General features: G+C 39.0%; 3 protein-coding genes across 11 annotated transcripts; 2 read left to right on the top strand and 1 right to left on the bottom strand.

Annotated features, from left to right (window-relative positions):
- Positions 1 to 2782: 2782 nt before the first annotated feature.
- snupn (snurportin 1) lies at positions 2783 to 28022 on the bottom strand. 6 transcript variants are annotated; one of them, XM_039773659.1, is made up of 10 exons: positions 27900 to 28022; positions 25078 to 25286; positions 16243 to 16408; positions 14467 to 14629; positions 11893 to 11997; positions 9935 to 10031; positions 9691 to 9788; positions 7423 to 7503; positions 6059 to 6139; positions 2783 to 3170 (listed from the first exon to the last, which is right to left on the bottom strand). In XM_039773659.1, the coding sequence occupies exons 3-10, from the start codon at positions 16398 to 16400 to the stop codon at positions 2889 to 2891; spliced, it is 1065 nt and encodes a 354-aa protein (XP_039629593.1). In that variant the 5' UTR covers positions 16401 to 16408; positions 25078 to 25286; positions 27900 to 28022; the 3' UTR covers positions 2783 to 2888. The 6 variants fall into 6 exon arrangements, with proteins under 6 accessions (XP_039629593.1, XP_039629592.1, XP_039629595.1 ...); XM_039773658.1 differs by lacking the exons at positions 25078 to 25286; positions 27900 to 28022 and adding an exon at positions 19535 to 19640; XM_039773661.1 differs by lacking the exons at positions 25078 to 25286; positions 27900 to 28022 and adding an exon at positions 19464 to 19533.
- An 11966-nt stretch (positions 28023 to 39988) lies between these two features.
- Positions 39989 to 69429, top strand: snx33 (sorting nexin 33). The gene is made up of 2 exons (XM_039773655.1): positions 39989 to 42639; positions 67445 to 69429. The coding sequence occupies exons 1-2, from the start codon at positions 41223 to 41225 to the stop codon at positions 67696 to 67698; spliced, it is 1671 nt and encodes a 556-aa protein (XP_039629589.1). The 5' UTR covers positions 39989 to 41222; the 3' UTR covers positions 67699 to 69429.
- A 59259-nt stretch (positions 69430 to 128688) lies between these two features.
- Positions 128689 to 270613, top strand: lingo1a (leucine rich repeat and Ig domain containing 1a). Of its 4 annotated transcripts, none has more exons than XM_039773651.1 (5): positions 128689 to 128904; positions 173635 to 173678; positions 190404 to 190475; positions 235510 to 235610; positions 267069 to 270613. In XM_039773651.1, the coding sequence occupies exon 5, from the start codon at positions 267081 to 267083 to the stop codon at positions 268926 to 268928; it is 1848 nt and encodes a 615-aa protein (XP_039629585.1). In that variant the 5' UTR covers positions 128689 to 128904; positions 173635 to 173678; positions 190404 to 190475; positions 235510 to 235610; positions 267069 to 267080; the 3' UTR covers positions 268929 to 270613. The 4 variants fall into 4 exon arrangements, with proteins under 4 accessions (XP_039629585.1, XP_039629587.1, XP_039629586.1 ...); XM_039773652.1 differs by lacking the exon at positions 128689 to 128904 and adding an exon at positions 128911 to 129101; XM_039773653.1 differs by lacking the exon at positions 190404 to 190475.
- Positions 270614 to 276427: the final 5814 nt, after the last annotated feature.

Raw genomic sequence — 276427 nt, 5'->3', positions numbered from 1 at the left:
ATAGAAGAGGTGATGATAGAATCTGTAAAGGAAATGAATCAACTTGACCACAACAGCTGCTTCATCTGGAGGTTTGTATAACGTGGAAATGAAGCCATGCGTTCAACTTGTCCTATACAACATGCTTTTAGAAATGTTTTATCAAGTCTGAAAACACTACACTATGATTTTATGTCAAGTTAAATTTCTTCATCCTTCAAATGCTGCAGCCTTGTAGCTTGGGTGATGGTTGAGGAAAATTCTTAATCTCATATTTTCCTGCAGAATGGAGATAAAAGTTTCTGATATGACAGAGGTCTATGGTGACCAACACTGGACTACCTCTGGATTTTGGTGCCTTTAATCAGAAGATAATCGCCTACAGAAAGCACTCGATTGCAGTTATTGCCTGAAAAGGGTAGGCTAAAAATTATTAGATTAAGTATCCCAATCATTTTGTCTGTGCCATTTTAATTTGTTATTTTTGTTTTAATTAAAGTCCTAAATTAAAAGCAAAGGGTCGGCTCCATGGAATAAAGAATGGTGAATGACAATTACCTTTGTCAGTTTTAAAATTTCACATTAAATTGTGATTCTTTTTAGATAGTGGAAGGGCAACAGTACATTTGGACACTTCTGAATTCTAGCATCAGTAGTTTAATGAATTTCTTTGCAGGTAGCATAATACACATCGGTCATGGAATGTTTAAGGAATTATAATAAACTAGCTGTGTAAGCCCATGCTGTAAAAAGCCCGGGGTCCTAGAAACTGTACAGATGTCAGGTAATTGAAAGGAACTACTCTGCATCTCTCTCCTGGGAGGATTCGTTTTGCTGATGTGCTCACTTCGCTTGTGCAGTAGCAGCAGGAGGAAAAGTAAAAGGGATAACGTTTTGCCGATGTTAGTGGCTAAGCGACTTTGTCTTTCATCAGAGGTTTTGTTTTGCTGACGTGCTGGCCTCACTTGTGTTATTAGCGGCTAAGCGAGTTTTCTGTTTCACTTCGGGCCAGGCAGACACACACACTTCCACATGTAGACATTTATATATAAGACTAGGCATCATGCAGACCAACAGTCCTCTCAAGATTAAGTTTCCAGCCCCAGTAGTTTGCACATGTGCTTAACACTTTGCAGATATTAGTGCGGTCATTCTTCTTCTTGTTATCTAATAAGCTTCACAATCGGCAAATATCATGTCTGTTTTTTTTTTCTTTCTATCTGCTATGTCACCTTCTCGATAAGCATCCCTGTGCAGTTTGCTGTAGGAAAGATGCAAACCCCAACAGCTTTGTGGAGGCTGCCATCTGCCACATTTTTTGCTTCAATTCCAGCCCCAGTGATTTGCAAGTACTTGTGTGACAGAGAGACACAACCCTTTGCATTTTGTATAGATAGATTGCCACCAGTTACTGTATATGGCCAATCTGGTACAATGAAGGCTTGGATCTAAACATCAGAAGCCTGACTGATACACCCCATCCCTCACTGTTACTGCCAACATGAAAGCAAATGGGCAAACAATGAACACGTACTGTAATCAGACCAAATTCCTCCTGCAGTTACTGTACAATGTATGGACCTTCAGGTAAGTTTGAGTACAATTTTTGAATTCATTCAGAAGCAGCCTTAAACTGCAAAACATGTGAGAGATTATTTTCTGTTTTGACATGGTTGGAGGGACTGATCAAAAAGTTTTGACCATGAGTGAAAGCCAAATTATTTTTTTTAACATAATTCTTGTGAACACTGAACATCTCTCTTCTGTAGCTGGCTTGTCATCCTCTTTAGCATTGGGCCCTTTGAATTGTGGAGTGAGTCAGTGGTGATCAGATATCTGAAGAAAAGGGTGGTTGTGACATCTCACCAAATCCGTTGTTTCACACCGCCACTGTTAAAGTTTGTTGTGTTGCAGAAGGTGAATGTTCAATGGTTTCCACACTGCTTTTCCTTGATGCACATTGCAGCAGTACCTCCCAATAATACTAGCCAGCTATGTAGACGTCTTAAGGCAAGTTATCAATATGGACTTCAGCTGTGCCATCATCAAAGACTGTGCACAAGACCTTGCCATCACCGATTTGGAATTACTTTGATGCTTCCTCATGTTTTGATAGTTGTTTGGATTTTGGATCACAGGGTTTCATCCCCACTTAAACTTTCCCCATATTTTCTACCAGACTGATTGGTTGGATGTAGTGATGCTTTTTAGGACAATTCTGGGCACCAACATGCACAGTCCATGGTCCTATTTGATTTTTCACAATTGATTGATTAAAAAGACCCCTAACACACTATGCTGATTTTCCACCACAACGTTCTCCATGACAGTTACGTTTTCTTGTTATCAAACACCAACCAGATGTTATCTTTGAGAGATATCCCTCCAGAACAGAAATCTGCAGCCCATCTCTTAACTGTGATATATAAAGGAGACTAGGTAACACTGAATCTCTAAAGGTGTATTGTTCTCTATGATTAGAATAGCGCATGACTGGGTGGTTTTTGGCATCCATGTTGCCATGGTCTAAAAAAAAAAAAGACAATTACTATAAACTGTAAATATTCAAAACTTATCTCACATATATTTCTGCCACATGAAGAAATCAGTACCATATACGATCCTATTAAAGTTGCAGCTCAAAACATTGACTGCCCTTTTTTTGCATAAAAAAGGTGCCAGAGCCTGGGTTTGGCAGGTACAGCTCACCTTAACATGTATGTAAAAAAAAAAAAAACACAGTCCTAATTGTGGATAAAGTTAGTTTGGATGACAAGGAATTCCAAAATCTTAAGACATGACCTACTGTATAAAGCATACACTTTAATGTTAACAGTTCAAATAAAAATACAATAAATTCAGAGCAGCAAAGAAAAAGCACCTAGTAACAAATCAGGTAGAACTACCAGTCAAGTCTCCATTTCCGCTGTGCTGCTTGTCACCTCTGGGGTGGACAGGTGCTCCAGTTCATAGCCGCCATCCTTAGTCACATGACATGTCTGCGAGCCTTTTTTGTGTGTCAGAATACGCTGTAACTGGTGGTCAGCATAAGCAGGCTTTTCAGTCAGTGGGCCTGCTGGAATCTCCATGCTGAGGATATCTCCCACCATGTAGGGCTTCAACCAGCCGACAAGTGGCGTACTGCCTGGGGTGTAGTGGGTCTGTTTGTTGTAGAACAAGACGCCATCTACCTGCAAAGCAAAACTGATTAATCAGCACAATAGGAAAAGTATGGGACGCTCAGAACAGGCACAATGCTTTGAATGAAAATAAGCCCTTGTATCCAAAGAAGCAGCTTTTACACAGGCTGAACAAATTAACAGCGCATCCTTCACATTTATAGCTTTGTATAAAATACTTTCAAATACCCTCACTTACTCAAAGTCTACTGCTGAAAAAGGGCGTATTTACTTTTGCACATTTTAACTTTCTCCTTTTGCCTCATTCATAATGTAGCTTTAGCAAAAATATGGCTCCATATCTTAAGATGGGAACTAGCTGTGGTTTAACTGATCTCTGCCAGAAAAATAAATAAGTAGATAAATAGCCATTATGCCTATATCCTCTCCTACACTGAACAATCGGGTACTATTCAAAAAGACTTATCGAAGCATAAGCGAACTGCCAGGCTTTATAGCATGATTATGAAAGGCTGTTTTTTGCTTCACTTACCATTTTTGCCTGTACAATTACATGCTACTATCGTAGTTTGGAACTTAACTTCTTGCTTGCATACAGTTACTAACATGAGGCCAGAGTATGTCTGTGTGTGAGTGACACAGCTAACTAACCATTCCCCACTGATATCTGAAAATCAAGTATGTCAAGTCAGAGAGATGCTTCTACTGTAGGTGAGTGTGGCTCTGCTTTAAATGGTACAGGCGCTGTTTGGCACAAAGTAATGAATGATTATTGTAACCAGACAAAGTGATTCCTTCTCCATCCAGGCAATATCATATCATCACACCGGCCCATTTTTTTTCCTACTTCTTCTCTATGACTGTTTTCCCTTTGACTTCTAGAACAAATGTAGTTTAAACCGCTTCTTCTCAAACCAATATTTCACTAAGGAAGGGACACAAGCGACTAAGACCGCCAACATGCAGAGGCCGAGCTGTTTTTTCCCAGTCTACAGATGACCTCCAGGTCAAACTGGATGTAACCAAAATAAAAAGGGGCGTAGGGGAGGCAGAGATGCACAAGTCCATACAAGGATAAGAACATCGGAATGTGTAGGCTGACAAACAGACGTCTTGCAGGTCCTCGGTTGTTGTCTTCAGTAAAGAAATACACACCACAAGAAATGATGACTCCAGGATGCTGAGGGTAACACACTTTTTAGTCATCTTCCATCCAATGTGTGCATTCTTTTGCCCAATTTAACAGTTTCTTTTTATTATTTTTTATTTTTCTTGTGGCTTTTTTATATAAATTAAGAGATACAAACATTGAGTAACATTAAAAAAAAGAAAAGTTATGCAATTAAGGCAGGTTATATTTTTATCAAAGGGCTATAAGAAAAAAAATAGGTTATTTGAATTAGTATAAGTAAAATTGGATATTTTAACACATTGTATTACAATTTACATTTATTCAGATTCGTACTCCAGTAATCCAATAATTGCCCCCGACTCCAAAGCTCTGATTATTTCTTGTTTATTCGGTTTGCACACTAAGGATCTCATTTTAACCCTCACATTGCATCTAATGGCAAACAAGTCTTACATGTAGGTGGCCGATGGTCCAACTTGAAATTTCTGAAATACTATATAGCCCGTATTTTATCAGGAAGAGGTTTTGTAATTGAGGAGATGGCAACCCAAAAACTGTGTGGCTGAGTTGATCTTAATGACATTTTGCATATATAATAAAGCTGAACCAAATCCAGACTACATGATGCTTCAAGAATGGAACTGGATGAGAATGGTTACAAGAGAGAGAAGGGAAGGGGCAAAAGAAAATGCATCAATTCAAAATGACAGAGTCAAAGTTGATTACATTTTACAATGGTATTACTACCGATACTTTGCTTTGAGGGACCTACAAAAGTCCCAATAAGAAATGGAAATCAGTGGCATATTATTGGGATAGACAAAACTAAAACTGCATTAACGTGTCAAAACAATTCAGCTCAGGATAAGGAATGTCACATATTATTTAGATTTGTCTCAACTTGCAGTGAAAACTACATTCCACGTCAGTGATTCAATAGAAATCACGGGGTCTGTGTGTAGAGTGTGATGTGGGGAACAGTAAAACATCACTCAAAACCAGCTATGTTTACTTACACATTACTGTTCATGCATTTTAAAATACAGGCTTGTATTTGTAACGGGAGGCCCAACTCCAAAAAAGCCATGCATTACTCACACAGACAAGTGAACATTCATGATATTTTGCATGCATGTTGAGTTAACCCAACTTAACACACAATTTGTGGAGTTTCAAACTTTTCCTCATGGACATCGACTGGTTCAATAGAGGGATCAACAATTAAAACAGCAGTCTCAAAAATGTGTCAATGCTCCAATCATTCAACAAATCATCCAGTTAATGAATGTGGGACTAAACACATGAATGTGAATGTGCAGTAACCCAGGAAATACAAAGACGTAACACTCATGGTTCCAAGCCAGCAAGGAGTTGCCAATATTATGGAATCCACTCATACATAAAAGTATCAACTCATGAGAGCAGAGAAAGTGACAGAGGCAGTGTAGATGGCAGAAGTGACAGTCAGCAATGCAAAAGGGTCAACATTTGTTACAAAAAAATAAATTGCTTTTCTAACTTAACCCCTTTTGCAAATATACCTGGGCAACGCCATCCACTTCAGCTACAGTAGTTACAAAATAAAATATGGATATTCTAAAGGTACGAAGCCTGCAGTGCACACATTTATTTGCAAACTTTATTTTAGTTGCCAGCTACTCCATAATTGGACTTTCTACACTTTATTTTTCTCTGGCCTATCATTAAGTTGAGTTACACCCTGTGTCTAAAATTCATAGCATGTATCACATTTGACAGTCGGCATTAAGTATTTTTTCCAAGGGACATTAACAATACTGCATCTTACCTGAAAAGTGTACTTCTCAGCCAAGGCCTGGAATATGGCCTCTGATGTGCACAATACATTCTGAAGTCTGACAAAGTGAAACTGCAAAGTAATATTTAAGAGATAAACTGCAAACTTGCCACACAAACATGAATTACAATTTTAGTATCTGGTCTGCAGCAATAAACAATACTGTAGATCTTCAGTCATTGCTGATAAGATGACTGATTGTTGTCCACAAGCTTGAACACAGACATTTTATCAGATGAAGATCTCACTCGCAAACCACAAAACAAAAAAGTAGTGAATGACCTGCTACTAGTGTAACCTTAACTTACATGAGCCCCCTAAAATAAATGAAGACTTGGCTATTTACTCACAAAATAAAATACACTTGAACTGCTAACACAATTACATTCGACTCTACAGCAACTCCTTATGTCCTACTGCTCAACCTTTTTCTAAGTTCTCTTAGCTGTACCAGGGCCATTTTAACACTATCTCCAGCAAACAGTGCTTGGCTGAGCGCCTGGTTTGAAGGTGTTTTGATATTCAGTAGTAACACCTGCTTTAGTGCTTACCCACACCAAAAATATGGAGGAAATGATTATAGTGGCAAGTATTCTTTTTTCTACATTTTTTAGACTCATTTTGTATTTTTTTTTCTATGTTTTGTTTTTATAATACCAGGTATTACTAGCTTGTTGTACTTTATCTATATGCTTTCTTGGTGGCATGCTGTCACAGTGATGCTGCTAGGACAGACTCCATCCTCCTGCAAACCACATTTTGATTACACAGATTTAAGATTGTTGTATACTTTCTGGTTCCATACTGAACACTCATTAGCTGAAACTGCAATAGCTGCTTACACTTCATCCACAGTCAGTTGCACTTTTGATTCCACTGTGCAAAAAAGTGAATACTGCACAAAACATAACCACTCGCAAGCAAGTGCTTAAAAACCGTGCTAGGCATTAAAAAATATTTTAACCATAAAAGTAAACTGTTTTGATTTCAAAACCAAGTCAGTGACTACATTCTCTGCAATTCGATGTTTATGAAATCACAATTACTGTGGGTTCCACCAATAGAACCAAGTCAGTGAAAATTTAGAAGAATAATCTTGCAAATTAAACAGAAATTACTCTTGCTCTTGGGGGGAAATGGAAAATCAGCCCATGGGCTATACAGCACACACCAAATGCAAAGAAAAGCCAAGTTTTACTGTACTGGGGTTAGTTGACACCTAGTCAACCACAAAAGTAGTACTTGAAGAAATAAAGCACCATTTGGTGTCACATTTCAGAGACATGCATTAATGTGCTCAGAAGGGACTTGTATAAGTAGCAGTGTGCAATGATAGAACTTTGAATTCTGCCTACCGGATTACTCTTAGTTATTTCTTCAAGTTTTCCTTCTTCTTCTTCAACCTTTGACTGGAGCCAATAGAACCTAAAATCAGTCTGGGGCAAGGTAAAGAAACAAGTTGACTGACGACAAAACCTATTTCACTCACTATGATGAACACACATTTAATATTGAGAAAAAAAGAGAGTGTCAAGTTAGCCACAGGCTTTCATCCAGTCAGCTTAAGGCAGGTACCTCATTTTACATGGAAAGCAATCACCATCATAGACTGGGAAAGGTCTGATTCTAATTACTACATGTCACTGTTCATATTTTGCTTCTATTCATTCTTACCAGTTACTAAGCTAACCATCCATCCATCCATTTTCCAACCCGCTGAATCCGAACACAGGGTCACGGGGGGTCTGCTGGAGCCAATCCCAGCCAACACAGGGCACAAGGCAGGAACCAATCCAGGGCAGAGTGCCAACCCACCGCAGAAGCTAACCATCTCATTTTTAAACCTGTGGTCACACTCCTGTGGGATAGTGATGAGTGAGTTTGGGGAAATCACAGGACGGTCATGGCTATAACTATAAACTTACTTTATTTTCCACCCATGATGTTATCTTAAATATCTTATATATGTTTTTGTGCTTTGATTACACAATGAACACAAATATTTCCATAACTAGACTACAGTACTCAATCTTTTTTTCCTAGACAAAACAAATAAGACAACATAAATGTCTGAAGTTTGACTACCTGTGCAGGGTTTAGCTTTTGGTTTATCCCATTAAATTTGAAGCAACGAATCCTATGACATAATCTGAGATATTTAAGCAGGGAATTGTTTTCGTCAGCATGTATGAATGGTACACCGGTTTTGATCTTTAAATAAAAATAGGTTCTATTAAATTTTATAAAGCATCTGGTAAGCTAAAAAATCAGTTACCTTGCCTGTCTGTCTACAACAAATGTTTTGCAAGATAATAAAAGAATCCCAGTTTTCAACCCACACTTATTGTCCTAAAAGAAACTATGATGATTGCTACAGAATATTATAAAGTAAAATCAACTATATTTTGAAAAAAATCATACATTGTACAGGTCTCAAACATACTTAATAATAATAATAATAGATTTTATTTATATCGCGCTTTATATTTAACAATCTCAAAGTGCTACAAAAGAAGAATAAAATTAACAAACAAAAAAATCTATAGAAATAATTTAACAGAAAGCCTTTCTAAAAAGATACGTTTTTAGGCTTTGTTTGAAGGCATCAATCGACTGTGGGGCTCTCAAGTAGTCGGGGAGGGAATTCCACAGCCTCGGCGCCACCGAAGAAAAGGCTCTATCACCCATACTGCTAAGTTTAGTTCTGGGAACTTGAAGAGTGTTGGTATGCACAGAGCGGAGGGTGCGTGAGGAAGTATGAGGGATAAGGAGTTCCTGTAAATACAGGGGAGCAGATCCATAAATGCACTGATGGGTAAGGAGGGAAACCTTGTACTCAATTCTAAGTGGTACAGGGAGCCAGTGAAGGGTTTTCAGGATAGGAGTGATGTGGTCATGCTTTCGCACCCTCATCAGGATCCTGGCAGCGCCATTACTTCCATGGTTACAACTTTAACCAAGTAGTCTCCTCTCAGATTACACTTAGTCATAGTACATTCTTATCTTTTTGATCTGTCTGGTATTCAAGCACATGTGCACAAAATGCATGCAGTAACCTGCACAAACTCCCATTTGTTTTCAACTTTTAACTGTTTAACAAGCCACAGAGGAGAAAACTGGTGAATAAAGCAAAAAAACAGAAAATCTCAGAGGATCCAAACTGTGTAATCAAGAGTCAAATGCAGAGTTAGTGCATTTGTTAAAGAAACAGCATCCTTTGATTATACCAATTACTGGATACACTGTTAAAGCGGTGTGCTCCAGGAGTTGATTACTGTTCTTGGTACGTATAACATACCACCATGAGGGAACCAATAACCCAGATAATTAGGTAACAGGGACTTTAATGTTCTCCTATAATTGCAGTTCAGTGAAGATCGTCTAAGGGATGACTGTGCCCAATCCACAGATTTCTAAAAAAAAACAGTAGGTGAAGGGGCATTTCTTTTTACCAATTCCCTGACATGCTACTTTATGCTTTGTCAGTGCTAATTTATGTACATTTTTTCCCCCCCAGAGTGTTTAATTCTATAAGAGTACTTATGGCACAACCTGAAAGTAATGCATTTAAAGAATATCATGTTTACCCTACAAGGCTCATCACATTGCTCAGAAGTACATACCGGGCAGTCATAAACTGGATGCCCTCTCCAGCACATGAGGTCTAAAATGTAGTATGTTCTGTCCACATCACTGAAGATACAATCAAGAATTGTGTAATCTAAAAAAAGTTGATTTAGAGAGTGAAATATATATATATTGTGCAGCAGACAACATTAGACATAACACTGCAGAGCAAGGACAGCAGAAACAGCAAGCCAAGTTAAGTCATTTGCTCAAAATCATCACTTCACTGGAGTTATTTACCTTTTCCCATATTTGAATTGTGATGGCTGCCACCTGGCAATGCAGAAGGGAATCTGTTCACACAGTAACCGTTTTTTGCATAGGCTGCTGTGGACCCCTAAAAATAAAGAATACAACAGAAAAAACAGACCGCTGTGAGATGATCTTGACAGGCCTGAGTCTCCTTGGAATGGAACCACTGTGGTGCCCAAGTAGAAGAGCAATGTCAGGTTGAAACTTCCCACTAGGGAGAATTCCTCAAGAAGAACATTAATTTGAATTTTCTAAATGTAGTGCTGTGTTACAACTGTTCCTGTTTTTTTTTTTTTCCTTTTTAAAAATAAATGAATCAGGGCTTGACTCTTGCTTATAACTGAACATGTCTCCAGCAAGGAGCTGCTCAGGATGTCACTCCCACACTCTTGAGTAGTCCCCTCTGTGTCAGCAGAGGAGAGTAATGAAAGATACTATACTCGTAAAACAAATCTAGAGAAAAGCAGCATATAGCCGATGTCATACTACACGACTTCTAGTCAGGGGGTACATCAAACTGATGAATGCAGTTGCTGCTCAGACTGCCGGAGTATGTTAATTTATATGACTAGAAATTACAGAGGATGTTGGATTACCTGACTGTGTTATGACTTTTAAGTACAGCTTCACATTTGCAAAGTATAGCAAGCTTGCCCCTTTTTCTAACTGGCAAAAATGTTTACAAGTTTACAGGTATGGCAGGTTTAGCCATAATCTCTTTTCCTTCCTGTCATGGTACATAAAACACAAGACATCAGATAAATGTGTCTGTGTTCTATTTGCAAGGTCCAAAACACCCACGTTAGATGTTTCTTGTCCCTGCATTGTATGCGTTGTACTTCCAGGTGGGTAGTCATTGGTTGTCAGCTGTAATGCATACAGTGCCTGTCCTTGCAACTTAAGACAAAAATCAAACCCGTTTGTCGGGGCGAGTTGAGGACTAGCTAGACTAACTACACTACAGCAGTCATGAGACTGTATCATGATTGCCCCAAACTAGTTAAGATAATGTAAAGGACCTATTAACTGAAAATCGCTGGAAAACTCACATAATGTGCTATAGCTTTAAGGGAAATTGCTCAATATTCTTCACTTTATTTTCTAACTTACTTATCCATTTCAGGATCACAAAAACCATGTAAACCAATCCAAATGTTTGGGGGCAAATTCAGACACACTCCACTCTCTCTCATACCAACACAATTTACCAATTGACCTGACCAGCTTGGTTTTGGGATGTGGAGAGATAACCAACAACATACAAAGGGGAAAAAGTAAAAAGGCAATGTCCATTCCAGGTTTCAGACCTAGACCTCTGGAGCCGTAAGGCAGCAGTGCTAAACACTGTCCCATTCAAAAATTTCCAGCTGTATGCAAAAGAAAAATTAACAAGCTACTATAATAAAAAGAAGTGTCCCTGGGTGGTGATTCAACTGATTTGTGTATTTGATTGCTGCTGAAAAAGTCTGAAAAATTAGTCACCTCTGATTCAGAAGTCAAAATTTACAGTTTGAAATAATCAAAAAGGAGACTTTATGAAGAAAAATTTAAAAATAGTCCACAAGGCATAATTATTACACTGTTATTCTACAAGCATGTGTACATAGAGCTTCATGAAACATTATGAAAAAGTGCTCTGCTGGATGAAATGCTAGTTTTCTAAAGCCCAGGCCTTTTACATCACAATACAACTCTTTTATCATTAACACCTGACAACAGTACTTGATATTACACAAAAAATGTAAATTAATACACCTAACACGATTAGCATATGTGGAATATTATTTTTTGATATACAATTCTTGTGAAAAGCTATATTGTGAAACAGTCATGAGGTACTTCAGTTCATTCCTCATCTGTAATTAAAGGCTGGTCCCCCAAATACCAGACCCCCCTTTATCAAGTGCACAGAATACTCAAAAACAAAGAATGCATATTACGAGTACCTTAGATGCTACAATAAGACACCTTTTTCCAACAGGACAGACTACCATCATCCACTCCGAAGCCAAGTCATGGGGCACATCTACGAGCCATTCTGACAGCATCAGCTGAGGAGAAATTAATTTCAGTAAATATAGTGCATTTTTCAAAATGTGGATAACACAAAGAGGGAAAGTTTGCTCTGAATTTAATCAGGTAAGTAAAGGGTAACAGAGGAGCATACATAGCTATATAGAATTTAATTCAGTTTTGGTATGTTGTGGTTAATACACACAATTTAAATATTACTCTACAAAAATTGTTTTGCTTTTTTAAAGATCAAACCCCATATATTTGCTTTATGTCATACTGGTAAAATGTGTAAGGACTTCAGTGACTTTTAGTTTCTTTGAAATAATGGAAAGCTCCACTAGACAAGCCTGGGGTTACAAAGCATTTGGACATAAATTAATGCTATTAAACATATTCACGTATGAGGGCATTAAATAAGCGAAGCATGGTTTTCTGGTTTGTCTCAGGCTATAATTGCAAATCATTAGAGCTTGTTCTGAAGTTATGAACTATTTGGAAGTATTATACCACATTTTTGTTTTCCAGAAATGTTTAAATAAAACAAATGACACTTCAAGATTATTCATGGTTATTAAATAATATGTCACTTTATTAACTACATCTAATGATGAGCTTGTGCATATTTGTCCTTTGAACATGGAGAATTTGTCAAAAAGGTGACAACAACAATGGCAATTTGCTTTAAATTATTTGTTTGTTTGTAGACCTCTAATCTAGGAGTGTACAATAAACTTTATGATCCAGGGTAGTGAATGAAATTCTTTGTGCTGTATGTATTTTGACCAAAAAAAAAATACTGATATGCTAAAAATTAGCAGAAAACCTATTAACTCATTTAAAAGTAAAGCATGTTCTATCAAAGGAAGAAATTAGATTTTCTGTCAGTATATCATTGTCATAAAGATAATGCCTTGGTGTATGGACTTGTGTGTGTAATACATAGGCTCACGTGCAGTTCAACAGGATTAGTGCGTTGATGCACACAGGAAGAGAAGACAGGAAAAAGTTGTGTCTTGAGCTGTGTGTGCTTGGTGGCAGCAAGAGAGAGAGAGAGAGAAAAGGAAGCTGTACTTGTAGAGGTTCAAGAGTGAATAGCTGCTATCAAATCCACTGCAGTAGCAGAGTGTTAACATATGTTAACAAGGATGAGACATACCCTCATACACAATTAATCAGTACTACACTTGTTACTTTAAAAAAAATGTTTAACTTATCCAGTAATCTATTTGTACATATATTTATATCTACCAAAACCATCAGAGTTTTAATTATACCATGATGTGGATTTTCAGCCATACTGCCCACTCCTAAACTAATCTAAATAGTTGTTACCATCTCACTCAACACATGCCTGACAGGTTTCAATTATTGTTACTGTAAAACCTGTGGCCGCCTGACTAAATGGATAGTACATTGCTATTAGGCAAATGACCCAATTAATAAATAATGTTCAGATAACCTGTAGTAGTCAATCTAAAAGTCATTTGAGCTGGTGCTCCCATCAATGAAACCGACGTTTATGCTTCAAGTGAACAAATGTGCGACTTGGTCGAGACTACATAGGATCAGTTGTGCATATTGGTGTGCCTCCATTGGACTTCTTTTGCATTAATTGATAGTTGTCTGACTCTACCCTTACTCTGGGAGAGTTGTGTCTTTCTCCTTTTTTATTAAGGACCTGTTTTTGACACTGCAGAGCATGAACATCTTTGCACATTTGCTCACTAGTATGCTACACTTAAAACCATTTAAAGCTTATTATTACTCCTGAACTGCACACAAACACAAATTACCATGAAGTACTTACAGTATGCGCTTTAAACAGCACTTTTGACTTAGCAGTAACAACTACATAGGAAAGGGTACCTAATAAAGTGGCTACTCAAAGCAGTACTTAACATACTGAAAACGGTAGAAAACCACACTCCCCATCTAAGGTACCCATGGAAATGCAGGATGACTAAGTAGTCAGTTTTTCATAATTGCACCACAGAAAATATCTTGCCTGCAGACATTTTGTGATCTGGTGTCATAAGCACACAAGTCAGACCAGCCATCCTACACTTGTGGTATTTCCCCCAAAATTCACTCCCTCTAATATGCACTTGGCTTAGTTAATTTACATGAGAAATTATTATAATAAAAAGCCAGTACTAGATTACAACAATTCAAGCAGCTTGGACAAAAACTGTTTTCTCCTAAACAGGCTGGCAGATGGTACTGCAGCATCACAATCTATACCAGCAGTTCTCCCACCACTTGTTAAAGCAATTTCCTTGTATTATTTAGGAGGACAGGCACAATAAGAACTCAAACATAAATGTAATATATTCCCCAATAAATAATATTAAACAAACATAATAAAACCTAAACCAGAACGTCACATTTATTTGAGGCCAAATTTTGTGTAACTGGTATCTGCGCTAAGTAAGATTCAGGAGGAATAATGCAAGTCAGCTAAACAATGCCAAGTAACAACCTTCTGCATGCCTTCTGGGGCTAACCTGATTGCCATAGTGTTTTGGCAGTTTCTTCTCTTGCTTCATTTCCACATCATTTGTGGACTCATCTTGCACTTTCTTATCTTCATCATGATCTTCATCCTCATTCTCTTCCCAGTTACCATCGGCCAGCTGCCTTGCATGGTTGATATAATTTAACCGTTTCCTAAAATGAAAATAAGGTATTGAAAGAATGAGGAGAAAAAAAAGATTGTCGTGCATATCTAACACAATCTGTGCTGAACACAACACTTCTCACAAGCTATAGAATCCTCAGTCAGTGACTATATAAGGGGTTAATTCTGGCAACAAACAGGTTTACTCAGTGACTCCTCCAAGTTGCAAGATCTTCACTACTTAATGTTTAACTTGAGTTTTCAGAAATCCAGGTCACTGAGTGGTTATCTGCCACACAACTGAGGCTAAGGATCTGTGCTGGTATCCAGAAGGTTGCCGGTTCGAATCCCCGTCACTGCCAAAAGAGATCCTACTGGGCCCTTGCTCAAGGGGCGCTGTACAATGGCTGACCCAAGGGATATGCGAAAACTAACAAATTCCTAATACAAGAAATTGTACAAGGTGAAATAAAGAACAAAAACAAAAAAAAAACTGCATACGAGAACAAACACATCAGAGTCTGTACTTTGGGAAGCAAAACACCTTCTTCCATAAATACAAGGTAATCACCAGGGTTCGCTGTAACAGTAAAAAGATAATTTCAGTATTCTGCTGGCCTTAGAGGCAAAGTCAAATAAAAAGCATTATGTTAAACAGGCAAATAAAAAGAAAAGGTTAAATGGGCAAAAGAACACAGCCATTGGGTGGAAGAGGCCTAGAAATGTGTACTGTATTATAACCAGCATCCTGAGGACACATTTTTTTTCTCAGAATATACACTCTGGTGTCCTTATAGTCGTATACAGTGGTGCATCTGGGCCTTCCCCTTCTTGTTCTATCCTGGTTAGATCCATTCTTCTCTCTAAGACAGTTTTTAACACCTTTGCATGAAATCATCAATTTCTTGGTAATCCGTTGCATGGAATAAACTTCATTCTGCAAAACGACTGACCGGTTACTAGCGAGAGCTGTTTCACTTTGGCCATTTTTGAACCCAGAACTGAATTTTAGCAATGTTATACTTGCCACCCAAGTAAACAGAACAACATGTTTCAGTGGTACTAATGCAACTTCAACGGTTTCTCTAATAACCAATCAGCAACTAATTACAATAAGCTATGGGAGTTGAGCGTAAAGACACTGAACAGAATGGCTGCTGAAAATGTGGCTTCAGGTTTTAATCTATTACTCACATACGCCTACAATCATATCAATCAGTAATAGCAATTAAAAACCACTAGTAATGTCTTGGCTATACTTTTAAATCAATTTCATGGTATATTGATAAAAAGGTATCAATTTCTATTAAAAACATGAACATTTGTGGGTTTGTCCATATTTTTGACTGGCAGTGTAAAATTGACATTGATGGAAGCCAGAGCAATACAAACTGGATTCTGCGTCCACATTGCTCTGCATGGATTTCTTGTAAATTAAGCACACAGAATAGAATGTCTTTGGCTGCAATTAAAAAAAACAATACTTTGCAATAGAAATCTAGTAAATACTGCACATTGTGTTAACTAGAGAAGACCAGTACATGTGCATTCATCTTCTGCACTGGTGCTTATTTGCCTTGGAATGGAAAGGAACACGAGAAGCAACTGCATTCATTCTACAAGATTCATCATACAAATTCACTACTACCATTCAGCTACTCACAATTTCTGAAGCTCAAGGAACTTTCTTCTGCGTTCATCTTGATCCAGTACACTGTATTTGGATTTGTATTGAGACAGACGGGGGTGTGGAGCAGATGTGCTGTTGAGCTCTTGAGAAATGGAGAAGCTGCCTGCCAAGGCTTGGCTAAGTTCATCCATTGTACCATCTACATAAAACAGAAAAAAGTGTCAATCATCAAGGCCTTCAGTGTGGGATCAAAAAGGAAGGTGAATGAAAAATTCATTACAGATGAACGATGTCCAGTGGCACGGTACCACAGTGTTTAGCAGAGCTGCTTCACAGACCCAGTGGCCTGGGCTTGAATGTTCTCTCCCTATGTCTGTGTAGATGTTTCCTCCCACATCCCCAAAGATGTGGTGGTTAGCAATTGCAACTTGGCTCCTGTGTATCCTGGCCTTTTCCTGCCATGCACTCAGTGTTCCAGGGAAAGGCTCAGGCTACCTGTAACTCTGAATTGAATTAAAAATACCTGAGAATGAATGGAATTAATGGCTTCCTTCCAGAGTAAAGTTTCTTTGAACAACAGAGTACTTGTGAAAATATGTGCTCTGGCATCTGACTTTTTACAAAGCCTATTTCAACAACTGACTTTGTGTATGAAAAACTGTTTTTATTTTCTATGCTGCAAAACATTTGCTTTATCATTCATTAACATGGGATATCTAGAATGAATGACTTTGTAAAAAAACATCACTGGCAGAAAATGTATGGAGTAAACAAAAGTATGGAGACCATTGTAAGCCTGTCTGCAGGATGTTAATTAGCTGCAAGTAAATATTATCAACCAGTCTGGCTTTTGGTCAATGTTTCTGTTTTTGGCAGCTCACTGAGTACCCAAGACCGGATGGAAACAAATGATTTGTTTACCTGAGAGCAGAGACAAAATCTGTTAAAAGGTCTTATTTAAAAGAAAGACCCGAAAATGAAAATCAAACGCATATCATTAGAAGGCAAAGAGACAGCGTTGGAAAGGCAAGTCAGTTACCATAGGAGCACAAGTTAATGGAAAAAGAGCAGCAGAACACAGAGGCAAGCATACAAATGTCAAATCATGGAAAGCATAAAATAAGCAAAACAGTTACGTGAAAATCTTAGGTGACAAAGCAAAGCAAAATTCTATGTGAGAGAAACCAACACAAACTGAAGCTACCATAAAGAAGAAAATGTTGGAAACAAAAGTATGAGCAACTTAATTAGAACATGAAGCTCCAACTAGAACGCCTGTTACTTAGTCTCTAAATGATTAATATGTAACCGTGCACTTTCAGAAATACTACCTGTCCTTATGTTTTAAATTAAGGTTCACTTCAAGAGTTATGGGATGCACCAGTCTTGTTACTTCAATCATATAGTTTATGAGCTTTTATTTCTCCAGCCTCATCTGACATTGTTTTACCCATCTCTCAGGTTTACAGTCAACTTTTCTACCACAACTCTACCATTCTTAGCTTTCAGTCTTCTATGAGCTTACAGGACTTAAAGCCTCTGTCTATTACAATCCTCCAGACTCGCAGTTACCTTCTGTACAGCTTCTTCCATCCATGGCACACTAAAAACACTCTAGTTCCTGAGACTCCCCAACTTCTACAGTGATGAAAGTGACGTCTGTAATGAAGCTCTCTGAATGAGGAGTTTCTTCATTGGTAAAGGATACCCTTCTCAATAGCATTGTGGACAGGGCCCTCAATCAAACCAGGAGTAGACCTCATACTATTCACTCTAGGAGGAACCCCAGTTTTGTTCCTATCATTCTCCCTCTCCAACAGGTCATTAAACAAAATGTACCATTTTTCAAAACTGCTCCTTCCACAGGAGGTTTTTTTTTCCCCCCTAACACTCCCTTGATATCCTTCCATCAATCACCAAACCTTTACAAACTTATCATCCACAGCTCACTTCGCTGAGGACAGCCACATCCTCACCGGGAACTTTGAGTTGTAAAAGAAGCGGTTTCACCTGCAAACATGTCACCAATAATACTCTTCTCTCTGATCCCTCTGGTAAATTCAAAATTAAATAATGGGCCTTTTTGTTTCTAAAAAATCTTATCTACTGTATGTTTAGGGAGAGTTCAGCTATCTGCATAGGTAAAAACAAGGAGACAGCTAGCAGACCATTTCAGGGTTAGTGTTTGAGCCTTAAAATCAAAGACATTACAAAGCCTGGTGTAGATCACTCCATATCCCCTGATCATAGCCACACTGATCTCTCCCTTTATGTTCTTTCACAGGGTTTCAAACATACTTTTCAAAGGAAAACACAGAAGAAGCTAAGCTCATTCTCACCCTGGGATCACAGATTTTTCCAGGTATCAGCGAATGGCTAACTTTTTAATCTCTCCCTTCACCTTGTCTAATGGCTTTTTCTCACCTTCTTTCATCTGCCCCTTTTTCCCTTCTCACCCCTATATACTGGGTCAATATAAAGTCCTTGTTCAGTTTTAAATGATCATAACGTCAGTTTTATAAACGATAAAATGAATCTATAAAAAGACCAAGTGGAAGAATTTACTATATTTCTACAAAGATGTAATATATCCAACATAATTTATACAAATCATGATGTGATTCTGAGGTTCGTGTTCGTAAATTCAAACACTGTTGGTTCTGATCTGGTCCTGTTCCAACTTTCACTGTAGCAATTAACCCATTACGGGGTCTATCCGGCCAGGACGCTAATTTTCACGCACATGCGCCCGCATCTTTCTAGTCGCAGAACGATACGTAGCTTTGATTTGTACGCACACATTAACTTCGTCCTTACGATGCCCACGTCCGGGACATTCTGCCACCGAACACACTCGTGTCACTGGGCTCCCATTCTTTGGGTCACTCTCACGGACCGCCCGCTAGCTGTTTTCATCTCGTTATGGTGAGGCACTCGTTTCTTTGCCCAAATTTGTGTGTCCTAAGCGCCGAACTTCAGACAGATAATGTGTAGACGCATCGTAAATAAATGTTGACGACCTCTTCAACACGAGCCAAGAAGAATACCAAGAAGAGTCACTTGAATCGTGCTTGACGCTTTAGGTTTGAAACAAACAGGTTCAACTAAGTGGCTAAACAGAAAAATACAGTTGGCGAAACTTCATAAAAGGCAACTTATCACGCAGTTCATCACCACCGGTGACGTTCACGTATTAATAAAAGATATGGAAGGCGGGAGATATTGCTATAAAAAGGCTTTGTGTTGCATCGCACCTGCTGCTCAACATTCACGTAATGACCACCATTTAGCACACGCACACTACGACACACACTTCGTTCGTTACCTGAGACGGCGCCAGTACAGCCTACGGAAAGTCGTGCCTGCTGGCCGAGTATAAGTTTACCCAGAGTGACATCAGAGCGCGAGTGTGTCAGAAAGACGGGCAAGCATTATTTTTTGCGGAGTTTCACCAACGCATTTGAAATGGGTGTCATTGTCCAGGCAGATGGTTCTTTTTATCGGAAACTGTCCCCGTACCTGTCCAGCGTCTCAGGATAAGGAAACGGTCATAATTGTTCAAAAATCTCAGAATTACTCTAATTTAGTCCTACTCATAGTAGTAAGAGTGAAAGCATTTTTATCAATTTTCATAATTTAGGGAACTGCTAAAAACTTAACCTGGATTTAGCTGTCCTAACTCGATAGCAGAATGCCAGGAGATGGTGTTCTGGCAGAGATGGGCACATTGGCAGTCGTCATTATTTTTAGTCAGATCACTCTCCCATAACCTTAATCTTAACCTTAGTGCAACCTGGGTCCTTGATTTACCTCTGCTCACGTCCATAAAAAGGTTCTTCAAACTCTAGCAATGTATAAGCATAAGAACATCATACAAATTTATCACACTTGTATTGCAATAATGGTTGTCCTACCAGTTTCTTGTTCAGACAATGCCTTTATTGTCATTGAATACACAAAATCCTTCTTAGCATAGAGCTGATAACATGCTAATCTGAAATGCTAAATCGATATGAGACCTTAGTTACATGAGAGATACCTGATGGTTTTAACTCTAGGTCAGAGGCCTCCTAGGAGTTTGCATTCCAATAGACTTTAATCTTATATTAAGGCAGTTAAACAAAAAAAATACAACTGAAAAGCTTAAAATGATGAAGTATTTTTTTTAAAAAAAAAGGTTCTCCACTACAGGGTCTGCAGCTAGACACTATTGGTGCCCATTGGAGTCAATTCCACCTACTTGTGGCTCCAGGGTGGATGCTCCAGGCTGCAAAGATACATACTTGGAATGTTCTGGAAATGCTGGACAACAGTGAACCGATCTGACAGAGACAGACTAATATGCGTAACAAATCTTGTACGTTACGTGATTGATGTAGGCAGAGAAACCATGCGCTGTCAGCTGAAATGAAAGTGTTGGCAACATTGTATTTTCTTGGCCACGGATAAAAGGCAACTTTGTAATAGCAATCACCACCAAACATTTTTTTAATATTTTGCATCAAACTTTGAACGCCCTTACAATGCATGAGGTAATATGCAGGTTAATGCATTTCTCCACCGCTCCACAGGACATAATGGTAAAGCAAGCTGCATTCATGTAAACTGGCACACGCATAAAGATCATTGCCACGGGTGTGGGTGAGCACTCGTATGCGAATCTCAAACAGTATCACAATGTCAACATACAAACTGTGTTGTACTAACCAGCATATCACCTTTTGTGGAAGAAATAAATTGGAAATATATTAACGAAAGAATCTGGTCCTCAACCTGACCTCTTTGAGTCAAGAACCAGGCAGGAGGAAGCTTGTCTTTAATTTCTCTTCATGAAGACTGAGCACCTTTTACAACAATCTACTAAGGCACAGTGTGCTCAGCAGAGGTTGTCAGCAAACTGTCACAGAACAAAGATAGAAGGTCTAACTTATTGATAACTGAATTTACGTAACAGTGCTGAATTCACATTATAGTGCTGAATTAACCTTGAATATTTACTCTGATTGGTTCGTTGGCTTGCACCATCCAACATTGACTTTTGTTTGGTTCATTGGCTTACATACCCAAATAAAAGTCTCATTTATACTATATTTCTGTTGTTCTCAAACATTTCTTAAGTTCAGCTTTTACCCTTCTTTTATGAAGTTTTTTGTACATGTGACAACTGGTACCTGGAGTAAACCACCTAGGGTATTTTATCTGTTTATCAAATCATTACATTTAGTCTGTTCATGCTATTTCTAAGACAAATGCTATGTATTTCTTTTAACGTAGACTGCATACCAAAAACTATGTTACCCCTAAATAAGTGAATTACCCCTTGATGGTTCTCTTTATTCTAGCAAAATGTCACACAGGTTAGCTAAGCTTTGCATTTCATGAATCCCTGGAACATTCATATTATACTCCATAAGCCTGGGAAGGTCCAAGAAGGCAGGTGGAGATCCCCAGGATAAACAGAACCTCACAGAAAATGAAGGGGGATAACAGAGAGAGAGAGAGAGAGACGGGATTTGGTTCTGGAAGACGATTGGAAACAGTGAAAGAATAAACATGTCTTCAGGAACAGAGCAGCCATTGCTAGTTTCAGTAACCGTTATTTCACGAGATGTTTCCCGTAGCCTTAACAGCGGGCAGGTGAATGTTCTGATTATATCTGAAACTGTCCACCCTGTTCACCTGAGAGCTGTTCATACTGAGGGGGTAGTGGTTCTTCTATTGGTTTTTTGTTTTTCCCAAAGTCCACAATCAATTTGTCTTGCTGACATTCAGGATAGGTCTGCTGTGCTGACACCGGTGGTACAGACTCTCCTACTCATTGTTGTTAGAAACCAGGCCCACCACAGCTGTGTCAACAGCAAACACGATAATGATGTTAGAGTTACATATGTAGAGACATGCAGTAATATGTAGGTAGGTAGTATAACAGAGAGCTCAGAACACAGCCATGTGGAGCCCCTGTATTGAGGTTTAGGGATGAAGTGTGGTCACCTACTGCTAAATGCAGAACTAAAGTCTATAAAGAGCATTCACACATAATTCCCTCTCCTGTTGTCCAGGTAGGCACTGTATGTAAGATAAAGGTGATGGCATCACATGTGGGTCTACTGGAGCAATATGCAAACCATAATGGATCCAGTTCTTTTGGCAGTGAAGTGCATATGCAATTCTTGACTATGCTGTCAAAGCAAATCCATGTTGTAGGCAACAGTGCATTCGGATGGTAGTCATTCAGAGAAGTTAACTTGATTACATAGGTACAGGGATCATTTAAAACATTCAAAGAGCGGTACATTTTAGTTTCAGGCTACCTCCATAGGGTGAGATCAGAGTGATTCATTCCACGTAGTGCCAACCTATGCAGAGTCTATGGATGGTGTGATGTAACAGAGGGAGGCATTAAAGGCATTGCATATGACCACATAGAATGACTCTGTGGAAAGTGGGTTTCAGACTTCCTGTATAGACAGAAAACTTTTCTCAAGTAGTTCAGGAATGACTGTACTATCTCTCTTCCCTTTCTCACTCTTTGGAAGCATGATGTGTATACAATAGAATTAATTATACTGAATGTCTCTTATCTCACCCTATGGAGGTAGCCTGCTCACAAGCTCGTGCCCATCACAATGTCTCACTCTCACACCTTATTCCATGAATGTAATCTGTCTACAGGTTAGGTTGACTGTAACATTCCACTCTTTAATTTGCCAAAAGCAGTCATCTTTTGGGGTGCCACTGTCTCTACAATCTGTTCTCAATGTCACATTTTGGCATATACTGTCCGTAGACTGGCACCGAGTCTATCACCTAACTCTGTTCTGTTACTGTGGACATACAGTGGGATGCAAAAGTTTGGGCAACCTTGTTAATAGTCATTATTTTCCTGTATAAATCGTTGGTTGTTACGATAAAAAATGTCAGTTAAATATATCATATAGGAGACACACACAGTGATATTTGAGAAGTGAAATGAAGTTTATTGGATTTACAGAAAGGGTGCAATAATTGTTCAAACAAAATCAGGCAGGTGCATAAATTTGGGCACCACAAAAAAGAAATGAAATCAATATTTAGTAGATCCGCCTTTTGCAGAAATTACAGCCCCTAAACGCTTCCTGTAGGTTCCAATGAGAGTCTGGATTGTGGTTGAAGGTATTTTGGACCATTCCTCTTTACAAAACATCTCTAGTTCATTCAGGTTTGATGGCTTCTGAGCATGGACAGCTCTCTTTAACTCACACCACAGATTTTCAATTATATTCAGGTCTGGGGACTGAGATGGCCATTCCAGAACGTTGTACTTGTTCCTCTGCATGAATGCCTTAGTGGATTTTGAGCAGTGTTTCAGGTCGTTGTCTTGTTGAAAGATCCAGCCCCGGCGCAGCTTCAGCTTTGTCACTGATTCCTGGACATTGGTCTCCAGAATCTGCTGATACTGAGTGGAATCCATGCGTCCCTCAACTTTGACAAGATTCCCAGTCCCTGCACTGGCCACACAGCCCCACAGCATGATGGAACCACCACCATATTTTACTGTAGGTAGCAGGTGTTTTTCTTGGAATGCTGTGTTCTTTTTCCTCCATGCATAACGCCCTTGTTATGCCCAAATAACTCAATTTTAGTTTCATCAGTCCACAGCACCTTATTCCAAAATGAAGCTGGCTTGTCCAAATGTGCTTGAGCAGACCTCAAGCGGCTCTGTTTGTGCTGTGGGCGGAGAAAAGGCTTCCTCTGCATCACTCTCGCATACAGCATCTCCTTGTGTAAAGTGCCAATGGTTGAACGATGCACAGTGACTCCATCTGCTGCAAGATGATGTTGTAGGTCTTTGGTGCTGGTCTGTGGGTTGACTCTGACTGTTCTCACCATTCGTCGCTTCTGTCTATCCGAAATCTTTCTTGGTCTGCCACTTCGAGCCTTAACTTGAACTGAGCCTGTGGTCTTCCATTTCCTCAATATGTTCCTAACTGTGGAAACAGACAGCTTAAATCTCTGGGACAGCTTTCTGTATCCTTCCCCTAAACCATGATGGTGAACAATCTTTGTCTTCAGGTCATTTGAGAGTTGTTTTGTGACCCCCATGTTGCTACTCTTCAGAGAAAATTAAAGGAGGAGGGAAACTTACAATTGACCCCCTTAAATACTCTTTCTCATTATAGGATTCACCTGTGTATGTAGGTCAGGGGTCACTGAGCTTACCAAGCCAATTTGAGTTCCAATAAGTAGTTCTAAAAGTTTTGGAATCAATAAAATGACAATGGTGCCCAAATGTATGCACCTGCCTGATTTTGTTTGAACAAATTATTGCACACTTTCTGTAAATCCAATAAACTTCATTTCACTTCTCAAATATCACTGTGTGTGTCTCCTATATGATATATTTAACTGACATTTTTTATCGTAACAACCAACGATTTATACAGGAAAATAATGACTATTAACAAGGTTGCCCAAACTTTTGCATCCCACTGTAGCATGTGTCCATCCTGGCATTAATTATAAAGTCTCACCTTCACAGCTCACACTCTAACAACAGGCTGGCAGCGATTGTGCCATCTCATTCACCTACTTCACACTCTCAGTTTAAACAATCCACAGGCTGGCTCTCGGTTTGCCATCTCATGTTATTATACAGTATTTCAGTCTGCCCATATCCTAACTCTTCTCTAACCTAACGTGTCCATCTGTCTGCCCAGTCTGTCAGTATTTCTGTTAGGACCTCCATGTACAATAAATATCTAATCATTTTGTATATGTGGGTTTAGAAAACTGGTGGATGGATTTGAAAGTCCTCTGCGGAGCTTCATAGGTTATCAAGCGTTCAGCTGGCTTTGATTTTTCTTTAGGAAGCAAATTGTCTACACTCACCTCTTCTTGTTGTGAGTGAAGCCCAAGTTGTGTCTTCCTCTGGATTTGCCCTGCTGACACACACGCTCTCATTTAGGCCTCAGCTCTGACATAGTCGGCCTTGTCAGTTCTTGTACTTTTTGGTTCCTCTGTGTACGTTTAGGTCTTCACCATCAAAGCCACATGTAACTCTCTGGAGTGGCACTCTGCTTCATAAAAACATTTCCTTTCTAAAAGTATCACAAATGTGTAAAATTAAACTTGTAGATGAACAAAATAAAAGAAAATCATAATTAGAATGTTGTATCATGTCACATTTAAGTACACAATTTGAAAGAAGATTAATTACAATTTAACAAATTAGACAGTTTATTCAGTTTGTCATTTTCTAACCTGCTTAGTCCTGAAGAGGGTCGCGGTGGGAGCTGGAGACTATCTCAGCCAGCATAGGGCACAAGGCAAGAACAAATCATGAACAGGGTGCCAGTCCACTGCAGGGCAAACACACACTCTGACCACACACACAGTTTAGGGTTGCCAGTTCACCTGCATGTCTTTGAACTGTTGGAGGAAACACATGCAAACACGGGGAGAACACGTAAACTCCATGCAGGGAGGATGTAGGATGTGAACCCTGGTGCCCTTACTGTGAGGCTCTAGCGTTACCACTGCGCCACCATGCTAACCACCGTTTCTTCATGTATACAATATTGTTCTGAGCCAATTCCACATGAAAATATTTAGTCAATCTAATATTTTAAATATATCCAGCTTAATAAATGGATAAATGTCCATGTGTCTGTCTGTGTGCCCATCTGGATGCTATGGGTCTGTTGTTCCAATAGATGACGCATCAGTCACATTTTTAATAACAAAATGCATTGCGTTTGTCATTCCAACAGTTGGCGCATCACAAACATTAACACTTCTTTTATGAGTCTCATACCAAATGGCACATAACTGAGACATACGCATTGTATGGTGCAATGCAAACGTTAACACTGAGGTCAAGAGTAACAACTTAGATTTCAGCCCATCTTGGTTGAGTAGCACAGCTAGTGTCTAAAGAAAACTGCACTACATATTTATGGACTTACAGTACATATAACTTGTCTAGTTTTGGTCACTCCTTAGTTCTTTTGCTCCAATACTTTGTTTGGCGGCCCACGGTTTCTACTCTTTTTCTGGCATATCCTTATGACTCATCCAGCAGTAGTCCACCATCATACTGGGCTGGCACCACCATTAAAGCGAATTAGGGATCAGATCATGGATAGAAGGGGGACCCAGCCACACGGGTTTGCTACCGAACAGTCTGTTAGCGCACTAATCAGCTTAGCGAAGGGTGCAAAATAAGCCAACACCAGCACTCCTGACATCCCAGTGTTCCTTTTACCTTCATTTCATATCCGTGATATCTTCATGGAATCATTCACCCTGCTCCTCATGCACAACTCCCAAGATTTTCAGGGGGAAAATTCCAAATGCAAATCCAAAAAATGAACTTTAAGACTGATGTTGTCACGTAAATTGTTCACGTTTTTTTAAAAATTATTTGGATCTTTGGATATTGTTACTTAATAACTTCTTCATCCAGGTTGTTCATCGCACCATCAAATTCTGCAACAGAAATCAGTTTTCACTGTGGTGGGCTGGCGTCCCGTGTTGGCTGGGATTGGCTCCAGCAGACCCTCATGAGCCTGTAGTTAGGATACAGCGGGTTGGATAATTAACAGATGGATGGAAATCAATTTTCTAATATCAAATACGGCAAATGTGCCCTCTTTCCATTTAGCCTCAGACAAAGTCAGGTACTGCTGGCACAAACACATCAAACAGGCTCCATATTTTGATAGGCTTTGACCAACTGCTTCATCAAATCAAGCTTAATATGAAGCGGTGCAGGTAGCAGAACTTTGTCTGGATCCACCAAGCGAGGTCTGATGATGTTTTTGGCATCAGACTGTAGTACTTTTTTAGCCGGCCATTGCCTCTGAACCCAATGACAGTTCTTGGCTCTGCTGTCCCACTCACTGAGAAAACCTGGGACTTGTGTGAACCCTGACTGCTGACCCAGTGAGATACACAGGACTTTCAGGTCTCCACATATGAACCAATATTGCTCATTGTATATTCTCAAGGGGATTTTCACAGTTCTTGTAGTTTTCTTTCAAATTAACAGAATGAACAACAGGTGTTGATGCGTACTTGTAGTGTCATGTAGAGGTGCTCCCCTTTGGCTTCTTTTACTCAAGTCTATAGGTAGTCTTCATTCTTCTGCAATGCCAAGCATCAACACTAGGCCACTTACATCAGTAAAGTAAACCATGGATCCATCTTCCTTGAAATAAATGTGTGGATGTACTAAGTTTTTATCTTTGTAATCAGGATCCCAAGAGCACTGCAAGGTCCTTTGGGTAAACCTAGAACTCTTACTAAATCACTAAATGTGTTTTGTGAGAAAATGGTACACAATTGAGAAAAATAAGGTTCATTTTTTAAATTCAGTGCCCAAAAATATATAAAAATCATATACAATTATATATATATTTTTAATATATACCTGTGTTCTCTTCATAGTCATTGTCATTTGCTGGCTGTCTGTTTTATCTTCTGGTTGAAGAGTAAATACGCCAGTTTGAAAATTAGATAGATAGATAGATAGATAGATAGATAGATAGATAGATAGATAGATAGATAGATAGATAGATAGATAGATACTTTATTAATCCCCAAGGGGAAATTCACATACTCCAGCAGCAGCATACTGATCAGCAGCATACTAATAAAAAACAATATTAAATTAAACAGTGATAAAATTGCAGGTAAAAACAAGACTATACCTGATAACAGAAGGACACAAAGCCACTTCATCTATGTACAACTGGACTTTGCCAGAGTGACAGTGGTGGCTCTTTTTAAGACTGAACTGAAACTCCACATCCTGGTGGCAATGTGATGGCTCTACAGTGACACTATGTTGGGTGGCACTTGCTAGCAGCCGCTCAGGAAAGCAACACCACCAGAAAACGGCTCAGGTAGTTGCAGGATAGGGTGACCTCTTGTGGACCGATGAGAAAAATATTGCAGCACGGCTGCTATTGGTAAAGATTCACACACAGTACGCTGTGAAATTCATGCAAGCAGCTCCCCCCTGTGTCTGCTTTCCATTTGAGGTTAGTGGGGGCTTCGCCAGGTTCAGAAGGTTACGGTAAACACATCGCAGGGCACAAGCCCTCTTCTAGCTGATGTGCACGTATTTGAGATGTGGGAAGAAAATCAGCGTACTCCGTGAACAGCCGAAGCGGCCGGAAACTTCACATAGGCAGTGATCAGGGGTCACATTCCGTCCGGTCTCTTTAAATGAGTTGTTATGTACATTTTCGCTGCATCCGCGAAGACTCGTATTTCGATTTCCTGCATCATTATAATTGCCGACCAGACGCTGAATGGAAAAAAACAACGAATGGTGCTACTCAAGGGTGTCGGGGTTATCGGTTGTTTAACACTCGGATCTCCCCCTCGTATAAATATTAGCGAAATGATTCAATGATTTTCTCGGCATTTTCTATTCGACCATACAACAAAAAATATGCACGATATAATGAAGCAGGAACCCGAAAGGAAAAAATGTTAAAATGAATTTGTGCGATTTTCTCAAACTAATCGATAAAAGAAAAACAAAATAAAGAATTCCACATGTTGACTAATCAAAACCATACCACATTTTAGATTTCTGCTGTGACTCTAGCACGCGCCCAGTGCTCGCAGCATATTTTCTTTAATGAAGACACACATATTGCAATGATTCAAACGAAAATCTGTCTACAACTCTAGTTTATAATGGCATCAAAACTGTTGCCCAACAGCCTTTTGCCTTTAATGATTAACCTTTTGTTCTGTGAGTATTTGCTCCTTTGTCAAACACTCGGGCCGTTCATCGATACCAACATTTCTCTTATCATTAGCAGAGTAAGTACGCGGATGGCGCTCGCTTGCTTATGCCGCTGACTGTGGTTCATGTGACACTAATCTAACTGAATCTAAATGATAATAACTAATCTAATCTAAATGATTTCAAGCGAGCTGTTTGGTCCCGTGCGTGAGACAATCGACGCGAAGCAAAGAAATGGTATTTCTTATTCATTGTATTCTTCCGCCGCATATCCCATCGCCAGAAGAGTCAGCCCAGACTTGCGCATGCTCAAACTTTTTTGCGTACCCTACGCCAAGTTTTCCTATGCAACAATTTTGTGAATTCCAAATTGCGTAAGAATTGGCGTGGACGCTCCTCCCTTGCGTAAGCCCGTTTATTAGACATCACACCGCAGGAAGCCCCTGCAAAGGGCACGTCGATTTCAGGCTGTTATTTTTTAAACTTCACTTAATGCTGACATTTTTAAAAATCTTCATCACATGCTTCAGTTATCTTTTAATGACGATTTCACCCGTACATTCTAGTGTCTCAGTTTTCATTCTTCATTTCATGCATTCAAGTTCGCCGCTGGTGGCACAGTGCGAGTGTTGCCGCCTGGTGTTGAAGAACCCCGGCTTGGCGTCACGGTGGGCTTTCTTTTCGTTCTAGGCTCTCATTTAAATTCTTCATTTCACATTCTGGATTCTTAACGTTACTTTCAGGCTGTCACGTTTTCTTCATTCCACGCTCTCGACTTATAGTGCTTAATCCTGATTTAATGCGTCTGAAAGTCTGAGATCAAATTTCTGAATTTTTATATTGTTATTGCAAAAATTGATATACATTTAAAATTGATAGCAGTGAGTTAAGGTTTGATCTAAAACTCAGTAAAATAAATCACAGCTTTAAAATTTGGTACCATCTTATAAAAAATGGATTTCGACATTTTTACGTTTAATAGTTACTTTTTAACTGATACAGTACAAACTAACAAACTAAAGTATGTGGAGGAATCTTTTAGCAGAATTTGAGGTGTACAGTTTGTTATCCATGTTTGATTGTAAGATTTAGAAAGTTGATAGGTTTTTACCATTTACAGACGGTTGAGTTCAAAATTGTGAAATTTGATCAAAAGATTTTGAAATCTTGGCATAGGATTTGATATCAAACTTTAAAAAAATAGCTATCTGATGATAAAACCTTGAGATGATATCAGATTTGAAGTTTTGATATTAATGTTCTTAAATTATTTGAACATCCTGAAAATTTATATCATTTTAAAAAGTGTGTTATTGAGTTACACTACCGTACAAAGTCGTAGTATACTGGAATTCTTGCTCACAGTCTTTAAAAGAAGAACCACGTAAATGCTACCCGTCATGCTAACTCTATCAAATTTCAAAATGTCCATAACAAAATTCAAAATTATTATGATTTCAAGTTTATGAATGCCTATATCTTACATATAGATTACATCTTACCTGAAGAAAGGGCCTGAGTTGCCTCAAAAGCTTGCATATTGTAATCTTTTTAGTTAGCCAGTAAAAGGTGTCATTTTGCTTGGCTTTTCTCTACATTCATAATGGCTAACACAGTACAACACCTGTCAGGGATGCCAGGGGCAACGACCCGGCCGGGACGTCGTGAGGGACCGGAAGAGGGTCAGAGCCCACCCTGGATCACGTGGGGGCCGCCTTCCTGGTTGCTCTGGGGGCCACGGGTACAGGGCATGGAAGCGCCACCCTGTAGGGGCCCGTGGTCACCGCCAGGAGGTGCCCCAATGCCTTGGGGACTTGTTACCCCAGCACTTCCGCCACACCAGGAAGTACTGAGGGGAAGAATTAGGACGGCGCCCGGAGAGCTGCCGGGAGGACAGTCAGCACTTCCGCCACGCTGGGGCGTGGCCAGAGGAGGAATGCTGGGAACACCTGGTGCTCATCCGGGGACTGTTTAAAAGGGGCCGTCTCCATTCATTCAGCGCTGGAGTCGGGTGGAAGGAGGACAAGGCAGAAGAGAGTGGAGGCAGCCCGAAGAAAGGCATTTGAGTGGCCAGGACTGTGTTGGGGTTTGTGCACTACTTTGGACTGGGTCTGAGTGACCATTTATTTGTATATATTTGTGTAAATAAACGTGTGGTGGTTTGATGAACAACATGTCCGCCTGTCTGTGTCCGGGTCGGCTCCACACACCCTAGTACTAATGCCTATATCAAAACGAACAGCTTACACTAACCCTAATTTTATATCAAATTTTAAACCTTGTTATTCAGTTTAAAAAGGTATGATATACATTTAACTTTTCATTTCAAAAAGTGTGATGAAATGCCAAAAAGACTTTCTAAAGCCTTTTACTCCTTTACCTGCACTTGTGATGAACCTCATCTTGCACTCCAGCCGTTGTGTGTCTAATTGTTCTCTCGAGCTTATGGTTTCTCAAGTCTCCTGACGCTTTCTCAACCTCTTTGCAGCATAAAGGCCCTCCTGTCACTGTTTCTGGACAGCAGTCCTTAGTTTCCTCACCAGCACATCGGCCCCTCCAGCTCTTGTTAACCTCAGGAGGCATCACCAGACTGGTCTTGTTGTTCACCCCCTGCTCCCAGACTTCCCAGTAATCACGGAGCGTTAAACCAGCTGGGCTACAAGAAATTATGCAAGAGACGGGCGACTCTTTGAGAAAGTTCACCATCCTGCTCCATCCAAATCGTAAGTACAGTAGAACACTGTACGTCGTAAAAGCAAAGACTTTTAATTAGGAAAATGACACAGCGGTTAAAATCATATAGCTTAACTTGAATCTGATTAAGGTAATTAAAAGCAGATCAAGAATGTGTTTATAATTTAACAGGAAAAAAAATACACAGAGAAGAAAAGAGCTGTAATTAGTTTGGAGAGTCACAAAGACAATCAAGATTTAATTCACTGATGTTAAAAGCTTGTCAGGGCCAGTGAATATTAAAAGAAAAAAGCTGAAAGGATATTCGGACTTTTCTATGTATGAACTTTTCAGAATGTTGATATTCTCATTTATGAAAAAGTGTATATGTACAGTGAATATAATTGTATATTTCTGTGACCATGTTTGAGGTCATCATTATTTAGTTCTTTATGATATTTTGTGCTTTATAACACAGCCTTCTCAAACTGGCTTAAACCAGTTCAAGCATACGAGAAGCTGGAGCTTATCCCAGTGGCATCAGCTGAAGGGCAGGAACTAGCCTTGGAAGGGGTGCCACTCCATTTCAGGGTTCACTTTTACACACACCCACATTGGTCCAATTTGGAGTTAGGGCTGGGGTAGGGGATAATAGCCCGAAGGTAATATCAAAAACGCATTGGTACACATCACCCCATTTATACATTTTTTTATTTTACAGTCCCCACCCTTCATCCCAATTGTAAAATCATAAATTAATTAAAACGTCTATCAGTTTGTTCTAAAATATCCCAAGTTATAATTTTAAATATGTCCAATAAATTACTAAAATATATTTAAAAAGAACACAAAACAACAGACTAAAAATCCCTAAAATTTATAATACTATATATAAAAAAAAACCAAAACACTAAAATAAATATTAGAAATCAATATTAAACTGTTCTTGTCTTTATTAACCCTAAAGGCCATAATTACGTTCCCTGAACTAAAAAATAAGAATATAAACTAACACACAACACTACATACAACCATAGTGAACAAAAATAACAACCACACCATAACACAATCGACAAGAAACATAACTTTAACATCAGGGACCTGAGTGATGAATCCATCTTTAACCTCGGGGCCCTGTTTAAAGGGGTTAAGATAAGGGCTGGGACTAGGGTAGACCATAAAAAACAGAAACAACCATTTTAACCTCAGGGACCTGGGTAACTAATTTGTTTTTAACCTCAGGGCCCTGTTTAAAGAGGTTAAGATAAGGATAAGGGATAGGGTAGACAATAGACATTAAAGAAACACAAACTTTAAGTGCCACTCCATTTCAGGGTTCACTTTTACTCACACCCTCATTGGTCCAATCTGGAGTTAGGGTTAGGGTTAAGCTAATCTTCAGGTCATTAGGATGTGTGAGGTAAACTGGTGAGAATACCCGGAGAGAAAAAGACAAAGAGAACATGCAGACTCCATACAGAGAAGAATCAATCCCAAAGATACTGGACCTGAGAAGTAGCAGTGCTAATCATCACACCGCTATGCCTTATGTTTGGATTATTTTCACTACATACTGCATACAGCCGTCTGGGCAGGTGAATAGAAAGGCAGTGTATAAGAATAAATGTGTGTCATTAGCACTAATGCTTTCCTTGCTGTTGCCAGGTTCTCCTGCAGTTGCACTTGCATGCTGTGGAGGAGGCGATTACTGAATTTCCGTTTTGATTCCTGAAATAGTTACCTTAGCAAGCTAACAAAATGGGCGCAACAGGGAGAGAACAATCAGCATAAGAAAACTAAAGAAAAAAGTCAGTCAGTCATAGCCCACTTTATACCTGAATAGGGTCACGGGAGCCTATCCCAGCTAGCACAGGGCACAAGGCAGGAGCAAACCTTGGACAGGACGCCAGTCCATTGCAGGGCAAACACACACACACACATCCACACACAAGGGCCAATTTAGGACCGCCAGTGCACCTAAGCTGCATGTCTTTGGACTGTGTGAGGGAACCAGAGCACCCGGAGGAAACCCACACAGACACGAGGAAGACATGCAAACTCCACACAGTGAGGACCTGGGACATGAACTCTGGCCTCCTTACCACTGCGCCACAGTGCTGCCTAAAGAAAAAAGTTTGGAGGCTAAAAGGAGTCTGTACCCAGATTCACCAAGATATGATGCGCAAAAAAGAGATTTGGCAAAGAAATCTGGAAACAAGCAAAATGGTGATAAATTATCACAGAATATTGTGACTCATGACTTCATTGATCTCTAAATCCATTCATCCATTTGCTAAACCTGCTTTATCCAGAGCAGGACCACAGGGAAGCTGGAGCTTGTCTAAGCAAGCATTGGGCACAAGGCAGGAACCATTCTTGGACAGGGTGCCAATCCATAGCAGGGTGCTCACAAACACACAGCTTTGCCAGTCCACTTAACCTGCATGACCTTAGACTGTAGAAAGAAACTGGAGCTACTGCCATTACACTATTGTGCTGCACTGATGAGTTCATCGAGTCTCTAATTCCTCAGGAGCCTCAAGAGAACCAAAGCTTGCACGATAGCCCCTAATTGTACAATCCATCCATTAGTCTCCGGTGAGAAGAAGACTTATTTTACATGGGGATAGTAAACTACAAGAGCGCAAGTGTTTCACTTGTAAGTGCCACATGGGTTGGATGGGCATCCAGACCAGAAGAGAGATTCCTTACCTGGACAGGAGGCTCCTAGCAGGCAGACGAGCATCCCGGCCAGGGAAGAGAAAAGGGCCAGACCTGGAAGTGATGGCCAGAGGGGATGGACGGACAGCCCTTAAGAAGTTGAAGATGTTGCTGGGGACTCTTTATTCCCCCAGGACGCTAGATAGCAGTGGAACTGGATGTTGGGACCCAGTTGGAAACCAGTAGGTCATGCTGGGAGGTGGAGTCCAGCGGAGCAGCCCTGCTGGGCTCCATGGGTGCCACAAGAGGGCTGCTGTAGGGGGATGTGCTCCAAGCTGTGTTGGACTTCCATATGACCCCTGGTACCAGAAGTACTCACGGGTACGGAATAAAAGGGCACACGCTCCCTTGTTCAGGTGAGTCGGAGCTGGGAGAAAGGAAGGCAACACTCAACTGGAGGAGGGCATTGCGGTGGTGATAGGGGAGGTATTGTGAAGCGAATTTTGGAAAAGAGAGAGAGAGAGAACCTGCGCTTTATAAAGGAATTGTGGATATTAAATCCATCCTTTATATGAACCCGGGACTGTGGTTATGTCTACATATTTGTGGTTTGGGGTTTGCTGGTGCCCCGGTTTCCATTACACACTACAGAAGCATTCAGGTCCAGCAAAACTTGAATCTCATGTTCAGAGTGCACTGCACAGAGGGGAAAAAAAAATTACTAAAAATCTGAAGTCGCCAGCATTGCATAAAGTGCTGCTTATCTTTAAAGTCCTAGATTGACGTGTCTTTCAGAAAGCCGTGAAATCCTCAGATGTGGTTACACCACAGCCACTGCAGACAGAAACCTGCAAATGATCCTGGTTAGGGTGGCTTAATCTCCGGTTTGGGGGATTTATGTCTCATTTACATTTAATCCTCTGTGACAAAGGAGTTCAAAAATGTGTGCAAACGTACCAAGAGGATAGAAGCACAACTTTCACTAATGTTTTCTTTGGAAATATGTGGTCAGGTGTATCAACAAAGACCGGAATGACTACTCACCTAAAATAGTTCTACAAATGATGAGTCCCCTTCCATATAAGAACTTTAACCATCCATGGGTTGGCTGCCTATTATATTCCTGGTCCTCTAAAGTTGTCAGCAGGGGCTCATGGTCAAAATAAAAATGCACCTTTGTGAATGTTTGCTCTGTAGCACATACCGTACAGTATCATTGGATACACCAGCCATATGAAGGCACGATAGTACTTGAGTATAAATTATTACTTTAATGTAAAGAATGACTTCAAGACGCTTACACCTAAAGAAACAAGCTTGATTGTTCTAGTTGAGTTCCTCTATTTACTATTTAACTTCATTAATTTGTATGATTAGATCTCAGTAAGTAAACAGGATCTGGGGTACAAGAACAGCTGACATCATAGGTTTAGTACATGGAGCAGATGTGCAAAGTCCACACAGAGATGTGTTAACAGAGACGGTTTAATGATAAAGCTAATCTGCCGTCAGTCATGACGGTAAGCCGACAATTGGCGGTGTATTTACTGCCGTGCTTCCCTGCAACTGGAGAAAGAGAGCTACACTGACATGCTTGCAAGCTGGCATCAAAAGCAGATCCGTCTGATTCAGAGGATAATCACAGCTAATCTGAAGATTATTTGTTTATGAAATAGACCGGGCAGGATTGAAATCATCGCGATCATTCCTGATCTCTACGAGTGTAATTTATAGTACAGACTAAAATAAATAAATATGTTTTCAAAGTTTAACCTTATCATTTAGTTAGCAAATTGGAGGTAATTATAATGTAAGTTGCTGTAAAAAGCACGGGGGTCCTAGAAAGTATTGAAATCGCCAGAAGAAAAATCGAAATGTAGAGATGTCAGGTAATTGAAAGGAACCATTCTGGACAGCTCTGTCCTAGGCGGTTTCGTGTTGCCGGCATGCTCGCATCATTTGTGTATTAGCAGCGGGAGGAAAAGTCAAAGGGATACCATTTTGCCGATGTGCTTGCCTCACTTCTGTATTAGCCGCCCAGCGAGTGACTCTCTCTTTGGAGGTCTCGTTTTGCTGACGTGCTGGCCTCGCTTGTGTATCCTCGCCCACAGAGCCCTTACCCCGGCTACACCTCTCACGTCCGGGCCGGACAGACACACACACACACACACATAGATGTTGATAAATGGGAATTGTATAAGAAGATGAAATTAGGCAACATAACACTCTGAAACTAATAATTTGTCCAGTGACGGTAAAGGAAGGACATTACTTTATTGGGGCTTTAAATTTACTACAAAAAAGAAATTAATCTTCAATATAATTTCTAACTCCCCCATTCAAAGGTGCGACACCAAAAGTTAAAACGATTGCAAGTCACAGCTGATGGGTCACGTTGTTGTGTTCTCAAAGTGCTAAATAGAATTGTGTATTTTTATTTCCTAAATAATTCTGTAACAGGATAAAAAGTGTCAATAAGGAAAGCCTTTTCCTGCTTTACTAAATGAAACCCTGCAAAATCTTTAAATGACAGCCGTGATTGAAATTCAAGCCCTGTCACTCTCTGATTTCACACAAGCGGGTTGAACAAGCAATTACTTATGTTAATATTAATAATTCTTTATATTTACGTAGTGTTTGTCTCACTACTCAAAGCACTTCAGTGAGTGGGGAGCGACTTCAGCCACCACTAATGTGCAGCATCCACCTAGATGATGTGACGGCAGCCATTTTTTTGCCAGTGTGCTTACCACACATTAGCTGTTAGATGGTGAAGGTGTGAGAGAGAGAGCCAATCAGAGACAGCGGAAGATAGGGGGCTGTGGTGGGCAATTTAACCAGGACATCAGAATACACCCTGCTGTTTGCAAAGGAGGCCCAGGGATCTTTTATGACCATTGAGAGTCAGGATCTCAGTTTTACGTCTCTTGCAATGGACGGCGCCATTTTTACAGCACTGTGTCCGCGTCACATCACTGAGGCATTAGGATGCACACACAGACCACAGGGCTCACCAACATCTCTTCCAGCAGCAACCCAAGCTTTTCCTAGATGGTCTCCCATCCAAGTATAGGCCTGAACAAGCTTAGCTTCAGGTAGATAACCTCTTCTGAAGTGAAGGTGGTAGAGAAGAGGAGGCAACTTTTAATGAATGAATGATGTCACCTGTTTACAGCACCACACGTCGTAAAGTGGTACTCATTAGGCTGTTTGATAGATAGATAGATAGATAGATAGATAGATCTGAACAGCATTATATGACAGACAGACAGACAGACAGACAGACAGATAGATAGATAGATAGATAGATAGATAGATAGATAGATAGATAGATAGATAGATAGATAACTTTATTGACTTTATTGAAGAGACGTTTAAGTACCAGTAGCTAAGGATTATCCCAAGTTAGATACAAAAGTTTAAGTACACACTACACAAATAACATTAAGTGAGTACACTGGGGTAATCTTATAGTCCAATACAGATAATGTAGATGGTGCATACAATAATGCCAGAGCAATAGGAATTGTGCAAATAATATTACTACCAAAGTGACAGGACCACAGAGGGTCAGCACCTCAGTTTTATGTCTCACTCAAAGGAAAGTGCCATTTGTACAGCACAGTGTCCCCATCACAGCACTGAGGCTTTAGGATGCACACACAGACCACTGGGTGAGCACCCCCTGCTGGGCTCACCACCATCTCTTCCAGCAGCAACCTAAGCTTTTGCTAGATGGTCTCCCATTCAAGTACAGGCCGGGCCTAAACATGCTTAGCTTCTTTGTGGATGACCACTTGTGAAGCGCAGGTGGCATGACTGTTGGCAAATGCTTTTAAACCACAATACATAAGTTATTCAAAAATAGACTTAAAGGGTGTGGCACGGTGGCATAGTGGCAGTGTTACTACCCTGTAACAAGGAGACCTGGGTTTGTGTCCTGTGTCCTCCCTGTGTCTGTGTGGGATTCCTCTGGGTGTCCCAGTTTCCTTCCACAGTCAACACGTGCAGGTTAGGTGGGTTAGAATTGCTAAGTCGGCCCCCTGATGTGCCTTTGTGTTTTCACCTTGTGATGCTCTGGTGACCTGTACAGGTGTTGTTCCTACCTTGCACCTAATGTTTGCTGAGTTAGGTTCCAGCATCCTTGTCCCTCTGCTGTGGATAAGTGGATTAAGAAGATAAATGGTTAGATATACCTAAATGTAGGCATTATTATTTTTTGAAACACATATTTCAGGCTTAACTAAAATGCAAAGCCAATGGAACTTGGGCCTGATTAGTTACTGGGGTGTAGTGGTTAAGGATTTGGACTTCAGACCCTGAGGCTGTGGGATCAAATCCCACCACCGACACTTACTGTGTGACCATGAGCAAGTCACTTCACTTACCTGTGTTGCAAATGGAAAACAAAACAACATGAAATGTAAGCAAATGTATCTCGATGTTGTATGTCACCTTGGGTAAAGACATCTGCCAGATAATGAGTAATAACTAAGAGGCGTTCAAAATCAAGTGTAAAGAATCAAATATCAAAAATATATTCTTGATCAGCAACCTGAAAAATAGCGTAAAAAAACAGTCCACTTGCTAATATTACCAACCCCGTTTTTTTGAAGTCTTGTGAAAAGAGGCGACCTTGACCCCTTGTGTCCCATTGGGGGCTGATTTGGTCTGCACAAAGTCAAGTACCTCTGATCATTTTTCCCTGCATAAAATACGGTCATAAAATGGGCTTAATAATGAGGGGTTTTCTAGCTCAGAGAGCCAAAAATAGGATGGAACCCTAAAAAACTCGCTGCCTTGCATAATTTGACATTTTTTCGAGCAAAACGATATATCATGTGTGGGGGGTTATCTTGTACGAAAAAAAAAATCTGAAGTGATTTCAGAGCGCTCATAAGAAATGTGAACAATTGTATCCAAAATGTTGAATAAAGGCATCAAGTAAATAATAATTCATAATTTAGAGAGGACCCAAGAAAGTTGTACAAACTCAAGTGCAGGGCACGTCAGCTGTTATTTTAGGCAGGCAGTGTAGCACAGTGGTTAAGGCATTTGGAACTTAAACCCTGAGGCTGAGGGTTCAGATCGTGCTACCGTCACTGTGTGGCCATCAGCAAGCCACTTCACAGGCCTGTGCTGCAACTGGAAAAAGTAACAGATATGTAACAAATTATATCTCGAATGTTGTAAGTGGATAAATAAGCAAATGATTATCCCAGTTATTTTCCCAGCGTCATTGTGTGGCCCGCGCCGTGAACTGTGCAGTGCTGCCCTGATAAGCGTCGGTCCCTTGCGACCCTTAATTTAATTAAGTAGATTGTTTGGTACAATATAAGAGCATTAAACAGGATAGAAACGCAGCGAGGATGTCACGGTGCCGCCGTGGTTAGCACTGACTTCACACAGCCCCGGGATGCTATGCTCAAATCTCAGCCTGTGCGGAATATGCAAATATTTTCCTTGGGCGTAAATAAAATTAGAAGTGACAGTGGATAAGTGCCAAGGACTAGCATCCCGTCTAGCATTTGTTCCTGCCATTGCCCCCGATCTACCTGAGAAAGCGTCTGTTTCCCCATTGCCCACGATTGGACAGACTGGAGTCCGGAAATGGAAAAATGGGAAGGAGAAGCCCCGATGGGCCCACGTGACCAAGGTGATGAGGCGAGAACATCGCAGCTCCGGTCTGTCAAACCGCGATTTGAAATTCAATACACAGTGAAGGCCACTGGGGGGCAGGAGACTCGCTTGGTCCCTTCGCTGGCTTTCGATCCCGAAGGAGAAAACTTTTTCTTTTCTTTTTCATTGTCCGTGTGTACACGTCATGGAAAGTATTGCACTGTCCTCGAACCGACAAGTCGCCTAATCGTGACGATGAGGCCGGAATGAGAACGGCTTGGAGGCTCATTCACGACGGACCTTTCCCACTGGAAGAAAAATAGGAGAGAGAGGAAGGAAGGAAGGAAGGCAAGCAGGCAGGCAGGCTCTTTTTTGTTGTTTAAGGAAGCGCCTTTACAAAGGAATCGTGTGTCACCCACAATGCACTAGGGAATACGAACTACTCGTCTCCGAGTCGGACGCCAGCACTTCTGTCTGCTGACTTTTGTTTTGGGGTCGGGGATTGTTGTTGTTTCACTTGTATTGGAGCTTCGGGAAAAAAAAGAAGGGAACCGGCAAGGCGCCAGGATGAAGGCACGCACCCGGGTGTCAGCGGTGCTCTCGTGAACATGCCGCCGACTGCGCCTCGTATTATCGGGAGGCCTGGCTGGAGGCAAAGTCGCTGCTGACGTGACGCTGTCACCCCTGTTTCCCCCCCCCTCTCCTGCCGCCGACTCTGTGGCTCGCGTCGGGTAACGAGCCGCCAGTGCAACATGAAACGCAAGCGGAGAGCGATCGCCTGACCTGTCTTTGACACGAATCCGCCTTTATTTTTGTGAAATCGCACGGTAACGGGACGTCCGTGTCGTGTTACTTTAGTAGATGAGTGGAGCCTCAATTTCAACACGTCCCAATAACAAACGGATAGAATCGTGTGATACCCTGCTGATCCCAAGGGTTTAAACACACTGACATTTATTGTTGTTTTTTATTTTTTGTTCACTTGGAGCAATGCCTACTTTCTGCGGGCTTGAGCATTCCGAAATGTAGAAGGACAGTTGAATTCCATGACTTGCTTGTGATCATTCCAAAAGTTAAAGTGCTGACTGTTTGATTCCTTTCAGTTCTTCCTAGACGGGTGGCCTTTACATATTTTGTTGGTTTTTTTTTTTTGAGAGAAAAGTAACTTCTCCAAAGCCGCCCGTCCAATTCCTCTCTGCTGTTATTTATTTATGAGGAGGGCCACAAGCATATCACTTCTTGCTCAGCAGGAGGCTTGCTGAAAGTTTTGTTAACTTTATCTGAAGCCACAGGAATACGTAACCTTTTTAGCATAATCATGTCTTTAAAAGCCAAGGCACTTTACAGCTTCCAGAGTGAAAACAAAGAGGAGATCAGTATTTATGAAAACGAGGAGCTGGTCATATTTGATGAGAACTCCCTAGATGGATGGCTCCAGGGTCAGAACAGTCGAGGCGAGAAGGGCTTGTTTCCTGCTTCTTATGTGGAAATCATTAGACCGCAGTCTAATTGTGGCTTTGCAGAGTACTCCGCCAGCCCATCTAGCAGCAGTGATGCATCCTTCTTTAGCGCTGCAAGCTCGCCACCTTTCTATCATCAACGAGGATATGAAGACGAGGATGACGACGACTGGGATGACTGGGATGATAGTTCCACGGTAGTGGAGGAACAGTCTAGACCAGAGGATGGAGCCAATGGATATTCCAAGCCGCATTTTGCCAATTCCAGTGTGCAGTACAGGGTTAAACCCACCCTGGAGCATCAGGACAGTATATCGAGTTCAAAGAGGGGTAGTATGGTGGGTAAGAATCTGAACCGCTTCTCGAACTTTGTTCGATCAGGCGTAGAGGCCTTCGTTTTGGGCGATGTGCCAGTCATTTCTAAAAATGTAGAATCGTACACAATTGACATGGGCGGGCAAGGTCCACAATGGAAGGCCAATCCTCAGCCGTTCATGTGCTCCATTGAGGAGCCCACCAAACAGACCAAGTTTAAAGGTATTAAGACCTACATTTCCTACCGCGTCACCCCGAGCCACACAGCAAGGCCAGTTTACAGACGCTATAAGCACTTTGACTGGCTTTATAACCGACTACTTCACAAGTTCACAGTCATCTCTGTTCCTCACCTACCTGAGAAACAGGCGACGGGTCGCTTTGAAGAAGATTTTATTGAAAAGCGTAAGCGGAGGCTCATCCTCTGGATGAACCACATGACCAGCCACCCGGTCCTCTCACAGTATGAAGGCTTTGAGCACTTTCTACAATGCGCCGATGACAAGCAGTGGAAGCTGGGGAAGCGTCGAGCTGAAAAAGATGAGATGGTAGGCGCAAGTTTTCTGCTTACTGTCCAGATTCCGACTGAGCATCAGGACTTGCAAGATGTGGAGGAGCGTGTTGACTCGTTCAAGGTGTTTGCGAAGAAGATGGACGACAGCGTTCTGCAGCTCACCAACGTGGCTACGGAGCTTGTCCGCAAGCACATGGGTGGCTTCCGCAAGGAATTCCGTAAGCTCGGAAATGCCTTCCAGTCAGTGAGCCAGGCTTTTGGTTTGGACCCACCCAACTGCTCTGATGCCCTCAACAAAGCCATCTCGGCCACAGGCCAAACGTACGAGGCTATTGGAGAATTGTTTGCAGAGCAGCCCAAGAATGATTTGTACCACATGTTGGACCAGCTGTCTTTGTACCAGGGTTTACTGTCCAACTTCCCAGACATCATCCATCTTCAGAAAGGTAGCGTTCTTTTCATTTCCTAGTCTTTTTTAAAAAAATTTTAGTAGAGGGTGGAGGTTGGTGGTGTTACTTTTGGGGTTATGCTTTGTCATATGCAGTGTTTTAAAGTTTAAATCCAAGAGGAAGCCTCATAGGAATATGATGCTGACAGATACTCCGCCGGGACATTTTCTTCTGTGCTGCTGATACGGGGCCCATTACCGTCAAGTTGTTTAAATCAACAAGCCACTTGCCAGGGCTGCATTTGTGGAAAGGTGCCAGGAAGTCGGCAGTTTCAGTTTCTAGGTAAAATTTAAAAAAGAAGTGCAGGGGGTGGTCCAAGAGTTGCCAAATTTTTAACTAGCCTGTCAGTGGGGACTTTTCTTGTTGCAATCATGTACACAAACATTTGTTGGCCTCTTCATTTTTACAGATGTTTCTCTTTTTGTTTTCATGTCGCACTGCGAAGTGAAAGTGGAAGTTCAGCTTTTTTTTTGTGAGGTGGAATCGAGCAAACCCAATTCTTAGTTGAGCTTTGATTCTTCAATTAATAAGCAATACTTGATTCAGTATAGTGACTTTCACTGGTCTCCCAGTTTTCACCAAACTGCCGCTCGGGTACATATAATAAATTAAACCCACCAAAATTATGAAAGTAGAAGTTCGTCTGCAGATAACTGTCATTGTTGCCACTGGCTTGGTGATGGAGTGCTCTGTTAAAGTCACTACAGCAGTGTAAACTGCAGAGAGTCTGAGTTTGTGGAGCATCTTTACATCAAGCCCCATCACAAGCCGTTGGCAAAGATCTTATGCCTTGGCATGCACTTGCCCTTCAAATTCCAGTGACACACTCCATTTATATTTTAATTTTCACTACACTTCTACATGTAGAATGTGCCACGTTGGTTAGTTATTCTATTTCTGTAAAGTGGATTTCCACTTATCATCATTGTGTTGCAGCAGTGGTGGGTGACTTGTTATTTGGTCAGGGCAGATTCTTAAAATGCCAGGGTTGTTGCAGGGTATCGCCTCTGAATGATGTTTGTAAATGAAATGGCACCTTGTTGGGTGTGATGATGACACACAGCGTAGCAGCATTCTTGGGTGTGACTGCTGTGTCTGTCGTTGTCCGTGTGGATGTTGCTTGCTCTCCCCATGTCGCTGTCGGGTTTCCTCACTCATACCACAATGTGCTTTTAGTGCCTTGGAGTCGGACTTGTGTGGATATATCCCATCAATGGATTAGCACCCTGGGGTCTTGTTCAGAAAACGGACGCCATCTCCTTCTTGTTGTTTGTTTTAGACTGGCCTGCCACTACTGCAAACCCTGAACTTGAGGTTTGTGGGGGTAAGGCAAGTTACACCAGGGTCTTAAAAAATTAGAGTAGGTGCCTAATCTTAAAAAGAAGTGGTGTCCGCTTTTTGAACGAGCGCCGCACCCTGAGCCGGTCTGCTTCCTGGAACACACCCAGCGCTGCCAAGGTAGGCTCGGCCACACCTCAACCTTGAATTGGATAAAGCAATTTTAAGAGAGCTGTCTTAAGTTAAAAGTACCATTCCAAAAAACATTACAGTTCTACTGGCCTGACTCAGTTCTACACACGTACGACAGTTTGGTGAGATCATTTTGTGCATGCAGAGGAGAGATGAGGGGAAAAGAATGTTGAGGATGGACCCACCAGGCAAGGGGAAAAGAGAAAGGCTAGAGAGGAGGTTTGTGGATGTGGCGTGAGAGGACATGGAGGCAGTTGTGTGGCAGAAAATGATGTAAAAGACGGGGATTGATGGAGATGGATGGTCTGCTGTGATGACCACTAAATGGGAGCAGCTGAAACAACAAGAAGAAGACCAAGACAAGTAATACTGCATAGGAGTATCCATGTACTTCAGACAATCAGTCATTATCCAACCCGCTATAGTCTAACACAGGCCAGCATAGGGCGCAAGGTAGGAACAAATCCTGGGCAAGGGCGCCAACCCATCGCAGGGCACAAACCAAGCACACACTAGGGACAATTTAGGATCGCCAGTGCACCTAACCTGCTTGTCTTTGGACTGTGGGAGGAAACTGGACCACCATGTACTTCAGCAGCATACCAAACACAGCAGTAAGAGACACAACTCGAAGGCAAAAGACAATTTATGAGGAACATAAATGATTTAAAATGTAAACATTTTGAAAAGAAATCAATAACAAAGAAATGGTTACAACTCTTACCATTGAAGCAGAAACTGCTATGTATTTTTAAAATGAGTAAAAAAGATATTAACTCTTAATATCACGGGAAATTCTAGTTTGTAAATACTAAAAAGATCTTTGCCCATAATCATTTTAAACCTTCTTATAGGATTAACTTCACGTATGATAGCCCTTGTAACACGTTCCTATCTTGTGGTATTATGTCATGGATCTAAATTACAAAGTAGAGGAGAAATGTAATTATACTGAAGCTGAAAATTCAAATCTGATTACCAAATTACTTAAGTAGTTAGAAAGAGTCCAGGACTTAGCTTTAGATAATGCAGTACAACGGTGAGTTTAACATGACGCCTGTTATAAAGCCGTTAAATCAATTTAAATCATTTTTTTGGTGGTAAGAGACCAAATTGAGAGTTTTTAAGAAACGCTGGAAAGTATAATTTCCTGGAGGTAAGTAGTGGAGACAGCAAGAGATGTGGGCTGATGTTATTATAAAGAGAGAGGTTCTGATTCAGTTTCTTAATACATTTTTGAATTATTTTTACTATATTTAATTGTTAAAGCTTGAATTGCAAAGGTTACACAACAGTGCCATTGATAGATTTCACTGACCAATCCAAATATGTTCTTCCAGTTTTCTTTAAATTGATAGATAAATGATTCAACTGTAACCAAGCATGCAGTACAGCAAGACTGGAAAGAAGGTTTGAGTTAATAACAAACAATTCAATCCGAGCAAAACTTGACGGTATCATCAGCATGTAAGAGGAGACTAAAGTGAGATTGAAGTGTTTAAAATTATGAAGGGAATTAGTACAGTGGATTAAGACGGTTACTTTAAAATGATCCATCTATTATCCAACCCGCTATATCCTAACTACAGGGTCCCGGGGGTCTGCTGGAGACTCCTCAAGAACACGGGGACACAGTCGGAGACTTGTTAAGGGTGAATTTCACACAAACATTAGGAAGTTTTCTTGACACTCAGAACCATAAACAAGTGACCAAGTAGTGTGGTAGGACTTTACGGACCATCATTTGATGTGTGTTTTTCTTTTTTTTTTTTTTAAACAACAATTGGATAGGACTGGCGAGCGTTGTTGGACCGAATGGCCTGTTCTCATCTAGATTGCTCTAATGCTCTAATAAAAGATGAGTATTTATAAACTGATGGAGGATAATTTTTATACAAAGGATGAAGCGTACATCCTTGTGGTACCCCAATGTGAAGTTGTAACTTGATCTCCAGATTCCTCTATGGCAGATTTGAAGAAAGCATCTTTAAGAGAAAAGGAGAACCGAAGGGAGCTTCATTTATCAAGGAGAATTTGATGGAGCACGGTATCAAAAAAGCTTAATGAATATCAATAAGTAAAGCTGTAGTTATATAACCAATATTAAGAGAGGAGTAGATTTGTTCAATAAATAAATAAAGCAGACATAGTAGCTCTGCCTGACTGAAAATCCTATTGAAATGCACTAAGTAACGTCTTGCTCTCAAGATGTTCAGTTAATTGATTAGCAAGATTTCTTTCCATTGACGTGGAGACCATTGAGAGACTACAGAGAGGTCTATCATTTGAAAATGGGGCTGGATCATCTGCTTAAAAAGTGAGAACACTATGAGCAGTTGTCCAACAAGAGGGAAAAATTGCCAGTCGAATAGAAAAGTTTAACAAGATGATGGGAACAAAGGAATTAAACTGTCTGCATGTTTTCTTGGGACTACACCCAATAATTCATTTTGAGTAAATTAAAAAAAAAAGAAGAGTGAGACGCTGCATTGAAAGAAACTGAACATTAAAAGTTAACATTGATGAGCTAATAATAATCAAAATATTTGCAATTTTGTTAGCTTTAGTAGTAAGAGCACTTTGTGGGCTAAGTTTAATACTACCTGTTTGATTCTTTCCCCCTCACCAGTATTCGTTTTAAGTGTATGTAGTAAAGCTTCAGCATTAGGAAACTGATGAATTTGGTGCTGAAAATGCATTTCTTTAGCTTTACAAAGTTCTCTGCTGCATTTACTGTCTATCTGATTGCTGTATATTCTGCTGTGCTCTCAGAATATCTTAAAAATGAAGGTATTTTAAAAGAACAAACTTTTTGCTTTTATCATTTCAAAATCAAAACATTTATGCGTGGCAATAGTATATTGACAGGCTTGCACTTTATACTTGCCAGAGCTGCCACTTGGGTGTGCCTTCTGCTGTGTGGTAAAAACCTCTGACATTCTGCCATTTTAAGTGATTCATCGTAGCAGAGAAATATGCAGTTAAAAACCTGGGCCATCTGATCACTCACTTCATTGTACGGTGTCAAGTGGCCTTTTTAAGAGGAAGTCATTCTGAAATGATCTAAAGCAGGGGTGGGCATCGACGGTTCTGGAGGGCCATTACACCCTCCATTCCAGAAACCAGTCCTTGCTAATAACGGATCTTACTTTATTTCATGGATTGTTAGTGTTTTTATTCTGCCACGCTAGGTCATTCTTGTATCGTAATATGATTTCTTTTGCTTTTGAAGGATTTCATCCAAATGATTTGTAGCTTTACATCTTGCCTGAAGAAGGGGCCCGAGTTGCCTCGAAAGCTTGCATATTGTAATCCTTTTAGTTAGCCAATAAAAGGTGTCATGTTGGCTTTAAGAAAAATAGTAATTCTCAGTCCTTCACATTTGCTTCCTTCTTAGTATTGAATCATATCAGATAGTTCATGATAAATACACAAAGGTGTAAATTGAAACCTGTTAGATAGAGAGCTGTTTGTTCCTTTTATTATTTCCACCTTATTGCTAATAATGAGTAATTAAAAACAGTTTTATCTGTTTAAGACTAAAACGAGCAATTAAGAATGGGAAAACTTAACAAGTGAGACCACTAGAATGAAGTATAAAAATGTTGCATTGGCAATTCTTGACTTCTCATTAAGAAATTGTGTTGAAACACAAACCTGCAGCCACTGTGGCCTTTCAAGGCCGACGGTGGTCACTCCGAGCTAAAGAAACTTCACAGAGGACCAGAGTTGATCTTAAATAGGCCCTTCTGTAGGTAAGCAGGTCTGTTGTTTTAGAAGTAGAGCAGATACAGGTGATGGGACTTTCCTCCAGTCACATGATGCTGGGAACTGCACCTACCACCTTGCTGTGGGTGCCCCCAAGTCCTGGTAACCACTGTGCTGGGAGTTCATTCTTGTGTTTTCTGCTGTTGTGGCGAGCTTTGCTTTGAGCTCATCCATGGGAGGGAGGAGAAAAACAGCTAGCCGCAAGTATCATTCATTTCACTTGGCAACTTTCTGTTGTTACTTTTCACTTGACATTTGTGTTTGAAATTTGCAACAGATTTGCCTGTGTGTGTGTGTGTGTGTCTTTTCTGCCTTCTCACATTGCTACAGTAACACAGGAGTGAGTGAAGTCGACTCTGTGGAATATGGAAGCGTACTGCAGCCGTGTGCCCTAAGGCTGACTGTCAAAAGAGCAGCAGTATGGGCAAGGAGGAAGCAGCTTCAAGTGATCTGTTCCCTTTGGCCCGCTGCCTTTTACCAAGGAATGTGCTGGGCGGGCCTCGCTCCATTGAGTAACCAGCCTTTCCAGTTCTGCTGCTTCTATTATGCTGTGTGTGTCTATGGGATCAGCCTGGTTGCCATGGAGACATGAGCTCACCAATAGATGCTCGTGTGTGACATGGCAGTCTCCAGTTTCACTGCATATTGTTCTCTGCCGTTGTGCACATGTAGAAACAATCACAAAGAGTGACTTGACACTTCTTTTCAGCTTACTGATTAGGAGCCGTTTCACGACATTCCTGTCACATTTCCTAATTGTTGGCTCCTCATGTAATGCTTACAGTTCACAACTGCTTTGGAAAGGTTGCTTTCAAGTGACTTGATAGCGCCAGCTCCCTCACGCATTTGCCACTGTGACGATGAGCAGAAGTCATGGCACATATCCGAGCCAAATGAAATGCTAGGCTGTGTTCTTCATAGTAAACCTTTTAAGCTTTTGCATGCACAAGGAGAGAACACAAAATGGCAGGGCAGCTTTTTGTCTTTTCCATTTGTTTCAATTTGGTGGCTTTAAGATTGTTTTTATTTTTACAACAGTACTTAGAAACTATGCCTGGTTGGCACATTTTCATTTAAACTGCAAACACTCTGAAACACCCAAGTTTTGTTGAATTACTCAATCTTGTGGTGTTAATTTAATGTTGTATTCCTTGAATTTGTTTTAAATAGATTTACTTAGCTTAAAACTCTTTCAGAGCGGATGTCGATTTTTGTCAAAATTCCGGGGTAGTGGACAGTAATCTGCGGTAAATGGCGACAAAACTCACTGTTATGTTTTAGTTAGACTAACTTTGCTAGAAGGTACATCAACTTCATTAATTTGACCTCGATTCCCTGCGTGTGCATGAGTAGCGTAGAGCAAATAACCTCTAAAATGGCATTGACATCTGGCGAGAGACCAAAGCGAATGTGTACGTTTTGTGTATTATCGCTGACTTGTCCAGTTCCGATTTTGATGCAAGTGATCCGGAGATGGCAATCGAAAATGAAAGTGAGGTACCAGCATTAGCTGACCGGTCCCCAGCTGATCATGGTGCTGATCACATTTGTGTCACTAAAGCGCCTGCAGCCATGTCCGTCTGGGAGGGCCGCCACTTACAATAACATGAGGTGCAAACCAGATTGCATTGCACTGTGACTGCCGCTGCTGTGTGAAGAAAACCAGACAGCTGGGCTGCCATGCTGGCTGTCGAGCCACCCCTGTGCAGCCGCTGCTGACAGCACCCATAGCACGCAGCAACAGGCGTTTTTTGGAAAAAGTATTCAGCTTTCAAGGAGTTAATGTCCTCTTCCAGTATGGCTGGCCGGGTGAAGCCTTTGAGTTCTCATAGATTATTCCGTGCCCTTCAACTTAGGTTGTGTTTTTTTTTTTGAGTGGATTCTTGCCTGTGCATAATCATCTATGACCTTTCTCTTGAAAAAATTAATGGGAAGTTCCTAAAAACAGGAAGATGCGTATACCGGAGGTAAACAAATTGACTTCCCATGAGAACTTTATACTTTTTTTCCTAGAACTTGAGCCATATCTTCTGTTTGTAGCAATCACACGTCTGATGTCAGCTTGGTATAAATGTTATCTGGGACGCCTAACATAATTGCAGTTTTGAGAACGTTGTCCAGTTATTAGTTGAACACCCTGTCTGCCGTAATGTAAAACAGGATCAGGTAAGACATGGAGACAGATTAGCTTTTAACAAAGAAACCGATGGAGCTAGATGGACGGAATGAGCTTCTCGCCTGCAAACTCTCTTAGCAGTAACAATTTCAGTGGGATTCTGAGCAAAGAATTACATTTACTAGTAATAGTGTGCCCATTATACAGCTTTCTTTGGCTTGAAATGTCAGATACTGGGACTTGGTTGGTCCCTCATTCATTTGGAATGCCATGCTCTGTGTGAAGGCTCTTTTTTATCTTCACAAGCTGCTGTATGTGATCAGCAGATATGGTGATCCAAGAAATAACTAGTGTTTCCAGATGAGTGAACTGACTGGCAGAGGTTTGTAATTGGTATCCAGAAATCCAGCATTAAACAGACAAGGGGGATCAACCAGATCAGGCAAATGTTTGAGGGCAGGAGAAACAAAAGTCACAATGAGAAACCTGAAATTCTTTCTTTCAATGAAATATTTCTTTTAAGGAACATGAGCAGCATGGTAGCACGGTGAGTAGTTTTGCCGCTTCAAAACTTTCCAGTCATTGTCCCTGTGGAGTTAATATGTTCTTCCATCGTCTGTGTGAGTTTTTTCCTAAGGGTATTGTCGTTTTCCTCCCACATGCACACACATGTGAAGGTGAAGTGAATTGCTGACTCTGAATTGGCCCCAGTGTGAGCGCCAATGAGGGTGTCTGCATGGCCGCCTACTGCGTTATAAATAACACATGAAAACAGGTTAACTATGCCAAATAAATGAACCTGCAGTGGTGATCATCTCAGGGGTTATTCGATGCATGTTTGGCTCAAGTATGGAATGATAGACTGCAATAAACTGGCACCCTTTTTAGGGTTGCCTCTCTGACTTGTGGCCAGTGCTTTGGGGACAATCTCTGTGACCCTGGATTGGGTAAAATAGCTTTAAGACATGGTCTGTAAGTGTGAATGGGTGGCAGCCTGTCGAGCTGCCCTGCAACCTTGCCTTGGATTGGCTGGTTGAGAAAATGAGGGGATGGGGAGGCTTTGAGAATATTTTGGTGGTAATGATGTGGACAAGTTTGTGCTAAGCCATGTGACTACTTCTCCAGATGAGGCTTGATACTTAAGATGAATATCCACACATCTGCCCTAACACTGAGTGCACTCTGCGTTAGACAAACTATGTTAAAGGTGGGTTGTACAGGGATGGTATGTACCCAGCGCTAGGTGTGACACACTTGGAGAAGTGCAACTAAGAGGCATATTGTTCTGTTATTTACATAGGAGTGAGAGAAGAGGGGTGAGGCAGGCTGTATTTGCGTTTGTGTGCTTGATTGAGCAAATGCAAATGTGAAGAGAGGAAGAAGCGTGAAACTGGGCACTTGACTCTTCCTTCTCTGCCCTGGAGGTCAAACCCAGCCCATAGCCCAAATGGGCAGCTGCCACTGAAGTTGAATCTCAACCTTCCTGTAGATGTAGAGAGTTTGTATATAAATCTTTAACTTGCTTGAGTGCCATTTGTATTGGATTTTCACAAACAATGATAGGCCTGCTGTCTTCCAAGAACAGACATCTACGGCATCTTTGTATTTCAGAGACCCTAACGTTTATGAATTTGAAGGAAGAAGAAAGAAAAATGACCAGAAGATAAAGATATGAGGACAAAGTTACACGATTATCAGTGCTGCAGCTGACTGTCCTTAATTAAGCCATCTCCAAATGTTAATCATTATTCAATTTTAAAGTTTTATCAGTTGTGATGTGAATATATTTTTCAGCCCTGCCCTGGGCTGCCCTTTGTCACAGATTCTGTTCATAACATTTATGGACAGAATTTCTAGGCACAGCCAGGGTGTTGAAGGGGTCCGGTTTGGTGGACTCAGGATTGGGTCACTGCTTTTTGCAGATGATGTTGTCCTGTTTGCTTCATCAGGCTGTGATCTTCAGCTCTCTCTGGATAGGTTCGCAGCTCAGTTTGAAGCGGCTAGGATGAGAATCGGCACCTCCAAATCCAAGACCATGGTCCTTACCTGGAAAAGGGTGGAGTGCCCTCTCGGGGCTGGGAGAGAGATCCAGCCCCAAGTGGAGGAGTTCAAGTATCTTAGGGTCTTGTTCACGAGTAAGGGAAGAATGAAGCGTGAGAACGACAAGCGGATTGGTGCGGCGTCTGCAGTGATGCGGACTCTGCATCGGTCTGTCGTAGTGAAAAAGGAGCTGAGCCGTAAGGCGAGACTCTCAATTTACCAGTTGATCTATGTTCCTACCCTCACCTATGGTCATGAGCTATAGTGACCGAAAGAACGTGAGAAGCTCAGTCATCCGGGAGGGGCTCAGAGTAGAGCCGCTGCTCCTCCGCATCGAGAGGAGTCAGATGAGGTGTGTCAGGCATCTGCTCAGGATGCCTCCTGGACGCCTCCCTGGTGAGATGTTTCGGGGACGTCTACCCGAGAGGAGGCCCCGAGGAAGACCCAGGACACGCTGGAGGGACTATGTCTCCTGGCTGGCCTGGGAATGCCTCGGGATTCCCCCAGAAGAGCTAGAAGTGGCCAAGGAGAGGGAAGTTGAGCATCTCTGCTCAAGCTGCTGCCCCAGCGACCTGATCTCGGATAAGCGGAAGAGGATGGATATATTTTTCAGTCTTTTTGAAATATATATCTCCATAGTAACACAAAATTTAGGGTTATGGGGTGCTGGAACATTTCCTGGCAGCATTGGACACAAGGTAAGGAGTTAGCCTTGGAAAAGATGTTGGTCCATCGCTGATTAACTTCCTATGCTTAGCCCAGGTATTTTGTGGAAAATGTGGAAAGTGACTCCTATGATTGTCACATTTCTTGTCCATTTATTTAGTTTAGTTTAACCCATCTGTTTCCTAATGGCAGTTATGTAAATGAGACGTGGTGATGCAGTGGTGAGTGCTGCTGCCTCACTGTTCCATCAGACAGGGTTCAAATCCCAATATGGCCATGTGACGATGTGGGTTCTGGCTCCACACTCCCTTTGATGTTTGGGAACCCTTGAACCCAACACCGTCGCATTTGGTGGCAGCGGTGGGATGAGCTAGCAGTGGAGGCCAGAAGAGGAGACAGAGCAGCAAGTGGGATTGGTAACTGACTTTGAAAGAACCCACGTACCCAAGCCAGAGGAGGACATTTTTAAGGACTGAGCTTTTTAAGTACATTTATTTATTGCTGGTTTTTATTTGTCTTTTAAAGTTGTTATTCTTTTAATGTCCTGGTTTTTATGAAGGGGGCTTGGGTTGGTTTGTTTTAGTGGGGTTTCGGTTTAGTGCTTTTATTGGTTTTAGTGCAGTGTAGAGTGGCCGAGCTGTGGACCTGAGCTCCAGTTGCATTGGGTTGGCAGTGGTGTGGAGCCTTCCCATGCAACTGGAGTTTTATGGGGGGTGGAATGTGGTGTTATGGGTCCACAGCTCGTGGAGAAAAGGCCATTGATTTTAAATAAATAATCACCGCACCCGAGGCGGCCGTGAGGCGTTATTGTAGCGAGCCGTGGGGCAGTCGTCGATGTGGGCGTTTCTCACCGTGTGCACAGGTGAGGAACTGCCCACATTCGTGATTGCTCCCGTGGCTAATGCTGCAGCTGTGATGGCCCCTCACGTTTTTAAAAGAAGCGCAAGTCGGTTGGGGAGAGAGAGGGAGAGAATCGATTGGAGAGAAAGGAAAGGAGAGGACGGAGGTTACAGGGAGCGTGGAAGCAAGCGGTGCCTGCTGCTAAGCCCGTACGGGATAAGCAGGTGAGACGCATACAGAAAATAGGCACCGGATTTTGTTAGTGTTTTAAGACTGCTTCCAAGAGAAGATTTAACCTCCGATTTTAAGGATTGTTTTTCTATTGAGTTTTAACCCCCACATGTTCTTTTAATGGATTATTTATTTTATTGAAGATCTGCACTATTTATTGGAACACTGTTTTTGTTTTGTTGACTGATTTTAAATAAAAACACTTTTGCACTTTTTACCTTCCCCTTGCTCAGATGCTTAATTTGCCTCCATTGACTAGCTCACTCGGCAACATTATCGACGGTGTTGGGTTCATGTGCTTCCAATATCAAAGGGAGTGTGGAGCCTGAACCCACATCGTCACAGGCCACTGTGTCGAGTGTGCACATTCTCTGTGCGTCTCTTTAGAGGGCTGCAGTAGTACATTACCGAAATGACAGTGTCAGTGTGTAATGACAAAGATGTGCGCTCACTGAAGCATGGTGCCAACTTAGCTTCATTTGGTTAAAGAGTGAATCCAGTAATGAATTCAACAGGTCAAAGTTAAGGGGAAACAAATTGAAAGAAGAGCCAGGAGACACTTCTGCACATAAAGAATTATGGGAATCTACACAGTTGTGTAGTGGACACAGAAACATTGACAGCATTTAAAACGTATCTTGAAAATCTGGGAAAATTTATAACCAAATAACGATGATGGACTCAATGTTCTTGTTTTCTTTGTCACAATTGTGTCCTTTTGTTTGGTGATACTTTCTGGTGCCATCTTTGGTGATAAAATGAAAACAAGATGGTCTGAAGGTGCAGCACCTATCCAAGAACTAGACACCGAATGGAAGACATGACGATCCCAATGTACTTAATGTCTTATCAAAATATGTAGACAAAAAGTTGATAGCTAGAAATCTGAGAAAATTCACAATTCGGCTGCCCGCATCTCGAACCCCCCTCTATTCACCATATCACTCCCGTCTTGCAGCAGCTTCACTGGGTTCCGTTAAGTTCAGCGTTGAATTCAAAATTCTTCTGTAAACATTTAAGGCTCTGCACAACCTCGCCCCTCCTTATCTGTCCGACCTCCTCCATGTTGCCATTCCCTCTCGTACCCTTAGATTCTCTTCCTCCATCCACTTGACTGTCCTCTTCGTCCGTCTTACCTGCTCTGCTCCCCAGCTCTGAGTTTAGACACATTGATTCATTCTCACTTTTCAAATCTAAACTTAAAACTCATTTGTTTAAGACTCTTTTTTCTCTTTGATTACAATTGCTCTGTCTGATTTAAAATTTTGTGTTTTAGTTTTGTTTATAATGTGTGTTTTATCTATTCAGTGTCCTTGCGTGTTTAGAACGGTGCCTACGAATGAATAAATTTGTATTATTATTATTAAAAGTAAATAGATCTTTACGGTACATACTACTGTTCTCAGTGGATGGTGACAGAGTGCTGCGTAGCGTTAAAAAGATAAAGCAAATGGTTCCATCCATCATACTGTGTTATGAAAACAATACTTTTATATATTCGCTTATTTATTTGTAAAAACTTCAGCAGATTTGACGTTTTAGAGTCCCGTTTATAAGCTCTTCCTGGCAGTAAATTTAGGAATAGTAGGTTTGCAATAGGAAGATAAGCAGAATGTGAATTATGATTTCACAAGTCGTTTGAAGATGTCCGAGTCTAATTGACATTGGCCATTTCACTCCTTGTCTCGCCGCAGTGCAGTAATAGGATGGATGGACAATTGAAGAAGGGGAAGGAGAAAAGAAACACGATCACATCTGGCACGTACACTGATGTGTGGAAAGGAAGGAGAAAGTTTGGTGAAGCTCAAAGAAGACACAAAGCTTGTTGGTTAGCAAGCTGGCTGTAAAGCTCAAGTGAGGATGGGTGACGCCGTGGCTGTGATTGTAGGTGCTGCTTAGCTAGAAGTAAGAGAGAAGTAGAGGCGGAAGTGGTGTCCTCAAATCTACGACAAGCCTTTCAAGCCAGGCATAAGTTTTAACTTAACCAGACCCCCACAAGTTACTTTGTTGTAATATACAGTTGCACCTATGGATTTGGAAAGGGAACCCCACACTTAACGACAGTTAACAATTACATGTGCATCTGCTTGCTTTCAATGGGGATGCCTCACCCTCCCTGCTGTCCAAAATTCTTTACATACACATCCGCATCTGCAGACCACATACAACTGACGTAAAACGATAAAAGAAATACTTGAGGGAACAGCATAAACAAAGCACAGTTCCAATAATGATAATAACCTCATCTCATAAGCACCTTGAGGAAAGGTGCTATATAAATAAAATGTATTATAATACTGTGGTATATGCTGTGGCCTGTGATTTTAGTTGAATTGGCAGCAGTGATCACTGGCATCTTGCCACTAGTAGTGCCAATGACAAACAAAAGCTTCTCCACATCCTACACACAGTAACTAGCAGTAATGTGTCAGTTGTTCATCCAGAAATGTCCACTCTGAGCTGCAGGTATGCTACATGGTTAGAGTGGCCCTGTAAGCAACGCTAGTAAGCTGCAGAAGGAGGTCTCTTAACCTTGTTAGCTTGGACTTCAATTGTCCTGTTGGCAGTGGGGTATTTCTCAGCAGTAACACAACCAATTGGGGGATTTTTTAGACATAATGACACATGGGCATCCTAGACTACATGAGTATCTTAACACTTGCACTTAGTGAATTTATTCATTGACCCTTTTCAGATATAATTGGAACATAAATATTCTCAATATCAGAATGCAGCGTCGTACAATCTGGTAAGCACCGAGATTATTCAGGGTGGTCTCATTAAAAGATCTGTTTTGAAATGAATTTTCAAATAACTTTTGACACAAAGTCGCCTTTTTAGGAATGTCATGTTGCTTGTTGATTTATGTTTGTATTTGTACATTTATCAGTTATTAGTCAAGTAATAACACTTGTTCTCCATCGGTGTGTTTACATGCACACACACAGGCAAATTAAGGTGAGTAACCCGATTGTGGCAGAAACCAGATGTAGATTGCAGCCCGTGATAATCTTGTTGTGTTTTATACTGTAAATGTATTTAGACAAATTGACACTTTTTATTGGTTTCTGTTCTTGGTTTGTACGCAGCAGACTCTTTGTACTTGGCTGTGTGATTGAGACCTGCAAAGGACCGATCTGGTATGTCTGCTTCTTGCCTTACACCCAGTGCTGCTGGATATTTTTTACTTTGACAAGATAAGTTACTTTAAAAAGTAATCTGAGTATATGTGATAAGGTGCCACACGAGAGGCTGGGCATCAAATTAAAAGAAGTGGGAGTTCAGGGTGATGTTTTTAGATGTGTGTAGAATTGGCTCAGACACAGGAAGCAGAGGGTGATGGTGCGAGGAACCTCATCAGAACTGGCTGATGGTAAGAGTTGTGTTCCTCAGGGGTCAGTGCTGGGGCCGCTGCTATTTTTAATATATATAAATGATTTAGATAGAAATATAAGTAATAAGCTGGTTAAGTTTGCAGATGATACCAAGATAGTGGATTAGCAGATAATTTGGAATCCGTTATATCATTACAGAAGGACTTGGATAGCATACAGGCTTGGGCAGATGAAATTTAATGTTGGTAAATGTAAAGTATTACACATAGAAAGTAAAAATGTTAGGTTTGAATACGCGATGGGCGGTCGGAAAATTGAGAGTACACCTTATGAGAAGGATTTAGGAGTCATAGTGGACTCCAAGCTATCAACTTCCCAACAGTGTTCAGAAGCCATTAAGAAGGCTAACAGAATGTCAGGTTATATAGCATGATGTGTGAAGTCCAAGTCCAAGGAGGTTCTGCTCAACCTTTATAATGCACTGGTGAGGCCTCATCTTGAGTACTGTGTGCAGTTTTGGTCTCCAGGCTACAAAAAGGACATAACAGCACTAGAAAAGGTCCAGAGAAGAGCGACTAGGCTGATTCCAGGTCTACAGGGGTTGAATTATGAAGAAAGATTAAAAGAGGTGAGCCTTTACAGTTTAAGCAAAAGGAGATTAAGAGGTGACATGAGTGAAGTGTTTAAAATTATGAAGGGAATTAGTACAGTGGATCGAGACTGTTAATTTAAAAAGAGTTCATCAAGAACACGGGGATACAGTTAATGTCAATGTCAATTTATTTATATAACACATTTAAAACAACCTAGTAATGCTGCGGCCAAAGTGCTTTACAATAATAGAATAAAAGAAAAACAATAAAACATAAATAGTAATAAAATATATGAACATAAAATAAGATAGATAATAAATAGAAATAATGTTATATGATCACAAAGAGGAAACCATCAGTATTACTGAAGGTCACTGAATGCAAGTGAAAAGAAGTGAGTTTTTAATCTTGTTTTGAACTGTTCAATTGTAGACGACTTAAGGGTAAATTTCGCACAAACATTAAGAGGTTTTTCTTTTCACAAAAAACGATAGACACTTGGAATAAGCTACCAAGTAGTGTGGTAGACAGTAAGACGTTAGGGACTATCAAAACTCGACTTGATGTTTTCTTGGAGGAAATAAGTGGATAGGACTGGCGAGCTTTGTTGGGCTGAATGGCCTGTTCTTGTCTAGATGGTCTAATGGTCTAATAATGCATGTCACTTTTAACGTGTGACCCTGCTATTCTTGAGATTGTGCTGCTGAGTTTAGCACTGTATGTTCAGGTAGCCAACTTTAAATTTAGCAATTTGTAAAATACAGAGTCAGGTTACTTCAGCCAGGAGAAGGAATAATGGCATTGCTTGAACATTTGCCTCTGGAAATGTATTTTGTGGACGCTTCTACCTGCGGCTGCTGAAAGTGTGTGCAAAGCAAGTACGTGCGCAAGCTGGCATAGTTCAATGGACTTGTGCAGACTACAAAATCCTTAACTATAACCAGGCTATGGGTTTACATGGCTACGTACTCATAATCCGGTTATTCCTGGAGAAATCTATCTCTGATGGTCTGGCTTCTCAGAGGCCAATAACGCGATTTCTGTTCTCGGAATAAGAGTTTACGTGGCATTTTAGAAAGCAGGTTTCCTGTGAATAATCCGGTTATTGTTGTGTATGTAAATGCACTGCCTTTATACATCACCTATTTCAAAATTGTTTTTAGAAGAGTCTTTTGCTTTAGCTTCAGCATATCTCACAAAGATAATTAGATTTTGGAAATTGCTCATGTCTAGGGACTCAGCAGTGTAACGGCAGTAACTACCCTTCATTTGTGTCATTAGTCCTTCTTTAGTGTCCTCCCAGTTGCCCCCTATGCCCTTTTCACTTTGGTTGCTTTTATCACCTTTTCGTTGATGTACTGATAGACTCTTGGCTTCAAAAGCCCAACATGCTACTTCATTTTCAGCAGTAAATTAGGCAGTTTGTACAGCCTCATTGACTGCAGGTCTCAAAGAGTAAGCCACCACGTACTCACTAAATGTTACCTTATCATTAAGAATGGACCAGGGGCTGTACCACTGCTTGACGGATCCTGTATCCTTGTTTAGAATCCCATGCCCAGTGTGATAAGGGCACTATATAGCGCCCGACCCGGCACAGACTGACACAGAGGCACGTGTAAAATCAACAGTCTATTTATTTTTCTTCAGGTGTGGGGCGGCACGTCTTCCCCGTGTCCCACAGGCCCAACACAATCTCAAAAGCACTAACACACAAAAGCAACAACTCTTCACCTTGCACCACCACTCCTCTCAGGCAACCTCATCCTCTTCCTCCTGATTCTGGCCTCTTAGTGGTGGAGGCTGGCCCGTTTTATCGCCCACCTGGAAGTGTTCCAGGTGCTTGACCACCTGGTCCCAATTGCACCTCCGGATGGGTTGTTGAGTCTCGGCAGCACCCCCTAGTGGCCATCCAATCTCCCAACCAGGCTGTGGAGGACTCCATGTCCCATGGAGCCACACGGGAGACTGGGAAACGAACATCGGCCAGGGAGGCTGCCACCAAGCGTCCCAGGGGATGTATTGAGCTGTCCATGGTGGCTCCCCCGGAACATATGCAGCAGGGGCATGGCTGTCCATCACACCAGTCATTGTCCTTGTGGCATCTGCACATTTTGTGTGCCTAAATGGGTACCCACACATTTCAGAGTTCTCGTTGTGTCAATTGGCATTTTAAATTAGCCCCATGAGAGATGAACTTGCATAATCTGCAGAACTGGTCTCTGTCTCCCATGACCTTACATTGGATTTGGTGTGTTTGAGAAAGCATGCAGGTATGTGTGTGCCTAGAGGGAACTTTGTTTCGCTTCAGTTTCCAAGCAGCATGCTGAGCTGATGAACTCCATGACCAGTACAAAAACATTTGAAGCTTTGCCTTGTAAATTTTATTATGGGCCACTTATGTCATCACAGTTCTAGACTTGCCACAGCTGTGGATCGAGTGCAGTTAGAGAATGAATGCAAAGACTCTCCTTATTATCGCCATGCCTGGTGTTTGTTCTCAGTTAGCCAGGGATCTATTTTGCATTATTTCTACTTCCTTCATTTAACCTGTGAACTACAAAATGCTTAAAGTTAAAACAGCTTCCACTTAAACATTGCTCCCTGGTCACATCAAATAAGTGTATTATGTATTTTTTACTTCTCAAACTCCGCTAAAATGAGACATAATTGGCAATAATTATTTATTTACATTTTTCTCCTTGAAATAGTTGTAGGTTTTCACTCCCCTTCCCCTTCCTGCTTATTAAATTAAACTCTGCAGGGTTTGTGAATAAAATATGGCCTGCTCTGAAATTCAAGCCCTTTCTGTATTACTGCATTCTATGAGAAGGTTGCTCGCTGCGTCAATGCAATTTTATTAGGGTTGTGAGAGAAATGTGACCAACAGCCTGCAAACACCTCACACATTTCCTGGAACTATTTCTTCATTTCGAAAACAACCAAAAAAACAAATTATTTTGTTAATTTTTTCTTAATTATGTATGCCTTTAAGTCTGTTACATGGTTAAAGACTGACTCTTAACTTCTTGAGCAGAGAGCTTAGTATGACAGCGTGCGGCTGGAGAAGCAGGAGCACATTCAGGAGTAATCTTCTTAGAGTGATGGATATCATCAGCGTGATCTACAAGGGGGAAGGAAAATGAGAGTGCTGACAAATCGCTTGTCTCGTCACGACATTTTGCCAGACATTGTAAGTGAAGCCTTAGAGAAAATGTGAGTTTCCTGACCTCAAGATGGACTTATAAAGAAGATAATGTTCTTTGGTAGCTAATCCATTATGGAAAGCGTGAAGTGTGCTACAGAATTTGCCCCACCAGTGGCGTAGCGTAGTGGGGGCGGCAAAGAATTACTGTATATTTTAGTCTTTTAAATTGAAAAACCTAAATAAGGGGGCGGCGAAATTTTCTCCCGCCCCGGGCGGCTGACACCCATGCTACACCACTGTGCCCCACTTCCACCCCACCCCAGTATTTCCTAATGAAGCAAATATAAAGGCTTCCTTAACACAAGTAAGAATGTATGCAAGTAGGGCTGCGGGTCTATTCATGAACGAACTCGTCAGCTCCATTAAATTGTAATTAAAAAAAAAAAAAAATATGGGAATCATAATGAAAAATGATTTGGAATTTCAGGATGTTGAAATGAATTCAATTAAATTTTGTGCAATCCCATGTTTTTTTTTTTCCTTATCACATATCAGAAATGACGTGTGATATATAAAAATACACTTTTGTGTGGTATTTGATGTATGATGAACAGTTGATGTACAAAGTAAACTAAACAAAATGAGAATATTGAAAGGTGAGAAACAAGGAGTGAATGGGGTAGCCATTGAAACGAGACACCAAGTAGAAATCTTTCAAGGTATGTATGTAGCAGTAGAGTGTTGTACCTTATTAACCATAGATTGATACAGGAGGAACTAAATATCTATTTAGTTAGCCAATAAAAGGTGTCATTTCAGCCTACTTTCTCCTGTATCAATCTATGGCTAACACGGTACAACACTCTACTGCTATGGATATACCAGACACCACAATGTACCGGATTCACATGAATCTATTTAGTTAGCCAATAAAAAGTATGCATGTGACAGTTGATTCAAACAGTAAAGCATCACTTCACTTTTTCAAAGAAAGAGAAAATTGGTTGGCATTTTAAAGGTATTTTATAGTTTTACATGTTGTTAAGAGTATTTTCAAATTGGCACTAACCTTAATTGAGAGACAGTATAATGACTTGAGAACTGGAGTTATGTGATCGTACTTTCTAGTTCCTGTAATGATTTTTGCATTGGCATTTTGAGTAAATTGAAAGCTGCTGCATAAAGAATGGTGTGAACAGCCAGTGAATGACTCGCTGCAGTAGTCAATCCTACAAGAAGTACATGCACAAAATTTGTTTCTCTCTATCCTGGGCATTTAGAAAACGTCCTAATTTTCAAACATTTTTAGGATGGAAAAAATGTATTTTTCGACAGTTTTGTAATGTGTGTTTTAAAAGACATGCTAGTGGCAAAGGTAATGCCTAAATTGCATGCTGATTCAGTAATCCAATGAGTTAGGAGTAAAAAAATATTCTCACTTTTTACTGATACTGTCAATTAAGGACAGCATCAGGAAAGTGTTGTTTGGTCAACAAAATATGTAAAGTTAGTTGTTGTCTGCATACAAGTGAAAATTACTGTTATGTTTCCTAATGATAATTCTCAACGGAAGCACGTGAAGTGAGAGCCATAAAGGTTTGCATACTGAGCCCTGCGGGGCACCATATTTTTAATTGTGAAGTGGGAAGTGACATTGACGTTGACTGGCAACTACCTGTTCAAGTGTTTTAGAAAGGTTAAATTTGAAATGGCTCTGGAATTATTAAATGTATGACAGACTAGCTCCAGCTTTTTAAGTAATGGTCTGATAACCGTCAGTTTTAGTGCATTAGCAGCTCTGCCACTCAGTAATGAACTGTTGATAATGCTAATGATGGGTGCTGCCAGAACACGTACAGTAATAGTTTCATTTTAGAAATTCAAGTTATGATAGTGGTGTGTGCAAGTCGTGACAGGAATTACCTATATAGTATTTAGTTTGGGATGTGACGCTGAAACCTGGAATCTCGTACTGTAAGTTTTATCATTAAAGAAGTTTTTTTTAAGTCTGCACTGCTAATGCCTGTTCTTACTTTAAGGACATGAGAAAAGACAATTTCCCCTCGGGGATTAATGCAGTGTACCAAATACCAAATAGTTTGCACTGCTGTTGAGAATTCTCATTTGTTAGATTAGCCACTGTTCTGAACATATGTGAGGTTTATTTCTGTTGTCAACTATTAGACCAGAATAGTAGTCCGGGCAGGCTTTAAAGAAAGCTTTGTTCATGCAGTTCAGAAGAGGTGCTGCTCTGTTGCTCTCTGTTTACACACCAGGTTTCGACATTCTATTCTAATTTAAGATTTCAAGTATTGCCATTAAGCCAGGATGAGTTTCTATGTGGTTTAATCACCTTTTGGTTTAAGAGGAGCTATCATATCCATGGCCTTTTTCACAGTAACAATTTTAGGCCTAAGTTTCTCAAAAATGTTTTAAAATTTTGATAGAGCGTTACAATATAGATATTACACTGACCTTGTTTTAATCTGTGATTGTATTGGTAAAGTCAAAAACAAATAAAACTAACCAAGTACTAATTAAAAAAAATTCAGCGGAGCAATATTTAAATTTTGAATCTCGACTCTGTAAGTAATAATTAGAGACAATGTGTGGTTATGACAATGGACCATTGGCAATCTGTCAAAACCCTGCTCAGTTTAACAGATGAGGAAAACATTTTCCGAAAGTGTCAGTTTAAGTGTGTATCATCGTGTATATTAAAATCCCCCATCAATACTACATGATCACCTAAATCCGACAAAAGGCTGCCAAATTCAATCATGAACAATGGATATGGGCCTGGTGGCCAGTAGACTTGTACTAAAATTGTGCTGGAATTTTATTATATTTCAAAAAAACAGAACTGTTTTGGAGGATAATTGTGCAGAATTAAAGTAAAATCACTTTTTCATAATAAACAAATGAAAATTGGCACGGTGGTGCAGTGGCATTGCTGTTGCCTCACAGTAAGGAGAGCAGCAGGATTTGCATCCCGGGTCCTCCCTGCGTGGAGTTTGCATGTTCTCCCCATATCTGTGTGGGTTTCCTCCCTCTGCCCAAAGACATGTAGGTGAGGTGAATTGGTGACATTACATTGGCTGTAGTGTGTGTTTGCCCTGTGATGAACCGGTGCCCTCTGCTGGCTGTGATAGTCTCCAGGCCAAAGTTCACGACACTCATCTAGATTAAGTGGGTTTGAAAATGACATGAGCTGAGAATTGTATAACATGAAAAACATTGTGTAATATACTGTATAACCGAAAGACATACATTGTGATTAAATGCATTTAATTAGTTTGTATTTTCTTTTTTTTTTGAGCCATAACACTTTTATTTAGAATTTTTATTATGTTAAGCAGTCTTCTCTTCAAAATGGAACTTCATGTTGTTTGTTGTTTTTTGGAGGTGATTCCAATTCAGTTCCTATCCTGTTTCCTAAGGCATTCATGAATGCATTTCCAGTTTAAATTCAAAGAATTAAATGGGAATTTACTGTGCATTTTCAATTCAATTCCTGAATTGCCCCAACCCTGTGGTGTCCATGTGGTCAAAATGGCAAGCAAGGACAAATGCAGTCCATTATGTTTAAGTATTTAAGGAAGGGCAACTCTCCCCATACAATAAAACTCTTCATTACCCCTAATAATAATTAAGATGATGAGAATACATTTATATAGTGCCTTTCATCTGCTCAGAGTGCACAGTACACACATCATTTAAATAATGATGTTTAAGCGTCCTTGAATTACAGATACAATGCACATAGAATTTCAGTTATGATGTAGAAGCCAATTGTGATTTTTACCAATAAGAACGTTATACTAATAATAACAATTAAAAAGATGTGCACAGTGTTGCACTCATTGTAAAGGCAGCCATTTCTCGAATGAGAGCACATTTGTTGCTGTGTGCCTCTGTCAACACACGCTTTAGTCATCCCACGGCTGCAGACAGAAACATGCTTTACTGAGCTTAGGTTTTATGTAATGTTCATGTGCTGCTTTTCTTTGAGTATTTTGTTGTCTTTACATTATTTTTTATTTTCATTTCTGGGGACAAAGATTTGTGGGATGGCAATTACGATATTTTTGGCTGATGCTCTGTGAAATGACTTATAAGACTGAACGTTCAACACCACTCTTTACATGTATACAGAGTTTACAGTTAAAAGACATGCTCATTGACGTACAGTGAGTTGGACGCAGGATGTGAACTGGCAACCTTTCTCTTGTGAAATGTCTAATAGCTTAGCTATTACACCACATTGTCTGCCTACTGCCTAAAGTGGAACCCACGCTGTTGAAGACCATCTTCTTTTGGCTGCTCCCATTAGGGGTCACCACAGCGGATCTTCTGTTCCCATCTCTTCCTGTCCTCTGCGTCATGTTCTGTTACACACAACACCTGCATGTCATGTCATCTCTCACCACATCCCTAAACCTTCTCTTAGGCCTTCCTCTTTTTCTCTTACCTGTCAGCTCTATCTTTAACATCCTTCTCCTAATATACTCAACATCTCTCCTCCACACATGTCCAAACCAACGCAATCTTGCATCTCTGACTTTGTCTCCAAACCATCCAACCTGAGCTGACCCTGCCGTGTACTCATTTCTAATCCTGTCCATCCTCGTCACACCCAACTCAAATCTTTAACTCTGCCTCCTCCAGCTCTGTCTCCTGCCACCGCCTCCAACCCATGGACCACATTCTATACATTGTGAATGTGTTCGTTTTTAACGATCATGATTATAAACAAAAAAGATCTCCGTTCACACTTGTATTTTCAAATTGTTTTACAAAAGTATGTCATATTTTAACTTGCTTAGTCCTGAACAGGGGCGTTGAGGCCTGCTAGAGCCTATCCCAGCTAGCATAGGGTGGAAGGCAGGAACAAACCCTGGACATGGTGCCAGTCCATCGCAGGGCACACACACACCAGCCCCAACACCATCCACACACTATGGCCAATTTAGGATCACCAGTTCACCTAACCTGCATGTATCCAGACTGTTGGAGGAATCCCACGCAGACACACGCAGAACATGCAAGACTCCACACAGGCAGGACCCGGCACACAAACCCTTGGTCTCCTTATTGCAAGGCAGCAGTGCTACCACTATGCCATCGTACCGCCCCACAGAAAGTATGTCCACACTGAAACGCCTTGTGCCTTATGGGCTTTCAAAACTATCAGAGCAAGCAGGGAGGCCTCGCTGAGAGTGCATTCACAGCATAGAAAAAAGGAGCCGCAGCAAATTGCCCCCCTTGTCCTGTTAATGTGTTGATTACAGTTAAAAATGACATTTGTAAAGCTAACTCTGGTGTCCTCTATTGATTGTCATACTAAGGAAATAAGAATGTCACTGAAGTTAGTCGAGGAATTTTACTACAGTTGTCCAGCAGCTGCTGATTAAATGTTGTCGTCTTACAATTTTCAGTGTTTTTATCTATCTATCCATCCGTCCGTCCGCCTATTCATGTTTCTGTACTATACATCCTGGGCTGTTGGATATGATGTGCGTAGACCATTCAGACCAACAATGCTTGACAATTTTATTCATCTAATTTGTATAACATCTAATTTTATTTTTATATATCTTTTTTTCTAACATCCAATTTTAATAATATCTAGTCAAGTTTTGAAGGTCAACTGTGCACCACGTGCGTCTTACACTTCTCTGTCAGAAGATGAACTTTCTGAGTTTTGTTTGAATTTTACTTTAACAAGTTTCCCTGGGTTTTGGTAAAGACCTCGATTTACAGCAATGGCTGGGACCCACCGTAATAATTCCCCTCATAATCCCTTCATTTTCTTTTGCACATCGGATTTCCTTTTCACTTGCAACATATTCCAAGTTTTCGGAGAGGCTGGCCAATTGTTATCAAGCCAGCTATGAGAGATCACCCATCCAGTGTGTCCAGGCGTCTCTCAATCAAGTAGTAGCACTGGATCTACATAAGGAGTCCTCCATGTCTGCCTTAGTCTGCCAAGAGAGTTTGTGTAACAACCCTCCCTGCCTGGGAGTCCTGACCTCTACCTTCGGTACTGTGACGTGGTCTTTTTGTAACCTTCCTATTATTGTTGACGATATGTGAAGATGAGGGGACATACATTGATTGGTATACGGACAGATTTTGGTCAAAAGTAAATAAAAAGAAAGAGGTTACTTCTATTTCACTACATATGGAGAAAAGTTCCATGTCATGTTGTTGAAATGGAATCCCGACAACCTTAAAAGATATTGGGGTAACTTAACAGCTGGCTAACTAAATAGGCTGAATTGTGAAACATCTCATGTTGTCAACAAAAGGATCTGTCCTAGGTGGACATTCCCATATTTGAAGATTAGGTTTTACTTTACTGTAGCGGCAACTGAAAGGTGTACTTCATCAGGTATATGGCACCAAGATGGACGCATGGACTGTGTTTACACTCCGATAATAAAATGTATAAACCTGAAGGTAGGGTCCTTCATGAGCTGGCGTGTAATACTAAGGTTTCCACCTCCTTGACACGTGCAAAGAGGTGGACTCAGTTTCATAAACCTTTACAGAGCCTAACATGAAGACTTCTTTCTTTTTCCCATGACTCCAGGTGCATTTGCCAAGGTGAAGGAGAGCCAACGGATGAGTGATGAGGGGAAGATGGACCAGGAGGAAGCAGATGGCATCCGTAAGCGGTGCCGGGTGGTGGGCTTTGCACTACAGGCTGAAATGAACCACTTTCACAAGCAGCGGGCCATTGACTTTAAGGAAATGATGCAGTCCTACCTGAAGCAGCAGATTGTTTTCTACCAGCGAGTGGGGCAGCAGCTGGAGCGCACCCTGCACCTCTATGACAGTATCTGATCTCCTGATGTGCGTCACAGTTCCTTCTAGAAAATGTACACTTTGAACTACATTTGGGGCTTCAACTAGACTGTCTAGCTAATGAAAGTTCCTTCCAGTTAGCCTTACCCATTCTTTCCACCCTCGCTAATAAAATACATATGTTGCAGCTGAGACGGCCATAAGTGTAAAGCTTGACATGAGCTGCGCTTGTGTGTATTATATATATATATATATATATATATATATATATATATATATATATATATATATATATATATATATATATATATAGAGCTCTGGGAAAATTTGTGACATGTATTCATCTTGAAATTCTGTGCCTCTTTTAATACTACTTCCATTTTGAACTGCTAACGGTTTACTAATTAGATGGCTACAGAATTGGACAAATATGGAGCCTTCAGAAAGAATTCAGGCCCCGTTCCCTTTGTACACGTCTTAAGTTGCGGCCTTGTGCTAACATCATTTCAGTTTGTTTCCCCAATTCAAGCAACTCTCAACACCCCAGAATGACAAAGCAAAAGCATCAGATGTAGTGGGAAACTAAAATGTCCCGTTTGATTTAAGTCTTCAGCCCCTTTGGCCATGATTCCAGCAACAAGCTTCACGTGGGAGATTTTCTGTCATTCTTCTCTGCAAATCCTCTCAAGCTGAGTCAGGCTGGATGGAGACCATCGGTGTACAGCTGTGTTCAGGTCTCTTCCAGAGATGTTCACTTAGGTTCAGGCTGGGCCATTCAAGAACATTTCCAGAGTTGACCCTAAGCCACTCCTGTGTTTTTTGTTTTCTTGCGTGTTTTAGGTCAGTGCCCTGTTGGAAGGTGAAACTTCAGCCCAGTCTGAGGTCCAGAGCACGCTGGAGGAGGTTTTCATTTCAGACATCTCTGTACTTTGCTCCATTCAGTTTCCCCTCAGCCCTGTCTAGCCTTCCAGTCCCTGCTGCTGAAACACAACCCCAAAGCATGAGGCTCACGTCTGGAGTGGCATTGCACAGGTGATGAGCGGTGGATGGTTTCTCAGAACCGAAGCCAGACAGTTCACTCTTGGTTTCATCAGACCAGAGAATCTCGATTGTCACAGCATGAGAGTCACTTAGGTATCTTTTTGCAGAATTGAAAGTGGGCTTCCATGTGTCTGGTCACTCTGCCAACATCTCATATCTGTGGAAGTGCTGCAGTGATTGTTGTCCTTCAGCAGGCTTATCCCATTTCCAAACCCGCTCATCCTGAGTAGCCATCAAGTTCTTGGTGTAGTTAATGGCTGTTCACCCCTGACTGCTCGGTTTGACCAATTCTAGAAGGAGTTGTGGCTGTTCCAAACATCTTCCATTTTAGAATTGTGGTGGCCACTGTACTCTTGGGGAAACTTCAGTACTGCAGCCATTGTTTTGTAGCCTTCCCCACATCTATGCCTCGACACTGTCCCATCTCTAAGCTCTGCTGGCATTTTGGTGGGACCCTCTGTAGACCGTTCTGTGCCTTTCCTAATTGTGTCCAAACAGCTGAATTGATCACAGGGGCTTTCCAAACACCTCGAGGATGATGAATAGAATGGGGGCGCACCTGAGCCAGATTTCAAGTATAGGGGTCTGATTACTTGTGTTGACGTGATTGCTCAGTTTGTTTTCATATATTTGCAAAAAATTTCCAAAACCCTGTTCTCGCTTTATTTTGGGGTATTGCATGTTGCTAAATGATTTTAATGTACGGCTGCAAGGTTTTTTAAAAAAAAATGTGAAGAAGTGAAGGGTCTGAATGCTCTCTGATGTCACGGGTGGGAGGTTGGGAACGTTTGAGCGGCGTGTGCCTTCAGAGATGACATTCCTGGTCTGGTCTGGTGTGGGCGCTGCACACCCCCCATATCCCTACTACAAGTGCCTTTGCTGAAGGAGAGCTGTGTGCTCTCCTGGAATCATCAGGAAGGCGCCACACTAGACGGTCCTCAAGTCTTTGATTTCTTGTTGGTGTAATTTATGTTCATTTATTTTTAGCTATAATTTGGCGCAGTGTCCTAGAATGACCAAATTATTGTGTGTTGTCTCCTTTTCGAAGAACACTACAAGTATCTTGTACCAGTGCTACGCAGAGAACCCTTGGCGTCTGTCCTGCAGCTTTAACGTGTTTGGTCACGGGGAGGCTGTGGCTGCAGGTGTGATCATCACTGTAAGTCCAGTAAAGCAGACATCGTCACATTACAGCCGACTTTAAAGCACTCATCTGTACAACGCTGGCAGGATCCGCTCTCGGGCTCATGTTTACGCTTTTTTTTTTTTTTTTTACCTTCTTGTGTGCCTCACAAAGGTGATTTCCAATAAAAGAAGGCAATAATGGGGGACTTTTTGTTTGTGTAATCCTTCTTCTTGGCTCTTCTTGTGCACCTTGGCACGTGGACTGCTCAGCCTTCATTCCCACCAGTCTCGTGGTCAGAGATGCTTTGCTTCTGTTCGCTTATTCTTGCTTCTGTGACCTCCATCATGAAACACAGTGCAGCTGTAAAGATATACACTCACCCGCCCCTACTAGTACCCGGTTGGATCCCCCTTTGCCTTCAGCTCAAGTCAAGTCTTGACCTGATCGATTCTATGAGGTGCTGGAAACATTCCTCAGGGATTTTGGTCCATATTGACATAGTATCACGCAGTACATCCATGATGTAAGTCTCCCGTTTCACCACATCCCAAAGGTGCTCTATTGGATTGAGATCTGCTGACTGTGGAGGCCATTAGAGTCCAGTGCACTCCTTGTCATGTTTAAGAAACCAGTTTGAGCTTTGTTACTTGGCATGTTGTCCTGCTGGAAGTAGCCATCAGAAGATGGGGACATTGCTGTCAAAAATGGATGGACATGCTCAGCAACAATACTCAGGTGGCCTGTGGAATTTAAATGCTACTCAGTTGGTACTAAGGGGCTTAAAGTGTGCCAAGATAGCATCCCTCACACCATTACACCACCACCAGCCTGAACCATTGATGCAAGGCAGGATGGGTCCTTACTTTCATGCTGTTGATGCCAAATTCTGACTTTACCATCTGAATGTTGCAAAAGAAATTGAGACTCCTCAGACCAGGCAACGTTTTCCTAATCTATTATTGTCCAGTTTTGGTGAGCCGTGAGAGTTGTAGCCACGGTTGCCTGTTCTTAGCTGACAGGAGTGACACCCGGTGTGGTGTAGCCCATCTCCTTCAAGGTTTGATGTGTTGTGTGTTCAGAGATGCTCTACTGCATACTTTAGTTGTACCAAGTGCTTATTTGAGTTACTGTTGCCCTTCTATCAGCTCAAACCAGTCTGGCCATTCTCCTCTGACATCAACATGGCACTTTTGCCCAGAGAACCACCACTCACTGGATATTTTCCATTTTTCTTTTGACCCTTCTCTATAATTCTACAGATGGTTGCACATGAAAATCCCAGTAGATCAGCAGTTTCTGAAATACTTGGGCCAGCCCGTCTGACACCAACAACCACGCCATGTTCAAAGTCACTTCATTCACCTTTCTTCTCCATTCTGATGATCTCCAGTAGGTCGTCTTGACGAGGTCTACCTGCCTAAATGAACTGAGTGTGATTGGCTGACTAGAGATGTGCGTTAACAAGGAGTTGAGCAGGTGTACCTAATAAAGTGGCCTGTGAGAGTACTGTATACAGTCAGGGCGAAAGTAGAGTGCGGCCTCCTCCAATTCAGCTACTTCACTGATCACAGAGTGTAAATCACACTTGTGTTGCCACCACTAACTTCTGAGATCCAAGAGAAGACATTTCAATCTGTTGTTATTTTCTACCAAAAAGTAAGCAAACATTCAGAAACTATGTGGGGGGCAATGGGTCCACCCTATAATTTAGTAACATGTAGAGCCACCATTGGCATAAAGAACTTGAAATTAAGGCTTCCTGTAGGAGTTCATCACTCGCACTCTCCTTTCTAACGGTTCATTGATGTTTGAGAGCATCCGTTCATCAGAGCCCTTTGAAGATGCCATCACATCATCTCAGTGCAGATTGAGGCCCCAACTTTGACTTGGCCCTTACATTACCTTCATTTTGTTTTTTCTTGTTTAGCCATTCAGATGTTGGTTTGCTGGTGTGCTTGAGATCTTTGACCTGTTGCATGTTCCAGTTTGAGACTGACGGCCTCACATTTGTCTCGAGTATCAAGTGGAGTTCATGGTTGTCTCAGTGAATGCACGTTTTCAAGGTGCTGTGGCTGCAGAATATCCCCAAATCCTTACCTCTCCACCATTACCACCATCATGCTTGACAGTTGGTATGAGGTGTTTCTGGTGATACGCTGGGTTTGGTTTTTGCTAAACATGGCACCATGCATGATGACCAACCATCTCCACCTTGGTCTCATTAGTCCTAAGAATTTTGTTTCAGACTTTTTGTGGGCTGTTCAGATGCCATTTGGGCAAAGCTGTGCTGTCATATTGTTTTTGAAGAGAAGGGGCTTTCACCTTGCCACCGTTTCATGAAAACCATACTTACTGTGCCATACCTATTTTAATTTTACTGTCATAAACACAAACATTTAACATGTTCACCAAGGTCTGAAGGTCATGTGCTGTAATTCTAATGTTCTTGATTTCTCTGATCTTGGGCTGAATCTGCTTTGACGTCCACTCCATTGGAAATTGTGTCAAAAGCTCTCTGTATGGAAGCAGTCCTCCTCAATAGAGAAAGGTGAGTTTCAGACTGTTCAGAAATGGCCTTCCCAGATGGATAAGTGGCATTAATGGCTTCTCTGAGGGCATTGCTGATGATCTTGACATGATGTGAGGACAACCCCGAGTGCTCCAGAGCACCAAACTGCCTTTATGGCGATGCCCACACTTTCTGGTATTGAGCTAATCCTGTGTATTTCATTGGCTGCTGCTGAATATTCTGTGAAGCTGGAAGGGTGGATTTAGAGTTGTGAAAAAGTAAGTGCACCCCGTGGCAACTGGTGACCTTTTCAACATGTTTCAGATGGCAACTTTAGATGTCCATGTAAACTTTGCTACAGATGAAGGTGTACATTTGGACAAGTCACATATAAATGTGACATGGTGTATTCTTCATTCTTATAATCTAAAATAATAAAACAAAACACATATTTATCACAATGAAAAGGCAAGTCCATCCCTACATTTATCACCACTTCAGATCCATCCACTTTGAATAAGGTGTTCCACATGAGGTGCCAGTGATCAGAACCTCCTTAGGCCGTCTGCACGTGGACCCCGTCTTATTTAATCGTTTAGCTGTTGACATGTGTGGGGTCTTCATGCTAAGATCAAAAAAGTTCTCTAAGACCCTCAAATGATTGTGGGTGTCTAGGAGTCTAGCAAGAGATTTAAAAAGATTACCAAATTATTTGAAATCAATTATTCAAATGTAAAGAAAATCATCTACATGTATTGCCGATTTCAAACAATTGCTAATCTCTCGAGAACTGAACGGCCCAGCAAATTCAGCCCAACAGCTGACTGTTTGACATTGAAAGAAGTCTCCAAAAAACACACAATTTCATTATCAATTTCTGTAGATAACTCTTCCAATTGCTGGTGTCAAACTGCATCTACAATCAGAGAGAGACGGCACAAATGTGACCAGCACTCCAGGTGTGCCTGTGCTGTCCAAAAAGAACATTAGAACGAGACTTCAGTTTGCCTTTGGACATCTAGGCAAAGACCAGGCTTTCTGGAGCAATGAACTCTGGACAGATGAATCAAAGACAGAATTGTGTGGCCACCCTAACACAAAAGATGTTTGGCGCAAACCAAAGAGAGAATTTTAGGAGAAGATCCTCATGCCAGCAGTGAAGGATGGTGCTGGAGATCTTCTGGGTTGGGGATGCTTTGCTGCCTTGAGGTTTGAACGGCTTGCAGTCATTCAGACAACTGGGAATTCTGCATCACATTAAATTGTCTTTGAGAAGAAGGTGAGGCCATCTGCCTGAAAGTGTAAATGGACCTTTCAACATGAGAATGAGCCGAAACACAGTAGCAAGTCTACTAAGGAATGGCCCAAAAAGAAGAAATGGAGGGTAATGGACTGGCTTGGACTGGTTTGAATCCAAACAGGTGGGACATGCAAGAAAACCCACAAACATCTTGCAAATGAAGGACTTTGACAAGGAGGAGCAATCAAAAATGCAGTAGATGTCACAAACCTACAAGAATCCATTTCTCCTAAAGAGGGCAATGCCATCTTCTGAGGCCAAGGACTTACTTCTTCCCCAGTAGGCCAGTATTTCAGTTGATATTTTTATTGAATGGGCACATTTTTATTCATTCCTACCATCATTATCTGTAGGTACGGCTTACATGAAGCTTTGCTGTTTGCACGTTCAGATATCTTGAACATATCCACAATTTCTATGGGGTGCACTTACTTTTTCACATGACTGTTTCTTTTTCTCACATGGTTTGCTTACTTTTGTAACATAAGGACATTATGAAATTTGTTGTGTTTTATTTGTCACCTGAGGTTCGATCACCCTGTTGATAGACGTTAGTGATGACAACACAATTGCCATGTTGACCCTGAGTAATAAAGACACAGAACTGAAGGACGCCACACTTTTCTTTCTTCTAACCCATGACTGTAAATGTATGAAACAAACAGGGGGCACGGAAGAGCAGCTGCTCGCTGAGAGTGACCTGTCTGCCCCGGTCTGTGTGTCTCAAATGACAAGTGTTGGAGTCAAAGTGCTGAATATCATTGCAATTATCACCAATGAAATGGAAATCAAAATGTTTTATTGCCCTTTTGTTTTATTGTTTGAATAAGGTGTGATAGTTGATAACAAAGTGATTGTTCCACCATCTCGGAGTTTGGTCACTAAGGACGCGGTCACTTGTGATTGTGACACCATAGTGGCCATCTTATTTAAGATTAAGCCAAATGTTCCATTTTTGAAGGCGAGAATTTTTTAACCCTAACCCTAATCTCGTTATTATGGCAGTTCTGTTTTTGACTCGATCTCTTCCTTACTTTATTTGCGCCCAGCCACTTTTTTCCCCTGCTGTCTTCTCATACTTTGCTCTATGGATTCCTCAAGAAACTAGTCAGACCTTTCTTGCTGTTTTCAGCAGAAGGATTGTGTTGATTCATAACTGTTCCTTTGAGGTGGATTGTAGCAGATTTTTAAGTCCTGTACTGTATAATGCTTTGCGCAGAATTCACGGTAAAACATGGCATACAGACAAAACTTTAAAATGTGTGTACGCACAAAAACATTCAGATGCATAAAACTGTGCATATACAAAGTTCTGCACACTTCCCCTTCATAAATCCCAATAAGCATGAAATTGAACACATCTGCACACACCTACAGCCCCACCCTGACTCCTCCCAGAATAACTCCTATTTGAATATGCAAATCTATATAAATAGCCCCTTCCATTCTTTTTGTTAAAAGACAACTGCAAAAGTATGTGTGAAAAAGAAGAATTTCAGTGAATACAAGATGGAGATCCTGCTCAGTGAAGCGGAGGCATGGATAAACATACTATTTGGTGGCTTAAGCAGTGGTATAAGCAACAAAAGGAAATTGATGGAGTGCCACAGCGCAGTGGAGACGCTCAACAGTTCAAGTTCAGAAAGTCGCACAGTGGCTGAAATAGAAAACAAGTGGTCAGATATCAAAATCAACGTGAGAAGGAGAGTTGCAGCCCACTGTCACTGGAGGAGGTAGCAGAATTGCGGGGCTCACACTGTTTGAGCTGTTGGCGAGACACTCATAACCGACATTTTACCACCACCCAAGTCTGAGAGTGGAGGTCATTATAATGTCACTCAGTCAGTGGGTTGGTGAGTGGGATGAGAACCCATGTCTTCAGCGGGTACAAACTGTCACCTAAATGATTGTGTTATATGGTTACATTATACAGATAACTTACAATTTTGGGGCAATCTTTGTGGTCGGCTAGGGTGCGTACAGCCACCCTGACCCAACACAGACAGGCAGAGACACGAGTTTGCCACACAGCACACGTTTATTCCCGTGTGGAAGCGATTTTCCCTGTTCCCCACAGCACAGTATAGTACACCAAGCACCAAAACACAGTTCAAGCCAAAAGCCTTTCCTGCTCCTTCTTCTCTGCCTCCATTCCTCTCCCGGCAAGCTTTGTCCACCTCCTCCCAACTCTGGCTCCGAGCGTGCCCTGTGTGAAACCATGGTGCCACAGCCGCATAAGAGGGCTGCCCTCTAGCGTCCCAGGGCAGGTATTGCCTTACTGATACTCTCTACCCTGGGACCTCTTGTATAAATGGTGCATATGCACAGAAATGTTGCGTAAGAACGTTTCCACGTTCAAATCGTGATGTATAAAACCTAAACTTGGTGTAAAGCCACGCATATTTCCACTGTCGTACGCAAGTTCTCTGCTCGATTTTGTAGACTAGCGGCACCCAGCGTCAAAGCAGTGCTACTGTTCCTGTGTGGTTTATCTTGTCTTTTTCAGATCTACGTCCCTGACGCAGCTTTATAAATACACTGAAATTAACCGCATATTGTTTATTAGTTTAATGCATGTGACTGTAATTAACCAGTAACAATATAATGGTCCACAAAGGGGTCAAACTATTCCAAATACCATAACTGCTTTAGCGTTGTTACTCTCACTGCACTTTCTTTTTCTTCTTTCAGCTGCTCCTGTTAGGGGTTGCCACAGCGGATCATCTTTTTCCATATTACTCTCACTGCACAACTCGGAGCAACTGATCAGAAAGAGAATTATCGGTATACAGCATCAAGCACACACTGCCTCAGCCATGCTTCCTATTTGAACTGCTTCTCACATGGCAAATGCTTCAAACCTTTCCTGTACGGACCTTGTGGTTCAGAAAGAGTTTCATTCCAAGAGCTCTAAACACACTCAATCAGTCCATCAAGTGCTCCTCGTAGAACTGTTTGTACTTATAATTACAATCACCTCACTGTAAACTTGCACTACAGTTATAATATTGCACAACCTGAGCCACTTTATAAAGCGCATATTTACATATGATGATGATATCATTTTTAAGATGAAATGCAGCAAAATATGTTTATTATATTATACAGATAAAACTTTAACTTCATTTAAATAATCTATATTGTTAATATTTAAAGGACATGGTGTCGCTACGCTAGCAAGGATCTGGAGCTCCGCTCACGATTGTTCCTGCCTCGCACTGTATGCTTCACTGGGACTGGCGTGAAGGATAGAATAATTAAACATGTACTACGAAGATATTTCAATGTTTCTTAAAAGTTTTGAAGAATCGACGTTATAAGCTTACAGATGGCTTAACGTCTATAACAGAGCTGATTGTGTGGCGATTGGTTACTTGGAGAAAGAAAAGGAAGGACAGGAATTGGACGTTAGTACGTTTGAAAGAGACAGTACTGCAGGGGCGGCCTTAAGCATGTGCAAACTGTGCACCTTCACAGGGCCGCCAAAGCGGCAAATTTAGGCAAAAGTTAAAACGCTTGTGTCATGAGCACGAGACGGCTATGCAGTTTTCGCAACGGATGTGGCCATCTGCCGTGCATAAGATACCATATTGACATTGGCAGGCGAAGGGGCCACCGATTCTTTCTCTGCCCAGGGCCGCCACAAGCCTAGAGCCGCCCCTGAGTACTGCTGCAATAAATTATTTCATCAAAGGTCATGCACAATAACTGCGCCACCGTGAAACCCATGTTTAATGACGGGCTTTAACTCCCATCATCATGAAAATTATATCAAGTCTCCGTATTTTAGTTATTCAGAGAGCTGTAATATCACAAATGTAATGGATTCTGTGTCCTGTCGGAGAAAGAGAAAGAACGGAAGCAAGTAGTGAATCACACACTGTGGTGTTATGGGTCCACAGCTCGTTGAGAAAAGGCCATTCATTTTAAATAAATAATCACTGCACCCGAGGCAGCTTCGTGAGGGGGGTGTTGTTGTAGCGAGCCGCGGGGCAGTCGTCGATGTGGGCGTTTCTCACCGTGTGCACAGGTGAGGAACTGCCCACATTCGTGATTGCTCCCGTGGCTAATGCTACAGCTGTGATGGCCCCTCACGTTTTAAAAAGAAGCGCGAGTCGGTTGTGGGAGGTGTAAAAAAATGGAGAGAGGAGAAAGGAGATGAGGAAAGAGGACGGAGGTTACAGGGAGCGAGGAAGCATGCGGTGCAAGAGAGACAGACAGGTGGTGTGTGCGTGTGGTGAGCGCACGATCGTGGGCAGCTGCGAGGAAGCTGAGTGTTAGGCCAACACCCAGACGTTTGAGTTGATGTTGCTCCCGCTGAGTGACCAGGTAGCGGGAGTGCCTAGAGGAAAGCGACGAGCCGCAGAGAAGCCGTGGAAAGGCAGCGAAGTCGGGAGTCTTGGTGGTGGAGTCCCCAATGTGTGCGTCCTGGTCATTGGTGGACATCAAGTCTCGGGGACTGGGATGAGTGCCAGACCGAAGCCAGGGATCGGGAAGTCTCCAGTCTAGCGTGTGTTGTAGGAGGGCAGCTGCAGAGAGCGTCTTGCCTGCTGCTAAGCCCAAATGGGATAAGCAGGTGAGACGCTAACAGAAACGCTAATAAACGATGCACCGGATTTGTTGTTGTTTTTAAGACTGCTTCCTAGAGAAGATTTTAACCTCTGGTTTTTAAAGGATTTTTTTTTTTCTATTTATTGTTATATTAACCTCCACGTTCTTATATTGGATTATTTAATGAAGAACTTTTGGAGCACTGCACTTTACATGAACACTGTTTATTTTGTTGACTGTTTTAATAAAAGCACTGTTGCACTTTCAACCATCCCCTTGCTCAGATGCTCAATTTGCCTCCATTGACTAGCTCTCTCGGTTTCATTATCGACGGTGTTGGGTTCAAGGGTTCCCAAACATCAAAGGGAGCGTGGAGCCAGAACCCTCATCGTCACACACACACAGAGCACATAGAAGATCAAATACAAAACAAAGCACTTAACGTGCTACTTTAGTTACAATGGGATTTGAGAAACTAGTAAATTAAACGATTTTAAGATGAAGTTTATGATGTTGTACTTTAATGACAAAATAAACTACGTGAGTAAAGTGGAAATTTCGAGATTGAAGTTGACATTTCGTGCTTTTTTCCCCCACTGTGTGCCTTTTTTTTTTCTCTGTACCCTAATAAGCTTTCATATGACACTCCGACGGTGGGCTACGACTCGCCTTTTCACAGCGACTTTGATATGTGACTTCTTTTTTATTTCGGGCACTGTGCGACTTTGTGAACTTGAGCTTTTGAGTTTCTCCGACACGCTATGTCAGGCGATCAACTTCCTTTTGTGGATTATACCACTGTTTAAACCAACAAATAGTACGTTTTTCCTTTGCCTCCACTTGGTATTCGCTGAAATTCTCCCATTTTCCCCCATGCTTTTCCCATTGTCTTTTCACAGAACGCTGCGCTTAAGGGCTATTTAAATTGATTTGCATATTCAAAGAGGCATAATTCTGGGAGGAGCTGGGGCGGGACAGCACATGCGTGCACGTGCGTTACTTTTCACGCTGACTGGGATTTATGTAGCGGAAGAACGCGGAAGTTGGCGAACGCCCAGATTTATGCATTTGGATTTTTCTGTGCGTAAGCACATTTCAGCTTTTGTGCTTTCGTCATGTTATAGTGTGAGTTCTACGCACGGCGTTATGCATGAGGCCCCTGGTCTTTCCATTCTGTAATGGCTGTGGCCGCCCATCACATATTAAATATCTTATCTGACAAAGAAGCCAGCCATCTCACACAGCACCATTTTCAAGTTTGTTCCCTACCCGACTGTTTCTGAGAATGAACGAATCATGAGTTGAGCCATGTCATCTCGTCACAACATTTCACATCACAGAGAGTTTTCACATTAATAAAGTGGAAATGCTTTCTATTTACATAAACAAATTCATTCTCTGAAGGCGCCTTTATAGCAATGTGCGTACAGTTGACCACTCCGATTACATTTGGAATACTGGATGTTGCTGTGAATTGAACTGTGATGTTTGACTGTTTAACCACAGCATAATGAAATCTTATATATCTGGATGACAAGCGGATAATCCCATCTCATACAGCTGACATGGTGCCACTCACTGATGACTGAGAAATACCCGATTGGTCAGCCAGTTCTGTGCCCAAAACCCCGACAGTGGACAGAACTTGCCAGAGGAGCAGGTAGAGCACAAGTCCTCAAAGTCTGCCTTTGTAAAGCTGGCGCCAGTTCAGCATACAGCGCCAAAAGGATCGCTCTAGGAAATCGAAATTAACTTCGAAGCCACTCGTCATCATCACCTATAAATATGCGCTCTCTTCTAATTCTTCCATTTGCGATGTCTTCTAACAATGCCGTAGCGGGGCTACATAATAATAGTATGTTCTATGTTTGTGCTGAGTGCGTTTCATTTCATCGTCCCGTTTACTATCCATTATATGTACGTCAGTGAATGTTGTCCCCGTAAGTGAAGAGGGGAAGGATGATGGAGACAGACCGCAGCCCCGAGACGGAAATCCCCTGTTAACTCACCAGATACATCCGGGACATTCTGTATTTAAAAAAGAGGCGCGAAGAGGAAGACAATTTAACCATCCATTTATCAACTCATCACTGCCGATCGTTGCTTTAGTCCACTGCTTGCTTTGTTCAACATCCGATTCAACATCACAACAGCCAGAGCCGAGTAACCCCGGGGTTCGGATTCATACCAGCCATTGCCAGGACTATTCACAGTGAGGTCGTTTTGTTTTCAGGAAGGAGCACAATAACCCTACAGCCAGTATCAATACCGCCGGACTTTATTTTGGACTCATTTTTCACATTTTTAATTGCAGCATTTATCTAATCCGTGTTTATATTTGTGTTACGTGTTTTTGTTTATTGTTTAGGGGCAAGGGAGGGCCAATGTAAATATTTGTATATTCGTGTTCTTATATAGTAATTAGTCACTGGTGTTTTTGGGATAGTGGTGTTTTGCGTGCACATATATATATATTTTTGAATATTTTTTTTCAATTTACAATATATCTGTGTTTGATTTTACATATGAGTTACTGTTTTCTGGTTATTTCGTCGTGTCGGGAAAAGTAAGACAACTTGTAAGGAGTACGGCTTGTTATTAGAGCAAGAAGCCTCAGGTGATCAAAGGAATAAGTCTTGGTAGTGTAGTGGCCGGTCTGGGTAAGGGGGCGGCCGTTACAACGCTAAAGCAGCTATGGTAGTTTGGCCGTTCCGTGCACCATTATATTGTTACAGATTGATTACGATCAAGTGCATTGTAAATGATACGTAATTAATTTCGGTGTGAACAACACATCAGGGATGCAAATCTAAAAACGAAAGGGAAACCACACGGAAGCAGTAGCGCTGCTTTGATGCTGAGTGCCACCCGTTTACAAAACCGAGCAGAAATGAGCGTACATGTGGTCTGAGGCTGCCGTGAAAATGTGCATAGCTTTATGGCAAGTTTAGTTCTTATACATCTTGACGTGAGCGTGGAAACGGGCGAATGCAACATTTATGCATGAGGCCCCAGATGTCCTTCCTGATGTCAACTCCCACCAGTTTATTCAGGCAGAAGGCACCAATGGGATGACATTGTGTTGTCACACGAGTCCTGGTTCAGTTTACTGCTCCATGATGGACGGATCTGTGCACGAGTGTAGCATCTACCTGGATGAGGTGATGGCAGTCAGTCTTGCACCGGTATGCTCACCACACATCAGCTGTTAAATGGTGAAGGGGTGAGCAAGATAGATGGCCAGTATGGGACAGGAGATGATGCATTTTGCAACACTATACAGGCACAGCACCAGGTGTCATGGCGTGGAGTGCCATTGGGTTCCACTCCTGTTCCTATCTAATATGCATTATTGGTACCTTGACTCACCAGCGATACATCGCAGAGGTGCTGAAGACAGAGGTGGTATCCTAGGGACATATTCCAACAGGACAGTACTTGACTACACGTGGCATGAAATGACTTACACTTTGCTGAATGACCACCATGTGCCCTTCTTCTCTAGTCCAAATGTTCACTGGATTGGTCCCTCATTGAGCGCATCTCAGACATAGTCAGATCATGACTGCTGTGCTAGAGACCACCAATTACCGCCGATGAACTCTGGGAAAGTATAGAGGCTGCATGACATGCCATTTCACAAACACACATCCGTCTTCTCTTCCTGTCCATGCCGGGCCGTGTACAAGTAGTTATTTCCACCCATACAATATTGATTATCATATGTGATCTTTTAAACGGTGGAAGGATACCAATACTTTTGTCACGTCTGGGATTATATCGATCAAAGATGGATACAACAAAGAAAAACATGCAAAGTAAGTAGGACACATGGTCTGTTTTCCAGTGAGAAATCTCCAAAGTGGCTTGAGCTGTGTTCAGAGGTGTCCAGCGAGTCTGTGCTCATTACATCCTCCGAGTCACCAGGGACTCTGGGAACATCTTCTCAGGACCCATCCAAGTGGGGACACTCAGGAGAAAGCAAAGCATCACGGCAGGACGTACCCAGAGAAGGCTGCTTCAGATGGTTGGTGAGCACTGAACCAACAATCCGGGGGTTGAAGCTCCAGTGCCTAAGCTGGTAAGCCACACTGCTTGGGACAAATTGGCAGACTAGCTTGTCTATCTCCTGAGTAACAGCAAACTGCATACAGGGCATTGATGAGGAATCGAGACCCTTTCACTTGCTGCACACTTCATTGTGTTACAGATTTAATTTTAAATGGATACCATTCACATTCTTGCTCATTGATCCTCACCCAAGAACCCATTATGACAAAGTGAAGACGTGTTTACAGAAATTTATTGAAAATCAAAAGCTGCAATTCCTAGCAGTATTCAGACCTTTTGCTGTGGCACTCCAAATTATTGTTGGGTGGCTCCCATTTGCTTTACTTCTCCTTGAGATGTGCCTACAATTTGATTGGAGTCCACCTGTCGCAAGCTGAATTGAGTGAACATCATTTAAAATGTAACACACACAGGGGTGTAGAAAGTCCACAATACACACTGAATGTCAAGACAAAACCAAGCCATGAAGTCCAAGGAACTCTCTCTGTAGACCTCCGCAATCAAATTGTGGTGATCCATAGATCAAGGCCAGGGATAAACCCATTTCTAAAGTTCTGAGTGTTCCCAGGAGCGCAGTGACCTCAATAATTGTGATGTTTGGAACCACCAGGACTCTTACTAGAGCTGGCCGTCTTGCCAAACTGATTTAAGGAGCAAGAAGGGCCTTGGTCATGGAGGTGACCATGAACCCAGTAGTCACTCTAACAGAGATTCAGAAGTCATCTGCTGAGATGGGAGAACCTGCATGAAGTGGGACAGTATCAGCAGCACCCCATAACTCAGGTGTCTGTGGTAGACCAGCTACAGTAGCTCTCGCGTATAAAGGACTCTGAGAGCACAACAGAAAAGTGTATCTGGTCTGATGAGACAAAAACTGAACTCTTCAGGCAGGACTTCAAGAACTATGTCTGGCAAGACCACACACTGCTCATCACCCACCTAAGATCATCCCTATGGTTAAGCATGTTGGTAGCAGCATTATGACATGGGGGTGATTCTCAGTGGCAAGGACAGAGAGACTGGTCAGAATTGAGGTAATGATGAATGCAGCCAAAAACAGAGAGGTCCTTGGGGAAAAAAAACCTGCTCAAAAGTGCACATGACCTCAGACAGGGACAACGGTTCACCTTTTAGCATGACAATGACATGAAGCATACAGCCAAGACAATGCTGGAGTGACTGCCCTTGAATGGCCAGACTGAAATCACATAGACCATGTGTGGAGAGATCTGAAGATGGCAGTTTACAGATGAGTCCCATCCAGTCCAACGGCCCTTTGAAGGATCTGCCACGAAGAATGGCAATCTTGTTGTGCCCCACACTAACATGGGTGACAGAGCCATCAGCTTTATAGCGCCCAGACCTCAGAACTAACGAGACCAGCAGACTCAATTCATTCTTTCAATAAAACAACAAAAAGCTCATTTATTGAACTTACCCTTACTCTGTGAGTTCTCTCAGTTTAACATGGCCGTTCAGATGCTCTGGAAGATTTACTTCTAGTATTTGTATTTTTGAATTTTATTCTGGTTCACTGTCTCCTATTCCGTTCCAAAGCTTTTTATACCCCGTATGTGACATGGAGAATCCACTGCATCCACTGAACAGGATCATCTCCAGACTGAGGAACAGCTTCAGCAACAGACTGCTGTCACTGTCCAGCTCCACTGACAGACTGAGGTGATCGTTCCTCCCCCACACTATGCGACTCTTCAATTCCACCCCGTGGGTTATACGTTAACATTATACAAAGTTATTGTCCGTTATACCGGCATTTTTATCACTCTTTAATTAATATTAAATATTAATATTAATATATGCTGGAGTATGTGAATTTCCCCTTGGGGTTAATAAAGTATCTATCTATCTATCGTTATGTGCCGGGCAGGTTTGTTTCCTGCCTTGCGCCCTGTGTTGGCTGGGACTGGCTCCAGCAGACCCCCGTGATACTGTAGTTAGGATATAGCGGGTTGGATAATGGATGCATGTATCGTTATTTTTGTTTTACGCGGATATTTGTATCCATAAATATGCCCTGTTGTTTGTTCTGAATTTTAATAAAGTGTTCTGAGCACGGGAAAGGCACCTGTATAAATAAAATGTATTAATATTATTATTCCAATTGTCTTTCCATGTCTCCAAAATGCACCTTATGTGATTTATGGACGGCTGTGCAATCTGAGAGTGGGCGTGGGCATTACACAGTCATAGGATGCCATCACTTAAACTGAAAAGAATAAGAATTGAGATTAAACAGACGAAAGGCACGGGTGTTTATTTAAACCGAGAGAGCTGAAATGTTTCCGCGTTTGTAGCGGAATTCCCGTCAGCCGCCGCCAGTCTTATTGTTGCGCTCACATGCTGTCGCACAACCGGTAAATCCGAGTTGTTGAGTCGGAAATACCACGTAAACGCTCAACGAACTCGGAATTACAATTCGGACAAAAGTAGCGAGCTCCAGCAAATCCTATATTGTGCTCAGCTGTTATTTGAATGTTGTGAAGTACTCGTCTAAACTGATAAACCTGAATGTCTGTGTGTGGAACCCGGCTGATGACCAGAAGCTGAGATAAACGCAGGGAATCCGCCTGCCAAAAAGGGGTGGGGTCACGTGGAGAAGACAGTGCGAAAAGTAACACGTGCAAAGTGGGCGGGGCGGAAAGCGAGCGCAGAACTCACCTGTGCAGAAGGGAGGCGGTCCTCGGATCCAGTCTGTCGTCTATGTCTACCGCACGGTGCTTGGCGAGGCTCTGAAAAGACCTTGGCATTGAAGAATAAACTCTAGCGGCGAACCTCCAGAGCTTCACTCCATTGTGGAGGGTGTCGCTTTATATTTATTATACGTCAGTGATAACGCCTGGTGTTTATCTCCTGGTGTGGTTTAAGGTTAAGGTTGGGGCAGGTTATCTGACTCAATTTAAGAAAGCCATGTGACAAAAATCTGCCATTCAGCTGGCTTTCCAGCGGTGCTGACGAGAGCTGCAGCTGGACCCATCTCCATCAATCGTGTGTGTGTGTAGGGAGGAAGATGGCCGCGGAACACACAAAAGATCACGCGAAAGCAAGGAGAACAAGAAGACTCGACTGCCATTCAAAGAGACACGTCGCGCTGGTCTCCGCGGAAGAGAGCCACCTGCCGATGAGAACGCTCACCTGCTGCTTCTTCTTTTCTCGTCTCTTCACAGGTTACTGAAGAAGAAATTCAGGAGAGAATGAAGACATTTGTGGACGTGTGGGATCGACTTCATCCGTCTACGTTGGACGAAAAGCTGACACTGGAAAAAACAATAAATAAAATGTCAATGGCATTTCTTGTTCCGTGTATTCAGATCAAGTGATTTGCCTCATTATTTCTTTACTTACATGTAGATATTTTTTTTTTATTTTAGCCCATGTGCAATTACACATATACTGTGTAATTTTATATATATATATATATATATATATATATATATATATATATATATATATATATATATATATATATATATATATATATATATATATATATATAACAACACAGAAAACTTCTTAATCAACCCCCCGATACTTTGTAAATTGTACACAATTTCTTTATTGAGTTTGGGGTGCGTTGGTACCCCTGGTGTTTTGGTTGCAATGTGATTAGGCAGCTGCTTTTAATATTGTAACTCATTTTTATACTGTATAAATATGTATGCGTAGTCTGAAAAAGTAAGTGCCTGCACACCATACAATGTTTTTTTCTTTTTTAACATTTGTGGCCATATAATATTTGATCCTCATTTAAAGAGTACCTTTAAAGTTGATGTTATTGAAAAAAAGAACAAATAAATTTTGACTTTTAAATAATTTATTCAGTGAAAAATTATGGTTCCTGCCTTGTGCCCTGTGTTGGCTGGGATTGGCTCCAGCAGACCCCCGTGACCCTGTGTTCGGATTCAGCGGGTTGGAAGATGGATGGATGGATGAGCAGATTTCCATCAGTGGAGAGCCACCTGTGGTTCAAATAGCGGTGTATCTTCTCTGTCTACCAATGTCTGGCATCATCTGGGAGAAAGTTGTTTCCACTTCTTCACACAGAATTCTTTTGGCTGTGCGATGTTTCAGGGGAGTTGCATAGTCCCTTTCAAATCCCCCACCACAGTTTGATTCAGATCTGTGCTTTGACTTGTCCATTCCAGAAACCTCCATTTCTTTTTTTTTTTTAGCCATTCCTTGGTGAATTAACTGGCATGTTCAGGGTTATTGTCGTGTTGCAAGGTTCACTTTTTGGTTGAGATTCAATCTTCTGACAGATGATCTCACATTATCCTCAAGCACCCTCTGGTACAATGAAGAATTTAAAGTGGATTCTATGATAGTGAGTTACACAAACCCCAATGCACCAAAGTAGCATCAACAAATGGTAAACCAAATAAAATATTTAACGGTTTAAATAAGAGGATGGGTCCTGACAAGGTCCTGTCTCATGATGTTGTAAACACCTGCACCTGATCTGGTGTGCCTGATTTCGGTTTGAGGCAGTGATAAATGTAGGGTTCCACTTACCTTTTCCAGAAAAAAAAGAGAAATTTGAGTTTATATCACACTTATCTAAAGGTACTGTCTAAATAGTAATCAACAACAACAACAACAACATTTATTTATATAGCACATTTTCATACAAACAGTAGCTCAAAGTGCTTTACATATTAAAGAATAGAAAAATGAAAGACATAATTATAAAAAATAAATCAACATTAACATCGAATAAGAGTAAGGTTCAATGGCCAGGGGACAGAAAAACAAAAAACTCCAGGCGGCTGGAGAAAAAATAAAATCTGTAGGGATTCCAGACCATGATACCGCCCAGTCCCCTCTGGGGAATCAAGTCTTGATATGACCACAAACATATATATATATATATATATATATATATATATATATATATATATATATATGAAGATGCTATACTCATTTATCTACATGAGACATTGAGAAAAACCAGAGCTGAGTAACAACAACTATATATATATATATATATACATATACACAGTGGTGTGAAAAACTATTTGCCCCCTTCCTGATTTCTTATTCTTTTGCATGTTTGTCACACAAAATGTTTCTGATCATCAAACACATTTAACCATTAGTCATATATAACACAAGTAAACACAAAATGCAGTTTTTAAATGATGGTTTTTATTATTTAGGGAGAAAAAAATCCAAACCTACATGGCCCTGTGTGAAAAAGTAATTTCCCCCTGAACCTAATAACTGGTTGGGCCAACCTTAGCAGCAATAACTGCAATCAAGCGTTTGCGATAACTTGCAATGAGTCTTTTACAGCGCTCTGGAGGAATTTTGGCCCACTCATCTTTGCAGAATTGTTGTAATTCAGCTTTATTTGAGGGTTTTCTAGCATGAACCGCCTTTTAAGGTCAGGCCATAGCATCTCAATTGGATTCAGGTCAGGACTTTGACTAGGCCACTCCAAAGTCTTCATTTTGTTTTTCTTCAGCCATTCAGAGGTGGATTTGCTGGTGTGTTTTGGGTCATTGTCCTGTTGCAGCACCCAAGATCGCTTCAGCTTGAGTTGACAACAGATGGCCAGACATTCTCCTTCAGGATTTTTTGGTAGACAGTAGAATTCATGGTTCCATCTATCACAGCAAGCCTTCCAGGTCCTGAAGCAGCAAAACAACCCCAGACCATCACACTACCACCACCATATTTTACTGTTGGTATGATGTTCTTTTCTGAAATGCTGTGTTCCTTTTATGCCAGATGTAACGGGACATTTGCCTTCCAAAAGTTCAACTTTTGTCTCATCAGTCCACAAGGTATTTTCCCAAAAGTCTTGGCAATCATTGAGATGTTTCTTAGCAAAATTGAGACGAGCCCTAATGTTCTTTTGCTTAACAGTGGTTTGCGTTTGGAAATCTGCCATGCAGGCCGTTTTTGCCCAGTCTCTTTCTTATGGTGGAGTCGTGAACACTGGCCTTAATTGAGGCAAGTGAGGCCTGCAGTTTTTTAGACGTTGTCCTGGGGTCTTTGTGACCTCTCGGATGAGTCGTCTCTGCGCTCTTGGGGTAATTTTGGTCGGCCAGCCACTCCTGGGAAGGTTCACCACTGTTCCATGTTTTTGCCATTTGTGGATAATGGCTCTCACTGTGGTTCGCTGGAGTCCCAAAGCTTTAGAAATGGCTTTATAACCTTTACCAGACTGATAGATCTCAATTACTTCTGTTCTCATTTGTTCCTGAATTTCTTTGGATCTTGGCATGATGTCTAGCTTTTGAGGTGCTTTTGGTCTACTTCTCTGTGTCAGGCAGCTCCTATTTAAGTGATTTCTTGATTGAAACAGGTGCGGCAGTAATCAGGCCTGGGGGTGGCTACGGAAATTGAACTCAGGTGTGATACACCACAGTTAGGTTATTTTTTAACAAGGGGGCAATTACTTTTTCACACATTGGATTTTTTCTCCCTAAATAATAAAAACCATCATTTAAAACTGCATTTTGTGTTTACTTGTGTTATATTTGACTAATGGTTAAATGTGTTTGATGATCAGAAACATTTTGTGTGACAAACATGCAAAAGAATAAGAAATCAGGAAGGGGGCAAATAGTTTTTCACACCACTGTATGTATATATATACAGAGTAAGTTCATAAGAACACAGGAAAAGTTAATTTTATGATGCCACATATATTTGAATGTGTATAAAAATATACATTCCTCATCAACTAGCAAACACACTTCCATAGTCTCTAGAATATGCAAAAACTACTCAAAGTAGTAATAAGAAATCAGACAAACAAGAGGGGACCCAAACAGTCCATCAAGCCCCTTTGTTTAGCTAATAACTAAGCTGTCCCAATATCTCATCCAGATTCTTCTTAAAGGGTCTCAAGGTTTCTGCTTCAACTCCATGACTCAGTAGTTTTGTTCCAGAGCCCCACAACTCTTTGCGTAAAGAAGAGCTTCCTGGCTTAAGTTTAAATGTACTTCCACTTAATTTCCACTGGTGTCCTCAAGTATGTGATTCTCCCTTAATCTGAAAGAATGTTGCTGGATCTCCTTTCTCAATGCCTTTGAGGATCTTAAATACCTGAATTAGGTCCCCATGTAGTCTCCTCTTCTCGAGACTAAACAGGTTTAATTCTCTGAGTCTCTCAGAGTAGACGCATCCTCAAGTCCTGGAGTTCACTTTGGTTGCTCTCCTCTGCAAAACCTGAAGTGCTACTGTGTCTTTCTTGTAGTGTGGTGTCCGCAACTGCACACAATACTCCAGATGCGGTCTTACAAGTGCATTATAAAGTCTGAGCACAATGTCCTTTGACTTAAGTTGAAGAGTTTTTATGAGATAACCTAACATTTTATTTGCCTTTTCAATTGATTCTGTTCATTGCTTAGATGATGAAGATATTGCGTCAACATAAACCTCTAAATCCTTTTCAGAGGTTGCTTCCTGTTGGACAGTTTCTGCCATCTTGTGTTTATAATTGATGTTCCACATGTAGCACTTTTTTACATTAAACTGCATTTTCCAGGTGTTTGCCCAGTTCTTAAGATTATCCAAGTGTTAGGATTCTTTTTTGCAGAGTCATCAGTGACTGCATTCCTCCAATTTTAGTATCACCTGCTAATATGACAAGTTTACTAACTATACCAGAATCAATGTCATTAATATAAATCAGTAAAAATAATGGTCCAAGGACAGACCCCTAAGGGACTCCACTGAAATTTATATATATATATAAAAAATATGTATTTCGACACACACCAAACTGTTTCCACAAATTTGAGAGCATGAAATTATCCAAAATGGCTTTGTATGCTGAAGCATTAAGAGTTCCTTTCACTGAAACTAAGGGGCCAAGCCCAACCCCTGAAAAACAACCCCACAACACAACCCCCCTTTCCACCAAACTTTACACTTGGCACAGTGCAGTCAGGTAAGTACCGTTCTCCTGGTAACCGCCAAACCCAGATACGTCCATCAGATTGCCAGACAGAGAAGCTTAATTCGTCAGTACAGTGGACATGTCTCAACTGCTCTAGAGTCCAGTGGCGGTGGGCTTTACACCACTGTATCCGACACTTTGCATTGCACTTGGTGATGTAAGGTTGGGATGCAGCTGCTCGGCCATGGAAACCCATTCCATGAAGCTCTTCTTGAGCTAATCTGGAAGCCACACGAAGTTTGGAGGTCTGTAGCTATTGACTTGGCAGAAAGCTGGTGACTTCTGCACACTGCGCGCCTCAGCATGCGCTGTCCCCATACTGTGATTTCACGTGGCCTACCACTTCGTGGATGATTTGCTGTTGTTCCCAATTGCATCCACTTTGTTATAATATCAGTAACAGTTGACCGTGGAAAAATTAGTAGTGAGGAAATTTCACGAATGGACTTATTGCACAGGTGGCATCCTATCATGGTACCATGCTTGAATTCACTGAGCTCCTGAGAGTAACCCAAGCGTTTGTAGAAGCCGTCTGCAAGCCTAGGTGCTTGACTTTATACACCTGTGCTCATGGAAGTGATTGGAACCCCTGAATTCAATGATTTGGAGGGGTGTCCCAATACTTCTGGCAATATACTATATATTGACATATATATATGGTATGCATGTTGCCTTAGCGTCACAAATACATTGTATTTGTAAATACAAATCTAAATAATTTCATTTATAGAGTAACTTTCTCAATACCGCAACAAGAACTAATTTGGTCTTATCAATACCAAAGCATGTAAAATTGCCTTTTAATATCGATAAAACATTACTTGCAGACAAGAAAATATAAAAATCCACAACAGATACACAAACAGCATGTCTCCAAATTTAAATAATGTCAAGTAGCAGTTCCACAAGCTGGACGAGCACTCCTGGGAGACGCCGTGTGTTGCACTCTGGAGCGGCTTGCTGGCCACGCATGCTCAGTCTGTGAAAAGGAGGCGCACGCGATGTCTGCTTGTGCCCGTCGTTCTGCTCGCCTTTGTTTAGTTGGGGTTTATCGTCACTTGCTCCCAATTCTTTTTGCAGGTAGGAATATATCAGGGCACAAGAGAGGTATTGACTGAAACAGCAGATAATGGAGACCATGATGTGTGTGCATGTGTCTACACAGGGTGCTGCTGGAGAGGTTAGACGGGAATTCGTCGTCGCGTTCATTCCCTGTTGTACCGTACTGACACTTCCCGATTAAGTGAGAGCTCGGCGGCTTTCTTGTTTTCGTTGGCGCTGTAAACCTACTTTGCCCAGTCACCGCCAACATTAAAATACTATATTTGTTTTTTAACATGAAACTTGGGGAGCAGTAAATATGCAGTACCTGTATATTAATATCAGCAGGCTACAGTACACACAAATATGACATATCAGTCATATTTGTGGTTGGTTAAAGTGAGGCTGAAACACTGCAGTTTATGAAGGACATGAAACTGGGTGGGCACAGTGAGGCAGGAATTAATACATTAAGTGGACTTTCAGGTGACCAGGAAGTTTTTGGTTCCGTTTATGAACGGACTTTCGTTTATTGTGCACCTTTCAGTGAGAGTCATGGATTAGGAACAGTAAAGGTGAACTAGGCTATAAAGGCTAAAATACTTTATTGATGTTTTCATATGTGAGGAAATAACCAGGTGAAGATACTGAGTAATTTAGAAATTAAATGCAACTTAGATTATATAGACTGAAATCTAACAGATCACCAGGACCAGGTAACACGTATCCTTGAGTGCTTAAGGCAGTTATTAAGTACATATTAAAAAAAATGTCAGCACACTGGATATTCCTAAAGACTGGAGGCAAGCAAATATTATCCCATTGTGTAAAAAATAGTCACACTGAAGCCAGATGTGCAATATATACATTTGGAGACAACCATAAGTGAATTTTGCTGAAAACTGGCTATGAACAATTAGATGGCTCACTGAATGTCATAATTCGAGACCAATCCAATTCCTCATGAAGGCAGCACTCAAAGGATGGGTGGTGATTTTGAAATGCAAAGAGCAGAGGCGCTTTCGTTAACCTGGTCTGATAGAAGTTTCTGTTTGCAGTGACCCATTTACAGTTGAAAGGACCCCTAAAAACCATTTAGACATATAAAGGTGTGTTGCATGTGCAGAGAGCACATGGCACATTTTAAAAATAAACACAACCTGATGCAAGGGAAAAACCTTTCTGTAGCATCAGATTATACTGTACACTGGCATTCAGCAGCATCAATGGATGAATGGTAAATGTGAACGATATGTTCTTGTAGGTGCTGTGCGTGAGCTCTGTGTTGTTCAGTTTTATGATGATGGCGTAGGAGATGTTTTAAGCTTGAAAGAACTGGCAGCCATATTCTTGACAATATGAACTTCAAAATATGCATTTGAAGTAAACAGCGTGTCACACCCCATCAAAAGGACTGCTGTTAAGAGGACTGATAAGGAAAAGCCACAGGAGAGGCAGATTTCAGGACACAAAATACCTGAGCCAACAAATCTGCCAAACAACACCAGTAGATGCACAGATGAGGCTGCACACCATCCACCTTCTGACTGCACGTCTAAATTAATCACTGCAGAAATTTAACATTGCAAACATGCCATGGAAAAATAGGGTTTTAACACAAATATCCATAGACAACAATGCTTATCTAAACACTATTTGCTGTTATGTTACCTTGTATTACTGAGCTCCTGAATGGATTACAGCAAGTTTAGCTTTTTATTTTCTCTGATCGTCAATTCCTTTTTCAGTATTTTATACTATGTCCTTGAAACCCCAGTGCCTGTTTAAAACACACGGACAGAAGAAAATTAATTGAAGACATAATTAAGGAAAAAATCAAGAGCACATGTTTAGAACAGGAGTATTAACAAATACTAAATACATGGGTTCAGACAGTACAGGTCGTGTCTCACTAATATGCCAGAATGTAATGACTGCTACTTCACTACTTCGGAATCCTTGGTTTGAATCCTGGCCCAGTCAGTAATGATGTGGAAAAGATGGATTCTTTCTGTGTCTGTGTGATTTTTTTTTGGATTGTTCCTATTCTGCTGCACATTCCAGTAGGATGTGCGTGTGTGTGTTTGTTTGTATGTAGATTAAAAGCATCTCCAAACTGATCGTATGTGTGCGAAAGTGCTCTGTGTCAGAGGTCCTACTTTGCTCCAATGTGATAGGTTTTTGGACCCGTCACCACAAAATGGATGAGTGAGCCAGAAAGTGGATGGATGAATGGATATGTGGAGTGAATTTGCACTGCAGAACATACAGTAGCTCCTAGTGGTGTGGCTTTCATTGTTACTCATTTTTGCTCATCGTGTTGAATGTGGTGTCTTTTCCCACAAAATAATCTACAATAACTGTTATTCTTCATTCTGTGTATTTAATTAAAGGACCATGCATGAAGGGTCGTCTTGTTAGTCACTTTAGATTTTTTCCCCTGCTTTGTCTCTTACAAGTTAGGCTATATTCACAGGCAGGGTTTTGGGAGGGAAGACCCCCTGCAAATGTGAAAATTCTTAAAAAATACTTGGGCACTCCTGACTGTGGTTAGACAAGTCACAGTGGGGTATTTTTTGTACTTTAGTTTATTAATTGCTTTCATTATTTATTTATTTATTTTTGTAACCTACCTGACTGAAATACATGAGTTGATTGCTGTTTGCCATGTAGTGAGTGAATGTTGTCAGTTGGGGTTGGCCACGTGGAATAAAAGGAGAAGAGCTGGTAAGAAAGGTGAAAAAGAAATCGACAGAAAGAAAATCGAGAAAATCAAGAAGTGAAATTATATTTTATATGATTTTATTTGGTACAAATCATTTTCAGTACTGTTTATATATTTTTGACTGATCCATCTTTGGCGAATTTCAGCAACCTTTTCCATTTAATTGTTTATGGACAACTTGCAAATAACCAAAACTGTAAATGTCAAAAATATGTGAATCTGGAGGGGTCACTGTAATACTTAAATCATCAGAAAAAGAAAGAAAAAAAATGTAATAATATTAAAATTAAAAGTGTGGACCACCCTGGCTGGCATTGCCACCTGAACCCGACACAGACAAGCATGCAACATAAATGAAAGGGCACACACATTTTCTTTTACTTTTTTTTTTCTTCGTGGGAAACACCTTCCCCATTTCCCACAGGCACAGCACAAACACAATATTCTCTTCCTTCTCATTATCTTTCCCTTTACACTACTCTGGTCAAGCTTCATCCTCCTACTCCCAGCTCTGGCTCCCCAAGTTGTGGCTGCTGGCTCCTTTTATAAGGCACCCGGAAGTGCTCCAGGTGCTTGACTACTCATTTCTGGCAGCACTTCCGGGTGTGGCAGAAGAACTGTCCATAAGTGCTCAGCAGCTCCTGCTGCAGCACCCCCTGGTGGTGCCTGTGGATCCTAACAGGGCTGCACCACACTTCAACTCCCATGAAGCCCTGCGGGAGTCGGAGGCACCACTGCAACCTGGGGGGGTTACCATCTAGCGTCCTGGGGGAGGTAACGCTCTGGCCACACTTGCTCCCCTGGTCCTCCCAGCATGGCATTCTGGCTGGGCAAAATGAACAGATTAAAGAATATTCCAACCAAAAATGCATTTTTTTTTCATATGTTACTTACCCCATGTGTTATGTAGAGATGGCTGAGAAAATTTTTTAGTTTCTTGTTTTCATGCAGAATGGAGGAAGTACATTTTTTGCTGTAATAGAAGTGAATAGCAACCAAGATGTGCCAACGGCAAACAGTATCAAAAACATCCATAAAAAAATATTTGTGTCATGACCCCCGTGAACCTGTAGTTAGGATGTAGCGGGTTGAATAATGGATGGATGGATTATCCATCTGTAAAGGCATGGAGTCATATGCTAACAACATCCCAAACACATGTATTTTTACCAGAATTATTAAATAAATCGTTACCGGAGATCACTCCTGTGAACAAGCAAGGAGCATGCCTAGGTGTGTATTTGAATTTGAACATTTACTCACAGGTGTTTCATATTTCGAGCAGTGGCCATACAATTCTGCTTTATAGTTTGATACTTTATATTTATTTTAACTACGTTGATCCATATCTTTGACTCAGTGCATAACTTACATTATAATTCTATGTTAGAATGTCTGGACAGTATATAAATCAAAGATTTTCATGATTTGGAGTCAAAACCATAACAAAAAAGGGGTGTTAGGCCTCCAAAAGGCTTCACTGGCCAAGCCAGTACTCCTTTGCCCACCTGAAAAAAATCTCACACCAATAGGCTTAATTCCAGCTTCACTGGCCTGCCTTAGGCTTCGTAGGCCCAAAAGGGAATTAAGTTTTTTTTTTAAGTACACTTAAATGTCCAAAAATATCAAAAGTGCCTCATAAAGAAAGAAAACCAAAAATAAAAAAACCTTTGGCAGAGGAGACCAGCTGAACAAGGAATCTTTATAAATAAATATTTATTTGAAATAGCTAAAATGCCACAAAGGCTTAAAAAGAAGTAAAAGGAGTTGCCTTAAAAAGGGAATTCACAGCCTTTTATATGGGAGGTATTTTCTCCAGAAATTAAAATGAAAATTATAAAATGAAAATGCAATCTCTCTTTGCAGTTTCATTTTCAAGGTCTGCACGCAAGAATGCTGCAAAAATTTAAATTAAAATGAAATAACCCCATTTGCAATTTCATTTTCAAAGTCTACACGCAAGTATGTTGCAAAAATTAAAAATAATGCGTAATAACCACATTTGCCATTTCATTTTCAGCCTGAACAGCAATGAAGCTGCAGAAATGAAAAGTAAAATGCATTTCCAGTTTGCATTTTCAAATTCTCAACATGCAAATAGCGTGGATCAATGGGCGGGGCTTTGTACCTCAATTTCCCACAATTCTTTGTCCTTTGTAGCTGTAGAGCCACTTCAATCGATAAAATACTTCTCACTTTGTCTGTGTTTAATTCAAGTGTTGTGCTACCATTAACCACCAACCATTAACAGATCAAAAAAAGTATTTAAAAACTAGAAAATCCACCAAATAAATACAGCAATGACAACACGGTAAAGTTTGAAATCTTTAACGTCAAACAAATGTATATCAAAATGAAAACTTCTAATTTGAGAAAAGCAGACTTAACGGGGATGAGGAAGTATCGAGCAAACAGAATGGGAAAGTATAGTCTCTGAAACGATAGGTGGTGTCAGTTTAAATACCTTTTGATCCAGGCTCAGTATAATTATATTCCTAAAACCAATACAACAAAACCACAAAAAAATGACTTGAAATGGATAAATGAGGGCATTATTTAAACAGAAGGTTTATCTAATATTAAAAGTGGTGAGGCTGTTCCCAGCACTCCGTGATTTTGTTACAACTCCCTCACAGTAACAACTAATTGCTGCATGTTTTTTGTAAGTTCAGCAACCTGCATTTAATGCCTTTTGATTTCTGGGTCATTGGTTTTATGCATTTTCAAAATCTGTTTTGTTCAGACAATGCGATCTATTAGAAATTGACAGGCTGTTAGAATTTGTTTAAAATTTGAGGGAGATTTAGGAAAACTTTAAATAACAAAGCACACTCACGCAAAATGCAGACACAGGTTATTACCAAAAGAAAATGCAGTATATATTTTTAAAAAGTCAAATCTCTCTGCTGCATCTGTGATAGATTTGATAGCCCACCTCCTTTGAGTTCCAGTGATACCAAGTAGACGGAATGCCTTATGAAAGGACTGACCAGCAAACCTGCAGCCCATTTCAGCGCTCAGGCACAGTGTATGCTAACCCCATCTACAGCAGTCTTTAACTAAATCTGGATACATGACTTTCTTGCATCCTTTCATATGGTTCCTCCATTCTCTGTTCATCAGGGCACTGTCAGCTCTAACTTGACAACCTGCCTTGCTGTTCCTGACAGCATTACAATGTCTGGCCTATTTGTGGTTGTGATAGTTCCTTTAGAAGATCTACACTTTTCTGTTTTATCGTTGTTTTAGTTCTTTTTGATGTATTATTTTTCACATTTATTATTTGTGTTGAATATCTTTCAATGTGCAGCCTGTTGATTGTGTTTTGTGGGAGGAACCACAGGATGTGGGGCCACCCTGACATCATGGCCGCTGAGTCCTCCCCCTGCTTTTATATGTTGAGGTCACAATGAAGGATCCAGCAGTGGTTCATTGATTGTTCTAATTGTTTTGTAAGTATTATCTTTCATTTGTTATTTTTGGTTACTTTATTGTTTGGATTCTTGGTTTCTGCTAATTGTATTGTGTATTGGCACTTGTTTAGTTTTGGATGGCCTTTTAGGCAAATTCTTTTTTTGCTCTTTTGAGATATTTTTCTTAATTTTCTACATTTTTCTTATTAAATCTTCATTTTGTATAGATTACTATTTGGGTTGTCTCCATAAGCCAGAGTTTTAGGTTTTTCTCTGTCTTTTAAGACATGTTGTGATTTTCACTGCAGTTGGTTCCCAATTTTGGGCTTACATAGCTCCAGGTAGTAGTTGTGGGTTGACCGCTTTGGGTAAGGCCATATCTGAACAGGCTGTGGAGGCTCCTGGCCAGTTTTTTTGGGACATTTGAGAGGCTTCATGCCATTTTCATCATGTTTGTGACTCCTGTTTTCAACAGATGAAACTAATAAAAATGTTGAATAGTAATTGGGCTTAACGTGCTATAACGCGAACCAAAAGATTTTATGGTGCAGAGCTTCTAGCCATCTCATCTGTGTGTCTCCACATCCCTATTACAGGGCATTTTCTGCACCACAATTCTACCCTTGTGCTGTACCAGTTAGTGCCATTCTTTGCCTTTGGCCTTATCATAATAAATCATTTTAGAATTCACAATCCGTACATGAGCTGACTTCAATGATCTCAGTAGTATTCCTCAGTCTACTGTACTACTTTCTCAGTCTTCCACTTTCTTCTGGTCCTCACCACTATGTTGGGCAAACAGACCTTTGGAACAGTGGACTCTTTCCTGTAGATTCTCTCTTCTTTAGTTAAGCTTGCACACATTCAAAAAACTGATACAGAAGTTCACCTTCTTCTTCTACCTTTACAAAGTAAACCTCTTCTGTTCAATTCTTCCCTTCTCAACAATATTTCTCTCTCACTGCCTTTTACCTTTCCTAATATCTTTTTAACCACTGCCCTAATTTCTTCATAAGGCTTACCATTAATGCTAGAGTATTATATTATGTTAACTGGGTCTTCAATTTTGATCACCCCTGTCATGTTTGTATTTTATCATACTTTGATTTACTGTTCTAGTACTTAAGTTTGCTATTCTGTATTTGGATACTTAAAATTCACCATTACCATAACATCATCCTGTAAACTTGCTTTTTCGGTATTATTAAAAATTGTTATCTGTATTGGGGGCTCCCAATATCAGGCTTCTGTGCTTGTTGCCTGTTCCTCATCACCTCTTTGTAGCAGATTTATAAGGACATTTAGATAAAATCCCATATTTACAGTAAATAGAAAATAATTTTGAGAAATACACAGCCCTGAGCTATATGAAAATATAAAATATATTTAGTAAATTCCATAAAATGAGTAGGAAAGTTGTTTCACAAAAGGAAACACTTTTCTAGGGTGGCACGGTGGCGCAGTGGTAGCGCTGCTGCCTTGCAGTTAGGAGACCCGGGTTCGCTTCCCGGGTCCTCCCTGTGTGGAGTTTGCATGTACTCCCCGTGTCTGCGTGGGTTTCCTCCCAAAGACATGCGGGTTAGGTGGATTGGCGATTCTAAATTGGCTTGGTGTTTGTGTGTGTCCTGCGGTGGGTTGGCACCCTGCCCGGGATGGGTTCCTGCCCTGTGTTGGCTGGGATTGGCTCCAGCAGACCCCTGTGTTTGGATTCAGCGGGTTGGAAAATGGATGGATGTCTTTTCTAGATTAAATATAATGCCAGATATGAATAGGAGTGATATGGATTGAGTCACAGTTCCAGGTTTACAGTACTCATGATCAGGCTAGAAGATTGTTTAGGACAGCTTGAGCTTTTAACAGTGTATCAGGAGAAACCCAATAAATGGAGAAAAGCAGAGTATAATCAGTGCCCAGTGATAACACTAAAGATCAGGAGAGACTTTTTTGAAGTGTAACATTTTTTAATCTGAGTTTCCCTCCATTTCACACATGCTTAGCACTTGCAAATTTAGTAACCAAGAAGAGAATGAAAGAGAATCAAGGAATTAATAAAATTAAAGCATGTTCAATGCTCATCTTGACAGCTGAATTGTAAACAGGAAAAGAAAGGCAGACATTTAATCAGAAAGTAAGAGCTTCCATAATGTGGTATAATACACACTGGTAATTGGAAGTAGCAAGTGAATTAAAAAAAATACTGTATAAATAAATATCTGATCCCGGTAACAAGGGGTGGAAGATAACAGTTAATGATTGAAAATTCAAAATAAACAGAGTTGATAAAGACCAATTAATTTAACATTGAAATATTGAATCTAAAATATCAAATAAATTCTGCACCTGTACAATATCAGATGTGGCATTATCTACCAAAAGATGAATGACATTAGAAAATAATATCATGAGCACAATTATGGGCCAAGATAGGAGTTCTTTCCTAGGGTTAATAAACTTTGACGTTAAAGCTGTCTAACATGTAATCTGGACTGGGAGACTACTTATGTATGAAAACCTAATATCACAGCATCTTCTGGGGATGAAAAGACAAATGCAAACTTGAAACTACCTTTCTTATTCATAAAATATGTATTTAAAAATGTACTAAATGAAGAATGTATATCAATCATATATCAAAATAAAGCTAATTTAATACAGCATCATCTTTATTAATGTACTAGGCTGACCCGGCTTTTAAGGCGACCGACTTTTAAGTTGACCACTTCTTAAGGCAATTCAATATGTAGATCAATTTGATATTTTATACAAACTCATTAATTTGGTTATATTGCATTTGAGCGGTATTACTTTAATACTCATAGTTTCTGTTATTTTTGTGATGAAATTTAAACTTTTTTCTATATTGAGGTCGCCCTTTTGAACCCCCCTGATATTTACTACGCGGTGAGGCATTTGTACTCCATCAACATTAATTATTTCCAGAGACATAATTTTGTCTATTTTTCCAGCGCATTGCACACAAAAGCAAGGGAATGATGGGAGCACCAGAACTCTGCTCACATCATGTCGCTTCGTACCGCAAGCTGCAAGTATTAAGTCTGTGATAAGCGGAATACCGCTAAGCTTTCCACTCACGGGACGGAAGGACAATCCCGACTGCTTTTATATAGTAAGAAAGAAGAAGAAGATATCGCACAGTCTGGAGTAGAAAATCATCTTTTACCTGGAAAAACGAAACTTCAAATCCCATCGTGCATTGCAAAATGGACGGGGCGTGTGTGAAACTCCGCGCCTGCGTAACACTCATGGGACGGAAGGACAATCCCGACCACTTTTATATAGAAGGATATGTACCAAGCAGAAGATATAAAGAAGTCAAAAGTATATTTTTGAGAAAAACTTTTAAAATATGATTGCAAATTTGTCCTGGATAAATCAAAGTACTAAATTGTATGCCATTTATATAGATTAGCACACATTGATATCATATTCTTGATGAGTAACATAAACAGCTCATAGCAATAAAATCCTTTAACATTAGAATTTAGAAATAGCTAGCTAACAGCAGAGTGTTGTGAATCAAATGCACTCCTATATTGAAAGGGTGTTTGGCCACCTAAAGCCTCCACAAGCCAGGGAAGACCTCCCCACCTGTGTAGACTATGCCTCACCCCAAGCAGTCTGATGAAGTTTCGGCTCACTCAAGCCCAAAATGGGAAACTGGTTTGCCAAGTTCCAAACAATCTTTTTTATGTTCCAAAATTTGCAAAATTGTGCTTCTAGGAAAACAAACCTTAAAAGGTTTGGCTAGGATGGGCAAAGCAACAAAGTAATATTTTTGAATGTAATGACTTATTTGGAAATACCAAAAAAGGATCAAAAAGGGAAAACAAGATCAGCCTAAAATACAACTCAGGGAAAACTAGTCCTAAATAATAATCCAACAGTCAAAAACCAAGAACAAAAGAAAATAAGTGCAATAAACCAGAAAGTTCAATACTTGCAATGATATATACTCAATAAAAAGTTCAAAGAACTTTCCTCAGCCTTGGCCTGCCTCACAAACACAAAGTAAACTAAATAGTAAATAAACAAGAGAATATTAACAAAAATACATTAGTACACTAAATACATATGAAAAACAATACCTTAAATAAAACAAAGAAGACCCAGAAAAGGAAAATAAACAGAAGCCAGGGCACACACCCTATCTAAAACATAAGGATGGAGGGGTGGCTCTCTGGATAATGGTCTGTGCTAGTAACTGGAAGGTGGCTGCTTAGATTCCTGGCAGTGCCAGAAGGAAAGCTACTCAGCTGAGCTGATGAGCAAGGCGCTTAACCTGCAATTGCTCCAAGGGCTCTGAACAAATTGCTGACCCTGTACTCTGACCCCATGCTTCTCTCTCCCTTCCTGTGTGTATTTGAAGAATATGTTGGGCTATGTGAAAAAATGACAAATTCCTACTACAAGAAATTATATATGACAAATAAAGTGAATTATAGTTATTATAAGACAGAAGAAAGGAAAACAAAAACTAGAATTTACCGCATTCCAACTAAATACTGGGCAGTGAAATAGCTTGCTCTACAATCTTTTCTGGTTGGAATACCAGGAGACCCATTGAAAAGAGGAACTGAGAACTCAGGATTCCCCAAAGACTCTTCTGCTCTCTTAAATGGTTGCAGATGAGGTGACAAGGCTGCTGTTTCTGGTCTTCTTATCCCAGAGGAATGCAAGAGAAACTTCAAAGGAGAATGGCAGCTTTCTATGTGATATTAAAGTAAAACAGCCCCACATTGTTAAGAGAGAATGAAAAATAAAAGTATCAGCATTCCTGACATTAAAATGATGTTTCTTGAATCTTTACTTTTCATGGAGTCCCTAATGGCCTTACCAAAGAAAACATTTGAAAGTTGATTAGTGGAGAAGTTTATGTGAAACAAGAGATTACAATGGTATAAGACAAATATCCTTCTCTGTATGCAAAAATAACATTTTAACAAAAAAAAAAAACACATTTTTTTGCAAGTATATTCTGAAACATACATGATTACCACCAGATCATTTAAATCAGCTGATATTCATCTGGCCAACTTTTTAGAAATTCAACTTAATGTAATCTAGCAATGATTAATATTATCAATTTCAATGATCAATCAGAGTGGCATGATGTTGAATCGATTATGTTTGCCTAATTTGTAAGACACATGGTATGAAAGCGTCTGCTAAGTGAATACATTTAAATGTAAAAATAAAGTGTAAGAAAAATTTCACTGTTCTCTGACAATAAACTTAAACTTGAAGACTGAAAACATGAGTTCTCTGAAGAACTAGAAGATAAATTAGACAGAATCCCAACTCAGAAACAAGACATCACTGATTACTATAATAATTGAAGACACCTTAGGAAATCAATTGTAAAAGCTGTCAAAACTTCATTCAAAATGGAGCCAGGAAGGGAAAAGAATGTTTTGATAATGATGAATATACACAAAAAGCAGAAGAAAGAAAACAGAAGAAGATAGAATGACAGGAAAACAACTTGACACAGACATACATAAACAATACAAACAGTGTGCAAAGAAAACAAAGAAGTTCCTCGTAACAAAAAAAACCAAAAACATTTTATGAGGAATCTTTAATAGAGATGGTGAGCCATAATAACATCAAATATGTATGGTGAGTCGTAAAGGGAGAAACCAATGGAAGTGAAATAATCGGCCCAGATTCAGCTTCATACAAGACTTGGACAGGAACTCATCAGTATCAAATGAAAAGGTTCTTGGAAGATGGAAACAAAACTTTAGTATGCTGCTGTATGTAGAAACCAGGACTAGAATGAAAGGAATTAAAATGAGTATAAGATGTGGTCATTAAATAAAAGAAGCCATTTTAGAAGAAATAAAATAAAGTATCAATAATTTAAGAACCACAAGGCATCAAGAAGTGACAATTAAACTTTTGTAACTCTAGAAACAAGGGAATAAAAATACCCACATTAGAACATTAGAACAATCTAGACGAGAACAGGCCATTCAGCCCAACAAACCTCACCAGTCCTATCCACTTAATTCTTCTTAAAAAACAACATCAAGTTGAGTTTTGGAAGTCCCTAAAGTCCTACTGTCTACCACACTACTTGGTAGCTTATTCCAAATGTCTATGGTTCTCTGTGAAAAGAAAAACTTCCTAATGTTTGTGTGAAATTTACCTTTAGCAAGTTAACACCTGTGTCCCCGTTTTCTTGATGAACTAATTTTAAAATAACAGTCTCGATCCACTGTACTAATTTCCTTCATAATTATAAGCACTTCAATCATGTCACTTCTTAATCTTCTTATGCTTACACTGAAAAGGCTCAAGTTTTTTAATCTTTCTTTATAATTCATACCCTGTAACCCTGGAATCATCCTAGTCACTCTTCTCTGGACCTTTTTTAGCACTGCTATGTCCTATTTGTAGCCTGGAGACCAAAACTGCACACAGTACTCCAGATAAGGCCTCACCAGTGCATTATACAGCTTGAGCAGAATCTCCTTGGACTTGTACTCCACACCGTGCTATATAACCTGACATTCTGTTAGTCTTCTTAATGGATAATGAAGACTGTCAGGTAGTTGATAGCATAGAGTCCACTACACTTTCTAAATCCTTCTCATAAGGTGGACTCTTGATTTTTAAACCTCCCATTGTGCATTCAAACCTAACATTAACCTTATTATGTGTAATACCTTACATGTACTGACATTAAATTTCATCCGCCACAAATGTGCCTAAGCATGTATGCTGTCAAAGTCCTTCTGTAATGATTTAACTGAGTCCAAATTATCTGCCAATCCACCTATTTTAGTATAATCTGCAGTCTTATTACTTATAAAATCTTACTTCTAAATCATTTATATATATTAAAACTAGCAGCGACCCTAGCACTGACTCCTGTGGAACACCACTCTTAACATCAGCCAATTCTGATAAGGTTTCTCGCACCATCACCGTTTGCTTCCTGTGTCTAAGCTAATTCTGCTCCCATCTAAAAACATCACCCTGAACTCCCATTTCTTTTAGTTTGATGTCCAGCCTCTCATGTGGCACCTTATCAAATACTTTCTCAAAGTCAAGATAAATAATATCATACCCTCTGATTATACCCTTTTGTTGCTTTCATAGAATTCCAACATGTTGGTAAAACATAACCTCCAACTCCAACTTCTGAACCCATGCTGACTGTTCAGAAAAACACCTGCAATTGCCATGTGCTGCTCATGCTCAATCTTATCCTTAATAACTCCTGTCATTAATTTTCATGTGAATCATGTTAAGCTTACTGGCCTGTAGTTGCTTGGATCTGCCCGGTCACCCTTTTTATACAATGGAATATAATTGCTATTTTCCATTCCTTTGGAATCTCCCCAGTGCACAGTGACATCCTAAAAATATGTGTGAAGGGTTTATATATGTATTTGCTAGTCTCTTTAAGAACTTGAGGGTAAATATTATCTGGTCCTGGTGATTTGTTTGATTTCAGGCACATAAAGTCCATCTTAACCCATTAGACTCATATGGAGAAGAGAATATACCCATGGCCAATGGAAAGAAGCAATGTCTATCATATACTCAGATAAGGTAATAAAACTGACTTCAGTAATTAGAGTGGATTTTCACTCCTAAACTCAGAACCTACATAAGAAGAAAGGCTTGAGATGAAATGTATTGTGATGACTAGAAACGAAAAAAGCTGGAAAGATGCAAAGAGAGAAATCAATTGATAAGGCAGTACCATGGAGTAAGTCAGTAGGTATGATCAGATATGATCAGATACTGTGTTCTTTTCACTTGATTACATCATAGTTTGGGAGAAAGCAGCTTAATTTTCCTGCAAGAATCTTTCAAACAGACAGCTCATCACTATGCCAATGAGTAATGAAGGTAGAGTGTGCAGTGCATCAGAAACTCTGTAGTGGGAGACCATTAAAGTCTGTCTTGATGGCAGTAATTTTAAATTTGTGCTGTGGGGCTAAACATAGCAGGGTGAATAGGTTCCAGGAGGGCAAGTTTGATTTTCAGATTGAAAATGTTTTAATCTACCAGGGGCAATGTGGGAAGTAAAAGCAATTGAGTTATTTCTAATAAATCCTTTGATTGCCTCTCATTTGCAGAGGGGGTCAGTTGCAAAACATTTAAGAAATTTTCTTTCTTTAAATTGTTCACAGAATTATTTATTGTTGAAATAAAAGAGCTGTTAAATATGTACTTGGAAGCACAACAGCAAAGCACAAGGAAATCTGATTTAACAAGGTTTCCCTTACAATCCACAATTGCCGTCAAGTGTCCAGTAGTGTCTGTAAGACATTGCAGTAATAGTAGGGAATTAAGCATGATGTTATTTCAGTGGCAGAGTGAAAGCAGAAGAGCTGAAAGTATAATAAATATTGGCAACAATTAAGTCACCGTAAAAATTCTGATATGCAATTCATTCTAAGACAGGGGTGGGGCACTTCAATCCACTTCAGTACCTAAAAAGACTGAGTTGTTGGACTGTATATTATAGCAAGAAAAGATCAAATGGAGTGGGTGCGCAGTGATTCATGAAAGTCATCTTTGTCTTTATAATCCAAATGACAATGATGAGAAATGACTTGGCTCATCCAGAATAATTTGTAATTTTTTCTTAATAAAAATGAAAGCACCATATTAATCCATGCAACAAGATTGTGAACTTGGAGGGTTAAAATAGTAACGTTATTTGAAAAGACTCACAAACTAGCCATTATCAGTAATGACAAAGAGTAACACAGACATACTGTAGAAACAGGACATGCAAAAATAATATACTGTAGAATAATCAAAGAACTTTGCAAAAAAACAGCCGACTAGAGAGACTAGGGTAGAGCTTCCCTTCTACTCTCCAATCATCACCAAGTTACAAAAACAACCTGGCTCTATTCCCTTTGCACACACTTTTGTATAAATTAAGTACAGCAACATTGTTTTTTCTATAGCACATTTTCATAACCAGGCATGTCGCTGAAACAGCTTTACAAGATGTCAAAGAAAAAAATTGCAACCAAAAAGAAAACCATCAAATAAGAAAGATTTAATTATATGAATGAAATATGAAAAATATTAAATAAAAATAAATCAGTATGCGCATTAACAATACAGATCTACATGTAATAGTTAAAGTAGAGTCCTTAATTATGAATTTATTTTTAAGTCTGTCATGATATAAGTCTGATGCTATGGTCAGATGGTCAAGGACATGCTGAGATGCTGGAGAAAAAATCTGCAGGGGTTCCAAGGCCAAAAGACCACCCAGCCTCACTGGCCATTCTACCTAACATAAATGTGCTTAAGGAGTTCCTGTTATTTTCAAGCATTGTCCTAGAAGATTTGATGTAATGGGTTTCATTGACAGTTGACGCAGCCACATCTATTCATTCCAACATAACAAGCAACTGCACAGGCAGATGTGGTTTAGAGATTCCAACCTGGGCCCTGCAGCTCACAAATGCTAACCTGAAATTTCTTGGATAAAGACACTGTGGGCCCATAACTGCCTCACTACCACTCCACCTGTATTACAAATCATAGCAACAGTTTACAGCAATGAGCCAACATGCAGTTATGTTTGACATGATAATAAAAAGGAAAAAAAGATAAGGGAAAGGTCTGAATGTAATAGTGATGGTAGAAGTTTGACAGTTGCTTACTTGCACAATTATTATTTGGTTTAAAATTGGGGAGATCCCAATTAATTAGATAATTCACTACAGTATAGGTAAAAGTGTGCAATTGTATTACACCTAATAAGAAAGACCCATTTAAATATTTTTTATTTGTGGAAATAGATTTTATATAGTTATATGAAAAATAAATTAGCTCTTAGTACACAGCGTTACTGTTTCAAAATCACTGTTTACTAAGTAGTCAGTGGTGCAAATAAATTATAATGCAGAGCATCTGAAAATTCTGGTGTTGAATTTCTGCAGCTTTTCAATGGATATGAACCTCCTGCCTGTGATCCTCAGACACAAACTGTAACAAGTTAAGTCGTGCATGAAGAAGTGAAGTGACATATTAAGGGACCCTCTTGTTCTCATTTCTATTCCTCTTCTGTAAAATGTGTTATGTCACTGTTTTTATGTTCCTTTTAGAGAATCACCAAATTTTGCTTATGTTTCATGAAAAAGATGCGGACGTGATGTGGAGGCCAAAATTGTGCAACTGCTCTGCTGTGACATTATGTTATTGGACTGAGATGCTTCACTAGTTATTCTGCACTTAAAATTTCGGGTTTGTGCAGAGAGAAAATTTCCCTCTCATTTCTTCCATTATCCGGTGACAAGAGTTTAGTGATGACTTCTGTATGTTGTTGTAGAAACCAATATTTCAAATACCCTGTTCTACCTGGGTATGACACCGCTATGCATTTTGTAGCTGATTTTTTTTGTTTTTTTAAGACGGTGCTCACTTACGCACTTGACATAAGTAATGCTAATCCACCTGACTATTTTGTGACAACATGGTACAGGTGGAAGTTTACAGTGCCTGCTGAGAGGCCAGATTTAAGGTGTGCATGAAGCACTTGACGTGACGAGTCAGTCGACTAAGCAGCTGCATTTATTCATTTAAATCATTGTCACTATGCATTACAGTACTTTGAAAAGTATTTGCTTTTATTCACCGTTATAGAAACAAGCAGTGACATTCTATGTATTCAAATGTGTTGTGTTTATTGAATACTTAATTTTGGCACAAGACAATATTGAGAGCTGTTGTGACAAGGAAATAGCCCTGAACATCACCAATGAACAGACAATATTGCAGGGAACTGAGAAAAAAACACCCTGTTGAATACATTAATAGGCCATTGGGGGAAATTATTAGCTTCTTCATTAACTGTCTCATAAAAAACTATGTAAAAATGCAGTCGATCATTTACATTGAATAAATGAGTATAATGTATAGAAATAAAACTGTAAGCTGTTCATATTTCTGTTAATTTGTCTGTTTTCCAGTCACGCAAAAATGGCTGAACTGAATCTCATGAGATTATGCTTATGCGTTGCTGTTATGAACACTAAGAGTCCCAAAGCACAATAGTTCTGGCAGTTCAGGGACACTGTCAAAAAACTCAGCTAGACAAAAAACAGCCTTGAAGAATCTTTATAAAATTAATTTAGTTTTTAAAAAAAATGATCTGAAACAGAACATGCTCTTTGGAGCACAAAATGCAAAGTAATTACCAGAAGCAATAAGACATTCCAAAGCAAACAAAATCTCAAAATAGCACATCCAATGAAAAATCAAAAAACAGAGCACAGGGTCAAAAATCCAATAATAATATTAATATTATTAATAATCACAGAGCTCACTAAACACTTCAAAATGAACCACCTGGAACTGTGGAAGACCTTTCAGATTTATAGGGCTGAGGGCAGTTCCTGACAGTGATTAGCAGGTGGCTCTGCCCCTTGAGGGACCACCAGAAAACTCATGGAACATAGCACAGAAATAGAGAAAAAAAGTATACAAAAATAAAAGTAACATTAGCATAAAACAATGATCCAAACATGAACAAAAAATACATATACAGTATACAGGATATGAACCATAGCTAGGGGAGGAATTCTAGCCAAAATATGCCAGCTCCTGTTTTTCCTACTTAAAATATACGCTGTATGGTGTATCAGGAGGGGATCAACCCAAAAACTAACACCTATGCAGGAACTGCCGTTCCCATCCGGCAGCAGGAGAATGCTGGTACTGGAAGGACATTGTCATAAGTGCGCACAAACTTTTCTACCAGTCAAAGCAGGATCTCATCAAAGACTGCAGGTACAGCATTTTCTTCTCAACTAATCTCTCTATTATATAAAAAAATCTTTGGATGAGACAAGACTTTTTCAGAGAGACACTTTCATCTCCCATTAGACAAAGAGTATATGACAAAGTAAAACGTTGTAAAGAATTAAAAAACGTTGGCGCGATACACATGCAGAGCAGGTTAGAGATAATGAAAGTACTAAAATTTGAAAGTCTCCAAAAAATGATAGTAAAGATCGCATTAGCGCAAACAAACAGAAATTATTACTCGGTGAAATAACGGAACAGCGAAAAAAGATTGAATATATTGTTCAAATTTAAATTTTAAGTTGGAGACTTGTAGATCGTCTAATTCGTGTTGCCATCTGGGAAAAGTAGTGTTTCTTCCCAATGAAGAGGCGTATTCGCAAGAATTAAATGATTTGTTGTTTGGTGAAAGTGAAATCCACATACGCTCTCAGGCTTGGGTCACAGAGTTGCACAGATACACAGGAGATTTTAGAGAGAGAAACATTATTCAGACACTTCAAACAAACATAAGTCTCTTTCAGGAGTGAATCGAGCTCCGTGTGTAGTCAGAGGGGACGGTTCTGTCTCTCAATTAAAAGAACAGAAAATTTTACACTTCATAGGGGTGCACATTTGGAGCGGGACCCCCAACAGGAGCAGAGGATGTCTGGGGGAGAAGAGAGACAAGGCAGTGAGTCAAAAGGATAGCTGCTGAACAGGCTTTTAAATGTTCAAAGCGCTGTGTGAGATGCAGATGATGTGGCACGGCAGCAGCAGCAAACCAGCAGCTGACTGAGCAAAGAAGAGGTAAAAAAACTGTATTTGTTTCCCATTGTATCACCATTTAAGAGGGGGTTTCGGAGGAGCGACTGCGTCTCTTTGGGGTGCGTTCAGCTCCCCTCTTCAAAACACAAGCGTCAGTTTTAATAAAAAATGTATTGTCTTGCTGAATTATAGGAAGAATACATTTTTTGTCTCATCATAGGCTGTGGTTAGCAATATTACATTTCCAAAAGACAGTTTTCCTCCTTTTATTTATGCCTGGACAACAAATGGTACTTTGTCTAGAAATTAAATAATAGCCAAGCAAATTTTATCACAAATATGTATTTTAATGAACAGCAGTTGGTAGAGGAATACACTTTGACAAATGTGGAGAGGAGGAAAACAAAAACTTCAACTAACAGCGTTCTGGAGTAAGTAAATTAGTGTGAGGTTAGTGGGAGGTACCTGTCACCTGTTGTAGGCCGGTGTCATCCTCTAGTTTATATCCTCAACCCTGCTTTAAAGTTCCATGAAACCTGTCAGCTGACACTAAATCACCTAAACATCTAAGACCAGTCTCTGCTAAATTAATGTTAAAACGTTTTGTCTTAAATTAATGTAATACAAAGTCCAATAAGCTTACATCTTATCTATTTAATCAAGTGTGAGGAACTCTTTTCTGTTTCTTTTTCCGGTTTCTTTGTGGTGGTGGCCTGCGCCACCTCCACCTACTCAAAGCTTCATGATGCTCCAACAATGATGGACGGATTAAAAGGAAGAAGTCTACGTAACCATCATCATCATCAAGCCCTTCCGTGAGAACCCTAAATCCAAAGAGGACTGTTTCATTTATGTTAGGTAGAATGCCCAGAGGGGACTGGGCGGTATCATGGTCTGGAATCCCTACAGATTTTATTTTTCTCCAGCCGTCTGGAGTTTTTGTTTTTCTGTCCCCTGGCCATTGAACCTTACTCTTATTCGATGTTAATGTTGATTTATTTTTTATAATTATGTCTTTCATTTTTCTATTCTTTAATACGTAAAGCACTTTGAGCTACTGTTTGTATGAAAATGTGCTATATAAATAAATGTTGTTGTTGTTGTTATCAAGGGCCATTTTATTTCTTATGACATCCTTCAAGGGCCATACTAAATTACTGAACACATATTACACTAACCTCTATATTTGAACTGCTTGTCTTAGAGGAGGCGTCTGATGTCAGATAGCACTGATTATGATGCTTCTCACAGCTGATTTTCCAGGTTTTGGTCAGTCAGTCTTGAGCAGAACCGAGTCTTTGCAAGAGTCAGTTTTGAAAAGAACTGCTCACAGGAGTAGGATGTCCCAAACATAGATGGAAATTTCAGAGCATGTCTCCTCAGGATGGAAAATTGCTCAGGACGTATATACAGTTTATAGAACTCAAGCAGAGGATGGTTGTTGTACCTAGCTTTGAGCTCATTATTGCTTTGCAGATCAATGATTTCATGTTTCATATTGTCAGGTACATCAGCTGGTTCCACATTAAATGGCATAACAAATATGTACAGTTCCTTTTGTTTATCTTTTAATGTCCTAACACCTCTCATCAAAAACCTGAAGGTGTTTGGCACACTCACCTGCATATTCAGATATCATAGCAGGCTTTTGTTCTTGCACAGTAGAAAAATGGACAGTGTTACCCTCTTTCACTTGCCACAGCTCTTCCACTTGCCATAGCTTTTCACTTCAAATGATTTCATATTTGAAAACAGAGAGCTCAGAAGCTGGTTGGGACCTTGAAACTTGAAATTCACCCCTGACAGCTACTTTGTAATTTCCACCATGAAGGCCAAATAACAAATCACAAATCGCTTTCCCTTCATCTCCATGAACTCTTTTAATTCTTTCATCAGTTTGTAAAACCGTGTGAACATATTGGTGCGACTCGGCCCTTGCACCTCACAATGATAGACCAGATCTCAATACTCCGACTCAAGCTCACCGATTAGCTCCGTGAACTGCCAGCTGTTTAGACCTGTGCTTTTGATTAAATTTATAATGGAAATGACAGTTGGTATTACATTGTTGAGCTTCAGGGAATGTGCACTCAGGCCTTCATGATGTATACAGTAGCATACAACTAAATCACTTGGATTGAGACTGAGACTCAGACTAATGCTGTCAATCCCTTTTGTAGGCCAGGCCGCATAATTTTTCAAATGTTAGTTGAAATTTGCTAATAGCTAAAACAACTTGCTCAAACAAATCATCATCTTTAGTAGTGCCATGCATGGCTTGCAAAGACAGCAATTCCTCTGTTGTATCAAAATCAGCAGTAATCTCTTGCACAAAAATGGTTAATATTGCAGTATTTGTTATGTCTGTTGTTTCATCACTGGCCAGAGAAAAAAAATCAGGAAATTTCTTGCGGTGTTCCTCAGTGAGTTTTCAATATCTTGTGCCATATCAGTAATACGCTCTGCAACGATTCTTCGATACAAGCTGACACTTTAGAACAATTTTATTTTGTCTAGTGCTAGCAGCTGTGCAGCAGTGACACTCCTTCACAAATTCTCCTTCTGAATGAGGTTTCAGCTTCTTAGCAGTTAGCTTGCTTACTACAAAACTTGCCTGCATTACATGTCCCTGTCAGAATGCGGTCTTGTGAAAGAGGCTTGTTGGGCATCCAAACTCTACTGAAGAGCATTAACTTTATCCAAGTACATCTGTCCTTTCAACTCATCCAGTTTAGCATATTTCCAGCTGTAATGATGCCCCAGATTGGCCTTTCTCATCATTGTGAGCATGTACCCACAAACTAGACTCATTGACTTGCCTTTTACGTCTACAAAAAAGTAATCATTTGACCAGCTCTCTTTAAAAACTCAATATAAAACATCTACCTTTCTTTTCTTGACTGACACCATGATGTGCCATTGATGATACTCAATGATAAGCCTGTTGCCTTCACTCTGACCTGAACTGGTATTTAGCCATTTATTAATATTATTTAATTTTATTTCAGGGAGAAAGTAATTGCCATCTATATATTTTTTCTGAGTTGCACTTTTGTATTAAATTATTGAATTGCCTGGAGGGCCAGATCAAACTTTCTTGTGGGCTGTATATGGCCTGGAGGTCAGAGGTAAAACACCCCTGCATTTCACGTACAGCCTCTATAATTCAATCAATTATAACTAAAAAATAAAAACGTTTCACAACATGTTGCACTGATATTGAGATTTTGCCTTTCTTTTCTGTCTTTAAATAATATTACTCTCTTAACCAATCCTCCAGTCTTTATTTAGCCATATTTTTTCTCATACTTTCTAAACCTAAATAGGCATTGTTTGGGTTAATAGGCTATATGCACACTCTCTTCTGTTTCTGCCAGCTGCTGCTCTTCTGGTGCTAATATCAAAATGAACTATGTCGTTTTTCTCCTGATCGCTTCAAGATTTTTCCGGACTTATGGTAAACAACGTAAGTTGTATTATTCAAACGTTGTGCCAAACATCAGGAGCTAAAAAGGAGAAGGGCTTCAAACTTTTACGAAGGCAAGATCTGGATGTGTTGAAAACTTGTGTCCACTAAGAACTTACATGGGACAAATATGTGATTACATTAGGATTCTTTATAAAAACAGAATTTCAATAATTAGTTATTAAACTATATTCAGAGACAGGTAAATATGTATGTAAGCTTAATATTGCAATGGCACTAGACAAGTTATATCAGCCAGGGATAAGTCACCAAAAGTAGTAGCTGGCATTACATCATCAATAACAGGTGCATCTATAAAAACAGCAACTGTACACAGCTTCACATGCTTTCCAACTAGTGCAACGAAAGGCAAGCAGTCCTTTTAAACATAGTGAGCCACCTCAAAGAGCCATGTAAACAGCAGAGAATTTATCCATTGTGGTGCTCCACTCCGATGTAACAATAAATAATGACATAAGTCTGCTGGATATCTTATCTTGTAAAAACGTGAATGTCTCTATCTGAGCCAGCAAAATGGTAAATGCCAAACCACTGCTTCATTGTAGCGGTTTCATTTGTTTCCTCAGCTGGATGATCCCCTCTCTGAGAGACATGTTTTCATCAAGTGGAGGGTTGACAACTGCTGGATATGGAGCTGTAGCTTAGTCGTGGTCCTCAAGGATTATCATCCTCCTGCTCACCCGGTGTGTCATCCTCTGTCGGTCGCTTTCTCTTCTCCCATACCCATGGTCTTGAAAGTAGAAATTTTTCCACTCAAACAATGCAGTACAGTCCCTTCCTCAACAGTTGTTGCCCTGTTCCAGACCCTGGCTCGCGCAAATCTTCTTTTCAAAATTGCCAGCGACAAACTCGAGTATGGGGACTAACTGTAAAGCTCTCTCTCTCTGGATAGTGATGATCCATTTAGATTGGGTTTCTGCATCAGAGGGAAATGTACAAAAAGTAAATGCCTGGTTGTATTTATTGGAAGCTGAACATAAAGGTGCAGAACAATGTTCAGCTGTAGAGCTATCTGTGCACTGAAACTTAAACCTCTTTTCCTGTTGTTCTGCTGTTGTCATGCTCCAATGTTTTAGCCTTGACTCAAGGGTATTTTATGTTTATTTAACTTTTTTGTTCCATTCAACACAGCCCATGACACCTGTTAAACATTTTTCAATCATCCATCTCAGAAAATTCTTGATTGATTTTTAAATTTCCTAATTAATCTGTCAAATTTCATATGATAACCTTTGCTCTTTAGGACTTGAGTATCATCAGTCCATTTCCATGAGTTCTAAGACCAAGCCTTTTCTTGAGAGAGGCTTACAATTGTTTTGAGTAAGCAGCTTTGGTTAGCTGTCCTTCTTGCCCTACCATATGTTGGAGCACTTGTCAAGGAACCAGTAGCACCAGGCATCACAACAGGATACCCAAGAAAGGCAATGATGAATGGACAATGGACAACAGCTGGAAATGATGACTGTAGTAGTCTTATTAAAAAAAAAACCAAAACAACAGAGACTCTGACACACTAGCAATCACATTTTTGCCTTGCACTCAGTGTTGCCACACTGGGCTGCAACTCTTATAACCCTGAAATCTGATTGCAAGTGTTCAGACAAAGGATAGATGGTGCTGAAAAAGATGGCGTGATGTGATGGGCAGAGTTTTGTAGTATGAAAATCCTAATAATCAACCTGATTATGTTTTTCATCTGGATCTAAATGCTGAGAAACACGGGGCATCCCTTACACTAGTATGCAGACTTTCGGGGTGAAATAACTAAAGCCTATACCTCGTAGGTAATCTAATTATCACATTGACATTTTCAGAAGGCCATGTGTTGTGACTGCAACTTATGCTATGGATGCAAGTAAGTTCTTTTAAGTTACAGGGACCAAAGTTGTTTAAATAATGTGTGTTATTAGGAATATTTTAAAATTAGCCATAAATTTAAGTAGAAGCTAATGAAGTAATATGGTCATACATTGTGCCTGCAGTTGTGTTCCTTGTTGCAGCATTTTTGAACTAATAGAAGTCTGAAAAGAGAACAATTTGAACAGCTTGTGAATAAAGCATTGTAGCTTTCAGTTTTACCTATTTAAGTACATGAACTAACTTTGTCTTGTGAGGAGAGAAAAAGCCATAGTCTTCCAATAGTATGTCACATAGAAAAAGCAGGTTTTGGCTTGGATAATGTATAGATTAGGTCATTATCAAAAATAACACTTATGGTGCCTGAAGATTTGGCAAAACTAATATTGAGTCCTTGTGCATTAAAAGTTAACATTATCTTGTTAGCGCATCCATTAATTCACAACTACTAGTAGATCTTCTTTTTTCAGTTTTAAGAACAAGTAAAATATAATTCATCCAATATTTGAACTCAGCTGAGAAAATTAATTAAAGCTACAATTGCTGAAATATAATTAAGTTTAAATGAACAACTGAATTTCATCAACATATACATCAAAGTGAAAGCTATATTGAATTTGAAAAAGAAGTGATGAAGTATGTTTAATATTTCTAGGCATGATGAAAATTATTTGCTGAAAATGAACTAAACTGCATAAAATTAGCTCATAATAACTTGGCCATATTTCTCAAGCCTGTGTTAAGGAATGGTGTGTTCAGTAGTTTCCAAGATTTGCTTAAAATCTAACAGCATAATTCTGCATATAGTTCACAATAATAAAAGTTTAAGCTGTGTCTGTGCTGTAAACAGAGCAAATGCCAGATCAGAACTTTTCAAAAAGATTTAAGTGTTCCAACTGTGACTGGAGTAGTGAAGCTACTATGTTAAGGACTTCAGAAAGAAGTGGTGCGTTTGAATTAGGTTTAATCTTTAAGTACATTTGAGAAATGAATCTCATTTCTTCAATAAAAGCCTGACAATGGCAAATTTAAAGCATCAAGAAAGTTGACTTTAATTAATTAACATTAGGAATAAGTGTTCATCATGTGTCAGCTGATCTCTATTTTCTGAGATGCAAGATTACAGTTCTGTAGGGCCATGATATTAATAAATATTAATGTATTATGGTAAAAAAATTGTAATACTGTTTTGGTTCTTATTATGCATTTTCTGGCAAGGGAAGAACAAAATTAAAACTGAAATTAATTCTCATACATTTTAATGTAATTTAGAGTCATATGGTCAGAGCCTATTTGGACAGACCTGGACAGTGTGTTAACTCCTTTGCAGGGCAAAATCGTACACACATGGATTTGCCCCATTTAGAATCACCTGGGGCCTCATGTATAAACGGTGCGTACGCACAGAAATGTTGCGTCAGAACTTTTCCATATTCAAATAGCTTTATATAAAACCTAAACTTGGCGTAAAGCCACGCACTTTTCCACGGTACCTCATACCTTGTCATATGCAAGTTCTCCGCTCAGTTTTGCAGTCTGGCGGCACCCAACGTCAAAGCAGTGCTACTGTTCCTGTGTGGTTACTCTTTATTTTCCTGACACGGCTTTATAAATACACTGAAACTAACTGCATATTGTTTATTAGTGTAATGCATCTGATTGTAATTAACTTGTAAAAATATAATGATCCAGGGAATAGCCATAGTATTCCAAATACCATAACTGCTTTAGCGTTGTTACTCTCACTGCACCTTCTTCTTCTTCTTCTTTCAGCTGCTCCCGTTAGGAGTTGCCACAGCGGATCATCTTTTTCCATATTACTCTCACTGCACCACTCGGAGTATTTATATCACTGTATCTGAGTGTGAATCACAGCAGCAACTGATCGGAAAGAGAATTATCTGTATACAGCATCAAGCATATGCTGTCTCAACCACAGCAAAACGTTTTAAAGCCTTTCCTGTACAGACCTCGCGGTTCAGAAACAGTTTCATCCCAAGAACTATAAACGCACTCAATTAATTGCTCCTTGTAGAACTGTTTGTACTTATAAGTACAATCACCCCACTGTAAAATTGCACTACAGTTATAATATTGCACAACCTGCGCCACTTTATAAAGCACATATTTACATATGATGACGATATCATTTTTAAGATGAAATGCAGCAAAATATGTTGATTATATTATACAGATACAACTTTAACTTCATTTAAATAATCTGTATTGTTAATATTTAAACATGTGAGGACACTGTGCCGCAGCGCTAGCAAGTTCACGTATTGTTTCTGCCTCGCACTGTATATTTGCTGAGGGTGACGCGACACTGGAAAGATAGACAGATAGAATAATTAAAAACATACTATGAAGATATTTCAATGTTCCTTAAAAGTTTTGAAGAATCGTCATTGTAAGCTTACAGATGGCTTAACGTCTATTACAGAGCTGATTGTGTGGCGATTAGGCATATTCAAAGAGGCGTAATTCTGGGAGGAGACGGGGCGGGACAGAAGGTGCATGCACATGCGTTAGTTTTCACGCTGATCGGGATTTATGGAGCAGAAGAACGCGAAAGTTGGAGTACGCACAGATTCCTGCATCTGGAATTTTCTGTACGTAAGCACATTTCGGCTTTTGTGCTTATGTCATGTTATAGTGCGAATTCTACGCACGGCGTTATCCATGAGGCCCCTGATCTTTATATCTTTGGGGATGTAGGAGGAAAACTCAGGCAGACAAAGGAATAATGTACCACCTCAACATGGACAACATACAGATACCGGATTTGAACCCAGGGCATCTGTGAGGCAGTGGCATTACTCAGGGGATAACACTATAATTTAATAATACTGTGAAATTATTAAGCAAATATGGAAACTGTATACTATACTTTTTTCACATTTATTTGAATAATCCAAGCAATACAACTTTGTTCAAGTTCATAACTGTCAGATGTTTGCTAAATTCAGCAACAGTGTCTCTGTAAACATCGTCAGGCAGTGTGCAGCACACAGAGTCAGTTACCTAATATGTGTGGGCCCCCTTCTATGTAGGAGCAGTCCAGCGAAGATGATGAAAAGCAAAGTGTTGTCTTTGAAAGAACTGCTGCATTATAAGCTAACTTTAATATGCACATCAAAACTTTCACCCAAAAGAGGTGACTTAAAAAAACGTAAAAAAGGTTCATGGTCTAAACACAAAAGGCATGCAAGACATAAAGAGAAGAGTAAAAACAAACAAAAACAAACAAACAAAAAAGCCAGACAAAAATGCATAAACAATGAGACAAGCAAAAGGTCAAAATACTAAATACGTTGATAAAATATTCAACCTGCAAGCATTGAAGTTGAAGTTTTCATAAATGGACTATATGCACAATGCTAGAACAAAGAGCTCTGGTGAGCTTGCCTCTCCCATTAGTGCTGCTTAGCAACAGACAGAGGTAGGGCAAATCATGGGCAAATGGCACATAAAAAGAGAGGCTGGGGCAGAGCCCATATCCCATTCTGACGGTAAACAGCTTACTGTAGACTACATCTCCTATACATAATTAAAGTATGAATTTTTCTTTTATTCTTTCTTGCGTGCACATAAATATAACTGTAAAAAATCCCTTTAATACTAATGTTAAAAATCTAATTAGTTGTTCTTGTTGGCATACCACAAAATTTTTTTCTTGCAATCCAAGGTTTACAAATCTAAGAATTCTGACATTTTAAACTCTTGCTCAGAAAACCTTTAAATCCATTTTCTTTTCAGCTTGAGATACAGGTATCTATTAATAATAATAGTAAGCAACTTTGGTATCCATCTAAGACAGGTTGAAGTTTATATAATTAACATAGTCCACATTTTTTTGTGCATGTGTTGTCCACTTGGTCTGGTATAATAATACACATCCAATCTCTTAAACACAGCAAATAGGGCAGTAAAGCTTCACCTTCTACTCTTCTTCCACCTCTTGCCTTCTTCATCCTCCTGGCAAGTGAACTCTCATCTATATGTTAGCCGATTCCAACGAAGCAGTGGTTACTGGCCTCTTTTAAATGTGAACTTTGGACTATTTCAGAGGTCACTCCTGGTATCCTCTGAACTACCTCTGGGTCAGGCCTAGCACTACAACATTCCTGGGGTAGTCTGCCTAGAGCTCCCTTTTGTGACTCCAGGTTATCATTGTCAGACTGCTTACCTATTTTTACCCAAGAACCAGATTGGCCTGGAGGGGCCTCAATAGCACCCTCCTGCTTATAGTAGTTACAGGGTGGAGGAAAGTGCAATCTTTTATTGACATTCCACTATATTTACATCTCTTGAATAATTCAAGGGATGGTTTTTCCTGCATCTCCACCTGGTATTCCTGCTGGGTGACCTCCTGTCTGGGATATGTTCATGCCGCTGACGATCCAGGATCTGACCCAATTCACCTTCACAAACCAATTTTCTTATTTTTAAACCCTTATTTGGTATTTTTATTATTATTTTAGATTTTGTTTTTACTGTCTTCTCCATGTTTTACATATTTTTATTTTTTCTTTTTAACCCTAGCAACTGGATGGACACACAAATACAGACACATACATTAAAACTTTTCTAGGCTTTGGAATGACTTGCCTCTGCATATCAGGTCTTCATTCTCTATCGAAGTTTTTAAAAGTCTGCTTAAGACCTACTTGTTTTCTTCTGTATTTCACTGTGTATGATGGGATTGTGGTGGAGGTTATAATTGGCTGTTTTATCTGCTTTTGCATGATTGTTTGTATTGTGTTTATTTTAATGCTTTTTTGTACAGCACTATGGTGCAACCTCTGTTGTTTTAAATGTGCTTTTATAATAAAATAATCTAATCTAATCTAGATAGGGTGGCAGATTTAATCTCAGGTCACTGGGTTTATAAATACAATTCACCACAAAGAAATAGGTTTCTGAAATAGTTAATACAACTCATTGTCTGACTGCTGTTCATTATACCCATATGACCAACACATATGTATTTTCCCAAAAAATATGTGCTTCAAGCTAAGACTTTTGAAAGAAACCAAAAAACATACAAGGGTTGTGCAAGCATGCAAACCTTCTTGAGGGTACAAAACAAAAATTGTATTCTACAGAGAGCAGGAATAAGAAACCAGAAATTCTTAAGCTTTTAGTTCAATATTCTTGATCAAATGCAAGTCTTTAATAATTTTAATTTAAACTTCATACAGGGGATATCCAAAATCTCTCAAGTTTAAATGCAATAATGACTGCTGTGTGACATATAGGTTAATGTGCATTACTGCAACTGGAAAGAGTTACTGGAAACAAGTGTGAAAGAAATGTGAAAGAAGAGAAATAGAATAGACAAAAACTGAGTAAAATATAAACAAATAATTTCAAGAAATGCAAAAATGAAAAAAAATATTGCAAACATGCTAAAATTGATTTAATTTTCTGTAGAATCTGTAATTCCAAAAGTATCCAATATTGTATATTGGCCTTTCTGCATACATCAGAAAGGTTTATAGCTTTTCTATAACTTATGTTGTATGGTCCTTTATATGAAGGGTGTTTGCATTAGTTTTCTCCTATTTTATTTTCAGTTTCTGAATCTTCTTAAAAATGTATTTGGTATGAAACTGCTTGCCACTCAGTCATAAACATGTGCCCACACAAATGCTACATGTTATTAGGTGGTTATCCTATAGAAGACACTGAAAAGGGATCTGCCCTGATGTTTAGAGGCTAAACAGTCCCTCCAAAATACATTCATCTCATTATAACAAACATGTATATGGCACCCAGAATTCTAAATGTATGATTTGCATATTCAAAAGTACTTTAAATATGAAACAATTTAAGGTTAATTATTAGGTGATAGTCCTTCTGTAAACAAAATAACTCATCTTGTAAGGACTTACCCAGAGCAAAGGTCAGGTTATTTACCAGAGTATGTGTGTGTTATATACTGTAATTGAACATTCTCTGTCGTCCTGTGTTGAATGCTGACAAACTTAACATCCATTTTCTTTATTAAAAAATAAAATGGGGTGTATTAAGTTGAGTGTCGTGCTAATTAGTTGTAATAAATTGTGGTTTGTGCCCACAGGGATATGAATCCAACTTTAACATCTGCCAGAAGAAACAAATGGAATTTCAATACCACAAAATTAAACCTCAGTAACTAATAATTTGCAAAGCATACACTGTAACTAAACTATCAATATAACATCATATTATAGGGTCTCTGGAAATTCCTACTCCTAGAAATTACATTCAGTCCCTCTACTTTCATTCCAGAAAGCCTTAACCAAAACTTGCAGACTCTACAATCGAATGGCTCTAGTATGAAACAACCCTATAAACACCACCCTGGATTTAAGAGATATGTTGTCCATAGGGTCACTTTGGTCAACAAAGTTCCATGGCTAATAGGCCCCAGCTCACCCAAGCATGTACAATATCCAAGTTAAGAGCATCTTTTAGGAAGTCATGTGGTCAGTTTGTAGCTCCCTCTGTAGGCAGACTTTCTTTGCACACATTGTGTTTATTTTCAATGATTCAGAGTCTAAGGCAACTTTAGAGCTATTTATCTTTTGTAGTGAGAAGCAGGTTCCCATTGGTCCCAATTGTAAACTTGTAAACCGCTGTTATAATTAGCCTGTCTGGAGGATTTTTGCTATTCTCCTGACCGTACTTAATTATCTCACTCTCACTGAGTTGTCCATTGCAAAATTATCTTCCAGAACACCTATTCATCTTACTTACCTTTTGTGTCCTTATTTTTCCACAATGGCATGCAAAACTACTCTTCAATTAATGGTGTGGGCTTCTTGCTTTCATGTCTCCTAAACTTGGACTGTGTAACCTTGGTGCCACATTTGCCCTTTGCAATTCATTTGAGACAGGCAATAACTTACAGCTTGATCATGCTCATTTGGCAAAAACAACTTAGCTACACAAAAAAATTGTGTGTTGCTATCCATGTTGGGAAAGCAAAGAACATAATTTCACAAAGAGTGGAAAGCAACAACTGAACGAATGGGGAGAAAAAGAAAAGTCAGTTCAAAATACATGTTGCCTTCTTCTAGCTTGGGAATAACATGACTAAATCAGAACAGATAATACTGTGCAATCATCAACTCCTGGAACAGTGAAAATCTAGCTGTAAATAGCTTCATTTCAAACACTCTATTCCTTTCCTATATCAAATGCAAAAGCAGGAGCAATACTCAGCATAAATAATGTGCACCAGAGAAAAGAGAGCAAATCAAGTCATTTAGATCAGGCAGAATGAGTTTATGAATGACTGAGTATGATCAATGAGCCAGCAAGCAGCTCAATGTCCAAAACTGTGAGAGGGAATTTCACTTTGTGCTGCTTCTTACCGTGCTGTAATAGTAGACAAATCATGGCCATGTTAACTGTAGAGCAGCGCATTACTGCATAATTCAAGCATATCTAAGGAATGGAATGACAAAATTCTAATAAGGTTCAAGAAAACACTGACACCTCCTAGAAGTTATCATAATCTTAAAGGAAGAAATGGCATCAAAAGAAAGTGAAAATGAGGTGCAATGTTAGAAAGTGAGGGCAACACAATGGCAACAACCCACCAGCTAGTATATGATAGATCAGTTCAGGTAAGGAGAATCTTTACATTACTTAGTCAGATGGAAACCTTCTAGATTGTAAACCACATAAGGAGAGCTAGCCTACCTTTAGACTACTACCAGACACACCTTCTTGGTTCTTTATGTACCTTAGCAAGTACGGTATATTACTATTTACTGTGTTCAGTATGGTGCATTATGAGAGAATATTAGTTAAACCAAAAATAAAATATGGAAAATATTAAAAGATTATTGTGCAAATGAATTAAAGGCAGAAATTAGCAATTTGTTTTTGGGTGAGAGCAACCCTTTCCTGAGAAGATATGTAATTCTTCCCCATGGCTAAATATTAAACCCAGTACTGTTCTATTTTATAGAACTGGTTTACAGAAAAATATGGAATCTAATATTTACCTGGTGGAATGCAGACAGTAATGTAATTAATTTACAATTAATGTAAATTGTGAATTTCCCCTTGGGATTAATAAAGTATCTATCTATCTATCTATCTATCTATCTATCTATCTATCTATCTATCTATCTATCTATCTAATGAATAAAAACAGGTCTCCAGAGTGATCTGAATACTATACAAGATACTGTATGCTATGTTAGAAGCAAACACATTGCACACTAGGCTGAATTTTAGTAATTGTAAGGTAGTGAATTGAGGGTTTTGGGATTGAAGAATTATTCCAAAAAATAAAATTCCCAGAATTTGTGGCAGCAATTTGTGCAATGTCATTCTTCCGAGTTTTTGTGATCTATAAAATTAATATTCTGAAGCATCTTTCTACATGACAGCATGGCAACAGTCCTTTCAAAACATATCAAGTGCAATACACAAGCCAACCCTGGATAAAATGATACATGAACGGGACACACAAAAACACTCTTTCATGCTACATCAGTATTCCTAAACTTTTGGGATGTTGGAGGAAACTGAAGTATTCAGCAAAAATCTACATAAATAAATGGGGATGTGGCAACTTTACACTGATATTGACCAGGCTAGGAATTAAACACTGTCTAAATTAGGGAATAAGCACAAGCTATACCACACAGAAGATGAGAAGTAAATTCTCTTCATCATAGGTATATTTTAAATAGCACAAAGGTCTTCAAAATTAATAGATCATTTACATCACACCTTTCATTTCACAGATATCAACAATTGCAATTTTTTAGTTTGTTTAGTTGGTATTTGTTCTTATAATAATATAAGTTGGTTGGAATGAGATGTAATCAAATACTGGAATCTGATCAACTTGATAAATGCCTATCACCATTACTAGCACAGTTCTCAGTGCAGCTGGCCATAAAAACTTTCATTCCCTGCAGGCACTGCACAGTGGGATGCGGCTTCAGTGGCCATTATTTTGTGCAGTATCACAGAATGGATTAGAAAAGGAACTAGTTTCTGGTGTGGAAGTGACTGATGTAACGTTAATAAGGTATTGCATTGAACAGCATCCAGCAGAGTGGGCACTGATGCCACCCAGCATGACTCTAAGTGTCAGTATGAGAAACCTTGATGCAGATAGCTTTACCTAGCCAATTTTGAGACCCCATTAATCCTTTTACTGTATATGTAGAGTTGCTAGGTACAAGGCACAGACGTGTCTCACCTCTGAATTACAGTATGTTTATGCTGTATCAAAGACCTAAGTTACTGGAATTTACTTGACCTTGTCCCTTCAAGCCCTAAGTCACAGCAGGCTAGTAAGTGTGGCAGAGTAGCAGCTAATAAAAATGTCAAACTGTATTCTTTTAATCAATCAGCTTGTCAATCTTCATTCAATGTAATGCCCTTCATGGTAAACACCACAACAAACAATATAGTATATGAACGAATCAAGAAAAAAGTAAAGTTGTTAGCAGAGGACATCAAAGATTCCAAATAAATGAAGTGTCATTCACTGAGTAGAATATGTCCTTTAGTGGGTGTCAGATGTCATACAGGTTCCTCCAAGGGAAGCCGAGTAGACAGGGATTTGAAAGATTGGATTTTAGGAAGCATATGTGATTGTGAATCAGCTTCACCTACTTTGGTGCAAATCAAAGTGACAACAGGTGCATTGGAAAGGCAACAGCAAGACAACCCCAAAAAGAGAATGGTTTTACAGATGGTGGCCACAGACAATTGCTTCTTCCTTATTTTTCCTGACTCATTCTTCTCTAGATTTGCATTTTTCTAGTGTCCTTGTCACTACTCGTAGCATGAGGCGGTACCTGCAGCTGATTCAGATTGCACAGGTAATCCAGTTCCTCCAGGATGGCACATCCACAAGTGCCTTTGCAATCCCAGCACAACCCCAAGAGCATTGAAGAGATACCAACATACTGGCCTTTACATGAGGAAATCTGGACAGGGCTGTAAAAGGGCATCAACCCACCAGCAGGACTGATATCTGTTCCTTTGTGCAAGAAGGAACAGGAGCGGCACTGCCAGAGCCCTGCAAAATGTATGCATATTTCTAAACAAACTTTCAGAAACGAACTCTGCGAGGGTGGCATGAGGGCCTGACATCCTCTGGTGGGACCTGTGCTCACAGACCATCACCACGTAACCCTCAATGGATTGTTGATTTTGGTTTCCATTGACTGTTGTTATTTTGTTCTCAATGAATTAAACAGTATTAGTCAGTAAAGATTTTCCACTTGTATATCATTCTTAGAGATCCAATGTATGATTTAAGAGTTCCCTTGATTTCTGAGCAGCGTGTTATATATATATGATAAAGGACATGGACAGATTTGCATTCCGTGTGGATAAAGGTCTCATGCCTGACTGGAAGGCCATTATAGTGGATGGTTCAAGGGGATGGATTGGAGTCCTTTCCAGGATAGGGGTTGTTTTCTTTCTTGGTCAGCATTCAAGAACAGAATGCCTCCTAAGACTGTGTAGTATACCAGTGTGCTGGATGCCAGTCCTGTTTTCACTCCTGAATTGCAGTATGGAAGCTATAGTCCAAAGGACTGTCATGTTGGGGTAAATGGGTGCCACCAAAACGAGCTGCCAGCTAGAGGTTGCCTTATCCTAGGTTTGGTCTGACCCAAAAGTGCTTCCTGATGACAGTGCAGTTGCACCAGAAGTACTCCTAGGCCTGTGATGAAAAGGAGCTGGTTGCTCTGCCTCACCCTAACATATCAGAGTCAGGAGAGTAATAAGACAATGCTCACTTGGGAGGAGTACAGGAGAAAGAAAAGAAAGGCATTGTTTTCCTGCTGATTTAAAATAAGCCAGTATGAAGGTATTTATTTTAATATATATTGGTATATGGGTATTTCAATATACGTATATATATATTAGTATATAAGTTTATAGGGCCATTATTATCATGTGTCCAAAGAACAGCAAAATTCTTACTTGTGTTTGCTGACAAACATAAAACACATTGTCACTATCCTGCATAAACAGACTTGTCTGCAAAAAATGGTAGGTGTTCTTTTATAGATTTGAGGGTACTGAATCCAACTTTGGCAACATAATTGCTGTATAATATACAGTTTTAGAGAGATGAGGGCTAAAATAAAAAAGCACTAATTTAGAGAATAAAATATTTTTTCAATTATTTATTTAGACTTGACAGAATTATAATTTATACATATAATTGTTTTAGATATGATTATTACTAGGAAAAGGTAGTCACTTGGCATTGTTTTTCTTCTTATATCTCTGTGAAGATGTTTCATGGTGGAATAACTAATAATAAAGTATCTATCTATCTATCTATCTATCTATCTATCTATCTATCTATCTATCTATCTATCTATCTATCTAACTAACAGATGTCTGCTAACATAGACTCACTCAATTTTCCACTATAACATTTGAGTGATGTCTTGGTGGAACCTCTCCCCAGAGACCACTTCCATGTTCTCAGGGGAAAAAAATCCAAATGTGAGTATAGGAAATTGATTTTTTAAAGACATGTTGCACCCAAGTGCCAGGCAGGAAGAGAGAATCTCCCATACTAGTCCCTCAAAGTTTTCTGCCTTTGTATTCCCAAGAAAATTGTGGGACACTTTTTTTTTCAATAAAGGAAAGGTGTGTATTCTTTTACCATTGGCTTACCTGGTCAAGACAATGGATGGATCAAACCAACCTTGCATGCTTCTGTAAAAAACATTTAAACAACTTTTTATCCTCTAGAAAATAAAATTATGTCTTTCTAGCGTTATAAATATTAATTCCTGGCTATTTTGAAGGAATAAGAAGATAGAAAGAAATACTTATTGAGAGAAAAAATGTGTAGCAAATACTTGATTTTGGATCATTTCCATTTCAACAAACATTAAAAATGAGAAAGTGCCATTTTTCAGCTCAGATTATACTTCAAACAATATTTTGAGCACAGAAAATACTTATTCCACTAAACAAGCATAACATTAACATTTTTAAAACATAATTTTTCACTGAATCCAAGATCTTATGAAAATTTTTTGTGGTAGAGATTTTCACATTTCTTAAACTCAGACTCAGAACAACGATATCTTTAAAGTACACCGTTTTTGTTTCGCAAGGAGAATATTAGTGAAGACCAGTGTTAATTACTGAGTATAAGAACCTTGCCTTGAAATGTCTGTCTCCCTTCCCTGAAAAATCTCAAATCATATTTGTCATTAACAGACAAGCAGAACAAAAAATATATATTATACATAAATGCATCTGTTATTTCAGTGCTGCACAGCCCACTACCCTGTTGTCACGTATTCTGTATATATTTAATATACAGTGTATATACATGTACAACTTTCAATTCAGGGTTCCTAATACACCACCTAAGTTGGCATGAGACTGCTACTATTGGCCCAGCAATAATTGGGCCATCATCAGGGTAGCCTACATAGATTGCAAGTGGATCACTTAACAGCTAGGACTGAACAGTAATCTGAGAACTACTGACTGAAATTCTCTTTTTAATGTCTGTTAACTCAGAGAGGAGAGAAGGTCTATCTCTCTTTCATTTTAAATAGAAAAAAAGTTAAAGATCTTGCCATTTCCTGAAGAGACAGAGCAGGTTAATAATTACGGTTATACAGTATCAATCTGTATATTCAGGGCTTTGCATTCTGCCTTATCCCTCCTGAAAAGCTGTGAAGGCTGATACATTTAAAATTACTCAGAAATAGTTACCAGTAATGGGCTAGATCAATTGATCTTGAGAAATAATAAGCATTATAAAGATTCAACGTTAAAACTCCAAAACTTCAGAGACAAACTTCACCTATCCTTAGTTCTACTTGGAAATATTTCATGGAAGTCGACAGTGTCTAACAAATGTCTTTGCTTTAATATATCACTAGTACAATGTATATAAAACAACACAGAATCATGAAAGAATCTAGACAAGAAGTAATATATATGTGATGTTTAAAAATGTCATCCTGGAAGACGTCGGGTAAGACCCTTGGCAGGAGGGCCACCCCGAGTATGTGATGCGTGTGTGGCGGAGGGACAGGAAAGATAGCGAAGGCCACACTTGCCATCTCGTGCCATATCCCGCTTACCTCATTCCTAGTATTTGAATGAATGCGCAATAGGAGTTTCACACTAGACTCATTCTTCACCGCCGCCCCCGAAACCTTCTTTCTTTCTCTCCTTATACCATGCCTTATCTCACAGAGACCCAAAAGCACGAAGACATACCAATAACCTTGTAAGCAGAGCAGTGCAAACCAAGTGCTGTAGACTTGATCAGAGTGGAGTGCGCGAGCTCATCGTGGAGGTTGCGCGCGCGCGCTCGCGCGTGGGAGTCTCTCGTCTTTTGCTTTCGCGCTCTCGTTCGCGTTCCCTCTCCCGCCTCACTTAAGAAGGCTAGTCACTTCGCAGGAGAGCAGCGATGCTGGCCGTAACCGTGATCTTGTGGCAGTGACACGGCGCAGCCCGCCTCCAGGCAGCTGCTGGAAAGCAAAGGATCCGCAGGAATCCGAGATCGAGTCGCCGAGAAGAGGGCGGCATCCAAGGACTTGCGGCAGCAGGATTGGAACTGCTTCTCCTGCGGTGATGCGCGAGGGAGGTTGGCAGCAGGCGGCTCCCGGTGAGTGAGACAGCGAGTGAGCGAGTTCGTGCGTGTAGAGACCGCGTCTTTATTAGCTTATTAAATGATTTTAACCTTTCATGAAGCCAGAGGTTGGAGCACTCATGCACATTTATTCTACCGCCAACGCCCGGATTTACCTATTTCTGTAGAACATCATCAAAATAAAGAATGGACGAAAGAGCAGAAAAATGAAGGTTAGTCTACTGTGCGGGCACAATTCGGCGATGTGTCACGCGGTCTTCCATATATGAAGCGCTGCTTTCTAGACAAACCTGGAGTCTTCTCGCTAACGCCGTCTTCTTTTTCCATATCTATCGCGTCGCAGCATCCATGCAACCTATCTATCTATCTATCTATCTATCTATCTATCTATCTATCTATCTATCTATCTATCTATCTGCTTTTCGGGCTGTCCTTTCCTATATACATTAATAAATCAAAGGCATGTGTATAGCCTATTTTTACAGTATTTTATTATATATGTTTATATAAGGACGTTTCTAGATGCCATTTATTTTTATTTATTGTATTTGATAAACCAAGGATAAACTAACCAAAATCAAACAATACCATTAAAATTAAGTAGTATAATTTTGTTTCATTTTTTTAAACACGTAAGGTGGAAATGGCTCTTATCTAGGTGCTGTTGGTGTGACTGAGGACCATTCTGCGCCCTCTTTAGGTGGAAAAAAACACATCCTATTATTTACGAATCGATTTTTTTCAGTGTACTAGCTTCAGAAAAAAGGCGTGCTTGTTTAAATAAAATTACAATAATAGAAGGTGCCAGCACTGGGCTTTATTGTCCTAAGGTGTACGTCTTAATGTATTTACCAGTTGATGGCTATTTAATAGAGCGTATTTCTTGGGAAGAGACAGTCATTGCACCTGACCTGCATTACATGGCATTTCTTCCTCCTAGAATGAAAATGACAGTTTTGGTGTATAATGCGGTTGGTGGAATTAATACATTAAAATGTCAGGCTGAACATTAACTCGGTTTCCATTCGTTCCTAAAGAAGCGTGTAAATGGATGTGCTGACATTATTATTATTATTATTTTTTTTTTTTTTTTACTAAATTTAGCTATGAAAACATCAAATGGGGTTTTAAGTGCATTAACGTCAATGTGAATATCATCAGAATCACCCCCAAATACGAGCGGTTATTTAAAATGTTTCTATATTTTTATATTGTATGTATATATTGATCAAAGAAATGATAGTGTTTCCTTGCTTTTCTTCGGATTTTAACGTTTCCTTTCCTCTGTCGTGTGACAGCCCTAACTGTTACACATTTACTTCATAATTTCTCCTAATTCCTTAGAGTAAATATCTATTTATGTAGTATAATATTCATGTAATGAAATGTTGCTAGGATTCATGGGAAGAGACATGCCCATGAAAAGGTTTAATAAGATTCCCTATGCCTCAGTCAAGATGGTTGATGCTAGCAGGTACTGAATATGTTGTGTTGCTGATGTTGCAATTAAAGTTGCAGAGATTTTTTATTTATGTAATATTTTGATCTAGTTTTTAACATTTCTGAGCTACTTTTAAACCAAGAATTGCATTCTGTACCTTCTTACAGTGATATTCAAAATGAATTGTACTCTAAATAAATTGTCTTTTAGGGAGGTAGTGATTTTTGTATTGAGGCATAACATCACAAATCAAATATGTGTTTAGTTTTTGAAATATCTTGCTAATTTGGCTTTCCTGAATGCATGTTGATTACGGCTTATGTTTTGCCAGCAGTTGTTGTGTTTGTGTGTCTTTTAATAAATACATGGTAAATGCTATTATTGGGAATTACATATATTAAAATTAATGGCTTTAATAAGTAGACATATCGATGGAGCAATTTTCATAAACCAGCACTCCTTTCTTTATGCAAAAGCAGAATGCTTGCCTTGGATTGCCATTTTTCAGGATTGAAAAAGGAATTTCAAGCTTAACAAGCAATAAACTGTGAGATCCACTCAGAGGCCTTTTGTGAACCAATAAAAATTATCTATCTATCTATCTATCTATCTATCTATCTATCTATCTATCTATCTATCTATCTATCTATCTATCTATCTATCTATCTATCTATCTTGTTTAGGACATCAGTTCCTTTCATCATTTTGTGTATGAGTCTGAAAGGTCACAGGTGGCTGCTCAGCACCATGACCCAGGGGTTAATAGAATCAAGATGTCACTTAATAACGAGAGCAAGAAGATTAGTTCAATGCCATTTAAAGACATTTTAGAAATGAGCCCAACTTTTTGTAATTGTACAGTATTTTGTTTTCTATAAAGCTGCTTGTTTTATTAAACCATGTGGACCACATGGTTATCCTAGTGATTTTCATTTTAAATTTATGTTTTCAGATTATAGCTATAAAAGTTATTGGAGCTTTACATTTTGTGTGTACATACTTCAATTATTTCACTTAATCTTTAACTCATAGCCTCACAAATAATAATTGCATTGATTGACATTAAGCTTAATTTTTTGGTAAGACAAAGTACCCTTCAGTAGGCTGCATTGCAGTGTTAAGTAATTTTGACAATAATGTGACAGATTATTCTTAGAAATTTTTTATCTTCAAAATGATTGGTGCAAGAATTTGATTGAGTATAATTTTCTAGTTAGCCATTTTGGAATTGAAAGAGTAGATTCTATGATATGTAAGATGGCAAAGCAATAAACTTAAAATGTAAAGGCAAAACTGGGTAATACTCTGTGTAATGCTGTACTCCGCTAAACCTCCTGAGCTCTACTGTATATGCAATGAACTCTCAACTAGCCTTTTTTTTGTAATTGTTGAACTTCAAATATTATACTTACTTGGTTATTTGGAGTTGCAATGAAATGGTAAATGCCTTTCATCATGAGCTGGTTGCCACTTATGATTAGCCTGACTGGTCTGTTGTGAGAGTTCACAGAAATAGTATTAGCCATTGATTCATACACTGAACATTTACATGTTATACAAAGTTCAGCTATATACCTAGCATTGTTTATCCTTTTTCTAATGTCACCTATAAGTTCTACACTGTTATTTAATTTATAGCTAAGATGCAGAATCTTTTTTATATTTGTAGAACAAAGCATGTGTGTTATGGCACACATTCAGTGTATTAAGTATAATATTCTGTAAATATTTTATCATTCACCATATTACTTTGAAAGAATTTGCAGAATAATGCAGAATGGTGATTTGTTGACTATAATACAAATTAGCCTGTTGAAATGTGTACTCAATTATATGTCTACTGCTGAGCTTCTGTAGTCTTTATTAGACATCTCTCAAGGACTGGTTTATTGTTTTTTTGTACAATTTTTTTATATACAATTCTGTGAAAATATATATAAAGCAATAACTTTAATGTGAACTCTTACTTTTGAACTTCATTTATTTTTGTAATCTTTGTGGCATCTCTGCAGTCTAGACTTGTGTCTTCATCTCAGACTTTGATGTCCTTGGTGGGCTTGCATTTCCTCACAGTAGAACTTATGTAATTATTACCACAGCAGTTTACCTCAAAAGGACTAACAGGGATTTGTCAGAGTAATTTGAAATGCCCCCAGGACTTTCCTTCCCTGCACTTGCCTCCTCTCCTGCATGATTCTGGTGTGGACGTTTTCATTTTGAATTTAAGGATAACCTTTAATTTTCTTGGATACCTGTTCATTTATTTTTCACACTTACCTGGGTGTTTCCATTTTACTTCTATGACAAAGGTTGTTGCTGGCCATGTGAGCCATGTGCTGCATGCCACATGGTGCAATGGTAATTGGTTATTTTAAACTGTGATCAATTGTTAAGTGCCATCTGGATTTTGTGCAAGTAAAAGAATGACCTTGCAAGAGATTTCTGTATTTGACCAATCTAGAATGAAAAAGAAAAAAAAATGCACATTTTGACCTCAACCAGCACTAGTTATGTGATCACAGTTTTTATTTTGCTTTTGAATTAGTTTGCCAATCGCAAACCTTAGAATATCTGTGCCTCTTGCCATTCTATTAACTATTAAAAGTACTCTCCATGGCTCTGTAGAAATCTCCAAACCAGCCTCATTATTTGTCTGTTACTCAGGGTCAATGTATATAAATACTAGGTTGTCTTTGTTGTCTACATTTTTCGCTAATGCAGGTAGAAGATATGAGTGCCTTTGATTGAGGATTGGTTGCTTGTGCATTCCGTATGTGGAAGGATATTCAATGAGGTGGATAGCTTTACCTTTCTGATATTCCAATAGAAATTCTATTAAAAGTGATACTGGCATGAAATTGAGGACATGCAATTTAAGCAAAGAGCATCCTCCTTCAACAGAAAATAATCTTAGTTTGTAATATCCTTGTATTAGCCTGAAGTACTCTCTGAGGCTAAGGATCTGTGCTGGTATCCAGAAGGTTGCTTGTTCGAATCCCCGTCACTGCCAAAAGAGATCCTACTCTGCTGGGCCCTTGAGCAAGACCCTTTACCTGTAATTGCTCCAGAGACACTGTACAATAGCTGACCCTGCACTCTGACCTCAAGGGGTATGCGAAAACTAACACATTCCTAATATAAGAAATTGTATAAGGCGAAATAAAGAACAAAAACAAAAAAAAAGGTACAATGCTGAACAATGCTCAAATAACTCGTATTGAGTGCTCATCATTAGTCAGATCACTCAAAATGCTGCATTTTCACAAGCGTAGTAGTGTATAGGTCATGGACATTTGATTTTTGGGCAATGGATACATTTGCATGATCTAACATATCTTTCATCTTGTTTTCTTTGAATATATGAATAGTCGTGTTACGTACAATAAAAGGAGGTGTAAGTGTGAGAGATTGGTTCAAATATTCAATGGGTGTGTCTTTTCCATAACTGAATGGGAGGCATTTTCCTGCAGTGGATTGAGTTCACATATTTTCAAAGAATGCAAACCTAACACTATTCAGTACATAGTGATGTGATTCTAAGTGACAACTTTCAGTCAGTGTTGCTATATTTTTATTATGCCCAATGTAAGACAATTCAGATGTTAATACCTCTATATGAGTATTGCATTTGTGGTCATCAGTGATCTAATAAAAAGAATATGGTTATCCATTTACAGTGATCTTCATAAATAACACATGTTAAACTGACTAAGTGTTTGTGGGAGAGTCTGAAGCACCATCTGAGACAGCACATTCCTCCTCCATGAACAAAGCATGAGTTGAATGGTATTCTTATAGAGAAATGACACTGATTTCCTCCTCCAGAATTCTGAACTCTCTTAAGTTTTGTGCTTCCAAACAGAACAACTCATTCTGGTGGATTGTGTTGATCTAACACCATTTTACATGACTTCATAATTGTGTTTTCTTCCTGTACACTGTTGCAGATTCATGTACTTTACTGAAGTTAATGTTTTGAATTTTATATACCTGTATTGGTACAGGAAGCGCAATACAAATATGCTGCTAAGGTCTCATAAAAAGATATGCAAATACTATGGGGCATGTGGGGTAAGATTTGTCAGGAGAGAACAAATTTGTTTTTGTCAGGAAAGATCAAAGTGAAACTAATCCACAATCAATTGGCATAGATCAGGGATTTAGATGTGATGTCCTTGTTACCATTTGTTGGTATTCCTAGTTCAGTGTAATGATCTGAAAGTCAAATGATGGTATGTGCCACAAAGTGTAACTGTGCCAGTTGTTTGATAGTAATCATAATTCAATATTCACACATCTATCACTTAAGATAGTATGTCAGTAGTGCACATTAGAATGAGCAAATCTGCTGCTTGATAAAACAAACAGTTGTATTTCCAGAGTAATTCCATAAGAAAGACAGGTGGTTGCTAGGTGTTGCACATGGTAGCATTACATTGAAAACATAATAGTTCCTTACTGTGTAGTCCTCATTGCATGTTATTTTGAAATTATGCACTGCAGGTGTTTGTTTTATGTTATATTGCTAGAAATAAAGTATATAATGATCCAAATGAAATAATAAATGTGCTTGCTAATTTAGTTCAAATGTTTTAGTCATGTAACTATTTGTTTTCATTTATATTAGCAAATAATTTAAAAATGAATACATGGTGTTGATGCAGGAAGAAATCTTTGGTTTTTAGTTATTTTACTCTTAATCATCTCGTTCCTAGACTTAATATTTCTCTACTGATCACTACTTTATTTATAATCTTACAGAAGGAAGGAATAATGCAATTATTTTCATTCTTATTTAGGTTAAAGTACTTCTATTACCAAGGTTTGAATCTGAGTAATTTTTAATTTTATTCCAGTACATTATTAAAGCCTTATATATTAACACACTGTCCTCAGCAAACCATCATGTTACTTTAAACCTTTCCTAAATCTGTTGTATTTGGAAAATTACTTGACTCAGTTTTCCATTGCATTCATTCGTTTGGTATATCCATCACTTGCTCACAGTGTGCCTATATGTCAGTGTACAAGAGACAGAAGTTACTCGTTGGAAGTAATCTACCTCTGGCTGGGGAAAATGGATCAATGATGTGCATCAAGATTAAGCTGTCCAGTTAGATAGCCTTCCCAGAAGTCAATGGAAAGGATGATCTGCAAGCATGAAGAAATTATCACATCACATGAATTCACAGGAAGGGAGATTTTTAGAGATCATGCTTTGACAAATATGCCACTTGAAAGTTGAGAATCAGACAATTCCCAGAGAATTAAGAAAGCATAGAATATTAGAAATTAGAACACATTGCTTGGGGAAACATCCTTGGAAAATAAAGAAGAGTATCCACCAGCCTGAGCAGGAGAGTAAATTGATCAGGCAAGCCCCAAAAATCAAGAAAGTAGGGAAAATGAGAAGGTACAGCACATTGCTGGGTCAAGCATGTAAAAGGTCACCGTGGCTTTATTTAAAATATTCTGACGACACTGCAACTCAAGCAATAACAGGAGACTCTGAAAATAATGTATATAGCTTCAAAGTGGACATAGTTGGTTATTTTGTTAGGTTTTTGTTTTAATTTTTAGACTGACACCCTGTATATTCCTTATAAGATCACAAAAACAAGCATCATATCTTTTTAAAATTCATAATACTATGCTTCACTTAAAACACATTTTCCATTGGCAAATTAATATTAACCATAGGTGTGAAAAAAATAACTTCATCTTCAAAAATACCAAACTTATCCTTTAATTCCTGGGATGCTTAACTTGGGCATTTCCTGTATGTTGTGTGTGGAACAGGATAATGAAACAACAACAAAACTGAGAGTGTGTTGTGAGTATCCATTGAGAATTAAATAGTAAAAGATGTCTGCTGTACATTATAGGACCCTTTGTTTCCTTTTTGCTTCCCCTTTGTCTCTGTTTTAGTTAGAATTTTCATCTGAAGTATTTTTATGTCTGGAATTAATTTTTTTTTGGTATTTTGAAAAAAATGTATTTGTCTAGAATATGTCAGTAACAGAACAAAAACAGACTTAAAAAACTAAAAGAGCTATGATGTTGATGCAAACTTTTTTTGCAACTTGCATGATTTTGTCCCCTTACCTTTTTTGTGAGAACTGTCAATCTAGAAAACTATTAAGTCATTTATTTAACTCAGAATTCCTATGGTTGGAGTTTCAGCAGTATTCAGAGTCCTTATTTGTGAAAAAGGACAGTCTGTTCACTTTTTATGGAAGCTAGTATAGGTCTGGTCAAATTTTCTCGCATAATTATTAGCATAGATTTATTTTGCATTATTTATGTAACTGGATGTGAAGCACATTGAGTTCATATATGATTTTCAAGTTATATCATCTGTTTTTTTAGATTTAAACCCATCACTAAATACTTTAAGTAACATTTTATAAATAAACCGATTTTTTCTTACACAACAATCCATGCACATTTACAATTATTTAATTACATTGTATTTTTAAATCTGTTTCAAAATCACAATGGTGGTAAAAATTTCCATTTGTCTACTTTTAGAGTACGTGTGGATTAAATAAGCCAATGGTTGCATGCATCAGCAGTCAGGTTTATAGTCTTAATCACCAGACCACACAGGCTGTACATTTATTTTTGTTAATCCTGTTTACACAGAAGTAGTTGTCTCTGGAGTCTCTCTACTCCTCACTGTCTTCCTGTTGTCTGCAGAATTACCTAGCTGTTTTTCCCTTATAATCTAAATATGCAAACAAGAGTACAGTGGCTAGATAGACTCTCTACAGACAATGAGTTTTGTACAGGGCCATGAAAAACATATAGGGGACGTTAGTGTTTAATATATCTGTAATTGTAGAAGGAATAATAATAATTTTTGCATTTAAATGCGTACAAAATCTCTAAGGGATTTATTTTGACTTTTGATGGAAAGTCTTGTTGCAATGATTGTTGGTGATTATTGTCACTGAATTCATTATTGACCATTTATAGAAATATTGGCAGAATTCAGTTACATGTTGATTGCATTGAGAGAACAAAATTTACTGTTTTTATTTGTATTTGTGCTTCATACCTCCAAGTAAATTTAAAAGAGATCTATGAAAGGCTGCAGTGTTAAATTTCATCAAATCCCTTCGCACTTTCATAACATTTGCGGTAGCAACAGTCAAATTTGGTGCCTTTGTGACTTTCTGCATTGAGAAAGGATAGAATTTTAAATATCAGAGGTCACCAAGGTACAGAATAAATAGGAATTATCTATAAGCACTACCTCCCAGAGACTAACAAAGTAGACCCTTTCCTAAGTCATCAAAGAAACAAGGCCAAAAATGTTGCTTCTTAGGAATGTTTAATCAGAATTCCAACATATGTACTATTTTGTAGGATATTGAAACCACTACAAAATGATCGCGCATGGAGCCAAAAAAATCCAGAGCCAGTTTATTAAAAATATTTAATAGAGGCCAAAAATACCATCCTCCTCAGTAACATAAGACTCATATGCAACTGTATATGTGACTCACAACAGTGTGCTGCCCACATCACCCAATGAATTCACCACATAGGTGTGTAGAAGTTGTTCATGTTGATGCAATGTACATTGCAGGCAGCCCTTTACATGCTTTTGAACCTGGACTATCAATCTTCTACTTAGTCTAGATATACTCTGACTTACTGCTTATCTTCTAAAAATATTTAAATAGATAGATAGATAGATAGATAGATAGATACTTTATTAATCCCAAGGGTTTATATACTACAATAACGTTTTGTTCATTCAACAATTGCATGTATATATTAAAAAAGAACAAGTCCAGAGCATGCAAACATTTATAGTAATTAATATTAAAGTATCAGGCTTTTATCAAGTCAATTCACCCTTGTGGAACTAAGTCATTAACAGGATCTAAAATTCATGTTAAGTTGGCAAATCTAGTAGGGCTGTGATGAGGAGCCATCAGCATTATTTGCATATTGTTGCCTTTTGTTTGTTGCCTGCCTGTGCTTTGATCTGATGCCTGTTTTTGATGACCTTCTCCTATGGATTTAGAGTATTTTGAAATTTGTTTACCTGCCTGTCATGACTCTTTTTATCTGACTTGTGCTCCTCTATAGGAAGCTCTAAATAGCCTTAGCACATGCTACCTGTCAAATGTGATGTAGCAGTGCTCCATTCTGTTGCTGTGTGTTCTTATCTCAGTTGTTGGGGAATCATATTGTGTGAACAAGTGAGAAACTGTAGTCGGGCTTTGTATGCCATGCCTGACATCTAGAAATAGTTAAGATTTACTTTTTCATCACTTGTTTGCAAATGTACAGGATAGGTTTTCCAAAGGTGAGTTGGATTTAATTGTGACATTTATATAAATCAATGAATTCCACGTACAGGTTTATAAGGTCATTATTATCACATGTACAGAGCATAGTGAAACGTGAATCATGAGTGTAGGTTAGTGCATAAAGCTTCCCAGCGATGAAGGTTAAAAAAAAATTGCACAATTTTCTCAGTCAGAGTTGCCTGAATAATTGAAAAAAAAGAAAGGTGTTGTGCTAGGAATGCTTTGACCAAAGTCATTATGGAAAACAAAAGTTGGCTGTGGAGCTCTTGTAGTTTCTCATTGTTCCATACATGCCAAGGGATAACACAAAGTAATAAAAAATGCTCCCCTGCATTTCTTGCAGCCATTTGTGTCAGTCATCCTCACAATTTTGTCAGCCTAAATGGATCTGACACCATTTCTCCACCATTTCCTCCCTGCGTGGAGTTTGAATGTTCTCCCCGTGTCTGCGCGGGTTTCCTCCGGGTGCTCCGGTTTCCTCCCACGGTCCAAAGACATGCAGGTTAGGTGGATTGCCGATTCTAAATTGGCCCTAGTGTGTGCTAGGTGTGTTTTAGTGTGTCCTGTGGTGGGTTGGCACCCTGCCCAGGATTGGTCCCTGCCTTGTGCCCTGGGATTGGCACCAGCAGACCCCTGTGTTCGGATTCAGCGGGTTGGAAAATGGATGGATGGATGTATATCATTCTTTTATTAAAACAGGATATTCTAACATAAAATCAAGCCTCAATTGGCAGGCTCATTCCTTACATGTTACTTATAAAAGTTAAGCAGGTTTCATTTCGAAATTCTACACATAACGGTCATAACTGAATCCTACTTACGTACATATATACGTCTATAGCCTGCAGCTTGATCACCGTGTGAGGAGGTGTTGTGTCTCCCATCCCCAGGCCTCCCATGTAGTTGGCTGCCTGCCTATATTGCGTCCCCCATCCCCACGCCTCCCACGTAATTGGCTGCCTGCCCATATAAGGCCGCACGTCGCTCCGGTCTCTTCATTGCCTTCCTTGCTTTGCCACGGTATTCATGTCTCCCTGCTGATAACTGCAGCCTTTTTATTTAATCCATGGCTTCTCCACTGTTTTATTGTTCGTTTATTACAATTATAGTTATTGTGTAGGTATTTTAGACTTAGTTTACTGTTCAGGTACCCATTTCCTTTACCTTTCCAACCGTACCCCCATTAACATGTCAATCGAGGTGATCACCATCGATCAAAGAACTGTCACTTACCGAGTGGTTTCCATGCCCGGAGATGCTGCCTGCCTTTACCATTCTCTTTGTTACATATTGCACGGCCATATCACGCTCACTCTTGATATCCAGAGGAACATTGCGTCTTATGTATTGAATGACTGGGACAGGTTCAAGGTGTGGACTGATGACGGTACAGGAGATAATTATACTACACAGGAGCACTATAAGAGTGAAATGCTTAAGCCCTTCACCTATGGTTCTGCACGTGAGTTTATGGCTGCCGCTGAATTGTTCGGTTGTCACTTTCAAGTGTACCGAAATGGCCAAATATTTTACACTTTTGGAGAACTGCCAATGCCTCTTAAACATCTTAGATTCACAGGTGACGATTTGAGTAGTGGACACTTTGATGTTTGTGAATGTTTCAACTTTCAAAAGCTGGATGCAAAGTTATCGATGAAACTGTTTGTATGCTTACAACGCTTGACAGATGCCAAATGTCACTTTAACACAACAAGTCCTGCAAATACTAACGTAATTGAAACAAACCATGAAACTCAAACCGATTATGACAGCAGCAATCCAAGCTGTGAGAAAACAGTAAAAAGGAGGTGTGTCAGACGTCATGGTACATTTTCTGATTCAGCTAGATGGAAACAACTTCGTGATGCTGCCGCCAAATGCTCAAAGAAAAGTCCACAAGTTAATAGACATGCTGCCACTAAATACTCGCAGGCAAATTCACAAGTTCATAGAGACGCTGTCGCTAAATACTCTCAGGCAGATCCACAGGTTAATAGAGACGCTGCCGCTAAATACTCGCAGGCAATTCCACAACTTAATACCAGGAATGCCTGTTAAACATCTTAGATTCACAAGTACTGATTTGGGTAGTGAACACTTCGATGAATAAAACCTGTTATCTTTACAGCGGTTGACAAACACGGAATGTGACTTGAACACAACATGTCCTCCAAATACGAACCTGGTGGAGGGTGATCTTGCGGTCTTGTATGCATGTTATCATCCAGTTGACACTTGGAACGACCACCAGAGGACGAACTGGAGGCGACTGCCAGCATTCTTTATATTTGAGCGCCACCATGCCCCTGTTGCTTTTGAAATTAAATAGAGTTCTCCCCAGAAACGGGGAGAACATGCAAACTCCACACAGGGAGGACCCGGGAAGTGAACCCAGGTTTATTGTTTTGTTAATTTATTTTTATTTTTAAAGTTTTTTTTAATTATGTTTTTCTCAAACAATTAAAAAAAACGTTATTTTTCTCCCAGGCAACACTGGGTATTTCAGCTAGTTAATTATAATTAATTATTATACTATTCTTAGCAATCTTATCAGTGGAGAGTAAGCAAGCTCAAGCAATGGGTTAAACAATAGATTTAAAAGAAATTCCTTCTAAGCTTGGAAAGACGAAGTCAAGAAAATGTTATAGTGATTTCAGATTTAATTAAACGTGATTATTATTCACTTCTTAAAACTGGTGTTTGTAAAATGAAACTAGCATCAAGTGATTCATGTATTTATTGGTATATTGTATTGTTATTCTTATATATTTTTATAGCTTTGGTTGCACATTTAGTAAAATATACTCAGTCAAATTTACATTAATTTACCTAATATCTGTAGTAAACTGCTCATTTTTTATTAGATTAGATTAGATAACATTAGGTAAAACTTTATCAATCCTGTGAGGAAATTCAAAATTCACTATCATTATTTAAAAAGAATTGTGAAATTCATTAAAACAAATATACTGTATACCTTTAGTCCACCTAAATTGAATACATGAATGCAAGTGTATAAACTGGTGCATAAGACATTTAAATGACCAGATATCAAACAAAATATTATATAGGTAATACTATTTCAAAGGATAAAATAGTAGTAATCCTACATTTATGACACTCTTATGGCATAGAGAGGATCATATGATTGGGAGGAGGATTGTGGGGATGGGGGACCATATATAGCTTCATCTAGAGCAGCAAGAATGTTATAGCTAGCCCTGGATATATTGTAAACGACACAAAGTTTATGAGGAAAAACATGGAGATGAATTTGAGAATAGATAGAGTTTCTGGAATTTACAGAGGATTATCGACACAGAGAAGAGGGAAGAATGATATGAAGGAACTTAAAGGATAGCTAAGAGCAATGGAGAGAAATAAGTGAACAGCAATGCTCTTTTCTTTTAAAAAGGATAGAATCAGGACAATTTAAAGAAGATGAAGTATCCCATATCTCTTTAGACTGAGACCTATGTACAGTACATATCATTCGTTTCACACTCCTATGTGATGTTCATTCCATACAGTTAATTGCAAGCGTGCACATATTTGTTAAGATGCAGCATCATGAAGAGCAGTGTAAGGATGGGTATAGCAATTAGGGCATACACACTTTGAAATGTGCCACTTATCATTAACAAAACAAACAGACTTTAGATATAGACAAGATTTTCAAAAGTAAGTTTTATATGGAATATTTTTGAGTGAAGTAGCTTCCCAAATGACAAACTGAAAGCTTATCTGCATCTCATGGGTCCAAAACAACTAAACTATCATTGTACTCAAACAACTACTTATGACAACTCTTCAGTCTCAGCCAGCCTTAAAGTGTCTGGATCCAAATAAGCAGAGTGGGGTCATCTTAGATGTTTTGCTTAATGTGACAGTAAAAAAACATCTTTAATTTCATTTTCCCTGTTTAGGGGACTTTAACTACTCATATGGTTTGGATTCATGGTAAATTGCATTTGTACATTTTATGTTTTGCTACTTTGAAAGTCTGCAGTTTGTTAATGAAAGTGTTGCTGTCTGCTGTGATTAGTTAATCTACAAGTCATTACACAATGGAACTAATTAACTAGTTAACTTCAGCTTTAAAACTTTGCTAATATCATGTGTCCTGAATATTGGTTATGTCTGTTTTCAGCAAATAGGATTGAATTATAAGTAAGCTAAAATGCTGTATATAAAGGTGGTGAAGAATCCATTTTATTCACTTCCTCTTAGGGCGTACAATATTGTGATGCTGGTGAAATATAATTAACTCTGTCTGGTCAAGCATGTTAGCACTAATGCAGATGCTAGGACTGCTGCACTATTATTATGATTATTTTTATTTTATTTTATGATTTTATTTTTACTATGTCTTATGGTTTTGCTGTATCAGAACAGTTTGATTCTCACAAAAACGTATAGAATCTTCTGTTTCAAACAACATTCAACATTTGTGAATGTGTCATGTCACGGTAGAGAAATCTTTGTTAGAAAGTATAGCCCATTTCCTTCAGGCACTGGATTGCTTTATTGATCTATTTGTTTATTCTGCTTTTACTCATGACATTTTGAATGTTGATATTAAGGCTTTATAATTTTCGTGTTTAAATTCATGTTAAAAAAGTGCCATTTTCAAAGTCATATGAGACTAATCGCTGTGCTGTGTCACAAACAGGGGAATAAGCTTTGAAAGTACAGTCCCTATTTGCCTGGCAGCACATCGATTGTAAAGTTCATTTGTCATAGATTGACTTAGATATATACAGACAATAGATATATAAAGACAATTCAAATTTTATATAAAAGCAGGCATTATGAGGTTTTCAATGATATACAACGCTTGCATATTGATAGTATAGCTCTCACACCTGAGAAAGAATTTATATATTAATTGCTTTCATTTTCAGCCAAGCAAAGTCCTTTTTTAGCTTATTGAAATATTTTAGCCTATCAAGACATTTAAAATTCTGTTTTTCAGCCATTTAGAAGCAAGGAGCACATTTGGGAGCTGACTTAAAGAGGTACTAGGGTCTTCTAAACCAGTATACTGTACATGGTATTCTTTTCTCAGCACCATTTTTTGTCTATATCTTTGTTTAGAGGTGTGTATTAGTAGTGATTTATTTTTATTTCAGTACAAAAATGCTGCAAGAAACCTTTTACAACTCTAGTAGAAATGCTTTTGCCCAGCAACAAAAAGCAGAACGAATCTTCTTTGTTAGCATTTGTTGCACCCAGGCAGATGCAGGGCTCGAGAAATGCTACTTCAGACTGGAGGCATTATGGGCATATCTAGGGGTGGGATAGCTGTCAATCAAATTAAACTTGAGCTATACTTGCAGGAGGGTGGCACGGTGGCGCAGTGGGTAGCACTGCTGCCTCGCAGTTAGGAGACCTGGGTTCGCTTCCATGGAGTTTACATGTTCACCCCATGTCTGCATGGGTTTCCTCCGGGTACTCCAGTTTCCTTCCACAGTCTAAAGACATGCAGGTTAGGTGCATTGGTGATCCTAAATTGTCCCTAGTGTGTGCTTGTTGTGTGTGTACATGTGGTGGGCTGGCGCCCTTCCTGAGGTTTGTTTCCTGCCTTGCACCCTGTGTTGGCTGGAATTGGCTCCAGTAGACCCCCGTGACCCTGTAGTTAGGATATAGCGGGTTGGATGATGGATGGATATACTTGCAGGGCTCTGGAGGATCGCGTAGCTAGACTCTGTAGCTTCTTTCTGGGGTTCTCGAAGTATAGTTTGACTTCACTGAGAACACTGATCAGATTAAAGGTTAACTTTTGGGTCACCCTTCAGCAAAAATTCTGACTGCTGAACTTCCCTCATGTTTATGCTACTCAAAAACTTTCCAACATGTTTCATAAATTCACAGAGATTTTACCCTATGAACTCTTGCACACCATAATCTTTTTTTTATAAAAATTTGTTGCTTTTGAATGCATCTTTGAATTGTGTTCTCGAAAATTTATGCGTTCAATGATTCTTATTTACAAACATGACCTTCATTTCCAAAGTTTTCATCATGATCTTTTCATGTAAAACTTTTTTAATTCATACTGTCCATGTACATTTTTCTTCTCAAGGAAAATTTCAAGATTTATTTTAATTTTCATATTTGTTTTCTTTTTGCATACTATTATACAGAATACAAATAATGTTAATACAGCTTTGTGTTATTTTGTATAGTGTCTGACATGAATAGAAAGATAATTTTGCACTGAATCAAAGGACTTAAAGCACTTAATGATATCAACTGCTTTATAGACAAATACAAAGATATACCTGGGGGAGTGGGCAAACACAAAAACACTAGCTCCTGCAAAAAGTGTCAATATTGTAAATAATACATTAGAAGCTTACAATAACATTTATCAGTTCAGTAAGATTTTTGTTTTTCATTTTACACTTATTCTATTTACATTGCTTTACCAATGAAAATATTAATGTATTTCCATTTTTTTCTTTATTATCTTCTCATGTACTATTTTCCTTATCACAGTAATGTCAATAATGACTAATGTTATTGTTATGCCTGATTTGAATGAAAAGTTTAATTTGTACAGAGGACCTAAAGTACTTTTAAATGCTAGTGAAGTGAATAGTATTATCATTGTAGGGCTGGGCAATATGGACTTATATTAAAGTTTGGATTATTTTGAACTAAAATGAAATATTTGATATATCTCAGTATGTTCTCAAAAAACTTTAAAGACTGGTCAGCACCTTATTGTACATATTTTCTACATAGAGTGTAAAATCTTGTGTATTTTGTCACTGTAATAAAATTAAATATTAGTGAAGGAAACTTTTTTTTAATTCAACAATTTCATAAACCACAGTGCCTCAAAGAAATAGATAAAAAAAAAATATTTTTTTTAACTTTTCTTTTTGTTTTATACTCTCTCTGCATATATTTGAGTTTTAATTGTATTCAACAACGTACCTGCCTTGGTGGCATTTTCCTCTGCCATTCAGTAAACAGTGCTCTCTCTCTTTCTCTGACTTTAAGCAAACAAAAAGCTCTTGATTTGTTTTTTTTCTAATTACAGATCATAATACATGCACATGTGTATATTATACGTATATTGTTTTATGATGTACATAATTTGTAATGGTTGCAAATTACAGTATGTATTTACATATACAGTACATGCTTTTTCTTGTTTGTAATTGTATGATGCATTTGGATATTTTCTTTATAACTGTTACCAGTATAGTAAGTATTATATTTGAGATTGGGCAGGTCATATTTTTCATAATTTGTTCTTAACAGCTTTTTAAATCATTTTTTCTCTTTGGAAGAACCTGTAAGGTGGTGCTTGAAATTCTGTTGAGGGAAGAGCCATTTTAATTACTCAGTGAAGCTTTACTTTTACTTTCAGTCCTAAGAATAGTGAATGACCCTGTCTCTTTTAAAATTTAACATTATAAAATCACAACGATTTTTATTTTAACAGTTGATATTTTATTATCTTATTACTAACGTCTGTCTACAAAGTAAAATATTTGACTTCCTCCAATAATCTTAAATTATTCAAAGATCACCAGGACACTGAATTTATAAATGTTAGTGTAAAATGAATGCAATATGTGTTGAACACCCATAATTGTGCTAAACAAAAACACAACCTCATTATGAAAATAAAATACCCAGTAATGCAGTTCACCTAATAACTGATACACCAGCATTGGATAATTCACACAAAAGGATGATTTTTTTCCCTGCTTATAGAATTTCAATATAGAGAAGAGATGGTGTGAATTGGAAGGATGAGGACTTATGCTGTACTGATGTCTCATTTTTTTTGTGGTTAGTGTAGTTATCTGATCATTGACAAAGTTTGAGTGTTTTTAGGGAAAAACATAAGTAGGCAAATTTGTTTTTTGCAATACGATAAGTCACTGTATCTGTAATCTCCTTCCGCTCACTACTTGTCCACTTATACAGTATGCAACAGCACAGCAAATTCTTTATGGAACTTGTCAGGCAGGGATTCATTTTGAGGAGGAGGCGGGAGGGTATGTTGCAGGTGCCACATGTGCCCGAATGTCCTTTTAATATAGAGTAACTTGTTTTATCTTTAGATGCTGTACTTCTTGAACTGTCATTCTGGGTAAAATCAAACTCTTTGCAAATGGCAGAGCTATTCCTACCTGGTCTAAACTCTTCCTGTTCTGATCCGTTATCGGTTTTTTCTCATGCATACTGCCAGGCAGGGTGGAGTTAACGTAGTCATGCTTAGAAAGTGGGCTGGAGGTTCCACAGATTTTATTTAACTTTCAGAAGAAGTTATGAAAAATCAAAGAAAAGTGCTAAAAATTGAGTTCACTTTTGAATATTAACTTTAATTAAATGTAGAATCGAATTGAAAATTCAATATATTGCCCAGCCCTATGTCAATTACTACTTTACAGATGAATTAGGCTACGCCATGGGTGCAGAAAATGAAAATACAGGGCTTTCATTATTTTTAAATGAAAATATAAAAAATGTATTTCTCGTTTTGTGTTTTATGTTTGTTTTCATACAGTTTTCACAATTTTATTGTAGTGACCAGAAAAATCTTGAAGTAAATGCATAGGCAAGGAAATTAAGGTAAAAGAAATCAGCAAGAAAAAGCTGGCAAATATACTACTTCAAGTAAAATTAGTAAAAGAATATATTATTCTTTAAATGAAACTGGTTCTGTCAATGTATCTAGCTATTGTAAAAGAAGAGGATGCAAGGTTCAAACTAGACTGTTTCCAAATATATGCACATATTTGGAAACATCCAGATGCAATGTTTTCTTGAAAAAAAATCTGTTTGTTAATTTTTCTCCTGTTTAATCAATCAGTCTTTGGTCTTACATAGTGTCTGATTTTTGCTAATATATATGTATATAAACATATACAGTATATGTCATGTGCAGTCCGAACAAATGTGCATGCAGAACATTAACATTAACATTAGAACAATCTAGCCATTCAGCCCAACAAAGTTCGCCAGTCCTATACACTTAATTCTTCTAAAAAAACATCAAGTCTACTTTTGAAAATCCCTACATTTTTACTGTCTACGACTCTACTTGGTAGTTTTTCCAAGTGTTTATGGTTCTCCATGTAAAGAAAAACTTCCTAATGCTTGTGTGAAATTTACCCTTAACAAATTTTTAACTGTGTCCCTGTGTTCTTGATGAACTCATTTTAAAATAACAGTCTTAATCTACTGTGCTAATTCCTTTCATAATTTTAAACACTTCAATCATGTCACCTCTTAATCTTCTTTCGCTTACACTGTAAAGGCCCAGCTCTTTTAATCATTTTTCATAATTTAATTCTTTACCTATAGCCCAGGAATGAGTCTAGTCGCTCTTCTCTGTACCTTTTCTAGTGCTACTATGTTCCTTTTGTAGACTGAAGACCAGAACTGCACACAGTACTCCAGATGAGGCCTCACGAGTGCATTATAAAGCTTGGGCATAACCTCCTTGGACTTGTATTCCACAAATTGTGCTATATAACCTAGCATTCTGTTTGCCTTCTTAATGGCTTCTGAACACTGTCTAGAGGTTGATAGCATAGAGTCCACTACGACTTCTAAATCCTTCTTATAAGGTGTACTCTCGATTTTCAGACCTCCCATTGTGTATTCAAATATAACATTATTACTTATTATGTGTAATACCTTACATTTACTGACATTAAATTTCATCTGCCACAAATGTGACTAAGCATGTATCTGTCAAAGTCCTTTTGTAATGATTTAACTGATTCCAAATTATCTGTCAATCCAACTATCTTGGTATTATCTGCCAACTTAACCAGCTTGTTACTTATATTCTTATTTAAATCATTTGAATATTTTAAAAAAGCAGCGCCTAGCACTGACCCCTGAGGAACACTGCTCTTAACATCAGCAAATTCTGATAAGGTTCCTTGCACCATCACCCTCTGCTTCCTGTGTCTGAGGCAATTCTGCACCCATAATTCTTTCCATTCATTTTCCTGTGATGCACTTTAAGCTTACTGGTCTATAGTTGCTTGGATCTGCCCAGTCACCCTTTTTATATAACAGGATAATATTTGCCATTTTCCAATCCTTCTGAATCTCGACAGTGCGCAGTAACTTCGTAAAAATATATGTGAATGGTTTATATATGTACTTGCTAGCCACCTTAACAACTCAAGGGTAAATATTATCTGGTCCTGGTGATTTGTTGGATTTCAGCCTATTTAATCTGAACAGAACTTCTCCCTCTACAATTTCTAAATCACTCAGAACCTCCATAGAAGTTCCTTTTAGTGCTGGGAGGTTATCCACTTCCTCACTTGCGAAGACCTCAGACAAATGCAAGTTTAGAGCGTTGACTATTTCATTGTCTGTATCTTTTAATTCCCTGTTACTATTCCTGATACACTTCACCTCCTCCTTGACTGTTGTTTTACTACTAAAATACTGAAAGAATATCTTCGGTCATCTTTCACCTTATGTACTATATTCCTCTCCAACTGTCTTTTAGCCTTCCTAATATCCTATGACAAAGAAAAGAAAAAGAGCCACAAAGAGGTTTGGTTCAGCCTCCCGTATACTTGAACCTGGCCGCAAAAATGTCAAATTGGTTGTACAATTGTGTACAGATTGGAGTCCAAAACATAACTGTCTAGGTGAGGTTAAGATGGCGATTTTAAAGTAAGGCAGAGGAAGTGAGGTAATCGTGACTGGGACTGGAAGTAGCATCATGGAGACTGGAAGTAATGTCATTGGGATCGTGACCGGAAATGACGTCATTGAGACCAGGTGGAGTTTTCCATAATTTGTCTGCAGTGGAAAGAGAGAAAGGTTTAGTGCACCTTGCTACCCCCTGGCCTGGTATGGAATTACACTCATTCAAGCCCTTTAGCTGCCGCCCATGCGCACTTGTGTGACACCTTCTTAATGGTTGCCCACATGTTCTCATATGCCCTATGATTCACTTTGGAGTTATTAGTTTTAAACACCTTATACAGCTGTTTTTTCCTTTGCAACTTCTTTTTTTTAACTCTTTATTAACCCACTGCTGAGTTTTTTAAAATTTTCTTTTAATTCCAAATTACATATGTAATTGTCCTGCATTACATGTAAAACATTTTTAAACCTGTTCCACTGTTCCTCTACTGTCTCCACATTTTAAAGCTTATCCCAGTCTATCCTCCTTAGACTTCACCGCATCTGCTCAAAATATGCCCTAACAAAGTTAAACTTAACAATTTTGGTCTTTGTATCTGCACTTGTACATAACACTGAGAACTGCATTATTTTATGGTCACTTGACCCTAGTGGTTCAATCACCTGTACACCCTCAGTTCTGTCCTGATTATTACAAAATACTAAATCCAGACAGGCTTCACCCTGCGTTGGTGCTTTAACATACTCTTGTTAGAAAAAAATGAGTGTGTATTGTTTAACCCCAAGCACCAGCTTTCCTGCTGGAAAAGTAATGAGACAGCATTGAAGCACTCCACATGATCCTTTAAAGCATGACTGGCTTCACAAACCAAGGTTGTGGTACAAACCTGTCCAAAAAGCAGAATAAAATAGACAAATAAAAATGATGGTTATTGTACTTATCTCTCTATTATAAAAAAAAATCCTGAAGAGAAACACGCCACAGCGAGACCAGGCGTGATCTTCACATGAAGATCACTGAAGACACTTAAAAGCTCCACAAGACGAAAGAGATTGGCCATGGAGCGTCTCGTGGGGACCTTAAACATGAGACTTTGTGCCAAGAGATTGACCCAGGACCGTCTCGCGGGGACATAGAATATAAGATTCTTGCAAGACACACCCTACTTACAACCAATATCAAATAACACCACGGGCAGCAAAACACTCAGTCGTGCAAAGGCTTTGAGCACACACAGATCCAGGGCTCTCAGTGTATATAAAGCGTATAAGGACAATATGTTATAAATAAAACGTAGATGACAAAACAAAGAAGAAAGCAGCACAGAGAAAAGAGACTCAAAAACGTTGGAGAGAAAAAAGAAAAAGAATTATCTAGGTGCAAATTCAGAAAATAAGGAAAGTAATTATCAGCCTGGAACAAGTGGAATTGAAAAAAAAGCATGTCCAATCAGGCTCAGAATTAAAAGACAGAGAGTAAAAGACAAAGTAGAACTTCATAAAGACGTTCACAAATGTTGGAGCTATACACATGCAGAGCAGGTTAGAGATTATGAAAGCAGTGGAATTCGAAAGGCTCACAAAAAAAATGTTGGCATGATACAAATGCAGAGAAAGTTAAAGAATATGAAAGCAGGAAAATTAGTAAGTATCAAAAAAAATAAAGATCTCAGTAGCACAAACAAACAGAAATTATTACCGTAAATACCCGCATTTAGAACGCATGTTTTTCTTAAGAAGTAGGCCTAAAAACCCAGGTGCGTCTTATACATGGATACAGTTTCTCTTTCGGTTTGTACATGTTCAGTTTCTCCCTGTGCATTTCCTGTGCAGTGAATGAGCGAGCAAGAGAGAGAGAGTGAGACAGACACACACACAGAGGCGCTCGAGAGAGAGGCACACACACACACACACACAGAGGCGCGCGAGAGAGAGAGACATGAGAGCGAGAGAGGCACACACACACACACACGCACTAGAGAGAGGCACACACAGGTGCTCCAGGCTCGCGAAAGAGCGAGCGAGAGTGGGGGGACTTGACAGATAAGGTAGAAAAGGCTTGTTTTTGTTTTCAGTTCTGTTTACAGCGATCAGTTCATAGCGTGCATTGTGGCAATGTTACTTTTCTTAGTGGTTTATTAAATTATGAATTTTTCAAATGTTAATTTTTTTTCCCTGTGCTTAAAACTCATTAAAAAAAGTGTTTTAGCGAGCGGTTCCTAGCACTATAGCGCAAACTATTTTAGTGTTAGTTTTCTCTGTTGTTCAAGGTTTTCTCAGTGTTATTCAATGCGTGATGCTCTCGGCGCATAGACGGGATTGTCCATTGGACTTTATGATCGTGTGCGCGTGTGTCAGTGCCTGTCCTTCGTCTTTGATGGCTGTGTGACGGGGACAGAGAGGAGGGGTTTGAATCCAATTTGAATTTCAAGGTTTGCTTTCAAGCGACACTCGGTTAGCAGTCCTGCTATTGTAGCTACCGGGGTATGCCTCAGTCCGCGTGCGATTAGCCGTCGCCCCCGCACAGGCATTTCACGGCATTTCAAATTAAAGTATTTTTCAGGTGTAGCATCACTAATACTGTATCGATTTTGGAGAATGACACACCGTTTGAAAACTCATTTTACAATACATCCACCTGTATGCCTTATTGTAACGTTTGGAAATTGTTTTATTTTGAATTTTCACATCACTGATACGCCGTCTAGTATGTTTCTCTGTCTTTGTTGTTGTTCAGAGAGACTCCAGCCTAACACAAACACATGGATACAATCACTGGCGTTGGCGGCAGCAGCTTTTAATTAGTAACTCAAAATCAGGATGCGTCAACAGGTACACAGGTTTTTCCATGGTTTTTAGGGTCAAAAATCCACTGCGTCCTATACATGGTATCATCCTATATCCAGGTATTTACGGTACTCGAAAAAGGGAAAATAGGGACCAGGTGTCATTAAAAAAAAAGCAGGACAAAGCGAGGTAGGAAATGAATGACAGAGTAGAAAACAAAGTAAAACGTCATAAAGAGGTTAAAAAACAAGGAGGCCAAACACATCCAGAGCAGGTTAGAGATAATGAAAATTGGAATTCAAAAGACTCAAAAAAAAAAACGTATGCGTGAAACACATGCAGAGCAAGATACAGAATATGAAAGCAGAAAAAAATGACAGTGTCAAAACAAAGAAAGTAAACATCGCATTAGCGCAAAAACAGAGAAATTATTACTCGGAGAAATAATGAAAAGGTGAATAGAGATTGAATATATGGACATAGGTGATATGTCAGAAGTATGTAAATATTGTAAGGCTTTGAAATTTAAGTCAGAGAATTTCAAAAACAGGGTTTACCTCACATGTATTTATTGGTTACTTTGCAAAAAAAAAAATTATTAACTGCTGCTGATGTAGATTGTTTTGTCTGTGCTGAAATACCAAACAGAGAAACCTATCCTGAATTATGGTACAAAGTCATTAAACACATCTCACTGACCTCATTTAAAAGTTTCAGCATATTGGGACTCGAAAGATTCCAAATATTGTTTTTACAGAAGTTCTGAAATAAAAGTTAAACTAATGAAATAGCAACAATTCAAAGAAGAAAAAAATCTTAAAAGTGTGTATCCGGAAAACCAAAAACGGGGGTTGGCGAATGAAGCGAGCAGGGGGCAAAGTCCCCTAATTTTTGTAAATAAAGAGGCAGGTTGTAAACCAGGCAGAAATCAAAATACAAGAATGCAGGCAATAAAATCAAGCAAACATGTCTGATATAGTCTCAGAGAGGTTGGAGTAAAAAAAAAAAAGTTATGGTCTCAGAGTTGGACAAAACGAACAAACTATAAACTCAAATCAAAGCCATGGAAAGAAATAGACATAAAGTTTGTAGCACTAATGCCGTTTTGGAAGTGCCACACATTATGGTCAAAAATCAAGACAAGTGTTAATTCAGTAGCTGTTAATTCATACTAACTTTAAATATTAAAAGTTTTTTTTTGATGTCCTTGCTGTGCTGCCCCATTAAATAGAGAATATGGGATAATGAAATGTGTAAAAGTGATGTCTGATTATGTGACAAGCACTGGACATTGCCAGCACAAAGAACAACAATGTGGCTATGCAAAATATGTACCAAAAAGACAAACAGCCCAGAAGATAATGCTGAGAAAATCTCAGAGAAAGTTCAAAAATAAGCAATCAATAATCAATTAACAATTAAAAAAACAACTTAATACAATAACAATTTTAACTAATAGGTCAAATTAATTTAACCTATTAGCCAAAAATATATAAAACAGCTCAAAATGTGAAGCTTTTTTTTTGCGAAAATGAACAATGGTGAGAAGTGATTGGGAAAAAAGCAACACTTCACAACAAAGTAATTAAAAAACTTATATAGGACAAAAAATTAAGAAGTGCTGTTTGCCAAGGCTGTGGAAGCCCCTGAGGACTTTTTCAGACACTGGAATCACATCTTCTACCTGCCCAGAGTGCTCTCCCTTACCACAGTTCGGGGATTCATCACTGGAGTTGGCAGGTATTTGTGAAAAGGGTACCCATTGTCTCCAAGTAGCCACCAGCAAATGCACCTCCCTTTCCCTCAGACACACTCCAGAGATAGACTATATATAATATGTGTACTCCCAGGCTGCTTGGCTACAAGATCTGTAAAGAGTCTCAGTCTGAAAAGGCTGAATAGAGATGAGCTTTCTATCCACAGCACCTGCAATACCAGGTATTCCTGTAATGGAATGAAAACTATTTTTCTCTTATCTTATAGTTTATTTTTAATTTTCCAACTGAAGCATAGTGCACTTATATTTTCCTATGTATTAATCCAGTTTTACAGATAGAGGCACTTAGCTTTGGAGCCATCTGTATGTTTACTCACTAAATATGAGCCTGTTTGTATAAATTGGTATGAGCTGAGGAAATAACACAGTTACATTTAAATGGTTCTTTAAAAACATTTAGTACAAAATTGAATGCAAATTAATAATTAAAAGCACCGTATCATCTACATAAGAGATACTTTTTGCTCAAGTCCTTCTCTTAAAATTTCCTGAATCTCCAATTGTTTACTGAAGTAAATGGTAACAATTCTAATAGTAATACAAAATAAATTCAGTGATAAACTACAGGAAGTTCCACTTCCTAAAATGAAGGAATCATAATTTATATTATTTACACACACTAGAATTCTTGTTTAGATTATATTTGTTTCATATTTTTTTCCTAACACCAAAATTTACATTTACATTTACAAAACAAATAGCCAGAAAAACATTAGTCAATGGCTTTTCTGCATCCATTTAGCATATGAAGATCACAAGAACTTGGGAGACTATATTTTGTTGACAATTTTTCATATTATGTTGAGCATGAGGAATGTTGACTTTTGTTACTGTTCTTTCATCATCATTTTTTCTGCTTTTACAAACCGTCAGACCACAGATGCACGTTATAACTTTTTTTTTTTTTTTTACTTTTCTTTGTTTAAAGTTTTCTTTGTTTAAAGTCGACCAACTTTAATATAATAGACAGTATTTTTTATAATGTGTATGGTTTCTGGTTTTGTGGCTTTTCTGCATTATAGGAATTTAATAGAGTTTAATATTTCTAATATTTATCAAGCTACTTTATTCATGGTGCCTTGAGTATGAGTATTTTGTTTAAAATATCTGTAATTAGAGCACCATTATTTTTGATGTATGCATGGCATCATTATATTAAAAATGCTAAAAGGTAATTTCAGCACTGAGTTTGCCTACTTTCACTAAATTGATGTTCAATATACTGTGTTATTAGAAAACCTTATTAACTGAAACCATTCAGAAAAGTATACAAATCTGGATTGTTGTAATATTAGCACATCTATCTATCTATTAAGTATTAAAATAGAGATATACTGCAAAGAGAACAATAGGTGGCTGTGAAAATTACAATACATAAACAAGGTTAGTACCAGGACAAATTTAGCACTGGGGTGCTGGATTTTTGTGGGGGGCCAATACAGGATTATGATACAAATAAACCCCATGTTATTTTTGATTCATAACAAATATGCCTGAGAGCGCATAAGCAACAAATCACAGCAAACAGAACTTTGTCCTTCACAATGCAATACTACAGGATCTCACTATAACATGTCAAACGCAGGTTATATCAATCAACTACGTGTAAGGTGGCTCTAGGCTTTTCATTTGCCTTTTCAATATTTATTCTGACTTCATTTATCATTTTATTATTTCTATTAATTGAGCTCCTAATTTGTCACAACCAGTACCAAATACTTTTCTGCATTACATTTTGAGTGCCTTCTCTGGCTATATTTTTGACTCTGTTGTGTGAAACTCAGCCACAGATGTTGGGAGTACTGAAGATACTCTTGTAGCGAGACAGGTTAGTACTGTTTTTTTAACATCCCTAAGAGTCTTGTTTGTGAGATTTAAAAGAAGGTACTTAATTATTATTTGTTTAGATGTAGTTTTTTTGCGTATAATTATAATGCAGTGAAGTATATGGGTTGAGAAAACTCCATGCATCAGTAGTGCAATTATTTATTTTAAATGTTTCTCTGTGGCCATAAAAACTGTTTAAATATTTATGATTATTTTGAGTACATTGTTTTGGCACATTTTTTGTACTTGTTTTACATAGGCATCATCATTTTGGAGAATTTGCTTTGCGTTTTGATAAGCATGTGATGCTCACTCTATGAAGTGTAACTCTTGACGGTCAACTTAAGAAACAATGGCCATATGCAATTAAAATTCAAGCATCCAGTCTTTAAGAAATTAAAGTAAATTCAGTGAGTGAGGTATGACCAAGAAAAACAAACTGTTTAGAATTTGATTCTGGTTTTGATTTCAATTTTAGTGTGGACTCTTGTACTTTGGTTCAAACATCTAATATACTAATCTTTACTGTTCTCCTGAAAATCCATAAAAAACATCTTACTTGATCTCTGCCACACCATTATACAAACTACAATATAGGACTTGGCTATTTGTTCCCATAGAAAATGATACCATGTACCTGATGGTTACACTACTCAGTATGTTTTTTAAGAAGAAAATGAGTGCTGCATTTCATTTGTTAGAATATCCAGCTATTAAGTATTGTTATTGTGTGAATTTTCTAGAAAAAATGTAAATTGTCTAAAACAAAAAGATTACAGCAGTTATAAAGTTCTTATCTTTCCGGTTAAGTAAATGAATGTTAGATAGAACTTGTTTACTTTGATTCAGTTTTTCACCAACTGTAATCAAGTTTCTGTATCTCAGACTACACTAGAGGGGATAACAGGGTTGCTTTATGAATCAGTATTCTTACTCATTTACTTACTTATATTTCATTAACTGGAAAGAAGTATATCTTTACCTATTGTTATTCAATGTAGATTCATTTTTAATATTTAAATATTTATCCTGTAAAAACTAGTGATGCTGTAAACAATCAGTCACCATATAAATCTGTCGATTTGTGATCAGTAAATTTCTCAGATCACAGAAATTATATTTTTAGTCCCTGCTTTTCTAAGCTCTCCCATTAATTAGTTGCAGTGGACATTTATGCAAGGTATTAAGGTAGTGGAGCCAGCGGAAGTGCTTTTTTTTACAGTGATCTTCCTATAGTGTAAACAAGGAGCAGCAAGTCAAGACGTGTTTTACCAGAGAGTGAGTGAAAGTGGAGTAATAAATTAAGTAGAAGGAATCAGGGAAATTGTCCTGTACAATAAGACAAATGGCAAGATAAGCTACTTTAATGAATTCAGCGACTTTAATCATTTTTATATTGTCCTTTAATTAAAACAAACACAATTTTTTCTGAGTTTGAACAATGAGCTTGTGTTAAATGCAGCAGCTTACATTTTCATTTGGAAAAAGAAAAGATAAAGAAGAATTTGAAATTGGAGCTTAGTAAACAATAGGGTTATTAGCTTAACAGCAATGTTTGTCTTTTACTTGTAAACTTGTTAAGCAGGAAAACATTTGATACATTTGCGTCTTATTTAAAGATTTCTTCTGCTTATTATTTGTTAGTGCATGCCATGCAGCAAAGGTTTTGGTAAGAAACAAGTACTGCATTATTGAAATGGTAATCCATATTTATAATTGCACTTCAAGAATTTGGAATGTCTAGCTGGTATACTGAAGAAAAAAAACATCCATATGAATATAGTAAATGTATATTTTAACTGAAAAAAGCTGTAGTACAATTAATAATTAAAAATGATTAAAACCTATAAGTGCATGTATATTTACATTTAAGCAGTGTTTAATTCTCAACATCAATTGATTGTGTGTGAATATATATTTGTGTATATATATATATATATATATATATATATCTATATATATATATCTATATATATATCTATATATATATATCTATATATATATAGTTGTTAGAGAAACAGAGTAAAGTGCTTTTTTTCAGTTAGACTTTAGACTTTGTTTCAGATAGTTACATTACAGAAGAAATTAAACAATATGACTGCTTGTAATTATGAGAAGCATTTTATTTTCTTTGAAGCCATATATGCAAGGTGAGCCAAAATGAAGTACCACATTTCTCAAGGTCATTGCACAAGGTAGAGTTAGCCAAGTGGGTTGAGGTGGGGGTTCTTTTTATAAGTGATCCCTTGTAGTTTTCAGTCGGCAATATGCCTTGGTCCAGTGCACACTGTGCTTCCGCTGTCGAAGCATTCTTCAAAAACAACGAATCCATCATCACAATGCAACGAGTCTTCCGAACGTACTTCAGCATTCCTCCTAATGGTGACGTCCCAAATCGGAAAACAATTCTTAAGTGGGTTGCTAAATTTAGACAGATGGGTACAACATTGAACATAAAATCTCCAGGCTGTCCTCGGACTGTACAAATGCCTGAAAAAATCAATCAATCAATTTTGCAGTCTCCTAGACATTCAGCGTGAAAACATGCTTCTGCCTTAGGCATTTACAACACGTCTTTAAGGAGCATTTTGCATGAGGTCCTTAAATTCCATCCATACAAAATGATGGTCATGCAGGAACTCACTGAGAAAGATTAGGAGAGCCATAGATAGTTGTGCACAAACATTCTGCAAACCGTTCATCGAGACGCCATCATCATGTGCAGCGACAAGGCACATTTCAGTTTAAATGGTTGCATAAATATTTTTGATATTGGGCTAAAACAAACCCTTGTGAACTTCATCAGAGACCCCTGCACAGTGAGTGTTACAGTTTCATCCGCCGTTGCAAAATTTGGCGTTGTAGGCCCTTACTTTTTTGTAGAGAGGGGAGCAACAGTCACCGTCACTTCAGAACATTACAATGAAATGCTAAAGAACTTTTTGTGGCCCCAGCAGGAAGAAATGGATGTGGTGGATGCCTGGTTTTAACAGGATGGAGCAACAGCTCATACGGTGCAGAGATCCATACAAGTTTTGTGGGAGATGTTTCCGGGTAAGCTGATGTCCCTGCGTAGTGATGTTGGGTGGCCTTCATGTTCGCCTGATCTCGCTCCATGCGCTTTCTTCTTCTGAAGCTATCTCAAGTCGAAGGTATACACATACTTACCTCAAAACCTTGAAAGCCTCAAGGATGCTGTTCTCCACGTAATCGCCACTATTCCCCTTGAAATGGCCAAATGAGTCATGCAAGCATTCAGAAATTGCCTCGAAGAGTGTATCACTAATGATGACCACCACCTTGAAGACATCATTGTTAAAACTCAGTGAAAAAAAATCTAATGTGTATACCCTTTCTTTTGTCGTAATGAAATTTATTTTACCTTGTAGTGTTTTTGTAGAATAAACATTTGAAATGTGGTACTTCTTTTTGAATCACACTGTATATTATGGATAAATATTTTTCCTCATATTATTTTAAGTTAAATTATGTATTTGAAAGAAATTTTATTTATTTTAGTATTTTATGGTCACTGAGTAATAAGCCTGCAGTCTTTCATTTTGTTAATAAAAATGAACAGTTAACACCTGTGGTCTATAGTTTAATTAACACTAAAGTTAAGACTTTAATATAAGACATTAGGTTTCTATGCGTCTGGTTATGCAGGAGCTTAGTGTAAAAAGTTTTTTTAAAGGAATAAGAAAAAAATCAGTATGGAATCAGTCAATCCAGTAACATCCATCCATTTTCCAACCCTCTGAATCCGAACACAGGGTCACGGGGGTCTGCTGAAGCCAATCCCAGCCAACACAGGGCACAAGGCAGGAACCAATCCAGGGCAGGGTGCCAACCCACCACAGGACACACACAAACTAGGGCCAATTTTGAATCACCAGTCTGGACTGTGGGAGGAAACCGGAGCACCTGGAGGAAACCCACGCAGACACAGGGAGAACATGCAAGCTCCACGCAGGGAGGACCCGGGAAGCGAACCCGGGTCTCCTAACTGCGAGGCAGCAGCGCTGCCACTGCACCACCATAATCCAGTAAGATGTTATTGTTAATTGACATTGAGCCTTAAAAAAAACCTGATCAGAGCATCCTTGTAAAAAGCCTATACCCAACTTCAATCAATTAGGAAAAAGCATATGACTGTGTCTCTCAGCATGTGTTATGGCAGGTGCTGGTGGAATATTGCATAACAGGGCTGCTCTTGTGTGCTGTTTGTTCCTTATATGAATGTAGTGAGAGCTGTGTCCAAATTTGTTCACTATGGGTGTTGGGCTCTATCGGAACTGTGTCTTGTCAACACTCCTGTTTGTAGATTTCATGGACAGCATTTCAGGGCATAGCAGAGGATGTTAGGGTGTCCAGTTTGGGAGGCTAGGGGTAGCATTATTGCTTTATGCAGATGATGTTGTCCTCTTTGCCTCACCTCACTTTAACCTTTAGCACACACTCGAACGATTCACTTCTAAGTGAGACAATTACATTACAGGGACCAAGAGATTGGAGCTGTGGCAGCTGCTTTGTGGATGCTGTACTGGTCCATAGTGGTGAAGAGGTAGCAGTCTAAAGACAAAATCCAGGGTTTACTGGTTGATGTACATTCCTGTCCTTACCTATGCACATGAACTGTGGATAATGAGTGAAAAAGTGAAACTGTGAACACAAGCGGCAGAAATCTCCTCAGGGTGGCTGAACTAACATTCTGTGATAGGGTGAGAAGCTCAGTAATTCGGGAGAGCCACAGAGTAGAGTCACTTCTCCCGCAAATCAAGAGAAGCCAGTTAAGGTGGTTTGGACATGTTATAAGGGTGTGCCTCTGGATGGTTAAACCTAGAACTTCTCCCGGTATGTCCAGCTGAGGGGAGACCCTGTGCCAGACCCAGGATATGCTGGAAGGATTATATCTCGCAGCTGGCTTGGGAATGTCTGTGAATTCCCCTGTAAGAGACAAAATCTGTAGCTTGGGACAGGGAATACTGTGTTGGCTTGCGTTGCCTACTGGCACTGTGACCCTCATCAGGAAAAGTGATTATAAAAATGAATTGAGATTTAGGAAATAATTACAATAATCCGGCCTTCTGTTTTTACAAATAATACTGTTATAAACATACATATTGGCTATCCTTCTTAATTATATAGGGTGGTCCAGATCTAATTATGCAATTTTCATTACTTTTTAACTTATTAAGTTTATTACATAGAAAATCACCCAAAAAATCCCGGACCATCGAGAAGTGTGCAAACTGGCAACATGAAGAATCGTCTTTGTGCCAAACTGGAATCATCCCCGCATAAATCAAAGTCATCCAGACAATCTGGATCTGCATAATTAGATCTGGACCACCCTGTAGGTTTTAGCTACCCTCAGAAAATCATATTTTGTCTTGCTTGCGTTTGGCTGTTGATAAGCTTAAGGTGCTGAAATTTTCAACCAGTAATACCTTAAAATAAGTTATTAAAATAATAAAAACAATTAAGAATAGCTCATTTCCCACACATTTTATGTTGCTCTACCAAATGAAGTAAAGATTCAAATTACAGAATCCACTTCCCTGACATACTGTACTACAATGGCACTATAAAACTGACCTACCTTGGAAATCTAAAGTAATTAAAAGTTACTAGAAAAGCTAATAGTAACATTAATAATTCCTTATAAATGAGAGAGATGTATCAGTAAAATACTAAAATATGGAAACATTTCAAAAGCAGTGTAGTATTACTAATACTGTTATCAGCCTTACCAGTCAACAGCAGCAGTGATACTTAAACATTAGTATAAAGTAAAGCTAACAGTAATAATATGAGACATGTAATAATGCTAAAATTAATATTAGCCAGATTATTACTTATTATATTGCAAAAATTGAAATTATATTATTTCCTACTTTAAAAAGGCAGGGGATATGGTAGATTATTAATTATAATAATAAAGTTTCAATAATCCTGAGAGAAAATTTGATACCATTCATTCAAAATCACTAATATTAGTAAAATTCTTTGTAATCTGTGGCAACAATGTTATTTCACTAGTCATAAAACCCAGAGAAAAGGACCATTATGTAATTAAACATTACTTTAAGATTGTACTAAATTAATAAAATATGAACCATAAAATAATAATTGTTTTAATGATTTCAGCTAGATTATTATCTATAATATTATGAAAAAGTATAGTGTTAAATAGTCAGTCAGTCAGTCGTTGTCCAACCTGCTATATCCTAACAAAGGTCACGGGGGTCAGCTGGAGCCAATCCCAGCCAACACATGGCACAAGGCAGGAACAAACCCCGGGCAGGGCGCCAGCCCACCACAGAGTGTTAAACAGTATTAATCACAATTTAAAAATAATTAAAAAGTAAAAACATTAATTTACTCAATTAAAACCAGGTAATCATGAATTTAATAAAATTGTCTCACTATAAGCAAGACACTCAACACTTTCAACTCTGGGAGGAAAATTAATTTATACTTTGTGTATTTAATCTATAACATAGGTTTTCTTTTCTCAGCTTCCTATAGTGTGTAAAATAAGTTTGTTTGACTTCCAGACAATCTTTCAGCCTAGATGAATACATACATAACATATTCTTCAGTACCTTATTAGCAATATACTGTATTGTGGTATCTAGAATCTAGACTTTAAATCACACAGTTACTTATTCAATTCCTGCCTCTGAAACAGTGTGTTACAATGAGCAATTCATTTACATAGTTAAAGTCACTTTACCTGCTGACACGGTGATGTTAGGGCAATAGTCTAATCCTTAATGTCAGGTAAAGCAAGGAGCTGATCACAGATTTTAGAAGCAGAAGGCAGATGACATTGCCATCTACATTGGAGAGAATGCTGTTGAAAGGATGAGCAGCTTTAAATTTATTTAAAATACTATTACTAATGAACAGAAGTAAGCATGATGCTGATGTCAAGGAGGCTAATTTACCTCTCCACTTCTCAGATGTCTGAGAAAAGTGCATATTTCTCCATCTGTTCTCACAAACTTCTATAAGTGCACAGTGGATTCCTCAGTGGCTGCATCACATCCTGATACAGCACCAGCTTGACTCAAAATTGTAATTCTCCGCAGAGGTTGGTGAACAGGACACAGAATATTAGCAGCCTCCAGCTGTCTTCTGTTCATGGCATATGCAACACTCGCTGACTTAGAAAGGCATACATTATTTTTATAGACATCAACTATTGTGCATAGTCGCTTTTCTCACTCAGAGACAATTTATGTCCACAGACAGTAAGGTTACTGAGCAGCCAATCAGTATTATAACACAAGCTGTAACCTTAAAAGCACTGTGTGTGTATTATCTTCACCTAGAAGACTGAGAAAATGTATGTTACATATATTAAATAAAGAAAAAGAAGATCTGACATTTAAGATCTCTTCATTGCGGCAGAAGGACATGTATTTTTTAGTATTATTTAGCATGTAGTGCTTGTGTGCTTTTTAAGCCCTCGCTTTGAAACTAAGGGTAAGCTTTGGAGAAACGGAAGTAATTTGCAGCAAAGAACAGTTTATAGAATACTAATAATAATTATCTCAATAATTCAGTCGGCGAATCCATCATATTATAAAGAAAGCAGAATGCACCACAGTTGTAAAATACAACTCATTCACTGAGAGACAGATAAGGGTTGCATGGCACACAAACTCTCCTCCTCTCTGAGCAGCATTCCTGGCAGTTCCCCATGAAGTCTCTGCCCTCTTTCACACCCGGCATCTCAAAAAGACTTTTATTACTCCAACTCAAGCTTGGATCTTATCACAAGTGATTAATTTACTTGATTAGTATTTGAACTAGAAAAAAATTGAATAAGACCTTATAAAATGAGTATTCAGAAAAGAGGAAACAGATTTTTAATACTAATCGTTAAAGAGATATTGAGAGTCAAATGCAAAAACCTTATTCTTTTCAACATGCTTATATATTTAAAAATTTTTAATAGTTACTGTGGTCAATATGAATACCTAAAATTAACAATGCTTTGTTACACAATCGTTTCTAATTCTTTTGAATTAAATCAAATTGCATCACTATCATGGCAAATTTTTGTTAGGTTGTCTCAGTTTTAATTTTTTTCTAAAATCTTAATTAGCCTATATTCAAATACCATAAATAACTGCAACGTTTTATAGAAATAGATGTAGAATGTTTTGTGTGATGCTTGAACAGGCAAACAGACAGAAATTCAATTTTATATACATAAATTATAAATAAAGTGTCATTCCTTCTGAGCAATTTCAATAAGACAGACTATTGACCTTTTGCTGTCATCTAAAGGATATCTACTGCAGTTTATTTAGTTTTATTTCAGTCGATAATGGCAACTTTTAGTGAGGTTATCTCAGTTTTAGTTTTTTTGTAAATGCATATATGTTGTACTCTTTGTATACTTTTTTGTGTTTGTGTGTTATTTACTGGTAGTGAGCTATTGATACTGTTTTGATAAGACATATATTGTACACTATGTACAATGTACAGAAGACAACAAACTTGAATTTAACTTGCTTATAAAAATGTATGTATAGTAGCACAATTAAAATTATATACTTGCAAATTAACACTGGTGTGGAGATTTATATAGAAAAGTGCTATATATAATAAACTTTGCTTAATTCTAACATTCTCTTTTTATTGCTATTTTAGTACTGAAATCAGGAAATATAATGACCTGTTTACATTTATACAGTAGCATGCCTTTTCTGTTGGCAAAAAGCACATTTTCTATATTCTGAGACTGTAAAATCCTTGGAATAAAACACTTGAAGAGGAGGAACTGTGTTCTTTCAGTTTTTGTTTTTTTTTTTTGGTTTTCTTTGACAGTATTTTCAATGATTTTGCTATGTTTTTATTACATTATTCATTTTTATCTTTCAGTTTCCATTAAATGTGAATACAATGAGGCTTAATCAAAAATCAAAGGAAAATTAATACAATTAAATAAAAATGTTTTGTTATTTTTCAACACAGACCCTTTGCTTCTCTGAATATGTTTCACATTTTCCAAAAACACAGTGCAATCTTAAAAGTCATTTATTTGCATTTTATTTTACCATTGCCAAAATTCTCAGGAGGTTTTACAGATTTTTTTCAACCACACTTTTTCTGTCACTTTTAAAAATATTCTGCCTGTTCTTAAACCGTTATTTAATAAATAAACTGCTCAAAAAAATTAAAGGAACACTTTGAAAACACATCAGATCTCAATGGGGAAAAGAAATCCTCCTGGATATCTATACTGATATAGACTGGGTAATGTGTTAGGAATGAAAGGATGCCACATCGTTTGATGGAAATGAAAATGATCAACCTACAGAGCCCTGAATTCAAAGACGCCCCAAAAATCAGAGTGAAAAAATGATGTGGCAGGCTAGTCCATTTTGCCAAAATTTAATTGCAGCAACTCAAAATTGTACGCAGCACTTTGTATGGCCCCTGTCTTCTTGTATTCATGCCTGATAACATCGGTGCAAGGCTTCTAATGAGATGACAGATGGTGTTGTGGGGGATCTCCTCCCAGATCTGGACCAGGGCATCACTGAGCTCCTGGACAGTCTGAGGTGCAACCTGGTGGCATTGGATGGACCAAAACATAATGTCCCAGAGGTGTTCTATTGGATTTAGGTCAGGAAAGTGTGGTGGCCAGTCAATGGTATCAATTCCTTCATCCTCCAGGAACTGCCTGCATACTCTCACCACATGAGGCCAGGAATTGTCGTGCACCAGGAGCCAATGTACCAGCATAGGGTCTGACAATGGGTCCAAGGATTTCATCCTGATACCTAATGGCAGCCAAGGTGCCTTTGTCAAGCCTGTAGCGGTCTGTGTGACCCTCCATGGATATGCCTCCCCAGACAATCATTAACCCACCACCAAACTGCTCATGCTGAATGATGTTACAGGCAGCATAATGTTCTCCATGGCTTCTCCAGACCCTTTCACTTCTGTCACGTGCTCAGGGTGAACCTGCTCTCATCTGTAAAAAGCACAGGGCACCAGCGGTGCATCTGCCAATTCTGGTATTCTATGGCGAATGCCAATCGAGCTGCATGCTGCTGGGCAGTGAGCTCAGGGCCCATTAGAGGACATGGGGCCCTTGGGTCACCCTCATGAAGTCTTTCTGGTTGTTTGGTCAGAGACATTCACACCAGTGGCCTGCTGGAGGTCATTTTGTAGGGCTCTGGCAGTGCTCATCCTGTTCCTCCTTGCCCAAAGGAGCAGATACTGGTCCTGCTGATGGGTTATGGACCTTCTATGGCCCTCTCCAGCTCTTCTAGAGTAACTGCTTGTCTCCTAGAATCTCCTCCATGCCCTTGAGACTGTGCAGGGAGACACAGCAAACCTTCTGGCAATGACACGTATTGATGTGCCATCCTGGAGAAGTTGGACTACCTGTGCAACCTCTGTAGGGTCCAGGTATCGCCTCATGCTACCAGTAGTGACACTGACTGTAGCCAAATGCAAAACTAGTGAAGAAACAGTCAGAAAAGATGAGGAGGGAAAAATGTCAGTGGCCTCCACCTGTTAAACCATTCCTGTTTTGGGGGTCATCTCATTGTTGCCCCTCTAGTGCATCTGTTGTTAATTTCATTAACACCACAGCAGCTGAAACTGATTAACAACCCCCTCTGCTACTTAACTGACCAGATTAATATCCCATAAGTTTCATTGACTTTATGCTATACTCTGACTCTGTACTCTGAGTGTTCCTTTAATTCTTTTGAGCAGTATATATTTTTATCTGCTAATATTTTTTGTGAATCTCACTGAATAGGTTCATTTTTGAGCACAGGAAAACCTCATTACAGCAGGCTGTTTGTCAAAAATGCTATTAGAAAGTGGAGCTCACATGACTGCACCTTGTATGTATAATACAGACTACAGGATACTGAAAAGATACTGTACATCCAGACATGCCTAAAAATGAGGCGAGTATGACCACTTCAAAAAGTTACTTCTGACATGAAGTATTAATTTTACACACAAATTACAAATTGTTTTGATTTGTTCTTGTATGATGCGTGATTCAGCAGAACAGTGATCTAATCAGAAGGAGCTCTCTACTGCAAATAACCCTGTTTGGCAGGACAGATCACATTTGATCAGGCTGAACATTGGGTTACCCTGCTGAATAAGGATGCTACTTATTTTAAGGGGAGAGTAACATTGCTGGTTAAAGAGCTAATTGTATATTTTCTTCATGTACTATCATGTACAAAGTATATGTCTCGGGTTCCTAAAAAGTTTGTATTTTTTTCATTGTTCTGTAAAACATTTTAACAGTGGTTTGAGAAAAAACTAGTATAAAAATGTTTTATATTGAGGTAATAGACATGTGAATATTAACTGACATAAAATACGATCTTAAATCTACCTGTTGAAGTCTAAAATATGGTACTGAAAGGAGAATGACGGTATAAATGGAATACAGAGTATTTTATAATGTTATGCAATGTGAACTAGTCTTCGCTTAGTGAGCAACTTTGAAATGTGATTTTTCCTGAGCTGCCTTACACAAATTAAGACAAATGTGTACAGCAAAGCTTAGAAACTATTGACTTGCAGCCCTCGAAAGAGTAAGAGATTGTATTGTTCCTAGATGATATCAACATAGTGCTCTCATTTGCATAAAATAATGTCCCATTTCATGACAAAATTTCATATTTCCCCATCCTACTTGTCAGTGAAATTAATGACGAATGAATCATAGATCGATATTGATACATTGCATTGAGACCATTCACCTTTGAATCTCAGTTTGCTGCCACAGATAAAATTACATTTTATCACTAACTGGTTTTATTCAATTTCTCTAGATAAAGTATTGTAATTTGCTGTTTTAAGCATTCAGTTGAGTGTCTTCAGTTCTGTTTTCTATGGTTTTCCAGCATGAAGTGTCAACAGTTTAAAATATGTTAACAATATTACCCCATAGGTGTTTGGTCTACACTGGCTTCCTGACAGAAACTGAATAACTTTTAAAACTCTGCTAATTTTTTTTTTTTAATTCCAAAACTTCAGAAACATTTTCTAAATCATATAAATATGTTAGTAATTTGAAATCACCTGTCACTGGATTTCTTAGTGTTCCTAAACACTACACTATTGTCAAATGCTGCTGCAGTCTGGGACTTTGATATTCAAATCCAGCATGAAGATTTTGACACCATACTAAGAAAAATGAGAATGCTCAAAATATGCTGCTGGGTCACCAAGGTTTTATTAACAACAGTGAAGAATTTCTAGAAATATTAGATTTTTCATCAGGTCCTTGTGCTAATTTTAAAAACTGATGTACAGAACTCATTGTTGAGCCAACAAGTGTTTACTTCATTCACCTGTCCTTGTGTTACCTGATATGAGTGCTGGCAAGAACAATTAGGTCCTTATGAGGATAAATATAACAGAGCTAACAGAGTTTTTCTGAAAAGAGGATGACAATTGACTTTATAAGTATGTCAGGAAAAATAATAAATCTGAATCTTAGTGCCCTTCACATTCTGAAATAACTCCTGCCTATTACCAGCACCTTTACAAAGCTACCAAGAAACAAAGTTGGATTTTTACATAATGTTGTAGATTGTGTGTATTAAAATGTGATAAAAATTGCAAACAGTTTTAGTAACTATAGGATATGTGCTTTATATCTTATTAAATAAGAATGTTCATTTTTAGAAAACTGATTTATGAACTACAGTATTTGCTTATATTAAAGACACCTCCTTTTGACAACAATAGCTTAAACTTTAGAATAAAGTATATCTATATGCTCAAGAGTGAAAACATTTGGGATCCTCCCCTTCGATTCACCGACCAGCAAATGTCTTCCTGGAAATGCATCAAAATTGAAAGCCGGAATGATGTGGGATCAGCTTTTTTGATATTTACATATCATTTTTTTTATTAGTTCAGAAAGTGCTGTAGATTTCATATTTTTACGTTTATTTTTAAATTTATTTTAATTTTTCGCATTACGTAGGCTGAAATTAGCTATGCTATTACTGCCATTAGGGTTCCTTTTAAATTAAGTTTTTTATTTAAACTACCAGCTTTATTGTAATAAAAAACATTATACATTTATAATTTCTCAAAATTACTAATATATATAAAATGTTCATTGTATCGTAAAATTGCCTAAAAACTTTCAACTTTTTCAACTTGTTCTTTTGCAATTGGAATATTAAACATTTCTAGTTGAAAAGTAATTGTTTACCTGTGTCAATGTCTTTTCTTTCTTTTGTTGTGATTAGAGCAATTTAAATTTTTCATAACTCTGAAAATTTGAACGCACTCAAAACAGTGTACTTAACTCCCTAAACACATCTAACAGTAGAGTGCTTATTCATATTATGTAACATTTAAATAAAAGTTTTATACTGTAAGTATTATGTGGGAAGTGTGGCTCACTTGATTCATTATGAGTTGGCCTACTCTCCTGCTCTTAAGAGTAACATGCACAAATACATAAAGACCCATGCATACAGACGCTTTATGAATAATGCTTAAACAGCCAGGAACTCACTAGCCTAGGCCAGAGCAGAGAAAACAGGTGACCACAAGAGAATTGAGGTTCATTTCCTGTATTCTGCATTCCTGCTTCCTGTGCTGCCCACATTGAATGTGTCCCTTACTATAGGAGAGATGTGATGATCTATCCACACGAGGTGTAATGTACTTACTACCTCAATCACACAAGAGGTGATTACAAAGTACATAAATGCAAGTCAGTATTTTTTAATACCAATGAACAAGTGAATAATAGCAAAGGCTGGATATGAAGGTCATTTAAATCTACACCCTGGTCTAAAAATAAAAAAGCTTCACACCAGTCAAATTAAAATATACTGTACCTTCAAAAAGGACTTGAAAGCTGAGCACAGCCAAAAGATGCCTCTTTGTGAACGAGTGTGCCATCAGTCAGCTCCTCTTAATTCAGAAGTCAGGCTGCTGAATGTATGGTGTGTCTGCCATCCAGATGAATGGATGTTCTTTCTAGTCTTATGCAAATCATCCTTTATGCCAGTTTTTCACATAAAGTTCCAGACCCCGAGATGTTGAGATTGAGATGGCATTCACTAGCAATTAGCCCTCTTCTCTGATATTGACTAGCTTGGCCTTTAAGCTTGGATTACAAAATACCTGTAAAACATCTTATCAAGAGTATTTGACATCACAGAATGGTCTAGATGTAGTGAAACTGTAGCACAGAATTGCAAAAACAGGGAATGGAATTCCAAATGCCACCAGCCAGACCAGGATTTCGCTAAGGCGCCATCCACATTACTATGTTTTCATTTAAAAATGCAGACATGACTATGATTTTGGTTTCCGTCTTCACAGAGAAACACCAGGGTGGTGTTTTTTAAGCCCCAAAAATGTATACTTATGAAAAAACTGTTCAGAGCCATAGACTTATGAAAACAAATATGTAGCATTTCAGTGTTACTGAGTGAAAACAAAGTCACACTCTGGTTGGTCCATACTTTTTAAATCTCCCATCCCTGATTGGATCTTGTTCATTACAAGGTCTCATTCCCTGATTACTTCCCACAGAAGTAAAACATACACTGACAAGACAGACATAGAAGAGTTGCTTTTCTGTATTATATAAAAACATTTTTAGTGCCCCTCCCTTTCAAAGATACCAGAGTACAGTGGGGAAAACAATCTCTTACTCAACATTTCAGAAAAGGAGTGGAAGGCAGCCATGCACAGAATTCATTCTAGCTCCATATGTGCAAAGCATACAATTATTCATCTTAAAATCTTTTATCGAGCACATCTATCTCATTCAAAATTGTCCAAAATATTTCTAGTTACAATCAAGTTCCAGCCTCACTGGGCCACATGTTTTGGGCCTGTCCAAAATTAGCATCATTCTGGACCAAACTCTGTAAATGCCTATCAGACAGTCTTGTGGTCAGAATCTCTCCTAATCTACTAACAGCTGTGTTTGGCGTACTTCCAGATGGGCTTAAAGTGGAGGAGGACAAACAAACTGTGATTGTCTTTATTTCACTATTGGCACGTAGACTTATCTTGCTCAACTGAAAGAATCCTAACCCACCTTCTTTAAGTCGGTGGGCAACTGATGTTATATATTATTTAAAATTGGAAAAAATCTAATTCTTACTCTGAGGATCTGTGCAAAACTTTTTGAAAACCTGGCAGGTTCTAATCAATAACATTTTAGAATAAGCATTTAAATTGGGGAAAATTATCCCCCCCTTTGTTTTCCTATTCTTAAAATTTTGCTCTGTCTGTTGGCCTAGATGTCTTTCTCATGGGTGAGGGTTGATTTGAACTCAGTTTTGTCAAGTTTGACTTGCCTGTATGAAGTGTTACTTGCTTTTAATAAATTCAATAAAATTAAAACATGGCACTTGTTGAGCTGCTTAACTGTATTCATCTAAATTACATTTTGTACAGTTTGAATGCTGCATCATTTTCAAAGGCAAATAATGTGTTCATTTCTATAGGTTTGGAATAAATCCCATTGTCATTCAATAAGGAGGGGCGCTCTCTGCATCAAAATTAATAACAAGGCGCTTAACAAAGTGGACATGTATGGAATGCAGCTGAGCTTACCGGAATGCAGACCATATTTATTTATTTACTCTGCTGAGTTAATTTTACAGCTGTGGTCAGTACATTAATGTGACATGGGGGCATTTTGCTGCATCTTCTTAAAGAAGTTTATTCTGTTTCAATGCTGTGAATGTGTTATCAGAGTCCTGCATACTTTGATACTTTTGAAGGTCCATAAAGTACAAGAGTCTGATTTTAATGGGACTCTGAGCTTTTCACTACAAAGTCATTTCTCTGAGTTTTCTTGTAGTCCCTTCACTGTAGCTTGCCCCACAGGTCATGGAGCTTATTGAAGCAAATTTGCAGCAAGACCGCTGTTAACTACAGATTTAAGTAAAATGTCAGCAGTCACAAAATGGCAAATTTTTTCTCCAATCTTTCCTACTATCTACACTGTAGTATAAAATAATTAAATGCACACAATACCCTTATTTATACAGAGCCTTAAGATTTACGATGCAATTTCTTGAATGGAGGATTTTCCTCTATGCATCCATATGGGAGCATTGGGTGCAGGTTCGAATATAGCATTTGAAATTTAAGAGATAAATCTGCACACTGCCAGAAATCTCTGCGGCTGTTTCCAAATAAACCTAAGTATCCACCTGTCAACAAGCATTTATTTTTTGAAATCCAGTGAATCCAGGAAAGGGACCATGGAGTAAATTGCCCTAGAGGATTTTATCACTATAATGACAGAGTGAAATTGTAAGTTACATACAACCTTGTCCAAAGTGACTTAAAATTCACACATTCATTGTATTTTTGGGCTTTTCATATACAGTATATTGTATTGCCAATAGCAGTAACCTAAATGAATTGGTTGAACTTCTAATGACTTTTGTCAGAGGTATCCATACCAGGCGTACCCGGCACTCAGCTGCTCACTTGAACCCCTAGTAGACTGTAAACCAAGAATGGACAAGTGGCAAGTGAGGGACAGAACAAGATGATTCAAGTTGCCAAAAAATGCAAAGTGCATGCTTATTGAAATGAAAAAAGTGTCCAAATTAAGTCTTTAATAAATAAACAATTCTATAAAAACATTGCATTCACATCTACTAATAAGTAATTCCTAAACAAATAAAGCCCATGAAGCCCATACAAAGAATAGTAGTCCTATTCATCGAGTGACAAACTAACTTCTTTTCCCAGTACCCCATTCGCTAACAGAGCCCTCTCACATATCTTGTATCTTTTACAAACAAGTCTTCTAGAGGCTCTAAACTCACTCCGTCAACTCTGTCTGTGCACTCACACTTGAATGCTACTTTACACAGTTCCCCTTCTGATTGTGCATGGTGTCCATCTTGCTCCCTGTCAGCATGGCATGCCCTTCATCATGGAATTCAGACTCTTGGACTCTCTTTCTGCCATCTGACATCAGTATCTGCAGAATGATCCCAAGTTCAAAATATCTTTCCTGCCCTTGGCTGCATTGGGGCAGGATTAATACTATTCTCTATGAAGACTCACCACAATCATAGTGCAGCCCATTTCCATTTTGTACGCCTTTTTGTCGTTTCTCAGTCCTGCTAGTCTTACTTCAGACTCACTTCTCAATTGCAATCACCTTTTTTTTTTTAACTGACCCTTTTCTCTGTATTTGCTCAACCTTTAATAATTGGTAGTGTAGACGCTGCCCTATCCTACCCATGAAAGTACTAATAAGGGATGGTGACGTAAATCATTAACCTGCAAATGCTTAATTAAGTACCCCTTCCTCCCATTAGTGCACTGTGGCTGCTTGACTTTTCTATGCACCTACACTACCAATGCAGATCAACACTGTTTTTATGCAAAAACAAAATTAAACTTAAATATTCTGCCATGGACCCTAGGCACACTATACCACAACCCTTATTTAAAATGATGGTAGACTACTATTTCTTGAATGTGGAGTTTACTTAACTAATGGTTTAAAAGACAAGGTTAATTCAGCTTAAGAACCAATTATAGACAAGAAAAATGTAGCTAAAGACTGGTACTTTAAAAACATTATTCTGAAACTCTGAGAGAATGACAAATGATGCAAGGTATTTTCAGGACTATATGAAAAATCTCCTCCACATACTCCTTTAAATGCTGGTTCTAATCAGAGAATTAGAAGTCAGTGGAGATTAGGCCATTAATAGGCAGCAGGGCATTATACAGAATTTGAAAATGAATACTGTAATTACAGTTTTGTTCACCTTTCTGAAGACTGCTTAGGATCACATAGTGAGCCAACAGTCTTTATTTCTACAATAGGTACTTTAGCCACTGGGTCACATTTCCTTCACAGGTACAAAAAAGTGAATAATTGGTGTTTATTTTGTTTTTAGGCAAACTGAAGAGAGCTTCTTTTGGTGTAGAAGTACTCTGAAAGGTAAGCTACTCTAGTTTTAGCCCTTGATTTTCTTATATTGTTTGTTAACTATGTTCTTTATAAATCTTTCTGGTTTGAAACTCAGAAAATTCCTTTATTTAATTAATTTACTGTATTAGAAGATACTGGTCATTTTATTTTACATGGAAGGTGTGTGTTTGCTACTTGATATTTTGTACATTATTTGTCATGAAAGTTGAAACTAATTCCTGATAAAACCTTATAACAAAAACAAAGATAGGGTACAAAGAAAACCATCTTATAAAACTTAGTTTTTAGTTTAATTTCTGATTCATAGAATAAGTATAGAAACATCTGGGGGGGATAGAAATTGTTAGTTGTTGTAATGTAAAGTGTAAGGCCAGGTTTATACTTCACGTGACGCATATTTCAGTGGATGCTCCTGCTACGCAAGTGTTTTACTGTTTATACTTGCGCATGTACTTTACATAAATCTGGAAGAATCCACCAGGCGGCAGTGCGAGATATTATCATGGTGAGAACAGGTTCGGCTTCGCTGTGAATTGTGAATTGCATGGAACACCCACTAAATTCTGATGACACCTTACCTGTCTCTGAAAAGGGTGTTTAATGATTAAATCCGTCAATCCAGGGATGTGTCCATTCCAGCAAGCATTGGACACGAGGCAGAAACAATCCCTAGACGGGGCATCAGCTCATCGTAAGGTGAATACAAGCATGCACATATACTAGCGTCATTTTAGTGTCATCAAATCTGCATATCCATGGAAGGAAACCGGAGCACACTATGGAGATCCAGCAGGAAAACATGCAAACTCCAGGCAGGGAATACCAGCGATGTGACTCCCTGCGAGAAAGCAGAGCTACCGCTTTGCCACCGTGTCACCCCCATGTGTGTAATTATTAACAGTATTCATTATTTAAAAGAAATTAATGATTTATCTGTAAAATGTAACATGCATACTTTAATGCATTTCATCATGAAAGTGATATCAAGTATAAATCTAAGGATTCTAAATGTGCAGGAAGTTGGAATATCATAAATTTAATGTGTTCTGTGTGGTGATCTACTGCTGTTTGCCACTGCTGTCAGATCAGGAGGAAGCCCCAGAAAAAATGGTATGTGAGACTTTGAGACTTTTAAAATGTATCATGTCATTACGATTGGGAATATATGACGCTTGAATATACTGAAAAAGCATTTTGCTTCACCACATCGAACCATTCATCAAACATCGAAGTGCGTACATCAAACCTACTAGGATCAGCATAGAGGCTTTCCGTCACATGTAGATAGTAAACAGGGACTCTGATGTCACGTTCCGACTTTTATCACACTGTGCCCCTCGACTTTTTGCTGGTACTGCAACTCACGCACGTGTCACGTTAATTTCTGAGGACCTGCTTAGAGAATGGGTCAAATGAATACTGGGATTGCATGGCAGCCATGATGTGTGTTCTTAGCATGAAGTATAAACAAGCCCTAACTAACACTTCTGCCAGGTATGTTACCTATTTTTTATTTATAACATTGATGGAACAATGAACTCTCGAGACCCCCCACTATATTAATTTGCTGAAGTTGTTTATGGAGAATACTTTTTTGGGTTGGGGAGGTAGTCCATTGTGTTGGATAGATTCCCTGGGTGATATTGGCTGCAAACAATGGTTCCCCCTGGGGGTTGGATGTTGGGGGTAGTTTGGGGCATTCAGTTCCAGCTTTAGCACTGATTTATAACTTTATTGCCAGGGTTTAAAGTGATTTTCAGAGTTGTGTGTTAGGAATCAAAGTTTGGATATTTTTTCTTCAAATCCAGGAATTATCAGAACAAAGTAATGATAGTAAAGATAGTAAGTTAAAGTCTGTGTGTTGTTATTTGAACTTGGCAAGTGTTAACCTCCTCCACAACCAAAGTGAACTCATTATGCTTAGCAGTATAGGGAAGAAGATAATTAATTGTTTCTTATACTTATTTTTATGGGACCAAGTTTTTATAAATGTATAACTCTATAGCTTAATAGACACGTAGCTGAAAAGATTGTCTTAACTACTGCTGCTTTCATTTTAAACGTGTGACCCAAAGAAAGTGAGTGTGAGTTGCTTCTGATGGTGCTAGTCTCAAATTTCTTCAGTGGTTATCTCACTTGAGATATTTGCATTTAGTGAAAAAGCAAGAATTTATTTATAGACACAACTGGCTAAAAATGATTAGTCTTACTTTCAATGATGCCATGTCAGACATCAATTTTTATATATCCATTGATATTCAATTGCCAATACTCTTATATTATAAAGAGCAGGTTATTATCTTAATGGCAAAGAATGTGAGATGATTTAAATCAATTGTGCAGTTCTTTTGAATATGTTAATATGATATTCTGTTTTTATTTCCAAGATAGATCATCTTTTCACTGCCCACTGTGTACTTGAGCTCAAAGTTAAAACTACATTTTAACTTCAAATTACATGTTTAATAGCAATGAATTCAATTTGTTACTATTACACATATACATTTTTCTTGCAGGCTTTTATCACTGTATGATATTGTTGTTGTGCCTTTGTTCTGTGCAATCATTTGTAATGCAACCACAAAAAACATAATATTGAAAAATAAAAATTATTTGTTATAATTTTTAAAAATAAATAAAAATAAAAATTATTTGTTACAATTATTTGTTATAATTTATTTGATCAATTTTCTTGTTGATACATATTGAAATATGTTGCTACTCATGAGGAACATTTTTCCCACTTTTTCAAACAGCGTAGTTTGTGTTCCAGACATCGAAAATGGAATTAAATAAATAAAAACTACAACCAGGGCTTCACAGTGATCCACTGCAATTGCATGTATTTGACACGATTCCCAATAATGAATCAAAAACAAAAAATTAAAAAAATGAAAACCGGTTTCATCTAGAATTATACCAAAAAGTGAGGTGTCACTATTAATGGCTTATAATTTTTATTTTTGCAGTCAGGGCAGCTTGATGATGTTATAGGTAGTGTTGAAACTCAGTTCTATGCTCATGTTATAATAGCTATCTTAAGGATCTCTGGTATCAACTTGCAGTTTATAGACATGCTGATTTATTATCAAATCTAAACTGGTACAATGTGAGTATGTGTTTATGAAACCATCACTTCTGGCTTAGCTTTTTCCTTGCTCCATATTCGGCCAAAATACTGAAAGCTTAGATCCAAGGTCGAAATTTGTGTACCTTAAACCTCTGTATTATTCTCTGATTAATGAAGATACACATAATTTGTAATGTGTGCAGTATATAGACAAATGAGATTGATTTATTTAATGCATTTTACATTGACAATTCGCTGAGGTCACAGAGGTGGTCAAAAAACTCCTTGGTGGAAGGGCCCTGGGGGTGGATGAGATATGCCCGGAGTTCCTCAAGGCTCTAGATGTTGTAGGACTGTCTTGATTGACACGTCTCTGCAACATCACATGGACATCGGGGACAGTGCCTCTGGATCGGCAGACCGGGGTGGTGGTCCCCCTCTTTAAAAATGGGCACCGGAGGGTGTGTTCCAACTACAGAGGGATCACACTCCTCAGCCTCCCTGGAAAAGTCTATTCAGGGGCTTTGGAGAGGAGGGTCTGTCAGATAGTCAAACCTCGGATTCAGGAGGAACAGTGTGGTTTTCATATGGCTGCGGAACAGTGGACCCGCTCTACACCCTTAGCAGAATCCTGGAGGGTGCATGGGAATTTGCCCAACCAGTCTACATGTGGTTTGTGGACTTGGAAAAGGCGTTCGACTGTGTCCCTCGGGGAATCCTGTGGGGGTGCTCCGGGAGTATGTGGTACTGGACCCCCTGATAAGAGCTGTTCGGTCCCTGTACATCCGGTGTCAGAGCTTGGTCCACATTGCCGGCAGTAAGTCGAGCCTGTTTCCAGTGAGAGTTGGACTCCGCCAGGGCTGGCCTTTGTCTGGGCTTTCCCTTAAAGATAAGGTTAGAAACTCAGTCATCCGGGAGGGGCTCCTCCGCATCAAGAGGAGTCAGATGAGGTAGCTCAGGCGTTTGATCAGGATGCCTCCTGGATGCCTCCCTGGTGAGGTGTTCCGGGCACATCCAACCAGGAGGAGGCCCTGGGGAAGACCCAGGACACGCTGGAGGGACTATGTCTCCCGGCTGGCCTGGGAACACCTTGGGATTCTCCTGGAAGAGCTAGAAGAAGTGGCCGGGGAGAGGGAAGTCTGGGCCTCTCTGCTCAAGCTGCTGCCCCTGCGACCCGACCTCGGATAAGCAGAAGAAGACGGATGGATGGATGGACATTAACAATTCATATTCCCCCACTCCATTGCCCTAAAAGTAAAAACCAACATTATACAATAAAGTCTAGGGGGTGATGGTCAGAATTTAATTTAGAATGAAAGTAGATAAGTAGACATAAAATACTGGTATAGTTTATTATTTAACTGTGTTAAATCCCATTTGGTATTTTATAGCTTCAGTTAGATGATCTCCTTTCTAGGTCATTTCAAAACTGAATATACAAAAGAATGTTGACATAAAGGTTTATGGATTTTTTTACAACAACAACAACAACAACATTTATTTCTATAGCACATTTTCGCACAAAGGATGTAGCTCAAATTGCTTTACAAGATGTCAAAGAAATAGATACATGTAAAGGAAAACAGTTTTAAAATAGATCATAAATAAAATGTATAAATAGTATATAAAATAAAATAAGATAATTATAAGATAGATATACTGTATAATTAAGACAAATATAGTCTTTAAATATTGAATTGTCTTTTTGAGAATTGGACAAATGACAGTCCAATGATAAGGTCAGTTGGCCAAGGTGGTCAGAAACAAAAAACTCCAGGTAAGATAGAGTAAAAGAAAACAAAATCTGTAGGGGTTCCAGACCAAAAGACCGCCCAGCCAACACTGGGCATTCTACCTAGCATAAATGATCTTAAGCACTTTTTATTGTTTTTTTTTTTCTTAGGCTTAGTCTTAAAGGAAGTGGTTCTCATGGTAGATTGGGGTATCCACTTTCACTCAGACATTAAAGTATCACAGCCAGCTGCACAGGACTTTGAACTTGTGGTGCTGGGGCAGAATGCTACCACAGAAGAACTGGAAGGGAAAACAGAGAAAGTAAAGATTAATAATGATTGCAGGTTCATTGAAAAGTATGGTAATTCTATGCACAGCTAGTTAATTAAAGGTGGAACTAAAATGTATGTATGAAAAAGCCAAATTAAAAAAGTGGGTTTTTAGGATTTTTTTTAAATTATCTGTATTGTTAGCCTGGCATATCTCTATTGGTAAAATATTCCAATATATTGGTGAACAACAGCAAAAGATTGCTTCACTACTTCTTTTATGCTTGGCTTTTGGAATTATATGCATACTGCTATGAGAAGATCTAAGGATACAACTTGGAATGTAGGGAGACAGGCACTCGTAAAACTATAAGAATGACCAAGATTATTAAAGGCTTTACATATCATTAGTAGTATTTTAGAGTCAATTCTAAAAGACATGGGTAACCAATGTAATGATTTTAAAGCTGGTGAGATATAATTATGGTTCTTGCTGGTACATTCTGAACTAACTGCAACAGATTGATGTCTTTCATAGGTAGACAAGTTAGGTTAGTAGTGCATAACAATAATCTAGCCGACTTGAAAACACAAATATGCATTAATTTTTTTCTTGCAGTGCTATAAAAGGTCTAACTTTTACAATGTACCTTAGGTCGAAAATGCAGCCTTAGCAATTTGGTTTAAGTTAGATTACACCTAAATTCTTTACTTCTTCCATAATGTTTAATGCTTAGGAAATATGATTAGGAATATTTAGGTATATTAATAGTAACAATGGATTCAAGAAGAAGTTGAATTGTATTAAGAAGAACAGTTGTGAAGTAATGTATTCAGAAAAAGAAGAAGCAAATACTGCTAATATTTTTCTAAAAGTTTCACCTGTGAAAATGTCAGTAACATTGTAGTGGCTCCAGGAATATTAAAGGATAAGTTTTTAAGCTTAAGTTATTTCTTCACAAATATGGGGTATATGCATTAGCCACATAAAATTGTGTAACAAAGTTAATTCAGTTTATAACTTAAAAAAATATCTTGCCTGCTTACTGAACTTACTGAATACATCAATTTTTCAAGCCAAGATAGTTGTCAAGTAATTGTCATTTTTGAATAAGAATCACTATTATTATGGGATTTACTCATTTTAAAAGAAACTCGCAAGCAAGACTTTTATTCTATATTATTTTTTGTGGCTTATGGACTTGACTTTTTATTTTTAAAAGAGACCTGGCAAGAATTTGGTAAGTTAGGCCTATTGATACATTTTTCTGCTGTTCATTGTAGCTTTGTTAGCACCCCAAGAGTTACTGGAAAGGTGGCAGTGTGGATATTGTTTTAAACAGTTGTTTTAAGTGTTGGGCACTTGCTACTGACATGTATTCTAGTTTTGAAGCAAACTTATTTAAAATGGAATTCAGCCACCCTGATGCATTGCCCTTGCATATAAACTTACTTATAAAGATTTTATAAGTGAATTTCTGATTTTTTTGTATTTGGTCTTGTCTATGTCTGACAAAATACTGATCTTAGGGGATTTCAACATTTATGTTTGTTTTACTTGAAAACCATTGGCTATCAAGTACATTCAGTTATTCAATTCTTTTAATCTTGTTTATTCTGTAAATAGTTCTGCTTATTTACATTGTTATATGCTTGATCTTATTTTTCATCTTATTTCTCTATTTTTGATGTTAATATTGAAGATTTCTGTGTTTCTGATCATATGAAAATTTGGCAATCTTATTTTAAAATGATAATTTCTCTCTAAAGTTTGTGAAAAGGTTGTTCATTTTTAGTTGCTGTCTTTCCTTGGCAATAGCAATATTTTGGAATCATTTCACTGTAGTTTCAGAGCTCTTCACAGCATAAAGTCTGCTCTTTTGAAGGTTACCAATGACTTGCTATTAGCTGTTGATTTTGGAGGTGATGTCAATTTTTATTTTACTAGGTTTAAGTGCTCAGGTATGCTCAGCTTTTGGTATGGTTGCCCATCCTATATGCAATGACGTTTTGAAACCTTAACCATTTGGGTTAAAGTGCTGGACTGGTGTGTCTCTTACGTTAAACATATAACCTTTTATATCAGTATAGTATTGGAAATCAGTTATCCTCATTTTCATTGTTTCATTTCATCAGGAGACTATTTTAGGACCTGTTCTCCATCCATCCATCCATTATCCAACCCACTATATCCTAACACAGGGTCACTGGGGTTTGCAGGAGCCAATCCCAGCCAACACAGGGCGCAAGGCAGGAACAAATCCTGGGCAGGGCGCCAGCCCACCACAGGGCACACACACACCAAACACACATACTAGGGACAATTTTGGATCGTCAATGAACCTAACCAGCCTGTCTTTGGACTGTGGGAGGAAACCGGAGCACCTGGAGGAAACCCACACAGACACGGGGAGAACATGCAAACTCCATGCAGGGAGGACCCAGGAAATGAACCCAGGTCTCCTTACTAAAAGTCAGCAGCGCTACCACTGCGCCCCTGTGCCACCCCAGGACCTGTTCTGTTTTCAATTTATATGCTTCCATTGGGGAAGATCACTAGGAAATGCAACATTTCTTTTCATTTTTATGCTAATGATATACAACTCTGTCCATGAAATCTACAAATACCTGCACTTTGAAGACCTTTATTGACTGTTTGGGAGAGATTAAAAACTAGTTGATAGTGTGGACTTGAACCCGGACACACACAGACGGACATCTTATGTTCACCCAACACACGTTTATTATACAATATTTACAAATATTTACTTCAGTGCACTTCCCAGTGCCTCCAGCACCGTTCCCCCAAATGTCCAGGCCTCACAGTCCTTGTGCCTTTCTCCTGGCCACCTCCCGTCCTCTCTCTAGCTCTGTCCTCTTCCACCCGACTTCCACCATTGACTGAAGGGAGGCGGTCCCTTAAATAGGAACCCGGATGGGCTCCAGCTGCTTCCCGGCACTCCTCTGTAGCCACGCCCCAGTGTGGCGGAAGTGCTGGCTGCGCACCCGGAAGCCGTCTGGGTGTCCCCTTTCGTCTCCCCCCCAGCACTTCCTGGTGTGGCGGAAGTGCTGGGCTCCAGGGATATTCAGGCACCGTTGCACCACCTGCCGGTGGCCACAGGTCCCTACAGGGCTGGGCTTCCAAGCCCTTTACCTGAGGCCCCCAACATAACCAGGGCAGACGCCCCCTCGCGGTCTGGAGGAGGCACAAGCCCTCCTCTGGTCCTCCTGGGCGTCCCGGCCATAGATAATTTCCTGCAATTAATTGACACATCCACGGTTGTCTTGTTTGCTCCCCCTAAAATATTGCAAGGCTCCCTGAAATCTAATCTTTAGTAATTTAATTACTCTTATTTTTATATTTTTCTTTTTTCTTTCTTCATCTTGTAAAACACTTTGAGCTACATAATTTTATGAAAACATGCTATATAAATAAATGTTGTTGTTTTTGTTGAAAACTCAGAGTGTTTGTCCATAAAAAATGAAATCACCAGTTACAGACCAGGAGGTGATTTTTTGAATGACCTCAGATTTGAAAAACAAGTCAACTCAATCATCAAGAGTAGCTTTTTTCTGCATAGAATGATTTCAAAGATTAAGCCATTTTTATTTCATTTTCACTTTCTCAGTATTTTTTTTATCATGCATGTTCACAACAAGCCATTGGAAGTGCCAGATGATGAATGTTAATTGGCCCTATAAGCTTAGTATTGATGTGCAAGTTGGCTTGGCTCTTTTAAAAATCTAAGACTTTTATGAAAAATACAATGCATTGTAATCATTTCAGTTCATATTTATAGTTATGTGTACAAAGTAAAATGAAACTCTTAGGTGCTGTCTTCACCACCACGCTGCTATTGGCGTGAGTCTTCCTCTGCGGGTTATGTAAACTAACACAGAACATAATAGGCGAAACATACTCACCGTTTAGATAGATAGATAGAGACAGATAGATACTTTATTAATCCCAAGGGGAAATTCACATACTCCAGCAGCAGCATACTGATAAAAAACAATAAAAAACAATATTGAATTAAAGAGTGATAAAATGCAGGTAAAAACAGACAATAACTTTTTATAATGTTAGCGTTTACCCCCCCGGGTGGAATTGAAGAGTCGCATAGTGTTGGGAGGAACGATCTGCTCAGTCTGTCAATGGAGCAGGACAGTGACAGCAGTCTGTCGCTGAAGCTGCTCCTCTGTCTGGAGATGATACTGTTCAGTGGATGCATTGGATTCTCCATAATTGATAGGAGCCTGCTCAGCGCCCGTCGCTCTGCCACGGATTTCAAACTGTCCAGCTCCATGCCTACAATAGAGCCTGCCTTCCTCACCAGTTTGTCCAGGCGTGAGGCGTCCTTTTCTTTATGCTGCCTCCCCAGCACACCACCTCATAGAAGAGGAATAAATAACCATAGGATTTGAGCACACAATTGTCTATTATTATAAGCCATAGCAGAACATAACCATTGAAAAAACAGAAATGCAGAGACTAAGTTTGGAATCTTTGGAAATATGGCAAATGCGTTGTCACAACTCCCCCATAATACCTGCTGCGATCAGACAGTTTAACAGGAAACATATTTTTAACTCAAGAAAGGAGTACTAAGAGTGTGCGATAAAATGTATTATTTCCAATTTACTATTGTTTTCACAAGCATGCCACAGAAACACATAAGACACATTTTTTTTAAATGAGAATCTTTGCTGCTTCAAAGTTTTAAGACTTTTGTTTTCATGTTGGTTCCTCTGTACCCTTCACTACCATTTAAAAAGGCAAAAGCAGACTAGGTATTTTTTAAAATGTATTTAAAAATGCTCCACTTTAGAACACAATGCCATGTGTCAAATTAACATATAAAATGATTGTATAGAAATAACATTAACAGGATGATTAAAAGATACCATAGATTTAGCAAAATCAATATAGTTGGATCCTGCACAGAACTTCTTATTGGATGGTTATGTAGACATTTAAGTTAAAAATGAATAATCTCAGATACAGAAAGTAAAAATATTAAAATAAATCATTAATACTAAAATTTGCAATGGAAGCTTGAGAATGTGTTGTAAGAGAAAGATTGTTTACAGATACGATTAATGGAATACTATATAGCAAGTAGTGTGAAATACAAATCAAGAGGAATTAAGTTGTTACATGAAAAAAATGTTTATATTTGTGAAAAGAGTATCCATCCATCCATCCATTATCCAACCCGCTATATCCTAACTACAGGGTCACGGGGCTGTGCTGGAGCCAATCCCAGCCAAAACAGGGCACAAGGCAGGAACAAACCCTGGGCAGGGTGCCAGCCCACCACAGGTGAAATGAGTAAGCAGGCTGAATACTACCTGGATGCCTATTAAGGGTCCATTTTTAAACAGATAACTTAATACACTTTACACTAAAAACAGCTGAGTGATTTACATTTCAAAAATAATATACTGTACATCAAAAATGTATATCAATCAAGGGATTATTGTACCCATTCATTTTTAACAAACTTATCCAATTATAGGATTGTGGAACACGTGAGCCTAGCCCACCAAGATTAAGTGCGATGAGGGAACAAACATTGGGTGTGTTGTTCTTACCCAATAAACAATGTCAGTGCAATAGTAAAAAAATTAAACACCAGACCTCTTGAAATATCAAGAGTCACAGTTCATAATTGTGTCACAGAATAAATTTAGAAAAGGATGCTTCAAAAAGTAATGTATATTCATACTTTACAAATGAGTTTACTCATTTGAAGTCTGGCTTATATGTGATTTTAAAGTTTTAATCAACTCCCTGCAGCGTGCTGATTGCCATACAAACACAATATAACAAATTTTATACACATTTTATCTCATGAAACACACTGTGCATTCTGCAAAGTATATTTTTTGTTGTTTTTGATTTTAGTATGGCACATATTAAACTAATCTTCTTTGACAACACCACTGTCACTGTTTTCCAGAAATGGCAGATTGGCCCATATACATTTCAGCTTGTCTATGAGATATGTGAATCAAAAGACCTAAAGGGTATAGGGTTTTATATCATTGTGTGCCGTCCAAATATATTGCATGAGAAAGCTGAAAAATGAGAGGATGTTTTTGTCTCGTTATCAGAGCATAGATCTAAAAGAAATGTCTTTACATCATTTATTTACTCATGGAAGCTGACCAAATCAGTTTATATTTGAAAAGGTACTGAAAAATGTATATATCTTAAGTTTAAAGACAGAGAATGACAGCATCTTTTTTCATTATGTTGTGTTATTTCATAGCAGCTTTTAATGTTTATGAGGTTTTATATGGGAGCAGGCGCACAAATGTGCATTAAATGAGTGTAGCAAAAGATGCATATGCAGTAATTATTAGGCTTCTAACTTGGAAACATATAAAATAATTATAGAAAGTGTCCAGTTTCAGCTCAGACCACGATTGTACACTCCAGGAGTGTTCCATGCAGTAATATGCTTGAGTGATATAAGGATATAAATAGTTACTGTGAAAGTGAATGAAATGATCAAGTCATGTAAGGAAGAGCTAGTGGTGCTTACATGGAGGCAGTGCTTAATAGACTGTGGAATGGAAATGTCCAGTGGTGTTTGTTTTTTTCATTGAGGCCATGTACAGAAAAGCTGTAAATGGTTTTGAGCTACAAAACTACCAGAGCTCAAGCAAGTTTGCAGTGATTATGCAAAGTTCCTTAGACTAGGTGCAAGTTTATGGAGCCCTTCTTACCTTAGAAGGGTAGCGTATTTGAATATTGTGCAGGATTAGAAGCCAAGGTGAGTATTGTACAGCAAGCAGTAAATACAGCCTTACTCTCATCTCATAAACCCAGCTCAGTATCTTGAATTGAATGTATTGAGCTGCCTTTGCTGGCCACAATCTGCTTTTTTGTCCTCCTGGGATGTTCTAATCCTCATTGTGCAGGTTGCAATTTCAGTTGCATTGATCACCCCATTGATTTGCACTCGTACTTCTTTGGAATCACAAGCCCAAGGAGGTCAAGGGTTACAGCAAGACATCAGTGCCTTCTTCTGAGTGTTTCCATGTACAATTATGCATAGGGCTTGTTTTTTACAGAGTCTGCACAGCTCCTGCTGTAATATGTTATATTATGGATGTCTATTCTGTAGAATCTAAACCATTTTCCAAATGAGAATAATAATAAAAATGGTTTGAAATATACAATATATTATCTAAATGATGTTATTTTTCATGTTAGGAGCATGAGGTGGATGCTTATAAATGAATAAATAAATGGGTTTAGGTTCTAAATGGACAGAGGTTTTGTGGATGTGGGTGTTTATGGTATAATGATGGAGGACCTTGTGTGATGGTGCTTCAGTAAAGGTTGACTGACATTGGCATGGGTTACTGGAGTTTCTATTAAGGTGGGAAGGCTTGATTAGGCATAATTTGGGCTTGTTTTAAGGTAGACAGATTTGTGCAGGACAGGCTGGCAATAATATCATCCATAGTGGTTTGCTTTTACACAGGATCAAGGGCAGTCAATGGAAGTAGCACTTTTCTAAAAAAAAATCACTTTTTCTGTAACAGTAAAGATCATCAAGTACTGCTTTTGTGTTTCAACGACAGATGTATGCATATTTATTTAAATCCAGATTGTAATAGGTTATAATAAATAATATAATTTATAAAAGAAAATTAGACACTAAAGTGATGGTGTATAGCTGCAGTAAATATTTTTCGCTTGTGTTACCTTTTGACAGTATCTACCATAGCATGCAGTCATCTAATTTTTGTTAAAATGACAGAGTAAAGAGTGCATTATGTTGTGCTAATCAGACTAATTGTTGTACCAACCCAGTTTATATTGAACATATTCTTTAAGCTACATAATTTTTTGTTATGTGAATGTTGATTAATTTTGCAAGCAAATCCATGACAAGTCTTTCTGCTAACTATAAGAAATGCTGCCATTCAGCTCAGCATAGTTCATCTGACCATTTAAGGTCTCTAAAGTACTGCTTTCAAGTAAACTTATTTGTAATATGTTTATCATTTACTGGATAAAACATTTTTTCCAACAAATGTGAAAGATTTTTCTTTAAGCAACATCCATTTGTGCCTACTACATTGATTAATTCCAGTACAGATATTGAACACCTGGCATTCTACTTACTCTGTTTATATTTTTAAATACTATACTATACTATACTATACTATACTATACTATACTATACCTGTCAAGCCACCATTAGTTTCCATTTGGTTTACCTAAAAACAGCCAGTTACTGTACTTCTTCTAAAACAGAGATTAAGGGGCATATGATTAAAGCATTTCACATTTATGAAGACAGTAAGTAAGATACTAGGAATGATAGGTATGATAGGAACTAGTAAGTTTTAATGACAATTTTCTTTAAATGTTTTATGTGCAGGATTGTCTGAACGTGTATGTTCCATAGTGTGTCACAAATGTAAAGATGTTGTCCCAGAAATGTCTGGCATTGATAGGCAGCAATTACTTTAATGGTCAAAGCAGATTGTTTTGCTGGAAATTACCCAAACATATGTTAGGTGCTATATTTTTAGTTCCTAGATTAAGAATGTAGTCACGTTTAAGTTTCACATTTGTTAAAACAAAGAGACTAAAAGGATTAGCAGATTGAGTTTGAGTCAGAAGGGCATTATCTGGTGAAACAGTGCTCATTTCTTTTTGAATAATAAGTTTGAATATCACAAACTGGTACATAAATGTTGTACTGTGATTGACTGTTATCTTGTACTCTGTTTGTATTTTTATTTTGTCTGATGATACAAGGGTAGCCTCCAGCTGGTGCAATCAGAATGTGGGTTTAGAAAATAAATGAATAGACTGAATAAAGTCTTCCTTGGAATGAGAATTTTGGGTATAGCAAACTGCATCTATTTTCTAACCAACTAATCCAGGTCAAGATTACTGGGAGTCGATGTCTAACTGGAAAAATTGGGTGCAAGACAGGAGTCAACCTTGGATTAAGACTAATTTAAAGTTGCAAATTAACCTGAAATAAATGTCTTTTAGATACCGTGTAGAGTTGGGACAATTTGTGAAATTATTTGAGAATACATACGAAATTGGATTTGGAACTGCACTCAGATCTAAGGAAACTTAATGGGAATGAATTACAATGACAAGAAACAGAAATGAGCTCCATTGAATTCCATGAAATCCTACTTTGAACAGAGGTAGTCTTGACTTAATAAACAATATAAATCAAACATTACAAATCAAATGAAAGACAGTTAAGCAAGTAAAATGCATTCAGTAATAATGTTGGTATTATGATTAGATGTTCTGCAGGATCTTTTCTCAAATCATTTTTATTGGTTTATAAATGAAAACATATTTCATTTTCAACAATTATTTTCCAAAAAATATATGTTGTTTGGCATTTGTTTAAAAGAACATTAGTTCAAATGACATGTACTTATGATAAATTTACTAATGTTTCATGACATTAGTTTTTTTTTTACAAAGGGACAAGTATGCCTGTGTTGAAAATATGAGATTGGCGATATAGTGTTTAGTAGTTTGACTTTATTTAAAATTATTAATATCCCTATTATGCATCCCAATACTTAGATATCCCCGCTTCATCTGCATCTGTGGAATTCATTTGTAATGTTACTTCCATTATATTTAAGTAGGAGAGATGTAAACTTATTGGTGAGAATTTGAAGATGTAATGATGATTCAGTGCAATTAAATACATTGAATTATATCAATAAAATAACATGAATTCATCAATAAAATTATGAATTTTTTAAGGTTTGAAGAATTGTGCTTTACAGTATAGCAGCAAGGCAGCATACATTCTGCCACTTTATGTGGCACGGTAGCTTACATTTATAAATGTCAACTATTTTTTTTTTAATTTATATCATTTATTCCTCATAAATCAAATATCACATGAAAGGTGTCATGATATTTGGTATTGGAATTATATATTACTACAGGCATTGTGCACAATTTCAATGAATTAAATTCTACTTCCTAAAATTCCAATTCCGGTTCCTTGAATTGCAAATAAGAAGTTCATTCATAAATTTAAAGTATATGTACTAGTAAGTTGAATAAATGTGCTTAAGCACTAAATATAAATAACAAACATGTTGTTAGAGGCATTGCTGTGAGAGGATGAGGCTTTAAATCTGTCACCTTAGTGAACTGCCTAGGGCAATTTTCAACCCCTGTGTAAGTTCTCAGGTAAGTGAAAAGTGGAATGGCCTACAGTATGTAAGTAGGTTCAGCTACAGATAAAGGAAACCCCAAGCAAGTAGCCCTAGACCAGGGGTCTCCAACTCCAGCCCTGGGGGGTACCAGTGGCTTCAGGTTTTCATTTTAACCCTTTTCTGAATGAGTGACCTGTTTTTTCTACTAATTAACTTCTTTTTCATTAATTTTATTTGACTTGCTCTTGAAGACTTGGACCCTTTAATTGTTTTTTTCCTTGATTAACAGCCAAACAATAATGAGATACAAAATAAACCAAAATATGACCAACAAACATGACCAACATTGTCAATAATACAATATCTGAAAATAAAGAAAGATTAAGGTCTCAGGAATGTTGATCTGCTCATGTCCACAAAACATTTTATCTGTGCTCTTAGAAAAGAGGAAATCAACAATTTCAGAAATATACAGTATGTTACTGCATAATGAAAGCAGCAACGAGCCATGGAATTAAAGAACAGGTTTAATTAACAGTAAGAATCAGAGCTTAATTCAGCAACTGGTTGGAGTGAAATTGGTTGGAGTTTCATGCCCTGACTTAGTTGGTCTTCTGTTGGCTCACTCACTTTACATTTCATTTCTGTTTGGGTGCCATTTAAAGAAAGAATGGAAGCAATTCAGAGGAACGATGAAGACACTCGGGGAACAAATCTTAAAAAACAAGTAAATTAAGCTTAATTCAGAAGAAGTTAATTAGCAGCAAAATGATTCACTAATTAAGAAAAGGGTTAGAATAAAACCTGCAGCCACTGGGGCCTTTCTGGACTGGAGTTGGTGACCCATGCCCTAGACCGAGAGGAATGTTTCCAGGGAGTGTACTGACGATCACTGGTGTGACCATAGTCATTAAAAAACGCGTATTTGTAATAACAATGCTGTGACAAATCGTGCTGCCATCAAAAATGAACTGCCCTGTGTTGCTTTGAACAGAATGGTGAGGGATTCCCAAAGACTAGGAGAAGGAAACTGACAGTGAACTATGGGATAATAAATGATAATCCAGGTTGGGAGTTGAGCTTTAGTCCACCATCCCTTCATTGTAAAAGTAACTTGTGTTATGGTACCAATGGGAGGCCAACACTCTGCATGGGATGTAACATCAAACAGGAAGTATGACAGTAAACCAAATAAAATTCAGAACCCTTTTTTGACTCAACATCTGACACTTTAAAAATTCTAGTAAAACAAGGATACTATAGGTAGCTCCCAAAGTTGTGTCCTTGTCTTTTGTGACTGGCAAAAGTGCATCTTGTATACTACATTCTAAACTATCTTGTGGTGACTGATAATGCCCATGTGCTGTGTGGCTCACTTGAAACCTCAAGCAAAAGACAGATGCCTCCTTTCTGACCTTCTGTACTTATTAGTATTCATCCAGCTTTTATTACACAGCAATAACTTTATTTATTTTACAGATATTTGCAGTGTGGGATACTTCTACTAGCACTTGATTTTACGGTATCTATACTGTTGAAGACTGCAGAAGGGTGAGTCCATTGCAATTTTGTTCTAGAGTGGAGCAAAATAACAAGCATCAGAGAGGACTTGGATGCTCACTTGGTTTGATCAAAATTATCTATACTAATAAAAGGCAAAGCCCTCACTCACTCACTCACTCACTCACTCACTCATCACTAATTCTCCAACTTCCCGTGTAGGTAGAAGGCTGAAATTTGGCAGGTTCATTCCTTACAGCTTCCTTACAAAAGTTGGGCAGGTTTTATATCGAAATTCTACGCGTAATGGTCATAACTGGAAGCTGTTTTTCTCCATTTACTGTAATGGAGATGATCTTGAACGCCGTGGGGGCGGAGTTTCGTGTGACATCATCACGCCTTCCACGTAATCACGCAGTACATAGAAAACCAGGAAGACATGCATTATATAATTGAGAAGGCAGCGAAACAATAAGAAGCGAGCGAAGTGACATATACAACCATATTCATGATTTCTGCTACTTCGGAAACAAAGCACGATGTAAACCTACACTTTAAATTAAGTTCATAGACAGGCTTCCGCTGGCGTTTGTAATTTAGTGCCTGCCCATATAAGGCCGTCCGTCAGCGGCAATCCAATAGCAAACTCCCACTAAATATTCACGGGTGAAGGACTGTGCTTATGGAGAGGAAGATGAGATGGTCAGGGTGGTGTTTGACACAAACTCAGCGAAACTGCGAGAGAAAGGACTAAGGTAACATTAAATACAGCCATGGACATAGCACGAGATGGCACCAGCACAGCTGGGAACCTTCGATGCATGTACACCGAGCGGCTCACGTGAACTGACGCAGTGCACAGATAAAAAGCAACAGTTCCAAAGAGCTGAACAAAACCGAATTACACAATTGAAAAGGCAGCAAAAATATGAAGCGTCTGATACAAGCATATTCATAAATCCAGCTACTGCGGAAACAAAGCACACGGTGGAAAAAGTCAATGTCCCGCTAAAGGAAGACAGTGTAAAAAACCCCGTGCATGCAGTGTGTCAGGTCTCAGATAAAGAAGAAGACGAGCTGTTTATTGATGCAGTAAGAAACGAATCGATGAATGAAACCTGTCATCTTTACAACGATTGACAAACACGGAATGTAACTTGAACACAACACATCCTACAAATACGAACCTGATTGAAAGAAATAATGATAATCAAATCCTTGATGACAGCAACACTCAGTAACACTCACAAAACAAATACTGTATATTGACAGTCATGTTACGTTATTTTTAAAATGTTCCCTTTTCTTTTCTAGCTTTTTTAACACACTACTTCTCGCTGCGATACGCGGGTATATATATATGTATATATATATCCCGATCTACATACTCGAATAATGGATACTTTATTCGCCATCAATGATTGTTTTGGTAAAGCCATACTCAGTGTATTCATTAGATGAACGGTAAAAAGTAAAGCGAGGGAGGATGACTTATTGAGGCATGCAGGCTGTAGTGCGTCAACTCTATCTGAATTGCGCGATCACATTTGAAAAAATATATCTTTTCAAGTTCTATTTAGTCCATATGTGTCAAAACTCAAGGGCCGCGGACCACATCCAGCCCGGTGTGTAATTATATCCGGCCCGAGATCATTTTATATACTGTATTATTGTTATTAATGGCCCGGTATATGAAGCGCTGGTAACACAATAAACTACAGATCCCATAATGCAGCGCTTCAGCTGCCTTGCCAACACTTACCGTTAATCAAGTCTAGCTTATGATGCTGCAAGTTATTGCGAAGCTAGCTCACACGATGCTGAAGAGAAAAGTTGATTCTGAAAATAGAGCCTTTAAAACCGATGGGAGGCTGAGTATATGTTTACTGAACCCGTGTGTCTCATTTGTGGAGCTAATGTGGCTGTAATTACAGAATTTAATCTAAGACGGCACTATGAGACAAAACATCAGGGTAACCTGAATGCAATGCAGAAGATACAGAAAGCAGAAGAATTAAATAAGAATCTGACACTTCAGCGGACGTTTTTACCCGTGCACAATCACAAAGTGATTTCAAGTGAAGCTGCTTTTATGGGAGACACAAATGCACCAGTGCAACCCTGTTGCCAAGTAATGTTAAACCAAGTCGTCACTACGGTGTTCCCAAATACGCACTTTGCTGATAAACTGAGCGCACTGAGTTTGCACGGCGCTTTGGTGACTTTGAAGAACAAAAAGTCCGTCTACATGCGGCTCGAACCTTGTGCATGTTTGGTAGCACATATCTGTGTGAGAAGCTCTTCTCAGTGATAAAGACTAACAAAACAGCACACAGGAGTCGCCTCACTGATGAGCACCTGCAATCCATCCTGAGAATCTCCACAACACAGAACCTCACACCAAACATAAACGAACCTGTGGCCAAAAAAAGATGCCAGGCGTCCAGCTCTAAAATGACATATGAGCAAAGACAACTGAATGATTTGATTTGTTATTGCTGAAAGGAACACATTTTATTTATATTTCCAGGTTTTGTTATGCAGCATGTTCATATTTGAATTTGTATAATTTTGACAGGATATATTTTTATGGAGAGCAAAATCTTTTGGGATATTTAAAATCTAAGTTTATTTTTATATAAAATTACATAAGAGTAAAGAAATTTGAATGTTTGTTCTTTTAACGTTTACTTTATTTCTAACTTGTATAATTTAGACAGGATATATTTTTATGGAGAGCAAAATATTATAAGTTGTTTAAGGTTTGAGTTGATTTATTCAGGAATAATATTCCTGTCTGTTTTTACCATTCCTACCAAAGATATTTCTGTCGACTAAATAAAAATTCCTTCTATTTAAAATTTAAAAAGAACTTGAACAAATACGATAGTTCATAATATCCACAGACTTGCACGTAAGAGCGGAGTCATCCGTTTTAACAAACAGCGTATTGCACTGATACTGAAATAGCTGTGTGTGTATATATGTAGATATGTATGTATATGTATATATATGTTTATATATGTGTGTGTGTATGTATGTATATATATATGTATTTGTGTGTAAATATGTATATATGTATATATATGTATTTGTGTGTATATATGTGTGTGTATGTATGTATGTATGTGTTGTGACGGACAGCCGGGTCCCATGCCCGGCAGGGACGCCCCTGCTGCTTCTGTCCCGGGGGATTCGCCATGGGCAGTCCAATACCTCCCCCGGGACGCTTGGTGGCAGCCTCCCTGGCCGACGATGATTCCCCACCCGCCCGCAGGGCTCCATGGGAGATGGAGTCCTCCACAGCTTGGTTGGGGCCCAGCATGGCCGCTAGGGGGAGCTGCCTGCTTCCCACAGCCTGGCTGGACGAGCCAGCCCCACCCGGAAGTTCAATTAGGACCAGGTGGTTAATCACCTGGAATGCTTCCGGGTGGGCTATAAAAGGCCCCAGCCACCACCACTCAGAGAGCCAGGGTTGGGAGGAGGAGGACTAAGCTTGCGGAGGAGTGGTGGAAGAGAAGGTGGAGAAGTGAGTTTTGTGGCTTTGTGCTGTTGGGACTGTGTTTGGGCTGTGTGGCACGGGGAAGACGTGTCACACAGCTGAAGAAAAATAATAAAGCCTGAGTGTTTTGTACACGTTGCCTCTGGTGGTCTGTGCCGGGTCGGGCGCTATATAGCATCTTTTACATCTGGCGAAGTCGGCAGGATTCCGCCCGTCCATTTGGACCGGGACCTGCATAAAAATTGTGTGTAACGGCCCGGCACAACACCTGGGGGCACGTGTAGCTCAGCAGAGGCAGAGAGCGTGCTCTATTGTGAGTACAGCGCTGAGAGCGCCTTTGGACTGCAGCAGGGCACGCTCCCGACGAGCGCACAGCACAGCGCAACTGAGGCCGCCAAAGATCTCCTACAGGCACCGCGCCATGGGGAAAAAGAAAGCCGGGCGGACACAGAAGCCAGCCTCCAGACGCCGGCATGCCGCCGCTTCCACGGGTCACAACCGGAGGTAGGTGACGGGCTCAAGAGGGAAGGGCTACGGGAAGGGTTTTCCGCGTTGCGTCAGCCTACCTCCTGGACCCCGAGGGACGAACTATCTGTTGGTGGGCAGATGGCCTCTGTTCGTGGCGTGACGGCGCAGAGAGCGACGGGAGAGCGAGGCTGGGATGTGTCTTCCCTTCGGGCCGGCCAGTCAGCCGGAGGAGGAGAACCCGGAGGAGTTTCCCGATGCGGTGACTCAGCTAGAGGAGCAGGAGCTCCTCTCCGAAACAGGTAAAGGGGAGGTGTCAGCCGCCCGCCGAGGACAGTTCGCAGGCGGGGTGACGGACCTTCTCCCGAGCCTCTCGGACTCCCAAACGGACCTCCGCGGAGGGTCCGCAGGGTCTTGTTGGCTCGCGGTCGGTGGGAGGAAACAAGGGACTTCAAGTCCAGCGCCGACCGAACGCATTAACTTTTCTTGGGCTGTAGAGGAGTTGAAACATGTTCTCTTTCCTCTGCAGTCCTTAGTTAAGGTTTTTCAGGTCCTGCAGGAGACGAAGGAGGACTTGGACTGGAATATCGGCGCCCCGATGGCGGCCGTTGTTAAATGGCTGGAGAGACGGGGGGCGCCAGCCTCCTGCCTGCAGGACACAGCGGTTCACGTAGGTGAAGCCTGGGCCGTAGAGGAAAGGGGGCGGAGCGCAACGGCTGCGGATATGATCAGTGCTGCTTGCCAGGTCGCCCCGCCCACTACACAAGACGCCGCTGTGTGGACCGATACGGTGCAGGCAGCGCGGGTATTTTGCTAGTTTATCTAATAAACAACAAATCAGAATTCACTGAAGATTTGCAAAGCATGCATTGATACATAACAGCATCAAATGTGCATCAAAAAGTTTGGAATATTTGGAAAGTTTGCTTGTGAAGTACGATGAATGCATTAGTTTTGAGGATGAATTTGCGTGGTGGATAAGGGGTACAGAAAATAGAGCAACATTCTGGCGGTTTTTGTTTCTTTTGGTTTGTACTTCTAGATCTTCCTTATATACTATACTAGCAAAATACCCGCGCTTCGCAGCGGAGAAGTAGTGTGTTAAAGAAGCAATGAAAAGAAAAGGAAACATTTTGAAAATAACGTAACATGATTGTCAATGTAATTGTTTTGTCACTGTTGTGAGTGATGAGTGTTGTTGTCATATATATATATATATATATATATATATATATATATACACATATATATATATATATATTGTAAAAGGACCGAGGAGACAGCAATAAGGGTTGGGGTTTTCCGGCCCCGTATATTGTACAGATGAGTTTAAACACAAAGAAAAGGTCATAAATATAAACTAAACAGTTCATAACGCGACGCCGTCTCCTGGCGTCGCGGCCATTTTATAGGGGTGGAGCCGGAAGTGAAGGACAGCTGGGAAGGACCGCAAGGGAGGATGGGAAGGATGACGTCAGGGCAAGATGGCGGAGGAAGGGCGGAAGTACGCACTGCGGTCAAACCAGGCCTATGGTGCTGGAAGGTCTCTTTTTCTATAAGGAAGCAGAGGGAGAAAGTTAATACCCCGCCATTCCCTGGCGGCGAATGTTTTCCCAGGTGTTCTCGAATCAGTCCGCTGCCTCCTAATCGCGTGCGTGACACGATCCCCCTTAGCCCAGGACCGCCAGGTCGGGCGGACTAACCGAGAGGTCGTGGAATACGAGAGAGCATCGGCATTGGCTTGAAGGGTGCCCCGCCGATAAGTGACAGTGAACTTATACGGCTGCAAGTCCAGAAACCACCTAGTGACTCGCGGATTCGACTCTTTGTGCAGGGACATCCACTGAAGTGCAGCGTGGTCAGTCACCAGAGCGAATTCGCGACCCAGCAGGTAGTAACGGAGGTGGCTCACTGCCCACTTAATGGCCAAGGCCTCCCTCTCCACCGCCGCAGACCGGGTCTCCCCGTCCATCAGTTTCCGCTAAGGTACATCACAGGGTGCTCGACACCATCGACGCTTTGGCTCAGCACGGCGCCCAGGCCTGTGTCCGAAGCGTCGGTCTGGAGTATAAACGGGAGCCCAAAATCGGGCGTCCGTAACACAGGTGCCGACGTTAGGGCCTTCTTTAGGTCACTGAACGCGTGTTCGGCCTTGTCGGTCCACACCACGCCGAGGGGAGCGCCCTTTTTTGTCAGGTTAGTCAAGGGTGCTGCTCTTTCGGAGAAGCGGGGAACAAACCGGCGGTAGTAACCCGCAAGCCCCAAGAAAGCCTGCACCTGTTTCTTGGTATTCGGACGGGGCCATTCTAAGATGTCTTTAACTTTGGAGCCCTGTGGCCGCACCTGTCCTTGTCCCACGAGGTAGCCTAAATATTTGGCCTCCTTTAATCCAAAAAAACACTTTCGGGGGTTTATACGGAGGCCGGCTTTAGCCAGTGTTCGGAGGACAGCGGCGACCTGCAATAGATGCTCCTCCCAGGTGCCGGAATAGATGACTACGTCATCCAGGTAGGCGGCACTATAGGACTGATGGGGCTTCAGCACTCTGTCTACCAGACGTTGGAAGGTCGCCGGGGCCCCGTGCAGCCCAAATGGGAGGACCTTGTACTGCCAGTGCCCGCTAGGGGTGCTAAAGGCCGTTTTTTCCTTTGCGGATGCCGTTAAGGGAATTTGCCAACACCCTTTTGTCATGTCCAGGGTAGTCAAATATCGAGCCGTGACCAGCCGCTCAAGGAGGTCGTCAATGCGGGCATGGGGTAGGCATCGAACTTGGAGATCTGATTCAGACGTCTAAAGTCGTTACAGAACCTCCAGGAGCCGTCTGGCTTGGAGACGAGGACAATAGGGCTGGACCAGGGACTATGGCTCTCTTCAATTATGTCCATGTCCAACATACGTTTCACCTCCAGTTCGACCTCTGCACGTTTTGCTTCCGGGAGTCTGTAGGGCCTCTCCCGGACGATTACACCGGGGTCCGTGATTATATCGTGGGCAATCAGCGAGGTCCGGCCGGGTCAAGGTCCGTGGCCAGGGAAAAGTCCCCGGAAACACCAGCGCCGCTAGGGCCTGCTCTTGTGCACGGCGTGGAGGCCGCGGGAGGGGTGCCTTTTCCCCTCATCACTAGATCCAACATGGCCCCGGGAGGCGGCGAATGGCTTACCGCTGATTCTTTTAGACCAGTCTTGCCCCAAAATCACTGGGAAGGGGGGTTCCGGTAACACAGCGACCGTCATTTGGGTTGGTTCCCCCTTCTAGGTGACATAACAGTGAGCGGAGCGATAGGACCTAGTCCCCCCATGCACACAAGTGACCAACAAACGCTGGTTTAACCACTGTTGCGGTAAGACAAAGCGCGGCGACAATGGTAATGTTGCTGCGGAATCAAACAAAGCTACCACGGCGTGCCCATTTAGCAACACCACTCCGTGTTCGGACTTCGCCAAGGGATGCGGCGGGATACAATACCTCTCCGACGACGCCCAGGTACAGTCCATAGGCTCCGGGCGATGTTGTGGGGCAGGTTGGTAGAAGGTGGCCGGTCTCGCCACACTTGAAACAGCGCGGCGGTCCCGGCTTCTCTCTGGCTCTCGGTGGCGCTTCTGCAGCAGCGCCGAGAGGGCTGGGGTGGCCGCCCGTCCCTGCCGGTTCCGCGAGCAGGCTTTTCTGACCCCAAGTCGGAGGACCGCCAGCTGACGCTCCAGGACGTCTAGGAGGCCCGACATGTTTTGGTAGGCGTGTCCCCGGACCTGCTGGGCGAGGGAACTGGGCATGGCATTGACCAGGCCTTCACAGGCCACCTGCTCGACCACTTTCCGCCCCTGGGGTCCCTCTGGCCGTAGCCAGTGCCCCATCTTGCCCCAGAACTCGAACGCCTGGGCGCGAGCAGGCTTTTCGGGGTCAAAGACCCAGTTCCGCCATTCGACGCCTGCTGGCCGGGCTAATGCCGTGAGCGGGCCAGTATTTCGGGCTTGAGGAGGTCGTAATTAGCGGCCTCCTCCTCAGGGAGGTCATAATAGGCCCGCAGCGCGGGTCCCTTCAGATATGGCGCCAGGATGGACGCCCACTCGGACCGCTGCCACTCGTTCCCGGTGGCCGTCCTCTCAAACATGCCCAGGTAGCGTCGGCGTCCTCCGAAGGGCCCATCGGGACTAAAGGAGGAGGCGGCTGCCTGGGCGGGTCTGGTCTCGCCCGTTGGGCTTCTACTAACCTGGCCTCGTGGCCTCCAGCTCCCGGTGGTGGCGGCTTGCGCCTGCTGCAGCGTGGAGCTGGTCGTTCATTGCTTGTAGCACAGTGTTGAGGTCCTGTCCCTCCGTCATCTCGGGATCTCTGTATCCTGCCGACTACGCCAGTTGTAAAAGGACCGAGGAGACAGCAATAAGGGTTGGGGTTTTCCGGCCCCGTATATTGTACAGATGAGTTTAAACACAAAGAAAAAGGTCATAAATATAAACTAAACAGTTCATAAGCGCGCCGCGTCTCCTGGCGCGCGCCATTTTATAGGGTGGAGCCGGAAGTGAAGGACAGCTGGGAAGGACCGCAAGGGAGGATGGGAAGGATGACGTCAGGGCAAGATGGCGGAGGAAGGGCGGAAGTACCACTGCGGTCAAACCAGGCCTATGGTGCTGGAAGGTCTCTTTTTCTATAAGGAAGCAGAGGGAGAAAGTTAATACCCCGCCATTCCCTGGCGGCGAATGTTTTCCCAGGTGTTCTCGAATCAGTCCGCGGCCTCCTAATCGCTCGTGCGTGACAATATATATACATGTATATATATTTATTTATTTACACACACACACAAACATATATATACATATCTATACATATACACATATATACACATATATATATCTACATATATACACATACATATGCATACACACATACATACATACACATATATACACATATACATACATATCTACATATATACACACACAGCTATTTCAGTATCAGTGCAATACGCTGTTTGTTAAAACGGATAACTCCGCTCTTACGTGCAAGTCTGCGTGGATATTATGAACTATCGTATTTGTTCAAGTTCTATTTAAATTTTAAATAGAAGGAATTTTTATTTAGTCGACAGAAATATGTTTGGTAGGAATGGTAAAAACAGACAGGAATATTATTCCTGAATAAATCAACTCAAACCTTAAACAACTTATAATATTTTGCTCTCCATAAAAATATATCCTGTCTAAATTATACAAGTTAGAAATAAAGTAAACGTTAAAAGAACAAACATTCAAATTTCTTTACTCTTATGTAATTTAATATAAAAAATAAACTTAGATTTTAAATATCCCAAAAGATTTTGCTCTCCATAAAAATATATCCTGTCAAAATTATACAAATTCAAATATGAACATGCTGCATAACAAAACCTGGAAATATAAATAAAATGTGTTCCTTTCAGCAATAACAAATCAAATCATTCAGTTGTCTTTGCTCATATGTCATTTTAGAGCTGGACGCCTGGCATCTTTTTGGCACAGGTTCGTTTCTGTTTGGTGTGAGGTTCTGTGTTGTGGAGATTCTCAGGATGGATTGCAGGTGCTCATCAGTGAGGCGACTCCTGTGTGCTGTTTTGTTAGTCTTTATCACTGAGAAGAGCTTCTCACACAGATATGTGCTACCAAACATGCACAAGGTTCGAGCCGCATGTAGACGGACTTTTTTTGTTCTTCAAAGTCACCAAAGCGCCGTGCAAACTCAGCGCAGTGCGCTCAGTTTATCAGCAAAGTGCGATTTGGGAACACCGTAGTGACGACTTGGTTTAACATTACTTGGCAACAGGGTTGCACTGGTGCATTTGTGTCTCCCATAAAAGCAGCTTCACTTGAAATCACTTTGTGATTGTGCACGGTAAAACGTCCGCTGAAGTGTCAGATTCTTATTTAATTCTTCTGCTTTCTGTATCTTCTGCATTGCATTCAGGTTACCCCTGATGTTTTGTCTCATAGTGCCGTCTTAGATTAAATTCTGTAATTACAGCCACATTAGCTCCACAAATGAGACACACGGGTTCAGTAAACATATACTCAGCCTCCCATCGGTTTTTAAAGGCTCTATTTTCAGAATCAACTTTTCTCTTCAGCATCGTGTGAGCTAGCTTTGCAATAACTTGCAGCATCATAAGCTAGACTTGATTAACGTGGTAAGTGTTCGGCAAGGCAGCTGAAGCGCTGCATTATGGGATCTGTAGTTTATTGTGTTACCAGCGCTTCATATACCCGGGCCATTAAAAACAATAATACAGTATATAAAATGATCTCCGGGCCGGATGTGGCCCGCGGCCCTTGAGTTTGACACATATGGACTAAATAGAACTTGAAAAGATATATTTTTTCAAATGTGATCGCACAATTCAGATAGAGTTGACGCAAACTACAGCCTGCATGCCTCAATAAGTCATCCTCCCCTCGCTCTTACTTTTTTACCGTTCATCTAATGAATACACTGAGTATGGCTTTACCAAAACAATCATTGATGGCGAATAAAGTATCCATTATTCGAGTATGTAGATCGGGATATATATATACATATATATATACCAGCGTATCAGCGGAGAAGTAGTGTGTTAAAAAGCTAGAAAAGAAAAGGGAACATTTTAAAAATAACGTAACATGACTGTCAATATACAGTATTTGTTTTGTGAGTGTTACTGAGTGTTGCTGTCATCAAGGATTTGATTATCATTATTTCTTTCAATCAGGTTCGTATTTGTAGGATGTGTTGTGTTCAAGTTACATTCCGTGTTTGTCAATCGTTGTAAAGATGACAGGTTTCTTTCATCGATTCGTTTCTTACTGCATCAATAAACAGCTTGTCTTCTTCTTTATCTGAGACCTGACACACTGCATGCACGGGTTTTTTACACTGTCTTCCTTTAGCGGGACATTGACTTTTTCCACCGTGTGCTTTGTTTCCGCAGTAGCTGGATTTATGAATATGCTTGTATCAGGCGCTTCATATTTTTGCTGCCTTTTCAATTGTGTAATTGGTTTTGTTCAGCTCTTTGGAACTGTTGCTTTTATCTGTGCACGCGCCAGTTCACGTGAGCCGCTTCGGTGTACATGCATCGAAGGTTCCCAGCTGTGCTGGTGCCATCTCGTGCTATGTCCATGGCTGTATTTAATGTTACCTTAGTCCTTTCTCTCGCAGTTTCGCTGAGTTTGTGTCAAACACCACCCTGACCATCTCATCTTCCTCTCCATAAGCACAGTCCTTCACCCGTGAATATTTAGTGGAGTTTGCTATTGGATTGCCGCTGACGGACGGCCTTATATGGGCAGGCACTAAATTACAAACGCCAGCGGAAGCCTGTCTATGAACTTAATTTAAAGTGTAGGTTTACATCGTGCTTTGTTTCAGTAGCAGAACTCATGAATATGGTTGTATATGTCACTCGCTCGCTTCTTATTGTTTCGCTGCCTTCTCAATTATATAATGCATGTCTTCCTGGTTTTCTATGTACTGCGTGATTACGTGGAAGGCGTGATGATGTCACACGAAACTCCGCCCCCACGGCGTTCAAGATCATCTCCATTACAGTAAATGGAGAAAACAGCTTCCAGTTATGACCATTACGCGTAGAATTTCGATATAAAACCTGCCCAACTTTTGTAAGGAAGCTGTAAGGAATGAACCTGCCAAATTTCAGCCTTCCACCTACACGGGAAGTTTGAGAATTAGTGATGAGTGAGTGAGTGAGGGCTTTGCCTTTTATTAGTATAGATATATATTTATAAAATCAGGAACATGAACATTTTGTAACAAGTCCTGGCCTGGGGCCTCATGTATAAACGGTGCTTACGCACAGAAATGTTGCGTAAGAACTTTTCCACGTTCAAATCGCGATGTATAAAACCTACACTTGGCGTAAAGCCACGCACTTTTCCACGGTACCTCATGCCTTGTCGTGCATAGTTCTCCGCTCGGTTTTGCAAACTGGCGGCACCCAGCGCCAAAGCAATGCTACTGTTCTTGTGTGATTACTCATTATTTTCATGACGCGGCTTTATAAATACACAGAAACTAACCGCATATTGTTTATTAGTGTAATGCATCTGATTGTAATTAACTCGTAACAATATAATGGTCCAGGGAACAGCCATAGTATTCCAAATGCCATAACTGCTTTAGCGTTGTTACTCTCACTTCTTCTTCTTCTTCTTCTTCTTTCAGCTCCTCCCGTTAGCAGTTGCCACAGCGGATCATCTTTTTCCATATTACTCTCACTGCACCACTCAGAGTATTTATATCACTGTATCTGAGTGTGAATCACAGCAGCAGCTGATTGGAAAGAGAATTATCGGTATACGGCATTAAGCACACGCTGTCTCTGCCACGGCAAAACGTTTCAAAGCCTTTCCTGTACGGACCTCACGGTTCAAAACAGTTTAATCCCAAGAACTTTAAATGCAGTCAATCAATTGCTCCTTGTAGAACTGTTTGTACTTATAAGTACAATCACCCCACTGTAAACTTGCACTATAGTAATAATATCGCACAACCTGAGCCACTTTGTAAAGCGTATTTACATATGATGACGATATCATTTTTAAGGTGAAATGCAGCAAAATATGTTTGTTAAATTATACAGATAAAACTTTAACTTCATTTAAATAATCTATATTCTTCACTGGGAGTGTCTTTAAGGATAGAATAATTAAACATGTACTACGAAGATATTTCAATGTTCTTTAAACGTTTTGAAGAATCGGCTAGCTTACAGATGGCTTAACGTCTATTACAGAGCTGATTGTATGGCGATCGGTTACTTGGGGAAAGAAAAGCACTGACTGCAGTGACGGCTACGCCAATATATATTGAATATAAAACAGAAAGATAAAATAACAACACAGCTAAAAACGCAGCGACAAATTTCGGCAAAAGTTAAATGCTTGTGTCATGAGCACAAACGTTCTTTAACTCCTATCATCATGAAAATGATATCACGTATACATCTCAGTATTTTAGTTATTCAGAGAGCTGTAATATCATGAATGTAATGGATTCTGTGTCCAGTTGGAGGAAGAGAGCCGGTTTAAGAAGCAAGTAGTGATTCACACACATAGAGCACATAGAAAATCAAATACAAAACAAAGCATTTAACGTGCTACTTTAATTACGATGTGATTTTAGAAACTGGTTAATTAAACAATTTTAAGATGAATTTTATGATGTTCTACTTTAATGACAAAATAAACTACGTGATTAAAGTGGAAATGTCGAGATTGAAGTGGACATTTCGTGCTTTTTCCCCACCGTGTGGCTTTTTTCTCTGTACCCTAATAAGCTTTCATATGCCACTCAGACAGTGGGCTTACAACTCGGCTTTCCACGGCGACTTTGATATGTGACTTCTTTTTTATTTCCGGCACGGTGCGATTTTGTGGATGTGAGCTTTCATGTTTCTCCAACACGCTATGCCACTCGATCAACTTCCTTTTGTTGATTATACCACGGCTTATTTGAACAAATAGTATGTTTTTCCTTTGCCTCCACTTGGTATTCGCTGAAATTCTTATGTTTCCTCCGTGCTTTTCCCATTGTCTTTTCACAGAAGGCTGCGCTTAAGGGCGATTTATATTGATTTGCATATTCAAATAGGCGTAATTCTGGGAGGATTTGGGGCGTTACATAATGCGCGTGCACGAGCGTTAGTTTTCACGCTGATCGGGATTTATGTAGCGGAAGGACGTGGAAGTTGGAGTACGCAGAGATTCCTGCATCTGGATTTTTCTGTGCGTAAGCACATTTCGGTTTTTGTGCTTACGCCATGTTATAGTGCGAGTTCTACGCACGGCGTTATACATGAGGCCCCTGGTCACTCAGTGTTTGCAGCTTTCTTGATTTTTAACTTTTTTGAGTGAGTTTCTCTCTGGTTACACAAATTTCCAAAGATATAACATTGAATTAATAATTAAACATAAAGTGTTTGATAGGACAAGATTAATTCATATGAATTAAAATCACATATGAAATATGCCAAAGAAAATGACAAGACAATGTAGACGTTTGTAGTACTGAAATTTCTTCATTTGAATAATAAGAAATAAAACCTTTAAAATATATTTATTTTTAAAGTGGTTCTTTGCTGTATGGAAGAAGATTCCTTTTCTCTAAGTAACTCTCTTGACCTGGTTATTTTTCTGTCCAAAGAGCAATCAGGAAAGAAACAAAAGACTGATTAACTAACCGGAGGAAATCCATCTGTGAGATGGACTGACTATAAGTAATGTATTAATAGTATTGGTGACTAAAGTAACATATTTTTTCTTTCATCTCTGAGATTTTGTGAAGATGAAATAAAGTCTGGTAGTGAAATTAATACAATGATCACAATGAAGTGTTTGAAGTAGCACAGAACCCACAAGCATTATACTTTATATGTATACATTACAACCACCAGGGGGCATTGCAGCACTCCACACTCCAGAAAAAAATGCACAGACACAAGTCTCAGGGGAGTTCCCGCATGCCATCCATTACAGCATTAACAACCTAAATGATTTTACAAATGACTTGGGAATAATATACAAAGTAAACACTAATTTTTCAAGAAAACAAGGTAAACCAGCAAATTTCTTATGATCTCATTTACTGGTACCAGTTTTTGTTGTCCAAGAAATACTGACTTCATGTTCAGGCTGTATTTGTTCCTTTTTTAATTTGTTTTGAGAAATAGTCTTAATTTTGGCCATTGGCAATATTTACAACTCTGTACTATATACACTTCTGAAGGTCTTCTCTGATTGTTTTTGGAATGTCTCTCTGGAAGAGTGAATTTTGTAAGTGGATTTATTTGTTGTGTTAAGAATTAGGGGAATATGCCCTTTTAATTTGTTTTGCTCTGTAGTTAACTGCATAAAAGCTCTATTCATTTTAATTTAATTATGCCAGCTCTCATTATTCTTTAATTTTATGTACAATGAATCCTCAATTAATGTTGAGGAAGCATTTCCCAAAATGCAGAGATTAAGTAAAATGATAAGCAAAGAAAATTATTTCTGTAGAAATCTATCATAAATGAAAGAATGTTGTTCTCTGGAAATTTACATGAAGTTATATTATCAAACATACACCTTAACATAATTACAAAAACGTATTTTACTTTTAATTTTAAAATACCTCCAGATGAGAAGCTGGGGTGTTAGTGGGACTACCACACTTGTTTGCATACTGGTCTCAGTTCTCCTACTCTTTAAAAAAAATCATTGCTCTATTAAAAATAAATCTTATTCATTTTTAACCTAAACCCATTTTTCTTGCTTTTAAACTTATGAGTGTATAATTGCACAGTTATTGGTGATGCTGCTTCATAGTGCTAGAGCCCTTGGTTCAAATCCTGCCCTGGACTTTGTGAAGTTTACATGTTCCTCCTTTGTCTTTCTGGGCTTTTTCCAAGTATATCCTATTCCTCCCAAAACCTGCATGAATTACATTAACTTATAATTGCAACTTTTTTGGGGTGTATATGCATCAATTTAGGTTTGTGTCTTCCATAAAAATATTGTCTGGATAGGAACCGACTCCCCAGAACACTAAACTGTAAAGGTGAAGATTTTGCAGGTGAACAAGAGTACCTTAGACAAGGAGGCTTGTGCTGGATAGACACATAATTAAGAGGCATGCCTGGTAGTATTTTTTCTATACAAAAATGTTGCACAGTATGACTGTAAAAAAGAAGGTCACCAATTGGGCACAGTGGTATTTAAGAGGGTGCCTTAAAAGTTATTATTTCAAGAGCACAATGATATGCTACATGGGTCTATTAAGAGTATTTGGCTGTTTATATGGGAGCTAGACTTTAAGAATACAGGATAACCTTGGGTCGTCAGGGATAGCTCTAAGAAGTTCACATGTTAACTGAATGTGGAGTTGGGGAATGAGTAATGGCAAGTACTCAAAAAGTGGGTGGAGGAGAGGCCACTGAGAGAAAGACAAAGAGAGAGAGATCTTTGTGTCCTCCATGTGGAGAGTACCTTGGATCCCTCTCTTAGTAGACAGGGCTTCAAGACATTTATAAGCAGGTCCAGAAGATGGTAAGCCTATTGTGTTTTTTGTTAATTTGATACAGTACTTTGTTGTTGTGATTATATTTATCCCTACCTTGCATTTCCTTTTGTTTAGTGCGCACATTTTTTATACTTTGTCCTTCTTTGCATAATTCTTGCTAAAACATACTACAGGAGTGCAACAAATTATACTGCTTCATGTCCAAAAACTGCACTTACCAAGAGGGTTTCAAAATCTTATAAATACTTCTTTATTGCTTACCAGCCAATACCTTTATGAAGCAGGCTACAAAGGACGCATAGGCTAAAAATTGTGTAAGAGTGAAAAATACAAAATAAATGAATGTGTCTGTTTGCTTATAGCTTGCATCACTTGTATAAGCTGATTTGGGTCCTGTGCTACAGTGCTATATTCTCTTCTCATGTTTGGGAAGACCTCAAAAGATTCCAAAAGAACGAATGAAATCTTGGCCAGTCTTAGACTACAGTAAAAACAAATCTGAGGCAGAAAAAATAAACCTTACTTCAAACAGTTCCTTTCAAAATAAAGGTTTGGTCTTGGCTTAAAATTATTCCTTATTGAAAGCCATTTCTGGGGTACATGGTATCTCAGTAGTTTGTGCACACTATGCATTTTATTTTATAGGTGTGAGTTACATTTGTATCTTTCTTGCATCTTTTTAACAGGTGACCTGATGATGTAGTGGTAATAACTTTAGATTAGACTAGCGACTGGGAGCCCAATCGAGTATGGCTACAATTTCTACGTTTGTGAAATCCATACTTTCTCTGCAAAGAATTATTTGTTTTTTTACGTCCTTGAAATGATTTTGTTATCATGGCAGTGCTTAAAATAGACCTTTTCGGCCAATGTAATGAAGAGCTTCCTGTTTAAACAGGGCTGCGAGACGTGAACTCAGCTCTTTGGTGCACATCATTTGATTTTTTCTGGCCAAAGGACAGATGCCAAAACCGAACTGCCCAAAGATAGATTTCGACGTACTAAGCAAATGGCGATACGTTCTAAATTATTTACAGTTCCTGAGCTATCGAAGGGTTTAAGTCAGTTGACGATGTTATATCTGGAAAGTAAGCCCCACCAAACCAACGTTCCAAAAACCAACCGAACGTACTGTTATCTGCTCGAACCAACACCAACTTACTATACTCGGCCGTCCAGCTGTGTCACTAAAGCATTTGAATATTCTTAGCCAATCATGCAATACGTTTGCCATGTTATGTTCTAACTACAGAGGCAGAGTCCCATTGCATGGTTCTAACTTGTATTGAGTCGAGGTATTGACGTGAACACCATACATACGGGGTATTGACGCTGTAACAGATAGGGGATTCTGTCGCTCCCTTGAACCCTTGTCCAAGACGCCAGACACCAAATAAAAGTCCAAAAGTAGACTTTATTAATCAACAGTAGTGCACAAAGCACCCTCCTCTAGACAATACTCATTAAATAATCACAATTCTCCAATACAATAAGCAATTCCTCCACTCCCAGACGCGTTGCCACTCTTCCACCCAGCTCAGCTCGCCGTCTGGCAGCTCCCATAATCCTTTTATAATCTCTGACCCGGAAGTGTTCCAATCCCCAGTCCATGTGATCTCCTATCACTTCCGGGTCAGATCAAAAGTCCTTTTCTTCACCCCTGGAAGCACGTCATTCCCCTTGTCCATGTGACTCAGACGTACTTCCGGGGCGTAGGGTAAATAAACACTGTTCCTCCCTGCAGCGCCTTGTAGCGGCCCTTGTGGTATCCAGCAGGGCTGTAAAGGAAAACTCCAATGCACCTCCATGCTGCAGGGAGGGCTCCACCTGGTGGCCTGGGGGTATTGGCCGGGATGAATGGCCAGCCATATTCCACAACGCGAGCACCATACATACAGATAGTATCAAATTATATATAAGGATACTACCTATAATGTATCTATTAGTCACATACATTTATGTAATAAAAACCTTAAAAAAGGCTTCTTTGGTCTTAGTAACACAAACATCAATAAAGTGGTTATTCATTTCTGTGCAGTGTGGCATATTAAGAGCTTATATTAAGAGCTTATAATTTGCTTCTAAAATCACATGTGAATTTGAATGCTTCATATTGTCTTATTTAGAATTAATTAATTATTCACAAGAATTTTACTGAAGTGTGCAATATTGGGATACATATTATCATCCATCTAAGCCACCAATGTGAAGTTATTTTAGTATGCCACATTGCACAACGACACTGTAAATAACCACTTTATTGATTTTTTGTATGTGTTATTAAAACCAAGTGAAGCCTTTTAAATGTCCTATTACATTTAATGTCTTATTAGGTTAACTAATAGATACAAGGTAGGTTAAAGCTAGTTTAATATCTGTCTGATGTAGCTAAAGAGCTTACTGTAGGTTTCCAGTAACCATGGCTTTAGACAGTCTTTCCTAAAAGGTGTGTAGTGAATAATAAGAGAATAGGTGCAAATTTTGTCTTCATATGAGAAAACATTTGCAGAGCACTATTAATCAAGTTTGAGTTAACAAAAAGATATGTTGTACATATTCACACCTATGCTTACTTCAAACAAAATACACACACTTAAAGCCTTCTACATTATCTTGACACCTTTTAAATGCTTAATATTTAAGCCAGGTAACCATATGTGAAGCAGATATGACAAGTAAACAATATAGTCAAAACTGAAGAAACATATTTTTACATCCGGCTCTCTGTTCATTATCATGCCCCATTAGTCCAGTTTCAGAGTTGTATCCTAGAAGTACTGGACACAGTGCAGGAACAAAACATAAGTAAGGTAGCTATACTACTGTATATTAGGTTGCATTGTGCATAAAGCACCACACTGATCATAAGGGGCCAATTTAAACTTGTTAGTGAACTTAACCTTTACGTTTGGGAAATGTGAGTAAAGTCCAGTATTCTGAAACAGTCAAGCAGCAGAGCTAACCACTACACTATCACTTCCAACCCTGTCCTTATATTAGGCTTAAGGTAATTCAGTATTTTTGGCTTATGTACTGTATTTGTGAGCATTGGCATTCCTCAGTCCAAGGATTTCTTCCTCTCCTTCGGCCCCGTTTATGACTTTTCTTGTATATGGCCAAGTCAATTGTGGAGGTGATGCACCGGCTACATACTTGACAGATGAATGACAGCTGTATATTTGCGGCACACTCTTTTCTTCTAGCTGATTGCCCATTGAATGTCCTGCTTATGCCACTCTAATCTATTGGAAGCAAGCATTTTCCAGTTCCTGAGTGAAATGTTGAATTTGCAGTGGACGTTCTTCATTTGATCTTTGAATCTCGATTTTGGAGTGCCAATGCTTTTTGTTCCATTTAGAAGTTTGCCAGAGAGTACCTGCTTTGGGATGTAGTGTCAGGGAATCTATTGACATGGTTAAGCCAGAGCAGCTGATTAGAACAGATCTGAACATTTTTGAGACTTCCAAGAACATAGACTTGTTCTCATGCTCACAGCAGAAGATGGTAAATGTGAGACTTAACTGCCTCCCCGCCATGTTTCAGGATGTGCTGGAATGCTGTCTGGACCTAGGGACTTGTTGTTTTTCAGCTGTCAAAGTGCCAGGTCTGGTGCTGTCATGGTACAATACAATACAGTTTATTTTTGTATAGCCCAAAATTACACAGGAAGTGCCGCAATGGGCTTTAACAGGCCCTGCCTTTTGACAGCCCCCCAGCCTTGACTCTCTGAGAAGACAAGGAAAAACTCCCAATAAAAACCTTGTAGGGAAAAATGGAAGAAACCTCAGGAAAGGCAGTTCAAAGAGAGACCCCTTTCCAGGTAGGTTGGGCGTGCAGTGGGTGTCAAAAGTAGGGGGTCAATACAATACAATACACAGAACAGAACAATTCCTTAATACAGCATAATAATAAAAATTTTAGAAGTACGGTTTAACAGTAGATGATATGACATAAATTAGGTTTGGATATTTTTAGAGTCCTGGAGACCTCATCCATCTAGCTGCCTCCCCATTTGGCCATGCCACAGCTGAAACGTTGCTCTGATGAAAGGACCCCTCTTTCCCATGATTCCTGTGATCCTCCATCAGGGATGACTTTACCATAGGCAGGCAAACAACTTGGCAGGTGGGCCGTGGCACCAATTACCACATTTGGGTACCGAGAAAAAAAACAGAATAGGTGAGGGTTAGTATTCAAATATAATTATCATGTTACTTATGTTATAGTGCTAATGACTAACAACAGAGATGCAGTATGTACAATTAATCAGCAGCTCTAGTCAGGATATGCTAAACTGAAGTAGTGAGTCTTCAGCCGGGATTTAAAGGCTGAGACTGAAGGGGCATCTCTTATGGAAGCAGGAAGACCATTCCACAGTTTAGTCGATGACCTCTGGGCAAACTGGGCATTGCTGAATAAAATCTGGTGCATCAGGCCTGAGACTGATCAAACGATTGAGCAGTGAAACAAAGTGCTCTCTCCATCTGTCTAGGATCTTATCTTTGCCCTGAATGAGTGAATTATCATCCATGAATCGCAGTGGACTGGTTGCGCTTTGGACAGGACTATACACTTGCCTGATTGCTTGGAAAAATTCTCTTGTGCAGTGAGAATCAGTGAATTCCTGGATTACTGCTGCCTTTTCTACCTGCCATGAATTCTGCATGTCACACAGCCTAACTTGTGTCTCAGATTTCAGGCACAGGTAATTTGAGTATTTACTCTTTCTTCAGGTTGTTGTCCCATATGATCCTTGCACTATGTTTGTTATCTATGACAGTGGAGATTTCTTGTTCATTTGAGTTGAAGTGGTCCTGATATCTGACAGAAGTTATACCCACTGTTTCCGTTGCTGCTGTAATGATTGAATTCTTTAGACTTTCCCATTCTTCTTACAGGCTGGGAATTGCCACTCGATGGGATTTCAACTCTTTAGATACTCTTCTTTGCTTGGATTTTATAATTTGTGGATGTCAAGATGGTGTCTCAGAAATTGGTTGGATTGTGTTTTCGGATGTATTTTCAGGAGAGGTCTGGGCAGAAGATCTGTCATTTGGTCCACAGAGAGACTGAGTGAGAAGGACTTCTAATATACCTCAGTGTCGCATGATGATGTAATGTATCATGTGCCAACGACCTGAGCGTGGATGCATCCATATCATTTTATGTCTGTTCTTTTGTCTGAAGATAGTGTTTTTAATTTTCAGGTCAAACTCGGCACAGAGTTCAAGAAGTTGTGGGCCATTTCCATTGCAGTTTCCGACACCGTGTTGTCCGAGGACATTCTCCCTTAGCCCAAAGTCATGCCCAACTTGATTATTGAAATCTCAAATCAGCATCTTATCTCCCTTTGACACAGAGAGCAATGCACATCAAAGAAAGTCATACAATTCATCCTTCGTCATCTCCTCTGTGTTCAGATTCCAGTATGCTGAAATCTGGTCATATTCTATGGATGGGCTTTGTTTAGGTTACCTTTTCTAGGCCCTTTCCCTGGCAAGACGAAGCAGTGCTTCCTTCAATAGGGTTGCTTCAACACTTGTGTGGCTTCTGAATGCAAATGCCACTATTTCGTTCAGTGAACAACCTTCTTGCATAAGCTACCAGTGTGCTGGTTTTAGACTGTATGCTTTCAGGACAGGTCAGCCCCTACACCCATTGGCTTTCCCTCACATTTTTTGGACTTGAAGAGATGGAGAGAGAAGAAGAGAAAAAGCCTATGTGTGCTTTGATATCAGTGGTTCTGAGGATGCAGCTTCCTCAGTCACACCATGACTTGGTCGACCCAGTAAACATGGCAGAAATTGAATCCTGATTCAAGGCGACTTAAGGAATGGGCGCTTGCACTGGGATCCTTCTTGTCCATGGATGGTGTTCAAGCTTGTGTGCTCACTCATGATTCTGAGGTTGTTCCCTGCGTACGGATGTTACTTGTGCTTGTTATATGTCCTCCCAGATGATGCAGATGGTATTGGATGGAAGTGCTCCAAGTGGGTGGATGGTTTAGTCGCTGACTGCTTGACCGTGTGGCAGGTTGCATGGTACTGGTGGACCAAAGTCCCACCTGACAATACTTATGTATTACTTATGAAAGTAATTGCCCTTGCTAACGAGATAAATAAATTACTCAAACAAAACTATAAACAGTTTCCCCCAGTTTGTTTCAGAACATTCTAGAACTGTTAAGTTACAGTTTTTTACCATTTTTGATTTCATATTAATTCACATGTCATACTTTGTACTTGGATTATTGCCTTAGGCCCTGCTTACCCTGATGTTGCTGTAATTGCAGTGATGAAGCAATTGCCTTTTGCTGTTTCTGAACTACTTAATTCTTCCATTTTTTTCCTTTTTGGTGTTGAATAATATCTGTGATTTTATTGTGTTTTAGACTTTCTTACTTGTACATGCTATTTGTAGCTTTAATCTGCTAATGTTTACAGTTACATTATATGTCTTCACACAAGATTAGATGCTGAAAGGTGTAGCATCCCAAACAACTTGAAGGCTTTACTTGGGCCAAGCAATGAAGTTCATTTTTATTGCATTATTCATAAACAGCAATTAGGTACCATTCTTTTTAGTTTGATTTTATGAAAAGTGAAAGCTCAGTTAAAATATCAACACATAATTGATGAGAAAATCATTGTATTGTATACAAAAAATTATATTGAACGTACATGACTTAAAATATCCACATAAAAATATTGATTTATTGCAGCATTTAAATATAAGTGTTGCCTTCCTAAAGATTTTGGAAATAAAGTGTCTCACGTGCATGATCAGACCTTGTTATTGCTTAGCCTGTATGCAAATTCAGAATTACAAAAGTTACCTGTAGTCAATTAATCACAACTGAGAGACTGCATTATATTCATTAACTGGCCATTCTAATATATGACATAAGTTCTTTTACTGTGTTCTTCACATTTTAAGGATTATGCTCATAAACATTAGTTTGCCCTCTAAAACCAAATGAATAACACAGATTTAGTGTTTGAAGATTGATATTCAGCAATGAAGCAGAGGTGTTTTGCTTTACTGTACATATATGAGCATGTTGTATTTATTGGGAGATGCACTTCAAGCACTCACTGAAATCCTAAATACATTTTATATTAGTATTAACAAATGGAGCACATTACATCAGTAATATAGACAAGCCAAATAGGAACTTCACTTGAAACTTGCCTTGATTTTTAATTGCTACGACTGTTGTCATCACTGCCACTATGTCTGTATGTGTAAGTGGATACATGTAAGGTGGTTTCATCTGCAGTCCTGAGCGTTATCCACCAGTTGCAAAATGGGTGGATGCGTGGATGAGCATGTGTACTGTAGATGTGCTCATTACAATCAAAGAATAAATTCAAAACTTATGTTCCTTTTTCAGGACTGTGTAAAACACTGCATTAAAAGCAATGTATCCCCCATCATTTCATCTGCAATAACAAATGTATGACACTACAAGCTAAACAGTTACAACTTACATCTGAGGCTGAGTGCATCTGATTGTGCTCTCATAGCTGCATCTGTTTCTTAGGTAACTCATAAAGGAATAAAACTGGCAATAACAAAATTCTGTATGTGTCTGTGTGTTGGCTTTTTTCATTAATAAGCACATTTTCCTCAATCGCATGCTGAAATTCTTCAACACACAGCATTGCCAGACATGACTGTTTTTCTTTTCAACCTGTGTTGATGTGTTTTCTGTAACATCGCCACTGTAAGTCTTTTTCTATAGTTTTTGCTGTCATTTTTCACACATATTATTTTTCCATCCGAAGTTATTCATGTATTTGCGGTCACGCAAGAGTGCAGTACCACTCTTACTATCAAAGTATCGGTTCTTGTGACATTCCTATTAGCAGTACACCTAAAATTAACCGACACACTAGACATATTAGTATTAGCTGTGTGAATGAGAGCCAAAGGTAATGGCAGTGGCGTCAAGTAAGTTAATTAAATAACATTACATACCTTGGCATGAATCTCAGGATGGCATGCCTTTAGAAGCCTCTTCAAATTTTTATTGAGTTTTTGTTACATTTCCGTCACAGAAAAATGTCATTGACAAACGTTTTTCATCATAGTTTGTAGCAACAAAATTAACACTGCTAATAAGCATCCATATCAGTTGTGGCTGGAAAAAAAAATTGGGTGGCGGGGCACAGCTTTTGGGGGGAAAAACTGAAGCAGCATTTATCTATTATACAGTGCATTTCAAATCTATCTATCTATCTATCTATCTATCTATCTATCTATCTATCTATCTATCTATCTATCTATCTATCTATCTATCTATCTAATCTATTATGTAGTGCCTTTCACATCTAGCTATCTGTTTTATAGCGCCTTTCATATCTATCTATCTGGTCATTCCACATACTGTCATGGTCCTTATCATAGTGTAAATGCACATTTTGGCCTATCCAATACCAGACCCATAGTACCAATCCTGTAGCCTCCATCTATCTGTTCAGCATTACTAAGCCTGCCAAAAAATAGCCTAGATTACTTGAGCTACTTTCATGCAGCTTGCATTTTTCAGAAAGATGTTTTAGATCATGTACCACCATCTTTGTCAATATCACTTAGGTACCAACATTTTTAAACAGCATATAGGGAAAGCAAAAAAGGCATTACTTACATCAAACTCAGTGTGTGTGTAAGCTCATCCTCAAATTCTTAAGTCAGGTCGGTCCTATGCATGCTCCTTTATCTTCTTTTTTCTTCAAATAAATGATTTATGAAAGAGTGTTTAATTAAAGAAATAACTGAATTTTATTTAATTTATGAAGTTCCGTTTAAAGTTGCAATCAAAGTTGTGCTTGAACATCTGTAGTTACATAATGTTAAAGGCGGGTTGTGAACTGTGAACCATTAACGTCAACATGACATAGTGTGTCGATGATTGTCCAAAAAAACCTAAAACAATACTAATTTTCTGCTAATAAATGTGGGATTATCTGGAGCACAAAGAGCTGTGTCCCTGGAAAAATTTGAAAGCAACCAATTAAAGGGCAGCCTCAGGTTACCTGCTTGTTAAAAGATCAATGACTTACATATAGTCTCATTTGGCTGGTGTCCTTCACACTGGAAATATATGTACTATTTTTCCCACACAGAAATTAAACAAAAACAAATCAGAACCAATTTATAATGGATGACATATGCTGACACTAGGCACATTGATTACTTCACATTACCTAATTAATTTAAGTAAAGATTTCAAAATATTTGGCGGGGGGGCTCTCCTGCGCCCCTCATTACAAACCACCACTGATCCATATATTTATAATTTAAAATGGTATAATAAGTTAAATTATGGTCAAATTGTTTATGATTAATAACTGGTAATCATTTAAAAGAGATGCTATGCTTAAGAGGAAACTAATGTCAAGGAAATGAAACATAAATATGCTTAATAAAATAGTAACTGTGAAAACTGTATCTTAATTTATTTATTTATTGATTGCAGAAAGGCTGTTCTGTGTGAGGTGATGTGAAATACACATACTGTTAATTCAAACAGTTGTTTACTGTTACAGTTGTGTGTTACTAATGATTACAAAAGGTCTTAATTAAATGCTTACAAAAAGCTAAATGATTACAAAAGTTTTAATTAGATATTTAAGAAAAAAAAGTATAATATTCAGCCTAATTATTAGTGTTTGCAACCTGTAACCTTTTAAAGGAATAGTTCTCACAGAATACATTGGTAAATATACAACAGTGAAAGGAAAAACCTGCATTCTTTCATTATGTTAAAATAGTCCTAACAAAATAGAGATTCTATCTATTCATCCAGTTTCTAAACCTGTGTATCCAGATCAGGGTCATGCGGTAAACAAACATGCACACACATCATAGAACCAATTTAGCTTTTCCAATCCACTAGCCTATGTGTCTTTTGACTGTGGGATAAAGCGGGAGTACCTGTATAAAACCCTTGTGGACACAGGAAGAACATGCAAACTCTACACAGGGAGCATCTAGGACTTAAACTCCTGCAGTGGCACTACTGGTGAATGGAAATTTCAACTCCCAGCAGTCCCTGCAGTGGCTCTGATTGGTTGTCTGCTGAGGGGGCAGGGGCTGCTAGGGACAAGGAGGCCAGACCAAGATTTAAAAGGAACCAAGTTCTACAGAGAAGAACTGTATTTCGTGTCCAGAGTTGCCTGTCTGTTTGCCTTCCTGTCTACTACCTGTGGATTCTTGTTATGTTCTGGATTGTCTTCTGTTTTGGGTGTATGGACTGTCTGGTGTCTACCTGCTGCATGGGAACTGCATGAGGATTTGTTGTCGACTTACAAAGAAAGGAGTGCTCCTGATCCCATTCACACGTCATTATCTCATCAGGAAATACTAGTAGGACTGATCTTTACATTCACATACAGCGTACTGATCTATGGACTATCCACCTCCATCATTTCTTTACAACAGTTGCCATTTTCATGAACTTCATTGTGTGTGAGTTTTGTTAGTTGTTTGTTATTGTTGAATTCTTGTTTATTGTATATGGCAGTAAAGGGAACTAGCATGGGATTTTGTTTGTTTTTTGTTTAATACATTCTTCAATTTCTGTTTTATTACCGGTTGCTTTTTTGTCTCTGTGAGGGAGTGCGTGTGAGTCAGGCCAAGGGTGTATGTGCTCCTGGGATCCCCACGGAAAAAATAAATAAATCACCATCATACGTGATGAGAATTTTAGCTGTTTTTCTTTAGTCCACTACACCCCAGTCTCCTTGTTGTGAGGCAGTTGTGATGCAAGTAGCCACTGTGCTGACAATAAAGATTCTAATGAAATTCAAAATTGTATTTTAGCATTTTGTTTTTAAAACTGGCAATTATTCACACAGCACCTTCAAAGCCAGCAAATTTTATATTCTAAATGTATGCAAGCTGATAATTTAACAGCACACTAATATAATTTAAGTTTAAACAAATAATTTTCTACTGATGTGACTTTCACTAAATACATAAAAAATGAGGTTTGTTGTGGGTGTGTTTAATAGCAAGAACTACGTGCCTAAGCATTCCATCTTCTGTAGGCAGAGTAGGATGTCACTCACATTGAAAATTAATTTCACTTTGTGAAAGTATGAAAAATAATGAGAATAACACCACCTACATTGTTAGTATTGGAATACATAAAGTGACATAAGTTTAAATTACTGTACTTGCTTTCACAAGAGTTTTGCTATGCTTTTGCCATTCATTTTACTATTTATTTCTGGAGGTTTTTTTGTTTTTTCTGTCCACCCTGGCCATTGGACCTTACTCTTATTCTGTGTTAATTAATGTTGTCTTATTTTGTTTTCTTACTGTGTCTTTTATTTTTCCGTTCTTCATTATGTAAAGCACTTTGCGCTACTTTTTGTATGAAAATGTGCTTTATAAATATCTATCCCAGAAGCACAGGGCACAATGCAAATGAAACAGCCCCAGACAGAGCACCAGTCTATCGCAGGGCACAGACCCACTACTTCAAGTACTCACATACAGACTAGTTTAGCTATCCTGCACATTCTTGATGATGTGTGTGGAAAACCTACAAAGACATGTTGGAGAACATGCATACTCCACACAGACAGCAGCAATTTGTAAAACTTGTGCTACCATCCAGCCTACTCTTTAAAATATTAAAACACAATTTAACTAAAGTAAGATTTATTCTTACTAGCAGACATTTCTTAAGGAAAAAGTATTCTGAAATTTTGTACTCTTTTGGAAATGCATTTTGTTGCTTTTCTGTGCACAGATTTTCAGAAGCGTAATAGCTGAATTACGTTTCCTGGATTACCATAATTATAACTATACTCTTCACAACATGTATGACTTCAAGTGCTAGACTTTATGATTAGACCTGTATTGCAGCTCCTAAAAAAATTTGTTCTCTGTACCCAAGCTCTATGTTATTAATCTTTACCACTTCATATTACTGGCCATCAGCAAAGTTCTTATTGTTTCAGGAAGTTATGTTCTATAGATAATAGCTAGCATAGGTCTCTTTTCCATTTTAATATTTTCTTTCACTGTTCACACATGTATTTAATATCTATAAAGATGGGAGGAACGCGGGTCTCTGAAATCATTAATACAAATTCCTGTTCTGCCAATTCATTGGAATTAAGTGTAAAAATGAGAAACTAAACATCTAAGAAATTGGAGTTAACATAAATAAAGACATACCTGTTAGGGCAGAAGATTTACCAAAAGAAGAATGATTAATTATCTTATCATTAAGCATGAGAAGTACATATGTACATGGTATGAAGGTCCTGATGAGCTGCCTCTAGCAAGAACATTCTCTGTACTATAGCACCTTTATCAGTGGCCGTTTCAGCATTCTATCCACTAAGACCAGAAACGCTGTCATGATCCATGTAATTTAATCCACAGACTTTTACATATTACTTCTTCAGTACACTAGGAACTGATGTGACTCACTCCACTTTTTCTTCTTCCTACTCTACTGAGTCATCCTCATCCTCTTTCTTAGCAATGCCAGTGAGAGCTTAATAAAATGTGAAAAAATTTAATCCAAGTACCCATAGAACATTTAAGGTCATGTTGAACTCATGTTGTAGTGCAATAGTGTAGAAAAGAATTAATTTGATGTATGTTTTTGGCCCAAGCTTATTTGCTATGTGCTTCTTGGGCCTTATTATTTTTAAATACATTTCTTTATCATATTAGTTGGTTGAAAGATAATGTTTCTTTATTTGAAAATTGGAAAGAAACATTTAAGACAAACATAATCCAGAAATTAAACTATACATTGATACATCCACTTTTCATGCCTGATTAATCCTGTTCACAGAATCTGAGCCTGCAGAATCTAACATAGGACAGAATTCTGTGCTGAACATGGCATCATTCCATAACAGGATATAATTACACATGCATGTTGACATTCATATTATTTTTTTAATTTTGAGTTTTTAGTTAACCTAAAAACCTTTTTGGCATGTGGTAAAAATAGTGCATCCAGAGATAGATACTGAAAATTATATAAACACAGTTACTGAAGCTGGAGTTTAACTGGGAGGAGATGGAACTTTTAACCATTGTGTCACCATGCCACCAGAAATATGTGTATGGAAAGAAACTAGAGCAATATAATATCTTGGTATTTAAATATGTGTGACGATGTGGGTTCGGCTCCATGCTCCCATCTGCTGTTTGGGAGCCCTTAAACCCTACATCGTCGGTAATGTTACCGATGAGCTTAGCAGTGAGGCAACAACAAAGCAAGGGGATGATGTATAAAAGTGTTTTTATTTAAAACAACAACAAAAACAAAGTGTTCAAAATCAATGCAGTGCTTCAAAAGTTCAACAAATAAATAATCCGATAAAAGCATGTGAAAACGTGGAGGTTAAATACAGTAGAAAAAAGTCTTCTTAAAAATAACGAGGTTAAAATATAACAGGAAGCATTCTTCTAAAAACCAACAGCAAGAAGCCTGGTGCCTTAATACCTGCGACTCCCCTACTACCCCCGTCTGGGCTTCTCAATAGAGGAGTTGCTCTACTTGTAGCTGACCTTCTCTGTGCCTGCTTCTGCTGTTAGGATTGTCTTCCTGATCCCTGGCTCTGGTCGGCTCCTCCTGACAGCAACTTGGGATTCTCCCCAAATGTCCAGGGCTCCCACACTGGGGACACTATGTCCCAAGTCCCAACTCCCGCTGCCTCCCGCGGGGAGTCCTCTGCCTTTCGGTCACTCCCGCCCTTCATAGTAAACTCTGCAAGAGAGACCACAACTACTACTCGCCCGGGTGTCGGCCAAACACCCAGACTGCCTGCTCAGCTGCCGTGAGCCTGCTCTCGCTCGCATGTTCTTCGGCACCTGCTTTCTCATCTCACTGCTTCCTGCTTTCCTCTACAACCTCCGTTCTCTTTTTTTTTCCTCTTTTTCATTCTACCCTCTCGTTAGCCGGCTCTTGCTTCTATATGTCGAGAGGGCATAGCAGCTGCAAAAAATTAGCAGCCACAGGAACAATCACGGATGCGGGCAGTTCCGTCACCTGTGCACTTAGGTGAGAAACGTCCACACTGCAGATCGCCCTGAGAACTGCTTCGGCCACAACCACCATGCCCCCTCGCTGAGCTGTTAGCGCAGTGATTATTTATTTAAAACTGGCCTTTACTGAGAGAGTTGTGGACCCACTATACCACAATATGGCAATCACATAGACAGAATTTCATATTACAGACTGGACATATTGAATCATGCAAGAAATGTAAGTATGAGCTCAGGAAGTAACTAATGTTAATAGTAGTCAATCCTGGTATAAACCTGAATACTTCTGGTGCATGGTAATTGTAATTGTATGAATTTAAAAATGTTGATTCGTGTTTTAATCACTAGAAATAGGTTCCTTCTCTGTGAGTGCCCATTTCCTTTTCAGTTCCGTGGATGATGTAAGGATGATGTTAAACATGTCAAAATTTACAGTATAAGGCTTGTGGTGCAAATAAAATCTCAGGAACTGTTTGGCTAGTCTTTTTACTGACATTTTTAATGCCTCACTGAGAATCTACAGTCTCTATCCACCAAACAAACATTAAATTTATCCTTGTGCCAAAAAAAAAACAAAGTTGACTGCCTTGTTGATTATTAACAGGTAGTACTTACTTTATTCCTGTTCTGATTAAATGTTTTGAGAGACTTGTGTTGTGACATGTTAAGTGTAATGTTGTCCATAGTTTGAATGACCTCTAGTTTGTACTGTTTATAGACTACAGCTCATCATTTAACATTGTTGTAACATCAAGGGTGATTACCAAGCTCCTAGACCCTCCCCATTTATCCGGGCTTGGGACCAGCACAAAGAAACAGACTGGTCTGTGGCTGAGTTAGATGTTGTGGAGACTATTGGCAGATTTCAATTTTTTTGGAGTCACCATTACTAAAGGGGCGGTACGGTGGCGCAGTGGTAGCGCTGCTGCCTTGCAGTAAGGAGACCTGGGTTTTCTTCCCGGGTCCTCCAGCATGGTGCTAGGATGTTCTCCCTGTGTCTGCGTGGGTTTCCTCCGGGTGTTCCGGTTTCCTCCCACAGTCCAAAAACATGCAGGTTTGGTGGATTGCCAATCTGAAATTGTCCCTAGTGTGTGGGTGTGTGTGCCCTGCGGTGGGTGGCACCCTGCCCGGGGTTTCTTTCTGCCTTGCGCCATTACTATAGTGTGCACAAACACGTCTTGGTTATTGTCAAAAAGGCTCACTAGTACCTGTACTTTTTCAGATGTCTGTGGAATGCTCAGATATCCCAAACTCTCTTTATTACTTTTATGTTGGTATACAGTGTAGAAAGTTGAAACTGGCTATGTAACTTCGTAATATGGCCCAAGTTCAACAGTGGAGTACAAAGTGCTAAAGGGGGTGGTGAGATTAATACAAAATATTGCTAGCATATAACCTTCTGTTCACATCATACACAGATCAGCCACAACATTAAGACTGCTAACAAGTAAAGTGAATAACATTTATTATCATATTACAATGGCGCCAGTCAAGGGGTGGGATATATATTAGGTATCAAATGAACAGTCATTTCTTGAAAGTAATGTGCTTGAAGCAGGAAAAAGGGCAAGCATAAAAATTTGGGCAACTTTGACAAGGTTAGATGACTGAGTCAGAATATCTTTAAAATAGCAGGTGTTTTGGGGTGCTCCGGATATGCAGTGGTTATTACCTACCAAAAGTGGTCCAAGAACGGAGAACCAAGTAACTGGGAACAGGGTCGTGGGTACCTAAGGCTAACTGATACATGTGGGGAGCAAAGGCTAGCTATTGTATCACAAATTGCTGAAAAGCTTAATGCTGTTTATGAGAGTTAAGTGTCAGAACACAGAGTGCTTCGTAACTTGAGTATGAGGCTACATAGCCACTGACCTCTCAGAGTGTCCATGCTGACCACTTTCTACCACCAAAAGTACCAATGTGGACATGAGAGTATCAGAACTGCACCATGGAGCAATGGAAGAAGGTGGCCTTGTCTGATGAATCACATTTTCTTTTTTGTCATGTGGATGGTCAGGTGCATATGCATTGTATACTTGGGAAGAGATGGCAGCAGGATAGACTATGAAAAGAAGGCAAGCTGGCAGAGTCAATGTGATGCTCTGGGCAATGTTCTTTTGAGAAATATTGGGTCCTGGAATTCTGATTGGCTGTGAGTGTTAGGAGCCTGCATTTTATTTGAGCCTTATAATTATTTATTTAATTATTTATTTGTTTGCTTCTTTTGTAATAATGTTTCTGTAGCAACCCCTGGTCACTTTTGGCTCCAGACCTTTTCTTTGATGTTTGACTTTGATTTCTTTTTTTGGCCAAGCCTTTCATTTTTTTAAGAACTACTTTTATGGTTCAGTTCTTCATCACCGGATCAAAGCACAGTTTTTAAATCTCCTTTTAAGGAGATGTTTATTTTTTACCTGTCATTTTAAGGACAACAAAGTTTTTAAACTGCACTTCTGGGGGGTACATCTGTTCCTCCATTATAGGCAAAATACAAGGTATATGTCAGATTAAAACAGACTATACAACAGTCCTCTCCACTGGATTTCTGTATAAATCTTTTAAAAGCCTCAAAACCAACACTATGAATCTTACCAAAAACAAGAGTTGTAAAAAGTACTCAGAAATGATACTTGAGTAAAAGATCAAATTTTTACTTTCACTGAATTAAGAAGTATTCCAGTTGAAATACTTATTAGTGCAAATGTTCCACAAGTTGACGGATGAGAAAGAAGATTTCTGGAGTGAGTTGGATGAAATGGTAAAGAGTGTACCCAAGGGAGAGAGAGTGGTGATTGGAGCAAATTTTGTTTCTGAAGGGAACAGAGGAGTTGAGGAGGTGATGGGTAGGTATGGTGGCAAGGAGAGGATTGCTGAAGGTCAGATGGTAGTGGATTTTCTGAAAAGGATTAATGTGGCTGTGGTGAATACATATTTTAAGAAGAAGAAGGAACATTGGGTGACGTACAAGAATGGAGGAAGATGCACACAGGTATATTGTATCCTATGCAGGAGGTTCAGTCTAAAGAAGATTGTAGACTACAAAGTGGTGGCAGGAGAAATTGTAGTTAGGCAGCATAGGATGGTGGTCTGTAGGATGACATTGGAGATCAAGAAGAGGAGGAGATTGAGGCTAGAGCCAATGACCAAATGGTGGAAGTTGAAAAAGGAAGACTACAAGGTTGAATTCAGGAAGGAGATAAGACAGGCACTGGGTGGCAGTGAAGAGTTACCAGACAGCTGAGCAACTACAGCAAAAGTAGTAAGTGTGACAGCAAGGAGTGTGCTTGGCGTGACATTTGAACAGAGGAGGGAGGAAAAGAAAACTTGGAGGTGGATAGTCAGAGAAATGAAGAAAGTAGACAGGAGTTTAAGGACATAAGGCTTAAGGTGAAGAGAGAGGTGGTGAAGGCTAAAGAAAAGTCATATGATGGGTTTTATGAGAGGTTGGACACTTAAGGAGGGAGAAAAGGACCTAAACAGATTGGCTAGACAGAGGGACCAAGCTGGGAAAGATATGCAGCAGGTTAGGGTGAAAAAGGTTAAAGATGTAAACATACTCATAAGCGAGGAGAGTGTGTTGTGCAGATGGAGAGAGTCTGATGAATGAGAGAATGGTGGATGATGTGGAAATGGTGAATCAGAAAGTACATCGGATTAACAAGGAGGAAGTATGGACAACTATTAAGAGGATGAAAAATGGAAAGGCATTTTGTCTAGATTACATACCTGTGGAATCATGGAGGTGTTTAGGAGAGATGGCAGTGGAGTTTTTAACCAGATTGTTTAATGCAATCTTGGACAGTGAGAGAATGTCTGAGTAGTGGAGAAGAAGTGTACTGGACGCCAATTTTTAAGAATAAAGGGGATGTGCAGAAGTATAGAGAAGGCCAGAAGGAGTTACATTGCATCTTTGTGGACCTGGACAAAGCATATGATGGGTGTGACTAGAGAGGTGTTATGGTATTGTATGAGTAAGTTGGAGTGGCAGAGAAGTATGTAAGAGTTGTACAGGATATATACGATCGATGCGTGACAGTGGTGAGGTCTTCTGTAGAAGTGATGGATGCATTCAAGGTGGAAGTGGGATTACATCAGGGATCTGCTCTGAGCCCTTTCTTATTTGCAATGGTGATGGATAGGTTGACAGAAGAGATTAGATAGGAGTCCCTGTGGTCTGTGATATTTGCTGATGACATTGTGATCTGTGGTGAGAGTAGAGAGCAGGTTGGAGAGGTGGAGATATGTTCTAGAGAGGAATTAAGATCTGTTGTAACAAGACAGAATACATGTGCGTAAATGAGAGGGAGGTCAGAGGAGTGATGAGGTTTCAGGGAGTATAGTTGGTAAAGGTGGATGAGTTTAACAGTACAGAAAATCGGGGAGTGTGGAAGAGAGGTGAAGAAGAGAGCGGCCATGGTGGAGTGGGTGGAGAAGAGTGTCAGGAGTGATTTGTGACAGACAGGTATCAGCAAAAGTGACAGGGAAGGTCTATAGGATGGTAGTGAGATCAGCTATGTTATATGAGTTGGAGACGGTGGCAGTGACCAAAATACAGGAGACAGAGCTACAGGTGACATAGTTAAAAATGTTAAGATTTGCATTGGGTGAGACAAGGATGGAAAAGATTAGAAATGAGTACATTTGAGTGTCAACTCAGGTTGGATGGTTTGGAGAAAAAGTCAGAGAGGTGAGATTGTGTTGGTTTGGACATGTGCAGAGGAGAGATGCTGGATATACTTGGAAAAGGATGCTAAGGATGGAGCTGCCAGGTAAGAGGAAGGCCTAAGAGGTACTTTATGGATGTGGTGAGAGAAAACATGCAGGTGGTTGGTGTAACAGAGCAAGATGCAGAGGACAGGAAGATATAGAAAAAGATGATCTGCTGTGGCAACCCCTAATGGGAGCAGCCGAAAGAAGAAGAAGACTCAATTAAAAAACAATGTTTTTCCTAGAAAATACACTATAGAATTATGAATTATACAAATGCAATCAAGTCTTTTATCTGTACATACAGTAACAGCAGTCAGTGTCTCACTCAGTGATGACCTAAAATGTGGTACTAGTAAGTATGGATATGATGTGCCTCCTCTACTAAGATACTCAGGAGCTGTGGATGAGGGACTGCTAGTCAAGAGAGAAGAGTAACTAAATACAATACAAAAATAAGAACAAAGAACTAAGTCAGCAGCTAAAAATGTATCATTTGAATAGATACATTGTATAAAAAATAAGTGAAAATCAACACAGATTGGGTTTATAATACTTCACATGAAGCAAATGTATAGATACATCTTGTGTAAGATCTGAGGTTTACTCGGTCTGTAAAAGTGCCAACAGCGTTAGTGCCATGTGTTACTTGGACATGTCTTACGTAAGCAGGAGGCATGTGTATTTCCAGGGCAATAGTATGGATACGTTTTCTCTTAGACTCATAATGCCATCTCGCAAGAAATGCCTCTCATATGCAGTGATGACGAAGTGAATCCATCTTCAGGCAGTGAAATTGAAACTGTCAGTCAGTGAAACCAAAAGTTCCAGAGTGCTGTTCATATTATTATAACTCAGTGTCATTATTATTATTTGTACAGGGTAAGGCAGAAAGGACGGACGTTTTTTTACAAAATCACGAAATTATTAATTTTTTCTTACAAAGAAATTTATTGAAAGATTTGAGTTCATGTTGAAATAGCATTTGACAATTTGTAGGGATGGAAATGCAGGTCTAAATGCAAAATATGCCTTACTGAACGATTGCTGAGGCCAAGTTCAGAAGAATGCTTCCGAGCAGATCGACTTGGACTGCGCATCAGGGCTAGTCGTACGCTTTCCACATTTTCAGGGTTACGTGCCGTTCGTGTAGCCCCCGGCGGTCTTTTGTTCATTAGTGTACCTCGTGTATGAAGTGCGTTAACCCAACGTAGGATAGTGTTACGAGCGGGAACAGCTTTATTTCTGTGGATATTGAAATGGCAACAAAACTCACGCGGAACTGTGATAATAGATTGGTTGTTCTTGACAAAACACTCGTACGCAAAAACGCGGTGTTCTATCATCCACGGCTCCATGGCTTCATCTAAAAAGAAAATAAAAAAATGCTAAGACTTTGCAAACCTAACGCCACCTACCGTACATATGTCACTCCACCTAGTGGTGAATTCTCATCCATTCTCCATCCATTTCTACACCTCTGTTTTTGTACTTTTAGTGTTTTGCACATTTTACAGTAGAAAGATTAGATTTAATAAAAATGTAAGGAGTTTAAATTACCTGCTTGCGCACTCATACAAACTTAACCACAAAATTAACCACAATTAAGCTGAAACCATTAACTCTCAAGCATAACCATATGTATACCAGTTGGTTGTCACATAAAATATATTTACATTTTAAAAGTGCCCCTATAGACAATTTCAATTCTAGAGAATAACATTTTCTCACACATATAAGCATTAAACCAACTTGCATTAAATATTGCACTAAAATATATCAGGTTGAATACAACATAATAAAATAATTACAAATCTGAATGTCAGTCTTCCACTGAGGATTGCTCTGGAGTCTGGACATGATTCAATTCTGCTAAACTTAAATGCTTTCTGGTGAATTGTGTACAGGACAAATATAAAGGACAACTCAGAGAAAATAAAAGTCACACATTTTGCAATTCAATGGAAGAAAGAAAAAGTGATGTTGAATAATTATTCAATAGTCCATCCATCCATCCATCCTCATCCGCTTATCCGAGGTCGGGTCGCAGATGCAGCAGCTTAAGCAGAGAGGCCCAGACTTCCCTCTCCCTGGCCACATCTTCCAGCTCTTCCGGGAGATTCCTAAGGCGTTCCCAGGCCAGCCGGGAGACATAGTCCCTCCAGCGTGTCCTGGGTTGGACGTGCCCGGAACACCTCACCAGGGAGACGTCCAGGAGCCTTCCTGATCAGATGCCCGGGCCACCTCATCTGACTCCTCTTGATGCGGATCTCGTTCTTTCGGTCACTACCCATAGCTCATGACCATAGGTGAGGGTAGGAGCGTAGATCGACTGGTAAATTGAGAGCTTTGCCTTACGGCTCAACTCCTTTTTCACCACGACAGACCGATGCAGAGCTTGCATCACTGCGGATGCCACACCGATCCGCCTGTCGATCTAACGCTCCATTCTTCCCTCACTCGTGAACAAGACCCCGAGATACTTGAACTCCTCCACTTGGGGCAGGATCTCTCCCCCAACCCTGAGAGGGCACTCCACCCTTTTCTGGCTGAGGACCATGGTCTCGGATTTGGAGGTGCTGATTCTCATCCCAGCCGCTTCACACTCAGCTGCGAACCGATCCAGAGAGAGCTGAAGATCACGGCCTGATGAAGCAAATAGGACAACATCATCTGCAAAAAGCAGTGACCCAATCCTGAGTCCACCAAACCGGACCCCTTCAACACCCTGGCTGCACCTAGAAATTCTGTCCATAAAAGTTATGAACAGAATCGGTGACAAAGGGCAGCCCTGGCGGAGTCCAACTCTCACTGGAAGCGGGCTCGACTTACTGCGGCAATGCGGACCAAGCTCTGACACGGTTGTACAGGACCGAACAGCTCTTATCAGGGGTCCGGTACCCCATACTCCCGGAGCACCCCCCACAGGATTCCCCGAGGGACACGGTCGAACGCCTTTTCCAAGTCCACAAAACACATGTAGATTGGTTGGGCAAACTCCCATGCACCTTCCAGGACTCTGCTAAGGGTGAAGAGCTGGTTCACTATTCCTCCTGAATCCGAGGTTCGACTATCTGACGGACCCTCCTCTCCAGAACCCCCGAATAGCCTTTTCCAGGGAGGCTGAGGAGTGTGATCCCTCTGTAGTTGGAACACACCCTCCGGTCCCCCTTTTTAAAGAGGGGACCACCACCCCGTCTGCCAATCCAGAGGCACTGTCCCGATGTCCATGCGATGTTGCAGAGGCGTGTCAACCAAGACAGTCCTACAACATCCAGAGCCTTAAGGAACTCGGGTATCTCATCCACCCGGGGCCCTGCCACCAAGGAGTTTTTGACCACCTCGGTGACTTCAGTCCCAGAGATGGGAGAGCCCACCTCAGAGTCCCCAGGCTCTGCTTCCTCATTGGAAGGCATGTTAGTGGGATTGAGGAGGTCTTCGAAGTACTCCCCCACCGACCCACAATGTCAGTGAGGTCAGCAGCGCACCATCCCCACCATATACGGTGTTGACACTGCACTGCTTCCCCTCCTGAGGCGCGGACGGTGGACCAGAATCTCCTCGAAGCCGTCCAAAGTGTTCTCCATGGCCTCTCCAAACTCCTCCCATGCCCGAGTTTTGCCTCAGCAACAACGAAGCCGCATTCGCTTGGCCTGCGGTACCTATCAGCTGCCTCCAGAGACCCACAGGACAAAAAGTCCTATAGGACTCCTTCTTCAGCTTGACGGCATCCCTCACGCCGGTGTCCACCAAGGGTTGGGGATTGCCGCCACGACAGGCACCGACCACCTTGCGGCCACAGCTCCGGTCAGCGCCTCAACAATAGAGGCATGGAACATGGCCCATTGGACTCAATGTCCCCACCTCCCTCGGGGCGTGGTTGAAGTTCTGCGGAGGTGGGAGTTGAAGCTACTTCTGACAGGAGACTCTGCCAGCCGTTCCCAGCAGACCCTCACAACACGTTTGGGCCTACCAGGTCTGACCGGCATCTTCCCCACCATCGAAGCCAACTCACCACCAGGTGGTGATCAGTTGACAGCTCCGCCCCTCTCTTCACCCGAGTGTCCAAGACATATGGCGCAAGTCCGACGACACGACCACAAAGTCGATCATCGACCTGAGGCCTAGGGTGTCCTGGTGCCAAGTGCACATATGAACACCCTTATGCTTGAACATGGTGTTCGTTATGGACAATCCATGACGAGCACAGAAGTCCAATAACAAAACACCGCTCGGGTTCAGATCGGGGGCCATTCCTCCCAATCACGCCCTTCCAGGTCTCACTGTCATTGCCCACGTGAGCATTGAAGTCTCCCAGCAAAACGAGGGAATCCCAGAAGGTATGCCCTCTAGCACCCCTCAGAGACTCCAAAAGGGTGGATACTCCAAACTGCTGTTGGCATACGCACAAACAACAGTCAGGACCCTTCCCCACCCGAAGGCGGAGGGAGGCCACCCTCTCGTCCACCGGGGAAACCCCAATGCACAGGCTCCGGATCGGGGGGCAATAAGTATGCCCACACCTGCTTGGGCCTCTCACCGGGGCAACTCCAGAGTGGTAGAGAGTCCAGCCCCTCTCAAGGAGATTGGTTCCAGAGTCCAAGCTGTGCGTCGAGGTGAGTCCGACTATATCTAGCCGGAACCTCTCAACCTCGTGCACTAGCTCAGGCTCCTGAGCTACAGCCACTTTCTGTAGCCGAAGATCAGAGCGCCAAGGTCCCCGCCTTCGGCCACCACCCAACTCACACTGCACCTGACCTCCTTGGCCCCTTCCATAGGTGGTGAGCCCATGGGGAGTAGGACCCACGTTACCTCTTCGGGCTGTGCCCAGCCGAGCCCCACCTCCAGGCCTGGCTCCAGAGGATAGTGATGAATAATTATTCAGTAATGTACCAAGACAAAATATATTGTTACTCAAAGTTCACCCTTGAACATAAAATTAGAATATTCACTTAATAAGTCACCTACATTTTCCTTAGTCATTGTGCCTCTGGTTAATCCTGCTTGGCAGGGCAGCGTTCTGTTAGCTTTCACTGAGCTCAAATTTATTTTATAAAGTAGCAACACAAATACTTATATGTGATGGAAGGAAAGCGGATACCCCTTTTATTAGCTCTCACAAAACAAGGGTCAACAAGACCCTGACGTCACTCACTTCACCCCTTCCCGTCCAGTTAACCAGCAACTTTTATACCCATCCCTCTTTAGCATTTCAGTAATTGAACTCATAAGAATCTGCCTCAACATCTTGTGTGTACAATATACAGATATTTTTCAGAAAATATATCACTTGTGCTCTCATATTACTTGTGCCCATTGTTTGCACAAGAATATAAAGACACTGCTTTTTGTGACTTTACGAGCTCCTTATAAGAAGAGATGAAGAAATGCTTACTTCAGCATTCTTCTTTAAATTTGAAGGCAAATTCTTGCAATGAGAAGTCAAGCAAAATGACACCTTTTATTGGCAAACTGAACAGATTACAATATGCAGGCTTTTGAGACAGCTCATGCCCCTTCTTCAGGCAAGATATATAAGTTATAATCACAACTGTTAAGTGATTACAGAAGTGTTAACTGTAACGTGCACATTCAGTTTCCATGTCTCAACAGTAAGTGGGAGGCATGGGAATGACCTACCAAATGATCAGTGGAAGGCACTAATGCACTTTTACTTTTGAATGATATACAGCATTCTATTGGCTGTGTCAGAGCAATGCTCAAGTATAACCTAAGTTGTCAATGCACCTGATAGGTCTCTTTTATGAACTCAAAATGCTCCAACCTTCAAATCAATCATGAATATTACTATACATGCACAATTTCTAACTTGTTCATTAATTGATTTGACCATTCTTTGTCAGCAATCTGTGATGCAGTTCTTTACTTCATTTATGTTGTTTCACTATAATTTCTTTATATTCATAGTTGTGAGAAAAAAACAAAGCACTTGTGACAAATAGGGGCCTTCTTGACCCCTTGAACCCTCAGACCACTCGTCAGACACCAGGTAAAAGTCCAAATACTTGATTTATTAGGACAATAAAGTGCACAAAGCACCCTCTCCTCCACACTACTCATAAACCAATGCAATACTCAATAATAATAATACAATCCTCCACTCCCAGACACGTTGCCCTCCTACCACCCAGCTCAGCTCAACGCTCTGGTGTTTCATTGTCCTTTTTATAGTCCATGACCCGGAAGTGCTCCTTGACCTGCAGTCCATGTGACTTCCTAGCACTTCTGGGTCAAATCAAAACTCTTCTTTCTTTGTCAGCCCGGAAACACTTTATTCCTTCTGTCCTCGTGACCGGCAAGTACTTCTGGGCTGTTGGAAAAGCCAATGTCTTTGTGTCTCCCTGCAGCATCCCCTGGCGGCCCCGACATTGTACAGCAGGGCTGTGCACTACAACTCCAAAGTCCATGATGCCCTGCTGGAATTCGGGGCATCTCCATATTGCAGGGAGGGCCCCATCTGGCGGCTTGGGGGACTTGGCTGGGATAAACTGCCGGGCATAGTCCACACACTTTAATATTGTTTGTTCTTTACAAATGTTGCAATTTTCTTTTTCATTTAAGTTATCTGTGAATGGAAGTGACACTTAAGGCTAGATTTTTTCTTTTGTATTCCTTCATGGATTTGTCAAATGAAAAAAAGGAGCTGCTAATCTTAAAACTGTAAGGTTCATGACTGGCACTCAGCATATCATCAGGTGTTAGAAAGTAGAGGGATGAAATGAAAAATGAGGGAATGATCAGATTAAAATGTTGGTAGTTGTAGAACAGTGTTCCTGACCATTTGTGTCCACAAACACTGAAAATCACTTATTATTGCACTTTGTTTTCCTGTGTCATATAAATGTGTGCTGAATATCTATACTGTTCCTGAATTGGTGACCTGGATGCCTGAAATAAAATCTTTGACATCTAAGATGAATTGACAGATCATGACTCTAGCTGAACAGAAATTGTTTGGAGAGGCAGAGAGAAGCTTTTTCTTAAGGAAGAAAACAAACAAGTAGTCAAGAGGCAAAGCCAATATCTTTTACACAAGTTTATTTTGTTATCATTACTGTAAACCAAAAATATCTTCTTTTCTTTTTCATTATTTACTTAGCTAATAATTTATAATGAATATTCCCCTAAGATTTTTCTCAATTCCCAATGTTTAAGCAGTCTTTTATAGTATGACTGCCATGATATCACAGGTTACATATATGTGTACTGGGTACCTAGCAACCAAGTGCATCGTAGTAAGTAGTCACACAGAAAATGTAAGCTTCTTAGAAATCTAAGAGTATAAAATGGTCGCCCCCCCCATAAAAACAAACATACAAAATGGTGATTAAATGATGTTGATTAAAAGAATAAAGAAATACCAATTAATAACTATAAAAAATTTAATTAAAGATAACATAAAGTTGTCATAGTGAATACTTTATAAAATAGCAGAGCCTGAGGTGGACTCAGAAAAAACCCATCCATCCATCCATTATCCAACCTGCTGTATCCTAACTACAGGGTCACAGGTGTCTGCTGGAGCCTATCCAAGGGCGCAAGGCAGGAAACAAACCCGGGGCAGGTCGCCAGCCCACTGCAGGGTGCGCACACACATACCCACACATTAAGCACACACTAGGGACAATTTAGAATCGGCAATGCATCTAACCTGCATGTCTTTGGACTGTGGGAGGAAACCCACGCAGAAACAGGGAGAATAACCAAACTCCACGCAGGGAGGGCCCGGGAAGCGAACCCAGGTCTCCTAACTGTGAGGCAGCAGCGTTACCCACTGTGCCACCATGCCGCCCCTCAGAAAAAACCAAATGATCTTAACAATCCAAAAAGTCTAATTTTTACTATTTTTTAAAATGTTGCAGGATCCAAATACAGTCCCCAACACAAGTCTTTGTAAAAAGTGATCCTATGTTACATTTTAATTTGTGATCTGTGCCACACAACATAATAGAAACATTAAAACTGTAAGTTTTTGCAAAAGATGGGCTAGAAGCAATATCTATTGTGAACCGAAGTGCCATGTAGAAACTCTCTCGATTGGTTAAGAGAAAGGAGTACTGCTGAGGTCTCTGGCTTTAAAGTGCTGTTCATACAACACTGCAAGCAGTATGTAGTGAGTCCGATTCTGAATATATTGAGTTCAGTTTCAAATTTTCTAGTGCTAAAGTCAATCTTATTACACTGTGCCATAATCGTCGAATACACTGAACATAATCCTTGATCAGTCTCAAAATAAACCACTCTTGGACGCTGAATAAGTACTGCTCAGTTATAAACAAAACAGTCTTTGATATTCTTACTTTAATCATCACGCAAGGAAGATAGGATGAATCATTCTGTCAAAAAACTAATGTTTGAAATAATCTATAGAACATTTTTAAAAATAATTATTTTAATAACATTTCAATAGCTCTGATTAAAAGCAACTGTTCACTATGAGATCATCACACCACATTTCAACATGAGGTATGATGAAGATGCCAAACTGTTTTTAAATTAGTGGGTTTCTTAATTAGAGTTACAAATTCTGCTGAACGGGGCAACTGTGGCCTGACTGTTATCGTCATCTGTTGCTTACTGAGATAAATGAAGGTTTCTGGCTGGTATACAGGTACTTTTTTCACAAGTCATCATATGTATAACTTCACGGTTAGTCTTCCTATTTTGTAGCAGAAGGTTTTTTCATTTGAGCTTCATTAATGATTAATTTATTTTTTATTTTAAATGACTTTTTTCAAGGACTTTAACATTTATTACACATTACAGAGATAGAAATGCAGTATTTTCCATAGACTTGCACATACACAGCTTTATTTCATTAACAAGAATCAGCTGCACAACGTTTGCTTAATTTAAGGTTAGTTTCAAGCACTTAAAAAGGAAAATGTAGTATTAATACAGTCTATTTACAATTTGTGGAAATGGCTGCCACTGTATAGTAATTAATGTCTCATCAGGGCATGTGACAAAAAAAGAAAGCCTAATTAAAAACAAAGTAAATTATATGTGGAAATACAAAAGGCTATATTCATATGCAGTACTACTATGTGCATTGCTTCATGGCACACAGATCCAGAAAATTCTGGTGGTTACCTAAGCACGAACACAGTTATTTTCTTGATGTTAGCTTCAGTCATCCTTACTGATCCTAAACAAAAATGCAGTGTTGTTCATTATAAACTATCAGCACCTTACAATAAATGTGATTTCAGTTAAAAAAGATTATATTGTGGTGAATGACAATGCTTTGAAACATTCTTCACTTAATTTTTTTCCAGCACAACTGGTGGTGCTCAAAGCTACTAGTATGCCACAATTAGTTCATGATTTATATTATGGTAACAGGATTTTGTCTCAGAGGCCACATGGCTGAAACGTCAAGTTAAATCTATGAGGAGAAACATGCAATATGCCTCCACTCTCCAGTGCCATGAGTCATTATGTTGGCCATAGGAACTCATGGAGTTTCCAGATTACAGTAACTTTTTTCATAAGAATGTTTTGTCCTTTTGTTATAGTATACCAGCCTTTCATTGTGACATTTTATAGCAGTTCTTGCTTACCTGAATTGAAGACTTGCATATTGTCATGGATTTCGTTTAAAAATGTTCTGAAGTCACTTTGCAAAGGGTTTGGTCTATATATACTGCATTTATACTGTATGTATTTATTTTAATTCAAAAATCTATTTGAGAGCCGCAAATGAACTCTACATTCTACTTTAGCCACTCTGACTAGACAAAGAGATTCCAAAGCTTTCATAGATTAAGATATGAAGACAGCTAATGTGTAGTAAATCTTCTATAGACTGTGGAAAGATACTAGAAAAGTTATAAACTTAAAGAACTCAGCTTATCACATGATCTAAATGATGTGAAGTTTATGTGAGGTTAAAGGAAATTCTTTCTTCTATAATATTAATTTTTGAATTTCTTTTAACCTCATAATACATTTTAAGTTGTATGAGGGCTGGCACTTCTGTATTTCTATAGAAACATCAATATACCCTAAGACTCTTTGTGTTCCCAAAGGTTATGTGCAACAGACATTCAGTGAGAAAGTTAGTAATGGTGAAAATGATCTTACTTTTCCTTGAAAAGGTTTCTCTTTACCCCTCCAGTATATACTCTCACCCATAGACAATATGTCCATATGATTGGATTTTATAAACAATGCAAGATTTACTGGATTGTCATCCTTTATTTCACTGTTTGTGGGGTGAATTATTCTTTCAGTTGTGTTTATCTATGTGGCTGCTACTAGCACTGAAACATTCATTAGGAAAAGCCCACTTTTGTTCCCATATGAGAAATGACATTTTTTTGTTTTTGTGCTTCTTTGTAGAAAATGATACAATGCTACTCCAGGAGTCTAATTAGAATGGGAGCTGCCAATAATACTTCAAGTGCTTACTGCTGATTTTGGATCAATACAGACATCTAAAGGTAGGAAACATCAGCTGCATTTTGTAATACTAAATCTTGGCAATATTGCTACGTGTTAAATCTTATGGTTATTAATATTTCTCATTCTTGGCTGAACTGGCATTGTTTTGATCCATCCTTCATTCTTTTTTGCTTTGTTGCTTTTTTCAACATTTTCAATATTCTTATTTGGCTCCATTAACTTACTATTTTCAACAACAACAACAACATTTATTTATATAGCACATTTTCATAAAAAAAGTAGCTCAAAGTGCTTTACATATTAAAGAATAGACAAATGAAAGACACAATTATAAAACAAAATAAATCAACATTAATTAACATCGAATAAGAGTAAGGTTCAATGGCCAGGGGGGACAGAAAAAACAAAAAAACTCCGGACGGCTGGAGAAAAAATAAAAATAATTTTCACTGTAATATAATTTCTTTCTCATTGAATTACAAAAGTGATAAGGAAACTTAATTCCATGTGTGACAGTTTCAGAGATAAACATGCTTGAATTATACATTGTTCTGCTGACATGTAATGCAGCTTACTCCAGCAATTTCTTTTTCTTTTTTGTTTTTAATTTCACCTTATACAATTTCTTGTATTAGGAATTTGTTAGTTTTCGCATACCCCTTGGGGTCAGAGCGCAGGTTCAGCCATTGTACAGTGCCCCTGGAGCAATTGAAGGTAAAGGGCCTTGCTCAAGGGCCCAGCAGAGTAGGATCTCTTTTGGCGGTGAAGGAGATTCGAACCGGCAACCTTTGGGATACCAGCACATATACTTAAATTTAAAAAAAGATTTTCTGGCAGCTTTTTTATTATTTTTCTCTGTTGTTGTTACATATGACGCATGTGTGGAGACTTAAGAAAAAAATAGGTTTTTATCTACAGAAATGATCAAGTTCACTGTTTTACCTGTGTGTCACCAGTTGCCATACTTTGTGTATTATGGAAGTGGTATTTTATCATTTGGATTGTACGCTTCTCTAGTGGGGGACACAATGATAGTCACTGTGTGACTTATTAATGAAAAGTGATATACAGTATGAAGTATTCAGCTGAATACAATCAGCCATTATTGAAAATGTGAAATTTACAAAATGTTAATTTTAGTACTTGCAACAGATCCAGTATAATAGCAGAGCTAAAATTTTCTGCACTAATTGCAGTCACAGTATATTTATTTTGTGATTGTAAGATGAAAAATAGTCACATATCTATAGAACACTGAGAACTTGTATTTGGAGTATAAACTTTAATTTCAACATTGCACTTTTATATCATTGCCCTGGTCTTGCTAGCATACTTAGCCAAGTCGCTTCTTCAGGTAGTTTATGTGCAGGGAAATGTAGTCCTGTTTTTATTATTATTATTATTATTATTATTATTATTATTATTATTAATCCATACTTTCTTCCATAGGGAAGCCTGCTTGATACAATCCCATATTGCTAATTAGCAAAATCCATCAATACATCACAGGGTACAACCACACTCAGTCTTACTGGGCAAGTTTAGAGCCACTAAGTACTATGGAAGTGATCTCACTCCATAAATGACGTTATCTTTTTATTTCAGAAAACACATTTAATAACTACACAAACATGGCAGGTGGTAGAGATAGGTTTGACAATTGATATATAGCATCTTCATGAAATTATACAGTAAATGCAAAATAAGAAAAACATACCTGCATGCCTATATATATATATATATATATATATATATATATATATATATATATATATATATATATATATATACAGTGGTGTGAAAAACTATTTGCCCCCTTCCTGATTTCTTATTCTTTTGCATGTTTGTCACACAAAATGTTTCTGATCATCAAACACATTTAACCATTAGTCAAATATAACACAAGTAAACACAAAATGCAGTTTTTAAATTATGGTTTCTATTATTTAGGGAGAAAAAAAATCCAAACCTACATGGCCCTGTGTGAAAAAGTAATTGCCCCCTGAACCTAATAACTGGTTGGGCCACCCTTAGCAGCAATAACTGCAATCAAGCGTTTGCGATAACTTGCAATGAGTCTTTTACAGTGCTCTGGAGGAATTTTGGCCCACTCATCTTTGCAGAATTGTTGTAATTCAGCTTTATTTGAGGGTTTTCTAGCATGAACCTCCTTTTTAAGGTCATGCCATAGCATCTCAATTGGATTCAGGTCAGGACTTTGACTAGGCCACTCCAAAGTCTTCATTTTGTTTTTCTTCAGCCATTCAGAGGTGGATTTGCTGGTGTGTTTTGGGTCATTGTCCTGTTGCAGCACCCAAGATCGCTTCAGCTTGAGATGACAAACAGATGGCCGGACATTCTCCTTCAGGATTTTTTGGTAGACAGTAGAATTCATGGTTCCATCTATCACAGCAAGCCTTCCAGGTCCTGAAGCAGCAAAACAATCCCAGACCATCACACTACCACCACCATATTTTACTATTGGTATGGTGTTCTTTTTCTGAAATGCTGTGTTCCTTTTACGCCAGATGTAACGGGACATTTGCCTTCCAAAATGTTCAACTTTTGTCTCATCAGTCCACAAGGTATTTTCCCAAAAGTCTTGGCAATCATTGAGATGTTTCTTAGCAAAATTGAGATGAGCCCTAATGTTCTGCCATGCAGGCCGTTTTTGCCCAGTTTCTTTCTTATGGTGGAGTCGTGAACACTGACCTTAATTGAGGCAAGTGAGGCCTGCAGTTCTTTAGACGTTGTCCTGGGGTCTTTTGTGACCTCTCGGATGAGTCGTCTCTGCGCTCTTGGGGTAATTTTTGTCGGCCGGCCACTCCTGGAAAGGTTCACCACTATTTCATGTATTTGCCATTTGTGGATAATGGCTCTCACTGTGGTTCGCTGGAGTCCCAAAGCTTTAGAAATGGCTTTATAACCTTTACCAGACTGATAGATCTCAATTACTTCTGTTCTCATTTGTTCCTGAATTTCTTTGGATCTTGGCATGATGTCTAGCTTTTGAGGTGCTTTTGGTCTACTTCTCTGTGTCAGGCAGCTCCTATTTAAGTGATTTCTTGATTGAAACAGGTGTGGCAGTAATCAGGCCTGGGGGTGGCTACGGAAATTGAACTCAGGTGTGATACACCACAGTTAGGTTATTTTTAACAAGGGGGCAATTACTTTTTCACACAGGGCCATGTAGGTTTGGATTTTTTTTTACCCTAAATAATAAAAACCATCATTTAAAAACTGCATTTTGTGTTTACTTGTGTTATATTTGACTAATGGTTAAATGTGTTTGATGATCAGAAATATTTTGTGTGACAAACATGCAAAGAATAAGAAATCAGGAAGGGGGCAAATAGTTTTTCACACCACTGTATATATATATATATATATATATATATAGTTGTAGTGGTAAAAAAATAAGGCAGCAGACAAGAAAAAGGTATCAGGCTGGCCAACCCATATACTGAAAAATCAGCAAAATAAAAGAAGCACGTCTTACAGATCAGAGTTCACAACTGAACTGAACAAACAGGGTGAGTCTGTTCTATAAATATGTTGGATAGGAGGAAGAGGTGGAGTTAGGGAGCCGGAACAGGAGCTGATGTGACAGGAAAGTGAATTTTGGATGCCGGGAGTGATGTCATCAGGATTGGCCGGAAGTGGTGTTAGTGGGTGGTTCGGTGGTCATGTCACTGAGACGCAGGGCCTTTGGCTGAGGTGCAGGGAAACAAGACAAGAGAAGATCAGTTGTGAGTGCCAAGCCTCTGTCTGGCTATTAAATAGCACGATTTGAGCCTGTAAACTGTCCCCCATGCGCACCTGTGTGACAATATATATATATTGTCTTTGTTATCCGTTCTGCTCTGTCAACCCCCCCTACCAAAACGCTGTGCTGCAAACTCAAGACAAGAGATGTCGACCTTAGGTATTGGTGCTTGAATTTTTAATAGAGAAGCCACAGAAATTGTGTCATAATGATTAAATCAACTGCTCTGTGCTATTCACCCTTAATGTTAATACATACTAGTGCAACATGTATGATTGTGGCACTTATGTATATCAGCTTTAAGCACTGCTCTGCATATACAGAGGCACTTATATAATGGGGCTAACTACGTGTTAAATGATAAACACATTTTTAGAAATTTGATCTCAGACAACATCTTTTAAAAAGTATGAATATGTTTCTTTTCTGTTTCCAGCATCTTTCAGAATAATTGAGAAATACAAATAATGCTAAACCTTTATTATCTGACACATTTTAGATGTTTAACTACCAAAATCAAGAGAATTATCCATAACATGGAAATATTTTGTTTTGACAAGTGTACTGTGCAAAATGTTAGAAATCAACATTTTAATTAAAGAGAGTTATCCTGTACTAGGACCAATTTGATAAAAACAGAATCCAGGCAGGAAACAATGTGTCCATTGCATCTTTTATTTACTCTTATAGCATATGCTGTAGAGGGAGCATCTTTCATAGCAGTCTGTTACAGAATTATCAAAAAGTAAAGTCTGTTTTATTAATAATTGAGTTTAATTAGCAGTGCCAATCAATGCTTACATTTAGTCTGATTAGTTCATTGTCTAACACCCAAATGACTTATTGAAATAAAAGTAAAAAAAAAATCATTCTCTTGTTCTTCTTATATCTTTTAGAGTTACCTGTTATCCTTGAAATTTCTATGTATGTGACAACTGTCCCATCTTGTTGTTTACAGGACATCTGCTGATTTCTAAGTCATCTCCTAGTATATTTTGTATATGACATTAACTTTCCTCTGGTACATCCTTATCTTTTCATCCAGTGGACCCTTGACTTACGAACTCAATTCGTTCGGGAGGGCTGGTTGTAACTCGAGTTGGTTGTAAGTCAAGACTATTTTTCTCATAAGAAATAATGGAAATACCAATAATGCGCTCCGAACCTCGCACAGCAACACTTACTTAACCTTTTCATAATAAAAAAGGGTTCTCACCATTTAATTTGACATCTTTGGGCTGAAGGAAGGTAGGAGGAGGAGAATGAAACGGAAGGTGGTTATTGTTCAGAAGGAGCCTCCTTACGCAAATCTTTTCTTTGTAAAATTGTCGAGATGGTGGATTTCGTCATGCTGTACATATTAGCGAGATCGGTCACGAACGGCACTCTCATATTTCCGCACAATTTCCTTCTTCGTTCGATTGTGACCGCTGTTTCTCAAGTTAATAATGACAGTAGTCGAGCACTCAGTTCAAAGCTGGCCGTGTTGTGAACTGCTGTAATAATACACTCCAAAGCAAGCCGGTGCTGACTCAGCCTGATGACATCATCATGTGCCGTGCCAGCCTGCTAGCTAACATCCCTTAACAATCGCTTTCTTTACCTTCTCTTCCTTCCTTAGCAATTATGTGTCTTGCTTGCCATGGTCTTAGTGAATTATATATATAGATAAATCACTCCACTGACCGAAATTACGTCCACAAACACATGTTTCTGGGCTCCGACTGACGCTTACGAACGCTCTCGGCTGTTTGTTTACAAGCGGATACACGTGACCGCATTTGGGTCGTAACGCAAGATGTTGGTCGTAAATCAAAACAAAAATTTTGGTCGTAAATCAAGTTGTTCGCATGTCAGGCCGGTCGTATGTCAAGGGTCGACTGTATTTACTTGGCCATTATTTGGTTTCCCGATATGCTTGAACAGGTTTCTGATATTTATTAACCCTTTATACTACTTCCTAAAATTATTCTCTCACAACAGCCATTTAAAATTCATTCATAAAATAAGTCAAGGTGAACCCACAGTTCAGTGTATATTGCTTTTGATCTAAACCCTCCAAAACTTTGTTAACAGTACAAGATACAGATTAAAGCGTTACATTCAAATGTGATTGAAGCCACCATTTCTATTACTAGAAGGTGAGCTGTATTTATACCATAAATTCACATTATTTCTAACTATTTACCTAGAAAATTATACTTTGCAGTGGCCATCAACAAAAGCCAAGATCAGTTACTAGGAAGAGCAGGAATTGATTTGCAGCGGGAATGCTTTACTCATGACCAATTGAGCCAATTGTATCTAGAATATTCCACCGTAATGAGCTCCATTGAACTAATACTTTTAGCCCCTGATAAAAAAAAACAAACAAATATATACAGAAAAGTACCCAAACACTTACCTTATACTTATGACACATCTGATTAACTATAACCGAAACCCATTGTCTAAGGAACCCTCTCAGGCAAAGCCAGGTAACCAGGCTAATTTTATTTTAATGTCTAGTCGTATAAAAGCCATGCAAAAACATGATGATCCTATCTAAATTATAATCTTTTAACTTTTTAAACATCTAATTGTAAGGGTTAGGGTTCTCACTGTTTTACCAAAAGTAGGCTATTATTTTCCCAATTATAGGCTACTATAATAGCAAAAGTTTTCTTCCCGGACTGCTGATAATAGAGCAATAATGTTACACTTTGTATTACTTTGAAAAGAACTATTAGAGGGTGAAGATCTTTCGTGTTTCTAAAGGTGCTCAATAAATTTGTAAAGATGTAACTAGAATAGGCTAAAGGGAACCAAGTAGTTAATGTCATCTCTGAATGTTTTGGGTCTAATCCTGGGCTTATTTTTGACTCTGTAAATTGATAAATATGTGACATCTACTTTTAAATTGACTTATCCCATGCCAAGTAGAATTTAAGGAAGACCATATTTGAATCTAAAATTAAATTTTATTAAGTTAATAAGAATCTTACTGCATAAAGTTGTGGGAAAGAGTGGTGGAAGCTAGTTTAAAAATGGAGGTGATGATTAGTGAGCAGCAGTATGGTTTCATGCCAAGAAAGAGCACCGCAGATGTGATGTTTGTTCTGAGCCAGAAGGAGTTGCATTGCATCATTGTGGACCTGGAGAAAGCATATGACAGGGCGTCTTGAGAGGAGTTATGGTATTGTATGAGGAAGTTGGGAGTGGCAGAGAAGTATGTAAAAGTTTTACAGAATTCATTCATCATGGATGTGGGATTACATTAGGGATTGTCTCTGAGCCCTTTCTTATTTGCAATGTTGATGGACAGGTTGACAGACAAGATTAGACAGGAGTCCCCATGGACTATGATGTTTGCTGACGACATTGTTATCTGTAGCGAGAGTAGGGAGCAGGTTGAGGAGACCCTGGAGAGGTGGAGATATGCTCTGGAGAGGAGAGGAATGAAGGTCAGTAGGAAGAAGACAGAATACATGTGTGTAAATGAGATGGAGGTCAGTGGAATGGTGAGGATACAGGGATTAGGGTTGGTGAAGGTGGATGAGTTTAAAAGTTGTGGACGCTAGAGGGCGTTGTTGCCCCATGAAACCCAACAGACAGATATTCAGGACACACATATAAAAGCGCCAAATATAATTTTAATTATTTTCTTAAATAAAGTGCACAAAGCACCACAATCACCACAGTATTCCACAGGAAAAAAGACGAGGTAGGAAATTGAATTATGTTGCTTCTAGTAAATTTTCTGACTTTCATGTTGTTAAAAAAATCTTTATGAGCATATACAGCATATACCATTTATACTGTATATTTGAGGAACTCTTTAACCCTTTCCCAGATAAAAATCAGATATTGTATTTGTTAATGTAAATCTTTAGTATTTCATAGTGAATTCTTAACTTAATTCTTCTTTATTTACTGTCAGTCTGAAAGCATTCTCTTAAATTTCCAAAGTAACTCTTTCTTCCAGCGTATTACAGCTGTGGTCAGTTTTCTAACAGGCTTTTCAGGAGCTACAACGTCTTCCACTGCCTTCAGTTTTGCAATAAAATTGTCAACTCTAGTATTTACGTTGTTGGTGGCATTAGAGTAGATACTAGAGTAGGACTGATTATTTATAATATTAGAAAAGGTAGAGGCAGCTGTGGCATCAAAAATATCTTAAGTGGCATTGTTACATTAGAGAAAATACAGTAATGATTGGATATGCTAATATCCACTATCTGTGTCACATCAATTCTATGACCCCGTGAGATGATCAAGTCTAAACTTTGGCCTCCTGTATGTGTGATACGTTGAGTATGGTCAAAAACTTTTAAATGATCCAAAAAGTCTGTAGCTATCAGATAACAGTGATTATCTAAATGAAACTTGAAGTCACTTGCTATTAGAAAATTATCACAACTAGTTATTACAATGGATATTAAACCTAAAAATTAACTAAGAAATAAGGCATTATATTGTGGCGTTTGATAAATATTTGGAAAAAGAGAATGTGGTTCTCCTGTGATAGTGATGACAAAATACTCAAAAGATGCAAAATTGCTAAGACTTGTATTCTTACAATGTACTTTGCTCAAGAAAACCACCACCGTTTTTTCTTTAAAGCACTAAATGAACATTTGGTGGTATTACCTAAATAAGTACTACTACCAAGCCATGTTTCACATAGAATTAAAATGATTTTTTTCTATCAGTAATAAGATAATTTTTATAAAAAGTTTTATTAGTTTAATATTAAATAATGCCATATGAAAGGATTAGGAAAAGGTGGCTGCACAGAAACTGTAGTACAACTAGAGATACTTAGTAAGATACTGATATTAACACTAAACTGTCTGTGCTCTGTAGTGAATCTGTAGTTCATAATTATATATATATATATATATATATATATATATATATATATATATATATATATATTGCATATTTCCCATATTTTTATATGAGATCATGACTGCTATTATGAGTTATGGAAGGTAGTCAGAAATGTTGTATTATTTACCTACAAAGAGCCAGCATTGACTCAATTGCATTCAATTTTTAGGTTTTTTGCTTGGAAAAAGTCACTGGTGATTTTCTACCTTCATCTGCAATAAGAACTGTGTAAGACACTACTTGTGATGTGTCACCTTTCCACATGTGTTCTGTACATGTTTATTTCAGGTCAGCATTTTGGAATAAAACTGAGGTTGCTGTTGTGAGAATAAAATGCAAATTGAACAAGAAGAATTTGGCAACAGTTAATATTTACGCTATGGTAGAGGGGCAGGCAAACATGTATCATCAGTTTGACAGCTTTTAAACTTATATGCACTTCTTTGAAATTAGGCAGGAAAATAGAATGTCCAAAAAAAATCAAACTCACACCATTTGAGTTGTGAGGTAGAAACCATAAGTGAGGAGTAATGCACTTTATAAACCTTTTCAGTGCCTCTTCACCCCCTGTCACACTTCACTACTTTTCCAGCAATTTTTATTTGGAGACTTCATTTATATAATCTTAGTATGGCAGAGGCAGACATTGCGTACTCCAGTGACCACTAGTTGTATAGTCTGACATTTTCAGCAGCTCAATCATACCAGTCTGTGACTCACCAAAACCAAATCAAACCTGTCATAAGCCTTAGGGATGGGCTCATATGTATGTGAGAACTGATAACTAATGAGAGCTCACCCAAAAATATAATACATTGAATGTGTTCTGTCTACCTAATGTCTTGTGTTTGTTGTACCACAACAGAATTAAAACAGGAAAATGAAAGGGCAGAAATTGTGGCTAAACTTGTCATAAATATGAATCCTTCGTATAATCACCACTGCTGACAGACAACACATTATTTGGTGTCAGATCTAGGTGGGTTCACAAAACTTTAAAGATGTGAAATTGTGCTGAAAAGTCTGCCAGAGGTAATGTGGTCATGCAATCTGACATCCTTAAAGGGAAGATATTCAGCAACTTCAGATGTGTACATCATTCTTCCTGATGTATTGTGCATGTCAGGAAGAAACAGAAAAAGTCAGTTTGAGAGATTATTAGATGAAGTTAGATAAAAATAAATGATATAAATATAAGAATATAAATAAATACTTTATCATTATGAGCTCTAACATTCAGGTGGTTTACTAATCCTGGAGGACCAGTACACTGAGATGCTGAAGACAACTCCCTACTGTCTGTCTGCAGTAAGTCACTACACATAGGGATATTCTCCTTAGGTGCACTAGTCTCAGTTCCTTTTGCACTATCCAGACTATCACTCTCCTGATAAAGTTCCTCTTCTGTGACTTGAGTTCTCAACTGATTACCATCTCTCCTATATACCAATTTCCTTCCTTTTTACTTTGAAGGATACTGGTCCTGTTTGATCTACTATTGTCTGAGGGATCCCTGTACTACCTCCCAACATGAGTACGCACATGTCTGTTTAGAAACAAGTCTTTAGGCAATTGACCTGTAGTGTGATACTGCATTTGTCTTCTATGTCAAGTGCAGTGCCAGTCAGCTTTTTCATTCCACTCTTAAAAGTCTGCACATATCTGTCTGCAAGCTCATTTGCAGTTGGTGACCGGGGGGCTTGTGGAGTGGAGAATGCCATTTTGCCTCATTAAGATTTAAAATTCCTTTGACATAAATTGTGTACCACTGTCTGTGACAATATGTTCAGGAAGGCCATATAATAAAAACAACATTTTTTAACCTTGAGATGGTGGCAGTCATTGCTCCTTACCTTTTGTCATTACCTGACAAAACTCACATATTTTGCAAATCTACTCAACATCTCCATCTACCTTTGGCCACCATACATACTTTAATGCAAGGACTTTCATTTTGACTATTCCTTGATTTCCAGTATATGGTTCCTTAAGCACAGTCTTTTGGCGTTTCTCTGGTATCACCACTCTGGTTCCCCAAAGTTCATAGCCTTGCTGAACTAAAAGTTCAAATATATGTGTGTGGAAGGCTTTTAGACTCTAATCCACCACATATGGTCTTCCTTCGTAACATACTTCAGTGTTTTAGACAGTACATTGTGTTTATTGCTTTTGTTACCTTATCAGCATCAAGGTGTGTCTTCTCAAAATGATCAACTAACATTGCATGAATGGTCTCAAACACTGCTTTTGTCCCCAAAGTCCTTGTTTCTGGCAAAGGAGCTCTCAAAGTACATGAAACATTTCCATGTTTACCAACACCATATTAATGTTCTTTAAATTCTGCTTCTAAATATTCCCTGTAACAAGCAAATGATCAAGACAGACCAATACATTCAGGTCTTTCATAAGATTTTCCATGATTCTTTGGAAAGTGGAAGGTGCTGAACAAACCCCATATGGTAGCCTGCATTTTAATGGTCACCAACTGCTTAGATTCTTTATCACAAACACTTGCTGGTATGCAGAGGCTAGGTAGATCTTTGAAAACACAGTGCCTCAGCAGATTTTTCACTTTCACTAATCTGGACAGTGGGTATGTTTCTGTGGTGGCAGCTTGATTACTGATAATTTATAAACTCCAAACAACCATTTCTGTTGCAAAGGCAAGAGCTGATTCTGACAATGAATTATGATAACGCAACAACTCACCCAGTGTTGCTCCAAACTCACAGTTCACAGCATACTGTCTTGTATCTGCAGCATATTGTGTTACAGACTTGTTCACTGTCTGATAGCAGTGGTTTAAACAAAATCTTTCAGCAATAAGGAAGAGTTTAGGCTCAAAATGCCTGTTTAATATCTCTACAATCTTGATAAGGTTTTATCTTTCTGCTTTTATACCTGTACTACATTTTTCAGAAGACAATATGTAGCAGCTCCCATTGCACGTAGCAGAATAGCCAGATGCTATTCCTCTTCAATGTTGTTAACCACAAAGAAGTGCTATGTACACAGACCAAGACATCGTACTTGGTGCAAATTCACTTATCACACCTATGTGAGTTATTTTGAAAAGTTGTTGTCTAATTTCTCCTCGTCTCCAATATTTTCTTACTGTGATGTATTAAACAAAAGACAATAGGCAGCTGTAGCCATTTTACAGTTCTCTCTTTAATGGTTGAAATTGGAACACCTATAAAAGTTATTACGGTACAGGGAAAATGCCAAAAATAGTTAGTGCAACACAGACATGTTGCTTAGTTTATTTCATGCATAAATCTAACTACAGTGTAAAGAAAAAAATACACAAGTGAAAAAAAAGCTGTGTTTACTTTAACATTTTATAGGGATGCTCTGATCGTCCAATTTTCACAAAAAATAGACTCGAGCAGTGATCTGTAAAAAGGCTGATTACAAAAACCGATATTTTCATTAACTCCTTTTCTCAGCTTTACAGTAATTTAGTTGCAGTGCTCCTTTACGCAATGTATTATGGTAGCTGAGCCAGCCTGCATCTTTTTTTTTGTCATTTGCAGCAAACTTCCTGCAGTGTAAACAAAGAGCAGCAAGTGGAAGCCTGTTTTATCAGTGAATGAAAGGCGATTGGTATATTAGCCTTTATGTTAAAGAAAGTGGAATAATAAATTGAAAAAAAGTAAGTGGGGAAGTCATCCTGTGCAATTAGACAAATGGCAAGAAAAGCTACTTTAATGAATTCAGACCTTTTTATTTTGTCCTTTAAATTAAAACAGACACTGCTTGAGTTTGAAGAGTGAGCTTGTTTAAAACACAGCAGCTTACACTTTTAATTGGATACAGAAAAGATAAAGATGAATTTGAAATTGCTGATTAATAAACAAGAAGCTTTTTTTCAAGATTTGTACTGTGTTTATTATTTGTGGATGTATACCAGCCAGCATATACAAGTGTTGGTAAGATGCAAGTAATACTTTAAAATGGTAATCCATATTTTATAATTACATCTCAAGAATTATGAATGTCTAGTTGTTACACTGAAGAAAAAACACACCTGTATAAATATAGTAAATTTGTATTTTAACAGCAAACAGTTGTAGTGCAATTAATAATTTAAAATGATTAAAACGTATTTTATGGTCACTGAACAATAAGCCTACAGAATTTCATTTTGTTAATAAACAATCATCAGTCTATATTTTAATTGTGAAAATATACTTTAATGTATGACATAAGACTTCTATTTGTCTGGTTATGCAGCAGATTAGTGTAAAAAGTTTTTAAAGGGATAAAGAAAAAAAATCAGAATCAACATCGGAATGTAACATGAAATCAGTGATCTGTATCGGCCTTAAAAAACCTGATTGGAGCACCCTTAATTTTAAAGCTAACATTTTGCAGTTTAAGTACTTGTATAAAAATAAAAATATTTAATTAAATTTGTATATGTCTGTCTTTGAAGATAACATTGCTTGTTGAAAAATCAGCTAATAAAATCATTGGGTTTTTGGTCTTAATCCAAATAGTATTCACTTCAGATTTGCCCAAGATACCATTTCACTGATTGAACGATTCATCAGATGGTTTTGAATGTCTGACATAAAGTGTTAGTAGATTTCTAATGTTGTTTTTGTTTAAGAGAAAAAAAACAATTCCTTATGCATTTTCAAGAAGAATCTTGCACAGCATTTTAAAAGAAATATGTTCATTAAAAAAAAAACAAAAAGATGCTTTGTTTCTTAAAAAAGGCCATTTTGTTTTCAGTTAATTTCCTCTTTGTTGAAAAATGGCATGTAATTGGGGCAGTTATCCACCCTATTACCGTGCTTCTCATTCATAGTTAAAACACAACCTGAAATTAAAGCAGTCTCCCTTTAACTGCACTATTCACTATATCCCTTTATTTTTTCAGCCTTCAATGCAGCCTGTATATAGTAAATAAATTGGAATTGCCCTATAAAGCTCAGACTATAAAACTTTTAATTTACATGACACATTTGTTGTTGGGTAGTATAGTTGCTTATAATTGAGACACACACAAAAAAATACTCAAAAATCATTGTTTTGTTTTCACAACACTTACGGCATTATTTCCGAAATCCATCGGTTGCTTGCCATCAGTTATCACAGTTATTGTGCACACTTGATTTGTCTTCCAAGACAAGTATAAATTAATTCAGAATCACAATATCAGAATATCTTTATTGTCTTTGTAACAAATACAACAAAATTAGGTGCAGTCCCTGCTGTGTCAAAATATAAATAAATATAATTAAAAAAGGATAAGAAAGGATAAGAAGAAATGAGGTAGAACACAAACATTCAACATAATACATTTTATTTATATAGCACCTTTCCCATGCGCAAGGCACTTCACATAGTTTAAGAAAGAATGGCAGGGTATACAGTATAGCATTGTATTAAACCAGATAAATAAATAAAGAGTAAGATAGTAAATTCAGAGAAAAAGCCTAACAGACAACATAATTGATGGTCTAGCACACACACACAGGTTACATGATCATCTTGACACAGAGGTAAACTGAAAGAAGGGTAATAAAGTCAGGTAGAGCTAAAAGCCTTCCAGAACAGATGAGTTTTGAGTATTTTTTTAAAAGAATTAATGGAGTCAGCTGATCTAATTAATTTTAGAAGTTCATTGCAGAGTCTGGGCGCTATACAGCTGAAGGCCCTGTCTCCCATGGAGTGTAGATTAGTGTGGGGTACAACAAGATTTTCAGAATCAGAGGACCTTAGTGGGCGGACAGGAGCATAGTGATGGAGAAGGTCACTGTTCTAGTTTGGTGCAAGGTCGTTTAAGGCTTTATAGGTTATTAGTAGAATTTTATATTCAATTCTGTAAGACACTGGGAGCCAGTGAAGGCGAAGCAGGATGGGTGTGATGTGCTCGCTGTTGCTGGTTCAAGTAAGGACTCTCGCAGCCGAGTTTTTAATAAGCTGGAGCTGTGATATAAGATTAGAAGGGGCACCTGCCAGTAGGGAATTACAATAATCGATGTGGGATGTGATAAAAGCATGGAAGGAGCGAACACATGATATATTATGGAGGTGAAAGTAAGAAAGTTTCTTAATGTGATTTATGTGGGCGGAATAAGAAAGGGAGGAATCAAAAATGACACCAAGATTCTTTGCAGCAGAGGCAGGTCTGATGAGATCACTGCCAAGATAGACTGGTAAGGAGCTCATTTTATTAAGTTGCACTTGTCCAAGTTTGCAGGAGTTCAGTTTTGTTGCAATTTAAATTTAAAGAGTTCTGCTCCATCCAGGTTTTAATCTTACTGAGGCAAGTTTTGAGTTGAGAAAGCTCTGATGAAGTTCCACTTTTAACATTGAGATAGAGTTGAGTATTGTCTGCATAGAAATGATAACCCAGTCCAAAGCTATGAATAATATAGCCAAGGGGAAGCATATAAATACAGAAAAGCAGAGGACTGGGGACAGAGCTCTGAGGAACTCCTTGTGTGACTGGCACTGAGCTGGATCTGCTGTTGCCAAGACTAACAAACTCTTGTCTATAGGACTTGAACTACTGGAGGACAGTGCCAGAGATACCCAGCATGTTCTCCGTTCTGGACAGTAGAATATCATGTATGACAGTGTCAAATGCTGCACTGAGGTCTAACAGAATTAATATGCTGGTTTGTCCAGAGTCTGCTGCCATAAGCAAATCATTGGTTACCCGTAGCAGAGCAGTTTCACAGCTGTGCTGCGCCCTGAAACCAGACTGAAAGGATTTCATCAAATTATTAGAAGTTAAGTAGTTGGTGAGTTGGGAGGCTACAGCACGCTCAAGAACTTTTGACAGAAAATGTAAGTGGGAAATAGGCCGAAAATTGTTAAGATTGTCAGTATCAAGACCTTACTTTTTTAACATTGGGGTTACAGAAGCGATTTTAAAAGTGAGTCGCACAAAGCGAGTTTATTATTGTTGTAATAGTCGGGAGTATGGTATGAAGGCAGGATTTAAGTAGTGTGGTGGGGATTGGGTCCAGTACACAAGTAGTTGGCCTTGTCTTACAAAGCAGGTCATTAACAAAAGCAGATGTGACTAGTGAGAACTTAGCACTAGGATGGAGCTGGATGGAGTGGAAAAACAGGGAAAGATATAAACAGATGTTGTATTTATGTTAGTTGAATTATTTAGATCTTTCATTTTGTTATAATAAAGTGGAGGAATTTCTCAAAGACTTCAGTAGAAGAAGTAGTTGGGCCAGATGCGGGTTGGAGTAGTTTATTAACTACAGAGAACAAAACCCTTGGGTTAACGTGGCCACTTTCTATTATTCTGCCATAATGGGTGTTCTTGGCAGCAGTTAGTGCTTCTCTGTAAGCTCTTTGGTGGTCAGAGAAAGCCTGGATGTGCACGGTGAGACCAGACTTGCATGACATTCTCTCAAGGCATCAGCCAGCTGCTTTCATAGATCGCAATTCTGAATTATACCAAGGAGCTGAACGCTTAAAGGAAACCTTCTTATGTTTTAAAGGAGCTGTTTTATTTAATGGTGAATGAAGGGCTGTGTTATAGTGGACAACAAGACTATCTACTGTTGATGGAATAGGGGAAGACAGTAAAAGATCAGAAATGGATCCAGAAAGAATAGAAGGACAGATATTTTTAAGGTTTTTATAAGAAATTTGTTGTTTACAGGTAAGAGGAGGGAGAGGTAATGAGACAGTGAAAAGTACTGCTTTATGGTCAGAGAGTCCCAAATCAGTGCTGTAAATGTTGGCAACAGATAGTCCAGATGTACAGATCAGATCCAATATTGACCACTAGAATGGGTGGAAAAATCAACATGTTGTGTCAAGTCAAAACAGTCTAGTAAGGATAGGAATTCATTTCTCAGTTTAAATGTGGGATGTCCAGATGGATGTTGAAATCACCAAGAAGAATGACTCTATGGGAAAAAGAACTTAAATGGGTTAATAGTTCAGTCAGATCAGATAAGAAGGATGCACTGTATTTTGGAGGACAATAAAGAACAATGAGTAAGACAGGACCTGATTCCGTTATTAGTTTAAGAGCCAAACACTTAAAAGACAATGGACAATCAATTGGGATTCTTTTAATGTTTAAGTCCACTCTGACAATTACTGCAAGTCCTCCGCCTTGTCTTGAGCTACGAGGCTCTGTGAAGAAAGTGTAACCAGGTGGTGTTGCCTCCGTGAGAGACGAAAATTCATTCGGTTTTTGCCAGGTCTCCGTTAAACACAGCATATCAAGTTTGGTGTCAATGATGAATTCTGACAATACCAATGCTTTGCCATTAAGAGATCTCAAATTAAACAATGCAATATTAGTTGATGGGACTTCTTTTTGCACTGAGCCATGACCGGAGTTTATTTTCACATATTGTAAATTTGGCACACTGACACTTCTATTTCCAGGGCCATGAGCAGGACGGCATATTCCTGAGCAAATGCTGCCTGTGATCTTTTCGTTTGCAGCGGTGGCGGCGACCTGACCTGCGATGTACATATTTCAGGTGGCGCAAAATACCGGTGGCTTTTAGGATATTCCAGTCAGGCCATTTGCTCTGGACATACTGTTTAATATGAAGGAGTTTGTCACAAGAGTATTTTAGCATGATACTGAGCAATACTTATCTGATGGCATTGGAGAAGCAACGCAGCTCAGTGGAGTTGGTGAGACGGGCGGGTGCGGTGGCGGCAATGGTCGGCAATAGCAAAGCATCAGAAAGCATAGTAGGTGGAGTTACCAGGATTTGGAGGTTCCAACATATAGCCACAAACAAGTAACACTGGGTATTACAAGCGTGATCACCCCAGAGCCATAAGCCAGGTGGGTGTGAACATCAGATCAGTTCTTAGTCATAAAGCACAATAAAGTGAATCAAGAGCAGACCAGCATAGCAACTGTAATCAAGGAAATGGATTATCCTGGGCTTCTAGATTGCCAGGTACAAAGAAATGTTTGTAGGTCTCGTCGCGTGATCCGCAGATTCAGTTGTTCCCAGTCAAGGTAAAGCCCATAAAATCTGTAAAAATTAATCCAAATCCATACAATTCGAGTCAGCTGCATCCACGAACTATACGTACAATAAAGAAATAAAACAAGTGTAAAAAAAAGTGCAGGATTAAGGTAAATTTTACGTAAAGTGTTGTTAATAGGGAGGAGCAGCAACAGCATGCATGCACCAGCGTCTCCTCCTCAGGTGAAGTCAAATTGCACATGAAACACTATTGCACAATATGTCATCTATTGCACTGCCACATTGGAGGTGATTAGGTGGCATTCAGTGCCCTAATAGCAACTGGGTAGAAACTGTTATTCAATCTATTTGTTTTTTGCCTGATGGCAGCAGTTGGAACATTTCATGAGCGGGGTGTGAGGAGTCTTTCAAGATGTTTTTCACTTTCCTGGGGCAGCGAGAGCTGTGTAGTTCATCCAGAGAGAGTAAAGAACAGCCAATGATCTGCTGGGCAGTCTTTATGATCCTCTGAGGTGTTTTACTCTGTTGTGCTGCTGGAAAACCACACGCAGAGGCAGTAGCACAGGATACTCTCAATAAAACAGCGATAGAAGGAAGTTTTTGGGGGATGTTTATTCCTGAGGACTCTTAGGAAATAAAGTCTCTGCTGAGCCTTCTTTGCCAGTTCAGCTGTGTTCACACCCAGGACAGGTCTTCCATGATGTGGACTCCCAGGAAGCAAAAGTCTGACACCCTCTCCACACAGTCCCCTCTGATGTAAAGTGGTTTGATGTCCGTTTTCTTTTTCCTGAAATCCACAACGAGCTACTTAGTCTTAATTGTGTTCAGGAGCAGTGCACCATGCTGTCAGCCACTCCACTTCGTCCTTGTAGGTGGACTCATCCTCCCCAGAGATGTGCCCCACCACAGTGGTGTTGTTTGCAAATTTGATGATGGTGTTGCTGTGGTGGGCGGGGGCGCAGTCATGTATGTACAGCGTGAAGAGCAGGGGGCTCAGCACACAGCCCTGAGGAGAACCAGTGCTGATGCTGATGGCCAAGGAGATGTGAGGGCCCACCCTAACCCTTTGTGTTCAGTCTGTCAGGAAATCTTTAATCCATATACAGGTGGAATACAGGAGTCCCAGGGCTAGCAGTTTGCATACCAATCTGTGAGGGAGGATGGTATTAAAAGCAGAGCTAAAATCAATAAAGAGGAGAGTGTGTAACTCCCCTGGTGCTCCAGATGGGACAGGATAGCATGGAGAGCAGCAGCAACACCGTCCTCAGTAGACCTGTTAGCCCTGTAAGCAAATTGGTGTGCATCAAAGGTGGGATGGATGAAGAACATGATATGACTCTGGACCAGTCTCTCAAAACACTTAATCAACGCCGGGGTGAGCGCTACTGGCCCATAGTCATTCAGGCAGGTTATGGGTGTTTTTTTGGTAAAGGGAGTAAGATAGAAGATTTCAGACAGGGATGAACTGAGGCCTGGGACAGTGACAGGTTAAAGATCTTTGTAAAGACCCCAGCCAGCTGCTCTGCACAGCTCCTCAGCACACGTCCAGGGACACCGTTGGGACCTGCTGCCTTCCTAGGATTGACAGCCTGGAGCGAGCATCTCACTTCGTGTTCCCCATTCCTAAGGGAAAGGGTCATGTTGTTGTGAGCTGCTGCTGTGTGTGTAACAGCTGCCTTTGGTAGTTCCACCTCAAAGCGAGCAAAGCAGTGGTTCAGCTCCTCTGCCATTAAGGTGTCACCTTCAGCAGCTCCATGACTGGTCCTGTAGTTGGTGAAGTGCTGGACTCCCTGCCAATCCTGCCTGCTGTTATTACTGTCCAGGTGCTCCTCAATACTTCTCCTGTAGTCCCTCTTAGCCTTTCTGTTGCCTCTCTTCAGTTTGGATCGTGTCATGCTGTAGAGAGCCTTGTCACCACACCTAAAGGCAGTGTTCCTTTCCTTTAGCAGCCGCTGAACCTCTCTTGTCATCCAAGGCTTCTAGTTGGGATAGACACGGATATGTTTCTCCACTGTGACAGTGTCAGTGTAATAATTAAGCACATGTGTAGCAGACAATCGTGAAGAAAGCTCTAGGCATAAATAGGATGTGCAGAATATATAAAGACATCTATCAGGCTGTAATTTGAAACCAGTCTTTTGGAAATATGAGACAGCAGTGATAACCACTTCACAAACCAAATTTCTATGATCAATCAGTCAATATTTTTTATTCTTGTAGCTGTGTTTATAAACTAATTACAGTTAAAAGTATTTTTTTTACTCAGGTGACACATATTGTTATGTGTTGCTTTAGGTTTGTTATTTATTGTTAATGTCAGTCTAATCATTTATTCATCCATCTATCTATCCATCTATTCAAATGAAAAACAGTTGAAGTGGTAATTTGAACTGTGGTAAAAAAGCAGAGAATAAATTCCTTCTGTATTTATTTTGTACTGGAATTGTTAAAGAATATTTTGCACCCTATATATCACAGCAAGATTACAGATCATTCAATTAACAAGTTGCATTTAAGTCATAAATGAGGGAAGAGAGGCACTACAGGTGCTGCAGTACACTCAAAAACATTTACATTCAGTTGAAATTGTAGTGAACCATTTAAATAAAGGTACACAGTTCTCTCAATTACTGAAGGGTTTCAATGACTTATTATTTTGCCTCTGTAACAACCAGTGCTTTATCGTCAGCTCTATTACTAGACATTTTGCATCCAAGACACTAGAGGATATTCTGTATTCTTGGCTTTTGCTTAACTGCTCTTTTTTATTCACTGCATACGCTGTACAAAATACCACCAATTCTCCTAACTATCTGCAGTCTCATGTCTCTTCAAACCCTTCACTTTTGTCTTTCATGCCATCTGTATTTGTCACTAATCCCATAAGAGGTGTATCTGATCAGTAAAATTAAACACCTCCCCCATGCCTATCAGTAAAAGTACCCTACTCTTCTTTCCTCTTCACAGTCTATCAACATTTGCCTCCAAATCATATTTTTAAAACAGTTCATTGAGGGGTGAACAGTTATCTTGAATGAATATACATACAATCGAATAACAGACAAACATAACCCTGTTTTTGCATCATACGTGAAATCAAAGATGTGTCATCGCAGACTAAACCTACTCTTTCTCTCTCCTTCTTTGAAAACTGTGGGTAAAAATAAAACTATAAATCTGCAGGCCATTTTTGATCAGCTTGGCAAGAGAGAATGTTAATGTGTCCAACCATGTGCTCTGTAATGGACTATTCAGAATTCTTTCCTTTATTGCACCTGATCTTGCAAATGTACTGAAAAATGTGAAGCCTTGTGAAAATTAGAGCCCCTTGTATTTTTTGTGCATGTCATAGGACTCTGTTTTTTATTGATTCTTTATAGACGCTTTTAAGCTTTGGGTTAAGTACTGCAGGGGTCAGTGCCCCAGCTGCCTATTCAGGTGACGATGCCTTTTTAGACTTAAAAGCTACATTTCCTTAAAATTTGGATGCCTCACCTCTGATTATAAATTCATATTGCTTTGATTCAGTCAGCTGATTAAACAGGAAATTATTGAAAATCTTTTGACTAGAGCATGCTAACAATAAGATAAAGAAAGAAAGCCAGGCAGCTGTGGTATAGTAGCTCATGAAGGGCTAGGGTTAGAATGCTAAAAACCTACTGACTCCTGAACTTGAATTCAGTTTTCTACCAGTCTTGCATTCATTCTGCTCTGACATTTTGTCCACATAATGCTGAAATTTGTTATGCTTAGGTGAATAGGCGATCAGTTTATAGTAATTCATTTGTTTAATTCCCTGTTTTCGTACTTTCCCTGCCACACTGCTGTAAACAACTAGTTGTCTTTACTCATTGCATTTAGAAAAATTTGAACTGAAGTACAAATTCAGCTCTAAAGTTTTAGGTAAAGTTTTTGAAAAGTGACTTCAACAGTCAAGACTTTCAGTAGCCCTAATTTTGTTGCATTGAACTAATAAATTGTCAACATTGATTCTGTATTCTGTATAATCACAGAGGACTTATTAATGTCTCTTTATTGTTTTTTTAGTGCGGTTTATGTACACTAATAGCACATTTTCTTTGTTCCTATGCATTCTTACAGAAAGCAGATGGGTAAAAAGGGCAGAAAATCACTGTACCCACAGACTTACATTAAAAACCATACCAGCTCCACTATTTCAAATATTAATTCAACTGCTCCATACTGAGAACATGGTATCTTATTAATATAACTTTTTGATAATCATTATTTCAGGTTAAAAAGAAAGAAAGCAACAGTTAGTTGATAATTTAAACAGTGATTTAGTCTTAGGCTTAATTCTATAATCGCACAATAGACATATTCTGTGTTAACTGAGCAGGTCAGAGTTTCAGACAGAAAAATGTCATTGCACAAGTGTAATCTCAAATGCAATGTTTGTATCTGTTATACATTTTGAGGCATATCAGTAACAGATATTAAAAGGTGAGGTGTCACTTTAGAGGGCTATAGTGTGTCAAATTGGTTTTATTTGTTGAATTTTTTTCTTAGCTTATATACTGGCCAACTGTAGTTAATTTGTGCAATCTTCAAAAGTGATTAAGGGAGAAAGAAGAATGTTAGAAATCATTATAAAAGCAAAACTTGATTCATAAATACATCACAGTTAAAAAAACAAAGGCTGTCCACAGCAAGGGTAAAATAAAGAAGAAAAATCATATTGCTTTTATGAACTCTGCTCATACTCTGAACAAGTCATTTAATTCTCCAGTACTGCAAGTGTAAGGTGAATTGCTTTTGGAAGTTGCTGAGGGTAATGGTAGTAGTACTAGAAGTCGAGAATATTTATTTTAAGTACAAATATATTTAGCAGATTATGTGGTTCACAGAAACATTTCAACACCAATGACTCTTGAAAATTCACTCAGATTAATACAGTATGATGGTGACCATTACTTGCTATATCTAGGTGTTTTTCAGGAAAATCACATTTGCAAAGACACAGTTTAGGTTATGTTTTTCTGCCATTTTAATGCATTTTCTCTGGAAAATCTTCAGTATTTCTTTTTTATCATCTTTATTTTCTTCAACATGTGTCTGTTTCTTAACATCAAGTGTGTGGCATTATCAGCAATGAATCTATACCTCCCCACATGAAGCTAGCTTATTAATAATGACATAGCTTGCTATACTCCTTGAACGAGGAATGGCATGGGGACATGAGAAGGTGTTTTAAAACAGACAAAAAAAAAAGCACAACATTATAAAAAGGCCATGAAGGGTATAGGAAGGCTGATATTAAGTAATATTTACAAAATAGGAGAATGCTGCTGAATAAAGTTGAAACTTGCACATGAAAATATAATTCTGTCTCAAAGAATTTATCTAGGGCTTTGTGTACACTTGGCAGCACTTAGCATTCATGAATGCCTTAGCTTTTGTGTTTTCGTAAAATGTGTTTCTGCCACATATTTACTATTTTAAGAAGCACAAGTAAAGTACAGGGAAATACAGGGGATATGTTACTAAATGTTATGGACTGGAATGGGTACATATCACTGAAACAAATTTGCAGTTTGTTTTATGTTGGCAAGGTAATTGTTGAGCCTTTGTTTTATCTGAGAGAATTAATCTGTACATGATAAAATCAAATGTCAAAATCAGAATACAACCTTCTACTATGATACCTGGATACAAATCAAAAATTGGAAGTTTTCAGAATATACAGTAATTCCCTAAATTTGCTTTAGGCAAACTAGAGCTGTAAATTGTGTGGCTGCTTTTTTATAAAACAAAGGCCACATTTCAGATAGGCCGCATATACAATAATTTGATATATTCATATTTAGTAGCTGTGAGAGAGAAATGGTGGTCTTCTAAAAAGATTCACAAAAATAAGAAAAAGTATTATTGCCATTGCTTTTGTAGAATGTGCTGTTTAGTAGGATAGGATATTAGGATGGGGGAGGAATTCACAATTCTGATGCGAGTTAAAGGGAGAATTAAAGAGGAGATAGAGAGATCAGGGAAAGATCCTGAATAATTGATGAAAATAATAAAACACCACATGTGTCTAAATTTACCTTTGTAGAGAGTAGACAGACAGGTAAAGTGTGCTTGAGATATCAGAAAACATGGAAATTGAGAGAACACATGTTCATGAACAGTACACAATTCAGAGCTGGTGGTTTTTGTACATTAGCATGCATCAACTTGTAGCAGCAAGCACTGTAATACTAAGAGCAGAGAAAAAGAAAAAGAAACTACAATATGTATGCCATTTTTATCTAACCTAGCAAACCGCCATCTTAGAGCACAAACATTTGATAAGGTTTGCTTTCACAGTTAAAACATTTTAGGAAGTGTGCTTACCTCATAGTATATGGAAGTCTTTGTTAGAAGCAATGGTAGCTTGTAACATATCACTGCTTGATTTATACCAACCTTGTAGAGCAAATGATTCCAGCATCTGGTTTCCAAGGATACCATTTCTTGGGGGAGCTATTGGAGGTTGGGTAACAAATATACATATTTAGGGACATTCAATTAGAAATAAAAATTTTCTGATGTTGTGGCTCACTACTAATTAAAAAATGTAAATAACTGAAGGTGGACACGGGCATAAAGTTGTCAACTGGCAACAGGAGGGAGGAAGGAGTTTTTAAAAGCAGGCCCAGATGGCAAGTTCCACCTGTTGAAATGGAAACGACATATTACTCACAACAACTACAACATTTATTTATATAGCACATTTTTATACAAAAAATGTAGCTCAAAGTGCTTTACATAATGAAGAAGAGAAATATAAAAGACACAGTAAGAAAAATAAGTCAACATTAATTAACATAGAATAAGAGTAAGGTCCGATGGCCAGGGAGGACAGAAAAAACAAAAAGAAAAACTCCAGACGGCTGGAAAAAAAAATAAAATCTGCAGGGATTCCAGACCATGAGACCGCCCAGTCCCCTTTGGGCATTCTACCTAACATAAATGAAACAGTCCTCTTTGTACTTAGGGTTTTCACGGAAGGACTTGATGATGATGGTCATGTACACTTCTGGCTTTTAGTCCATCAATGTTGGAGCATCATAATGCTTTGAGTAGGTGGAGGTGGCGCAGGCCACCACCACAAAGAAACCAGAAAAAGACTCAGAAGAGAGAGTAGAGGTTAGTACGGATTTTAGAGCCACCATGAATAGTTATAATGAATTGAACATACAGAGTTTCAGGATTAAATTAAAGTGAAGTTATGAGAAGACCATGTTAAAGTAATGTATTTTCAGCAGTGTTTTAAAGTGCTCCACTGTATTAGCCTGGCGAATTCCTATTGGCAGGCTATTCCAGATTTTAGGTGCATTACAGCAGAAGGCCAGCCTCACCACTTCTTTTAAGTTTTACTTTTGGAATTCTAAGGAGGCACTCATGTGAGGATCTAAGGTTACGATTTGGAATATAGGGTGTCAGACATTCCGATATACAAGATGGAGTGAGATTTTTTAAGGCTTTATAAACCATAAGTAGAATTTTAAAGTCAATTCTGAAAGACACAGGTAACCAGTGTAGTGACAACAAGACTGGAGAAATGTGTTCGGATTTTCTTTTCCTAGTTAGGATTCTAGCAGCTGCATTTTGCACTTGTTGCAAACAATTTATGTCTTTTTTGGGTAGTCCTGAGAGGAGTACGTTACAGTAATCTAGTCGACTGGAAACAAAAGTGTGAATTAATTTCTCAGCATTTTTCAATGATATAAGAGGTCTAACTTTTGCTATGTTTTTTAAGTGAAAAAATGCTGTCCTAGTGGTCTGATGAATATGCGATTTAAAATTCAGGTTACAGTCAATAGTTACCCCTAAGTTTTTTATTTCCGTCTTGAATTTTAATCCTAATGCATCAAGTTTATTTCTGATAACCTCATTGAATCCATTATTGCCAATCACTAAAATTTCAGTTTTCTCTTTATTTAGCTTTAGAAAATTACTATTCATCCATTCAGAAATACAAGTAAGACATTGTGTTAGTGAATCGTGATAAGTACAGCTGTGTGTCATCAGCATAGCTATGGTAACTCACGTTGTGCCTCGAGATAATCTGACCTAACGGAAGCATACAGATTGAGAAGAGCAGCTGACCCAAGATAGAGCCTTGTGGAACACCATATAGAATATCATGTGTCTTTGAGTTGTGATTACCACAACTAACAAAGAATTTTGTCCCTGCCAGGTAGGATTCAAACCAATTTAAGACACTGCCAGAGAGGCCCACCCATTGACTAAGGCAATTTCTAAGAATATTGTGATCAATGGTGTCAAATGCGGCACTCAGATTGAGGAGGATGAGAACAGATAAATGGCCTCTGTCTGCATTTACCCACAAGTCATTTACTACTTTAACGAGTGCAGTTTCTGTGCTGTGATTTGTTCTAAAACCTGACTGAAATTTATCAAGAATAACATGTTTTTTGAGGTGGTCATTTAACTGCATAATGACTGCCATCTCATCAAAGCAGAAGGGTCAAGATTATTTTTCTTGAGTAGGGGTTTAACTACAGCAGTCTTAAGACAGTCTGGGAAGATCCCCGTATTTAATGACGAATTTACTATGTCAAGAATATTATCAATTAGCACGCCTGATACTTCTTTGAAAAAACTTGTTGGTATTGGGTCAAGGACGCAGGTGGAGGGTTTCAGTTAAGAGATCATTCTATGTAAATCAGATAAATCTATCCTGGTGAAAGAATTTAATTGTTTATAATAGAGTACTGGGGCTTAGGAGGATCCGCAGTGTTGGGGAGATGTACTATGTTATTTCTAATATCATTAATTTTTTGATTGAAAAATACAGCAATAGCCTCACAGGTTTCACTGGAACTATTTTGGAGGCATTCCTTTTTGCTACCTGGGTTTAGCAGATAATCAATCATAGAAAATAAGACTCTGGAATTACTAGCATTGTTATTTATAATCTTAGAGAAACAGCAAGACGGACTGTGTTATTGTATTCTGTTATTTTAACCTTCAATATCTCATAGTGGATAGTTAGTTTAGTTTTCCTCCATTTACGCTCATCTCTATGACATGTTCTTTTTAAATCAGACACTCTTTGGGTCTTCCATGGTATAACAATGCTAGAAGATTTATTAACTGTCTTTTCAGATGCAACTCTGTCAACAGCAGCTCTCACTTTAGAATTAAATTTTCCACCTTACTATTTACATTATCCTCGCTATTATAGTTGGCACTATAAACGGACTGATTGCTTAGAATGTTTGTAAGTTTTAAAGCTGCTGATGAGTCAAAGAAGCGTTTTTAAACAATATGCTTCTCATGAATGTTTCCTATCATTATTTCTATATTAAATAGTAGAAGAAAATGGTCTGATAGACCAATATCAATGATCTGCTTTACATCAACTTTTAGTCCTTTGGTAATTACTAAGTCTAACGTATGACCTGCTTTATGTGTAGGCTGATTAACGAGCTGTCTCAAATCAAAAGAGTCCAGGACGTTCATGAATTCCTTTACTTTTAGGTCACACTGATTATTGATATGAAAGTTAAAGTCGGACTATTAAGAGTGTGTCATAGTTCGTAATTAAAATTGACATTAAGTCTGAGAATTCCTCAAAGAAAGACGTGTTAAATTTAGGAGGTCTATACACGGATAAAACTAGAATGTGAGAATCTCCATGAATAACAATGGCAAGATACTCAAAGGATTTGAATTTACCAAAACTGACATCTTTACACTTTAACCGGCAGGAACAGATGTTTGCCAAGCCACCCCCCTTTTTTCCCTGACAATCCGCACGAGTATATATAACTAATCCGGATGCGCAGATTCGATTAAAACAGCCGCACCATCTGAGCTAAGCCATGTTTCACTTAGTGCAATAAAATACATTTTTCTATCACTGATAACATCGTTAATAAAACACGTCTTGTTAGTTAAAGCTCTAACATTTAATAGTGCCATATTTAATGTTTCGGAGGGGCAGGGCTGAATTCTATGCAAGTTATTGATATTTGAGACAGAAACTTGGTTATTTTTGTTAGCGCCGCTCTGTGTGTATTTTTTATGTAATCTATAATCTGTTTTTATGCATTGTTCAGTTTTAATGCATTGTTCATCTAAAATAGTAAATGCAATTAAATTATTGTTGCTTAGATTTTTTACATGCTTTAAGATTGGTAATTAAAGTATTAATGTTGTGCACTTTTACAGAAGACTTTGTTAAGCCAATTATCATGTCCTAGCAAGGCAGTAGCATTACGGAAGGGGTTTAAAGTAGAAATAGACAGTCAAGATAGACGAATTACCTTAGCGATGTTTTCGGAAAGGACCCGGGCACCGAATCTATTTGGATGCAGGCCATCCCGCTTGAAGAAATGCTGCCTTTTCCAAAAGAGGTCCCAGTTGTCGATGAACCCAATGTCTTGATTCTCGCAGAAGGCTTTCAGCCAGTTGTTTAATCCCAGCAGACGACTGTAGTATTCATTTGATCGTCTGACGAGAGATAATGGACCCGAAATGAAGATCTTTGCCGATGGGGTCCTCTCCTTCGTGTCTTTACTACATTAATTAGTACTGCGAAATCAGCCTTGAGAATCTCCGACTGTCGGTGCCTTATGTCGTTTATGCCGGCGTGTAATACAATGGATCCACCTGCCCTCTTGTGCTTCTCGTAGACGGTTGGCGCACGTCTCATCACATCTCGGACTCGAGCACCGGGAAAACAAGAAACAAAAGATTTTTGATTAGGGCATGTGATATTGAGGTTTCGTACAATCGAATCACCTACCACGATTACATCACCCAGGGTTGAAGGCAAACTGGGAACGCGGAGAGGATCGAACCGGTTCTGGGTCGAGATGCTTGCCTGTGCCGATGGAGGTGTTCTAGCCTTGAAACCCCGCCTGCATAGCTGAAACACGCCGAGGTCTTCATCGGCGTTGTCGTCGCACCTATGAGGTGTGGGGGTGAAGCTTACTTGTCCTTGGAAGTGAGCGGTACAACGCGGGGTTGATGTTACATCGTCTTCAGATGTCGAGGATGGTTTATCCAGCAGCTGAGCCTTTAAATCCCTAAGGTACCTTTGTCTGGACAGGAGTTTCTGAATCTGTTTGTCGAATGCCTGGAGTTCTTCTACGACGACGACAACACGATTCATCTCACTGTCGGCCATTGTCTGCTTCTACTTCTGCTTTCTCTTCGTGCCCTAGGAAAGATTGCAAAAACTGCACAAATGCAAAAAGCTTGTCATTCAAGCATGCCAAAATATATTTTCAGACTTTGCCAGGGCTTCACCATTGAAATGCTGACTGAGTGCTGAACAGACATCAGTGTTTTTTTTTTCCTTTTATTAGCTGTCACTAGACAGTGAAAGTCAAAGGTTTTCCTTAAAAGTTTCAGATCACACATTATAAACCCTTACAAGTCGCATTTGTTCATACAGGTAAAAACCATAAGTAACACACATTACATTAAGAATGATACATGGTCTATAGTAGATTTCATGTAAGCATGCAATGAAACCCGAAATATTGAAATGACCGTATAATGCTCCATCTGAACAATATAACACCTCTCAGCCATTCTATTATATCCATTTCATTTTGAAGTATTTTGTGAAAAAACAAGTTTACACCCTGCAGCAAAGAACATAATTTCAGCATATTTACATACTGTAATAAAAGTGTATAAATGACAAAAGCAAAACCATATTAAAACCAAACTTTTGATTAAAAATAAAAATGCACAATGGATAAAATGTAATGAAGTGGGAAACACATACAGTGAGCCTTTGTTATTTAATTTCCCCTCCAGCATAAATGATGCAGACACACACCTTCATTCACAGTTTTTGAAAAACAATAACAACAGCAATAATTAAAAAGTATGTTTGCACACAGGCAATCTTTCAATAGCTTCCTGTTGGTGTGGCCACTTTGTGGAGGTTTTGCTTTGGTTTTCATTTTTTTTCAAATGCCCTGAAATGATTCAAATTGTTTAAGCATTTTTGATAGGTAGCAGACTTCTACACTTGTCTCTCATCTGTAGTCATAGACTATTCCATATGGTTTTTGCTGCATTGTTTAATGTCCCCTTAATCATGTTCATTAATTCAATGACATTATTTTTCTTAAGTACATTGCATATAAATGAAAGTAACATACATTGAATACTATAAAGTGTTTTTTATGTTAACTTTCCTTCAAGGTCTTAGTAAAGCGTTTTACTAATCATAGTAACAGAAGAGAAAGTTTAAACAAAATGTGGACTGTGTGGCCGCTGAGTGTTCCCTTCATGAGTTGGTGCATTTGCCACAGTGGAGTTTGGAATATTTACATTTAAAATCATTAATGTTCTTATTGGAAAATGTTTGACAAAAACAGGCCATTCAGCACAACCAAATTCTCATTCCTACCACCTAATTTCACCTAAGTCCTACTCTCTACCACACTGCTTGGCAACTTATTCCATATGTCTGTAGTAATCTGTGTGAAAAAAACCTTCCAAGTGTTTGTGTGAAATTTACCGTTAACAAGTTTCCAACTGTGTCTTGTTGAAGAAATTGTTTTAAAGTAACTTCTTGGATCCACTGTACTGATTTCTTTCGTAATTTAAAAAATTTTAATAATTTCACTATTTAATCTCTGTTTGGTTAAACTGGTTCAACTTCTTTAATGTTTCTTCTTAAATTAGTCCTTCAATCATCCTAGTCACTCTCCTCTGAACTTTTTCTGGCACTTATGTCATTTTGTAGCTTGAAGACCACGACTGTGTGCAGAACTTCAATTGACGCTGTATCACTGTGTTTTAGAATTTGCCCATAACATCCTTTAATTTTTACTCGACATATTATGCTATATTACCTAAAATTCTGTCACCCATCTTAATAGCTTCTGTATACTGTTTAGATTTACTGTAGATAGTCACTCTACAGAACCTTGGTCCTTCTCATAAGGGGTACTTTCAGTATTTAGACCATCCATTATATGCTCAAACCTAACATTTATTACTTCATATATGTAATACCTTACATTTGCTCACAATAAATTTCATCTTATACAAATCAGTGACCTATACAAGTCCCTCTGTAATAATTCACCCGATTCCAGATTATCTACCATTCCACCAACTTTGGTGTCATCTATCAGATCATTTATATATATTAAGAAGAACAGTAGACTCTACACTGACCCCGAGGGAAACCACATATAAAATCCCCTAATTCTGATAAGGTTACGAGCATTACAGTATATCAAATCAAACTCAAAAATTATAACCCTTAGCTTTCTGTGCTTCTGACACTTGAGCCAGTTTTGCACCCATCTTTGCACACCATTTTAATTTCCTACTGTTTTTTAGTTTGATGCGTATCCTCTCATGTGGTACCTTATCAAAAGCTTTCTGAAAATTAAGGTAAATAATATCATATTATGTTATTTTGTTTCCTCCTCATAGAATTCCAGCATATTTGTGAAACCTGATCTCCCCTATTTAAGCCTGCAGACTTCTCACTGACACATTTTTTCTTGCCATTCTTTCTTTAAAATTTCCTTTCATTAATGTACCGTAATGCATGTTAAGTTTATCAGCCTATAGTTACTTGGATTTTGCAGATCACCCGTTTTATATAACGGGATAATATTAGTTATCTTCCTGTTCTTCCAGACATTTAAAAAATATCCGACTAAAGGTTCATATACAGTATGTAATCACTAAGCTCCTTAAGCAATGTAGGATAAATATTATCCAGTCCCAGTGCTGTGCATCCTTACATTGTGCCTGCTAATAGAAAAGGTTCAAGCTCCTGAAAAGGTAAAAGAAAAGTACAAATGCATGAAGGCATTTTAGTATTGCTTTCATACATGGTTGGCTGTACAAAAAGAAGGTAACATAAGTTTTTTCTTTTTTTGTCTCTACAGGTAAAAGGGAGGATGGTGGCTGGGGAGGCCAGTGTGCACAGCTCCCTAGTGGCTTGCTGGCAGCCCATCTTGCTGTTGATGCTTGGTACTGTCTTGTCAGGCTCGGCCACTGGGTGTCCTGCTCGTTGTGACTGCAACCCTCAGGAGCGATCTGTTTTGTGCCATCGCAAGAGGTTGATTGCAGTTCCAGATGGAATTCCCACAGAAACACGGCTGCTGGATCTGAGCAAAAATCGTATCAAAACCATTAACCCTGATGAATTTTCTCCCTTCCCCCATCTTGAGGAACTGGAACTCAATGAGAATGTCATCTCTACCATTGAGCCAGGGGCCTTCAACAATCTCTATGGACTGCGGACGTTGGGTTTGCGCAGCAACAAGCTGAAACTCATTCAGCTAGGGGTCTTCACAGGCTTGAGCAACCTTACCCATCTTGATATAAGTGAAAATAAGATTGTTATTCTGCTGGACTATATGTTTCAAGACCTTTATAACCTTAAGGCTTTAGAGGTTGGTGATAATGACTTGGTCTTTATTTCTCACCGCGCCTTCCATGGTCTCAGCAGCTTGGAACAGCTTACTCTGGAGAAGTGCAACTTGACATCCATTCCTACAGAAGCTCTCTCTCACCTCCATAGCCTGATTGTGTTGCGACTGCGGTACCTTAATATAAATGTGGTCAAGGATTATTCCTTCAAACGCTTGTACAGGCTCAAAGTCCTTGAAATTTCCCATTGGCCCTTCCTGGACACAATGACCTCAAATTGCCTGTATGGCCTTAACCTGACATCCCTGACCATAACTCACTGCAACCTTACCAGCATTCCATATGTGGCAATCCGTCACCTGGTATACTTGCGCTTCCTAAATCTGTCTTTTAATCCCATCCACACTGTGGAAGGTGGCATGCTTCATGATTTGTTGAGGCTGCAGGAATTCCATCTTGTAGGTGGCCAGCTGACCATTATTGAACCATACTCATTCCGAGGCCTCAATTATTTGCGCATTCTTAATGTCTCAGGCAACTATCTCTCCACACTGGAGGAATCTGCATTTCACTCTGTGGGAAATTTGGAAACACTTATTCTTGATAGCAATCCCTTGGCTTGCGATTGCCGCTTACTCTGGGTCTTCCGTCGACGCTGGCGCCTGAACTTTAACCGACAGCAGCCAACCTGCACCACACCAGAGTTTGTCCAGGGAAAAGAGTTTAAGGACTTTCCTGATGTTCTTCTCCCTAATTATTTCACCTGCCGTAAATCAAGGATCCGGGACAGGCAGCCCCAAAAGGTTTTTGTGGATGAAGGCCACACTGTTCACTTTGTGTGCCGAGCAGACGGTGATCCAGTGCCAGTTATTATGTGGCTATCACCACGCAAGAATCTCATCACAACAAAGACTAATGGAAGGCTTACAGTGTTTCCAGATGGCACCCTGGAGGTGCGCTATGCTCAGATCCAGGATAATGGCACCTATATCTGCATTGCTAGCAATGCAGGGGGAAATGACACTGCCGTAGCTCACCTGCATGTCCGTAGCTACTCACCTGACTGGCCCCTCCAGCCCAATAAGACTCTGGCCTTTATTTCTAACCAGCCCAATGACAGTGGTTTGAATGGGACAAGAGCCACTGTGCCCTTCCCGTTTGACATCAAAACTCTTATCATAGCAACTACAATGGGCTTCATTTCATTTCTTGGAGTTGTGCTGTTCTGCCTGGTCCTCTTGTTTTTGTGGAGCAGAGGTAAAGGGAATACAAAGCACAACATTGAAATTGAGTATGTGCCACGCAAATCTGATGCTGGCATGAGCAGTGGTGCTGCCGATGCTCCCCGCAAATTCAACATGAAGATGATATAAAACAAAAGAAGAGTCAGTGACAAAGAGATCTTTTCAGCCAGATATCCCTGAAAACTACAGAGGGAGATTAAAAGACCCTCCTGATATTTAGACAGGGATACCCTTTTTTGTACTATTATAAATAGAACATACTAAGTCCTGTTTTCATAAGACAATATTGCATATGGAACTCATGAATTTCTATGGTGGAAAAAAACTGCAGAAAATTAATGAATCCTTTTAAGGTTTCTTTTTCTTTTTTTATCATGATTCAGAATGCAACAGGCAGATCAAGTCTCTTCCTGCAGAAAACCACAGCCTGTTTCTTTGTTTATTTACTTCTCATTTGTATGTGGCATTTTATTCAAGTACACTGTACTGTCCTTTGCTTCATTTGAATGTCTTCTGATAACATGAGAGTATTTCATTCAGGGTTAGCAAATATGTCTGACTTTGTGAAAATTCTCAGGTTTGTCAGAATTAGAGCTAAACAAATAAAGCTCATGCCCTGACTGCTTTGCATGAAGCAATATCATTCGATAAATCTGGATGACTAAAAAATATATATAATATTAATTACTCCAACCACCATTAATACAGCTTTCTGACAATAGCATCAGTTAAATTCCCCATTGCCTGTAACAAAAAGGTTTTTCTTCAGTATTGGAAGTAAAGCACATTTTTATCCAACACTCTGCTGTGACACTGGAGTCAGGGTATCAGCTGACCAAATATGTTGGGGCGAATGGGGTGCAGTGCATTATTATTCTTGTGACATTTCATTAATCCAAAAGTTTAGGAATACCATGTCACCAGAGGCCACTATAATACTTCTTTAACAGGACAATGCTAATGCAGTTCTGATTGGTGGCATAATAAGGATCAATACAACTGCTACTTCTGCCTTTGCTTTTTTATACAGGGTGTCCCAGATTCTACAATTAAATTTCACACTTGGTTATTTGTAGCTAAATGACATTGGTTTTCTAAGTAAACTGAAAAGATTAATTATTTTTATTATTTTATCATCTAAACTTAATGAATAAACATACAATTCATTGTCTGTCCAGAGGTCTGAGTCTGGATTGTGAAGTGAAATGTGTATTTAAGCTCAACTGAAGCTTCTTGATAAGTAAAGGAGAAGAAAACCAGGCTGAGTTTTATCTTATTGAGTGAAATTTAATTATGTTTCAGTTAGTTTAAAGGAATAATGTGTGGCCATTCATAAATGATGTCTGGCCATCCAACTCAACACCCACTCTTTGCAAGTAAAGTATTTTAAAGTAATAAAGACATACATTCACACCTCTCTTATTTAGATTCTGAATAATGAAAAGAAAAAAAGACATGGATTAGTAAATGAAGTCCATTTCCATGTTTCATTTTTTCATCATGTTTTTAACATATTTTAATGGAAATGAAGAATTGTAATAAAATAAGACAGAAAAGGAATGTTGGTCATGAAGTGGTTTGACCAAGTTGCACTTATTTTTAATGTTTTCAATGCTGAAAAAATGAAGAGTTTCAAGGAGAGCACCTTTCAACAGATAATGAGCTGTATGCTTTTCTGTCAGTTCATTTTCCAGAGTCATGCAGGATGAATGATTCTAATAATCTTATGAAGCAACATTTTGGGTTTTGTGTGTACAATGTAAAACAAACAAAGAACAAAAAAGAAATGAAATAAATAAGAGTTCTGAAAAGAATTCTTAGTTTTCCTGTTTCTGAATTGTTTTCTTGGGGTGCACTAGTGGCCTTCTTGGTGCTTTGGATTGACCCCATATTTTTGCATCCTGTGCAGAAGGTGCCACTTCAAGTGAATTTTCTAGACATATGTTTGTTGTGGATCCCCAACATGATTAAGGAAAATTGTACTTTCATAATGATACCAAAACATCAGAAAGTGTTTTCAAGGGACATTGAAGAAACATTGGGTGTATGTTGTCTTATTCATCAGTGATTTGATTGCAGTGCTGCCCAAAACAAGAGAATACTCTCAAAAAGAGTGACGTAAGCTGCCTTTCTTTGGGAAATTAATCCACAATAACATGCTACCCAACTGTCATGTGAGCTAAGAAATAAGCAACCACCCTACAGAGCTGAATATTATTTAGACATTGGGGATACTTGAACCAAGTATTTAGTGGGAACATCATCTCATCGAGTGAATCAATTTCCTATTGAGCCTAATTTCATCTGAGAAGGATGCAAGAGACAGAAGTAGCTCAGGAAAAAAAATAATTTATAAAACAAGTAGGATTAATGCAGTGGTGTGTCTCATATCCAAGCTGAGATGAAGAAAAATTAAGAGGGAGCAAGAAAAAAAATAGAATGTTATTCATCAGATCCACTAAAAAGCAAATGGCTCTAAAGAAGAGAAATCCACATGACTGCCTGGGTTGTAGCAGCGCATATTTAGAAATAGTCAAGAATTCCTACTTGATCTTTGGACACCTAGCTACAAAAAATCAGTGGAGGCAGGATATACTTAAATTGACTAGAAAGGAGCAAAAAAATATATAGTTTTCAAAACAATTGGGAAATGCAGCTATCTGCCGCTCAGTAAGTATGACTTTAGTTCTATTAAAGGAATGTAGAGATGGCTTTGGAGTTATTAGACCAATTAATTGGAGAAGAGCATTACTGGGCAGAGGTAGCACATTCTTATCAAAACTCTTATTTGATCCATGACAAAATATACTGTACATGGTTAAAATTACAGATTAGGTTCTAACAAGCTGTGTTTTAAAATAGTAATAGTATACACTGCACAGAATCATAGCAGTTATAAGAAACCAGTGGAGAAAGCAATGCACAGCATTATTTTTGTTGAAATAAGGAATTGCTTTCACCTATGAATCAGCAGCATGTTTGGATGAGTTGGGGAGATTATTTTTCTGAAAGTGTGAATGGTCAGTAGATGCAGTAATGTAATCCGGAGAGAAAAAAGAGACTGAAAAAAAATTAAGTGGCATAAGTAGCAAGTAAGGGTCAAACCTTATTAATATTATGAAAAGGGATGCCTCAAGAATGGATCATTGAGGAAATTAGTCAAGTGAAGGTAAGAGAAAGTTATCCGACAATTGATAAAGAGAGAGTGTATCATTATCAAGGGCAAAGTTTAAAGAAACATCTGTGAAGCAAGAAGAAGACAGCTGGTATAAAATATTGATCTTGGAAAGACTGAGGTCAGCCCATGTCAGACAGGTAAAATGCAGTAGGCGTTTGCAAAGGCGGGAATTTATCTAGAAGTGATGACTAAATTCAGCATTATAAAACTTGCTACTATATTTTTATGTAAATTGTTTCAGAAATATAGTAGTAGTAGAGTGTTGTACCACGTTAGCCATTATGGATGCAACAAGAAGTCAAGCTAAATGATGAATTTCTTTTTGGCTAACTAAAAATATTACAATATGCAAGCTTTTGAGGCAGCTTATGCCCCAACTTCAGGCTAGATGTAAAAATATATTAATGGAAATATAGAAATATAGTATAAAAAAAATATTGGGGCCAGCACATTGTTTTACCACCTCTCTAACAGATCTGTAACATCTGGGACATTTGCTGAATCTCCTAGCCAAACTGGAAATGGTAATGAAGGTTTGTTGTGCATCCATTAGTTCTCTTTATTGTATGTCATTTATCTTCCATTCAGTTTTGGCAAAATTGACAATTCCTCGTCATAGTATGAACAACCATACTTTTTGAAGAAGATTGTGTGGTTCATGTTACTCGTTATGCTTAGGATTCTGGCCTAAATGTCCACTTAAATCTCATAAATCTTTACCTGCATACCTACAGTACCTTCTGTGTAATGGTTTGTAAACACTTTATGGACAAAAATATTAGTATTTGTTTTTTTGTTTTTTTCAGACATAGCAGAAAGGCATTCTTGTGGTACACCTTGGACATTTTGGGACTCTGAGCCACAATTGATGTTGCAATAGCTCACCTGAGTACATGTCTGGAAGCAATGTTTACAGGATCAGTACCATCTAGGAAGCGTGGCAGTAGTATCTGTATTTCACTATTTCCAATTTCATACAAATAACTTTCCTAAGTGTAAAGTGGTGTTCACTTTTTAAAAAGTAATTTTGTACTTTGCTTAATGGATAAAGTGTTGGGCTTTTCTAAGAAAGATTGAAGGATCGATTTTCCAATGGACAAATTCACATTTCCAGTACTTTACATGTGTAAGGTTTCACCATGGTTAGGATTTTCTGAATTGACATATGAACATAAATGAATGTTATGTTTCACTTTAAGATTGTATGTTCGATTCTATACTGCTGCTAATGTCATTTCTGTCAAATCACCTTCCCATCCAAGTCAAGAATTTTGTAATGTGCCAAGAACTGTGTGGTATTAGGGTGGCTAAAAATAGACTTAGCTCTTCCTGTGCTGTTGAGTGCATTGGGCAATAAGTTTTCTCCATTTTTGTCGATCACTGGCAACTGTATCCATATACGTTTCAGGTCTTCTTGGAATGTTCTGTGCCATGTCTTTACTGGTCTTCCTTGTTTTCTCTTCCCCTTTGGTGGTGTCCATGTCATTGCTATCTTGGGATGTCAATGGCCAGGTAGGTGATAAATATGTCCTGCTAATCGTAAGCAATGTTCCATTATCACATCCTACAGTCTTTTCATGCCAGTACATTGCAGGATTTTGCAGGATGTGATATAATCACAATAAGTGATACCCAGGATTCTTCAGCGCTGTTGGAAAACATTCAGTTCTATTGCTACCTTTGCTGTGATTTTCCATGTCACGCTGGCATAAATTTCATTTGGAATAACAATGGTGTTGAAGAGTGTAATTTTCATCTGCATGGTAATTGTTTGTGTTGACCATATGGAGCGCATTTATTGAAAGACTGTTGATGCTTTGTTGATTCTGCAGTTGACATCTGCTTCAGTACTCCCCACTTTACAAGATAGTATTCTGCCAAATTAAGGGAACTGCTGCACACTTTATTGCCAGTTTGAATGGTGCCCATGCACATCACCTTCGTTTTATTTTGCCTTATTCATTATTCAACTTTGGCAGCTTCTGCCTCCAAGTTTGTGGTCATATCTTGCAGCTGTCCATTCGTCTCGGATAACGATGTTGTCGTAACTATGTCGTCGGCAAAGTCTAAATCTGTCAGTTAGGTACCTTGTTTCCATGAAATGACAATATTTGGTTTGTCCTTTGCATTCTCCATGACAAAGTTAATGGCAAGAAGAAACAGAAATGGTGATAAAATGCATCCTTGTTTCACGCCTGTGTTGATATTGAAGAAATTGGTGGTGCCACTGTTGGTTCTTACACAGCAAGTGTAATTGAGATAGAGCTTCTTGAAGATGTTAATATATTTTTGTGGGATGCCATGTGACCTTGTGATGTGCCATAATGATTCTCTATGAACACCATCAAAGGCCTTTTGATACTTGATGAAATTAATGAATAATGGCTGTTGGAATTCGATACATTGCTCGATGATGTTTCTCAATGTGAATATTTGTTCACTATGTGACAGTCCACATCAGAATCCAGCTTTCTCTTCTTGAAGGATTATGTTGATTGCCCCAATTAAACGCCTAAGAAGTACAGTACAGAAGACTTTGCCAAGGACAGAAAGAAGCGTGATGCCCCTCCAGTTGTTACAGTTTATGAGGTTGCCTTTCTTTGGTAACTTGACGATCACACCTTTATTCCATTCTGCAGGGATGTATTCTTGTGGCCAGCACATATTCAGTAAAATTGTCATTCTTTGTGCTAATATATTTCCATCATACTTCAGTAGCTCAGCTGCAATCTGGTTGATTCCAGGTGCCTTGTTATTCTTCACCATTTTAATTGCTGCTTGAGTTTCCTCAATGGTGATTGCATTGATGTTCACATCAAGTTCATCTACTTGGTGGTAGGTATCGAAATCATATGTTGTTGTTGGATTTGGTTGGTTTAGTGTCTCATGGAAGTGCTTCACCCATTGTGCATTCTGTTCTTTTTTGGTGTTTAGAATCTTGCAGTCTGTACAAGATAGGTACATTGGAATTGCTCCTGGCTCCAGTCAGGTCTCTAAATTATGCAGTTTAGCATCTTGGCATCATTCTTTTCTGCTGCTTCTTGTGCTTCCTCTCCTTTATGCTCAATCCATGCCTTCTTGTCAGACCAGCAACTCCGTTTGACAGCATTGTCTAATTGTTGGTATTTTCTCGTAGCCTTTTCCTTCTCTTCTTCTGATTTTGCTTGCTCTCTTTGGTTTTTTGCAATCTTGCTTTTGTCAATTAGCTGCCATGTTCTTTTTGTGTGCCTCTTCATCTTCCAATTGTTTTTCTGCGACCTCAATCACTGTATTTTTGAACCCAGTCCACTGATCTTCAGTATTAGCTGTTTCCTGCAATAATTGAAACTGATTTTCGAGTTTAATCTTAAATTGTTCTGCAATTGCTGTGTCTTTCACTTTCTCGACTACTATAGGTCAGTTTGCATACTTTTTTTCCTTTTCAGGTGTAAATGATAAGTGGCCATTATCAGACGGTGATGTGATCCGATGTCAGCTCTACCCTAATGTCAAAAAGACACAATCTCCATCAACTATTGATACATATATAGTTAATTTTGTTGTTGGTAACATCATCTGGCAATTTCCATGTTTTCTGATGAATGGTTTTGTGGATGAAATATGTGTTTCTGACACATGCCATTGATGTTGCAGAAGTATACCAGCCAATCCCCATTGTCATTTGTCTCTATTGCAATGCCTTGGGGACCAATGACTTGTTCCAATCCCTGTCTATTAGCACAAATTTGAGCATTCAAACACCAATGAGCAGCCTTACATCATCACTGGGAGTCTTGCAGTTGATCATAAAACGCATCTTCACACGTCACATTCTTCTGCATCTTCTGTTGGTGCATAAACTTGTATCACAGTTGTCTTCGTATGTGTTGATTGAAATTGTGCTGTTATGATGTATTAAATAATTGGCTTCCATCCAACTAATGCTTGAGCTGCTTCTTTGCTTAACATGAAGGAACACCATGTATATACAGATCATGGCCAGAACAGAAAATTGTTTATCCATCACTGATCAGTTCACCACTGACTGTCCACCTCATCTCACTGATACCCATAATGTTCATCCAGTAATTATCTAATTTTTCACACTGATATAAGGTCTGCACATTCCATGTTCCAATTCAGGTTGTTAATTTTGGACTCAGAATCTTGTTATGCATTTGGTGCGAAAATTCCAGTAGGCTTTCATCCAGTGCCATCATAGAACTACTATCATCTATGTGCTGACATTGTTGATTTCTTTGGATATTGCTTATTGTTTCTGTAGCAATAAAGGGTTTTACAGGGAAAGGGTTACTAGCTCATTGCCTAAACCCTCCTCCTTTAAGACTGGCTGTAGTTTCCCATAAGCGGGAATATTTGTTTTTATATACATATATATAAAAAGATTTTTAAGTGACATGATTTTGTTCAAAAAAGCACTAAAAAGTAAAAAACATTATTGTACTAAGAT

Source organism: Polypterus senegalus, chromosome 12 (assembly GCF_016835505.1).
Source record: "Polypterus senegalus isolate Bchr_013 chromosome 12, ASM1683550v1, whole genome shotgun sequence".
In the NCBI taxonomy this organism is placed as follows: domain Eukaryota; kingdom Metazoa; phylum Chordata; class Cladistia; order Polypteriformes; family Polypteridae; genus Polypterus; species Polypterus senegalus.
This window is presented reverse-complemented; position numbering and strand designations above follow the sequence as displayed.

What these genes read in the sequence shown, in the direction of transcription:
- snupn (XM_039773656.1), bottom strand. Translation starts at nt 17,806, where the DNA reads ATGGATGGAAGAAGCTGTACAGAAG. An exon ending in CAATTCAAATATGGGAAAAG is followed by an intron (nt 9,789 to 9,934) that starts GTAAATAACTCC and finishes AACTTTTTTTAG; the next exon opens with ATTACACAATTCTTGATTGT. An exon ending in CTGAGAAGTACACTTTTCAG is followed by an intron (nt 3,171 to 6,058) that starts GTAAGATGCAGT and finishes TTTGCTTTGCAG; the next exon opens with GTAGATGGCGTCTTGTTCTA.
- snx33 (XM_039773655.1), top strand. Translation starts at nt 41,223, where the DNA reads ATGTCTTTAAAAGCCAAGGCACTTTACAGCTTCCAGAGTGAAAACAAA. An exon ending in CATCATCCATCTTCAGAAAG is followed by an intron (nt 42,640 to 67,444) that starts GTAGCGTTCTTT and finishes CCATGACTCCAG; the next exon opens with GTGCATTTGCCAAGGTGAAG.
- lingo1a (XM_039773653.1), top strand. Translation starts at nt 267,081, where the DNA reads ATGGTGGCTGGGGAGGCCAGTGTGCACAGCTCCCTAGTGGCTTGCTGG.